Genomic DNA, 284,648 nt, shown 5'->3' on the forward strand with positions numbered 1-284,648 from the left:
GCTCAGACCTGCTCCGCTGGGTGGGCTGGGGGCCCGGATGCCGCCTCACGATAGTTGAGGTAGGGGCCCCCCCTTGGCTGGTGTGTCTGTCCCTGCTGGGTTGGCGGGTCCGCTGGTTCCTCTTCTGTTGTTCACTTGCTGTGGAAAAAGTGTGTGTGTGTGGTGTGGTGAAGGTGGGGGTGGCTTTAACAAATGTGCCCCCCCCTTTTGAGTAACCCTTGGTCTATCCTAGGCACTTTAACATTGGGAGTGGGGTCATCTAGACCCACTAGACAGTGCTCTGAACCTTTTTTCTTCAATGATTTGTGATCTTTACTGGTGTCCATGGATTACATGAAATCTTTCCACCTTTATCCACCTTTGTCATGGTAGGGAGAACACCTCAATGGAAGGGGGGGGGGGTCATCTAAGATAGCACAAGGGCTAAATAAAAATATGCTTTAATAATAAATTTTGCTTTGAGTTGATTTCAGAGAAACAAATGGTGCAGCAGCAGGGCGGTCGACCTCTGATCGGAAGAATGCAGGTTCGATTCCCGCCTTGCCCGCCCGTGTGTTGAAGTGTCTTTGGGCAAGACACTGAACCCCACCTTGCCTCTGGTGGAAGATTGGTGCCAGTGTTCGACAGTGCAGCCCCCACCAGTGAATGGGTCTGTAAAGTGCTTTGGACCCATTTAATGGCTCCTCCCCTCTGACGTTGTCTCCATGGCAACATCAGAATTGAGTTTCAATCAGGGTTAAACAAACCTGTGTTAAGGTTAGCCCCATCAAGACAAGACACAAACCATCCAGGAGCATAAGCTCCGCCCATCCGGACGGGTCAGAACTTGAGGTGAAAATGGGAATCTATTCCCCTCAGATCTTTGCAGACTCCCCCTCAGGGATTATCTGTCCACACCTGAGCGTCTCCTGGCTTAATCTGCACACCAGGAGCAAAATACAAACCAAACCTGTCCAATGGCGTCCAGGGGAGCTCAGACGGATGGGCCGTGCTCCGTACATAACGTGTACGGCGTCGCTCGGATCATCTTCATTCGGGTAGAAGGATGTTCCACTCCTCTGGCCGAGCTCTTAAATTAAGATTGAGACGGCGGAGCATCAACACGCGTCGCTCTCAGGCCTTTTCTCAGGCGTCCATCACTGCAAACAGGTGACCCCGCCCCCGCTCTGCCCTTTTGGAGCTGTCTGTTTGCTGCCTCATTGGTGTGAATGAAACCAGGAGTGGAGCCCCCCCCTCCCCAACGACCAGGACCCAAAGGTCAGGGAGGGGGCGCCGCCGTCACCAGAGCAGCGATGGGAAACTATTATTGGAGCTATTGTGGAGGGGCCATAATTCATGTGAGAGGAAGTTGTCTTGTTGTGTATATACATGTGTGTGCATCTGCGTGTTCTAATGACTGTACGTTTACACAAATCTATCTATAGAGGCCGCCTTGTTTATGGCTTACTGTGCTGCTGAAGCACTCTAAAAGCCCCCCCCACCCCCCAACTGTGAATGATGGATGACATAAACCTCCGTCTTTCAGACTTTTATTGGGATAATCCTGAAATTTGGGCTCTGTCACTCACATCCAAACGACTTTCATGGAAAACGTTTTTACAAAATCAATCAGCATCTGTTCTTTGGAGGCTGCTGTTTATGGCGGGAAAGTGTGTGCCTGGGCTCCGGCGCACCCCCGTGACCCTCCGGGGAGTAAACAGTCTCAGGACGATGAATTCAGGCTGTTCTGGCTCCCCGTGTGGCGTCGCTATCAAAATGACAATCTGTTATTGGGAGTGAGCGCACAGCCCCTCCATCACACGCCAACGCTGTAAATACGCAGCCGCTTTGGTCGACAGGCGCCTCTCCCCGCCGTCCTCGCGGACAGAGACGCTCACTCTGAAGGAATGAGCAGTTTGAGCTGGTCACATCCTGGAACAAACACGCCGCGTGATGAAACACGGCGGCGGCGCATTCCTGCATCCCACCCGTCTGTTGGGTAACGCCGAGAACATTTGGGAGGATTTGGGTGGAAAAGCAGATTCGTTTGTGAGGAACTTCAGGAGATGATGAGGATGAGGAGCAACCAAATGTTGGCGTCCCAACAGCCTTTTTCTGCTCCTGACTCCTGTTTTGACCCCCCCAGCTGCCCTGCATCATCCCGCCCCCTGAGAGCAGAGTGGGCTCAGACACAGACAGGAGGACCAGGCTGTGAACGGGACACTCCTGCAGACCTTCAGCTTCTGGAGGCATCAGCAGGAGCAGCTCTCACAAACGTCCTGAGGGTCTTTGCTGGCGTCCTGGCGGTCCCGTGAGACCGGAGGTCAGCTTCTGCAGTTTTTTCCGGACTGTCAGGGTGCAGAAATGTCAGTCCTGCATTTGCAGGAGAAGACCTCGGAGGTGTCAGGGGGGGGGTGACGGCCCTCTGCCTCCTCTGTTATGTGGAAGGGCAGCAGAAGTTCAGAGTTTATTCCAGTAGAAGAACTTGTCCTGCAGAGAAGATTCAACCTTTGTACAGTGATGCAACTTCCTGACCAAAAGACGGATTCATCAGGATGGAAGAAAACACAAACACCTACTAATTACTCACTGTTAGAGTTTTGCAAAGCTTAACTATAATCACAAACAAACAAACATCAAATTAGAAAAAAAATGACTGGAGGTCAACGTTTGAACTTTTGACTGGTTGAAAAAATCTGTTTGTCTTTTGAATTCAAGTTTTTTTTGTATTAAAAGAATGCACAAACACACACACAAATACACACAAATACACACACACACAGTTCCCATCATCTGCTGTGGGAGACGTTCTCCGTTCCTCTTAGAACGTGACCATAAAGACCTAAATATAGTGGCTGGCCTTTCCTTGACTTTGGCTGCATCATCATCATCTGCTTAAATGACAGACCCCCCCCATCTGGCCTCCCCCCTGACTTTAACCGATTGTATTGTTGGTGGTTAGACGGTTTAGGCATGTTCTGACACCGTTTGGTGACCTTCTGGAATCTGGAATATGAATCCTTCTCTGCTGCAGGAGTCGTCTGACTGAACTGCAGTAAATTCAGTCGCTGTTTTTCGGCGATACGGACTTCGCCACGTTGGAACCAGACGACGTTAGTAAGCAGCGATTGGTCCAGGTCGGTCTGCATCAACATTTCTATGGCAGCCACTCTCTCCAATCAGCAGTAAGCTTTAGGAAGGCCACACCCCTTCCACTGAAAACGGGCTTGGGAAACATTTGACATAAGACAACCTTCTGTCATGGCAGCATCTGATTGGTCAGTTTCTACCTAGAATAACTTGCACTGTAGAAAGAAATTATTGTTTTTGGCGTAGCTAAGAATTGACCAATCAGACGCCTCAAGGACAGCCTGGTGTCAATCGTTCAAAGTGTTTGATTGACAGATTCTCCTTAGCCTGCCGTCATGGCAGGGGTGTGGCCTTCTAATATGCTCAGTACTGATTGGAGAGAGTGGTTGCCATAACAATGAAGTCGAAGACCGACACGGACAATTTCCCCATCGTGGGACTAAGAAAGGACTATCTCTTACCAATCAGAGTTGAGCAGGGGAGCCGCCATCATTGTGTGTTTCTGGGTGAATGGGACTAAATCGCTCTAGAAGTATTTACCATTTATGTTGTTTGTTGTTTATTTAGGGTTCAGATATGACCTGAAGCTGAAAATACAGAATTTCTTTCTTTTATTACTTTTTTTCTGATTGTTCTTGAGAAAAACATGGTTGCTGGTAAAGTTTAATAGAAGTCCATCATTTCATGATTTGACTGCAAAAATGGCAGATCAATGTAATATTTTTTAAAAATGTGTCCAAGTTGGACTTTCAATCAAATAAGGAAGTAACAACGGCTGATTCATTACAGCTAATTAATTACTGATGAATTTTTGCGTTCTCGCTGTTCAAAATGAGACAATTAAGGCCCGTACACACCGGGACGAATATTCGCCAGGCGTTATTCGCCAGCGTTTTTCGCCACGTTTTTTGTGTTCACACCCAGGCGATTTTCGCTGACGATGAGCCGAGCGAACATGCAATTTCATTCCCTGACATTAGATGGCGCTTAATGTAAACAGAAATACTCCTGTACACAAGGTGGCGCTGCGCAACTTTACGCTTCTTAAAGTCGCTTTTCACTCAGAAGAAGAGAGCAAGTATTTACACGCTTGTCAGAATCATACAAAGAAAACATGAATATTTCAAGCACCAGTAGCTCCAACTGGTGCTTGGTTCGGGGATATTTTAGAATGTCCGTCATTATTTCTTTGCGGCAGTGTAGACGCTACTTGGCGTCTATCTTCTTCGCTGGTATGTGTGCTCAGCAAGGCAGTTTGATGTTTGAGCGCCCCCAAGTTGTGTTTTACTGTAACTTCAGAAGCTCCAGACACGTGTGCAAAAGCGCCATTCTCATTGGTCGAATAGATTTCAACGCGAGGCGTCAAAAAAAAAAACGAACCCGAGGCGTTTTTTTTTTTGACGCGTGGCGTTTTTTTGCGTCGGTGTGCACACTCACATTGGTGCCCTTTGTTTAGTCACGAGGCGTTAAACGTCGGCGAAAATCGCCGGCGAAATTCGTCCCGGTGTGAACGGGCCTTTAGACTGTCAGAGCAGGAAGTGACTGTGGGCATCCCACGGGGATCCCGGCGCGCGGTCAGTGCCAAAAACCCGCAGCCCCCGTTCAACCCGCGTTCACGTGACCAGGGTTTCGCGCGCTGCTCGCTCCGGTAACCAGAGCCGTTGCAAAAGTAAAAATATATAATCTGCGTCTTTATGTTTGCAAGATTCTCAAACCAGCATAAACGTTTTAAAATGGGTTGTTTAAGTGAGTGAATAATATTTGGAACTTATTGTCACAGAAACTCAAAACCTGGAAAATGTGAAATCAAAGTAAATGAACTCTTTTGATGTTTAAATTGACACTCGATGGATCGCGCGCAGAAAACACGCGTGTACTTCCGCGTAAATAAAGGATCCGCTTGATGTAATTGACCAATCACCACCGTCCCTGCAGGCATGCGCAATGGATCTTCAGCCTCAACAGATTCATTAAAAAAAGGAACATTAAGCGTGAGTCTGACGGCCAACGCGTGACACATGGCAGCCCTGGATTATTGATGTGTTAAACTCAGATCGATTCAGATTATTGATCGATTTTATCGCTTGTGTTTCCGTGGGGGCTGATCTCAGACAATGCAGAGATTTGACAACAGTTTGGTGAAAACGTCACTGTTTAGAAGGAATTATGAGACCAAACAATCCTTTCTTTTTCTATTGCAGCCATTTGTCTCTTTTAAAACTATTTTGAACAGTAAAACAATGAATCTTTACATCACAGACTCGAACTATGGAGACATGTTGGAAAAGAAAAACTTGTTTAAAAGTATATTCAGATAAATCCATAATTTCAGAACAGAAGTCAGTGTTCACACCAATGTATTCCAAAGCAACAATATTTAAGTATTTGATGAGTCAAAAGAGAAATTGAGCACAAAAGGTGATTTATGTGGAATCTTTCAGTAACGTTCTGCTTTGTTTTGTATTTTATTTGTTTAATATTTATGACTGTGTGGTGCAGATTTGACAGTCCCTCATAAAAATCCAGATCATCTGCGGCAGCGTTGGGTGTGAATGCTGAAGAACTGGTCCCTCCTCCCTTCTAACAAGAACAAAAGCTATTAAGACGGGTTTTCCTCCAGGATTTTCTTTAACAATAAATTCATTTTAAATTGTGTTGACGGTCACAGAAATCATTTTTAAAAATGTTGGAACTACTTTTTAAACTTCTGAAACTTTTTTTTTCCATCTATGTTTTAGTTTTAGTTTCTTAGATTTCTTTGTTCTGAAATACCTACATTCTTGTTTTACCTCCCATGATGCAACATTTGTGTAATCCAGCACAGATTACCAGCCAGTTAAGATCATTCAAAGATGACTAAAATAAATGTGATCAAATCATAAATTCCTGACTCCAGTTAAATCCAGTTATTTCTTTTTATTACATAAAAAATCCTTTAATCAATTCGTATTTTGATGGATGTTTAAAGCAAACGGCGACTGTGGAGAGAAAGATAAACGTCTTTTTAGGAAAAACAGGAAGTTCCATCAGAACCAGGAAGTCTTCATTGGTCTGGAGAGAAAACATCACCAGTGTTTCCAGCCCCTCAGTGGGGGGAGGAGCTAGAAGTCGCTAATTTGCATATCATTTGTAGATTTTCTGAGAAAACAAACAAAAAAAATAAGTAAGAACATCATCATTTTATTGGTTCTGTGGGCATCTTCTCGTCACTCTTCTATAGCTGTTGACCTCAGACGGAGATGGATCCGCCCGGCAGAGGTAACGAAGACGCACAGAGGTCAAATGTAAACAGGAAGCTTTCCTTGTTGTCTGTTGAAACCAGGAAGTATTGCAACATTACATAATTCAATTAAACATAAAATATCAAGTTGCTGCTGGGGTTCAGACCATTGACTGTATCTGAAACCTGGACTGAGCAGCTTCATCCATAGAAAAGGGTTCGCTTCAGCCAAATGAAGTTAATTCAGTCGCCATTTTTTCATGATACAGACGCCGTCAGTGAGCAGGAATGGATCCGAGTCAGTCTGAGTCAACGTTTCCATGGCAACCCCTCTCACCAATCAGGAGTGAGCTTGTCAGAAGGCCACACCCCCACCACTTGAAAGCAGGCTACATAAAATCTGTGATTTAAACGCTTTGAACGCTGGACTTGGGGGGCCATCGGGCTTCGCCTACTTTTACTGAAGTATCTGATTGGTCAGTATATAACTGGAATAACTTGAGCTACAGAAAAAATATCCTGGAAAAAGAGGATTATCAAGAAGATGTTTAAAAAAAAGAAAGGTATCAGATCCGGAACAGTCCTTCTGACCAATAGAAAGACGTTTTTTTTCCTTTATAGACGGAAAGCCGGGGGGCGGGGCCACTCAGTCAAAACCAGCGAGAGTAATCTGGAGTGGGCGGAGCCTCATGTCAGGTCCCGCCCTTTGGCAGGAAGAGAAATGGCTGAAGAAGCCTTCCACAGAAGTCTCCAGTATCAACAGGAAGAGAAGCCCCAGATGTGACGCTATTTGGAGAAAATAAGTCGGGGTGGGGTGTGGGTGGGGGTGGGGGGTTGCTGAGTTGCTAATTAACCAGTCAGCAATATTTAAATATAAAAAAAAAGACAAATAATGACTTCCTGAATGAAGGTGAGGACAGGTTTAGCTTTTACCTCTAACTCTTAAAGCCCCCTCCCGCAGACACCACTTACCCCCCTCCCCCCAGCCATCCATCTCCGACCTGTCTCCTTTTTCTGTCTCGTCTCCTCTCCGCTGTCAGGCTGAGGCCTAACGACAGGACAGGCCTCTGGTCAAACAAACAGCAGACGCGCTGCTGGTTCAGGCCGTCACTCAACAGTCCCCCTCCCTGAACGACCTCTGACCCCATCGGCCACCCCGACCACCTCCTCCTCTTCACAGACCGGGTCCTGTTTGTTGTGTTTGCAGCAGCACGGATCACTTCCTGTTAGAGATCAACCAGACTCCACAGAGACGGGGGGGGGGGGGGGCACGTACACGCACGGACACGTACAGCGGCGCACGCCGACGCACTTCTCATGAGGTTTGAGTCCCGACGTATTAATGACCACGCTGACAAGGCACGGTGCTCATTGGCAGGAAACGACGCAGAGAAACCCTGTGAAAGGAGATCTGAGGGTCGGTTCATACCTGAGTTCCACGCTCGAGAACACCTGAGCGCTCACACAGCAGGTGAGACTGTTCTGAGGCGGGAATGACATCAAAGGGTTCTGGTAATTCCAACAGAAATGAGATCTGCAGGACGGTTTTCACAGACAACATGTGAAAATAAAAAAGAAATCAAATGTGTCTGAAGGTGGATTTAGGAGGACTCGTTTTGTCCAGAAGCTTCTGCTGACGACCTCGATGGGGAGTTTGGAGGGAAAACGGTGGTGGAGATGCTAATTGACATCATTTGGGTTCCCGGTCCTGCTTGAACGTTCACATCTTTGGCTTTCTGCTCACAGACCAGCTGGAACTCCCAGAACCGCCGTCCGGTTCTCGTGTCTGCGTCCACAGTTTATGTTCCAGATGAGAGAGATGAGAACATTTCATCACGAATGTCTTGGAGGTAACCTGCTAAAGCAGAAAAGTTGTATGTGACGGCCGCGTGAGCGTTTATTTTTCAGAAAGTATCCAACAACGTTTCTCCTCTCGGGGTGCGTGCACACGGACCCAAACCGAACGGTCTCAGATGTTCATCCTCATAAACAAAACCAATCATTCTTATTCCAGGTGGGACACACCTGCACACACAAACAGTAATCCGACTTTCAGAGTTGCTGAGATTATGCTTTTTTTTTTCAAACTGGTCACACTCTAGAGCCCTGATTGACCAATCATACGCCTCAATAAAAGTGGGTGGAGCCTGCTGGCCCCCACGCTCAACATTCAAAACATTCGACAGATATCATGTAAATGGCAAATACTTATATAGCGCCTTTCTTCCTACAAGGACAAAGCGCTTTACAGTCACACACACATTCACTCACACATTCAGACACTAGTGGCACCCCCTACCACCTGCTTTCAGGTGGTAGGGGGTGTGGCCATCCAACACGCTCACTCCTGATTGGTGAGAGGGGTTGCCATTGTTACTCATATTGGCTTGGCCCAATCACTGCTTGACGGCGTCTGGCTTCAACATGGCGGTGTCGGCATCATGAGAAAATGGCGATGGAAAAGACTCCATTTGGTTGGAGCCGGAATAAACCATTTTCTCTGGATGACATCAGACCGGCTCGGTCCAGTTCTTACATACAGTCGATGTTTCTGCCTATTCCAGCTCGCTGTTGTTTTTGCTCACACTCGGCCACACAGAGACGGGATTTCTCCTGCTGGTCCTGCAGTGTAGGCGTTTCTCACGGCTGCTAACTCATTTCAAAGTTTGGGTTTAGTGAAAATCATCATCTCCATTGGCTGCAAACAGCAGTAAATCACGTCCTCTTTGCTGACTTCTTTCACTTCACTAAAGGAAACAGTGATTTCCCATCATTTCAGCTGCTTCAACTCGTTTTTCCTAAACTTAGTCTATAAAGAGGAAAAGGTTCCAGAAAACGGTGAGTTTGTGAGTGTCGTCTTGAAGAACAGCAGAGCTAGAATGTGTTGATGTGAGTGGATTATCTCCTGGCTTTGCCTTCTCATGCAAAACCAGCGGACAGCTTTAAGCCTGTGATGATTCAGCCGTCTGCAGACTGTTTTGGTTTGTGGTTATCTCTGCAGCCGGTGGCCAAAGTTTGGAAAATTTGCTGCTTAAATGCATTCTTTGGTGTTTCTTCACGTGTTCCCCAGTGTGTTTGCGTTTCTGAGCACGAGCAGGAAGGACCCAACACTAAGCAGCTGTCAGAGGAATGCTGGTTATCGTCTTCCCCGGGGGGTCAGCCTGTCAACTCGTCCCCCCAGACCACTCTCCTCTCAGCCTCGCTTTGGCAGGCAGAGCTGGTTAATGCTGATGTGTAGGGAGAGGGGGGGGGGGGTCCTGCTGGGAGCTCGACAAATCTGATAATTACTGAGCTGACAACAAATCCCCCCAAACACCAACTGAGCCTCAAACCAGACCCCCCCTGAAAGGCACTGATGGGGCAAACATCAGACCACTGCTGAACTTGACTCAGATACAGAGATGAAGCTGTGTGGAGAGGAAACGACTCAGGAGCTGCTTATTTGGCTGAAGTCCACAGCTGTTGATTTAAAACAGCAGGTTTGATTGCTGACAGCTGTTAATTGAGAACGGCACGTTTGATTGCTGACAGCTGTTTATTGAGAACGGCACGTTTGATTGCTGACAGCTGTTAATTGAGAGCAGCGAGTTTGACTGCTGACAGCTGTTTATTGAGAATGGCACGTTTGATTGCTGACAGCTGTTAATTGAGAGCAGCGAGTTTGATTGCTGACAGCTGTTAATTGACAGCAGCAAATTTGATTGCTGACGGCTGTTAATTTAGAGCAGCAGGTTTGATTGCTGACAGCTGTTTATTGAGAATGGCACGTTTGATTGTTGACAGCTGTTAATTGAGAGCAGCAAGTTTGATTGCTGACAGCTTTGAATTGAGATCAGCAAGTTTAATTGCTGACAGCTGTTAATTGATAACGACATGTTTAATTGCTGACAGCTTTCAATTGAGTGCAGCATGTTTGATTGCTGACAGCTGTTAATTGAGAGCAGCAATTTAATTGCTGACAGCTGTTAATTAAGGGCAGCAAGTTTGATTGCTGACAGTTGTTAATTAAGGGCAGCATGTTTGATTGCTGACAGCTTTGAATTGAGAGCAGCAAGTTTGATTGCTGACAGCTGTTAATCAAGAGCAGCAAGTTTGATTGCTGACAGCTGTTAATTGAGAGCAGCAAGTTTGATTGCTGACAGCTGTTAGTTGAGAGCAGCTAGTTTGATTGCTGACAGCTGTTAATTGAGAACGGCAGGTTTTATTGCTGAAAGCTGTTAATCAAGAGCAGGAAGTTTGATTGCTGACAGTTGTTAATCAAGAGCAGCAAGTTTGATTGCTGACAGCTGTTAATTGAGAGCAGCGATTTTGATTGCTGACAGCTGTTAGTTGAAAGCAGCTAGTTTGATTGCTGACAGCTGTTAATTGAGAACGGCAGGTCTGATTGCTGACAGCTATTAATTGAAAACGGCAGGTTTTATTGCTGAAAGCTGTTAATCAAGAGCAGGAAGTTTGATTGCTGACAGCTGTTAATCAAGAGCATGAGGTCTGATTGATGACAGCTGTTAATTGAGAACGGCAGGTCTGATTGCTGACAGCTGTTAATTGAAAACGGCAGGTTTTATTGCTGAAAGCTGTTAATCAAGAGCAGGAAGTTTGATTGCTGACAGCTGTTAATCAAGAGCATGAGGTCTGATTGCTGACAGCTGTTAATTGAGAACGGCAGGTTTGATTGCTGACAGCTGTTAATTGAGAATGGCAGGTTTTATTGCTGAAAGCTGTTAATCAAGAGCAGGAAATTTGATTGCTGACAGCTGTTAATTGATAACGACATGTTTAATTGCTGACAGCTTTCAATTGAGAGCAGCATGTTTGATTGCTGACAGCTGTTAATTGAGAGCAGCAATTTGATTGCTGACAGCTGTTAATTAAGGGCAGCATGTTTGATTGCTGACAGCTGTGAATTGAGAGCAGCAATTTGATTGCTGACAGCTGTTAATCAAGAGCAGCAAGTTTAATTGCTTACAGCTGTTAGTTGAGAGCAGCTAGTTTGATTGCTGACAGCTGTTAATTGAGAACGGCAGGTTTGATTGCTGAATGCTTTTAATTGAGAACGGCAGGTTTTATTGCTGAAAGCTGTTAATCAAGAGCAGGAAGTTTGATTGCTGACAGCTGTTAATTGAGAACGGCAGGTTTGATTGCTGAAAGCTGTTAATTGAGAACGGCAGGTTTTATTGCTGAGAGCTGTTAATCAAGAGCAGGAAGTTTGATTGCTGACAGCTGTTAATCAAGAGCATGAAGTTTGATTGCTGACAGCTGTTAATTGAGAACAGCAGGTTTGATTGCTGACAGCATTGACTTTAGCATTAGTGGGTAGTGAGGTGGAGCTTCATGTGACCAGTAACTTCTCACTCCTCACACATGGAAAAACAAAGTACTGGTTCTACCTGAGCAGCAGAACATCTTCATTCTCCTCCTGTGAAAACTTCAGCTGCACCTCTGCAGCTTTTCTGATTCTTGATGTTTCCTCCGGTCCTGCCGCTCAGCTCCTGCGCAAACACCTGCCTTGACCTTTCAGCTCAGCCGAGTTGAGGCCCGGTCTGGCCTGCAGCCGTGGGGACAGCAGGAGCCGCTGTTCTACACCAATTGACTCAATCAGCTGCGTCCAGGGGCATTAGCCCCCCACCCTCTTTGAAATCCAACACTGTTGAAAGTATTTCTCAAGAGGTGAAGCTAAAAGAGAGGTGGAGGTGCATGGAGAGGAGGCGACAGCGTGGCGCGGGGAGATGTTTTGTGTTTAGAAGTGCTTTTCAAACAGCCAACATGAGTTAAGTCAAAGTTTAGAACAGGATGGTTTCAGTTTATTACTTATCTATCTGTATGGTGGCCCTGAAGGTCAAATCACAACAATGAGTCACTCAACGCAAAAACACTTTGGAGATCACAACAACAAAACAAATCTTAAAAAACAGCATTACATTTTAGAAACAAAACAAAACTACAGAAACCAAAACTACAGAAACAAAAAAACATTTCAGAAAACAAAAGGTAAAGTATTATGGGATATCACTATTTGGATGATGATATCCAGGATCGATTCACGTCAAAAAACTTCCAGGTGAAAAGATGGACAAACGTCATCAACCAATCAGCGACGTCCTGTTTCCGGTTTCAGGTTTGTCGTTGTATTTTGTTTTTTAATATTTCATTTGTATTTCATTTATTAATATTTAATTTTGATTTCTGTAAATTACTTTTGTTTTCTGAAATGTGTTTTTGTATTTTACGTTTCGGTTTCTGAAATTTTGTTTTGTTTATTACAATATAATGCTGTGTTTACAACTGTTTCATTTTTTTATTTTACAACTCTAAAAAAAAAAAAAAAAAATCCAAAACAGGAACTAAATAGGCAAATCATTAAATAAACAAACATCATCAATTCTTTCATTAGCTTCCTTAATTGGTGACAGCTAAAAAATTAAAATGTGATTGTTACTAAAATTCCTTCATAGTTTCCTTTTGTTATAAACATATAAATAACCTCCTCCATGTTTATGTGTCCATAGCAAAATGTCAGCCAAGCAACCCTCATTTTAGATATTCAGGTAATCCTTCCCTCCACTCCATCCCCAAACAATAATCTCCATTTTCAAAAGAAGTAAAGCAGCCATTTTTCCCCAGACATGAACTTTTTATTTTTTGATTCATTTGTTTTTTTGTGATTTGATATTTTTCTAATTTAATGTAATCATTTTCTAGCAAGAACTAAGAGTTTCCGTCTAACCTGTCTTTCTTCCTTTTTAGAAAGCTTGCTGAATAAAGACAGTTCTGTATCTGAAGGTATTTGAATATTTTTTAAAGTTTCTTCCATTTCCTTCTCAACATTATTCCAATAATCTCTGATAACAGGACAGTCCCAGAATATAAATGTATTTGATCTCCTCTTTATCCACATTGATAACGACGGTTGTTGTAAAAATTTAGAGATAGCCATTGATGTATAGAAATATCTCATTTTGTATTTCTAATCGAATTCTCTCCATTGCTGACTAAGAACACTTTTATGAGTGTTTTCATACAATTGATCCCATCTGTTGTTTTCAGTTCTGGCATCCGATTCCAATTCCCACTTATTGTTGTTTTGTCTTGTGATGTCGTTGTGATCCTTAAAATGTTTCTGCGCTGAATGATTTATTGATGGGATTTGCACCTCAGGGCCACCGTAGATCTGAGCTGTTGTAGGCTGAATGAATGGGAAAAGCTGCGGGTCCATGAGTGTGTTAGAGACACACACTTCACTGGTACAAAAACACAGGACTTTCACCACGGGGGGGCTGGAAGTGGACACTTTGCAGGACTAAAGCTGGGCCTATTCATCAAACGCTTTAGGCCTGAAACCAAGAAAAGAAGAAAACACCAGAAAAGTTCACCTGGAATCGAAAACAGAGAACAGAGGAGACACAGAAAACACTTTAAACGAGGAGAAGAAAGTTTAACGACTACTTTTTACTCCTGGAGAACCCAGAGCGTCAAATTTTCTTTTATTTTCAAAATATTTCTTTTTCTCCATTTTTTATTGTGGATTTATTTTTTGACCGAATTTAATGGCTGCTACCAAAACATAAACAAAAAGACATCTTTCAAATTCATTAAAATTTACATAATTCAGTGTTTGTTCAAACTGAACACTAACTTTCAGCACAAACTGATTAATCAAAACATTAATTCTCCTGCAGATTACTTTAAATTGGTTTACATTCAAAGCCTTATTTTCAGAACTCTGTTGTTTTTTAAACTAGTTTGCAGTTTTTTTTTTAATTTTTGCCGCTATGACCATCTTAAGAGAAGGACCGAGGAGTCTGGGATCCTTTATCCCGTCATCCTGTGTGGAAGTTCTGCTCAGAACAACCCTGACCTCCTGTGGCAGCGAACAGACTCTGCTGGGATCAAATGCAAACGTTCACAGCTTCTTCTGAAACGCTTCACTAATATTTTCCCCATCAGGTCTGCAAACATAAACATTTTGATCCAGAGTCTTATCAGAATATTTCTGTCATTGGAATAAATAACAAATTTACTGGCAAACAAAAAACGAAAAGGCTAATAAAGTGTGATGAAACCAATGCCAAACATTAATTTACAAAAGTGTAATTTATTAAGTTCTTTGTTTTTTTGTCAGGTTTAACAATTTTACACTTTTTTGCATTTTCTTTGATTTTTTTTTTTTTTTAGCATTTATAATAAGATCATAATTATTGCTTCCCTCTTCTATAACAAAAATAACAAATTCAATCACAAACATTTTAATTTTGATAAGGTTTTGGTTTGTCATACATGAAAAATGTAACATATATTAATGCCTAAAGAAGTTTAAAAGAAAGATAACAAAAATAACAATTTAAAAAGGGGAACATACAGTCAGGACCATGAATATTTGGACAGAGACACATTCTTTCTAACTTAGTTTCTGTACATTACCACAGTGACTTTTAAATAAAACAACTCAAGTGCCATTGAAGTGCAGACTTTCAGCTTTTATTCCATGGCTTGAACAAAAAGATTGCATAAAAATGTGAAAAACTAAAGCATTTTTAAACACAATCCCTTTATTTCATTGGTTCCTAAGTAATTGGACAAATGACTTCCATGCTATTGCATGGGCAGGTGTGGGCAATTCCCTTGTTATGTCATTATGAGTGAAGCAGATAAAAGGCCTGGAGTTGATTAGAGGACTTGTGCTGCATTTGGAAGATTTTGCTGTGAACAGACAACATGCGGTCAAAGGAGCTCTCCGTGCAGGTGGAAGGAGCCATCATTAAGCTGAGAAAATAGAAAAAAAACATGAAACCAGAAACTGCTACAGTATTCTGAGTGGGAAAATCGACAGTGTGGTCCATCCTGAGAAAGAAAGAAAGCTCTGGTGAACTCAGCAAAAAGACCTGGACGTCCACGGAAGACAACAGTGGTGGATGATGGCAGAATCATTTCAAGGTGAAGAGGAACCCGTTCACAACAGCCAACCAAGTGGACAACACTCTCCAGGAGGTAGGCGTATCAATATCCAAGTCTACCATAAAAGAAGACTGCATGAAAGTAGATCCAGAGGGAACACTGCAAGATGCAAGCCACTCAGAAGCCTCAAGAATAGGAAGGCTAGATTGGACTTTGCTAAAAAGCATCTCAAAAAGTTCTGGAAAAACATTCTTTTGACGGATGAAACCAAAATCAACCTCTACCAGAATGATGGCAAGAGAAAAGTATGGAGAAGGCGTGGAGAAGCTCCTGATCCAAAGCACACTACATCATCAGTAAAACATGGTGGAGGCAGTGTGATGGTCTGGGCCTGCATGGCTGCTAGTGGCACTGGGACACCAGTGTTTATTGATGACGTGACACAGGACAGAAGCAGCCCAATGAATTCTGAGGTGTTCAGAGACAGACTGTCTGCGCAGATCCAGGTGAATGCAGCCCTGTCTGCGCAGATCCAGGTGAATGCAGCCAAACTGATTGGTCGGCGTTTCATAATACAGATGGACAACGACCCAAAACATCCAGCCAAAGCAACTCAGGAGTTTATTAAAGCAAAGAAGTGGATATTTTTGAATGGCCAAGTCAGTCACCTGATCTGAACCCAATTGAGCAGCATTTCACTCGTTGAAGACTAAACTTCAGACAGAAAGGCCCACAAACAAACAGCAACTGAAAGCTGCTGCAGTAAAGGCCTGGCAGAGCATTCAGAAGGAGAAAACCCAGCATCTGGTGATGTCCATGAGTTCAAGACTTCAGGCTGTCATAGCCAACAAAGGCTTTTCAACCAAATATTAGTAATGACATTTGGTTTTCAGTGATTTCATTTGTCCAGTTACTTACAAGACCATGAAATGAAGGGATTGTGTTTAAAAATGCTTTAGTTTTTCACATTTTATGCAATCTTTTTGTTAAAGCCTTGGAATAAAAGCTGAAAGTCTGCACTTCAATGGCATCTGAGATGTTTTATTTAAAATTCAGCGGTAATGTACAGAAACTGAATTGGAATGTGTCTCTGTCCAAATATTTATGGTCCTGACTGTATATATATATATACATATATATTATTTTAAGATGAGGAACATTCACGATATAATAAATAAAAGACTTCTAATCACCTTTGTGTATGAAAAATCCCATTTAAATAAAGTTGCATGAATTCAAATTGAATATTAAAAATGTAAAAAGGACAGATAACTATCAAGGCATCTGATTGGCTGCGGCAGTGTGACGTCACTGCAACGTGCCCTCCCATTGGTGCCTGTTACATGTCTGTGGTGCTGCAGCGGCGCCGTCAGTGAAGGTGAACTCGGCTCCTCTCTGCCTCTCTCTGCCCGTCTGTGGAGGCTTGCGTGCCCGCTCTTCTTCTCCCGCTGCTCTGCCCCGGTCTCCTCCGCCCTTACCTGAGCCATGTCCGTATTCGGTGAGGTCCCGCAGGCGCCGCCCGTCGCCGTCTTCAAGCTGACCGCTGACTTCAGGGAGGACAGCCACCCACAGAAGGTGAACCTGGGAGTTGGAGGTGAGCGGCGTTAGCTGTTTGCTAACGCTATAAGCTAGCACGCGGACGCTCATTCAGAGGATCCGTCCAGTCACGTGATATTCGCCCGCTATAATCACAAACTTTACAGATATACGTCTATGGTTTTCATGCTACCTAGCATCGGTGTGACCTTAGCTAAAGGCTAACTGTGATGCTAACCTGCCTTCTGTCTGTAGAGCACAATGTTTCACTTTACTGCAGTTTGGTCCAAAATAGGTCAACTGTCGTAAAATGAGAGAGCTGTCTGTAACTGAGAGGAAAAGGAGTCTTTCACCACAACAGATAGAAAACTCTCAACAGTGGATTTAGGGGTCAGTTTTCCACGTGGGATGGATTTGGAGAACCCCTCAAAGTTCACATCTACAGTTAGACCAAACAGTGGCTCAGAAAGAATCTGGATTATGACCACCAGCAGATGATTCGGCATCAACTGCCAGCTCCTGGTCGATGCTGGACACCATGAATCTAGTACAGGCTGAGCGTTAAAAGTCCACTCAGGTAAAATCCACACACTTCCTGCCGTAGTTGTAGTTTTGTTAAACGTATCATTAAGGAAACGTGAAGAAATGACCTCCACCGTTGGCGGGAGGTTCTCTGGTTGGACGGCTGGTTGGTTTTACAAAAGGCATCAAAGTTTGTTGTCAAAACTGATCTTTAGACCAGTTGGACCTGAACGTTTGAGGATAAACCCATTCCGTGGGCTGTCGCTGAGCTCCTGCTACGTTCCTGTGGGGTTTTCTGGAGTTCTGCCGCCGTCAGGAACAGGAACCACCGTCAGTCGGTCCCACACTCGTTGGCCTCTCAAACTCAGAGCAGCTGGTCAATGTGTCTGCAGTCCGTGGTCCTCCCGCTCTGCCCTGTGTTCATGCTGGCGTTGACCCATCCTGTGACCTTTGAAGGTCACCTTCCCCTTCAGATCCTGACATTCGATGCCTCTGCAGAAGCACGGAGCACCAAGGGTTCTAAAAATGTTCTTCACTCCTCGGTCAATCCTAATCCTGAAGGGGATTATAATCTCTGCGGTTTGCTAAGAAATGAGACAATTCAGCGAGAATGACTGACACTTAAAACAAAGTCGGGGTTTAAGATGAAAAACAATTATTTTCCGGCTGCTGATAAACGTATTTGTGACGTTTTTACATTTTCTGTTTCCACAACAGTACATTAAAAGAGAATCACGATCACTGCTTCTTTCTGTACACGTCATTTTCATGATGAAAGCTGTCATTTACTTTATTTTAAACTGTAAATGAAAAACAATTTAAATTTCTCTTCTGTGAGTTTAAACACTGACATATAGACGCTCAGTAAATGGACCTTAAATCACCAAAGTTCTGCTCAGATTTGTTGTTTTCAGGCGTTTTTTCACATCGCGATCAATCACAATTAAATATTGACGTGTTGAATATTTAATCAGTTGACAGCTGGCGTAAATAGTTTAAGCTTTTAGTGGGTTTTTACTCTAACACTCTATGAATTGTGGGAAATAAATGAAAGAATGGGTCTAATTAGCTCTTTGAGGACTTTAGGTCTTTCTTTAAGTGTTTATGTGGAGATTTCAGATGAGTAATCTGATTACCTGAAGGTTTATAATGAGACTCACAAATGACTGTCGTTCTATCTTTAACAGCATCAGCTTCCACTCAGTTTCTCTCGGAGTGAGCGAACACTTGTTTTCGGTCTGTCCCCTCCAGCTTACCGTACCGATGACTGCCAGCCGTGGGTTCTGCCCGTGGTGAAGAAGGTGGAGCGTCTGATCGTTGAGGACGGCAGCTTGAACCACGAGTACCTTCCCATCCTCGGCCTGCCCGAGTTCCGCTCTGCCGCCTCAAAGGTCGCTCTGGGAGATGACAACGCCGCCATCCAGGAAGGCCGGGTGAGAAAGGCCTGGAGGGCGGAGCCTCCATGGAGGTCCAAGCTTCAGTTGGAGGAACGCCAACGCTGATCAGATTCCTGTCCTCGCAGGTCGGAGCGGTCCAGTGTCTTGGCGGCACCGGTGCTTTAAGGATTGGGGCAGACTTCCTGCGGCGGTGGTACAATGGCGTCAACAACACGGCAACACCTGTCTATGTCTCTGCACCCACCTGGGGTGAGCACGCTGCACCACAGCAGGTTCCACTGAGGAGGAAGTCGTCAATCATCTGTTTCTTTCATCCTAGAGAACCACAACGGTGTGTTCACTGACGCGGGCTTCAAGGAAATCCGTCCGTACCACTACTGGGATGCAGCAAAGCGGGGTTTGGACCTCGCGGGGCTCCTGGATGACCTGGAGGTGAGGAGCGGATGGTTGGTCGGGGTCAGCAATTTAACCAAAAACAACGAGACTCTGGAATGAAGTGGCATTTTATTTTACAGGCATTTATAAAAGGACAACAGGAGAAAAGTGATGAGTTCAAGTACAGTCAGGAATCTCTGCTATTAACTGATGAAAAACAATTTCAACCTAGTGGATTAAATACAAACAGAGAAGAAAATATCACTAATTCTGCAGTTATGCTCTGTGAAGTTCATCATAAAAACCTTTTGTCTGTACTTTTGTAGAACTTCTTTGTAAAATGGAGCAGAAAAACGTTCACCTCAATACTTTGCAATGTAACCCTGGTTCCAATGACAGAGGTCAAAGGTTTCCTCCAGGTCTCACGAGCTAGTATATTTGCATTTTGTTAACCAGATGTTAGCATGATGCTAACATATGAGCATAATGTTGGTTTAATGCTAAAATATAGAAATTATGCTAGCATAAGATTAGCATTTTGCCAACAGTAAAGCATTATGGTGGTTGATTTTAGCTTGATGCTCACAGATTGTTTCTAGGGTGGCATGTTTTTAGCATGATCCTAACATATTAGCATTGAGCTACCATGATGATGATACTAACATGTTGACATTGTGTAAGCATTATTTTGAAATTTTAACGTATTAACTCTATTTTAGCATATTTCTACTATGATGCTAACCTATTAGCATCGTGCTAGCATGATTTTTGTATGATGTTAACATTTTGGCATTATGCTAGCAAGATGTAAGTGCGATACAAACACGTTGACATTGTGCTAGCTTTACATTAGAATGACGCTAACATATTAACACTATGCTAGCATGATGATAGTGTAATGCTAACATATAAGCAGTGTGCTATAATGACCTTAGCATGATATTAACATATTACCACTATGCCAGTATTATTTTAGTATGATGCTAACATGTGACCACTATGGTAGCATGATGTTATTGCGAGCGACCCTGACACAATAACATTATTTTAGCATGCTAATGTGTAATCATTTTGCTAACATATGCTAGCATTACATTAACCTTTTTCAAACACATGAGCCTTATGCTAGCATAATTTTAGCGTGATGGAAGCAAATTATGGAAGCATCCCATAATTTTGGTGATTCACTGGTGGATCTCTGGTTCTGGTTCTGCTTTGGTTGCACATCATAACGCTGTTTGAGAGTAAAGGGTTCTAGACCGAGAAAGAGCTCCTCTGAGGCCTTCATCAGCGTCTGCAGGATTGTTCCGATCTGACTCTTCCTCCGTCTACAGAAAGCTCCAGAGCACTCCGTCTTCGTCCTCCACGCCTGTGCACACAACCCCACCGGCACAGACCCCACCCAGGAGGAGTGGAAGACCATCGCAGAGATCATGAAGGTAAGACCCTCTTCTCCACCTGTAAACCTTTTCTTTCTGCTTTCAAGAAGTTCTCTGAAAGATTTGTACCAGAACGTTCTCAGTTTCTTCTTTGCTGTTCTCCTCTTCCTCACCAGAGGAGGAAGCTGTTTGCTTTCTTCGACTCGGCTTATCAGGGTTTTGCTTCTGGAGACTTGGACAAGGACGCCTGGGCCATCCGCTTCTTCGTCTCCGAGGGCTTCGAGCTCTTCATCGCTCAGTCATTCTCCAAGAACTTTGGCCTTTACAGTGAGTGACCGTCTGCTCTGTGTTCTGTCCACGCCGCTCTGTGAATACAGCCGTGGTTTAAGCTCACCGCTCTCTGCAGACGAGAGGGTGGGGAATCTGACCGTGGTTGCCAAAGACGGCGAGAGCCTGACGCGCACCCTGTCCCAGATGGAGAAGATCGTTAGAACCACCTGGTCCAACCCCCCTTCTCAAGGAGCACGCGTGGTCAGCAGGACGCTCAACAGCCCGGAGCTGTTTGCAGAATGGTACGCTCCGCTTCAGTTTTCAAAAGGAGCTCCTTGCTCGTCCCAAACGTGCAGATGTTTGTCTGTGTTCATCTGGACCTCCAGCTGTTGGTTCTTCGTGTCTTCAGGAAGGGAAACGTGAAGACGATGGCGGACCGAGTGCTGCTGATGAGGTCTCAGCTGAGGAGCAAGCTGGAGGCTCTGGGCACCCCGGGGACCTGGGACCACATCACTCAGCAGATCGGCATGTTCAGCTTCACCGGCCTGAACCGTAAGTCTGAAACCACACCTGAGCGTGACAGGTGAGGCTGTGAAGGCCCGTCAGGGAGGAGCTGAGGATTTCATGAGCTTCTGTTCTGCTGTGAAACGACCAGAGATGCTGCTTTAAGCTGAATTCTTCAGAACTATCGGAGCTGCTTCACTGAAGCTTTTGGTTTATGTAAAAATAAAACTTTTAAAGCTCAGAGACGACCCCCCCCCCCCCCCCCCCCCCCCCACACACACACACACACACACAGAAAGGTGATGGGATCTAACAAAAAGAAATTCAATAGTAAGGCAGCTGTTCAGCCATGTGGCGTCTTTGCTCCTGCATGGGGTCCGTTCTGCAGCGTGGCGTCCGTTCTTCTGCAGCGTGGCGTCCGTTCTGCAGCGCGGTGTCCGTTCTGCAGCGCGGCGTCCGTTCTGCAGCGCGGCGTTCGTTCTGCAGCGTGGCGTTCGTTCTGCAGCGCGGCGTCCGTATTGCAGCGTGGCGTCCGTTCTGCAGCGTGGCGTCCGTTCTGCAGCGTGGCGTCCGTTCTGCAGCGCGGCGTCCGTTCTGCAGCGTGGCGTCCGTTCTGCAGCGCGGCGTCCGTTCTGCAGCGCGGCGTCCGTTCTGCAGCGTTGCGTCCGTTCTGCAGCGCGGCGTCCGTTCTGCAGCGCGGCGTCCGTTCTGCAGCGCGGCGTCCGTTCTGCAGCGCGGCGTTTGTTCTGCAGCGCGGCGTTCGTTCTGCAGCGCGGCGTTCGTTCTGCAGCGTGGCGTTCGTTCTGCAGCGCGGCGTCCGTATTGCAGCGTGGCGTCCGTTCTGCAGCGCGGCGTCCGTTCTGCAGCGCGGCGTCCGTTCTGCAGCGTTGCGTCCGTTCTGCAGCGTGGCGTCCGTTCTGCAGCGTGGCGTCCGTTCTGCAGCGCGGCGTTCGTTCTGCAGCGCGGCGTTCGTTCTGCAGCGCGGCGTCCGTTCTGCAGCGCGGCGTCCGTTCTGCAGCGCGGCGTCCGTTCTGCAGCGCGGCGTTCGTTCTGCTGCCTGGCGTCCGTTCTGCTTCCGCCGAAGATGGAACCTGGACTTCACACATCATCCTGATCTCTGCTTTGTCTTCGTCTTGCAGCCAAACAGGTGGAGTACCTGATCAAAGAGAAGCACGTCTACCTGATGGCCAGCGGGCGCATCAACATGTGCGGCCTGACCACCAAGAACATCGACTACATCGCTCAGTCCATTCACGAGGCCGTCACAAAAGTCCAGTAAAGTCTGTGCACTTCCTGTCTGCGGCAGAACCTTTTCCGTTCCTGTCTTTCTGTTCTGCCTCCTGATTGGTTAAACTGCAGATTAATCAGTCGGGGGGCAGATGTTTCTGCTTTCATGTAAAGGAAAAAATCCTTTAGGGAGGTGCAATAGTCCTTTAGAAACCGTCTCCGGCAGCGGAGCGCCACACGCTGACGTCAGCAGAAACCTGCATTTCCTGTTCTCCTCAGATCCCACGTTCTCACTGATGACATTTTGCTGCACAGCAGGCTGACGGACAGGAGTTTAAAGATCTCTTCACAATAAGAGCACAGATCAAATGGAGCAGGAGACTTCCTGCCGAGTTCTGAACTCTGCTTTAGCCGACAAATCAGGAAAAAAAAAATCCTTTTACCCACAATCTTTGGAGTTTTTTCAAAAAGTTACAGATTTTAGTTTCATTATTTACAGTTTGTGTAGATTCTCAATATAGTTCTTCAAGTTTCAGTCATAGTGTCCTTTATTTTCCCACATTAACAGTAAATTCAGCTTTATATTTGTGCACATAAACCCAGAGTGTAAAGTGAGGCTTAAAGTTAAACAAAGCCAAAGCAAACATCATAACAGAGAGAAAATATTATTATTATTTTAGTAAATGAAACGTTCTGATCTATTTTTAATCAATTTTAATTTAATTTTTATCTAAAATGTTTTATTGGTCATCAATCAAAGCGAATGACTTCTGGATCTGTTAAAGTGACCTTTTCGTTGTTTTGTGATTTAACGTGGGCAGTTCTGAAACCGGCACGGTCTGTGATGAACAGAACTTTTCCCTCCTTAGTCTGTTACACATCCTCCATCTTCCTTGTGAACTCCACACAAACCTGCTGAATGTTCACGTCTTCCTGATCCTCATCAAACTGATCCTGATCAAACTTGAAAGGATATTTCATGTTTTCCTGCTGACCTCTAGTGGAGACGGAATTACCTGCAGGCGCAGGTGAACCTGGGATTAACATTTGGGGATTTCAAATCTAACTAATCTCAGACTATGTGACCTAAACAGACCTTCAGTTTAATAAACTGTCACTAAGGTAACTAGTCTGACAGAAAAATGTCTGCTTCTATGTAGAAAAGCAAAAACAAACGGTATTTAGATCAAACACAATCTGTAAACTCAACAGAAGATGAAGACCTTATAGAGGTAAATCATCGTTCCAGGTCAAAAGCACGTTTGTGTTGAAGTGAAGGACTGGAGGGTGTGATGGTTGAAGAAACTGCCTCCTGTCTGTAGTCTGCCAGCCTCCATTGTTGTGCCATCACTGAACAAACTTCTTCCTGTTCCGTGGTTCCTCCCCGCCTGCAGTGTCCTTGTGTTCCACTCAGTGCAAAGTGGGTCGGTCAGGCGTCAGAACCTGGACCCGCCCACTGCAATGAAGTACTGCTGTTTGTTTGTGCCCTAATAAATTATCAACCACATCAGACGACTTTGGTTCAGCTTTTTATTCCTGAGCCCCTCACAGAATCAAGTTTTTAACGTCACAATCGCGGACATTTTTCTAAATTCTGTTGCATATTTGTCACATGTCGTCTAATGAATATTTATATCACTGGATTTCCTGAATGAAGGCAAAACCATTGACAGGAAAGAACGAGTTTCTTTGAATAAAATGACAAAGAGAACAAACTTGGATCAGAGCTATTGGTAACCAGTCTAAATAACCAAACATCACATTAGTCTTGGAAACATAAAAGTTAAAGATAAAAGATGTTAGCAAGATCTCGCACTGCGCTACAATGATAATGCCAACATATTAGCATTGTGCTAGCATGAAGTTACATGTTAACTGTTAGCATATAGTTGTTGCTAACATTGTTAACATGTAGCTTAATGCTAACATGAAGCTACCATAAGTATTAAGCTAACATGGTGCTAACATTTGCATTGTGTTAGCATGTTAGAGTGCTGCTAAAAGTGTTTATAAGTTTAAGGCGAGGCAGATTAAGGTGTGCAACAATAAAGCAGGACTTTAAGAAACAATATTAAACTTTAGTTCCACTCTTATTATTTTTCTACTATTATGTAACACAATTCTATGCCATAGTACTGCAGATGGTAAAATGATGTTGGCATTTTAGGAAAAGAACACTGTAGTAACCGCCAAACATGGCAGGGGAAGTGTAGTAATGTGGGGTTGGCAACTAATTGATAAGTGCTTGATTACATTTGTTGTAGATAAAAATGGAAAGATTAGTTATATTTTTATGAGAAAACACTTTTCCATGAAGTAAAATGTTTTCATAGATAATCTAAACTAAAAAGAACAATGTTAGCAGCTCTGAATGAATTTAATAAACTCTGGTGAGTTAAGTTTATAAATACAAAATCCTGAAATGTTAAAAGTCGAAACCAGATTTTTCAAAAACGTAAAATAAAACCTTAAAATGTGTTATTTTGACAACGCAAAGAAAAAGAAGAGGTTTAAATAATGAAAAGTGTGTTAAAAGTGATTCTTCATACTGGCGTTTAGAGGAAATAACAGTTTTATGACTATAACTCTTTTTCTTTGTGGAGTTTTTTATTTGTTTATATATTTTGATGTAAAATGAATTCACATTGTTTACACGTTTCTAAAACCTTTCTGAAGGACCCAGAGGTTTTTGTGCTGCAGAAGCAAACAGGACATGAATCCTGCCGAGCTGCAGACGTGGCGTCCTGCCTCCATGGATGAGCTCAGACGGCGTTCAGGACAACGGCGTGTTCTGTGGCTCTAACCTCAAAGGATTGGCTGCGGCTGATGCTCCAATGCAGCAAAGTGACTCAGCAGGTTATTGCACCCAGGAAGGATGCTCCGCCTTTTCCGACTTGCATCAGTGAGATGAGTAGGACCCCCCCCCCCCCCCCCCCCGTCATGAATCAATACTGTCCAGAGAGCTGAAGCATCCATGCTTCTCTCCTGTGTTTTCATGATTGTCTTAAAAAAAACACTCTTCTGGACTCTTATTTTGTAGAGACATTAAACTGCTAAAAATGTTTTTCAGTGCAGGAAATGATGTCGAAGACTGGATCTGCGCAGACGCAGACGCTGCCTGATCGTTCCAGGAGATGCTAGACTCACTTCCTGATATGCACTCTGACTGCAGAGATGTACAAAAGCTGGTTTTTCCAATTCATTCAAACAAACTCTGGATCTGAAGTCACAAATTATTTAATTAATAATAAATTAATATAAAAAAAGATCAGGAAACATGGAACAAAGAAATCTGAAACAAGATACTGAGATGATAAAACTGGACACATTAGTTTTCATTTCTGAAGCAAATAAAATATTTAAACTCAAGTACAAATTCAGATTTCAGAAAAAAAATAAAAAAATCATGCACAATTTAAAAGGTTAGTAGCTGTTACCAAACACATTCAAGTCACTGTCATGTTCAGAAAGCTTCAGCACTATGTTATCTGTTTTTAATATTGCATTTATAGCGCTTAATGGAGTATTAGAGCCACCATAAAAGAAGAAAAATATATTTAAAAAATGTCCTAAAAAGTCCTAAACTATTAGGAAGAAATCTACATTTTTATGAAGATAAAGTAAAATTATGAGAAATTTCTAAATTTAATGTGAATAAAGTTGCAATAGTATAAAAAATATTTGTATTTTTATTTTATGAAAATAAAGACATACATTTTTTTTAAAATAAACTATTGCCATTTCGCAAGGAGAAAGTTATACTTTTTTTTTAAATGCTACATTTAGCTTTTAAAATAATTCAACAAAAACACTCGGATGTCACCCGTTTCCTTTAATGTTCACACAGTTCAGCGTCATTTTCTTTTATGGTGGCTCTAATAATACTTTTTTTTTCTTTTTTGGCCATTTGGGGTAAATAGAAACAAACTGCAGCAAAAAAAAGCGATTTTAATTTTTTTTATTTTAAGTGATTTTGTTTGTGGGGAAGTAAATCCACCGACTTTACATCAAAATTCTTTCTTTAAACATTTTATTGGGAAAATCAGAATTTTACCCATTTTTCTAGTTGTAGAAAAGTTGGAAATTTCCTTCAACAGAAAATTCCCAATAAAATTATTTTTAGACTTTACTTTTCATCAAGTAAAGGTCATTGCAGCTCTTCCGGAAGAAAATCATCGTTAAACTGTTGGAATAGTGGACCAATGCATTGTGGGTATTGGCGTGATCCCGCATGCAGAAGGGGCCATTTTCCTTTTTCAGGTGTGGCAGGCCTTCAATGTAAAGTGCTGCAAACGTCTTAGTTATAAAGTCTGGAATGCCCCCCCCAGAGGATCCTCCACTGCCCCCCCCCCCCCCCCCCCCATATTATGTTGTGAACAGACATAGTTTTAGACAAATTCAGCTTACATTCCAAACTGTCTAAATGTGTCCACCAATTACAACCTGAAAGATTGTCTGCAATGTGGAGCAGATTTTCCAAACCCTTTCAAACTAAAAGCCTCAAAGCAAGTCTTTTTTCTGACATTCCTTTCTGTTCTTTTTGGGGACGAATAAACAAAACATCTTTGGTCTTCCCTGGAAACAACCCCTTCAGTGACGACACGTGAATTAAGTAGAAAAACTACGATTTCAGATGCAAACATTTCACATTTACAGTCATTCCCTTTATATGTGAGCATCAGCAGAAACAAATCCAGGAGAGTAAAGACGGGAAGCTGCGCTCTAATGCACCTGTCCTCCCCCCACATGTGCAGCTTAATCCTGGTAAAGAGTCTGAACAGTGCAGGCGTGCAGAGCATGTTTTCAGATAAAACTCTGATAGCTGCCGTTCAGCAGCATCCTCTTTACAAAAGGCTTAAAGAGCCATCAGACGATGAGGTCAGCCGCTCACGCTCTGCTAGGTTTTCACCAGCGGCTGCTCTGAAATGTCCTCTGGAGTCTTTTCCCCATCGTGGGATTTTTTCCTCTTCTTATGACCTGGAGAAATCGACAAAATCACAATAAAACAGAGTTTTAAAACTTTGCTTTTGGACACAAAATCAAGCCAACATTTATCACCTTTATCGCTGAATTTACATGAATATCAAAGAGAAAGCTGAAACAGATCTAAAAATACAAACGACCATCAAAACTCAAAGAAACAGAGAACTCCACTAAATACTGTAACTAAGTCTACTATTGTCATAATTCACTGTCATGTTTCTGTATTTTAATTTTTCTTCATGTTGTAATGTTTTTATCATCCTAAAGTTTTAAGCTAAATGTGGCTTCCTCTTGGTCAGGATTTCTCTGCAGAGGTTTTTCATTTCAATGGGAATATCCTGGTTAAATAAAAGCAGCGCAGTCAGAGCGCGTGAGGCGACAAATGGAGCAAAAAAGTTCAAACAGGTTTTAATCGACGTGTAAATATTAGAGTCAGAAGCTTCTGGAAGAAAAGTGATGTAATCCAAAATGAGAATGAAAGGATTTTCTGTTTGGAATTTGCTTAAAATATTTACTGTTGAATTTAGCGTTTATCTTAACACTTTGACTTTTGGGATCATCTTTTATTTTATTAACATCTTTTTTTTAGTAAAAGCTTGTTTTTTAATACAGTACTTGGCTTTACACACATCATAGTCATAGTTACATAAATGCAAGAAAGTTTCTTTAATTTTTTCACTCACTGCTGGTAAATGTGGATGTGATGTTCAGTTAGGAGAAGACAGAAGACGGTTTCTGTTTCTCACACGACTGTGAAGCTTGTTGTGTTTTTAAAAGCTGAAGATTTTGATAAAATGTTCAGGAATCAAACCCAGAGATCTGCTGTGGACGCTGTGAGGAACTGCAAAAGAATATAAAGCAGGCAAGTTCAAAGCAGCAGAATGTGTGTGTGTGTGTGTGTGGGTGAGTGAGTGTGTGAGTGTGTGCGTGCGTATATGTGTTTTTGTGCAGCTCAGAGGTTGGTGTGAATCAAAGAGAGACAAAGAATAGATGAATAGGTGGACCATTTTTGTGCCTGTTTTTATGGTCTTGTGGGGACTTGTTACTCCCAGTCCATTAGTGAAGACTTTTTAAATTTGTGTGAAAAACAAAATGAATATTCAGGGTAACATGAAACTGATGTTTGTGGTTACTTTTTGGAATTAAACTTGTTTTTTGAAGATTACAATTTCACACAGAGCTTCTGTAAGTGTGTGTCTGTGTGTTTGTTTTTGTGTAAATGTGGGCCCCCTTCTCACAGGCAGCATTTTTGAGGACATTCCACAGATTTTCCACATTTTATTGTTTTTAGAGGTTAAGAGGTTTTTTAATGTTGTGTGTATGTGTGTGCATTGGTGTGTGTGTGTGTGTTTGTGGTCTTATATAAGGTATTCACTACATATTGTTTTTTGAGGGTAAAATTTGGTTTTCAAGTTGCTGGAATTACAAAGAGTTACAACAAGTAGCTGAAATATGCAAATCAAAACACACACACCAAACACGTGTGTGTGTTTTTGTGTGTTCATGTCTGTATGTGCGTGTGTGTTACAGAGACTGACTGAGTTTGAGCAGCAGTTTCTTGCCCAGTGTGTCCTCTGAGCTACTCAGCGACAGGCTGCTGATGAAAGGCGACGTGTCCGTCTCCATGGGAACAGAGGCCATGTCTGAGAGAAAGGCAGAGAGAACAAAAGACGCTCAGGTTCCTGTTGGAAGAACCGATTTAGACTCTGTGTGACTCTGGGCCAAGTTTGTGAACCCACTGCAGCATTGGAGAGTCTGGCTGCTTAGTTTCACTTTATCTGATCTCATGACTTAAACATGTTTTGCTCTGAATGAACCTGATGCAAAAATACGGTTTTAGACAATAAAAGTTTTTCTTTTGCACAAACTACAGAAGAAGTAAAAAAACTTTCTAAAACTATTCCAGCAAAGTTTTTAAACAAAAGCAAAGTGAGGCAGAATAATTCTTTAAAAAAAAAGTTTGTTTTCGAAACAAAGGAAATATAATCTCTAATTTGTATTTAAACATTTTCTTTCTCGTCTGAATCTGAGGCATTTCAAGCTTTCGTGAACGGCTTGGAGTTCCTCTAAAGACCTTCACATGTTCATGGTTCTGACCGAACTTCTAAGGAACTCCCCTTTCCCTGCTGTCACTCAACGTAACATCATTTCATTCTGCTTCAAATTTTAAAAAGTTATTTTAGGATTTAGATCATGGGTTTGTAAAAGGTTCCGGCTTTGCTTGTTTAAGCCTTAAAGTACGTTCACACCGCCCTCAGCAACGCTCAGTCAAGCGACCACTTCCAATAAAAAGTCTACGTAAACACATTTTTGCACGTCTCGCACTTCTGCGTTTCAAATCCGATCAATCACTGCGCAGGTTTCTACGTTTGCATGGCCGTTGAAGGTGTGTTGAAAGTTAAACCCGGTGAACTTTGACCCGTCAGGGACTTTGCCACTTTGAATTCCCCAAAGTCCCGGCCGTTTTAAAATTGATCACGAAAGAGAAATGAATGGTTGTGTCTGGCTGGAATTCTACGACACCAAGTCTTATATATGCTAAAAGCGTGTTCAAGAATGTTAAGCGTGTTCTTGAACACGTGTTGTATGTAGCATTGATTGGCTTCAGGTCTTTCCTCTGAAAAGGGTTCACTTGTTGAAGTCTTAGTCTCAGCTGCCCTTACAGGTGGAGACAGGCGGTCTGCCCGTGTCCCTCTGTGTTTTACTGGGTTTTCATGGAGGTGAAGTCGCCAAACCTGCATGTGGGTCAGCCTCACATCTGTCCTCTCGGATGTAGGGGATCTCATCCATCCTGAGAAACACTGAATCACTCAGACTCTTCTGTCCGTCAGATTTACTTCCTGCATCAAACACACAACAACAGCAAGCATGTTGCATTGACTGGGTTTTTAGAAACCAATCTAGTTCAACTTACGTGAAACAGTTTGAAGCTGCAGCATGAAAAACCTGAGACTGAATTTCAAAGTCCAACAGTGGATCCACAAAGATCCAGTACAGAGAAGCTGACCTCACTTCACAGGAAGGGATTCCCCGTTTTCTATACTTGGTATCTTCTGAACTCGTCACACAAAGTGTCTCTGTGTTCTTAGGATGTTTAATTTGAGAAAAGGATCTGAAATGATGATGAAAAGTGTCTCATCATTCCTTCCTGAGGTTTTTTTTGGGTTCTGGGATCTGCTGTCAGAACCTGTCAGACAGTCTAGCATTTGTACTGATAAACTTTTCAGTTTATGAGGGAACAGATCATTTATCTTGAGTGTCAGCTGAAGCATTGTCTGCACAGATATTATTACTGTTTTTGAAACAACAGAAAGTTTTTTTTTTATATAAGTGTCACTAATTGCGGTATTTTTATTGCATCTTTTGATGTTCGGTTAAAAAAGTCTTTCATCTTTGCTTTGTTCCACCTCCAGCTCAGTTTCTGCAGCTTAAAGGATCTGCTATTTCTGCTTCCAACTCTCAGCTTTCACTTTTCGTGCAATCAAATCTAATATTCCCAGCTGAGCAGAATTTTTGTCCGAGCTCTTCATTTCTTCCAGTATCTAAATAAGGTGTGAAACCAATGTTCTCTATGTTCTTAGCCAAACGTTCCCACGTCTTCCGTCTGTAAAAATTACATTTCAGAAAATGATGAAGAAGCTTCTGCTGCTTTGGTCTTCCTCCTGTCTCCTGACTTTCCTCCTCCTCATAAATATTTACAAGCTAAACTTCGAGTTTGTGACCTGTTGGGTGTAAGCCTGCAGTGATGAAGCTGCTCCTCTTCCTCATTCTTCTCACCATCATTTTTTATTCTGATGGGTTTTACTCACGGACAATGCGGTTCTTCTCGTTAAGGAAGGACATGCTGTGTGGGACGCTAGACTGCTGTCCTCTGGTCCGTGCTGAGCTGGGCCTGCAGTGGTCCCTAGGCGGGGGCATGAGGGTGGCGTGCCCGGGGGGCATGAGCGTGGCGGCGCGGTCTGTGGCCGGAGGCTCCAGGGCGCCGTCTTCGGCCAGGCGGGCGTCTGCATCGGGCGTTTGTGGAGAGGTGTCCATCCTGGTGGCTGTCAGGGCGTTCTGGTAGTGGCTTCGGGTGATCTGCCGCACAGGAGCAAAGCATTCTGGGAATTTGTACACAGTAAAGGTTTAAAAATGATCCCTCAAATGGTTTTAACTTTAACTTGTTTTATTTTAAATCTTATCGAGTCTCTTCACCCTTTAAGTTAAAAAGAAAGTAATGAGGACTTCAGTCAAAAGAAGCAGAAGTCATCCTCCTGTCTTTTTCTAAGGAAAACTCCTCTTCCTGTTCTGGGACTCTGTATTTTTGCAGCTTGGTGGGTTTTTTTCTGAGCCATTTGAAAACTCTTTGATCTTTCTAGATACACTTTGGTCCAGAAAACGAGCTGAAGCCGATTCTACTGAACATCTTTTTAAAAGCTCTTTAAAATTGATCCAACCAGAAAGTCTACCGGGAAACAGACCAAAGGCTTCAGCTTCCAGACGGATGACCTCCTCCTCAAACTTAGGATATCAAACGCCAGATGGACAGAAAAGAGTCAAAGCAGATTCAAGAGACGGAACCTTGATGATCTGCAGGTGTGTCAGCTGTCTGACGGAGTAGTCTGGCAGGTAGACGTTGACCCCCCCGTTCAGCTGACCCATACTTCCTCCATGCAGCATGGACTCAGAGCGGTCCAGACCACTGCTGCGGGAGGGGGACCAGTTCACTGCAGAGGAAAGCATTACATTACAGGGGAAGTCTCTCTGGGTCTCCTGGACCTGGAGGTTGATCATCTGGCGGCCGAAAGTCTTCATTAAACTCACTTGGAAGTGACACTTTCTGCATGTCTTTATAGAACACACAATTTGTCATTTTATCCACTTAATGATAAACAAGCTCAAATGGAAACGAGGAAACCTTCTGGTTTCTGCAGCAGACGAAGAACGTCATCCAAGCTGAAGAGAAACCACAAATTCCAAAGGACCAAAAAGTGGATTAAAAGGACTGAAGTTCTTTGATGTTTGCAGATTTGATGTTTCTTTGAGAAAAAACTAAAAAAGGTTTCAAGACTTTCCGTCTGTTCTGAAGAGATTAACATTAATTTCAACTTCAAGCAGCATTTTGAAGAAGGTCTAAAGAGAAAGCAGTTCAGGCTAAAGGCGTCCTCATCCGTACCTGAAGGCATGAGAACAGGAACTCCAAAGTAAGAGAAAGCTCCATTCTCAAACTTCAACGCCTCCTTTCCAAACTCCACCTCCACCCGACCCTGAGGGACACCGAGAGAAGGTTGACCAGCTTCCATCCGTCTCCTGAAGTCATGTGAACATCGTGATCTGCTGAGGAGCGGAAGCCCGGCTGTTACCTGCAGTACCAGGGTGAAGTAGTCCACCGGTTTGTTGCGTTGGAACAAAAAGTGCTGCGGCGCTCGTTTGTTCTTCTCGTCAAACTTCAGCTCCTGGACCACACTGGGGTGTTTGATTAGCCGCAGCAGGATCTTCTCAGAGATGTGGGCGGGTTTGAAGGGCTCCACCTCTGGGTGGAGGAAAAAGACGGAAAGAAGATTCGGATCTTTCTCCGTGTCTCGCCATCGGGGACCTGAAAGGGAGAAGCTGGTACCTGTGGAGAGGAACCGGTGCGTCGCCAGGAGGAGCTGAGGAGAAATCTTCACCTTCATCTCATTTTCTGACAGTTTGAAGATGGAAAAGTCTTGCTGCTTCCGCTCGTGGTGAGAAACTCGCCGTTTTGTTCGATTATCAGCTGATAAACAGGGAAAAAATACGATGAAACATTTCAGACGTTGGTTCCTCATGAACGTCTTTGGGTGGAGTCTCCTACTGTAAAGGTCCGTCTCATCCAGGATCTCAGATTTGATGATCTCCTCGATAACGTCCTCCAGAGTGATGATGCCCAACACCTCGTAGAACGGGTCGCCCTCCCCCTCGTTGTTCACCCGCTGCACGATGGCCAGGTGGGATTTACCTGCAAGCAGTAACAGCATTTTCACTATGGGAGGGGGAGGGGCACAGGTGAGCTAACCGTGATGGACAGGTGGTCAGAAGACAGTCATCACTAAGCAGAGCTGAACAAAAAACGAGCTGAAATCAAGGTAAATCAACTTTAGTTTTGATGGGGTGGAAAGTGGGCGGAGTTTCACACACAACTTCCTGTGTTTGAAGAAAGCAGACAGGAAGTGCTGGGACAGAGTGGCGACCGGTCCAGGATGTCCCCCCCGCCTTGGCTGTGACCTCGAGTGGGACAAAAACGGGTTTAGAAGACGAATGAAAGACGGGAAATGAGGAACGTCTGTTTGTTTGTTTTTAAATCTCAGATTATGCTCAGAAATGATCAGATTAACGGATCCAAACCTGAGAGGCGGTTTGTGTTTGCTCCCATCTACTGCTTTCAAAGACTCCTCAAAGAGTTTCCTGTTCTTAGAAACTAAACGTCAGACTCTTCCTCTTCATGCAGAAACTCCTCCAAACCGTTTTAATTTTATTCCTAAATCCTCTAATCAGTTATATAATTAGTTCAGCCCAGTGATTCCTGACAGGCTGAACCGAGTTTCTGATGACTTTCAGGACTGTTTTCTTCTTTGCATCCTTGGTTTGCTCCTCTTTCTTTCTGCGTCTTCTCCATTTTCTGGTTGTGTTCGTACCTGATGATCACCTGATGTCTTCCCAGTTCTTCCTGTTTCAGTTCAGTCATTTTCTGGCTCCTGGCCTCGTTCAGTCTGACAGAAACACAGATGGACTAAACCACATTAGAAATGTTTTAATTAGGTGTTTTTCTTTGTCCCTCCTAGCGTTTTAGCTTATTTTGAGTTTCTCTCTTCAACATCCTCCCCTGCAGTCATGAGACCTGGAAGGAAAAAGCAGCTTTTATCCGGCAGAATGGAAACGTTTCTTATCAAAGATTCATGGATTTCATATTTTTAGGCTTTGATTTGAGTCCTGCTGCCGCTCCTCACAGCGAGCAGGAGGAGAAGCTGCAGCTGAAGAAACCACAGTCCATCCCCTGAATGGAGGTCTGAGGAGCAGAGATTCTCCTGCGTGGAACCTCAGAGATCAAAGTTTCTTGAAACCTGAATCTAGAGGTTTTTCTGGAGATGACATCTAGCAGATCGCTCTGGAACAATGTCTGTGAGGAAAAGCAGAAACCAACCCAGTGGCACCCAAAGATTTATCGTCTGTGCTTCCTTTCCTGCCAAATTCCACCTCACAGACCAGAATCCTCACAGACGCACGCCGTTCTGGCGGCGCTGCTTGGGCCAAAGTGGGTCCGATGAGCAAACGCTGCAGCCTGGAAGCTCACTGAGGATTCTCCACGTTTCCCTTCAGCCTCAAGAGGAAAGCTTCAAAGGAAACGATTGATTGTCAGCAGGTCATGAGGCTCCATTCAGTCCAAAACATCAGAGGAACCACAGGTTCTCAGTGAAAAAGCAACAGAACGGAGAAAACTCTTCTGTTTGAAGACGGAAGCAGAATTAAGAATGACTGTTGATGAGGATCACGACCCAAGAACCTAAGAGGGTTCAAATCCCTGACTGTGGTGCAACGGTCTACCATAGGTTTCTGAAAGTTAAGAGTGCGCTCTGCCGAGAACAGCAACAAATGAACCAAACCAGAAACTCATTAGTTTGTTTGTTTGTCCATCCATCCATCCACTCATCCATCCAAGCATTGGTAAAGGAAAGCGCCTCATCGACACCAACTGTAAACATAAACCTGTTTATGAAAATGCAGGAAAAGCTCCAAGACTGAAGAATTATTCTAAATAACCTTCAGAAACGTGACTAACCTTAGCTTAACTTAATGGTACTGGAACCAATCATGAACCATCCACCACCATGCCTTAGATCTGCCATCAGCTGAACGTCTGTGGAACTAAAACAGTTTGGAAAAAAACTTGTGAAGGTCTCCGCTCAGCAGCAGCAGCAGCTTCTCCTCCCTGATGTTTGCTGATCTCCTGCTTTGAGCGAACGCCTGAGCTCCTGCAGGGTCATCGGTTAACTTGACCACAAACACACATACCGGTTCGGCTTTTTCAGGTTTCACAACAATCAAACAAATCCCAGAAGAAAAGGAAAACAAAAACCTGGCAGGAGAACAGATGTTGAACAAAAACAGGAAATGCAGCATCTGGAATTTTAGATTGTCTGTTGAGGGCGGGAGAGAGAACGATGGAGAGATGGAGCCCATTCAGACCGAGAACAGGAACATTTCATTAGGACACCGCCTGACCGCCTGACTTCAGTCTAAACTGCAGGAGCTTAAGGTCAGCTCCAAACCCCCCAGCTTTGCAGAAGATGTTGGTTTGTGTTTGTGTGAAGTGATGGGGGTGGGATCTCTGATGTGTCAGCATCAACTGCTGCTGCTGCGGGATGCAAAGGAGGAGGAAACGCTGCAGAGAAGAGCAGCAGCAGCACAGAGGGAGGAAAACCACTGAAGAGAAAGTTCACCTCAGGCATGTTTAGGTTCAGAAATATGCTTCCCACCGAGGAACAGATCTGGAAAATCATCCCGTCTGATTATTTTAGAGCCCCCCCCCCGAATGTAAGCATCCCATAATAATACACCGAGAAAGATGGAAGACTTTCTCAAGGTGTCCTTTTCTGCTTCCTGTCCCAGCCACAAGCCTAGCAGCTAAAACACAAAGTGCTGAGTCTGTGTTGTCCCTGAGCATTATGGGATGGGGGGAGAGGGGGGGGGGTGTCAGAAAGCTCTTTGATTGGAGGATTTCCACCCCACCCCCTCTCAGCCACACTGATCTGACTGCATGGTGCTGCAGTGCCTCTGCAGCCTTCACAAGCCTCTGCATCTGCAGGTTTGCAGGATCCTGGGACCTTTCCGGGGGGGGGGGGGGGGGGGGGGAGTGAGGACAGATTCCCAATGACTTGGTATTTTCTCAGCCCCCTCCAGGAGGAAAAAAAAACACTTTTAGGTCAAATTTGAGCTCCTTAAAAACTGATTCAGGCTCATGAAGGATGTCCGAATGTTGATGTTTTTCTGAACAATAAATGGATGGAATTAGTGTTCCCCCACGGGTTTCCATGACAACCGATGTGTCTGCTTCTCTGTGCAGAACCAAACAGAACCCCGTGTTTTAACCCGAATGACTAGCAGTAGAAGCCAGAAATGATAGTTGTTTTTAGTGCAGATCATCCTCATCCACCTCCTAAAGGCAGAGGGGTCCAGGTGGCGCGTGCGCAGAGGCCTCTCACCTTTCTTGAACTCCTCCAGCATGGCGTCCAGCTTGGTGTCGTTGAACACGCAGTGCAGCGGGTGCCTGTAGAACTGCGTGATGGTCTTGAGCGGCGTGCAGTCGTCCGGGTCCACGAAGGCCAGGTCCTTGACGAACAGGATGTCCACGATGTTGGAGCGCTCGTTCTCGTAGACTGGGATGCGCGTGTAGCCGCTCTGCATGATGTCGGACATGGTATTGAAGTCCAGGACCTCGTCCGAGGCCAGCATGAAGCAGTCCGTGAGGGGCGTCAGGACGTCCTCCACGGTCTTGGTGCGCAGCTCCAGCGCGCCCTGGATGATGTTCAGCTCCTCCTTGACCAGGTCGTGGTACGGGTCCGAGACGCGCAGCATCTCCAGGAGCTTCTCTCTGGTGTAAAAGTTGGAGATCTCCTGGTTGAGGATGAGGTCCAGAAGTTTGCTGATGGGGTAGGAGATGGGGAAGGAGAGCACCATCAGCAGCCGCGTCACCCAGATGGTTTTGGACGCGATGGCCAAACCGTGGCGCGAGGCCACGGAGTGCGGAAGGATCTCACCGATGAAGAAGATGCCGGAGGCGCAGATGAGCGTGGAGATCCACGTCATGCCGAGGATCTGACACATCCACACGGCCAGCGAGGCGTTGATGATGGCGGTGCCCAGCAGCAGCGTGCACAGGACGTAGTTCCCGTGCCGACGCACGGACTCGATCTTGCGCGCATGGTTCTGCTCCGTGTCGGTGCCGCTGTTCTGGAGGACCTGCAGCTCCACCGGGTCCAGAGCCAGGAGGCTTAGGTTGAGCCCGCTGAACAGAGCCGACAGTCCGAGCAGAAGAACCGAGACCACAACCTGCAGCCAGAGCTCCGGGACGGCGGAGCGCTCCGATACCGCCACCCAGAAGTCCCGGGTCCGGTAGTGTTCCCACTTGGATCCGTCGAAGGCGCACATGGAGTAGAACTTGACCTTCTCCCCCCTCCGCAGCTCTTTGGCCATCAGCTCGACCAGAACCGAGTTCTGGCTGGAAGAGGACTTGAAGGAACCCAGAACCTCGATGTCGGACGTCCTGGCGTTCTTGTCCGTGCACATGTTCCGCTTGGGGTGGACCTGTCCCTCCCTCCCGGGACTCGGCTCCTCGATGAAGGCGATCCAGGGCGCGGCGTTGTTGGCGCGGGACCCCGCGCTGCGGTTGAGCCTCTGCGGGGAGGTGGAGTAGTACACCCGCAGCATGAAGCGGCTCCCCTCGGTGGCTTTCAGCACCCCGTCCTCCACGGACAGCTCCGCCCCGGTCTCCTCCGGCCGAAAGCCGAGCAGGCAGAGTGCCGGGGCGGGAAGCAGCCAGCAGGCGCAGACGCAGAGCAGCAGCAGGCGGCGCGCGGGGGGCGCAGCGCCGATGCGAAACGCGCCGGGCCGGTACCGAGCGGCTGCATCCTCCGCAGCCATGATGCGCTGTGAGAGGCTCTCTCTCACTCCGGGGAACCCGTGTCACGTGACGCTGCCTGGTTCCGGTCCATGTGGGCGACGGCGGGTGCATCGGGATGAGTGAGAGTGTGCGGATCCGGGTGGGTGGGGCAGGGGTGGTGGGGGGCGCGCTTTCTGCGCGTCACGTAACTTTCTATAAATAGATTTTTACTCTGAAGTGACTGTTGCTCCTCTGGAGCCGCAGACGCGCCTCCTGGTCCAGATCATCAGTCAATCATGAAGGAGGAGGAGAAAGGAGTGTCGGCACGCGCTTGGGGGTGGGGGCTGTCAATCTACGACCCCCATGTGCAGAGCGAGCATTCAATCATTTAATCTGGAATCGATAATATTGATAATCCCCCATAAAGTTTTATTTTCCCAGATGCTGGTACCCTACAGCCACACACCCCCAGACCATCACACTCCCACCGCCGTGTCTGTGACGTTCTGGTTGAATCTGGACCTTCTGTTCTGCTTCTGCCTCCTGGGTGAGTCCTCTCCTGTATGTTGTCCTGTCCTCCTGAGGCGGTTCTGGTCCGTCTTTCACCATCTGATGGGTCAAATCTTTTCATCTCCTCCTGAAAACTGAAGACATTTTTTCTTGGACGCTTCTTCTGGTCTCGGTTTTTATAAACACGCGATTCCTGCTCAGATTTTTTAACTTTCTTCATAAATGATTTGAAAAATGTTTCTGTTTTAAATTCTGTAATGTTGGTCTTACAGAGAAAAAGAGGAGAATTTAATTCCATCATTTTTGGATCAAATAAAGCTCATAAAACAAACCTGCATTAATTAAACTTGATTCAGATTTAACCCACTTTGTTCTGAAAAATTAGATTATCAATTATTCCATAAGTAATCACTTTCAGAGTATATTTTGTGCTGCAATGTCCATCCCTAAAAGCAACGTAATCCCATTTTTTACTCTTCCTTAGATGTTTTGTGCAGTTTTCAGCTCATTTGTATAATGTTGAATAAAATAATTTGTTTCTCCGACGGAAGCTGCAGCCTTTTCTGAATAAGATAACTTTATTTTCCTGTTTTCACATTTAGAAGATCACAGTGAGCATTTAAAAAAGAAGCATTTCATTGATAGTTTTTTTTTAAAATTCCAGACAGACATTTTTCTTCATTTTATTTCTGGTCTTCAAACATTAAAAAAAATCACAATAATTTTGATAAAAATCTATTTAGTTGAATTATTTTTTATGTGTAAAAATTACGTGCCCCACCATTTTCTGTTAGTTAAAAAAAATAAAATAAAGTTAAACATAAAAAAAACTGCTGCAACTGCATGTTTTGTCCACAAGGGGGCAGCAGCGTACAGGCTGTAGTTTTTTTCGGTGTTTTTCATGCAAACCTTTATTACGTAGACAGGAAGTTGGACTAAAAACAAGATTTAATCTGTAATCTGTACTTTAATATATTGTGTGGAAAGTAAAGTAAAGTATGAGTAAACATCTTTAAAGTAACGTCATTCTTTGGACCCCCCCCCCCCCCACACACACACACCCTCCCCTCTTAAGTCAACAAAAACTCAGTGAAGGCCCCCCCCCCCCCCCCCCCCCCCCCCCATTCCAGTCTGGTCAGGGATCAACCGGGAGCGCTTCTGCCCGTCCGTCCGCTCCACCATGTACTGCGCGCGTGCCTGCATAGGCCTGACTTCCCGCCGCTCGGAGACGTTCCTGCGCGCGTGGAGACTCCAGAGCCGCGCGGCGGGCGCCGGACCGGACCTGAGCGGCATTTACCCGCCCATCGCCACGCCGTTCACCGCCAAGGAGGACGTGGACCTGGAGAAGCTGGAGGAGAACCTGCAGAAGTACGCCGACATTCCGTTCAGAGGTCAGTGCGCGGTAAACACGGACGTTTGAGCGGCGCGTGAACCCTGCAGAGTCAGGCGGAGAGGGCAAAGTTCAAAAAGGTCTGCTGCCCCCTACTGACCACGCGCCGCTACTGCACTTCCAACCGCCGCAGAGCAGAGAGACCAGCAGTTAATTAGAGGATTTTATGCTTTTATCACTTTTTGTCAACTAAAATCTACAAAAGTATTTGAATGTAAACATTGTATTTTAATTTAAAATGCTTGCGGGGAAATTTCAGAGAAAAAATAGGACTTCTGTTGATGCTGATAAAATAAATGCCTCATCAGGCCATTTAAATGACTGAAGTCTGCTTTAGTTCTTCTGTCTGTTTGTCAGTTTTTTGTTTCCTTTCTAGAAAACTAAACACAGATGCAGAAAAACATGAAGGAAACAGAAAAGCTCCTCGTTCCACACCTGGAGTCTAAAAACAGAACCAAACTTCTCCTCTTAAAGATTCAGCTAAAGTTCTGACCCGAGTTACCCCGTTAGCTGCAGTTCTGGCAGCAGCTCAGCCCATCAGAACCGCCGGAACCTCACCTCATCTGACTGATGAAGCTGCAGAACCAGCAGGTCAAGCCTGACAAAACGGACCGAGGATTGTTTGATCCTTTTTCTCACAATCAAACTAATGAATCGATGTTTTTCTCAGTAAAAGTTTGTGAATCTGAAATGTGTGAAACAAGAACAGAATCCAAACAATGAACCTCCGTCGCTCATTTTTGTGTAGTTGAGCCATAGAACCTCGTTATATCCGGGTCAAAGTTCTGCACCACAGCAAAAAACATTTGTGTTCTGATCCAGTTTAGTCCAGATTATTCCAATGATCTTTGTTTTGTCAATGATTTGTGTGTGATCTCTTTGGATCAGGAAGAACCAGAACCGTCTGCTGCTCTGGTTCAGCAGACAGCAGGAAGGTTCTGGATCAGCTGATCTCTGTCTCCGGGTTTTTGGTGCTGCAGGTCTGGTGGTGCAGGGCTCCAACGGCGAGTATCCGTACCTGACGGAGGCGGAGCGGGTGGAGCTGGTGAGGACGGTCCGGCGGTCCCTGCCGCCGGGTCGGCTGCTGATGGCCGGGTCGGGCTGCGAATGTGAGTTTAGGAACAGAAAGTCCGTTTGTTGGCAATAAAGACCTGAAACACAGTTTAAATTCTGATGGGGGGGATGGCGTCTCTGCGTAACGTCCCGATAGGGGGGTTTGGACCCCTGCAGGTCCGGTTTAGGAGTCTAGCTGTTTTCAGGAAGTGACATGTATGGATGTTCTTGGCGATCCGCTTCACCTTGAGGTGGACTTTATTTGCACTGAAGCGGATCGTCTCCATCATGACTGGAATTCTGTGTTTTTATTCTGTAAATGAAGTGAAGTTTCCTGTAAATTAGAGTTAAAAACTGCTGCCGTTTCCTCGGCGATGGCGTGAACCAGACTCTGGCACCTGAGCGCCCTCCCAGTTAAAGTAATTAGTCGAAGCGCTCGGCGCTAAACGCTGCAGACGTTCTCACAAAAACAAAGCATTAGAACAAAGAAGAGTCCAAAAATAAAGAAGTCTGATTTCTGTTTATCTGAAAAAACAAGAAAAAACAAATCATAAAAATACATTTTCCCTCCACCTCTGAGATGAAAGACTTTCCGTTTGGAATAGGTGAAGGAAAAAGTAAAACTTTATGGTCGTGTTCCGGTTCTGACAGCAGCGGTTCTGACTATAAATCAGCATTTTAACGAAGCCCACACCATCACACTCCCACCACAGCCTGTTTTTCCCGGCATGCAGATCTTCTCCTCGTCTGCTCTAAAGACGTTCTGGAGTCTCTCAGACTTTCTCGTCTTTTCAGAGATCCGCTTCTTAAAAACCTCCTAAAGCGGTTTGTCGTCTTTGTTCTCCTCAGCCACCAGAGCCACCGTCCAGCTCACGCAAAAGATGGCGGCCGCCGGCGCAGACGCCGCCCTGGTGGTGACCCCCAGCTTCTACAAGGGCAAGATGGACGGCCGAGCTCTGATTCACCACTTCACCAAGGTCAGCTCGGTGCACGTGCACGTGCACGAACCGCTGTCGAGGTTTCTGTGAGGCCCCGCCCCACCCAGGAAACCAGGAGGGAGGAGGCTGCAGGATCGTTTGAGCGGCGATTCAAATCCAACTTTATTGACACAGAAAACATCAAACGATCGTCAGCCTTTACCAAAGAAACCACGACGATGCAAACGGAAACCTAACGATCTGAAACCACAGAGGAACAGGAACCACCGTCACACGGGAGGAAGTTAGGCAGGAACTTCAAAATAAAGTTTTAAAAGCAGTTCGAATAAAACAGAACTTTGTGCTAAAACACAGAACGTATTCCATTAAAATAAAAGCATGAAATAAGCGACCTTGGGAGCATTTGGGGGCAGGCAACTTAGGCAGGTGTTTATTTCGTTTACTCCCCCTTCAGTTAATCAACTCACCTGTGCAGCGTCCTATTTCAGTCCAGCTGTGTCAGCTGTTCATCCTTCTTCACTGAAGCTCTGAGTTTGTCGCCCCACCCGGATCCACCTGTGAGCTCCGTTTAGGGTAGTTATTGTTATTTATGGAAATCTGGCTCATGGAATTGCACGGAGTCTAATGCCAAACTAAAGGAATGTGAAAGCAAAACTAGAAGATGTGAAAATAAATATCATTACTACTGCATGAGATGTCTGACTGAAAGTACATAAATCAGTATAAACAGAATAAGAGATTAAAAATAATCTTAAAATTCAGGAAAAAATCTTCATCTGAAGGAATAATTTGTCTAAAAGCTAAAAACCGTTTTATTCTCATTAAAAACACTTCCTGTTATAAAAGCCGTCCAGCCGCTGATGCCACGCCTCACCTGTCCTGCAGGTGGCGGACAGCAGCCCGGTTCCGGTGGTTCTGTACAGCGTTCCGGCCAACACGGGTCTGGATCTGCCGCTGGAGGCCGTGGTGGAGCTTTCCCAGCACCCGAACATCCGAGGCCTCAAAGACAGCGGAGGAGACGTAAGCCCAGCTCCTTTTCCAGGTCCTCACCCTGAAGCCTTTCTGAGCCTTTTTGTGGGTTTTTGTGTGATTTGGGGCGGCTTTGTGTGTTTTTGTGCCTACATGCGTCCCTCATATACATTTCAGGGTTTTGTTTTTGCGATGGAGGAGACGTTTCTTCAGACTCTTGTTCTGCTGCAGAAGCAGAACTCCGTGAGTCTCCGTCTCCCGCCGTGACGCCCGTCTTCCCGGACGCTCATTTTCCCATTAGCGCCGTATCAAAATAGCTGCGGAGCTGAAGCTCTGAGGAGACCAGCAGGAGCCCCCCCCTGACCTGATTGACTGACTGATCAATTACAGTCATGACTCAGCCGGGGGGGCGGATTGACAGCCCGTCATGAGGAACCGGCGCTCGCTGGAACCGCGTTTCGGGCTGGAACTGGACTCAGCCGTGTTCTGACTTTTCTGGATCCTGATCTTCTGGTCGGGTGGAGCTCCTTGGTTTTAGGGGGGGGGCTCCCACGTCTCCCACGTCTCCTTTAGAGCCATTTGTTGACTCTGCAGTCGTCTCCTGACGGCTCCTCCAGGGATTAGACTCCTCCCTGGGATGTTGGGAGGAGGCGGTCCTGTTTTCACCTCCTTCTCTTTGCTTCTCCTCCTCAGATCACTCGGATCGGCCTGATTGTTCACAAAACCAAGATGGAGGACTTCCAGGTCTTGGCGGGCTCGGCTGGCTTTCTGATGGCGGCCTACTGCGTCGGTAAGATGCTTCCACTCAGTCCAGATGTTCTCCCAGAGCAACAGATGTGAATCTGCTGGGATTCGGCTCGGTTGCTGAAAGGACGACTCAGAAGAACCCGGTTTGTTTCTGCGTCTGAGGCCAAAAAGAAAAATGATTGGTTCTGCTCTCCAAGACGCTCAGGGGCCTGATGTTCTTCCAAAAGCTTTGACAGGCTTTCATCTCCAGAACCAGGAGAACCGCTGCAGCTGGACCCTAGAACCTCTGCCAACAGAATGAGTCACCTCTGTCTGATGTTCCAGAAATCTTCCTGTTTTTGGAGATTAAAACCTAGATCCTCAAGAAGGTTGGAACTTTACCAAAACCTGGTTTAGTCTGTTCTGATGTGTTTTTTTTCCTCCGTCGAGGTCAGAGATTCTCCTTTGTTAGTTCCCGTTTTCTGGCTGCGTTCGGTTCTGCAGACCGGTTCTTGGCTGGAGAACCTTCGTTTTCTTCGCAGCCAGGCGCTAAAAGTTTCCCCCGGAGCCTGGGTTTCCTGTCAGGCTTCCGCTGAACTCGCCGTCTTTGTGTGCAGGTGCGGTGGGCGGCGTGTGCGCGCTGGCTAACGTGCTGGGCCGCCCGCTTTGCGAGCTGGAGCGTCTGTGCAGGAGCGGCGACTGGGACGAGGCTCGAGTCCTGCAGCAGCGCCTCATCGAGCCCAACGCCGCCGTGAGTACCGTCTGCTGAATAATTGTCCTTTAACTCCCGGTTGGAGTTAAAGGACAGACGTTCTGCTGGAGCTTATGGTGTGGTTCCTCCTGAGGAACGTCTCTGAGGAACCTCACCAGTCATGAGTCTTCAGTGCTTTGAATGGAAACCCAATGTGGCACCAGTGACGGAAATGACTTTATGTTTAGGTCGGGGTTTTGTTTTCTCAGTCAGGGTTTATGACTGAACTACAGCACAGGATTGTGGGAGGTTCTCAGTTTTCTCCATCAGTTCTGTCTGAAGGTTTTGGATGGAGGGATCTTCAGGATCCAGATCTCTGCATGACAAAGATCAGCAGTTTCACCGTCTTTGACCGCGCAGCACTTTGCTGGCAGAGAAAAGGAGGAACATCAACCAAACCCAAAAATACGAACAAGCATCAGAGGAAAACCAGATTCAAAGGTTCTCAGAAATGACCTGTTTGCTTTCTCCAGGTGGTTCATGATCTTGTCGATCTGCAGAAGATCTGCTCTTCTGGACCGACAGAAGAACTCTGAAAATGAATGATCCAATGATCTGGACAGGAAGTGTCTTTATTTCTGTCAGGGAATGACCAAACCACCTGGTGGACACCTAATGAACTGTCCCGGCTCCACTTAGTTAAGTTTCTAAACAGGAAGAGGGGACACTTTCAAAATAAAAGCAGGGAAAAAACTGAAATTCAACATCAGAAAAACAAAAAGTTAAATCAGGGCGAATATCACCATGTGGAACCGTTGTCTGCCATTTATGGTCAATGGGTGGAACATCGGAGTGTCGGGTCGGCCGCGGTGGTTACGGTTACGCCTCGTTCAGTCCGGAAACCTCCATCCCAGACGCGTTTGGTTGATTGCAGATTTGCGTTGCCAGGTGACCAGAAAGTTGGGAGTTCCCGCCCTCAAGCAGGCCATGGAGTGGTTTGGTTTCCACGGGGGCGCCTCCAGATCTCCTCTTCAGCCGCTCACGGAGGCGGAGACTCAGCAGCTGAGGCGGGACTTCTCCTCCTACGGGTGGCTGTGACAGGAAACCACGTTTTCACGACTTCCTGTTCTTAAGAAAATCTGAAGAATTCAGGATTTTGAGTCTGAATGAACGATCCTGGTTCCAGCTGTGAAGGTGTTGGAGAACGTCAGGAACTTTGTGACCTGCTGGAACTTTGTCTTTTCATGTTCTGATCCAGTTTGTTAGGAAAGAATTGAATGTTTGAAAACTTTAGAAAAAAAATCCAGATGATTTAAATTATGGGTTGATTCTTTATTAATTAAATCTAATCTGCATTCCAACATGAATTTGTGTTTTTCTACATGTAGTTTGAAAGTTTCTTGACTTGTGTCTGATTGTGGTCATTGGATGTGTGATTGTGTGATTGTGTAGTGAAAGTGAACCTGCATGTGGGGGGGGGTCAGTCAGAGAAACATAGTGGAGGACCACCAGCGGCGCCGCATCAGCGTGTTGACCTTTACGCCACGGCGGCAGCTCCAAGTGCTGCCGGCTCCTCCGCCAGAACAAGCAGCAGACGACGGTTCCAGAGGCCGGCCTGATAAGCAGATTTCACCTTTTCGTCATTTCATTAAAGGAAACATTTGAGGCGGTCAGACCTCCTTCCTCTGGTTCTCTGAATAGAATTCTCTTATTCAAGGTTTTGTCGCTCCAGAGAGAGCTGGAGATCCGTAACAGAAAAGGACGCCGTCGTCTGCAAAAGGTGTAGACGAGCAGCTGAACTGCAGAGGCACAGGTGAGAAGCGGCCTTTGAGGCCGCACTGCCGTCTGGGCAGAAACGTCGGTGCCAACCGGAAAGTCGCCGTGTTTTAGAAATCAGAGTTTAGTGGATCAGAACAGAACAGACTCCTGTTGGTGCTGCGGGGTTTTCCGGGCAGATCTTCTCTCCGTGGCGGCACAGACGCTGATTAGCCGTCTGTCTGGTCAGCAGCAAAGGTTGAACTTTTCTTTGATCTGATGCCGGTTAAGTGTTCTGGCGGACTTCAGATCAGCTGCAGTTCAGTGGGAGGCAGAGCTGCAGGTCAGCGTCTCGGCTTGCTGCAGAATGCCAGAGCGCTCTCTGAAATGAAAAAGTTAAAAACCATAATTACAGTAATTAAAGCCGAGTGTAGCAGGTAGCCATGGCGATGAGAGCCTTTGGCTTTTTCACACAACACTTTCTTTGCTTTTATCTTACCGAGAGTCCAATTAGCACCTTTGCTTGGCTGGAGATATTTTCAGAACTGCCTCCTGAATCACGAAGAAAGGATGTGATGCCTTTGTTCCAGTGTGCACGGCGGAGGCAGGGCTCTCAGGACCAACACTCCAGCGCTGATGCTCCTGCCTCTGAGGGAAACACGCCGCCGCGTACTTTACACTCAGTCGCAAAGGCTTCAAGAGGCTGTTGGTCTGGGATTACAGTGGGGCAAAAAAGTATTCAGTCAGACACCGACTGTGTAAGTTGTCCCACGGAAAGTTCAACTCAGTACTTTGTTATATACTCTTTTGTCAGCAATGACAGCAGGCAAACATTTTCTGTAAGTCTTCACAAGGTTTTCAGAAACTGTTGTTGGTATTTTGGCCCATTCCTCCATGCAGATCTCCTCTAGAGCAATGGTGTTTTGGTCCATTCTTCCATGCAGATCTCCTCTAGAGCAATGGTGTTTTGGTCCATTCCTCCATGCAGATCTCCTCTACAGCAGTGATGTTTTGGGGTTGTCATGGGCAACACAGACTTTCAACTCCCTCCAAAGAATTTCTATGAGGTTGAGATCTGGAGACTGGCTTGGCCACTCCAGGACCTTGAAATGTTTCTCATGAAGCCACTCCTTCATTACCAGGGTAACGTGTGTTTGGGATGGTTGTCATGGTGAAAGACCCAGCCATGTTTTCATCTTCAATGCTGATGGAAGGAGGTTTTCACTCCAAATCTGGCCATTCATGGCTCCATCCATTCTTTCCTTTACACGGATCAGTCGTCCTGGTCCCTTTGCTGAAAAACAGCCCAAAGCATGATGCTTCCACCCCCATGCTTTACAGTAGGTCTGGTGTTCTTTGGATGCAGCTCAGCATTCTTTCTCCTCCAAACAGTAGAGTTCTTACCAAAAAGTTCTCTTGTAGTTTCATCTGACCATAGGCCATTCTCCCAATCCTCTTGTGGATCCTCCAAATGCTCTCTAGCAGACTGTAGACGGGCCTGCACATGTACTGGCTTTAGCAGGGGGACACGTCTGGCCCTGCAGGGTTTGAGTCCCTGGTGGTGTAGTGTGTTACTGATGGTAGCCTTTGTCACTTTGGTCCCAGCCCTCTGCAGGGCATTCACTAGGTCCCCCATGGGATTCTGGGATCTTTGCTTCCCGTTCTTGTGATCATTCTGACCCCACGGGGTGAGATCTTGGGGGGAGCCCCAGATGGAGGGAGGTCATCAGTGGTCTTGTTTGTCCTCCATTTCCTAATAACTGCTTCACTCCAAGCTGCTTTCCTGTTGCAGATTCAAGGCAAGGCAAGTTTATTTGTGTAGCACAATTCGTACACAAAGTAATTCAAGGTGCTTCACAAAACAGAAAAATGCATTAAAATCACAATACATCATAGAAATAATCAACGTAAAATTTTCTTTAAAAGAAAAAAAAAAAAAAAAAATTGAAAATTGATTTAAAAATAAAGGAAGGAAAGGAAAGAAAAGTGCAGATAGGACCTTTCAGTCATATACACGGCTAAACAGAAATGTTTTAAGTCTAGATTTGAACATGAACACAGAAGAGGCCTGTCTTACGACTTCAGGGAGGCTGTTCCAGATTTTAGCTGCAGAATATTGAAACGCTGATTCCCCTTGTTTAGTTCTGACTCTGGGTATCAACAGGAGGCCGGCGCCTGAGGTCCTCAGAGTACGAGATGGTTCATATGGCCCTAACATGTCAGAGATGTACTTTGGTGCTCGGCCATGGAGAGACTTGTACACAAGCAGAGCTGCTTTGAAGTCTATTCTTTGAGGTACAGGGAGCCAGTGCAGAGACCTGAGCACAGGACTAATGTGATCATACTTCCTGGTTCTGGTCAGGACTCCAGCAGCAGCATTCTGGATGTACTGAAGCTGTTTTACAGCTCGTTTGGAGAGGCCGGTGAGCAGGCCGTTACAGTAGTCTAACCTGCTGGAGACAAATGCATGGATAAGTATCTCCAGGTCTGGCTTTGACACTATGTTTTTGATTTTGGCAATGTTTTTCAGATGGTAAAATGCCGCTGATGTTACTGACTTTCAGTCTTCAGTCTTCCAGTCTGCTGCAGGTCAACAGTTTGGTTTCTGGTGTCCTTAGACAGCTCTTTGGTCTCCATAGTGTGACTGTCTGAGGTTGTGGACAGGTGTCTTTCTATAGATAACCAGTTCAAACAGGAGCCATTAGTACAGGTAACAGGTGGAGGACAGAGAATCCTGTACTGCAGAAGTTACAGGTCTGTGAGAGACAGAAATAAGTCTTGTTTGTAGATGAAAAAATACTTATTTTCCATCATTATTTACAAACAAATTCCTTAAAAATACGCTCTTCAAAAAACTCGTTTTTTTCAGGGAACCGCAAATATTTCAGGCTGAGTTTCACATCATTCAGTGACTCAAGGTTGCAGCTTCTCTGCTTCAAAGATCCTCTGCCTCATATTTGTCGTACGCCGGGGGGACGAAGCGTCGCCTCCAATGTTCCACCAGCTCTGACTTCCTGCAGACAACTTCTCATCTGTGGGTTTTGTGGCGAAGCAAAAGCCATGAAAATAGAATTTGATGCTTGTTTTACATCGACATGTTGCCCCCGGCCAATTACATCTGTTTTCCCTGTAATCACATACAAACACGCAGCACTCGTGTCATTTCCTGGAGACCACTCCACGGCGAAAACGCCCGCCGTGGTGCATTATCACCTGAAAATGTGTAAACCGGCTCAGTTAGCAGCTGCCTGTTTGTGCGTCTGACGCAGACGGAGGCGGCGGCGGCGTCTTCTGAACCGACAGCGTTCAGGTCCAGAGTCTGAGCTCGCCAAACGTGGAAACGCTACTGATGAAGACTCTGGAGGCGAAGAGCGTCAGCCTCCTTTGAAAGGAGGCGCCAAACGTAAAAAGTCATCAAATTGACAATTTGACAACTTTAGACTTTTCTCTTCATATGTGCTGCAATAATCTATTGAGGCCCAAACAGAAATCTAAATATTAAATATGAATGTAAAAGCAAAGAGTCAAATGTAAACCTAAATGTTAACTTTAAATTTAAATGTTACTGAAGGTTCACATTTACATTTAATATAAACTTTTACATTTGTGTTTATCATTAATTGTTAATATTTAGGTTTACATTTAGCATTTATGAGTTCACAGACACACATGTTGCTTTTATTTGTGATAAATTCTAAATAAATGTGACATAAACCCAGCAGATATGCTTTAGGACACGCCTGCTTTATACAAGCCCCGCCCCCTCCATTTAATTCCGTTTATTTATAAACATCTAGATTCCACTAAAGCAAAAATCATCAAACCATCATGAATATGATTGTAATTCTGATTGTTGATTTCCAGATTTTAGACCAATTAACCATCAAATTTACTTTTTCAGATCTTTTATTCATGGTTTCACACACACACACATACTCGCACACACACACATACACGCACGCACACATACACGCACGCACACAGTCACATGCACGCACACACAAACATGCACCCAGACACATGCACGAACACACATGCAAACACGCATGCACACAGGCACGCTCACACGCATGCACACACACGTGCACACATACACGCACACACTCACATGCACGCACACACAAAAATGCACGCAGACACGTGCAAGCACACACACGCTCACACGCATGCACACACACGCACACACACACACGTGCACACACATACACGCACATACTCACACACACATGCCCGCACACATGCACACGCACGTGCACGCTCACGCACACACCCATGCACACTTGCACACGCATGCACACACACATGCACACGCGCACACACACACACACATATGCACATGTGAAAAACACGCTAACATCAAAATGATATAAACTATGGAAACATAGAAGGAAACTTTTGTTCACAAAATTTATGGACTAAAAAAAGACACTGGGGGGGGGGCAGGATCTGTGGGGGCTGCGGTTAGGGGCTAATGTTAATACCCCACACCTTCTAGGACTTCTGGGTTTGGGGGGTTCTTGAGCTCAGCCATGAGCTCCTTTTTTTTCTCCTCTCACCATTTCTGCTTATTTGCCATGTCCCCCCCCCCCCCCCCGTGTCCTCTCCCCCTCCCATCTGGTCTGAAGCATCATTATAAAACACAGTTTATGCTAATAAACGGTAAAAAACTGGAGGGCTGTCTGTACTGCTCGGAGGAGCAGGTCCCTGAACGCCTCGCAGTGAAAACCATTCCGGATCTTTTATTTTGAAAGAGTGGCCGGTGTGTTTGAGGGTTTTATTTATCTTTAGGAAATAAATTCTTGTTTGTTTTTAATCAGATTAAATTAGTGTTGGATTAACGCTCATTTGAGGCTCCTAAATGTGAGGAAGACTCATTAGATGAAGAGCGCAGACATGATCCTCCGAAGCAGAGACAGACGCTGAAGCCGCTTCATTTACATCCGATGTGTTTTCTCCGTTCGGAGCGTGCCGACCCGCGTGGGCTGAAGCATTCTGGGAACAGAAGGAGGGAAACTCAGAAGATGATTGCTTTTAGCGCTGCAGTTCCTCGAAGGGCCACACGGAGGCGACGCTGCGCAGCTCCTGCTCAGCATCAAGGGCCTCCTTTGATCTCCAAGAATCCTGGACCTGGGGGGTGAGTGATGCCTTCACTCCCAGTGGGCACACGGGGGGGGGGGGTCTATCTCACTCATGCTCCTCCAGCAAATACGTGGCGAGTCAGCAAAAATTTCCCCGTGTGCTGCAGGCCCCCCCCCCCCCCACCACCCCTTTGGCCCCGTCCTCTGCGCTGCAGGTTGACCTCTCTGGGAAGTGTAGCATGTAATCCCATCTTTGCCCCGCACCCCACCTCACAGGAGGCCCGGATTCCTTCCTGAGGAGAACTTTGGGAAACTTCTGGGTTCGGGTAGAAAAGTTCTGCTCGGTCCAGATGTTGAAAGGTCCAGCTGCTTCACATCGTCTCTACAAACCACTGAAATCTCTCCATGTTGTTCTTTTTTTATCATGTTTTCAAGCGTGCCGCTCAGACACGATCCGACAGAACCAGGTTCTCATTGGGTTCTCAAATCAGAGATCGGACTGAGAGAAGCTTTGGAGGGGAGTGAAGAGGAGCGGCGCTGAAAACACAAAAACAGAAAGGGCTGCATGTGTCCACAACTCGGCCCTCCCCTCTCAGCCGGGCGCTGGTCCGGTCCGGGAGCCAGCAGGAAGTGTGTGGTAAAGGTAGAGACAACCTGATTAACAGCTGCTGAAATTGGGCGCCGTGGATCTAAAATTAAGCGTAATTAAGCCGCCGCCTGACCTACTTCCTTTCTCCTCAGATGGAGACAATCCTCTGCAGAGGAACAAAGGATCCGCTCCGGCTGCTGCTTTTAACGGCCCCCTTTGACAGGAATGATAATTTTCCTCTTTAAAAAGACAAATGTGACACCCCCCCCCCTCCCCCCTCCTTCTGCAGGAGCGCGCACGTGAACGCTCACATAAACAGGAATCCAGAGGAAGGGTTCTGGTTCTGCAGCTGACGGGCCTGATGAGAAATACGATGTTTAAAGGAACTTTTGTCCTGGAAGAGTGAAGTTGTTGAAGGCATCTCACCTGCATAACCTCCAGACGGATGTGAACACGGTTCAGCATGATTTGATTCTCTTTATCCTAAATGCATCGCTTCTCTAACATCGTTAAAGAAATATGAGCTGTGAGGGATTTGATAAGCAGGGAAGTTATGGAAATCCACAATAAAAATTGCTGCCATTTTTGTTGCACCGCTAACGTTAGCTTGGGGCCGTAAGCTAGCAGAAGAAACTGACAACTCTCATTAATGGGGAGGGGAAGGGGGGCGGGGCTGCTCTGCACTAATGGTCGATAATCTGGACTAAGTTAAAGACATTTTATTTGAGTGATACATCTTTACTTCCAAACCAAATCCAGTGGATCCTTTTTGAAAGAATGTTCAGAACATTTTGAGCAGCATTCTTTTGACTCTGAAACAGTTCTGGTGGCTGTGAAACCCTCTGAGAGGACGTCTCCTGTGATCCGGGAAGGAAAGCGGTGGAGGCTCCTCCTTCCTTCATCCAGCTTTAGGGAGGACCTTCAGGACGGCGGTGCAGACTGAGGTGGGGGAGGCGGGAGGTCGGGATCTGCTGTTTCTGTGGGGGTGCGAGGAGCATCTCTGGAGCAGCTACATCTGCAGTTGCATAGATCCACAGGAATCTGCTGTACGACAGAGAAACCGTCACCAAATCAAGTCCGATCTGTTGGATTTGACTGATGCGGTCTGTCCGCGTCACAAACTCAAGCTCAAAGACGCCTCTGATTGTCCAGATGAGACGCTGTGGACGCACCTCTGCAGATCTTTTTCCAGCAGAACCTCCTGAATGCTTTGATGACAGCTGGGTTAAAAAGCTCGTTCAAAACCCGCTCTCCTCTGCAGAGGATCACGTGCACTTTTCCTTGATAGTTCTCAAAATATTGAATATTTATACCTCGTCTTCATGTCCCTTGGTACCCCCCCTCCTCCCTCTCTGTTAGTTCCTCAGCTGAGTCCAACTTTCCTCCGCCCGCTCTATCATTTACACATGCAGCTCCATCCCTCTCGTCCTCTTTTTATTTTTTATGTGCCCAAAGCACCTGCAGGGAGAAGGCGTCGGCATGTTGAATATGAGAATAGAACCATAAAATTAATGTGCCCTGCTCTTAAAATCAAGATGTGCTGTGATGAGCCGCCCGGGGGAGGACTTTAATAATGTCTCCACTCTGTGGTGTGGAGAACCAAACCACCGTGTGGATCAGACCCCCCTGAATTTGGGGGATTTGCTTTTCGGTTTTATTACACTTTGATTATTTATCAAACAAGCTGATGAAGCTGCCCAATGACAGCGGATTCAGAAACGTAAATAAAGAACGGGAAGCTGTGAGGAACCTTTCACCTTTTTGTTTTATTTTGGGAAGTTATTAAATAAGTCCATATTGTTTAGATTTGCTCATCTGCTTCCTGTCAAGGTAATCCCCAATGATCTCACCTTTGAGTGAAATGAAGTTCAACTCTGGTCGACCTCAATTCAAGCTCTGAATAAAACCTTTGTGGCGAAGCCGACCGGCGGTTCTGGCTGCAGTCAGACGTTTGGAAATGTCCGTGTCGCTGTGCAAACCGGGAACAGGCAGTTCGTCAGTGAGTTTAAAACATCCCAACATTGGCGCTTCACCAGAATGCTGATCATTTAGCGTCTCCAACCCGTCTCAAACTGTTCTCATTTTAGTTTCTGTAAAAAACAAGAGACGACTTTGAGAGGAACTGTTGAGACACGAGCATGAATTATGAAAACCCAACACGCATCTTCCTCTGGTGTTTATCATAAATAACACTTTGTTTACTTAATGTTGAATCACTTCTTAATTCATGAATTTGAACATTTCATCACAGATTTGAGACTGAAACGAGTCCTAACAACTAAGTTTATGCTCTTGTTGTGTCAGGACGTTATCATGTTGTTAGCATGGTGTTATCAGAGTGTTAGCATGTTGTTAGCATGGTGTTATCAGAGTGTTAGCATGTTGTTAGCATGGTATTATCAGAGTGTTAGCATGTTGTTAGCATGGTATTATCAGAGTGTTAGCATGTTGTTAGCATGGTGTTATCAGAGTGTTAGCATGTTGTTAGCATGGTATTATCAGAGTGTTAGCATGTTGTTATCATGGTATTATCAGCGTTAGCATGTTGTTAGCATAGTATTTGAAAATGGTTACAGATTATTAGTGTATTGTTATCGTGTCATTAATATATTCTAAGCATGTTATTAGTATGTTTTTTTGTATATCATTGATGAGTTTTTAGCTTGTTGTTGGCTTGTTCCTGCTCTGAACATCTCAGGTTAAGCTGTGGTCCCTGAGTCCAGAGTTGATGATGACATGAACTAGTCAACAGTAAAGTGGACTGGGATGCTAACATTGCTCGCTCACTGCGTCCTATTTCCAGGTTTAGCATTTTAACTCGTTTAACACCGAGCCGTAGCTCCGGTGTTTACGGCCTTTGGATTACCGTTTACTGGGAACCAACTAGTTCTGAAGCAGAGAAAAGCAGATTTGTGCCGACATGCAGCAGCTCAGCTAATTCTACCGGAATGACCGGCACCTGCTGAGGGGGGGTTTGGATACCTTTGTCCTCTTCGTTCCTCCGTTCTCCTTAGAATTCCATTTTTCTTTAAATAGGTGACGTTCAGAGTCCTTGAGAGTGTTTGTGTTTCTTTGTGACATGGATCTAACCATAACGGTTAATAGGAGGCTCATAAAATGTTTTCAGATAAACATTTTAGACCTTTTCTGAATGATAGTTTTGTGATTTCAACTGCTTCCAGGAAATACAGGAATCATCTTCATTGTCCTAACGCATTAATTCCAGAGTTTACAGGATTAGTCTCCTCTCAGTAAAGCACAGAAAACCTCCTGACACCTTAGATATTTAGGATTTCCAAACACAGACGTCAACACATTGATGTTTTTGGGAACTGCTGAGGCTGACATTTTTGCTGTTTGTTCCATCTTTTTGTTTTAAGCCTGTGTCACACAGCAGCTACATACATTTATTGCATCATTTACAGATGAAAACTGGTCATATGTGGAAAAATTGAGAAAAGTTGTCATCTGTACGTGAAATTTTCCAAAAAGGAATCACGAATAAAGCACGTTAAAACCATGGAAGAAGTACGAATGAACCCCGCAAAGAACACGTAAACCTCCATAAAAGCCAAATCTGGCTTTTGAACATGATGTGTGCGCCGTAGACGTGATATAAAAGTATACATTGGTGGAACACGCGTAACAAGTTTGTTAGACATACGTGAAAAAGACGTGGAAAGCCAAACATTTGCGTATGCATCTCGCAAAAATTACGCACAATTGAATAAGATTTACATAAACTACGGGTTAATTGCGTAGTTCTGAAAACCGAATTCACTCAAAGACCAGTTGTCCAAAACCCTCGATGGACATCTGCACACATCGAGAAACTGAGAAACACATCTGAACTACGTATGTCACATATCACAAAAGACCAAAATTTCGTACGTGGGAAATGCGTGAAATGTACGTAGTGGCTGTGACGCGGCCTTTAGCGTCTTTTTGCTAGAGCGCTGAACATCTGATCGACTCAAAACGTCTTTAAATTTAAAGGCGTCCTGAGCGTTTGGATCGGAGAGAACCGGAGGTACGGAAGGTTCTGCAGACGTGAGCACATAGGTGCTTTACCGTCCGTTCCGCTCCGGCGAAGCGGCTGATATATGCTTTTTAATAAGACGCAGCTGGTTTTCAGGGCGACGTTCCCGTCTAACCTTTTTGTCTTTATCCTCTCATCTCTGAGCCGCGGCTCCGAGTGCTGGAGTACGAGCTGCTGAAATTTTTATGTAGCAGATGAATACACCTATTATCTGCCTCCCCCAACGGACTCATGCACGCTCACACGTGCACGCGCGCGCACACACAAACTCCCTGAAGCACCGTTGTGAGGACTGAAAACCCCGAGCAATTAAAAGCAGGAAGCTGCGCGCGGGGCGCATGTTTTCGTGCTCGTGGGTGCATCAGGATGGCGTCTGTGTGCGTCGCACGGTGACGGCGTGCGTGGCCGCTCTGCCGTTGGACTCTCTTATCAGTATGCCGCGTGCACGTCCTCTCCAAACATGGTCAAAGCTTTTGGGAGCTGAGTGGCTTCACTGATAAGAGACAAAGCCTCGCCTGTCCTTAAGGGAGGCGTAGAACGGAAAGGAGGGAATCCCTCCTGCTGGACAAACCGACTTCACCAAAGTCTTCAAATAAATGGAGACCGGGCCGGGATTCGCTTGAAGGGAAGGAATAAAAGAATGCATACATCTGCCACTTCTGATTTGATAGGTGAAGACGATCTGCAGAGCATATTTGAATCCTTCGCCATGGCAACAGGCGCTATGATTAGGGCCAAACAGGAAAAACTGCTCGCAGCACTTAGGATTGAGATGATACAAATTAAGGGAACTCTGGACGGTTGCCAAGGAGACGAACAGGCGGCGAGGTTAAAGTCCAACCTAAACACACCTTAAGCTATTTTAGTGACAGGGAAGCAGAGCGGGCTGGGGGAGGGGTTTCCGACAACCGACTTCCACAAATAATCATCGGACCTGCGAGGTGTGTGGTCAGAGTTCAACCCGCCCGCATGTGTCTGCGCCCAGCAGCGCTCGCCGCATCCACCGCACACAGCCACCGTCCGCCTCTTTATTGTCTTTCAGGATATCAAAGACATCAACAGTTACAACAAAACAGTGTATGGCTTTTTCCCACAACAACCGTGCACCGATGCTGAAAGCTGCCACAAATACACAACACAGTCAGAAAGTCCCACATTATCCAGGTGAGTTCACCTGAAGACAAAAGGTTCAGGGAGGTCGGTTCTGGACCGGTCCGTTTCATGGCTGGATGGGAGCTGTGATCAGGAACGCTCTTCAGGACAGAAAGAAAATTCTTTATGGGATCTTTAAGGTCATCTTTCAGCTCCAAAGAGAAGAAAGAACCTAAGGATCGACTCATTTCACTCATTTTTACCGTTGAGCTTCAAAGTATAAAGAAGTTCATCATCAAAAACATCCGTTTCACAAGAATTTCACACCAAAACACGAGATCCTCACTGAGCTCCCAATTGGATAATGACACCTCAAATAAAGAACCCCGCCCCCATTTTACTGTGGTTATTATCTAAATCATTGACTGTGTCTGAAACCTGGACTGAGTGTGCCGTCATCCATAGAAAATGGTTTATTCCAGCTCCAACGAAATTCAGTCGCCCTTTTTCCACGACACAGACGCCGCCATGTTGGAGCCAGACGTTGTCGGTTAGCAGTGATTGGTCTGAGTCAGTCTGAGTCAACATTTGCATGGTAACCCCTCTCACTAATCAGGGATGAGCTTGTTGGAAGGCCACACCCCTAACACTTTAAAGTGGGCTACACGAAATCTGTCAAACGTTTTGAACGTTGGACGTGGGGGCCGCCAGGCTACACCTACTTTTACTGAGACATCTGATTGGTCAGTTAATAACTTGAATAACTTCAACTACAGAAAAAAGTATCATAGAAAAATGCGGATTGTCAAGAAGATGTTAAAAAAAGTATCAGATCCAGAACGGTTCTTCTGACCAACAGAACGACGGAGGAACAGCTGTTTATTTCTCCAAAGAAGTCGGTGGGATTTTGGCTTCTTGGAGCCACTTCCTGTTTGGAACGCCAGGGGGGAGGGGCCACTCAGTCCAGTTCTCAGATACAGTCAATGACTTAAATATACCAAAGTTAGGCGGAACAAGTTCTCTGAATATTTTTGTTTAAAAAGTGAAAAATGCGTTTGAGTCGTATGTCGTTTACTTTAAGTTTTAAGTTTACACCCTAAACTTGAATTTGAACAAAACTTGAGATGGTGTCCAAACATATCTGCTTAAAAATGGAAGAATTTCTGGAAATTTCAAATACAGTAAAGTATTGATGCTGGAATGAAAGATCTCTGGATATTTTCTACACAAAGGACACATATGGTTCCGCTCACAGCCTGCTGTTTCACGCTGCCGGTCACGTGAACGAATTTGTGGTTAATATGAACAGAAATGCCTCAGAATGTGACAACCACTGAATGCCAACGTGAACACACTAATAAGTCCAATTATACCACATTTCTAAAGTGTGAATGTCAGATTATCACTAGTTTCAGGTTTGAAAGTGACATAAAAAAACCGGATTTCCGAATAAAAGACTGACACCTGGATGATGTGGGACCTTAACACTTCTTTAAAACTTGGCACAAAACTTCCTGATGAGGTTCTGAAAGCATCAAACCAAAGGATCACAGTTTAGTAGAAAAGGGGGAGAAAAACACTCAGAAGGCTTTGAAAGTACAAAAGCACAGTTGAAAAGGTTTTTGATCAGGCGTTCATTCCAACTAATGAACAAAAATAAAAATCCTCCTTTGTGTTTTAGAGAAACAAACACATGTTCAGACTTTTCTGTTGGGCACAAAAGCTGGAAAACCTGAATGAAGCAACAGGTCCTGCTGAACGAAATGAGGATTTTAAAACCAAATCAATGACCTTCAAGGGTTTTCTTTCAGTTTTACTCTTAATTTACTTTCATGTTGATTAACAAAAGCCTGAACGCCTTTAATAGCACTGTTAAGAACGTCTCAGGTAATCCATAATGTTCAGATGAAGAAACGGATTTCTACTTTATGGAAATAAAAAGTAGATTTTAAAATGTGGCTTTTTTATCCCGATGGACACAGCAGCTCAAAAATAAAAGCTCTGAAGAAGATTCACATTGGGTTCATTTAAAGACTTTAGTCACACCCACCTCCTCAGGGGGTGGGGGTGGGGGGGAACGGGAACTGTATGGGTCATCCGGATCCGCGGTGTAGAGGGTTGTAGAAAGGAGTGGCTGCAGGTGTGTCTTGCAGTTGACTTGAGGCTCGCACAGCCACCTTCAGTTGTCCACTTCCGAAACAAAGTATAGGTAACCGGACAGTACTGGACTGGACCGTAATAGACTGGACTGTACTGGACTGGACTATACAGTACTGAACTGTACTGAACCGGACAGTACTGTACTGTACCATACTGGAGTGGACTGTACTGGACTAGCCAGTCCTGGACCGAACCCCACTGGACTGGACCGTACTGAACTGGACCCTAATGAACTGGACAGTACTGGACGGGACCCTATTGGACCGAACCCTACTGTACTGGACTGGACAGTACTGGACCGGACCCTACTGAACTGGACCCTAATGAACTGGACAGTACTGGACCGGACCTTATTGGACTAGACTGTACTATACTGGACTGTACTGGACCGGACCCTACTGGACTGGACATTACTGGACCGGACCCTATTGGACCGAACCCTACTGTACTGGACTGGACAGTACTGGACCGGACCCTACTGAACTGGACCCTAATGAACTGGACAGTACTGGACCGGACCTTATTGGACTAGACTGTACTATACTGGACTGTACTGGACCGGACCCTACTGGACTGGACATTACTGGACCGGACCCTATTGGACCGAACCCTACTGTACTGGACTGGACAGTACTGGACCGGACCCTACTGAACTGGACCCTAATGAACTGGACAGTACTGGACCGGACCTTATTGGACTAGACTGTACTATACTGGACTGTACTGGACCGGACCCTACTGGACTGAGCCCTACTGGACTGGAAGGTACTGGACCGGACCGTTCAGTGGGAAGAAGGCTTTTGTTAACCTGAGGAAACGGAAACCTGCAGACGTTCTTGGGCGTCCTCCATCACAGATCCGATCAACAAACTGAACTGAAGCAGAACCAACATGTTTCCAAGTGTCCGGCAGCTGTTCAAGTTGAGCTTTAAGGCGTTTTTTTTTTTTTAAAGGGTTCACGATGCTCGATTTTTAAGACCACGAGAAAAACCGGCAAACACATGATTTTACAGACAAACATCGACGTGGGCGGATCAGAGGAGGAAACAAACACCTCGCCAAAGGCGTTTAACGGCGCCGCCTCTGCTCCCAGAGCCAATTAAAAGGTGTGACAAACCTCAACCACTTTCTCCAGTCAAATTGGTCAGCAGGGAGGACATGAGCCTGAAACCACATCCTAAATGAATCATTCTCCAAGAAAGACACCAATCAGACAATTAAACCCATCTCCCATTTAAACCCCCCACAGCATTACTCCCTCCCCCCAACACACACACATGCACACACCGGTTTCATTACACGGACAGACAGAATCCCATCGGGCACAGTGCACGTGTGAACTGTCTCACCACACGCTTCAGGCAGGGGGTGTTGGGGGTTTGGGAGGTGCAAAAAGCAGCTTACCTGCAGAAACACTCTTTTTGTTTTTTAAATGGAAGTTACGAAAAACAACCCAAATTTCTCATAAAAAGAGACATCATTTCCAATCGAGTTCCCGCTGACATGCACTTCCACACACAAAGAGAGCAGAGTCAACATCCAAACAAGCCGTTATTGGATGATCGTCTCTGAAACCTGCAAAGGCTTTTCCTGCCGTTTACAGCCGCCGGCTGCTCCTCTCTGAATCTAAAAGCCGGTGGAAGGGAAATCTTGCTCTCAGGCAGAAATTGCACGTTATTATCAAATTGCACCTCCAACACCGAAATTGCACTCATTACTGCCGCCTGCACAACGCCGGCGCTTCCATCCTCCAGCATCCCCCCATCCTCCACCCCCTCCCACGATGAGCCACTCGCTCGGGATCAGCCGCCGCCGCCTGTTGGCACTGCGTGGTTGGCACTGAGGAGGACGGCCCTGCCGCTCTGTGAGCTCAGACGGCACGGCGTGAAGGGAAACTGCAGACAGAGGTCAGAGTCTGGAGGGAGGAGGAGTCATGAGGGAGGAGGCAGGAGATCCAGAGGAGCTGATGTGGTGATCCACAGTCTGACCAGGTCCTAACGAGCTTTTCGCCTAATTAAACTCGTCATTTGAAAGCTTTTTACCTTAAAGGATTAAGATTAGAATCATTCAGTAAACTGTGATGAGCAACTATCTGTGTTTATTTAATAAAAACTTTGATTATAATACAGAGATAGATGCTGAAGTACTGCAAGGTGTTTATTTTCACAATCATAATTCATCTAAAAATAACATATTTGTCTAATTACAGTCTGAATTATTCATTATTATGAGCCAAGCTGTTTTTCGTATGAAGAATAGATCTGAATTTAACCAAAAATCTCATTTCATTCTTTTGTCAGAGTAATATTCAAACTTTAGCCAAACCTTTTGGAATGTTTTAGTATCAAATGATTTCATTCAAACTCTTTTCTATAATTCCACTCTGACTTTTGTCTTAAAAAAAAACTTTTTCTCGTCTCTAAAGGGATGAAACTCCAGACTGGAATGTAAATCCTGAGGGTTCTGCAGTCGGGATGGGGTTCAGCTTTTCTAAAGTGGGACCTTTGGACCATAAAAACCACCACATCAGTCCTCTCAGGACCGGTTCCGGCGCTCCCTTCAGCTCCAGAGTTTGGTCGGGTTCTCCAGAATCAGTTTAGCACCGGCGGTTTAGAGTGAGCGGCCCGGCTGACCCCGATGCGGTGGCTCTGTTCAGTTTCTGTCCTGGGGAGGGAAACCCACGTCCTATGTGGGGGGTCACATGGCCAGGGCTCGGGCCGTGGCGGCGGCCGCTTGCGCCCTCTGGACGGCTCCGTGACTGCTCCCCCTCCTCGCCAGCTGGCTGCTCTCAAACAGACCTTCGTGGCTGCCCCCCCCTCTGCCACGGGCGGCGTCGGCGAACGTCAGGAGACCTGCACACAGACACAGGGCCCCCGTCAGAACCGAAGGCTTTAGGGAAACAGATTTGCTGCCCGATGGGGGGGGGGGCTGAATCCATAGATATCTTTAGGGAAAAGTTGCCTGGCAACCGCCGGGACTCCAGCAGGTTCTGGGTAGACGGCCACATAAAGCCCCTAAAAGGACATTTTTGGCGTCTGAGCGCCGCCGAAGGTTCACATCCGGGTTTTTCTGCCGAAGGCTTCAGACCCACAGATGAAGCTGCAGCAACTTTAACAGGAAATTCAGAGATTTGACTTAAAACCTGCAGAACAAACCAAAATAAAAAACAAAACAGCATCACCAGTTTCATGGTTCTGTCTATAGATACCTAAATGTACATTCGTCCTGGAATGTGTGGATTTGTTTGTCACTTTAGGAAGATTTATTAAGATTAACCACAAAATCAAATCAAATAAACAACCAAAGTAATGTATTAAACTCCACGTTTTAGGGCTTCCTGTTTGTTAAGGACTTTCAAATATCCTAAAAGGTCTAAACGTCTCAAAATTTAGAATCTAATGTCGCCTTTTTTGTTTAAACCAAAGCTGCAGACAGGAAGTAAATAGGAAGTGTCCAAAAAAGATCGTTTCTGTTTACAGTCCCTCTCTGACGATCTTCTGGTCTATTGTCAAAGTGTTCCCACTGGTTTCTGGTTGTAATGACGCCACTTTTAGCCGATTGAAAAAAAAAAAAGCTGACATTTTCTAGGACATAGTCTCTGCAGGGCGGCAGGCGTTCATTAGAAATTCACCTCTGAGTTATGGATGGGACTGCTGGTGTGGAGTAAGCCCACCCTCATCTCCCATCATCCCTTCGTTTAAACTCTCTCCCGCTAGCTTACAGCCCCTCAAACCCCAACGCTGAAATTAGCGACGCAACAAAAACGGCAGAAAGATCGTCCGGTTCTGATCCAGATTCCAGCTCAGACCAGGAAAACAAAGACTGTCATGGATCTGTTTGTCTGCATCAGAATGGGGCGGAGCAGGGAGCTTGTGGCCCCGCCCACCGTATTTTCTATGTCACAAATACGATCTTTTTGTCTGCTCCTGATTCACAACAGTTTGAATAAAGACACACTCAGAAATGCAGCGTTCACCTTAAATGATGTGTTTATGTCCTCCATCATCCAGAACTCCATTTTCTTACTTTCATTTCCCTCATACATCTTTGCGTTCTTGTTTGCGAGCCGCCTCCTGTGAAACGTTCTCCTATGAATGAAGCCCTTCATTTTCATCAGGCTGAGCTCCGGCGTCTGCTTCCTACATGGCAGAGAATCTGTACGTTCCGTCTCTATTTTTAAAGGCACAAATATCAGCCAGTTGTCACAGTGACACGTTGATCCGCCCTCACCACCCAGCAGCCTCAAATAAAAACGTGTTGATTACCTCCAGAGACTCGGAGCCCAGACGCACAGGAGCTTCGGGCCAATTAGCACTTTTCACTGTTCAATATAGTTTAAACAATACCTGTATAGAAGCAGAACAAAGAAGAGGAGGCGCCGTCACACCGAGTTCCTCCCCGTGTGTGTATGAAATTAGGATTAAAAATCACACCTGAAGGTGAAAATCTATTAAAGCTCATTGAGTGAGACCAGGCTGCCAAATTGATCTTTTTGTTAGGATTCCATTAATGAACGCGGGAAACTGTCAGCGCCCTCCAGTCCAGGGGCTACTATAAAAAGATCAGCAGGTGGAGGACAAAATACCTTAGACGGGGTTATGCTTCGGCGAAAGTCCCACCTGTCCTTACAGGTGGGACCAGCTGTCTGCAGGTAGTCAGACCTGTACGGACACAGTAATGTGACGAACGCCAGAGGCTCTCAGCTCGGATCCGTTTACTCAGCTGCTGGACAACTTCACAAACAAAGAAATGAACCAGAAATAAGACGATGGTTCTAAAGCAGCAAACCGAAGGGCTTAGGCCGTGGATAAAGACGGGGTTCTGAGTTCTTTGTACAGCAAATAGAACAGAAAATGTCACAGAGAAACAGACAGAGAGCAGAAATCTGGTTCTCCGTTAGGTTCTGGACATGAATTTAAATCTGCTTTTGTCTGTTTTACTGGATTCCTTCTTCTGCACTTTTTTCATGATATTTTTTTTCTGTGGAATAAGTTATAAAGCCCCAGATCCAAAGTTCAAAAGGTTTGATTGACAGATTGTTTTAGGTGGTAGGGGGTGTGGCCTTCCATCAAGCTCACTCACTTGACAAGAGTGGTTGCCATGGAAACGTTGACTCAGACCAACTCGGACTGACAACGTCTGGCTCCAATATGGCGGCGCCCATATTGTGAAAAATGTCGGTTGAATTGACTTCATTTGGTTTGAGCCGGAATAAAGCATTTTCTGTGGATCACACTGTCCGGCTCTCAGAGACGGTCAATGTGTGAAGTCCCTGCAGCTGCTAGCGTTAGCTTTTAGCCTGGAGAAGCCGTTGGCTTTAGGCTAGAGACCAAACACCAATGAGAGCGGTTGTTTACATGTTGCTCTTCAGTTGTTTTCTTTGTTCTGTAGAAGAGATGTTGGACTCGTCTCTACTACCTGCTAGCCTCCAGGCTAACATGCAGCTAAAGACGTAGATCAGAGATGTTTTGTTTAGCATCTTAGGTAGCGACAACAGTTTAGCAAGATAAGAGTGTTGAACATCAGAACAGACGGTTGATGTGGTGCGAAGCCTCACCGTATCCGTCCACACAGCCGCGCTTAAACTCGCCTTCGAACTTCATCCCATCGAAGCGAGTGAAGACGCCGACGCCCTGGAACTTCCCCTGCACAAAGTCGCCTTCATACCTGAAGCAAACATCCGTTAACGGGAGAAAGTTCAATTAGCCTCCAACAAAAAGCCATCCAGAGGTGGGTGGCAGGAGAACGAGGGAATTTTAGTTCCACGGCGAAGACTGGAGCCTTTGAGCTAAAGCAACTGCTACTTGAGTGTCAGCAAGGTCATCGTCTCCACACAGACGGAGGTCTGAGAAACAGGACAGCGGTTTCAGGAGGCAACATCTGCTGAAATCATTTGGTCCCACAAACAGCCGAAGACCTGCCGCTGCTAAAAGGGCACGGTTCTGCCTGAACAACATGTTTTAGTTTTCTGAAGTCCTTGTGGCATAAATTAAACGCTCGGTTCAACAAAACGGTGACATTGAACAGGGTTGCACACCGGTTCTTTATTTGCCAGGCTGGAGGGCTTCACCTTCACCAAACAAAAGGGAGCAAATGAAAACTCTGAAGAGACGGAGATTGAATGGGGAAAACTTTTTGTTAGACGTCTTTATGTAACAAAGTTGGCTTATTCAATGGTTGTCTGGGAAGTGGAATACGAAAAAGCAGCGTCTGCATCACAATGGTCCAACCACAAAAAGGAATACTTCAAAAATAATCAGCGCGTTCCTGCAATAAAAGCCTCTGCTGAGGGTCGCAACAGATTTTTTTTTTTTACCTAAGACGACCTCGAGGTCTGCCTTTGTGCTGTTCATATTTTCCTTTTCTATTTATGTACCCATGATAGTTTTATGTAGTTCTGCTAGGGAGAAGATGCCAGGAAAGAACTTCATTGGTTTGGCTTCTTTCTACGCCGCTTTGCCTGCAGTAAATCTGTAAAAAAGATGAGCTAGCTAGCTTTAGAAAATGCTCACTTATTTGGACAAAGAATATCCTCTTGACTATGCTAATGTGTCTTCAGTAGAGGACATTTGTTAACCTGAATATTTCCCAACTACTGCAAACGGCTGAAAAATCCTTCTGGTAATACAGAGGACCTGGGGCGTTTGACGCCAAACGTGAAGGGGCGGAGCTCTGGGAACTGTAGTTTTTGGTGGATTTAAAAACATTTCTTTTTCTGGTAGTCAGGAAAACACAAGAAAGTTCTATAAGACAGTGGTCCCCACTCTTTAGGCCATAAAACGGTACCAGGACCAGTCTGCGGGCCACTTGGTACCAGGCTACACAGAAAAAAAACACACATTATTTCCATTTTACTTCATGATTCTAAAGGAAATGTTCTTTTGTTAAAGTACAGGATTCTGTCCTCCACATCCGTCTCTGACTCACTCTTAGAGCAGGTCAAGCCCTTCGCCTCCGTCTTACATACATCTGCCACCTTCCTAAAGACCCACTCCAACCAAAATGGGGTTTTTAACACGTTTATGAGGTTTTTTTCTGATTATGGAGGACATATGTAGACTAAAACAAGCTCAACACGACATTACTGAGTATTTCTTTATCCTGATTGCAGTAAATCAGGAGCAGACGAGAAAATGTTGTTGAAAAACATTCGTATCTGTGACGTAGAAAACGCGCTCAGCCGGCTCCCTGCTCTGAGCTCTCACTACTGAGTTGGGGAAAGGGGGCGGGGTTGCCCCATGCCAACAGCTCAGAAGTAAATTTCTGCGGAAACTATGTCCTAAAATATGACACAGGCTTTTGGCTTTTTGCTAAAAATGGCATCATCATCATTAAAAGAGCTCTGAGAACGGCTTGACAACGGATCAGAAGATGATCGGAGCGGGACTTTAGGGAGCAGGATGTCAGCGTCTGCTACGACCGCTAAACTGAAACCTCCCCGAGCTCCCAAAGTTACCAGAAAAACAAACGTTTTTGGAAAGTTTATTTTACGCAACAATCAGTGAAGAACCAGAAAAAGAACCTTCAACTTCACAAAAAAGGAAAAAAGCCAGCTGTTCTGTCTCCTTGGTGCTTCTTTGCTGCAAACCTGCCACTCTGTTCACCTGCCAGGTATTTCAGTCAGGGGAGGGCTCCACCAAGGGGGCAGGCATGCAGAGAGAGCAGAGCAAGAGGCTGAGGAGCAGCTGGGGTTTGAGTTGGAGCTGTGCTGGTTGGTTGGTTTTGTCATGATTCGGACGTGAGTTCAAAAATGACCCAGATGCTGGAACCCGGAAAGAGGCTTGGACACAAGGGTAAGTTTCAGTGGTTTAATCAGAACCAGATCTTGACAGGACTTTCTTCCAGGAAGAGAGCGAGGGCTGACTGGAGGAAACTTGAGCTGGAATCTCCTTGAGGGGAAACAGCGGCAGGTGCGAGGCTTGAACCAAGACGAGGCGAGGCGGCTGGCTGGAGGTTTCTGGATGCGGCGTGACGGCTGCGTTGGAGGACTGCGACCAGGTGAGGATCCAGAAGGTTAACGTCCTGAGGCAGAGCGAGAAATACCATGAGCTTAAGACAACGAGGCGTGAGACAAAAACGTGAGCTGACCAGACTATGCACCATAGGAGGAACAACGAACTGGCACCGGCTGATGATCCTGGAGGAGTTTATGAAGGCAGGTGTAGATGAGGTGAGTGGATCCAGCTGGTCGCGTCCAACACAGGAAGGAGGGGGGAGGAGGGAGTAGCTGACAGGCCATGACAGTACCCCCCCTCAACGACCGCCACCAGGCGGTCCAGGGCGACGATCAGGATGGGCAACATAAAAGTCGTCAATGAGGGTATGGTCCAGGATGAGCGAACGCGAGATCCACGAGCGTTCCTCTGGACCATACCCCTCCCAATCCACCAAGAATTGGACCCCGCGACCCCGACGCCGAACGTCCAAGATCTTAGAGACTGTAAAGGCGGGGGCCCCATCGATGGTACGGGCGGGTGGTGGGGAAGTGGCCGGCGGGCACAAAGGACTCTCAGATACCGGTTTGATCTGGGACACGTGAAACGTGGGATGGATCTGCGGAGCCGCCGGAAGACGAAGCCTGACACACGATGGGTTAATGACCCGATCAATTGTGTAGGGTCCAATAAACCTGGGGGACAGTTTACGGGACGAAGCCTGGAGGGGAATGTTGCGAGAAGACAACCACACCTTCTGGCCAGGTTGATACTCGGGACTCACCCCCCTGTGGCGGTTGGCTATCTGGCGGTTGCTCTCCACGGTACGGAGGAGAGCGGCCCTGGTCTGTAGCCAGATGTCCCGACAACGTTGAAGATGGAGTTGGACCGAGGGCACCGCCAGATCCAATTCCTGAGAAGGAAACAGAGGGGGTGAGTAACCCAGAGAGGCCTCGAAGGGGAACAAACCCGTGGCGGTGGAGGAGTGGTTGTTGTGGGCATATTCCGCCCAAACCAGAAACCTTGACCAGTCCGATTGATTTTGGGACGCCAAGCACCTGAGAAGCGATCAATGACGGTGAGTATCACCGAATGGCCTTGAGAAGGTGGAAGACTCGTAACAGCTATGTGGGACCAGGGACGGCTTGGGACTGGCAGGGGTTGCAGAAGACCAGAGGGAGGCCTGTTAGAGGTCTTGGAACGGGCACACGTGCTGCAGGCTGCAATGTACTCCTTAGCATCGCGTTCTAAGGTGGGCCAGAAGAAACGACGTTTAAGGAGACGAATGGTGCGATAAACCCCTCCGTGGCAGGCGATACGGGAGGTATGACCCCAGGTGAGGACTTCGGACCTGAGGGAGTCTGGAACGTACAGAGTGCCCGAAGGGCTGGTGACACCTGCGGGGATCTCACTCTGGGCCTGCTGCACCTTGTCTTCTATCTCCCACGTGAGATTACCTATAAAACATGACGTAGGCAGAATGGTTGAGTCTGAGCGGGTTTCAGTAATGGAGTATTTGCGAGACAAGGCATCCGGCTTGACGTTACGACTGCCCGGTCGGTATGAGATGACAAAGTTGAAGCGGTCAAAAAATAAACACCATCTGGCCTGGCGTGAGTTGAGCCGTTTAGCACTGCGAAGATAAGCCAAGTTCTTGTGGTCGGTCCAGATGATGAATAGTTGTTCCGCCCCCTCCAGCCAGTGGCGCCATTCTTCCAACGCAAGCTTGATTGCCAGTAATTCACGATTTCCAACATCGTAATTCTGTTCGGTAGGGCTCAATTTGCGCGAAAAGAAGGCACATGGTTTGAGTTTTCCTGAACAGTCCTCGCGCTGGGACAACACAGCCCCTACTCCAGAGTCCGAGGCATCGACTTCCACTATGAATTGTTTGGACACATCAGGTTGTATGAGGATGGGTGCGGACACAAAAAGGGTCTTGAGCCGTTTGAAAGCGGCATCAGCAGCGGAGTCCCAGATGAAGGGGCGATTGGTAGAGGTGAGCCGCGTGAGGGGAGCAGCTATGGTATTATAATCCCGAATGAATCGACGGTAGAAATTAGAGAACCCCAGGAACTGTTGGAGTTTCTTACGGGTTTGGGGTGTCTCCCAATGAACGACGGCCTCGATCTTGGCGGGGTCGGGACGGATATTGCCAGCCTCGATGATATAACCCAAGAAGGGGACGGAGGAGACGTGAAACGCACACTTCTCAGCCTTGACGTATAACTGATTGGCGAGAAGCCGTTCTAGGAGGAGACGGACATGATGTTCGTGTTGCGTCTCGTTGGAGGAAAAAACCAGAATATCGTCAAGATATACGAAGACGAAGCGGTTCAGAAAGTCCCTGAGAACGTCATTCACCAAACGCTGGAACACTGCGGGGGCGTTGGTGAGACCAAACGGCATCACTAAGTATTCAAAGTGGCCCAACGGGGTATTGAACGCCGTCTTCCACTCGTCACCTTCGCGCATGCGTACAAGATGGTAAGCGTTCCTGAGATCAAGTTTAGAGAATATTTTAGTGTGCTGGACAGAGTTGAAAACAGATTCTAATAACGGTAGGGAGTATTTATCCTTGACTGTAATCTGATTCAGCTCTCGAAAATCAATGCACGGACGTCAACGTTCTTTTTTTTACAAAAAAGAACCCGGCAGCGACTGGAGAAGAGGAAGGACGTATGTGACCCAGGGTAAGAGCCTCCTGGATATAGGCCTCCATGGAGCTCTTTTCAGGACCTGAGAGATTGTACAATTTACTTTTCGGGAGAGGAGCTCCATTTAGCAACTCGATGGCGCAGTCATAAGGTCGATGTGGCGGTAATGCACTAGCCCTAGATTTACAGAAGACGGAACGTAGGTCATGATAGCAGGTGGGTATGTTAGACAGATCGATTTCTTTACCGGGTCCTGTGTCAGGTAATTTGGTGAGGGGAACAGCTGACTGCAGACAGTTAGCCATACAGAAAGTGCTCCAGTTGGAAATGCGAGACGAACACCAATCAATACTGGGATTGTGTTTTTGTAGCCAAGAAAACCCAAGAATTAAGGGTGTCTGCGGACACTGAGTGATAAAGAAATGATGGTACTCACGGTGGTTACCGGAGGTAATAACTAGAACCGGACCGGTGCGTTTGGTAATGCGAGAAAGTTGTTTTCCCCCCAACCCCGCAGCGTTAACAGCGTTGTCGAGGACTTCAATAGGAAGAGAGAGTTCATGAACGAGACTTTGATCCATTAAACTATGTTCGGCCCCAGAGTCAACAAGAGCTTTAAATTCAAAAACTTGGTTCTCATTGCAGATCTTGACAGGAACGAGTAAAAACTTGGAAACGTGGGAAGGTTCAGGGTCACCCCCCCGTGGCCCGTCCCTAAACGGGGGGCTTCTGGAGTCCAAACGAGCGGTGCATTGAGAGACCTGATGGCCCGCCTGCCCACAGTAAAAACATAACCCCCCATCAAGACGCTTCTTTCTCTCCTCTAGAGAGAGCTTGGAGTGGCCTATTTGCATGGGTTCATCAGTTTTAACGGGGGGCGAAGCTTGGCTCGCTGGAGCCGCCAGGGGTAAGTCGCGAACGGGATAGTCAAGGGATGGAGGTGGCTTACATTTCTGCTCAGCGAGGCGTTCCCGGAGGCGGATGACCTCAGGGCGGCCGTGACAAGTTCTTCGAAAGTGCCTGCTTCGGGCTGGGTGCAAAGATGATTCTTAATGCGCTCATTCAGTGACTGGTAAAAAAATCCCCTTGAGTGCGGGATCTGGCCGTCCAGCCTCGACAGTAAAAATCCGGAAGTCAATGAGATGTTCACTCACCGGACGGTTACCCTGCCTGAGACCAAGCAACCGTCGGGTGGCTTCCTCCTGCTTTTGAGGCCGGTCGAAGACGAGGCGGAACTCTCCCAGGAAACGCTCGAAAGGGAGATGCGAGATAGGATGGGAGGCCAGGAAAGCTTGAGCCCATTGCAGCGCCTTACTACGGAGAGAGTTCACGATTAGTGATATACGAGTGTGATCGGCTTGATAATACCTGGGGGCTTGTTGGAAAATCAGTTCACATTGCAGAAGGAACCCTCCGCAGGCAGAAACATCCCCGAAAAAAGGTTCCGGCTGTAGTCGAACATTTTCCGGGATGAGGGTGGAAGCGGAAGTAGCATTGTTGCCGGAAATAGGAGGCGAAGCAGAGACTGTGGGCCTTGAAGTGTGACCAGAAAATTCATTAAGAGTCCGAGTGATATCTTTGATGCGAGAAACCAGATCCTCTTGTACAGACGTAATACGAGTGAGTAAGTTAAACTGAAGTCCCAGAAAAATACCTTGTTGGGTAACTGCATGGCGGAGCCCTTCCGGGTCAGCTGGGTCAGAGGTTTGGCCAGTTCGTTCTGTCATGATTCGGACGTGAGTTCAAAAATGACCCAGATGCTGGAACCCGGAAAGAGGCTTGGACACAAGGGTAAGTTTCAGTGGTTTAATCAGAACCAGATCTTGACAGGACTTTCTTCCAGGAAGAGAGCGAGGGCTGACTGGAGGAAACTTGAGCTGGAATCTCCTTGAGGGGAAACAGCGGCAGGTGCGAGGCTTGAACCAAGACGAGGCGAGGCGGCTGGCTGGAGGTTTCTGGATGCGGCGTGACGGCTGCGTTGGAGGACTGCGACCAGGTGAGGATCCAGAAGGTTTACGTCCTGAGGCAGAGCGAGAAATACCATGAGCTTAAGACAACGAGGCGTGAGACAAAAACGTGAGCTGACCAGACTATGCACCATAGGAGGAACAACGAACTGGCACCGGCTGATGATCCTGGAGGAGTTTATGAAGGCAGGTGTAGATGAGGTGAGTGGATCCAGCTGGTCGCGTCCAACACAGGAAGGAGGGGGGAGGAGGGAGTAGCTGACAGGCCATGACAGGTTTCTCTTTTTCCCCTCTTGGTCCCCAGCAGTCTTCTACTGCTGCGTTTTGTTGATATAGTTTGGATGTTGGTAGTCCTTGTTTCTTTTCATTAGTTTGGTTTTGTCAGGCCGCCCTTAGCAGGGAGCAGCTGACTCTGACGGTCAATGGGCGGCTGGGTCAGTTGTCTCCCTAACTTATTTTATGTTTGGCCGAGGTTCCAATCCCTGTTGTGTCTTTTGTTGGAATCAGCACAGTCAATAATTATTTGCTTACGTGTTCCTTAACTTCTTGGCGTCCCTTTTTTCATATGTTAAGGCCCCTTTGGGGATTTTTAGTTTTTGTTTTTTTGGGATCAATAAAATCCCATTTTGAAATTTGGAGCCTGCTGGCTTAGTCGTCTTATTTCAGAGTGATTTATTTATTCGCTGCTGAGAAGAACCCCGTCACACACACAAAACAAAGATTTAAAAAAAAAAAATAATATCATTTATTTTTGCAGCCCATTTTCCTACTCAGTAAGACTACTCGATCTCTGAGGCTCCGCCTTTCGCTGCTCGTGGGTGTCGCCCGTTTCATGACGTCATCCTAGAGCCGGCCTCGACGGTGTCTGAGTTTCATCCAGGAAAACAAAAAACATACAAACTTTTGCAAAGATGGCTGTGCGTTTGGTGTGTATATAAGGAAAGCGTTTAGCCGATCACAAAGAAAGTGGGCGTGTGTGTTATCATGGGGGCGGAGCTGGCAGAGCAGACTCTTCCTGGAAGGGGCGGTCCCTCACTTTGTGACGTCACAATGTGAGAAGCAAGTCGTTTTTGTTTAAGAGGTAGAGCAGGTTTTTAGAGGAACACTCAGATGATGGACTCAAACATCAGCCTCCATAAAAATACAGACTGACATCAAATCGTTCCATGACCTAAAAATTTGGGCATCACTGCTTTAATGTTTCAATAAAGTGCTATTCATGGATTATTACGTCTACAGAAGAGTTTTTCTTCCCTGAAAATCATGTCTGCTGGGTCCTGATCAGATTATCATTTGAGGGAAAGACAAATATCTACAAGAACACCAACAACACAACCTTTCTGAGTCTGAAGACTCCAACTCTAGAGTGAAGATTTGAACACACGTGTGCAGCAGAGAAAGACTGACCGCGTGGAGAACATGAAGATGGATTCTGACAATGAGGCACCAACCTGGAGCCGTCGGGGAAGGCCAGCACGCCACAGCCGTTGAAGAGGCCGTTCTCAAACTGTCCCGTGTAGCACGTCCCGTCGCTGAAGGTCAGCTGACCCAGGCCGTGACGCAGACCTGTAACATCCACCCACAAAACACAGAGCAGACGCTCAACAAGACGTGGTGACAATCCTCACCTGGAGAGGTGCGAGTCCCTAAAACGGCCAAACCGATCTCTGTGGTTGATCAGGCGATAATCCCAGCTGTGTAAACCTAAACCCACTGAGGATCGTGACTCTGAGTGTTGGACACTGAGGTTGATTAGGACTCTGAGGAATCGAGTCCAGCGTTGGGCCGATTCAGTGGTAAATGTGTGGAAACACCATTAGTGTTGTCCTCCTCACTAACCTCCATTATCCTCATGAATACTTCACAAACACGCACCACACACACGAAAATGCTACGTTCCATTTTTATGAGGTCCCTTGAGGGGGGGCCGTACCAACCTCAAAGGTACTGAACGCCCCTTAGGATGCAGCCCCTCCTCTCTAGGACCCTCCAGGGGACGGACAACCCAAACACCGGCAGGACCCATCCGGGTCAACACCGGTACAGGTGCCTGTGAGTAGAGAACCACAACGTTTGAAGAGGTGGATTCAGGCAACTGCAGGTCCAGATGAAGCCTGTGTGAACCTGTTCATGCCGTCAGTCCTCCTCAGTGACGGTTCTCCCTCCTGGTTGGCTCCACGCCAGCTTTAGTTTGGTCCACATGCTGGTCAAACGTTCTGTTCTTGATTTTGGATGCTGCTGCTGCTCGCTCACTGAACTGACTGCAGATCCGTCTGTACTTCAGCACCGCCATCAGGATGTTAATGCCCCCCCCACAGATGTTCATGGAATCACACTGTTTAATGAGGATATCATTTCTGTTTTTTTTTAAACTTTCACACTTAATTTTTAAAAGCAGCACCAAATCTCAGGAAGCACACGATTAGTGTTGATTCATTTTTGCTCTTTTTTTAACTCCATATGGTGAGACGCTGGGATCTTCGGAAAAAAGGTAAAGATTTCTGCAGATGAGGACGGCTTCCTGTCGTAATTAGTCCCTGTGGTCACATTAACTCTGCCAAACTAAAAATACCCACCAGTTGTGGTGATGAAAGGAGTCAGTGTCTTTTTAAGGGGCTTGTTAACCCTTTAGCTGCCGCCTCACAGAGCTAAGTTTAAAAACGGACTCCTAAAAATATTAATTATAAAAATAGAGAGGCCTGTTTATGGATTTTTTTCCACTGGTGCGTCTGTTAAAGGGTTAAATTTAGCCTCCATTCAGGACACATTCAGACTAACCAAGGAAAAATTCAGCTCCTTTTATTCTTTCTGCTGCCATTTTCATCCATTCAAATCTCTTAAGAGTTGGTTTTCTGCCAAGCAAAGGGACATTAAAAGAGAAATAAATGAAATAAAGATTGGTATTTTGGCACAAACATGTAAAACTAATGGAATTTACATGAAAACATGTCAAAGAGAAACCTCTTTGAATGATGGTTCATTCTAAAATGCTCCGAGGTAAAAGCAGACGGGTCACATTCAGCTGGAAAACGGGTTTGTTTGTGAGTATGATGAGCAAGACCTGATCCGTCTGGAGGGTCCAGAGCCGAGGGTCGCTTCCTGACTGGGCCTGGAGGAACAAAGAAGGACCGAACACGGACCCCTGCGGAACACCAGAACTGACTAATGAGTGAGGTGGTCACATTTATTTGAGACAGAATGAAACCCAAATCAGTCCAAAGACCTTACCAGAACCAGAACTCAGAGCTTTAAGCACCTGTTTGGGGCGGGGGGGGGGGGGGGGGGTGTTTAGATCCAAGGAAGGCCGGATTCCAGTGTGCGGTTGGTCTGGCCATGAGGGGGATTTCGGGCTCCACAGCGAAGGTCAGCTGACCGTAATCATTAATTGCTGATAAACTAATTAGGGACACGGCGGCTGATAAGGACTCGTCAGCGGTCCTGTTGGAACAGGGTCCAAAAGACACGCTGATAGTTTGGCAGCCTGAGCCGTTATCAGCTCGTTTACGAGCTTCCCCTTGTGTTTCAGCCAAGGTCAAACCGTGAAGTGTCAGAAAAATGTAGAAACAAAACCTGCAAAGAGCAACTTCTTAGACGCCACGAGCCTCAGCCGGCGAGTAAACCGGTTGGTCTGAATCCCACGGGGGGGGCGGCGACCGATGGGAACCAACTACCAACAGAATTTTCTTCTCTGACCCTTTTTCAGCGCAGACCGCCCACATCCACCTGAAAGGACCGTTGGGACGAGGGTTCGATGCCGTGTCTTGATGGTGGGGGGGTTTAGACCCCAATGACAGCTATGAAGGTGGTGAATTTCTAAGTTTCCACTCCTGCTGGAGAGTAGTTCTCATCTTCCTACATGTTTTAGCAAAGGATGAATCTTTGTCTCCCTTTTCCTGCAGGGGAGACCCTAACCCACACCCCCCATGCAGAGGGACGGGATGAGATCTGAGGAGAGCAGTGAATCTGCTGGATTGTAAAGATGAGTCAAAGATCTGAAGAGGCTTGGGGGGGGGCTCTGCGTGGATGGGGATTTGCTGGAGGAGGGAGGGTGCTTGGCAGGGGGTGAGGCAGGGGTGAGGCTCGTGCTGTCCCTTGCTCCCAGCTAATGGCAAAGTAAATTAGGCAGTCCATCTGTCAGGGCTGCTTAGAGGGCCGCTCTCTGCCTAATCTCAGCCGGGTTTTCACGGGAGATTTGGAAGAGAGATTTGGTGGAAACTAAATCTGAGGATCTGCGTTCCATTTTCAAAGAACGTCCCTTCCTGGAAGCGACCGCATCCATACATCGCTGCTCCTTTGTCTGGGAAAAAAGCGGGTTTGGAGTGAGATGGCTGAACGTTGCGCTCTGCGGCGTTCAGGAAGTCTGAACTGTGAGCCACATGAGCGTCCGAGAGGCCGGCGGCGCTGTCCTCCTCAGAACAGCAGCAGGAGTCTGACTGAGCATCATGAGGTTTAGCAGCGGAGTTTATTTTTGCTAAAAGTACAGATTATCTGCAGGCCGCTGTGGACATGGGATGGCCATTACCTCGCCGTTTCCTGGATGCGGTCCCTGCAGACCGGCTCTAATCCGTCCTCCAGCTCCTCCTTAACGCCTCCCTCCGAACTCCTGCTGGACCGCGGCCTCCTGCTAATTACTGTTTAGCTGCATTTGTCCGGCTTTTATGTCAATCAATAGTGGTAATGCGTTGATGTTAAATGACTGCACGGCCAGAGAAGGCGGCGCTGCCTCGGCTGTCGCGGACGCACCAGAACTACTTCCTGTAACCCGAGCGCCTCCGGGCTCGTCTCTTCAGCCGGAGCCCGACTGAATTATTCATGCGACACGGAAGACCTCTGCCTGACACACACCTCCATGTTTGTGTGCAAACAATGACTTTGCATGGATAGACACAGTCTGTGTTCATGACAACAGCAGGCAAAGCACACACTCCAAACTCTCTCACCGCCGCCGCCAGACGGAGCGGGGAGCAGAATCACGCTCTTTTTGGAAGTGCTAAAACACGGAAAAGTGTTTTAGGAGAAAAGTAAATGAGGTGCGAGTCCCAGCAGTGGTGTTTAGGGCGGCGAGGTGTTCACTGTGGGAACATTTGGGATCTTCCTTTTTCACAATTACCTGCCTAAAAAGGCTCCGGTGTCTCATTTAAGCCAAAAAAAGCCGTTCTGGATTTTTCACTGTTTAAAATAATCGTTTAAATGTCCCAAACGGAGTCCTGAGGCGTAAAAAAAACAGGATTTAATGCAGACTTCACTCTATTCAAATGTACCTACGACTGAAACAGGCTTTCATGGGTCAACAGGTCAAACTCCGGTGCATCTGCTGCAGAAACGCAACGTTTCTGCAATTTCTCCATTGAAAATAGGAGCATAAATCCGCACTTTCTTCTTTTTATTACATTGAATCATCTTTTTCTCCGTGAAAGTTCCTTTCATCTCCGTTCTACTTCTTTTACGTTTCCAGACGGATTTCGTTTTGTGTTTGTTTAACCAGAAAAACGACCGAAGGCTGAATCAGATTACTGTAGATGACAACAAACCGATGATCAGAGCGCACAGGAAGTGAACAGAGACCCTTTCAGAAACACAGAAGGTCACTGATCACATCGGTCACAAATTCATGTCTTATCTCTAGTCTTTAGCTTTAACTTTAATTCAAGTCTTGGAGTCTTTCCAAGTCAAGTCTCTAGTCTTGAGCTTTTTATTCAAGTCGAGTTTGAAGTCTCAGGTCGACAAAAGGTCATGGGTGATATTTCGGCTTAGAAAGCAACCACAGAATATGAGGCTCTCTGTGGTCACCTCTCCAGAAACTATTCCATCCAAAAGTTGATTTCTTTTTAAAAGTGAAACTCTTTTTATACCCCCCCCCCCCCACACACACACACATTTGGCTCCATCTTTCTTTTAATTGAGACTTTTCTCATCAAAATCTGAAAATCCTAAATGGGAATCAAACTGAACTCTCAGCTTGGAATTGAGTGACATGAATGAATCAGAGGGAGGTTTCTTCTGCATTTTAACTGTCTGCCGTTCTTCCCAGCCGTGTATTGACGGACACGGCGTTCTCTGATCAAACCAGCTTCTTGAGCAGGAACCTGTGCTGTCCGACTCCCCCCGTGGACTCAAGGATCGTCTTCTGGACAACAGTCGATGAAGGATTCTGGAAACCTCTGCACTCGCCTGGAATTATTCTTTCCTTGAGCTAAGTTAGCCCCGAAGCGATGAAGTCAGTGTACCGGCGCGTTCAGAGAGTCGGGCACGGCGGTCTAGCAGAAGTCTGTTTCGGGTATCGCGATATTCCCAGAGATAAAATTGGTTGGCATCAACCAATCAGGAACTCAGCTTTGACCCGTGATGTGTTGATGACGGTGGGTGGAGTCAGTGGGTGGAGTCTAAAACCAAAATGGAGGAGAATCTGATCGTTTTCCTCCTGAACTTTATGATATTTTGCTTATTTGTATGAAGACGATAATAAAAAAGTTCCTCTAATTTTATGTAGATTTTTCCCTCCCTGGACTAATGCGGGACAGCCGGCCATCAAACCGGAGAGACAGAAGTCCCGCTGAAAGCGCCGTCGTTCAGCTCGCCGTACTGGGAGTGTCTCTGAATGATGAATGAACCCAGACACGGAGCTGCGATCACAGACGCTTTTGTAGAACTCTTCAAATGAAATCAGCCTGATCTCTCAGTATCATCCGGGTCTTCCCAGAAAGACGTACGGTTAATGCTTCCATGCAGCGAAGAGGCTGTTGATGGTAGCTCCTCCCACATGCGTCTGGAGCGTCAGGCTGTGAACACATTACTGGATGTGCAGCGAATCGCCTCAGAGACAGTCTCCAACTTTGGATGTTTTCACATTGTACTGATCTAATCCAGATCAGGGTTTGGCTGGACAGGCCGGCATCTTTTGGGCTTGTGTGGTGCGTTACAGACGAATGAATGGAGATGCTTTTGCTGGCTCCTCATGCTTTGGTAGTTGTACTTTGGTTTGCCTCCAAACCCGGTCGGTGCAGGACGCTCTGGACTCCAGAGAAGCGGTTCGCTGATGCTTTTGGGGGAGACGGGTAACAGCTGGCGCAGAGACGGACCAAAGCACCGACGCCTCTGGTGTTGCTCCAGGACGGCTGTCAGTCTGAGGATTTCTATGAGGATAAATGGATAACGGGGACGCCGCTGAATATGCTAAAACATAGTTAGCCCAGGCAGCTTTTAATTAAAGCTGGATTTCATGCTAGACTGGAGAGCCAGGAGACAAGTGGGTGTAGTGCTGGTGAGTCACCACGGCAAAAAGGCTTGGTAAATGAACCTGCACACAAACAGGCTGTCTTCAGCAGCAAAAACAACAACAAAAAAGGACAGAAAAAGGTGAGGAAGGGGAGTCAGTAATTACTCCACACACGCACGCACACACGTGCACGCGGACACCATCTGGTGCCGGCGAGGCTGCTGAGGCTGCAGATCGCACTACCTCAACCTGTATTTGCACTTGAGAAAAACACTAAACCAACCTTTCGGGCAGGGTTAAACAAAGAATCAGAGTTTGGCACCAAAGCAGGAGGAAACAGTTTGTTCTCTGCACAATTAGCAAAAAACAGCCAGACTGGTTTGGCTGGGAGTCACTGATGTGACTGTTGTTGTTAACAGCAGGTTCCTCTATCACCGCCGTTTTGGGTCGCTTTAGGTTTCTTCTCAGTATTTGGGAAAGTTTGTATTTGTGCAGATATGCAAAGATACTTTTAAAAGAAAGACGGCTGCACCAAAACCTGAGAATCTGGAAAACTTTCCCTGAAGTTTGAAAAGCTTAGAGTTTTAAAGGTTTTAAGCACTAAGACCAACCAAAATTCATAAAGCATGAGAGTTTTTGCAGAGTCATGATGGACCGTCAGGGTTTGGATTAGGATGGAAGGACAATTCTGTGAAATATTCCCATATTTTATTTGGAGAAACTTCTATTGATTTCAAGTTCTGCCACGTTGACATTGAAATAATTATTGATCTGCACACATGTAGTTCAGCATCTTACTTTTGATTTCCACCCAAAACCCGCTATAGTTGGCAGAACAGCGAGCATCTTTCAGCAGCTCTACACCAACTCAAGAGCCTCAACGTTGTTCAACTCTGTTTTAACAAAGAACTAGTAACAAAAATCGGTACCGGGTTGGTACCGACCAAGAAGATGCCAATTCAAAATGCTGAAGGCCGACGTTCTGCTAAACCTTATAGCCAAAGGTTTGAATTCAGAGACCTGACGGATCAGTAAAACGCTCTGCAAAAAGGCCGTCGCCGTGGCGGTGAGCGCGGAAATCCGTGTTTTCTTCGGCGTGTGTGAAAACGGAGATGCAGCGCAGACGGTCACGGAAACAAAACATCGTAGCCGCGTTGGAACGCTCTCCTGCTCCCCACCGCGCTGCTTCATCACACTTTAAAAACTGATTCATGTGAAAATCAGACAGAAGGAAATTCCATCCGAGTGGATCTTTGTTCTTCTTCTAGCATGAGCTGCTCCTCGTCTCCAAACCTTTGTCCTCTTTGTCCAAAATGTGGAGGCTGTGGTCCTCAAAGTCTTCTAAACATGACTGTAAACTGCTGACTCGGCTGCTGAGGTGCTGCAGCCCCCAGAGCAGACCCGTCCTCCAGTGGAGAACAGACTTCTGGACAGACGTACGTCAGCCCTCGTGTAGCTGGGAGTTTGGCTCTTGGAGCGGGTTTGAAAAATGGGTTTTTGGTTTTTGCTAGAGTCTTCTCAGAAAGTCTGGCCTCCGCTTTCTGGTCCGTTGGTCTTCCCTTGGGTCAATGTGTTGCCATGACATCTCTGTTGGGATCTCCTCAGGTTTTGGGTCCAGGTGCTGATCTTCCCTCTGCTGGTTTGTGTGGAAGGGGGGTGTTGTGTCCTAAAGACTCTCAGGTTGGGTCGCAGAGCATGCTGGGAGTCCAACAGCAGGTACCGGTCCGTTTGCGGGGCTTCCTGTGGATTTCTTTTCTGAGGTTCTGTCGGTTCTCATGCAAACAGCTCGGACTGGGAAGGTCTGGTGGTTTCTGGTATCTTCTCTGCAGCTCTATGAAGTTCTGAGCTTGTATTTTTTTTTATCTTAACCCAAATGTCATCCAAATCTGATCCAGTGGGCTGGTGTGAATAAGTCTAGAACTTCCCTCCCCACTTCTTCCATGGGATGGTTTGCATCCGTGGGAGGCCGTAGCGCCGCCGTGCGTTTCTTCTAGAGGAGGTGAAAAAATGTCGGCTATAAGGTCCATCAATCCGTAAAATCTATTCAGGTTCCTGCTGCTCTGTAGTTCTCGTAAACGTCCAGTGAAAACAGAAATCCAGATGAGAGGTGATGAGGTTTCTTTTCCATACCTTGCGAGTCCACAAACCCTCCTGGACTCGGTCTTTGCCGCCCGGCGTGGAGCTCTGACCTTAGTCCGGTTCATGAACTGCTGTCAGGTTTCTGCAGAAAAAGCTGGGAGGTTCCAGCGCTGCAGAGGTGGCAGGGAGGCGGCTAAACAGACCAGTGCAGTTCACGGCCCCAATTCTTACCACGGAAATGACATTTGAATGTAAATATCTGCTGATGTGTTCATGCTTGTGTAGGTAAAACACTTCCACACTCTGCAGATATTTGAATTTGATGTTAGAGCAGCGCGCCGTGATTGATGAGGCGGTCGTCAATGATCTCAACCTGGAAATTGTTTGTTGATCTATATTTCCGTCCGCCGCTGAAGATCCATCACCTGCAGAGGCGGACGCGGTCCATCAGTCCTAAAATATTCAGCAGCATCCTGCACTGGGAGGGGGTGGGGGCTCGTCAAAAGCTGCCGCGCTGCAGGAGAACGCCTCTGCTGACGGGACGACATCAGAAAACAGACGTGATGTGGTCACCATCAGGAGGCCAGAAACCAGCCAGGCCAGCACCTCCTACCTCTGTCCTGCTGAAAACTGAAATGTCTTTTTCACAAAAGCAGGAAGTCAAGGAGGGCGAACTGGCAGAATCTGACACCGCCAGGCGTCTTTGCAGCGTTTGTGCTGCAGCGCCACGATCCAGCAGCGACCTGTGAGTCTGTACCTGCTGCTGGACGGATCCCCCCTCCTTCATGCCTTTGAATCAGTGAATAGTCTTCCTACACATTTATTGACTGATGCAAACTACATCCATAGCATGCTCATGAGTCACAGGATGACCAATCACAGGGGGGGAGGTTGGGGGAGGGGCCAAGCATGCTGAATATAGAAAAAAAAGATTTTCTTTTCAGTCAACCCAAAAACTTTGCTTTGGTCGGCACTAAGGGGACTAAGCGGCCTCCTCCTCTGTGACGTGTCGCCGGTCTGAACCCTCTCCAAACGTCCCGTCTCTGCAGGAAGTCAGGACGTCCTCCCCGTCATCGCGGCTGATCTTAATTATTCAGATGACCTAAATGTTGGGAAACGGTCCTGCGCTCCTGCCTGCATTCATCTCCCGTGACCCACATTCCAGTCAAAAAGTAGGCGCGTCCCATGGAATCAGAGGTAAGCACCCCCCCACATTCATCATCCCACCTCGAAAGGAGCTTGTGGCTCAGAGCCGGAGGGTTTCACGGGACGTTCACGTGTGAGACGTTGATCTCGGTTGCAGGTTTGAAACCCGCCGTCCTGCAGCCGCGCTCTGAAAATACTCAGACCCTCCATAAAACCAAAGTCCTGCACGGACGCGTGACGGACGCTCACCGCTCACCAAACCCGTTCCTTACTTAGGGTTCTCCTCACGGACAAACCAGGATGAGAAACCTGAGAGCCATGAATCCATCACTAATGTCATAAATCGTTAGAAATGAGCCAAAAATAACAAAAAAGTGAACCTGAAAGCTGCTTTTGGATTTGTGTCGGTGTTGCTCCTGCATTTTATCACCATGTTATTCGCTCTGACTCGACTCTTCGTGGCTTTCCTAATCACGCTTCGACGCCCCTACAGTAATGATGGATGGGGGCGTGACCAAGCAGGCGGGCCTTGCCTTCTCTCCATTCTCCGTGGTATTCCTCCCCGTTGGAGTAGGTGAAGGATCCTCGTGTCAGGGTCATGGGTCCTGATGAGACACAAAAACCAGCCTTCAGACCCGGAGAGGCACTTTTCCAGTCAGTCACAACAGACGCGGTGCAGCTCGCAGTGTCAGCGCACGCCGAGGATCGGAAGATGCACCTTTTAGACTCTTCCCACCCCTCCCATGCCCCCCAGTAACCACTTCAGGAGCCTCCAGACCAGTTTTCCTCTCTAAGCTCTGACCTCCATCTGAGACATTTCAAATTCTAAAGCCTGGAGGCTCCAGAAGCAGAAGAAAGACAAATAAATAAACTGAACTCTAAAAACTCAGTAGATGTTAAGAATAAAAGGAAATTCACTTTCAGGACTATTTAAAATATGTGGGAGGTTTTTTTAATTATGAGGAAAAAAACCCAAAATTTAAACAACAGCCTTTTTGTTTGTTTTTACAGTAGATGCATCAAGAAAAATGTGATAATTAGACATTTATTAATGCGAGCGACTTAAGAAACGACCACCTCCAAAAGGTCTACCTACACACACACACACGTACACACACAAACATATATATACAAGTACCTTTGCTGCATTCAAGCGCTCTCCCTCACGCTGCCGCGCTGCTTCGTCACGATTTAATGTTTTAAAAGTGCTGCTTCATCTACATTTTGCAGTGTTGCCCTTTTTTATCAAACAAGTGGAGCATTAAAGGTTAAGGAACATTCAATCTGCATGTGTTTTTTTTCTATACAAGTATACGCCATGAGGTACAGTCACAGTTCCTTAATGATCTGATTAAAGCTGCACAATATGAGGAAAACTCGCGATTTGCGATATTAGTGACCAATATCGGGATGACGATATAACTTGTGGTGCTGTAACAAACAGCAAACAACCTAAAACATAATTCCCATTTCACTGCAACAGTTTATAAATGATACTCCAAGTGACCCTCGTCTGCACAGGAGGCCACCATCTGACATAAAGGAGCTCCATCTGATTGGTCAACAGTGTGAATGTTCAAATGCATAAATGGGTTTATTTGATTCGTTAAATACTTCAAGCTGCCATTCGATTGTTTTAGCACGTTTGAGGAAACCCTTTACTGCAATTTTCGCCGCCTTTTCCGATACACGTAATTTACGGATTGATATCGCGATAACGATAAATTTACATTTTATCGTGCAGGCCTAGTTCTGATAATTAAATAAAATTTATTTTAAAATTTGATTCATGTAAAAGGTGGAATAATATTTAGACAAAGTTTTTTTTATAAGTTATACTCTGAAAAAAATAGTAAAATATTGTCTCTGGTACTCTCTTGGGATATATCATGATATGTATCATATGTATAGTATCATGGTGTGTGTATCATGGTGTGTATCGTATCATGGGGTGTGTATCATATGTATGGTATCATGTGTGTATCATGATATGCATTCCATCGCCAGACTCTTGCCAATTCACACCCACATATCTGCCAGAAGAGCGTGGCGCTTAATGTCGTTGAAGACTTCAAGAATGTATGTATTAGATAAGCGGTCCCCAACCTTTCTAAGGCCACGGATCGGTTTGACGTCAGACAAAGTTTTCACGGACCGGTCTTGAAGAAGTGGCGGACGATTAATGTATAAATGTTTCGACGAAGGGGGAACAGAGACGTGTCAAGACGCATTTTGAGCGTTTATTTTGACACGCATGTCATTGTAGATCGTACAGGTGTCATCATCCTCCTTCCCTCCCTCACTCATGGTGCAAAAAAGAAGTACTGTTAATCAAATGTAGCTTTCTTTTTTGGCAGTGGAAGGCTCCTCTTCTGTCTCCTGGCGTTTTCCACTTGGCAAAAAACTTTCCAAAGACGTTAGTTTTTACTCGTATTGCTAGCTCCTGGGTTTTATTTTAGCGGTAACCTATCAGGTGACGGAGACGAGCGCCTTGGCCTGCGTCAAGAGTGACATAGACGGATGGAACAGAGAATTGGGCGATTTTTCAGAATAAATCATCTTTCAGATTCCGAAATAAATAAAACGGAAGTCATGTAAGTTATTTATTCTTTCTGTGTGGCCCGGTACCAAATGACCCACGGACCGGTACTGGTCTGTGGCCTGGGTGTTGAGGACCGCTGTAGAGGATGTTTGATTGGCCGTTCTGCGTGTCAATCAAATAATGTACTTCACAGTGAGGATGGTGATTGGCTGACAACAATTTTACTAAATTTGGTTTATTTATTTTCGATGCTCTGCAATCGTGACATGAATCCACTGAAATGATAATTCCATGGCTGCAGAAATGCTAACTATCTGTATTCTGCTAACATCCTTTGTTCACAAAGTGAACTTCAGAAGCACAGGTTCCCATCAACAGAATACTTTCAACCGCGTTTATTTTGATTCCTTAAGTGTTTGACTTTTAAAACACGTGTATTGAACCCAAATGATCTGCTGACAGAAGCCACAAAGCAACAGTGTAAACACGGTGGTGGTAGTATGATGTTTTTACGGCCAAAACCTTCATTCATAGTTGTGTTCAGTTCAGTTACACAGGTTAAATAAAGGCATGTAGTGGTCGTTCCCCTTTGCTTTGCGGGTCTTTGAACAGGACAGTTGCATTCAGGAGCATCAAACTAACGTTCAGGAAAGGGAGGAAGGGAAGGGAAACAACAACAACAACAACAAAAGCCCAACTGCGGCCCGTTTCTTGTTTCAATAATTGCTGCTCCTGTTAGATTTCACGGGAGGAGGAGTGAGCATCCCTCCACCGAATGTTGCCACAGTAACGGCGCCTTATCCCTCTCATCCTGCCGGCGTGACGCCTTCACGGACACAGCGGCGCGCGGAGCGGGCCCGAAGGAAGAAAGCGAAAACCTTTACCTGCTTCTGTTTTTTTAGAGACAAATCCCTCCTTTTTCGTTACATCCTTGACAACAACTCGGCAGGTGGAGGCTTTCTGTTCCTGTCGTTGATAGTTTTTAGCTCCTTTTCACCCCCGTCGCAGTTCCCTGGCGGAGCTGCCTCAGCGGCTTTCCCAGGCGGCGCCTTCAGATTGGCTGTTATTGCTCCACCTCGATACAAGGCAGCTTCTCATTGGCCGATCCGGCGGGCCGCCCAGCCTGCCGCGGCAGCCATCTTTGTCGAGGGCATCGGGTCCAAGCACTTAATTAGCCGAAGTGGCTGTGTGTGGAAGCGTTTGCCCTTCCCTTTTCCTCTACTTAATGTGAGACCGGCGTCTCTGCTGCCCCATAAAATAACGGAGAGACTCCCGTTAACGACACGCTGTCATCTCACGGTTCAATTTGGTGATTAGACCCGCGTTTTGGCCACTTTTACACAACTTGATTTATTCGTTTTTTAATGCTCTGAAACAGCTGCACGGGGGTGACTGGAATTCAGGGCCACACACTCTACATAATTAACCCAAACTTAAATGAATCAGAAAAATCAAGGTGACCCAAAAAAAAAATCACCGCTAAATGTGGTTCGTTTCTCGGAAGAAAATTCCCATCAGATCATTAAAGGAAACATTTGACCAAATTCCATGTTTTAGTCGGAACAAACAGTTTTATTTTTCTGCTGTTTTACTTTAAAGAAATATGCAGAAGTGGGAATCAGAGAACCTGAAATCATGTGTAAAAAAATCCCCCAAAGCAGCAGTTATTTTAAATCACTTGAAATTAACAGACTTCAAGAAAAAACATTTTAAAAATTAAGTGAGAAAGAGTTTGTAATGTGAGCCAAAAAGCAAAATCCTTTTATATAATAAATATTTGTGCCAGAAAAACAGGAACAATGACACATTTTCAAGGTAATGCAGATCTTTTACGCTTTTAAATAAGAATTTGCTCATAAAAATGTTCACTATGAAAACATTTGGATTATTTCTCTAATGTGCTATTTATGTTGGGATTTATTTATGACTTTCTTTTTGGAGCAAGACTAATTCTTGCGTTTCGGTGGTTTCATTTGAACTACTTATTTATTTAACCCAACAAAATGTTATTCCCTTTTTAACCCCAGAGTTGGGTTATTTATAACGATGGAGTTTTAAGAGACATTTTAATCCAAAAACGGTCAAACTCTTTTTTTTATCTCATAATTTTTTCATTTCTACTTAATGAAAGTTTGTTTTTCTTTTTGCTACCTAATGGTTTCTGGAACCCCCCCCATCCCCTGGAGACGTTTCCAGCTCAGCTCAGTGTGGACTCTGCAGGTCACGTGTTCAGTCTAAAGCGACCTCGAGGTCAGTTGGTGCCGGAAATGAGACTTTAAGAGAATATTTTGCTGTAATCCAACATGACGTGTTGGCTTTTCGAAGCCCCGTTCTGGGCGCGTGAGGGTTTCCTACGCGCATCCTGGAGTTTGGAGAAAAACGCGCGCGTGCTGCCCTGAACGGTGCGCGTTTCAATCCGCGCGGCACTCCCTCGCCCTTTGACACACATTGCATTAAGCCACGATGAGTTTGGAGCGCAGGCGCCATGTGCTCTTCTTTATCCAGCCCTAAAAGAGACAAACATCCCGGTGACCAATGGTAGCGCGCGCGCGCGCGCGCAGAGATGCTGGCGGAGTCTGAGGGGAGGGGGCACTTTCGGTGGGTGGGACGAGCGGCGGTATAGAAAGGGGGATGCTGCAGCCCCGTCCCCTTCATATCTCTCTCCACCCAGCCCTAGAATAAAAAGCACCGGTGACGTGCGCGCAGGGAAGCACCCAGCAGTATGTGCGCGCCCACGGGAGGGGCCGATAGAAAATGGCGAGTCTGTGCAAAAGGCAGCAATGCACGATAGAGAGGCGCGGCTTTCGGCAGGAACTTGACTCTTGGAGGCACAAACTCATTCACTGTGTAGGTAAGCTCGCTTGGAATAGTGTGTGTGCGTGTGGATGGCAGGGATGCGCCGCTCGCGCGCTCTTCCCTCCCCCGGCTCCTTGGGGTGTCCGGAGCGGGGAGCCGGGCTGAGGCGGCTCCTGCGGGGGCAGCGTGAAGCTGTCATTTTCTGGCTGAGCTCGGTCCGCCCCCCCCCCCACCCGGACCGGACCCAAACATTTCAGCTCCAAGTTTTCGGGGTCTCGTTCTTGCGCGTTTTTACGCGCGAGCCGTGAGTCTGTGAGCGGAAGTGCCGTTCCGCGAGGATGTGGGGGGCTCGGGGCTGGGGGTCATTTTGTAGACATTTTTCCATTCCTGTTTATTTATTGTAAGCAGTGCTCGTGACGTGTGCAGATGGAGCTGCGCCTCGGCCAATCAGCTGCGGCTCTATAGGCCGGCGCGTTCCCGGATTGAGTTTCGGATGCGCGCTCCCGAGCTGGAAGCCCCCCTCCTCTGCCGCTGCCCTGGAAATCGGCTTTTGGGAGCGCGCATTGCTGCATTGGGGGAAATGTCAGTGAAAAGGATGTTTTGGGGGAAGGTGGCCTCGCTGCTGGGGGGCTACGGGACGGTGGCGCGCGCTGCTGCGGGATCCGCGGCGGGTTGTGAAGACTTGTTGAAATGATGCGGCAGAAACAGCGCGGAGTTCGTGCGGGTTTTTTTGGGAAGTGGGAATGACGGGACACGTCCGTCTTTGTCTCCGTAGATCCCGTGGATCTGCTCCCGTCAACATCCATTCCTTTGCGTTTCCACTCAGGTTGCGGGTTTGTTGTTGTTGTTTCTAATCCTGCCCCCCCCCCCCCCCCATGCAGCCCCTGTCTTGTGCCATAAACTCAATGTATTCTGGTTTTCCTGATCACTCCCTCCTGGGCCGGGGTCTCCTGCCCTCCTCTGTGGTTCCGGGCTGCAGTGGGTTGTTCCTCTGCGGTTTCTGTTTAGATCTTGGTTTGTGACCTGTCACCTTCTTAACACCCCCCCCCCCCTCCTGATATCTGATTCCACGGGTGATGCTGTTCTGATAAAGGATTCTGGATCAGAGGATCTGGTCAACTCTGACCTTCAGGGGTCGTCCAGCGTGAAGCAAACAGCTTCCAGATGTTCTTTGCTCCCTAAAAGTCAGTCCAAGTGTTTTGTTGCTGCTGCTGCTGTTCAAAGGTTTAGTGGGTCACCTGCAGCATTTGGCCCCTCCCCCTTACATGATTTGGAGGCTTGCAGTTGAGATCTGAAAGGTCTTTAGAGATGCTGAGCTCCTGCAGGCCTCCTCCTCCTCCTCCTGAGGGGTTGATCCTGGGGGGTGACAAAGTGTGAATCTGAGGGTCGCATCTCCAGAAAAGGTGAAACTACCAGTCAGGTGTGTTTTTTTTCTTTTTTTCCGGCCGTGATGCTTCTTTTGGAGGCTTCAGGAAGCCTGGGAGCAGCTGTCATCGGGGGGGGTGCGCTGGAAGAAGGTCAAGCGCCGTTTTTGTGGCGTGTCGACACGCGGAGCCTCGTCTTCCCGCCCGGCGCTGCTCTGTTAATAAAGTCGGGCCTATATGCCACAGAAAGGTTAACATTATTAGTTGGTAGCAATTACAGGCCGGCTGCTCGTCGCTTCTTCGTCGCACGTTCTGGTGGAGGGCTCCTGATTGCTTGGGTGGGGGTGGGGGGCAAAGGTGTTGGAAGCTCTTTTGCTTCAGTTGAGGATGCTCTCAGCCCGGACGGGTCAAACTTTATCGATCTCACAGAGGGACAAGAAACTGATCAACAAAAACAAACATCAATACGTCAAGAGATAAACGAGGGATTTTTAACCACCTGAGAGTCATACGGAGGAGATGTGCAGACTGATGCAGTAGTAGTCCCTACACTGGGGGGTCCTCCACCTCCTCCATGGAGCAGCCCGGGACAGAGCTCTGCAGATCCGCTTCCCTTTCCTCTCAGCTGATGGAGGCGCTGTAATTGTTCAGGAGGATGGAGTGATGAGGACAGAGAGGAGACTGGACGGGTCGGACTTGTTTCTTCCTAATGAAGCCATTATCAGAACAAAGCTGATTAATCTGGTCGCAGGTCGCAGGTCCGGGCCACCTGTAAGTGCTCATTACTGTCACGTAATTAGCGTCTCGGTCCTGTGGGCCGCATGTTTCCAGTTAATTTCCTCTTGTTTACTGATTAATGAACGAGTTGGAAGAAATTCGTGCTAATGCTGCGAGCGGGTCCTCGGCCGGCAGAAGATTCCTCCAATTAGATCCGAAGCGCAGGGGGCCAGATGATCCAGGAGGTCAGCGAGTGAGCAGGACCCCCCTCCCCGATCCGTGTCAGTTTATCCGTCCGTATATCAGCCCGGCGTCCCTCGATTACCAGCTGAGCTGACGGTCAAATCCACACAATCCCCCCCGTCCCACCTCCCACCCGAGCAGACAGCTTTTCCTGCGGTAATGGACAGATGGACGCCCCCAGAGAGCGGCCCGCTACTTTCTCATCTCGCTAATTCTTTTTCTCTGAGAAGGAAAACAAAACATGGAGCTGGTGGGGTGGGGAGGGAGGGAGGGGGGGCGTTCGACCAGACCGAATGCCAGCACTGCCACATGCCACCCCCTCGTGCACACGTACGTGCACGGCGGCCTCTCAGGGCCGCTCAATCGGTGCCAACCGGGAGCCCCCCGTCAGGAGACGTGCTGCTCTCTTTGGGTTGGGGGTGGGGTGTCAATTGCAATCTGTGGAAAAATGCCCCCCCCCCACTGGCACAGAGTGCACGTGGACAGAAGGTGTTTCACTTTGGCGGCGCCTGGAGGCCTCGGACGCCGTCCCTCTGATTCCCCCCTCGGCGTCCTTTCATCCTCCTGCACGGATTCGTCTCCAAAGACAAAAGTCTTTCATGTTGTTTTTGCAGCAGAGAAAAAGCAACTTTTGAAGGACAAAGACGGCGAACAGGAAGCTGCAATAAAAAAAAGGAAAAGCTTGTTTTTCTGTTTACCTAAAAGATAAAGGCAGCACTTTGTTCTCCCTTTCCTTGACTATTTTAAAGCAGGAGTCTGTAAACATAAAGTTAGGTGCTAATTATTGCGTGTGACCATCTTCCACACGGATCTTTGTGCCATGAGAAGCTGGGGGGGGGGGACGCCGGGCGCCGTTTGAACACTTCAGAATAAAATCTGCCCACGGCTTTCAGATGACACGATGCTTCCCTTCAAACTCTGCTTTCATTTTGGAGCTCCACCGAATCCAGAAAAAAGATCCACATTCACACGGAAACTCTTTCTTTCACTCGTTTTAGAGGTCTTTGAATTTGTTTGTGTGTTTTTATTTTGGAATTATTTCTGTTTTGCTGATCCAGAAAAGTTCCAAAGATCTTCTAAACCTGCTTTTCTGCTCCTTCCTCCTCCTTTCGGTCCGAGCCGCGACCAAAGTCCTCCTGTGCCTTAAACTCTGTACACATTGTTCCTGACTCAACCCAAAATTTATGTAAGTGCTCCATTGTGTGCACGTGTGTGTGTGTGTGCACGTGCGTGTGTGAGTGCACGTGTGTGTGTGTGTTTTCATGAGTTACTTTTGTTTTGGGAGCTGTCAGACGTCCTCGGTACAGTTCTTCAGGTTTTAATACCATGTGGGCTCATGCATGGCTTGGAGTTTGTGTTTAGAGTACACACACACACACACACACACACACACACATGAAGGGGTGAGGTGTCGAGGCTTTGGAGCTGCAGGAATGTTTACTCAGTCCCGCCTTTGCTGAATTCCTTCTTGTTCTTCTACGGTGGCTGCTTTTGTGTGCAAGGTCATATTTGAGCAATCTGCTTTCCACGCCGTTTGATGAATGGCGCCCGAGTGCGCACTTCTGCCCTGCTGAGGAGGAACCTCAGACCTTGAACTTGAGGACATTTTTGGAAAGCGAGGACATTTTGTTCTGAGGACTCGTCTGCTCGGAGCTGCAGGAGGGTTAAGACCCGGTTAATCGCTGTAGTTGTGGTGATTAAGCTGCAGGAATGTGGTGTTATTTGAAGAAACGGCGTCTCCCATCTTCCCTTTATCCCTCAGAATAATGCATTCATGGAATTAAAGAGTGTGTCATTCACTTTTAATTAATACTAAGTAGCACCTGAGTTTTTCTGAACAAGACGAAGCGGCTAATGAGATAATAATGGGGTTAAGCGTGGGTAAGCTGTCACGGTTCAGAGTTAAAGGGACAGGCGTGCGCACGTGTCTGCTCACAGTTCCAATAGAATAGAAGATATTATTAGCGACTCGACGTCCAAATGTCAACACCATGAGACACAATGAAATATCATTTTGAATTAAAGTCCAACACAAATGAAAAACTTTGTTTAGAAAAGGCGTCTTTTCTCTGGAAGAATAAAGTTCATGAAAGTTTTTTTACTCTAAAGTTGTATATTTTCTTCAGCGGGTTTTTGGACAGTTTTTTTAAGCTTCCATCCCATAATGAGCAAAAGAGAAAAATAATCCTACTTTTTGTGTTTATTTCTGCTCAGCATTCATGGCGTTTTGCTGCTATTGTTCCATCCTCACAAAAGTGGGCGGTGTCAAACGTTTGGCTTCTCCTTTGCCGTCTGTTTCCATAGCAACCATAATGTGTCGACCATAAATACGCCTGCCTGTTACTGAGCGTGCTGCCTGTTGAAGGCGCGGCTGAAGGCGGTCGGATGGACGGATGCGGTCGTGGTCTTCCAGAGCCGCAGAAGGGCCGGCGAGAAAGCATCAAGACATTTTATCGCCTGTTAAAGTTGAAGATGAGGTCAAAGGTCGCATATATATATCATATTTCATCAAAACAACAATCTGTTGTTTTTTCAAAGTTTAAAAACTGTTTTAGTTTGTAAAAAGTTTCCAAACTAAAACCCGAAATTAGGCTTTTGATTTTCAGAATAAGAGTTTAAAGGGTGAGCCACAGCTGGGGCTTTTGTTCTGAAAATCCGCCGGCAGCTTTCATGGTTCCTCCGAAAACAGCCATCAAAGGCTCTTGATGAAGTTAGCGTGTGCCAGTCCACATCTGCTCAGCCTCACTGCAACCGGGTCACACTTTGCTGTTGCTGTGCGTTTCCACGGTAACAGCAAGTCATCACCTCGGTGTGCTCAGGCGACAACTTCTTATTGACCACAAAAAACAAAATAAATCGCTGATGAAACATTTACTGTTTGGGTTTTGGAAAGCCGTGATGATGCAGTTCCTCTTTTAGCTCTTTTCAGTTTTCTGGAAACGTTTCTAAACATCCAGGTGTGACTCAGGAAAAGCTGAGGCGTTTTCTGCGTTTCAGTCAAACTGTGTTGTCACACTCTGTTTGGGTCCAGATCTGCTCCAGATCTCTCGGTCACGCCGCGATGAACGTCCCAGAGTTTACAGATGTGACCTTGAGATAACGTCACCTTGGACAGCATCACGTTCACACCTGAAAGTCACAGTCTGCTGGCAGGCAGGTGAGACGCCAGCAGGTCAGCGTCTCTGCTCTGATCAGCATTTGATCCGCTTTTTATTAAATGGCGATGAGGCGCTGCTTAGAGAGGAACAGCTCACCGTGTTTTTAGGTTACAGTTGAAAGGTAGGGGGCGGAGCCTCTGTGAGTGGGCAGGAAGTCACGTGGGGCATTAGATTCTGCATGCCACATGCAGACTCCCAACGTCAAAACATTGACGTGATCAGTGCAAGATGCATCCTGGGAAACGTAGTCCCCGAACGCAGAGCCAGATGAGTGAGGCGGAACAATAGAGAGGCGGCGAGGGCTGGGGGGGGAGGGCCGCTTCGGGAAGGTACGCCGCTTTTGTGCGGCGGCAAACCCTGAGAGGACACATGACGGATGAGGTTTGCACAACCAATGATGCGGAAACAAAAGGCAATTATTTGCAATTCAAAGGCTGAAAGGGAGCGGATGGGGATTGGGTCCGGGGCTGATCTGAAACCTTTGCTGCTGACTCAGAACCCGGGACCCGCTAATGATTCAACCAGGATCTCTAAAGACATTAGAGGAGTCATGGAACAGCAGAATTTACACGCCAGAAAGGATCTTTTATATTTAAAATGCTGTTTTTTAGAGTTTTTCTAGAGTATTTCCTCAGGAAATCTGATGGGAAAATGACAGCATCTGGTTTTCTGTCTGTGGTTTCCCACAGAGCCTGCTGGAACAGCGCCGCTGTTTTCCGTCTTTCAGCAGCTCCAGATAAGATAAGGACGGAGAAGTGGCCGCTCGGCTCCGAGCTCCTGGCCTTTATCAGGATTAGTCATGCAATAAAACCAAAGCGGAGAACAATTAACTTGATTTAAAAGAAAATAGTGGCTAACATTACTGCATTCAAACCAGAGGAATGACAGCAGGTGAAGTTTGGTGCTGAGGAGAAACCCTCTGGAGGCGTCTGGGTAACGCGTGGCCTCCTAACGAGTTCAGCGGCGGTGTCGCTGAAAATCCAATCAGCGCTTTATGCTTTCATTCAGATTGTTAACCTTTGACCTGCAGCATAACCAGCTAGAGAACTAATCTGCCAACAAGCCGACGGGGGAAGGAAATGTGTGATGCTGCGGGCGCCTTGCAGCAGCAGCAGCAGGCCTCGTAACCCGGCGTGGCGCTGCGGCGCCCTGCAATCAGCCGCTCGGAGGAAGTGCAGCGGGGAAACGGGTCAACAAACCGACGAGGGAATCATTAACGAGAGTCCCGACACCTTCACCTGGAAGGTGTTTTGACAGGCTGCTGCGGCGCTCGGGAAGAAGTCCGTCCATATATATGCTTACGCAGAGGTCAAACACGTGACCTGCTGGTTCACCTGCAGGCGGCGTCAAACAAACACGCCAAAAGTTTTCCAGTAAATCCAAACATCTGTGATCAGAAGCTCCACCTGCGTTTCTTCATCTCCTGTGGTCAGGAGTGTCTCCCTCGTCGTCCTCACAGTCTCCCTCTTTAGTTGTCCCTGTTCACCATGTCTGCAGAGATGTGGCTGTGGTTCAGCGTCCTCACGACTTCCTGCTTTTGACTCCTTATACCGCCTGTCCCCGTCAGGGTTGTTGAAAAGGCGTCGTTGTGCGAGAGTCGGAGCCCCAAAGATGGCGTCTGCGGGGTGCGTCGCGGCCCGACTCCCATCGCCGGAGGAAGACTGACCTCCCTGTCGCTCCCCAAAGCAGAGTGGGCGGAGCTAAACCTCAGAGAACAAGCCGGCGCCTGTTCGGACAAAGACGTGCTGTCTTGTTGGAGAAGAGCTGGACTCGTGTTTTCCTGAGACAATGCCACCGCGTCTGACTCCACAGATGTTTATTCACAGCAGGAATGTTCTGAAGTTCATGCTGAAGGAACGATTTGAGCCAAAAATCCAATTTGTTCAAGTTCTAAAATCAGCTTTAAATCTCTGGCATGAATAATCTGCAAGGATTCGCCGGACATTTCACCATTAGGGACATTTTAGAGGAATAAAACTCCACAAAAAGCGACAACACCAGGTCTGAGGGGCCTTTGTGTCTGATTGGAGAGCAGCAGCACAGTATTGAAGTACTGCAGTATCACAGTATCAAAGCAACAGAGTATCACAGCTTCGCAGTACTGAAGTATTGCAGTATCACAGCATCACACGGTGCAGTTTTGTTGCATCGCAGTACTTCAACACTGGAGTATCACAGTACTGCAGTATCACAGTACTGGAGTATCACAGTACTGGAGTATCACAGTACTGCAGTATCACAGTACTGCAGTATCACAGTACTGCAGTATCACAGTACCTCATCCCTTCAGCACTGCAGTTTACCTGCATCGCAGTATTGCAGCATGCATTTGAATGACCGACTGCACACTCAGAACTACCTAAAGGTCACATCAATCACTCAAAATAAGTTATTTTTTAGGACGACTCTTGTTGTGAAGGCTGTCTCAAAGTGGTCTCAAAGTGGTCTCAAAGTGGTCTCAATCTAGATCCCGACTGATGAAGAGACTATCAGAGCGACTAGAGGACGTCTGGAAATTCCCAGCAGTCCGTGTTCTACAGCCGTTTACTAGAACTGAGATTGTTTTGTTCTTCTTCCTCCATCTGAAGATAGAGAACAACTTTGTTAGGTTTGCTGAGCATAAATAGAAACATAAATCATATCTGCGCCTCAGTTCCCTCACATGACCTCTATACGACCACATCGTGTGGAGCTATCCAGTGTTCTGGATTTCACTGGGATGTGGACATTGTCTGTGAATCCACTGCGTTCTGGTGAGGGGAGCGTCTAGAACATGTGGGCACAAACAGAATTTCAACTGATAAATTGTTCAAATGCAATGCATTGTGGTCTATATTCGCTTTTCTAGTGAACACAGAGGCTTCTGGGAAATTTCCTAAAAATGGAGAGCGACCTACAAAGTGCAGTAAGCAGGAAGTCATGGGGGACAGCTGTGGTTTTGGGGTCAAAAGTTGGATTTCCCGCTGCAGACGTTTGTGTTTCCTGTGAGCTGCACCTCATTCTCTGAGATTCAGAAGAAAAAAGAAACTTTTATCTTTGGATGAAACCATTTGTTGCTGTTTGTTCAGGGAGTCATTGACAGACTGCACCTTAGTGAATAATGATTAAGGAAAGAACCAGTGGAGAAAAACTGAAATCAGTTTTTGTTTAAACAAAGATGGAGACGTTTTGGGAATCGGATCTCCAGCTTTGGTCTTGTTTGCATCACGGCGTTCAGACATGTGACTACGGCGTTCGGACATGTGACCACGGCGTTCTGACGTGTGACTACGGCGTTCGGACATGTTACCACGGCGCTCAGACGTGTGACCACGGCGTTCAGACATTTGACAACTGCGTTCAGACATGTGACCACGGCGCTCAGACATGTGACCACGGCGTTCAAACATGTGACCACGGCGTTCAGACATGTGACCACGGCGCTCAGACATGTGACCACGGCGTTCAGACATTTGACAACTGTGTTCAGACATGTGACCACGGCGCTCAGACGTGTGACCACGGCGTTCAAACATGTGACCACGGCGTTCAGACATGTGACCACGGCGCTCAGACATGTGACCACGGCGTTCAAACATGTGACCACGGCGTTCAGACATGTGACCACGGCGCTCAGACATGTGACCACGGCGTTCAAACATGTGACCACGGCGTTCAGACATGTGACCACGGCGCTCAGACATGTGACCACGGCGTTCAGACATGTGACCACGGTGTTCATACATGTGACCACGGCGCTCAGACGTGTGACCACGGCGTTCAGACTTGTGACCACGGCGTTCAGACGTGTGACCACGGCGTTCAGACTTGTGACCACGGCGTTCAGACGTGTGACCACGGCGTTCAGACATGTGACCACGGCGCTCAGACGTGTGACCACGGCGTTCAAACATGTGACCACGGCGTTCAGACATGTTACCACGGCGCTCAGACATGTGACCACGGCGTTCAAACATGTGACCACGGCGTTCAGACATGTGACCACGGCGCTCAGACATGTGACCACGGCGTTCAGACATGTGACCACGGTGTTCATACATGTGACCACGGCGCTCAGACGTGTGACCACGGCGTTCAGACATGTGACCATGTCGTTCCGACATGTGACCACGGCGTTCAGACATTTGACCACGGCGTTCAGACATGTGACCACGGCGTTCAGACATGTGACCATGTCGTTCCGACATGTGACCACGGCGTTCAGACATGTGACCACGGCGTTCAGACATGTGACCACGGCGCTCAGACATGTGACCACGGCGTTCAGACATGTGACCACGGTGTTCATACATGTGACCACGGCGCTCAGACGTGTGACCACGGCGTTCAGACATGTGACCATGTCGTTCAGACATGTGACCACGGCGCTCAGACATGTGACCACGGCGTTCAGACATGTGACCACGGCGTTCAGACATGTGACCACGGCGCTCAGACGTGTGACCACGGTGTTCAGACATGTGACCACGGCGCTCAGACGTGTGACCACGGCGTTCAGACGTGTGACCACGGCGTTCAGACGTGTGACCACGGCGTTCAGACGTGTGACCACAGTGTTCAAACATGTGACCACGGCGCTCAGGCGTGTGACCACGGCGTTCAGACTTGTGACCACGGCGTTCAGACGTGTGACCACGGCGTTCAGACTTGTGACCACGGCGTTCAGACGTGTGACCCGGCGTTCAGACATGTGACCACGGCGCTCGTCCATTTGACCACGGTGCTCAGACGTGTGACCACGGCGTTCAGACATGTGACCACGGCGCTCGTCCATGTGACCACGGCGCTCAGACGTGTGACTACGGCGTTCGGACATGTGACCACGGCGTTAGGACATGTGACTACGGCGTTCGGACATGTGACCACGGCGCTCGTCCATGTGACCACGGTGTTCGACCGTGTGACCACGGCGTTCAGACATGTGACCTCGGCGTTCAGACATGTGACCACGGTGTTCAGACATGTGACCACAGCACTTGGACGTGTGACCAGGGTGTTCGGACGTGTTACCACGGCGCTCGTCCATGTGACCACGGCGCTCAGATGTGTGACCACGGCGTTCAGACATGTGACCTCGGCGTTCGGACATGTGACCACGGCGTTCAGACATGTGACTACGGCGTTCAGACATGTGACCACGGCGTTCGGACATGTGACCACGGCGTTCAGACATGTGACCACGGCGTTCAGACATGTGACTACGGCGTTCGGACATGTGACCACGGCGTTCAGACATGTGACCACGGCGTTCAGACATGTGACTACGGCGTTCAGACATGTGACCACGGCGTTCAGACATGTGACCACGGCGTTCAGACATGTGACCACGGCGTTCAGACATGTGACCACGGCGTTCAGACATGTGACCACGGCGTTCAGACATGTGACCACGGCGTTCAGACATGTGACCACGGCGTTCAGACATGTGACCACGGCGTTCAGACGTGTGACCACGGCGTTCGGACATGTGACTACGGCGTTCGGACATGTGACCACGGCGTTCAGACATGTGACCACGGCGTTCAGACATGTGACCACGGCGTTCAGACATGTGACTACGGCGTTCAGACATGTGACCACGGCGTTCAGACATGTGACCACGGCGTTCAGACATGTGACCACGGCGTTCAGACATGTGACTACGGCGTTCGGACGTGTGACCACGGCGTTAGGACATGTGACCACGGCGTTCGGACATGTGACCACGGCGTTAGGACATGTGACCACGGCGTTCAGACATGTGACCACGGCGTTCAGACATGTGACCACGGCGTTCAGACATGTGACCACGGCGTTCAGACATGTGACTACGGCGTTCGGACATGTGACCACGGCGTTCAGACGTGTGACCACGGCGTTCAGACATGTGACTACGGCGTTCGGACATGTGACCACGGCGTTCAGACATGTGACCACGGCGTTCAGACATGTGACCACGGCGTTCGGACGTGTGACCACGGCGTTCGGACATGTGACCACGGCGTTAGGACATGTGACCACGGCGTTCAGACATGTGACTACGGCGTTCGGACATGTGACCACGGCGTTCAGACGTGTGACCATGGCGTTCAGACATGTGACTACGGCGTTCGGACATGTGACCACGGCGTTCAGACATGTGACCACGGCGTTCAGACATGTGACCACGGCGTTCAGACATGTGACTACGGCGTTCAGACATGTGACAACGGCGTTCAGACATGTGACCACGGCGTTCAGACATGTGACCACGGCGTTCAGACATGTGACTACGGCGTTCGGACATGTGACCACGGCGTTCAGACATGTGACCACGGCGTTCAGACATGTGACCACGGCGTTCAGACATGTGACCACGGCGTTCAGACATGTGACCACGGCGTTCAGACATGTGACCACGGCGTTCAGACATGTGACCACGGCGTTCAGACATGTGACCACGGCGTTCAGACGTGTGACCACGGCGTTCAGACATGTGACTACGGCGTTCGGACATGTGACCACGGCGTTCAGACATGTGACCACGGCGTTCAGACATGTGACCACGGCGTTCAGACATGTGACTACGGCGTTCAGACATGTGACCACGGCGTTCAGACATGTGACCACGGCGTTCAGACATGTGACCACGGCGTTCAGACATGTGACTACGGCGTTCAGACATGTGACCACGGCGTTCAGACATGTGACCACGGCGTTCAGACATGTGACCACGGCGTTCAGACATGTGACTACGGCGTTCGGACGTGTGAGCCTGCGATGCTCCAAGCGCTCCAGAATCCTGCAGCTGTAAACTATTAAAGTTTGAACTCTTATCTGACAACAGCTTCCATAAACCTGAACAAAAAAGGCTTTTTTTTAAACGCCATAAATGACCAAAGTCTACCGTGTTCTCCGACGGTACCTTCTGACCTTTTAACCCCCCCTGGAAACTAATAATCCCAACAGAGCAAGGATGGAGGTTTGGATTTTTCTAAAGGTTTGCTAATCCCTCTAAAACAGCTGGCCACTACAGTTTCAGCAAATATTACTGGAGCAGAATGCAGTTGTTGAGGATTACTTCCAGCAAGGGATTACTGCATATTTGGTGGCCCAGTAGGTCTCTGTAAACTGAAGGAGGTGTTTGGGTTCACGGGAACGCCGGCACACGTCGGAGCCGGCAGGTTCCTGCCCCCCCATGATTCAGGTGAATGGAATGATCCGTTTGGAGACAAACGATTGGCATTTGTGACCATCTGATGAGTTTTTCCACTCGTTAATCCCCTCTTGGGTGAATTTTTTCCGCCGTCTGGTTGGACTGATTCTTCTCCTAAAAGTCAGATTGTTTCTTAGCAGACTGGTGTTCAGCCGCCCACACCTTCACTCCCACCTCGCTGACCATTACAGCTTCTTTGTCTTCAGCGTTCCCGCCGACGGCTTCTGCCTGCCTCTGGAGGAACGTTTGCTGCGTTTCATGCAGAGGTTTCCTTTTCAACGACGGCGTGTCGGGATTTTAATCCCACTTTCATCTACGCAGATCTGTCACTTTGGTCGTCTTTAAAAAAATGTTGTTTTTACCTTCAAAATTTCAAGTTTTGATTTCAAAAACTTTTTTTTGACACCTGACAAGCTGCTGATTGGTCTAGAATCTAGACCAATCAGCAGCTGTTTGATGGCAGAAATGTCACACTGAACTGAAACTTATGAGAGAAATTAAAGATGGGAAAAAGGCGAGATGAGACAGAACGCGTGAGAAAAAAACTTGTTGCAAATGCAAAAATATTTTTTACAAAGCAAAAAAAAAAAAGATTTTTGAAAGTAAAAAAGAAATTGCAAAAAAAATTGAAAGCAAAAAAAAAGACATTTGTTCAAAAATATTTAGAATTGTGAAAGGAAACAAAAAATTTGACAGCAAAAAAATTTAAAGTAGAAAAAAAGTGAAAGTAAAGGAACAGCATTTGAAAGCAAATATTTAATCTTTTCATTTGCAACGTGGTGTCATAATTATCACTCCATAGGTCTTTTAATCTTTTAATCTGCTTTCTTAAATGCGTCATTTTAAAGTTTTTGTTTGAAAATAATGAAAAAACAACAATGGAAAGTCCAACAATTTTTGCCAAAAAACTGTATTTTTAAATAAACCATCATTGTTTTTGTGGTCAGCAGACAGTGGACTCATAAATAATCGACTCACATCAATGAGATTTGGTGAGCAGACGGAAGGACAAGAACGCTTCCCTTTGAGGATTTTAACCTCCAATAACAAAAAGACGTTTTGGCGCCACGCTTTGGTAAAGCGCGGCTAATCTGTGCGATGTGAAGATCACGCGGAAGGCGTTCTTTCCATACTTTTAAAAGTGTTTTTTTTTTGTTTTTCTCCTTAAACACGATTCGTCCAATCCGTTCCTCTGAGGACTCGTCTTCGGCGGCGGTCCGTGTCCAACACAAATGAGCATTTAGCCGCAGTTTAACGCGGTTTGGCAAAACAAATTCTCCTTTTGATAGCATCTGTTTGTTCTCAGTATAATAATATCCAGACTAATTCAGTGAAAATGTTGAGGTTTGAGTTTAACGAGTGAAGAGAATCCATCAGAAGTCTTCCTTTATCCTCCACACTGAACAACGTCTTGTGTGATTAGAACTTCACAGAGACCTAAAAATGAGACCAAAGCGGTCCCTTCACGCGCATCAGTCAATCATCCAGATCTGGATGGGAGGACCAGCAGAGGACAAAGCTGCTCCTCACGCTTCCTTCGGCCTCCAGCGGGGGATGTGAGTCGTTAGCGCGTCAAACCTGGCAACGCAGCAGATCAGTTCTGGTTCCAGGGAGCAGCGGGACAGTAACATTTAATGTGATGCACCTTAACGCTCCCAAGCTTTTCCATCTGGCGTTGTCCCAGCACGGCTGGACGCGCGTGCGCACCCGCAGCTCCTGAGCACGCGGGCCAGCTGTGCGCCTCCGTGTGTGTCCCTGTCACCTCCGCTGAGGTGGAGGGAGCTCCTCTCCTCTCCTCTCCTCCCCTCCTTCCTGGAGGACCTCTCTCTAACTTCATATTTTCTGACACCTCCCTCAGAAGGACTGTGCGTGCTCGCGCGCGCGCGTGTCTAGACTCGCGCTCGGCAGCCGCAGCTCCAGATATTTTTCTGCCAGACTTAATTGAGGCGTGGGCTGCAGCTTTTTCTTTATACACATTTTCCTATTGTTGGCGTTTCTTCAGGGCTGGAGGTTCAGAATATTCCAGAACAAGCTCAGCCTCTGCAGGCCGCGCGCGCGCACATGTTCAGGTGACACCTGTCCTTCCGGTGTTTTGGCTCAAAATCTGAAAGAAAAAAATAAAAATCATTTTTTTAAATCTTTAAAGAAAAGTATTCTTTTTTAAGGCTGGGATGTTTGGGTTGGAAGTGTGTCATTTCATTAAAGTTTTTATTATCATTTAAAGTGATTTTTTAAGCGTGGAGGCCACGCCCCCGTGGCGAATGGGCGTGGCCGGCACGTGCGTTTTCAGATTCCATCTTCCAAACGGGCTTTTTTGATGAACACAATGGCGGCTCTGTGAGCGGCGGAGGCCCGTGCTAATGCATGGAAGGGTCAGGATCAGAAAAACAAATTCCTTTGAAATTTCATCTTAAAACAGAAAGGCGTGAGGTGGGCGGGCTTACGGAGGTGGGCGGGGTTTTTATTTGGCTGGAGGTTAAATTCTGGGAAGACCCTCCGACTGCTAGTTTTTCCCCAAAACTGGATGAACGAAGTTCTCTCAGAGGAAAACTTCAACTCCCAAGAAGCATTGCGGTGAGAAACTTTAGTCAATCTGAAAGTTTATTCTATGATTATTTGTTTGACAAATTTAAATGTAAACTGGATTAAAATGGCATTAAAGGAAGATTTGTTTGTTAATGAGTTTTGTAAAACATTTTTAAAATTCTCTGCAAATATATTTTAGGCTTTTTTTTAAAAACGGTCAGTTATTTTTTTCTACATTCACTGTAATTTTTTAGAATTTTTTTTAAATTGTGTCTCAAATTTCCCACAATGCAAAGCTTTTTACTGTGAAGTTTATAAGAGTTTATTTTAGAGGGACCCCCCCCCCCATGTTTACTTGCTGTTATTTATTTTCTGTTTAAACGTTTAAAGTTTATAAAAATGTTTTTTTATGGGCTTCCTTTTAGAAGTCAGTGTTGCGTTCAGGGACATCAGGGAAACTTCAGGCAGAAACACTTTGTTCCTGCGGCTTCGTCCAGGTTGTCTGGAGGTGTCGCTTCAGAAAACAATGGCGGGCGGGGGGGCTGTGCAGCGGCACCATTTGAATCCGAGGTCGGCGCAACGAGCGGCTGTGGCTCCAACAGAAGAGCGGGAAAACATGGCTGCCCCCCCCCAAACACGTGTCACCGTCAGTCACTTTCAGGGGTGACGGCGAGCTTTGTGATAGGACCGCCCTCTTCTTGGGACCCCCCCACTTTCAGTTTAAGGACAAACATGGGGAGGTAATTAACCTGGGGGGAGGAGGGGGGTGCAATTAAGGTGGAGCATAATAGTGATAATAATGTAAAGGGGGGGGCTTGTAGGCTGCTGTGTTGATATTCAGGCCCAGAGCTGCTTGCTGCCCCCCCACCCGTGCACGTATGTGCACATGCGAGAGTCCACTGCAACGTTGGTTTGCAGAAAGAGCGAAATTAACGAGCTGCTGCAGGGCTGCATGGTAGGGGTCAGTGTGTGTGTCCCTGCCCCCCTCCCACCAACCCCTGAGTGTGCAGGTGAACCGCCCCCTCCTTCCTGCATCTCCCCCGCCCCCTACTTCCGGTCTACACATAGGAAGACCTCATCAGTGCATTAACGTGACGGCTCCACGCGTGTTCAGGCTCTTATGTGTGTGTGTGTGTGTGGGGGGGGGGGGGGGGTCCAAATATTCAACTGTTTGGTACTAAAGAGACCCCCCCCCTTCCCCCCAACCAGACTACAGTGCACATAGTTCTGCTCTGGAACCAAACCTGTAGAAACTAATGGGGGGGTTTGCAAAGCTGCTGTTCTCCGCTTCTGAATCCGTTGGAATTCTGGAAATTCCTTCGTTCTTCTGTGAGTTTCCGGTAGTTTAAGGAAGGGAACCACTGGAACTCTTCGACCATTTAGGAAACTAACACGCCTCCATCCGATTCTGATGCAGACAAACGTTTGTGTCTCTTCACTTAAAGTACCATAAAGACGTTTTTCTCTGCTTTGGTATCCGTTGGAGTTTCACAGAGACCCCCCACCCCTAACCACTAGAAAGTAAATAGTGCGGCACGTGGTGCCCTGAATTCTAAAAGCAGTTCGGACACCACGCTCACCATGTCGTCATTGAAGTTAATATCTAATTAAAATGAGCGTTTTATGACGACTATTTATGAGTCCACTGTCTTCTGAAGATGAAAACCGTGATGGTTTTTTATAAAAATACATTTAAAAGCATTTTTCTGGCAGAAATTGTTCCGACGCAATGCATTGTGGTCTATATCTGCTGATCTAGGGAGCAGGGATGCACACTGGTTTTTTGCAGAGACTTCTGGGAAATTTCCAGGCTCTGGATTTTGGAATTGTAGATCCGAACAACACTAGCAAATGGCAAACAGACTGTGTGGTGAGCAGGGAAGGAATTCAGACACAACCACGGTCAACGTTTGCCCGGTAGCTAAAGCTTCGCTGTCAAAGGGTTCAGTACCTCCCCCATGTGGGCGGGGTCATTCTTCCTAATGCTTCCTGCAGTTTTCTGACAAGGCGTCGCCCAGGCTCACCCATCCCGGTCCATTTAGGGTGTGGTGGAACTTAAAACCCATATCTACTTTTGGGACGCCACCTAGTGGAGACACTTGAAATCAGAGGAGAGACGGACGGACCACGCTGAGGAAAAACCCACGAAGACGGACCTCTGGATTCTGTTTCCAACCCAAAAACTCCCAAAGGAGACGTTTCTCCATCACTGCAGGCTGCAGAGAACCTGGGTCCTGCAGCAGAACATCGATCCAAACCAGAAAGGTCAAGACCTTAAACATTCGCCGGAAAATCCTCCAGTGGGTTTGAGTTCAAATAGTTCTGCAAAGAACCGTGGAACAAACCTCCCCCAGACTCAGGAGAACGGCTGAAAGGCCGTTTTCCAGTGCTTCTGCTGCGGGAGAAACACACGGGGTCAGAGAGATCTGGACATTATTTCCCCAGATATCACAAATCAGAATTCATTTTTTCCTTTTCTTGTGTTGTTCACCACGAATGTCCGGAAGCTGCTCTCTGTTCCCCGGAGCTACAAAAGGCCCTGAAATGGGATTACGGTTCCTGTGGTTCCTTCGTTCCTGTGGTTCCTTCGTTCCTGTTGTTCCGGCGGTTCCTATTGTTCCTGCGGTTCTGGGGGTTCCCAATGTTCCTGTTGTTCCTGTGGTTCATGCGGTTCCTTCGTTCCAATTGTTCCTGCGGTTCCAGCGGTTCTGGCGGTTTGGACACAAAAGACAGAACTTCCTCCGATATCTGTGGGAGCTATTGTTTGATGGGTTCCAAAAACAACTGCCCGAGTGTGCTCTGTGCAGTCACGCGTGGGGGGGGTAAGTGCCCCCCGGCTGAGAATAGTCCACTCCAGCTCAAGATCAGAAAGTTCCATTATCCCCCCACCCCCACCCCCTTCTGACTGGAGCTCTTTGTACATTTAGGAGCAGTTAGCTCATCTGATTCTTTGCTGCTGGTTCTGGTTCTGGACCGTCACTGCCACAAGAACAGGTAGACGGCTGGATCCATAGCAGGTTTATTAGCTCAGCCAAAAGTGCACAAAGCTAAATCAGGGTCAGGCAGGCGGGCGGGCGGGGGTCAGTACCAGGCAGCCAAACAGAGTCAGAACCGGGTCAGGAGATCAGGTCCGACACAAGCCTCAGTAATGAAGGCAGAGTGGCACAGTCAATACTTCCCACTGAGTGAGGCTCAGTCCAGTGTTTAAGTTGACTGTGATTGATTGAGTGAATGAGAGTCAGGTGTGCGGCATCCAGGAAGTGCACGCTGGGGGTGCTGGGAGATGAAGTGCCTTCAGAATTCTGGGGGGAGACAGAGTCCTGACTTCTGACGTCAGCATGACAGAGTGAAGTTCTGCACACACGTGGTCACATGACGGGAGTCGTCACTGATCTCCACTCGTGTTGCTTTCACTGACTGTTTATGAGCGCTGGACCTATTGACTCCACCCTCAGCGTTCAAAACAGGAAGTGGCTCCAAGAAGCCAAAACCCCACAGACTCCTATAGAGCAATAAACAGCTGTTGATCCGTTGTTCTGTTGTTCAGAATCAACATTTTTCATCTGATAATCCTCTTTGGTTCGTCTTTTTTCTTGTTGATACTTTGATCTCACACCTTGCAGGTGAACATGACAGCAGATGCAGGGATGTCCAATGTCCTGAAAGGCTCTAGGGTTTGTCGTTGGGGGTTTATTTTGGGCGTCTTCTCCAAAAACCGCCCGCATTAAGGAGAGTTTGTCCACATTTCTGTAGAGCAAACGGTAAAAACTGTGCTTTCCTCCCACAAACGGTAAAATTTTGGAGTTTTTAATCTGCAGTAGATGGGACCTCAGTTTCCTCGTGTGACCTGCTATCCGTGAATCGCTCCTTTTGTGTGCCAAACGGCAAACTTCATGTGAAGATCACATGACGACCAGAAGCCCCCGCTGGCTGGAACAGGCAGAATGTACAGCAGGAACAGCAGGCCAACCGTGTCTCTGGGTTTGGGGCTTTGGGCCTCCTGACCTCTGCCACTCCATCGCACGCCGAGCGCCGTCTCTACGGTTTTCAAAGCTCGGCTTTTTCATTGGAGCATTGGCGTTCCCACCTGAGTCTGACGGCCTCTGGAGCGGCTGGCGTGAAGGTGAAGCCGAATCCGAGCGTCTGCTGCAGCCGCTCCGGGCGTCTGGGTTCAGTTTCAGCGGCTGACGGTGCGGCGGCTCTGTGGGACGGCGGGTTCGCGTGAAGTGACGGGCCTCTGACCTCACAGCTGCACGCCGGGTTAGAAGTCCCTCTGTGGCGGTCGGCCTGATGCTGCAGCGGCGCCGTGGCGGTTGGCGATCAGGATGCCTCACCTGGAACAATCATCCGTTTGAGCGAGGCTCATTTAAGGGTGAAGTTGTAGTTTTAGTGCAAAGAAAAAGTATTTTTCTCAAGGATTTTCTAAATTTGGCATAAAAAGGTTCAAAAGTGGAAAAAAGCTGAACCTCGGGCAGAAACGATGGAAAAGCTTCATATTGGACCAAAAATGTTCGTCTTTCATCACGAACAGCTTTCCTGGCGTCTCTGCTGAGACCTGCTTAGAGCTGTAACGAGTATCCGAATACTCGGATACTCACAATCTGTGATTCTGACTGAGGGGAGCTCAGTCAGAATCACTTCAGATAAAGTAATTATAAACATTTTGCAGAATATTATTGGATCTTTAATTATAAACTTAACGAGTTGAATGAGGTTCTGGTACCAGAAGTAAAGAAGCCTTCAAAGTAAAGTGTTGAAGTTCTGATTTCAAAGTAAAACTACTGAGTGTTTTTAAGAAAATATAAAAAAGACAAAAGTTCTGTTTAATGAAAAAAGTAATTTTTATTGGAATAAAGTCGACAATTTGAATAAAAATGTAATCTGAAATTAGGAATAATTAGTCAAACTGCTGACGTCATGTGACCGTCTGCTAGCGTGGCGGGGAAGGCGTCTGCTGCACGGGGGTCAAACACCTGGAGGACAGGTGTCTGTCTTTTTCTCCGTCTTGTTCCTTCAGATCTTTGGTTTGAACCAAAGGTTGAAATGATGGAGATGAAAGAAAAACTCTTTGAATCCAGGAAAACGAGGCCCGGCCCGTCTTTGGTGCCGGTTCCGGCTCTGCTCTTCGGGCTCTTCAGGCTCGTTTGCGGGCTCCTTTTAATTCAGCTAATTCAGGTCTAAATAAAGTAACAAGGAGAAGGTAAACGCATTAAAGGGGCTTGAAGATCCTGCCGTGAAGTCGCAGCACCACTGTAATTCTGTTAGGGCGCTCGCCGCCGCTCCACCTGTAATCTCATCAAAGCGCTGCTCTGATCTCCTCGCCATGAGGCCGAAAACGGCGTCAAGCGTTCAGCTCAGATGTTTTCAGAGCGTTGTGCGCTCCTGTGGAGGAGAACGTGTTCCCCCGCTCCTGACGGGATTCTCAGGCTTCCAGGAGAAACGCCTTCGCCGTCACGACGGGATTTGGGTTTGCTGCCGTTTCCACGTCTCTCATTGGTTGAAGGCTGTACAGCTTTCTAGACATTCTATAAATCCTTCAACCATTGTTTTCCTGTTTCTCTTTCTTTGTTCTAGTATCTTCCACCATTTTTTAACTCCTCCTACAATTTTTAATCTATTTCAACCGTTCAACTATTCAAATGTTCAGCTCTTTCATCTTTTTCCGGCTGTGACTTCTGGTCTTTCAAATCCTTGAACTTTTCCAGATGTTCCAGGATTTCTGCCTCCATTGAAATCCATGGGGAATCCTTGGTGCAGAAGCTCGCGGGTTCGATACCCGACTCTGGCATTTTTCACAAAAAAAAAAATTTTTTTTTTGTTATTTTCACTTTATTTATGGTCAACTTTGATCATTCCTTTCTCTATTTATTTATTTCTTTGCCAATTATTCCTGGTAAGTTTCAAGCCTGCATTTTCTTCTTCTAGTTGTCTCTGAATTTCCCTTAAATGTCAGCAGAATTGTGTAAAGCTGCCTTTTCTGTGGGTTCGTGGCTTTACTGTAATCTGACACTAAGGAAGGAAAGAAAAGCGGAGCGGTTTTCTGAGCAGCAGGATGAACTTTCAGCTCCATTGTTTCTTTGTTTTTGTCTCATCTCCTCGTCCGTCCGTCCGTGGACCTGCAGGTCCTACAGATCCTGCAGGACAAGTGTCCTCTGATCTGTTATTTGGCTTTTTTCTTTTTTCTTTACCACCGTAATGGCTTCTGCGCCGCGACAGTTAGGAGTCATGGCTCGTATTTAGTGCCTGCACTCGAGTGCGTGCAGGCATCCATAAATACAGAGCCAGTCAATCAGTCAGTCAGCATGAGGCCCCAGTAAAAGCCAACCCTGTGTGTTTATGGCGGGAGGGGGCGGAGACTGCACAGCGGGGGCACTTTCTCCCTGGATCCCTGAAGGATCGCCGCTGCGTCCTTCAGATTTTTCTTCTCATCGAGGGTGAGATTATTTTAGATGAAGCAGCAGAAGCAGGAGTGAAGTCTGAAGCAGCTGGACTCGAAAACATGGACGCTCGCTATGCATTGTGGGTAAAAGCAGCGGTACAATTTTCAAAAAAATGCATTTAGTTTACAGCTGAGGCTGTCAAAAACCAAAATGTGGACACAAAAAAATCCAGTTTCTAAATGAAAAGACAGCAGAAACAAAGCTGCAGGTTTATGGAAACTGCACTAAAGATCCTCTTTTTCTGTCATCTTAACCTTTTAAATTCAATGTTTAGATCAGTGATTTTGTCAGGTGCATCATGGGAAATTCTTCAGCTTCACCTAATTGGTGGAAAATCATTTACCATCGTCATGACATCAGGTTATAATTAGGAACACGAATGATCATAAACTGTTGTTTTAATTCTGTTTAGACACTTTTAAAAGAATGACTGAATGTTTTTAATAATGAAGTTTTTTTTTTTTTAACTTTTGAGTTCATCAGGAAAAAGAAAATTACTTATTAGCTTGAAAAAGACAGATTTAAACGAAACTTCATGACTAGAAATCCTCAGTTTCTTCTCAGGATGTTGGGTTGCGCTTCACTCAAAACCCTCACAGATTTCCTTTTTCCTCTGAGGCGTCAAAATGTTTTTGCTTTTGTTGTTCATGGTTTGTAAAATTAATTGAGTTTCCTTTAGAATCTTTTTCTTAAAAGTGACAAAAAAGTCGTTTTGGTTCCGAATTCACTAAAGTTCTGCCGCAAAAACGTGGTCTGGGCTTTTATTCTGAAACTTTCCTCTGGTTTCAGGGAAACAGTTTAGCGGTTTTCTAAAATTATTTCCACTTTCAGGCTTTTCTTTCAGAGTTTGTAAGTTAGTCCTGGAGAACCCAAAAACAATTTTCTACTCTTTTAAAGTCGATTAGAACTTTTTTTTTTTTTGGTTGGTTCATTTTGGGTTTTAGCAGAGAATTAAAAAAAGAAAAAAATTACCTGATGAGCAGAAGAAGACCCTCTTTAAATCTGTTTTGTTTTCTTTTGCTAATGTGACAAAAGTTCAAGTCGATAAAGTAAAAAAAGTAAATGAAGGAAAACCTTAAATAAACCGTGGGAATTCATTCAGACTAGTAAACGAGTTTGGATTTTTTCTAATCTCCAACATCGATCCTCGTTTGTTTCATTGAAATAGAAAACATTAAATTATGAATTTCTTATAACCTCCTTTTCTGTGAGCAGAACCGTCACCGTGTTTCTGCTCTGAACAGAAGCTCCTCTTGAAAGTAATCAACACATCGTTTGTACTAAATGCTATTAAAAACAGGAAGCGGGAACGCTTGTCTGGCCTCCTGCGGCGTCGCCGGGCGGCGGCGTGCGTCTGTGACCCTGAGCAGGTTGTGCTTGGAAGCAGACGCTCCGCCTGCCAGCGGCTTGAAGCCACGGCGAAACGTTCACGGAAGGTTTAAGGTCCGGTCGCTTCGACTCATCTTCGTCACCTCGAGGGGCGAAAACCTCACCGCCACGAAGCCGAGCCAAACGCGAAAAAGATGGAAGGAAGGGATGAACGGAGAGAGCTCTGGAGTTCCTCTGTCTCATCCTTCACATCTCAGAGGGAATTTACCAAGGTGCCCCAGAAGGTCAGGAGGGGAGGGGCCGTCGGGCTAGAGCGCTTTAGTCTCCAATGAGAGCTTAAACCCGGCAGAACCGGAACGTTAGAACAGAAGAACAGGATTTTAGTTTTTCTATTCCCAGCAAATGTTAGTGATTCCGGACGGAAAAGCACATTTCCATGGAATGACGAAGATTCGGAAGAGAACGACATCGTCGTCATCTTTCACGCCGAGGAGTCAGAGAGAGAGAGAAGAAGTGGACGGCAGAGCGAGGAACTCCAAGTCAGAACCACAAATGATCCTTCGTTGACTCAAAAATAAAAGATCAATCCCTCTAAAGGCTTTTTCGTTTTCTACGTCAACGCCGCTTATTGTGACATCATTAAATCGAAAATGCAAAGAGGGGACGGCGTTTTAGCAAAAAGTGTAGCATAATTCAACTCCAGTCAGCCTTTCCAGCAGTTTCAATGCTTGGTTTTTATCTCCATAGCAACCGTTTCATGTTTTCGGGGATGACAAACGGGTCCGTAGAGGAATCAGCAAAAGGTTCTCTGTTAGCCACGCCCACTTGGCTAATGGACTCACATTTACATCGTGTCTCCTTGCTCAGCTTCAGCAAACCATTCACGTTTGACGTTTTCACTAAATAAAAATGTGCAAGCAACAGGGAAACGCCGTTTTCGTGAGCGCCGTTCAAGATCCACGACTTCTTTTGTTAAAACGTTTCCCCAAGTAGTTTCCTGAAGATCCTCGAGGAGAGGATGGACGGAAATCCCTGGAACGAGTTTCCATTCGTAGAAGCTGCTAAATGGGATTTTATTGTTTAAACATAAGATTGCAGCCTCTTTCCGAGGTCAAAGGTCAATGACACTGAGGTCGTGGTTGTAGACTCTACCTGGTGGCGCGTATGTGAAACTCGCTGAAATCGCTCTTTTTCCCCATTTTTTGTGAAAATGTCAAAATCTCCAAATTTCACGTTTCGCCGCTAAATGGCGGCCAAGCCGGATGTCCTGTTTCCATCCCATAATAATTTCAAAGCATCTGTTGGACATTTCCGACTCGTGTTTTTTCTTTTTTTGTTAGCGGGGCGTGGAAGGCGTGAGTGATAGAAAAGGGGCGGAGTTCCTTCTCTGCAGGCCTGTTTGCTGAGGGGAGGGGTCACTCAGACCTGTCCATCACGTCTACAGCCTCCATCAGAACCGGTCCAGAACCAGAACCAGAACCACCCAAGCTGCTGAGAGATTCTGCGTGCCTGATGTTTGGCTGTTGGTTGAATCTTTTTTTTTTTTGGTTGTTTTTCTGTTTTTGGGGCGAACATGTGTGACAGAAGACCCTGATGGCCGGGAATTGTGGGGAAAATGAATTTCCTGGTTCCGGTTCTGGGTATTAAAATCTTGTAAAATGAGATCAACTTTCAAAATAATCATGTCAAGCTGTGTTTTTTAGAAAAGACATCTTGTGACCACAACTCTGCAGACTCTGAAGCAGCTTTCCGCTCACGCGGTTCCCGCTCTGCACATTCAGAGCTTCTGGACAGAAATGCAAACAAAAAATAAAAAAGTCACTTTAGTTTATCATGAAAAAATGTTGGGATTTTTCATCAGAATTCTTAGCAAAAAACAAAAAACAGCAGCGGGAAGAAAATGTAAACTAACCGGTCTCCCATCATGCTTTGCTGTTTTCAGTGACATAAATGATAGGATTCTCCGCAGATGCTGCATTTTCTCAGAAGAAAACAAAAGAACGTTTGCATGGATGCATGACAACATTTGTCTACGGAACTTAAGACAGATTGGAGATTTTAGGTAAACTTGACTTTTGTTTCCTGGAACAGTCGTCATGGTAACAAGCTTCATGAAACAAACTTGAAAGTTTCTTGTGTCCGGTATAAACTGCTTCTGGGTGATGTGCTTTTGCTCCAGATCTGTCCATACCCCCCCCCCCCCCCCCCTTTGCGAATGGACACCCATGGGGGGGGGTCTGTTCCTTTGCCCCCGCTCATCTTTCCTGTGATCATTTCTGCTCATGGCTGTGACGGTAGATCATCTGTACTTTAGCTAAGCGGCGTCATTTATCTTGTTTGTGTTTGTGCCCGGTGGGGGGCAGTTGTGTGTTTGTGGGGGGGTCAGGAGCAGAGCTGCACATTGAGGCAGGTGACAGGTCACTGAGCTTTCCGTAAGAGATGCCATCCAGGCGTGACCCCCCCCAGCGGTTAAACCCTCCCCTTCTGACCAGCTCCGCCTCCTCCGTCTCAGCAGCGGCTGACGGCGGACAATGAAGGACCGGTGGCTGTAAGGTGGGAGGTGGGGGGCAGCCCCCCTGAGGCTCCGCCTTTGCCCCGAGCTGCTGATGGATGGAATGATGCTGTGGTCATGGATGCTGCGGGTCGCTGCAGCGGCGCACGCCGCCGACTTGAGTTGGACTAACGAGATTAGATGTCACTCGTTGTTTGCTGTCCGTTGCAGTCCGGATGTTTCCTGTTTGGTAACACGCTTCATTTGCTTCTTCCTCGCACAGTGGAACCATGATGCTTTGCTCTGTTGAAATAAATGGTAATTTAGATCAAATCCCGTCCCTCTCTGCTCAGGACTTGGCAGTAATTACCAGAGGAAGATTGGACTCTGAGGCTCCATATAGGGAGATAATGAAGCAGACAAAGACCTCAGTTTCACATAGCACTTTGATGCTAACAAGCCCATTAAAGATGGGATTGTTGACTTGTGTGAGTCTGCAGCAGCACGGCGCTCACAAAACCGCCACAGTTTGTTGTTCTTAACCAAAACCCAGGCTTTTATTTTGCTGATTATTCTTTTGATATTTTTAAATCAAAAACCGGCTCCGTTTGGGAAGTTTGCTCTGCAGACGGTCTTTATTGGTTCCAACGGCTTTGCTGGTGTGAGCGCAGCCTTCCTGAACTCGCAGGGATGTGATCCGGTCATTGAGTGGCCCCGCCCCCCTGGCGCTCCAAGCAGGAAGTGGCTCCAAGAAGCCAAATAAAAACCAGCTGTTACTCAGTCCTTCTATTGGTCAGAGGAATCATTCCGGATCTGATACCTTTTTGTTCTTTTTACACTTTCTTGATTATTCTCATTTTTTTCTTCTGTATTTGAAGTTATTCAAGTTATAAACTGAACAAATGCCTCAAAGAAAGTAGGTGGAGCCTGCTGGCCGTCATGGTTGGTTGTAGCCTGCTTTCAAGCGGTAGGGGTGTGGCCTTCAAACAAGCTCACTCACTGCTGATTGGTGAGAGTGGTTGCCATAGAAACGCTGACTCGGACCAATCGCTGCTCACTGATGACGTCTGGCTCCGACACGGCGGCAGTATTATTAAAAAAATGGCGACTGAGTCGGCTTCATTTGCTTGAAGCCAGAAGTGAACCGTTTTCTGGACGCCGTCACGCTGAGTCCATGTCTCACATACCGGCGGTGGATCCGGTCCGGCGGTGACCAGGTCCGGCTAAACAGGTCACGTGTTTGAACCGCCGCAGACGGAAATGAGAAAGGCGTCTGTGGTCTGACACAGAAAAGCTTCTGTCAGATGAAAACAAAGACGGCAGAAATCTTCGGTTGTTCTTCTCTGCAGATTCTCTGAGATCAAACGTTTTATGCTTCTCTACCCAAAACATCCTGATCAGATTCATAAAAACTCTTTCTAAATAGGTTTCCAGGCGTCTTCATTCTTCACTAAATCGTATTTCTCTCCAATCCTGGAGCTGAAGGAGCCGCAGGTCTCTGAGGAACGAGGCGGCGTTGCTCCTCCAACAGGAACCAGGGAGATCTGCATTTCACTGAAGATTCCAAAATAAAAGCCTTTTAGAAAACACCTAAAGAAAAACACGTCAGCACTGTTTTTAAGAAATACACCATGTGTGGTCATGAATACGCTTTAAAGCTGTTTATTTATTTAGTTTCCTTTCATTATGTTTCATTACCAAGGAGCTTTTAGAAATGAATTTAGGGACTAAACTCCAAAGGAAGTGGCTAAAAGCTGCCTTTCCTGAAACAGAAATATCCAATCTCTGCCAAAAACGTGTTAAACTTTTCTAACCAAATGATGATTTAAAAATCAAGAGCCACATAAGATACAAAGGAACGATAAAGTTTCCAAAGTAAAACCTCCATCGACCAGCTGAGGCCTAAAAAGGCGAGAACTGGGTGAGAAGCACCTCCACGCTGACGGAGCGGGCAGGAGGTGCTGGGGGGCATATTTATGCCACCATGCTGACCACAAAACTTTCTAAGCTGAAAATAAAAATATGAAATATTTGCTTTCAGAATGTTTCATTTCTATTTCAAAATTATTATTTTTTTCATTCAAAAACGTTTTTTCCTTCCTAATTATTCTTTTTTTTTTAAACTTCTTTTTCAAATTTCTTTTTGCTCTTAATTTCTCCTTCGCTTTCAAATGTTTTTGTCTTTTGTTTTCAAAGAATATTTGAGCTTTTGCAGCACAAATGTTGTGTTGCATGCGTTGTGTCTCATCTGGCTGTCTTTTCATTTCCACCGGTGTTGGAAGGCAGCCGTGTCACGCTAAAATGAAACTTATGAGAGAAAACTCAAAGATAGGAAAAAAGCAGACAGAAACGTTTGTGCTGCAAACACAAAAATATGTTTTGAAAACAAAAAAAAACTTTTGAAAGCAAAGATTTAGAAAGTTTTGTGTGCAGCGTTGCGGCGTAAACATCCCTCCATACGCGCCGGGAGTCCTTGGGGCTCTGAAGCGGCGTGGCATTTGAAAGCCAAGGTCTCCCTCCGTCTGTGTGATTTACATTCTTTTAATTTCTGCTGCGCTTGAAAACAATTTATAGGAAGCTTTATGAAGAAGTTAGCCGTCAAGCCTGTTTCACCGGTGATTTTTGTGACCTTGTAATGTAATGAAAGCCGCATTCATTGACGTGAAGAGGAACGCACAGTGGTCATAGAAAACAAGAAACTCTTGGCCTTTTAACCGAGAAGGAGAGAAGATTGCATGTTTTTAATGTCACGCAGACAGGTCAAAGGTCACTGCAGACTTTCAAAATTAATTTAAGGGAAAGTAATTACTTCTTTCAGCTGAGTGGATGTAGCATCCGGCAGCGGCGTTGTTTAATCTTTTGGCTTTGTGAGTGTCGGCGAGTTGTTCTCCTGCAGGAGGTCACGGCGAACACAGGAGGCGCGCCGACCTCAGCGTTCCCCCCGTCCAGCCACACCGGTGCGTTCCATTATTTCAACAAACACAAAGCGCTTTGGAAAATCAGCGACCATGATTGTCAACAACTAAGAGGCTGAATGCGCGGCGGCGCAGATCTATAGGGCGGCTATATTTCCAAGCCTTCTGAAGGAAATGACACCGATACAACGCAGGGAAAAGAAGCGGCGAGCGAGAAATCAATAGATCAGTGGTCTGCAGGCGGGTTTCTTTGGGTCCCGGCTCACGGTGGAGCACAGACCGTCCCTCTGCTCCTAGGAAGTCTGGGATTTGGAGTCCCAGCTGGGGAAAGGCTGCAGGCCGTCCCATCTGCATCCCTCCTGGATGCGCTTCGGTGGATTCTAGACACCTTTGAGTTTGTAGCAGAGGCTCAGATTTCAGGATTTAGACAGAGCCGCTTCCCGGAAGGGGGAGGGTGAACAGAATCTTGGTTTGGAAGGTGGGACGTCTCACCGGATCTCTGGTTTACCCGTGAAGGAGGGACTTAGTCCGGGTGCACTGTTCTGGTGTGGACGCAGGCAGACCATCCAGCTGACCCACAAAGGGTTAAGGTTAGAATCAAAAACTTCAGAAACTGGACGTGGAGGTGAGGAGGTGACGGCGCCCGTGGCTGAGAGCCGTCAGGTTTTCGTCTTCGTTACACCGTTGGCTCCTTCTTCCTCTGTGGTGGAAACTCCCACGCGTTCAGGCGCCGTCGTTGGTGCAAAGCTCCACCAAACCGAGTCCACCGGATCTGAGAGGGACAGCGGTGCGAAGGACGCGAGAAGTCCGTCTCATGGCCGTTGACTCCTTTGTGTCTCCGGTCTGTTGCCCCTCCCTCCTGGATCCCGGAGGATTGATTTTTCTGCCACTCAAGTGCCGAGTAGTTTGTCTCTTCGCTCATGGATCAAAGCCAGCGGCCTCTTCTTCCTCACGAGTTTGTGTAAAGTACGTTTTGTGTCTTCTAGCCTCCACAATTACATTTCATCGTCCGTGGTGGTTAGCGGCGTGAGCACGGCGCTGTAGAACCCTCACCCAGAACGGTTTCCGGTTCCCGGGCTTTTCGTCGCCACGTTGACGCGTCGACAGACGGGAACTGGAACTCCGGCGTGAAGCTCGCTTTGCGGAGAGATGGAGGTGATGCAAACATTCTGATGAACGTACTTTAACGCAGACGCACCGCAGACGGACCAGAGGGAACCAGGGGGGGGTTTGAGCCATGTGGGGTTTCGGGTTGATGGAAAGCCGTTGAGAGGCGTTAGTTTGTCAAAGTTAGCATGTCTCGTCTGGTAATGCCTCTTGATGCTAAACGCCAATTTCCACTTGTCCTGGAAGTGCCGGCTCTCATTTTCAGGCAATCACCATCAAGCACACAGTTCTTGGGGGCTGGAGGCCGCTGATTATTGATTGGATGACATGAGCTCACAGGTCGGGAAAGATTTCGGACATGCCTGTTCTACGGATTCACTGAGTGGACTACGACCTTGACACTCCGTGGAGGTCACCTGCGTGTCCCGTACGGGTTTGACCATTTTTCAGCCCATTGGAGCTTTAGCACAACGTCACAGATGTCCAAACGGAACCTCTGGACCAACCTTCCTCCGCTCTGGTCTGGTCGGACATCACGGTTCAGATCTACGGCTCAGCCGTGGTTTTCAAAGTCATCTCAGGAAACGCAGATGAGAAGAGATTGAGACGAGTTTGAGACATTTCTGCTCCTCCCAGACTAAAAATCGAACAAAACCAAAAATTCCTGCATGAAGGACGTTCAGTGACTCTTTTTAGGACTTTGGCAAAGATTTGGAGAAATCCTGAAGTCGACACTTTGTTCTATCAAATCTGCAGGTTTTTTTAAAAAACGTTTCCTTGCTTTTTGCTTCTGTTTGTGCGTTGATACACTCAGATCTATATTTTCATAACTGAAAGTTAACAAGCAAAGGATCAGAATAAACCAGGATGTAACGGCGGCTGACGTGCCGTGGTCATGACGCGGCCTGGCGTCTCCAAAAATGGTCTCGTTTGTTTCCTCCTGATCAGGTAACGGGACAGAAATGTAAAGAAGAGCGGCGCTGAGCCCGTTGGCTCCGGCGTGAGTGCGGCTCCGTTCTGCCGTCTTTTACTCATCACATCCCCGCTGCTTTCCACTTTAGCCGGCTTCATAATTGGCTCCAAATAAAAGCGTGCGCATGGCGCCGCTCCCATTCCTTTAGTACTGCGTTTGTCGGCTCCATTAGCCCCCGAGCCGTCCCTCAGCTCAGATATTTCACAGCAACATCCCTCCTTTAATTGTTTTAAATTTGCTCTTTTTTTCTCTCGTGCGCCTCCTTCTTCTGCTTCCTGGAAGTCTGAGCGGGCGCCGAGAGGAGGAGCGCTCAAAGTGGAGGGCAGGAGGCGCTGGGGGTTAAGTATTGTTGGAAATAAAGAGGAGTCCCAGGCAGACGGACAGGTACACTAATTCTTCCAGGTGTCGTCAGCAGGAGGGAAGCGGGGAGGATGAGAGGAAACACGTTGTCATCCTCCTTCCTGCTCTCCACCACATAATCAAATAATCAGCTAGTTAGGCGGCTAATTGGAGGGATTTTTTTCTCCTCTTTCCTCCCACTGAGACGTGCGCGAGCTACAGCGGAGATTTACAGCAGCCTCGCCACACCCATCCCAGCCCGCCGCAGTGCATTGTGGGAGGGGAGCAGGGATCCAAATTTGCCTCGGTCAGTCGTTTGCATGTGGGGAGGCGCTCTGGCGTGCAAACGCGGCGTGCATTTGTCTGTACGTTAGAAGGGAGAGTAAGTCAGTCCGCTGCTGTTTGATGCTGTGTGGGTGTGTGTGTGTGTGTGTGTGTGTGTGTGTGGTGTACAGCCAATCAGGGAGCTCGACCTATTTATTCCCCTTCCCTTCCCCAAGCCATGACCAAGTTCACATGTTAGAACTCTAGAAAGCAAAGCCTTCAGAGCCGCAGTGCTGCAATGCATTTCTGTGTGCATACCCCCCCCCCGGCGCCATGCAACACCCTCCCGGTTTCATTGTTTTACAGTGTTTCTGCTGCATTAAGGCGCCCGGCGTGCACGCTGCTGCCGCGTTAGTCATCACCGCAGACTTCAGAGGCAGAGAGGGAAGCAGCCGTCAGACTGAATCCACACTCGGCTTCAGGCTTCGTCTTAATCCGCCCGCTTGTTTGCCTGTTTGCCTTTCACTGCACCTTTGGCCAATCACGCACATCTTTTTTTACATTTTTTTGTTGCTTTAGTCGTACTCCTCTCGTCGACGCACGCCCACGCCAAACACACGTGCATTCGGCGCCACCCATTAGACTTTACATCTGTGTTTGCTCCCGCTCAGACTCACAAATGAGTCCGCCGTTGCACTGAAGTTTCTTTTCCTCCAGAGGAAAAGAAAAAGGGTTTGGTTGATCTTTTTTCCCTCCATTTGTGAAGCGCTGCTTCTCCTCCACCAACCCCAAAATGCACATTTTTCTCTGCAATAAACCACTAAAAAGTAGAAAACAATAGAATGTGTCAACAATTAAAAAAATAAATGGTGTGCATTGAATGTAAATCAGTCTGTTTCTACGTCTAAAGAGGACAGGAGGAGAAGCCAGTGAGTCACGGCCCGCATCCATACATACATGCAGCAGTGGGGGGATTTCACCAAGTGAACAAAGTAGAAGTCAGATTAGTGATACCGCTGCTAATCCCACATTAACGTTCCATCTCCCTGCAAGGATTTGGTTTCACTTTGCAAAATTCCATCCAAAAAGCTGCGTGATTGAGAAGCTGTGGAGTTTAAGGCTCTGATGAACGTATATGTGACACTGATGGCTTTTTTCTCTGGTGGTTTAAGGCGGAATGGCGACGTTTGAGGCTTGTTCTCTGGCTTCTGTCGAGCTGAGGCAAGGTCGGACTGAACGCCGTGTCCTTGCAGCCGTCAGCATCGTCCTGTCCGTCCGTCCACCAGCGTCTGCGTCCCTGCAGAGAACGCAGACGTGGACAGGCGTCTGCGTCCCTGCAGAGAACGCAGACGTGGACAGGCGTCTGCGTCCCTGCAGAGAACGCAGACGTGGACAGGCGTTACACTCGTGGTTTCATTCTGCTGCAGGTGAAACTCTGCCACATTTAAGACACTTTTTTAATTTGATTTATCACACAAGCTCATTTGATTCAGTTTCCATGAGGTTTATTTTATCATTTATTGAAGTTATTTATTTTTAAATAAATTATTCATTTAGCATTAAAATGGCTTTATCTATTTATTTCATCAGTTTTCATCATTTATTTATTTATCCTTTTAAAATATGAATGAATACTTAATATTTAATATTTTCATTGTGTATTATTTATTATGTTTATTTTTTTGTGTTTATCATTTATTATTAGATAGACGCCTCTTTATTTAAATGTGTTTTACTCATTTATGTATATTATATATATACATATAAATTATTGTTTCAGGTCATTCAGATTATATCTATTATACACACATCTATTATTTATTTAGACTTGTTCTATATTTTATTTGCTTAATGAATTTATTTACTGTCAGAGTTTTCTTTTGCATTTTAGGGTAATTTAATCAAATCAAGTTATTTTAATTAATTTAATAATCAGCTTTGCTAAATTGTAGTTTTTAAGAAAAAAGGGTTTTTCAAGCTTTGCGGTAAAACGGCCGTGTAATAAAAATATGATTTATTATTCATCATTAAGTCAATTCATAAATCAAAATTCTAGAATTAAAGCAGGAGCACGGTGGCAGAGTGTTGATGATGTGGGCTCGTTTGCTTGGTGCTGCAGGGCAGGACGAGGTTCCTCTGCAGAAGTTTCTATCGATGGCTTCACTTCTGTCGTTTCTGAACTTCCTCACTACATCATAGTCATACGAGGCGTTCAGGGTCCCAATGGAAAATCCCAAAGTCCAGCAGCCTGGAGGTTTCCCATAAGTTCTGGATGCATCGATGCTTTTTAGATTGGCCAATATAGACCACAATCATTGGGTCAAAATGATTCATCCTTGAAAAATAATGTATGTCAATTCATTTTTTAATTAAAAAAAAAGAATCATCCCCAGAACTCAGTGGATTCATCAAATTCCCGCTCTGCAGAGTCTTTCCGGGTTTTCTAGGATGCGTGTTCCAAACTCCAAAATGACCCCAAACCGTCCCAAATGTGGCTTTTCTGCCGTCAGACTCACGGAAGAAACTGGTCGAGCACAAATGCAGCACGAATCGATGAGCAGACGCACGTCCACGGCTTCTGCTGGAGTCATGTGAACATTGTTCTGAGCGCAGAGCGGCGCGTAAAAAGGGAGCTCATGCTCTCCTCGCCGCCGCCTTAGGCACGCCGCGTTAGTCCCTGCGAGTCTGATCCGACTCACGGCGCAAACGGAACATTCGTGGAAAGAAACGGATTAGACGGACGCTGAATGTTTGTCTTTTTTGTTGTTGTTTTCTGCTCGATGACTCGTCATGTGATTCCCCCCCCCCGTGTCGCATGGCCTCCATGTATGTTTTAGCAGAGGTTTGAATCAAGGTCAGAGTGCAGAGACGAGTGTTGGAGGGAAAGATGTTCTTTCTGTAGCGGCTCCATGGTGATGGCTGCTGCAGACGCTGCAGACGCAGCTTTAGTCTTTTTTTTAAACATATTTTGTTAAGAATCGGAGTTTTGTGGATAGAAAGTCGGCCTGGGAGCGCCGTGAGGCAGACGTGCAACAGCTGGGCTGCGGTTTCCGCTGAACTCACACAGAAAATAACCAGCGGAGTTAAAAGCCGCCGGGAGTTTCCTCTTTCATGTCGCTCTCGGGAGTTTGTCAGAGAACAAGAGGAGGTGCTGGTTCTCCCTGGTGTCTGCCCCCTTCCTGAGCAGCAGTGGGGAGACGCGCTCCTCCAGCTGGAGGAGAAATCCATCCGGGAGGGGAGCTGCTGCTCCTCCAAACATGAAGTCGCTCTCAAGCTGCCTCTGGCCCCAACCTGGTTTGAATATGTTTCCTTTGCATCCTGGAATGAAAACACAGCACACGCGTGACTGCAGGGTCGGCTGCCTCTGCGACCCGTCTGCACAGCTGCTGCCGCCGTTTGGCGCCATGGCAACAGCAGGACGTAAACATAGTTTCTGGAGACGGGCGCTGATTCCACGGTGACCTCCGTGACGGCGGCACGCAGAACGTGCCTGGAAACCACGAAGTGATCTCCACTACTTTATTATCGCAACGTAAATGTTCCGCGTTTCCATGGCAACCAGTGTTTGCTGAATGTGTCGCAGTGGCAGGTATGGGTCCGCCACGGCGCGAGAAACCGTTCAAGTATGGCTTTACGTTCTGCCTCAAGTGGATCCCCACTCTGGCTAAAGACGGCACAAAGGTCAAAGGTCGTGAGAACTAGGGCCTGTAGTTCTTGAATGAACAAGGCAACTTTCACACGAAAAGAAAAACTTTGTTTTGTCTTCAGTGACATGTTGTGCGTTGCCATGGCAACAGATTGGCCAGGACCCCATCGGTCATGTTGTGCCGTACCACAGGCGTGTTCGGTGCGATTTCGGACTATTGCTTGATTTCAGACGAGGGAAGCGGCGTGTTAAGGGCAGCGTGGCCTTTCGCCTCCGCGCAGACGGCCATCAATCCACCTTTAACATTAAACGGACCTTTTGCTTATGGTGATGAATCTGTCGCTGCGAGCTGATGATCCTCTTAAGCGGAAGCGGACCTGATTGATGGCTCGGCCTGCTCCATGTCTCAGCTCCAGATGAGCTCAGGCGCCTTGGTGGGCCTGGTTCTGGAGGCGGCAGCAGCCTCTGGATGCAGGTCCCACATGCAGCAGTGATGCAGCAGCTGCAGGCCGTCGGGTCGGCGGGAGGCCGGTCCTGATCCGGGCCGTCCTTAACCACCCGGCTCCGTTCGGGTTAATTAGGTATTGATCGGACGAGGCTCGCTTCTGAAGGCTTCGGCCCTGCTCAATTATTAATACTCCTGCAGCGCGGCGCTTTGGTGCAGCGGTCAGAAGGAAGGCGGGTTGCTGGTTCCTCAGCGCTGCAGCCCTGCTCGCTGCCCCCCTCCCCCCTCCTCTCAGATTGATTGCGCGGCTTCCTTCAGTGTCGAGTTGCTCTCCGCGGTTGTAAGAAATGCGAGAGATGCTGTTTCTTGACATGCTCGCCAGTGTAAGCGTGCGCCGGCTTTGATTTGACAAGCGTACTCCGGATGAATTTTTGAGCAGCCCCGCTCCCAGCAGACCCCGGAGCCGTGTGAACTTTTCCTTTTTTTTGTCTGTCTTTGTACTGTTTTCTTCTGGCAGCTGAAGGATTCCCCTGAAGCAGCGATGGCGCTCAGAGACCGGGGGGCTTTTCCCGTGGGCAGAGCGGACAAAAGATCACATGATGAGCGTTTTGTGGGTTCTGAATCAGACAAACGCATGTCATCCCACCGCTGCTTGGCGCAGGGGGGCCTGAAGGACCACCTCTGGAGCGTCAACTTCCTGTTTCCGCTCCAAACTCTCCAGAAACAGCTTCTCAAAACGAACCTGAACATCCCACAGACCAGGAGCTCCAGAACCCCATGAGGCCTTCAGCCGTGTCGGCGGACGGGGATTGGTCTCGCGGTTTGCTGGGTTCTTCTGGAGAGTTTCGTCCGCTCTCCAGGACTCGGATCACCCATCGGTCTCCACACGTGATACAATCAGGGTTCATGCGTTCTTCTGGTGAATTCCAGATCAATGTTTAATGCTCCTAACGTAGCGAGCTCTCATGTGAGCGTGCTCAGATGTGCTGATGACACTGTTCTGTGCGAGGCCCCCCCCTGCGCCGCTTTCTTTCTTCCAGGCTCCTGCAGAACAAAGTTTCTTTGTGGCGTTCGTGGCTGTTGTTGTGCTGCTCTCGGATTAGCTCCCCGTCATGTGATCCCGCCTCCACGCCGCTCCTGGCGCGGGGATTTTTGTCCCGGTCTTTAAAGTTTGTGTCGTGCTGAAGGTTTCTGATGACACAGTGAAGGCTTCAGTGAGGGGGGGGGGCATCAGAGCGTGTACATGCCTCCCTTTACCATGTCATGTGTGAATGCTTTTGGGCTCAGCGTGCGCTCGCTGGCTGACCTACATTTCTGGAGCTTTTTTTGCCTTTGGCTCCAGAGGCTTTGTCACTGCCATCCAGCCAATCACATCCCATAATCTCATTTGTCCAACGGCATCCAGCTCCACCGCAGCCCCGCCGAGGAATCACCTACTGTCGGCGGGCCGCCGTTTGGGCGAGGGCGTCTCCTTGGCCAGATGGCGGAGCCCATGCAGCCCTGACGTTCAGAGCTGATTTGTGTCTCCGTAACGCTACAATCCTAATTATTCCCCGCTGAGTTGAGCGCGGGGCTGCTCTTCGCTGCTTAGCGGCGGCTGGAGAGAAGGAAAAAAAAAAGCTTTTGAAACTCTTTGAAGCTTCGTTTTTCCCGTAATCAAAGCTCCTTTGTAGGCTGCATGAATTTTGCATGTGCAGGTTTTAAAGGAACTGGAATTTTCCTCAGCAAATTTGACATAAAAGCAGGAAGGGTCTGCAGAACCCGACCCGGCCCGGCCAAACACGTCTGCAACTTTTACTCCCTATAATCTGAGGGAACCTGCATGGGTGGACCTGAAAACTGGACCCGTTCTCAGCGGCTCAGAAGAACCGAGCGGGTGTCGGCGCCGCCGCTCGCTATCTCACGTCCTGCAGGATCTCAGGCAGAACAAAATGGCGTTCAAACCCGACCAAACGCAGCGGATTCCCGCCATGCAGATCGGCTGAACTCTATAGGAAGCGGCCCTTGAACCCGTGACCTTCCCCCCGTGGCGGGCGTGTTTACGTTGGGCGATCTGGAGGCTTTTTTCTCGCTTCGGCCCTCCAGCAGACGTTCAGCGCTCTTCGTCCATCCCTCCTCTTCCTGCTGATGCCTCAGGCGTTCACCTTCAGCTCTCAGGATGGGGGGGGGGCACACTTGAACTGCGTGTGCACCTGTGTGCAGGCGTGCCCCCCCCCTGACCTCTGGCCCCCCCTGCTTAAAATGCACATTTGCGGAGCGCGGCGCACACACTCCTTTGTCTCCGTTTCTCTCCGTCTGCTTCCATTTCCATTTAATGGAGGATGAGGTGGGGGTGGAGAGCAAAGGGGGAGGGGGTGTAGGTTTGAAAATTACAATATGTATTTATGTTTCTCTGAATGCTGTTGCCAGGCAACAGGAGATCGAAGGTATTTACAGTTAATAAAAATGTGGGTGACTTCAGCTCGGTTATTACAGGTAAAGCGCTCATTTGCCATAAGAGCTGCGAAGGAAGGGTGTGTGTGTGTGTGCGCGCGCGTGCACAGGCGTGCGTGCACGTGTGTATGTATAGAACCCCTTGAGTTTCCTCTTTAGATTTTCTGGTGTTTGAGTTTCTTTCTGTTTAAATACATTTCCAAATCGATTATAAAACTTTATTAAACCAATCGTTTCTTGACGACGGCTTTGCATTTTGTTGCTGCCCGTCAGGATGTAAGGATTTGACAGACACTTGGTGTCAGAGTTAGTGCGTTTTCAGTTCAGTCGTGTTTTTTTTCAGAGCAAACGCTGAAATCTCCTCTGTTTGTTCTTCTCCTCAGGCTTTGAAAGCATCTTGGAGGGCTTGTTTGGGCCGAGAATAGTCAAGGATATCACTCTGTTCCGAGGTAAACGACACGAAAACACCAACCACCTTCACTGTTTCCATTCTTCACTCACTTTCAAACCAGAAACCTTCCGGTTTTGCTGCTGAAGCTGAGACGTCGGCCCCCAAAAAACAAGCGTGTTGATAAAAGAATCCATAAAAAGGGAAATTTGTTGCTGTGTTTTGTTTCCAATACTGCAGGATTGGAGTCTGTTTTTTTCTGCAAATTGACTTTTACTGTGTTGTGCTGCAAATAAATATTCAAGCATGTGCGGCCGGAGCTCCGCTGAATTATCTTTGTGTTTGCTTAGTGCCAAAGGTGGTCTAGATATTCAGCAGACCAGCGTCTCCCCAGAGCTCTCCCCCAAAGGCCGTTATCGCCATGCCGACCGACCCGCACTGCTGCAGAAGCCGCGCAAAGCGCAGAAAAACAGCATGAACGCCTGCTTTCTCTCATTTATGCTGATATTTGTGGCTGAGCAGAGCCGGAGAAGAGGCAACGCGAGCGGGAGGAACCAGCCGGGCCAGATGGTTCCCACTGATCTGTGCCAGGCGCTGCTTCCTGTTAGCGGTGGCGAGGGGGGGCTGACATGCCCCCGCTCAGGTGGCAGTCATTGTCTGAGCGCACTCCGTTTGAGCGGCAGATCCTTTTACACTTAAACACGCGGCGCACATGCTTAAGCCCCGCTCACGGTGGATTTGCTGGATGGAGGGACCTCAGCTAGTTCGGTTCCCCGTGGATCTCCAAGCTCCATCACTAACCTGCATCTGTCAAACAGGCATTTCTGGGAGTTTATGGTTGATTTTGGGATTACAATCTGGTAGCAGCATTGTCGTATCATTCAGCCACGCCCCGTTTCCCGTCTGCATTTATTCACTCGTCCACACGAGCCGGTTTACCTTCACATCCAGAATCTCTGAAAGCGAAGGTGAGATCTGCTGCTGAACCTGAAAGGTTGTTCAGAGGCCAAATCTGGGGAAAAATCTGGAATAAACGTCACATTAACCAATCATCTGGTTTCTGACTTTAGGAAAGCAGTTTGCATCTCGGCTTCTGACGGGGGGAGACGGGCTGTCTGCCGGTGAAAAAACGCTCCAGGCCTGTCAATGTGGTGCAGGTCACCGACACAGGTGACTTTGCAGTGCACGGGATACGTGCACGCTCCCTGCTGCAGCCTGACTGTCAGAAATGAGGAAGTCAGACCCTCAGAGTGTGGGTTGTGTGGGCGTCCTGTGGGCGCCAACGTGTCACATGCACACCCCTAGCGTGCAGCGTTTGAGCACGGTCAGCAGAGAACCAGATCTCCCACTTTGACTGAGGAGTACGACGGCATCGCCCGTATGTCTCCCACTTTTGGGAGGAAAGTTTCACGCCAAGCCCGGCATAACGCTGCGTTCACGCCGAATGCAATCAGATTCCTCTTTTGACGCATGTCAAATTTGCTGCTCGATGCTTGTGATGTGATCGTAAACTAAACGCTTCTGTGGCGTCAGAGAGAAGCGACCCGCAGGTTTTTATGCTAGATTTGGTTTATGATGCATGAAGACGCTGAGAGATCGGAATCCTTTATTCTGAAAAGCTCTACCAAAGCCTCGGTAATCACGTCCGGGTTCATTTACTCTGTTTTGTTCTGACGGCGATCGATCCTGCAGGAACGGCGTCTGAATGACGGCGCCATCAGCTGGACTCCTGTGTCTCTGTGACCCAGTTTGATGACCTGCTGTCCCGAAAAAGTCCGAGAACGAGTCTCAAGGGAACCGGAAACAAAATGTTTTAAAAAGTATTTATGGACTATAGGCGAAACCAAACAATTGGATGAGTCACAGGAGAGGCTCATGACTACACTACCCATAATGCTCCTCCAATCCATCTCATGGTGAGCTCTCCTAGTTTCATGCTAAAACCGTGTATCACAGAGCAAAACCAGAATTCATACATTTAGGAAAAAGTCTGTCTTCTCTTTATGTTGATGGTTTATTTTTGCCAAAAAATAAAAGTTCATGTTTATCCGTCCAACAACACAACTACACAAAGTTAGACTCGGTTCTGGCTCCAGTGGGTTGCAGTCAGTGAGAAATCGAACCCGAATGCTTCGTTGGGTTGCAGACCTCTGCTCCAGAACCCTTGCAGAACCATGAAGGGTCCCCAGAAAAGCCCCCCCAGCATTTAGAGAACCTGCAAACTGAAACTGTGCAGAGAACAAACTCTGGCACGAACACGCAGAACAAGCTCAGAACGTCCTCTTAGATCATTTCTGAGCCTTTTTAGGAGAGCAGGTCTGAGCCTCTGAAAGCTGTGCAGGGAGACGCTTCCTGCTCTGAGTGCAGCAAATCAAATTCAGATCGGATTTTCAGCACCAAACCCGCCGCCCTCTGCCTCCGTTTCACAGAAACAAGGTCAACATGGCGTCCCGAAGTCATGTGACCCATCCCCCCACCAACTTAAGGCATTTTTAGAATATTTTGGGCATGTCATTTCCACTCATGCATGACGCTCGTGCACGTACGCACGCACACCAGCTAAGCTGACACGGCGGTGGACGGAGCGCCTCACATCACCGTCAATGCACAGAGAAGCTGCTCTGTGGGACTTTCTGGAGCAAACGGGCTGCAGGTTTTCGTCCAATCAGAAGGCTCCGTCTTTCAGAACTACACTAAATGAGTGTGTGCGTGTGTGTGTGTGTGTGGTGAAACTATAACTATTCGGTCATCATGTATGATTATAATGAAACATTTAGGGTCTATAGGAATTTTGTATTTGTATTAAAAATCCTTTTCTGACAGAAAGACGACAAAACCAAGACGATGAGGCAAAATTACACAAACAACACGTTTAGGTACACACATACACACACACCCCCAACACACACCAGTGCATACATGCACACAAACACTAAAACAACACACACATGCAAAGACCCATGCAAATGGACACACACACACATGCAGTCGCACAAACATTCACACAAAGACAGACACACAGACACATAAAACACACAAACTACGGGCAAACACTGATTTGTTGACACTTTTGGGGGGGTCACGGCGGGTTGTGAGCTAATTGCTCCGTCTTCCCACGGACGTCTTAAGTGGCAGAGCCGCCGGGTTCAAGCAGAACTCACCTGTGACCCTCACATCATGTGACCCCCAGATGAAATGGGGGGGGGGGGGGTCTGGGAGCTGATTGGAGGAGCAGGAAGTGAGTCAGGAGGAAGCTGTCAGATTCACACACGCAGAGGCTGGATTCTCATCCACACGTTTGTCTTCGTTAGGATTTAAGTTTGTTTCCGGGCGGGGGGGGGGGGGGGCCCCCCACCTCAGACCCCCACCTCCGAGGCAGAGATGACCTCTGCTGGGTCTGCAGTGGAACCTCCTCCCACAGCCGTCTGCCGCATGTCCGAAGCACCATAGCCGGCTCCTCCTGATGTGAAGAATTGGCTCCACTCCAAGCTCCTCCCACACCAAGCTCCTCCCACACGGCTGAGCTGAACATGATGAAGATCAGACCTTCTCACTCGGCTCGCTCTTCATCACAGCGTCAGACGTCCCCAGAAGGCTTCAGAGGTTGAGAGGAAACCCATTTCAAGGCATGGAGGCTGCATGCTGCATACGCTGCAGCTACACCATGTGATGGGAGGGCGGAGCTTAGCTTGAGTGAAGGCACACCCCCTCCTCACATCCAGGAAGTAACTGTAAGGGCGTGGCTTGACCTTAAAATAATTTGCAGGATTTATCAAATTGACTGCAGAGTTGTCAGCTGTAAAAAACGGATATTGGATGATTTATTGGTAAATAAATCAGGGAATGAAACCCAAAGACAGAAGGCATTGTGGGAGGTTTGGATCACAGCTGTATGTCGTTGGGTTGAAAGCATTCTGAAGCAGTTCCATACAGAGTAGATGAATGTGTCACATTCAGGGTGGACACGTGGCAGATATGAGCCTAATGCAGATATTATTATAACTATTATTTATTACTGTGTCTGCGTAGACGGGTTATGACCACAAAGTGAAGCTAACGTGGCCGTGGGGGCGGGCTGAACACGGCTGCAGGTCATTTACAAACCGCGTCTCCGTTACTTTTCAGATATCTGTTGTGATGGTTTCACGCGGCTCTGGAATAATTGCGGTCCTGCGACCCGGCGTGGCGCCCCGCTCCGGGGGGGGGGGTGCCTGGGAACCAGCAGCAGAACCGGCGCCGCGTTCCTCAGAGAGGGTGGAACCGCGGCGGCTGAATTGTGCTTGAACTTGTCTGAGCTGACACAGAGGTGACATTTTTGCCGTGTGAAGTGTTGATCTGACGTGCGGCGCATTTCCAGAGGATATTGTGACCACATCGATTCGGCTCTTGTGTTACCCTGCTCTCCCTGCGGAGCTGACTCCGCTCGCTGTTTCCTGCTCTCATCCGAGATGCCTCGCTCCTCACCCCCCCACTCTCTTCTCCATGGGCTGCTGGGTCTCCGCGGCGATGTGGCGTCGGGCTGAACTCTGGCGTTTTCACTCAAGTGTTGCTCCATGGCAACATCTGGGCTGTGGCCACTCGGCCGTCCTCCTCGGATGTGGCGTGTCGGTGAAACGGACGATAATTCAAACAGATGATCCTCGGCGGACGTGAACCCGCTCTTGACACGGCACAGATCGATCGCAGGACACGGATGCTGGAAAGCACAGACGTGTGGGTTTGCTTTCACAAAAACGTGGTGCTTTTTCAGAGACGTGCTTCTACTCAGAGCTGGTTAGAGCCTGAAAAGCTGCAGCTCCTCTACGGCAGAGGCTCAGCCGACCGCTTTAACGGCCTCCACTGGATGTATGTGTCTTTTTTCATGGTAAATCATGCAAAGATATGCAAGGTGAGCCTCTTTGGGGGAGGGGCTGTTGCCTAGACACACAATATGTGTGTAATGTATGTGAAGCGCCGCCATCTGCTTTTCAGAGAAGTCTTTGGATGCAGTTCAGGAAAACAAGCTTCTCGTTTCTCCGTTGCAGTTTAATGAGGAACTTCTTGTTTGCTGCAACGTTGGGCCCACAGGATCACTGTGAATCTGTTACTCGTGCTGCAGGATCACCGGGATCGTCCCTTTATGCTCAGTAAAATGATCCTCACATTGAGACATGTCACACGACTGAAAGAAGACTGCTACCAAAGGGACGATCCCGGTGATGTTGGTGCAGTAGGATCACCGGGATCCTCCCTTTATGTGCAGTAGATTTATCCTCACGTCACCCGACTGAAAGAAGACTGCTTCCAAAGGACGATCCCGGGAATCCCGGCGCTGCAGGATCACCGGGATCGTCCCCTTATGTGCAGTAGATTGCTGCTTCCAAAGTAATGACAGGTGTGAACTTTTTTAGAAAGGCTTTGATGACGTCACATTTATTTATCTACGATTAATGAATAAAAAAAGCCTTCAGTTGAGCCTCAGACAAACCATTGGGTCACATGACCACCGCTAGCTTCTTTCTCTTTTGCGATGTGTGATTTTTCAACGTTTTTTTAATGATTTCCATTAACCCCTTTATGTGTGAATTATTTTCCAATTCTTCCATTGTTTTTCCTTTGAAGGTGATGCTAAGTTAAGCAGTCTGCTGTGATTTAGCAACACATGACGGGGGTAAACTAAAGGTTAAGAGGCAGCAGTGGTTATAGGGGGGGGGTCAGGAGAACAGCCCTGTGGACCGACGCGTTTATGAGCTGAACGCCGTGACAGTTTCAGATTGTCGTTCACTTCCACTGTGCTGATAAATTCCTGGATTGGTTCTCTGCGTCGTGCGTTTCCTTCACCTGTTGCAGCTCTGGTGCTGATCGCGCCCGGCGTGTGCTCGCCGTGTGCTCGCCGTGTAAACCGCTGAGGAGCAGCAGTGGAGGATGAAGATGATTGGTCTTCACAGAAAATGAATTCTGCTCAGAATGCGCAGCAACAGTCGCAGGAAATTCCTGCTGCATGTGACCCGGTTATCGATCTCCTGACAAAGACGCACTAGACGTTGTTCTTCCGGTTCCCCGCGTTTAATCGCCTCCTTACGTCCAATTCTGGATTTCTTTTATTATTATGGAGCTAAAATAAGATGATTCTTAGATCTGTGCCTCAGGGAAGCTGCAGTTTATGGATCATTTGCATTTTGATCATTAATATTGAGGATCTTCCAGACTCTGTCCCGGTGTTGGGGTTTTTCTCAAATGAGCTGCCAATCACAGGAGCTTCATTTAAACGTCGCTCTTCCTACAGAAAGTAAACATTTAAACACGCCGCGTAATTAAAGCTCAATCTTTTTAATGCTGCTGTTGTCGTGGTCGCTCGGCTCTCCGTCTCTGCAGGCCAGGCTGGATTGAAAACCAGACGCCATGTTTGTGGGCCGCCGGGTCTCCAGAGCGCCACCGATGAACTTTCCAAACTTCCACGCTACGTTAATGCGCGGATCAGACAAAGCCTTTATTTATGACGGCGCCGCAGACGGCATGTGGCGTGGCGTTTGAAGCAGCTGAAAGCTTCAGACGTTCACTCCTGTCGCCAAAACCGACGAGAAACGATGGCGACAGACGTAATGGCAGGGGGGGAGGGGGGCAATGCAGACAAAAACAGAATCAAACAGAAAAACAAAAAAAAAGAAAAACAGAAGAATGTGGAGTTGTCAGAGCGTTGACACGCAGCTTTTCTCTTCTCGTCTGATCCAGACTGCGAGCCGGAGGAAGTGTCTGACTGGTCCTTCGATGAAAACTGTCTCTTCTGCTGCTTAAGACGCGAGAAAAGCAAGGTAGGACGACCGCCACGCCACGCCACGCCACGCCACACTTCCTCTTTCTTTGTCCCAGGAAACAAGCGCAAGAGGAAGTGCATATAAGTCCAAACACTGCTGGAAGTAGAGAAAAGGGCGGGAAAAACCTGGTTTAGTCTTTAGTTTCATCATTTTAAATCCATCACTTCAGGATTTAAGGAAACGTTCAAGGGACAGACGTTTTCTGAGCCCCCCCCCAAAAAAAGAGTCACTTTTTTAAATTTCAAACATTTTCATTAGTATCTATGACTGTGTCTCTATATCTAGAAGTGGGACAGACATAAAGGTTTGGACGTGGATGTTTGCTGCAGTTCAGCACATTGGGACAAAGTTAAGGCTTTAAAGAATGAGAGCAGTTTCTAAATGACCGACATGATAAAAATGTTTGGATTAAAAATTCTGTTTGATCCATTTATGTGAACCAAACTGTCAATTTCCGGCTGCAGACCCTGAACATGAACCCCCACCCGCTCCCACGTTACCAAAAATGGACGTGAACAGGTCATGTGACCCTCCACGCATCTCATGGTTACTGCGTTTGGAGACATTGCTGGGCTGGAATTTGAGAGCTGTGTTCTCCATCGCTCACGCTTCTGATTCTGACCCGTTGAAGGTCCAAGTCGGATCAAAGCTTCCGTCAGTTAATCAATGATCTGTAACCCCCCCCCCCCCACTGAGGCACTGGGCTCTATCAGGCCCAGCTGACGCTTTTATCTCTATCAAAACTTTTTCAGTCACTCGTGCATTTAACCAACTTTAAAATTTCCGCTCTTTGAATATAAAGGGGGGGTGGGGGCTTTTATTTGAGACATAAGCAAAACTCCAAAGTCCTTGACTCTAAAAGAAGAAGGAAAACTTAAAATCTAGAATAATAGTTAGGATTTTCATTATTTTTTGTTATTGTTGTGGTGGTTTACTGTCGTTAATGAAAGTCTTATTTCTCGGCTTTTTTAACGTGTTCTCGTAACATTTTTCTGATGATGGAGGACATTTATAAATTAAGATTAAAATTGTATTTATGAGTTTTTCTTTATTCAAATCAAAATAGATCAGGAGCAGAAAAACGCAGCCGTTTGAAAAAACTCAGGTTTGTGATGCAGGGAAATGGGCGGGGCCACAGTCTCCAAGCTCCGCCCCATCCTTGGGCAGATCAACAGATACATGAACGTCTTTGTTTTCCTGGTCTCAGCTGGAATCTGGATCAGAACTGGACGGATGGATGGATCTGATATTGAAGCCATTTTTTTTGTGCAGCGCTAACGTTAGCGTGGCGTGTGAGCGGCTGTAAGCTAGCAGGGGAGCGTGTAAACAAAGGGATATTATGGCTTACATCTGTGCCAACAGTCCCAGAGTTAGTCTAAAACATCATCATCGTAATGAAAAGACGACTGGGAACGCTTTGACAATGGATAAAAATATAGTTGGAACGGGACTTTAAGAACTCTTCTTTTATCTTCTTTTTTTTTCATTTGCATGTTAGAAATCAATTCATTAATAAAAAACGTTGTAAAGTGTAAAGAGATTCGGGAAAAAAAGATACATTTAAAGAAAGACAGAAAACTTAAATATTGACCGAAATGAAAAATGTTTATTAGTAACATCTGCTGTTATTTTCAAATTATTTTCTCCCTCTTTGCTTTTAGTCCTCGAATTAGTTTTAATTCCGTTTCGCAGTTGATCCTAATTTTTTGTGGGGGTGGGGCTTTAAGCCCATTGGCTACTGCAGACACGATTGACTGGTGACGCCATTTGCATTATGACTCCCGTCCGCCACATCACAGAAGGGATGACGCAGGCGGCGCCAACAACCGACGCTGTTCTGGAGCAGAAATGATGATGAGTGGCTCCTCCCCCCTGGTGGTCCAGACAGGAAGGGGCTCCAAGAAGCCACTTCTACAGAGAAACAAACAGCTGTTCCTCAGTCATTCTGTTGGTCTGAACATCTAGACTTGAAAAATACTATCAACCGGCTGCAGCTTGTTCAAAACTCGGCTGCACGCCTTTTAACCAGAACCAGAAAGAAGAACAAGACTCCAATCTTGAAACCTTTGCATGGCTCCCAGTTCGCTTCAGGATGGATTTTAAGGTTCGTTTATTAGTTTACAAAAGTTTAAATGAAACTGGCGCCTTAATGGCCCTCCCAGAGCCCGCAGGTCAGAACCGAAACCCACGGCGAGGCCTCGCCTGAGGACGTGGGGGCTTCATCCACTGTGGAGGTCTTTAAGGACAAACTATAAAGCATCGTTTAAGTAAAGCTTTTACCAAGTTTATACATGTTTTATTTGATTTTTCTTAATCTTTTAAAAATGAATCCGATTTATTCTGATGGTACTTGTGTGATGTGAATGTGTTGGGTTTTCATGTGTTTTTATTTATTTTATTTTATTATAATACATTTTACCATGTTTGCTAAAATATTTTTATACTTTATTTTATATGGGAAGCACTGAGATGCTTTGTATTAGGTGAAGTGCTATAAAAATAAAGTTTATTTAATTTAATTTAATAACCGTTCCTGATCTGATACCTTTTCTTAACATCTTCTTGATAATCCTCTTTTTCCCCCATTATATTATAAACTGGCCAATCAGACGCCTCAGTAACAGTGGGTGGAGCTTGCTGGCCTCCACATTCAACATTCAAAACGTGTAACCTGCTTTCACATGGTGGGGGTGTGGCCTTCCAACAGGCTCACTCCTGATTGGTGATAGTGGTAATGATGACTCAGACCGATTTGGACCAATCACTGCTAACTAACACAACTCCAACATGGCGGTGAGCGTATCTCAGAAAAACAGTCTTTGGAGGTGGACGTTAACCGCACTCACTAAGAGAGTCAATGGGCTCCAAGCCCCGCCCCCAAGTCAAATAAGGATCAACTCTGAAAGCCAAAAGTCTGAATTGATGTTTTAAATTTAAGATACAAACCAGCAGCTTCACCAATAAAAACCTTTTTTTCATTTAGTTTTCAGTGTTTGTTGAAATTTGCTATTTTTTGTCAGATTCGAAGTATTTCTTTCAGGTTTTAAATCTTTTTTCTTTTTTTTATCTTTTTTTTGTCCATTTCAAGCAGAACATGATTTGACTTCATATTTGTTTGCTCAAAAATCCTGAAACATTATGACCTTTGACCCACAAAAGCCTCTACAGGAGCTCTTCTGCTGTGAAGAAAACGTCAGACTGAGCTAAGCGCTGCTGTTTTTGTTCCAGACATGACCCCCCCCACACACACACACAGTGACCATTTTAAACGCCACGTCGTGTGACGACAAACTGGCTCGTTAGAGTCAAGAGGCCGGGATGAAGGCCTCCGTCAGCACTAACTCACTCATCCTTTATTACCATTTGAATAAATTTCAATCAAGGAAGTTGCGCTGCAGCCAGCGGCCGATGGGACGCTGCCGGTGAACCTGGAGGAGACCTCATTTGTCCGCAGATGAAAGGATGGAGGGTTTCATTTACCGATAATCAGGAACAATAATTTCACTCTTCTCCGTCGCCGGCAGAGCCGCCGCCTTTTTTTATTCCCGGGGTCCTCACAGCGAACCGCCATCTCCACGTCAGACAAATTGTTGGGATCTTGTCCCCAAAGGGAGAACTGGACGTCATTCCAGACGCTGTCCTGGTCCCATCGGTTGAGGAAGACTTGGATGGACTGACGCTGATTCTTCTCGTACAGAGGAGCCAACCCCGTTAGTGAGGAAGCAGCCAGACTTCTTCCTGGTCAGACGTCGTTTTACCAGGGGGGGGGCTTGATGACATGTCCAGGTCCAACGGTCCGACCCACACATGAGGAAACCTCCATGGAGGAATGAACCGGGAGATCTTGGCCAAGCGTCCACCTGAGCGGTCTGAGGAGGCTTTGAGGCGACCATCAGATTCTCTGCTCTAATTTGTCCTCCATCTTTTTCAGACCGGTTTGTTACCAGACACTATTTTCACAGACCGGTCCGGAAGTTGGCCATAATTTCTTTGAGCTTTTGGTTTCTGAAAAAAAGAAAAAATTGAACTGAAAATGTTACCACAAGAAATGTAGTTTGGCAAAAAGTCTGAAAATATCAGTAGATATTTTTACAGATGATTCAATGAAACAAAGTTGTTGATTTGCAAAAAAAAAAAAATCCAATAAAAGCATCCCTACAGTTTTTCCCTTAGAATACCGTTTATTTATGTGTTTTGTTTGTTTATTTATTTATTTGGCACAGGAAAAGCAGCGTGGACTTAGCAGTCCAAGCTGCCGCTTTAAGTCACATGACCAAGGCGGACGACTCGACATGCATCAGGTAACAGACGGATGCAGAGTTTTCCAAAATAAAACTTCCTTCAGAATCAGAAAACAAATAGAACGTAAACAATCGAAGTTTCTTTTTTTCTGTCTGCGGCCCGGTACCTAAACATCCACAGACCGGTCCGCGGCCCGTGGGTTTGAGACCAGAGCTCTAGAATCCATGAAGGTTCATGAAACAAAGGTGTGAACGGGCGACTGGGGGGAGGAGGAAGTGAGGAGGGGGAGGTGTCCTTCTCTCACACATCAATTGTTGGTTTGTTTTTTCGACTTGACCCCGATGGCCCTCAGAGGTCAGCCATCTGCCTCCTCGAACCAACGCAATTCCCCCTTCAGCCCCTCACTTCTTCATCCACCCCCCATCTGCCCTCACCCTCATGTCAATGCGTCGGTGCGAATGGAGGCGGGGCCAGAGCCAGGAGCAACAAAAAATCAATCAAACACAGCACTGGGGGGGGGGGGGGGGTTCTTGCCATTTTTAATAATTGATGAGCTTTTATGTCAATCAAACACATGAATTATGTTTTTATCCAAATTCATGTTTCAGGCTCTCTAAGTTCCCACCCTCTGCTGAACAATCAGCTGTGTGGGCGGGGCCATCGACTCATTGATCTGAGTCCAGCCAATCACCAGCAGAGATGGTTTTTTTTTGTCTGGGAAATAATGGAGGCCCTCAAAGTCTCAGTGGGAACACTGAGTGGCGGGCCCCGCCCCTGATTTACCCCCATTCACACTTTTCTGCTTGTGACGAAGATCGGCATCACGCCAGCCTAAAGGCGGCGAGCCCGTTTGACCCGGCGCAGAGGTCAAATGAAGGAACGCTCAGAAATGAGGAAAAGCATCAGAACAATAAAGGGGGCGTTTTTGGGAGAACCCCTACATGCAGGACAAGTGGGAAACAAGCAACACACAAAAAAGTAGGATGTTTAGACAAAACCGCACACGCATTTTTCCGGTTTTTCCTCATTGGGCCGCAGAGACCCGAGTCACAGGGATTTCAATCAGGACCGTTGAATCTCAGCTGGAGCTCAGACGGTCATTCTGGACAGCAGGGAGAAAATAACTGGAAGGAGCCGTGTCTGCAGATGCCGTCACACGGTCCTGGTTCTGACCCAGACATCCGTCAAGTCTCTGGACACAGGATGAAAACACATCCGGTCCACGTTGTGTTGTTTGTCCTGCCGATGACGGTACCTGAGGAAAAACCGCCGCCACGAATCCAGGTGTAATCCAGAATGATGATGGTGTGTCGGTCTGTGAGGGCAAATGGTGCCTTTGTATGTTTTGGTTCTCCAGTAAAAAAACTATGTTGACACAACTTTCATAAATTGCATGAAGCTAATTCCGTCGCCTCTTTTCTGCATTACCTGCGCCGCCATTTGGAGCCAAATGACAGTGATTGGTCCGAGTTGGTCTGAGTCACGTTTTTAGGGCAACTACTGTCGCTGCTCATGAGTACGCTTGCTGGAAGTTCACATCCTTTCGGGAGAATCTGTCAATCAAACGTTGAGGTGGGGGCCAGCGGGCACCACATGCTTTTACTGAAGCCTCTGATTGGTCAGTTTTGAACTTGAATAACTGAAAATACAAAAAGAAAATAATGAAAATAATGATCAAGAAAAAGGTATCAGAGCCAGAGACCAATAGAATGACTGAGTAACAGCTGTTTATTCCTCTATAGACGTCTATGGGAGCTGGCGGGTACTTCCTGTTTGGAACTCCGGGGGGGGGGCTGTACAGTGATAAACTGTCTATGGCTGTTACACGCCCCTCACTCACCCCCAGCCCCCCTGTTCAGAGCTGCATGTGACAAATTGATGAAAAACACCCGCTTTTATCAAAACGGCAGCTTTTCTGTTGGTTTTATCTCCATAGCAACCGTTTTGTCTTTTGGTCGCCTGGGGCTGACAGACAGATCAATGTGATTTTTAGAAGAATCGGCAAAAGTAAACTTTTGGATTTCTTTGGCAACGGCGGTTTTTCTTACATTTTTGTTGTGTATCGTATCGTTTCGTTTAGCATAAGCCAGCTTTTTATATATCTTCACAATGATTCTGGAACAGGTGTGCGAGGAACAGCGGGACGCCCTTTTTCAAAATCTACAACTTCTAATTCCAACATTTCTTCCACACTTGGCTCCCTAATGGTGTTTGCGGAGTGAGGAGGCGAAAGACTGAAATCTCTAGGAAGAGTTTACATTTTTTATAAGGTACTAACGGGGATTTTTTTTTTTTTAAATCTAATATGGCGGCCTTTTCCCGAGGTCAATGAAATGTTGGTTATCTTTTTCTGTTTGCAAAGGAAAGCCGGCGTCTTTTGTGTTTCTGCTCTCATCTGTGATCTGACCTCACGGTGTCATCAGGTGTTGGGTATAGAGGTGACTTTACGGTTCCCTTTTCAGCTTCAATAATGCAAGCATGAACCGTCTGCTGTTCTATACGGCATACGCGGCTTCCTGATGTATAGAATCTATTCGAGGCGCATTTCCAGCAGCCCTGTCTTTGTGCATCAGAAGCAGCGCCGCTTCCTGCAGGGAAATCTGTCAGAAAGTTCAAAAGTTCCTGCTTGGTTGCAACAAAACAAGTCTCGGGGTCAGGGGGGCTTTTATTTTCGTTGGTCTGTCCCTGGCGAGGATGCGGAGCGGCAGAATTCCTGAGGTAGAAAATCAAAAGGAAGGTTTTTGCTTTAAAGGTGTTGCCAGCTTCCTGTCCATCCCAGCCCGCGTCGGGACCCCCTGCAGCGCCGATGGGGGGCAGAGGAGGACTGCGGGGGCAGAGGAGGCCTGGCCCCTAACCCCCACGGCTTCAAAATAAAATCCAGAAATAATCAAAACGAAAAGAAATAATAATTCAAGATTAAAAAGAGAAACAGCAGAATAAGACTGAAGGAGAAGCAGTTGGATGATATTAGCATCATTAACGAGGTTATAATTCAAATCAATTCAAATCTAATTACTGCTGATATAAATAGAAGAGAACACAAAACGGTAAAAGAGGCGTAAACGGCTTCATTAGGTTGAAGCGAAAGACGCGGAGCGGCTGAAGAGCCGAGGGCTCAGACTGCGAAAGGATCCAGACGTTTGAGGTTTCCCCCTCTGTGTGCGTGCAGGAGCACGGCGTGGAGAACGGCGCCGTCAGCCACGCACTGGTGGACTGTGAGGACTTCAAGCAGGAGCAGTCTCGGATCAGCCGGCTGGAGAGACAGGCCCAAGACTTCCTCAATGCTGTGTTCCACAGAAAAGGTCAGTGTGAGCTCCGGGTCCTCAGCCCAAACGGGCCAGAACCATGAGGTGTGCCGTCATTTCAGGTTCAGAGGAATCATCACAGACCCGCCCCCATCATCCTTTGATCTGTTTCCAAAGTTTTCCCAGTCGTCTTTTAATTCTGATGATATGTTTTTTAGCCAAAATCCAAAAACCAGTGTCGTTTTCTAGGACATAGTTTCTGCAGAGCGGCAGGACTTCATCAGGAATTCACCACTGAGTTGTGGGCGGGACTTGAGCAAACCCCCTGTAGTTTAGAGCTCTCTGTTTACAGGCTCAAACCCTAGCTTACAGCCACTCACAGCACCAAGCTAACATTAGCGGTGCAACAGAAACGGCAGCAATATCAGAGCCATCCAGTCATCTGGTTCTGGTCCAGATTCCAGCTCAGACCAGGAAAACATAATATTCTTCTTTATTATGTATTTCTTGTGTCTGCGACTTATACGCCGGAGCGACTTATAGTCCAGAATAGGGCTGCACGATATGAGGAAAACTCGCGATATGCGATATTGGTGATTAATATTCAATTCAATTCAATTCAATTCAATTTTATTTGTATAGCCCAAAATCACAACAACAGTCGTCTCGATGGGCTTCGAAGTAAAACATGAAATCAAAAGGATCACGAATACAAAGAGTTCAATAGAAAAATACTAAAATGAACTAACAAACTGACTAAGCTATACTGGCATCCCTGCCCTTAGACCCCCCTTCGCGGGGGGGTTAGTGATATTCTGAGAAAATACTCTGAGACCAGCTCCCATAGTATCAGTCCTAGTATAAATGACCACTTTGTTAATGATGCCTTACAAGCCCTCAGGAGTACACTCGCATGTGGTTCTACTGAGCTCTGACTGCGAGTTAATTTAGCTATAGTGCTAAAAAGAAATCTTTTTATATTGGATGGTATAAGTATAGCCCCCAATTCCACAGTTAGAAACCTTGGGGTTTTACTTGACCAGGATTTATCATTTAAGGCTCACATATCTCATATTGCGATGATGATATAATTTAGTGGTATATAAACAAACCTGCCTTTGCCCACAAGCGGCCGGGATGGGGGCAGGGCAGCCCCGTGACCCCGAAAGGGAAAAACGGTATAAAAAATGAATGAATGAATAAACAAAGAGCAAAACAACCAAAAACATCATTCTCATTTCATTGCAACAGTTTAAAAAATCATACTCCAAATGACCGTCGTCTACGTAGGAGGCGAACATCTACCATAAAAGAGCTCCATCTGATTGGTCAACAACGTGAAGGAGTCCATCTGATTGGTCAAATACATGGAGGGATTTACTTGATTCGTTAAATGCTTCAAGTTGCCAAAAGATTGTTTTAGCACATTTATTGTAACCATTTATTGCAATTTTCACTTTTGTCTTTTGCAATATGCATATTGCACAGCTTGATGTTGCGAAAACAATTAATTTGCGGTATATTGTGCAGGCGTAGTCCAGAGCAATTTATAGTCCAGAGCGACTTAAAGTCCAGAGCGACTTATAGTCCAGAATGACTTATAGTCCAGGGCGATTTATAGTCCAGAGCGACTTATAGTCCAGAGCGATTTATAGTCCAGAGACTTATAGTCCAGAGCGACTTATAGTCCAGAGCGACTTATAGTCCAGAGACTTATAGTCCAGAGTGACTTATAGTCCAGAGCGACTTATAGTCCAGAGCAACTTATAGTCCAGAGACTTATAGTCCAGAGTGACTTATAGTCCAGAGCGACTTATAGTCCAGAGCAACTTATAGTCCAGAGCGACTTATAGTCCAGAGCGACTTATAGTCCAGAGACTTATAGTCCAGAGCGACTTATAGTCCAGAGCGACTTATAGTCCAGAGCAACTTATAGTCCAGAGCGATTTATAGTCCAGGGCGATTTATAGTCCAGAGCGATTTATAGTCCAGGGCGATTTATAGTCCAGAGCGATTTATAGTCCAGAGCGACTTATAGTCCAGAGCGACTTATAGTCCAGGGCGATTTATAGTCCAGAGCGATTTATAGTCCAGAGCGATTTATAGTCCAGAGACTTATAGTCCAGAGCGATTTATAGTCCAGAGCGACTTATAGTCCAAATAACACGGTGGTTTACGGAACCAAATAAAGTCAAATAAAGAGTTATTTCTTTTTCTGACCTCCTACTGTTGTTGCTACAAGAGCTCAGGTGGATGCTTAGCAGGAGGTCATTTCACAGAGAAAAAGAGAGGAGTGTTGAGGGAACGGCGTGGACCGGATTAGTCGGTCTGCAGAGGAGAAAAATGGAGATGATGGATGCAGCAGAGGAGTTGGGTCCCCCATTAGTCATGGGTGTCTCATCGGAGCGGAGCCGGGCCTTTGAGGGACTTGTTTAGAATTTCATGAAGTCTTGCATCACTTGTTGGCTGACGGGGAGACCAGTTAGCTGCAGGATTTTTTCCTTTCTAATGAGTCACTTCAGGACTGCTGAGTCAGAAATAAAGAACCGGCTATTTCCGATCTGAGTCACAGAAATACCGCGGCTGATCTCCGATGTTTTCCATAAAAAAGGTCAAAGAAATTTTGGCTTGCTGTAGAGTACAAAGACACATATGGAGGTGTTTTTTTAATATTTTTAATCAAAGATAAGTGAAACGGTTTCATTCAATCGATGTTCTGACCTCCTGCATGCAGACACAGCTGCACACAAACGCACTTTATCCAGACAGATTAACAATCGCGCAGCAACAAACGCACAAACACACTTTCATTGTCTGTAGAAGACAAGTGATAAAACTTAGTTTTCTTCTGTGGGAAGCTTTTATTTTGATGTTTTGTCATCAAAATAAAGTTCCAGCTGCAAAAACCTTTTCATGCAGAGAAGGCTGTCCATCTCAAAAAGTGGTTTTTGGTTCTAAGATCAAGGTTCCTTATTAACCCTTTCGTTTTAGCTCCACTGTTTACATTCTTTTGCCTATCGTAAGTCTGCAAACATTTAAGCAATTAACCTAATTGGGAGGTGGAGAAGAGCGGCCTTACACTAATATGCAACCCAGTCTTGAAGTGCCAACGTGATCAACACAAATCAGCTTGTTTATCGCAGTCGAAGAGCGTGTTTTCTTCAGGTGTTCGGTGGTTGATGACGTCATAGTAAAAGCTCAATTACTGCAGGTTATCTGAGCTTTAAAACAATGGTCCCCAATGTTTTTAACCCCACAGACCGGTATGACGTCACACAAAGGTTCCACGGACCAGTCTTGAAATTTGCAGACAGATGAACATTGTCACTACGCCATGATAAACAAGTGACAGAGGCAAGACGAAGCTTGAGCTTTTCCTTTGACACGCATGTCATTGTAAGTCGTACATGTGTCATCATCTTCTCCCCTTCCCATACATGGTGCAAAAAAGAAGAACTGTTAATCAAATGTAGCTTTCTGTTTTTGGAAGTGGAGGGCTCCTCTTCTGTCTCCTATCTGGGCAAAGAAACTTTCCAAAGACGTTTGTTTTTACTCATTTTGCTAGTCTGGGTTTTATTTTAGCGGTAACCTATCACATGACCGAGAAGAGCGAATTGGCCTGCGTCAAGAGTGACATAGACGGATGGAACAGAGAATCGGGCAATTTTTCTAAATACATCATCTTTCAGATTCAGAAATAAATGAAACGGAAGTAATGTAAGTTATTTATTCTTTCTCTGTGGCCCGGTACCAAATGACCCACGGACCGGTACCGGTCCGCGGTCAGGAGGTTTTGGAGGGGACCACTGCTTTAAAGCACACTTCATTCTGTTGATGTGTTTTCTTTTAAACTCTTCTTTCATTAGTTGATGGAGGTTAAACCAATCAGAAGTTTGAACACTGCCCCCTGCTGTCTGGGAGGAGTCGCATCGGGACAGTGTGAAGCTGAGTTCACATCCAACGCGATTTCCGCGTCAGCGACGTCCGGTTTCAATGTACAGACGCAAGTTAAGCGTTGGGCGTGGCACGATTTGTGAACTTTGGTGAAGAATTTGCGTCAGTCAACTAATCGAGAACCCTGATGTGATCAGTGGGTGGAGTCCAAATGGAGGACAGATTTTCTCCTAAACTTTATAATAATTTTTTTAATTGTAAGCAGACCTTACTAAAAATTTCCTCTAATTTTGTTTTTCCCTCCTTGGACTAATGTGGGACAGCAGGCCGTCAAACCGGGTCACAGAGACACAGAAGTACCGCTCAAATCTCCGCCAATCAGATGCAGCTCCTGCAGCAGACGGTGACGCTCACCGAACCGGGAGAGTCTCTGAATGAAGTCACGAACCCGGCCGGGGAGACGGGATTACCTGTGTTTTTAGGGCTCCTCAAAATAAATCAACCTGATCTCTAAACGTCATCCATGTCTTCCATGATGTAGCGATGAGGCGAAAAGATTTTGAGCTCCTCCCACAGCGGGAGCAACGGGTTTATGAACGCGTGTTTGGTCTAATCAGAAGAGGCAGACGTGAATTTGCTGCTGGATTTGCGTTCCTTGTAAACGCAGAATTAGGCTGGACAGGCAGAGGTCAAACCGGACTCCTGCCTGATCTGGATCTGGATCTGGATCTGGTTGTCAAGACTGGCTGGAGATCCATATGTTGCCATAACAGTGGGTACTGTAAAAGCCCGAGTCATGATGACTTTGTGAGGTGAATGAAATGTGTTTTGAACTGTTCAAATTATTAGAAAATCCAATAATTTTTAAGCAAATAGAAACTATTGGACTGACAATAAAACTCTTTCAAAATAAAAGCCAATAGCTTTCCCTGCTGCTGAGCGGCTGTATTTCTACCTAACCTCCACCTTCCTGTTAAAACTACAGCCTTTGCTGCTCTCTGGAGTTTCCCCCGAGACCCCCGGGGGTGGCACCCCCACCTGTCAGACTGGAGCTGTATAAATGGGCCACATTATCAGTGTACAGCGCTAACCCGCTCCCCGGGGCTCCCCGGGGCTCCCCGGGGCTCCCTGGCTCTTAAAGACCCCTGTAATGGAAATCAGTCGCCGCTGTCAGCGTGCGGCGCGACCGGGTCGGGAAAGAGGTTTACGGCCGGGCAGCCCGGTGGGAGGAGTCCTGTGGAAGGTGAGCAGCTGCAGCGGCGGACAAGGAGGCGTGGCTAATCTGTGCTTTCACACATCTGTGCCTATTCAGCGAGGCGAGCGCGGCATCTGAGCCAGTGGAAGGCCCGCGGATCTTTTGGCTGTAGTGTGCGGTTCGGATGAGCAGCTGGTAGCTGCAGGGCTTTAATCTGAGCCTGGAGAAGAGTCCAGAATAAGGCGGCAGACTGATTCAGTTCTGCTCCTTAAGCTCCTCTATTGGGGATGATTTCTGCCGCTGGTGTCACCGAGCGGGCCGTTTGTGTACAGAGCTGAAGCCTGATAACACTAACAGAGGATTAGTCACAACAGAGAACAGCAACAACACCTGGGATCAGGTCCAGATTACGGCGGATGATGGCGAGAACGCGGCAGCCGAGCTGGAAGCGCCGCTTCTCCCCGGCTCTGCTTCTGTTTCCGTGTGACGCCGCGGCGGCGGCTTTAATGAGAGTTTTCTCAGGAGATGGTTCAAACGCATATGAACTGCGCGTGTGTGACATGTTTGTGTGGATAGTATTGTGACAGCAAGCGTGTAAACAAAGTCTCAACGAGCAGAAGACGAGAACAATTAGTCGGCGTGTTGGGTATAAACAAAATCCAACAGAAGAAAAGTCAAGAAGACACAAAAAAGGATATTTTCTGATCCAGTATATTTGATCTGAACTTAGCCTCAGAGGCCAGGATTATGAGCCGCATGCATGTATGCATGCATGTGATCTTTGGATTATATCCGCACATCTTCAGGATTACATTTTTGGGCTAATGTATTATTTGAAGGATTTAGGCTCCGACTCATTGGCGCACATGAAATTATCCAAATAAATGTCAAGTGAGGAGATAAGTGCAGCAGAATGATGTGGGCCAGGGCCAGATTAATGCATTAACAGCCCCGGTGTGGTGGTGGGGGGGGGGCAAAAACAAAGTTTGACATCCGTTGTTCTTCCTTCTTTCTTCTTGATGCTCTCCGTTCTTTTTGTGCGCCAGCCTTTGACAGCAGAACCGACGCAGAACCTTCTAAAAAACGGGATTAGAGATCAGAGGTTGAATACTAGAAAGAAAGGTTCTGAAGGGAAATCACCGGAAAGAATCCTAGTGGCCCCAAAACAACGAATCAGAACGTCTCCTCAACACTGAGGTGTGTTTGTTGAAGCAGGTGTTTAAATAAAGTTTAAATTGAAAGCAGAAGTTCCAGATTATCAGGTGGAATAAACTCATCTTTTAGATTCCTGCTTTTTACTCAACGCCCGGATTGACGTCCCAAACATCCACCTTTGGGACACACATGTGGAAATGTAGGTCACTGAAGGGCATTTCCTCTATCCGGTTACCTGTGACCCCCCCGGCGGTCGATGCGGCGCCGCAGCCCAATCTGGATTACCTCTGCGGATTCCTAAGGAGGAGCAGAACCCACTTTGTATTGTTTCCCTGTGCGCTCGACACAAACTGGGTTACCATAGCAACGGTTTTCTGGTGCATTTGGAATGAGGCGGGAACTGCGGATCCAACAGTCCCACATGACACGCTCAACTTCGGATGGACCTCTGGTGGCGCCGCTGTGCAGCGCCCAAGGCGAAACGCATCGCCATCCGGTTGTTGGTCACATGACTCATTGCCTTTTGAAAAAAAAACGTTTCCATGGCAGTTTTGCGAAATATGTCAATTGCAACACGCCTCAAAAACCACCTCCTCCAAGCGCTACAACCTTTTTTCTTTTGATAAATGCGAGTTTCTTTGAAGTTGTCATGTTTCCATTAAACAAATCCAATTTGCGCAATTTCAGAGTCAATGTTAGCGCAGCTAATGATACCAAATATGAAGGGGCGGGGCTCTGGGAATTGTAGGTTTTAGTAAAGACCCTCTGAGGAAAATTGTGTTTTTGGTGTTTTTAACATGCTTTTGTGGCATTTTTCTGATGGGGGACACTATTGGAAAAAGAACATATTTGTACGGTGGCCCAGAAGGGTCACAACTCAACAATTTAGATTTCGCAACACAAAATAACACACAACAATTCATCACTACACTAAAAAAATAAACTCACAAAACAATAACTAATAACACAAGTGTTGTTTCGTGTTGTGAGTTAATATTTTAGAGTTGTGATGAATTGTTGTGTGTTATTTTGTGTTGCATAATCGAAAGTGTGGTGTTGTGACCCTTCTGGGCCACCGTATATTTGTAACGTAAAAAGTACACTGGGTGGGCCACAGGTTTGCTGTTCGGACCTCTCAGCAGTGGGGAGGGGAAGGGGGGGTGGGGTTGCTCCTTTTCAAATGAAGTCCTGCCGCTCTAGAAAATGACACAGTCCCTCCCTCTTTTTACCTCCTTTTCTTTCTGTCCGGTCCAACAAAAACGGTTACAAATATGATTCCCATAAATAAAGTTGAATCAAAATGTCAGAAGGGGTTTATTCAAATATACAGCTTTTGTGTCAGAAGATTTAGTAAAATCTGTCCAACACTAGAGGCCTTCAGATCTCAGCTGTTTGTTCAGCTGTTGGACAGGTTAAAAAAAAATGACCTCATCATAATTAAAAGACCACTGGGAAAGCTTTGAAAACAGACCAGAAGATGATCGGAGTGTTTTAACCTGCTGAGTTGGGATTAAATAATCCCGAGTCTGTTTGGATCTTAATCATCTTTGCTTGCTGTAGTTATTCGACTTCTGTAACCGATAATCGACTCCTTTCTGCTCTGAGGAAATTTGGAAGGAAATCAATCAGCAGTTTCGTGTAAATCCACGTCACGCAGAGAGAGAGGGAGAAAGAATCTTGTAAGAGGGGGGCGATAATCTGCGGTACGTACTCATATCATGGTGCTTTCAGCGCCGTCAATAGGCAGGATTTAGCGCCGCTTTGGAGCGATTTCTGGATTATTTCAGCACAGCATCAGGATTAGATTTTCAGGATGAAATGGGATAAATGAGCGGCTGAACATGCCGACAAGCAGACAAATTCCTGGAGGGTTGGGACGCTGACATGTGTGCCGCTCTGCTCTTCTCTCCGCAGACCTCCCAAGTTTCTCAGACCCTCACATTCCTCTAGTGGCTCGCGAGATCATGCAGCGAATGATCCGCCAGTTTGCTGCCGAATATACCTCAAAAACTACTCAGGACGACCCGCCCCTGCCCAACGGCACCATGAAGGACCAAAGCCTGCCGAGAGCGGTGTCTCTGGCCCCGGCCCCCAGCTCCCCGCCCGGGCCCACGCCTCGATCCCCTCCATCGTCCGCCTCCTCCTCGCCGTCCCCGACCCCGGGACCGGGCTTCGGCCCGGCCTGCGCCGTCGTCGCCTCCACGCCCTCCTGCACCCACAGCAGCAACGGCACGGGGGGAGGAGGAGGAGGGGCCGCCGCTGCCTCCGCACAGAACCCCGTCCTCAGCAAGCTCCTCATGGCCGACCAGGACGGCCCGCTGGACCTCACCGTCAAAAAGATCCCGGCGGATCCGGAGCCCAGCCAGCAGGGTGAGGGCCGCACTGATCACCGCGCAGCCGGCAGAACACACACGGCTGGAACACAAACGCCTGTCGTGGTTGCAGGTTCTAGCATAGAGTTGCGTCAGGCTGAATCCCAGAAGGAGATGAATCCAAATCCTTCAGGTTTTGTTTGGGAAACACTTTAGATCCAAACGAGATCACTGAAGAGCCAGCTTCTTTGAGACGGCGCCTCTGCAGCGCGATCTGAGCTCTGAAAGGAGCTCTGTTTAATCAAACCAAAGCAGCGGGGGGTCTGCGGTTTGATCACCAAACGGCTCTCGGCGCCGAGCAGCCGCAGCGCTGCTTCAGGCCTCCAGCACGCCGCGTTTGGTTGCACGCTTTAATGCCAGCTTTTTGGAAGCAGCTTACAGTAAGCCTCCTTCATTTTTACAACAAAGATGCAGGCATTACAACCCCCCCCCCACACACACACACAACACACAAACACAACACAAAACACCTTCTATAAAAATTCAAACGAAGATCCTCCGAGCAGGATCTGCTTTGAATCAGGCTGAAGGTTTCTGTTCAGAAAGGCTTTGTTATTCCTTCGCTGATCAATACGCCGTCAGGGCGGCTCTCAGCAGAAACGCCGCTTTCATGAGGCGAGCAAACAAGCCCCGCCTCCTCTGTCAGCCGTCTTCGCTGCACGAACGTAACGGCGCAGCACGCCGTGCAAAAATCCCACAGTGTGACCGGCTTCAAAAGGCGGGATCCTGGATCATTCTGCATGGGGCGACAACCCAAATACGGCCCCTGAGAACGCCATCGGGCCTGAAGGCGCCGCAGACGGAAAACAACAAAAATCTGCCACAACTTTTCCCCACGAGCTTCAAAGCAATCAGATGAAACGCCAAAAACCAGGAAGTCACTGATGATGAAATCTATAGTTTTAGTCACAAAGAAAAGAATCTGTCTGTTTCCTTTTGCGAGCCAAAAGCCAGACTTTTCTGCTTTTATTTTTATGTTACGTTTAGTTTGAATTTCTAGACTTAAAATAATTCTATTTTCTTCAATTTTCAGTTTACAAATATAAATGGTTGCAGCTTTTTAATTTCAATATTTATATTTTAAAAAGTCATTTTTGTGAAAAAAATCATTTGCAAACAGCAATTGTTTAAATAAAACATTATCAGATGAATCGCTGATGAATCAAATCACAACTTCATTCAGCATCACTGATGTTCTGATTAATCATATAAGGATGATAAGGTTCTGCAGAACTAAAACAGTGCTGGTCAAAGATGATCAAAGCAGATCAAAACAGGTCAAAGCAGGTCAAGGCAGATCAAAGTAGATCAAAGCAGGTCAAAGTAGATCAAAGCAGGTCAAAGTAGATAAAGGCAGATGAAGTAGATCAAAGTAGATAAAAGCAGATGAAGTAGATCAAAGTAGATAAAAGCAGATCAAAGCAGGTCAAAGTAGATCAAGGCAGATCAAATTAGATCAAGGCAGATCAAAGTACATCAAAGCAGGTCAAAGTAGATTAAAGCAGATCAAAACAGGTCAAAGTAGATCAAAGCAGATGAAGTAGATCAAAGTAGATTAAAGCAGATCAAAGTAGATCAAGGCAGATCAAAGTAGATCAAAGCAGGTCAAAGTAGATCAAAGCAGATCAAAACAGGTCAAAGTACATCAAACCAGGTCAAAGCATATCAAAGAAGGTCAAAGAAGATCAACATAGGTCAAAGTAGATCAAAGCAGATCAAAGCAGGTCAAAGAAGATCAAAGCAGATGAAGTAGATCAAAGCAGGTCAAAGTAAATCAAAGCAGGTCAAAGTAGATCAAGGCAGATCAAAGTAAATCAAAGCAGGTCAAAGTAGATCAAAGCAGGTCAAAGTAGATTAAAGCAGATCAAAACAGGTCAAAGTAGATCAAAGCAGATCAAAGTAGATCAAGGCAGATCAAAGCAGATCAAGGCAGATCAAATTAGATCAAGGCAGATCAAAGTAGATCAAAGCAGATCAAAACAGGTCAAAGTAGATCAAAGTAGATCAAGGCAGATCAAAGTAGATCAAAGCAAGTCAAAGTAGATCAAAGCAGGTCAAAGTAGATCAAAGCAGATCAAAACAGGTCAAACCAGGTCAAAGTAGATGAAAGCAGGTCAAAGTACATCAAACCAGGTCAAAGTAGATAAAGGTAGGTCAAAGATGATCAAAGCATATCAAAGCAGGTCAAAGAAGATCAACATAGGTCAAAGTAGATCAAAGCAGATCAACGTAGATCAAAGCAGATGAAGTAGATCAAAGTAGATCTAAGCAGATCAAAGCAGGTCAAAGGGATCTGGTTTCCACATTTACCACTAATCACCAAATGATCTGTTGTCGTTTTCTTCCATCCTGACACTTTTGCCTCCACGTTTCTAAACCCACCTGAAGAAGAAGTTCTCCGTCCATCTCAGGGAGAATTTAGGTCTCAGTCCAGCCGTTCTTATGGGCTGCCAGCAGGTGAGAAATGGTCAAACCTTTACGGGCCCACAGGTGACCAGCAGGAGAAATTCAGGTCGTAGACCTCTCAGTGAAGCTGTAGAGGGAAAATGTTCATGCAGGGTTTTTTTTGCGCTCATGCTGCGGGCGACAGGTCGTAGTGAAGCCTCACAACCCGTAGAGTTGAAGTAGGTCAGACGCGTGCGTGTCAAACTCATTTTTCATTTTTTCAGCCGCCCCAAATCCTGCAACCTGTGCAAGGAGTCCTCAAAGGAACTGAGGCGAGCACAGAACCCGTACAAGTCAACCCCCTCCCATACGGGTCAGGTGACTAAGGCTTCAGGTGGGCCTTAAGTCTGAGGAAAGTCAATTTCTGTTTAGTTTGTTTATGAAGCAGCAGCTCACACCAGACGTCGGCCCGAGACAACACAAGTACAACCGAGCTTTCAGTTGTTAGGATCTAGTGTAGTCTGATTGTCCCAGCAGTAAAAGTCCCCTTTTATTAAATAATGGCCTTTAAAAGTGACCAAAAGATTAGATGAAAGGGGTTTGAGTGTAACAGTTGAACTGGAGAAGCGCGAGGCGACGGGGGAGAAGAGGAAGAATCCCCGTGAACTGCAGACTCTGTGAGGACGTTAAAGACGGAGTCAAGAAAGAGGAGGTCACACAACATCTGTGCAGTGAGAAACAAGGAGGAAGACGGCTGAAAGAGAAGACAAAGAGGTTTCTAACTGCATTCATCAGTCATGTGTAGGAAGGACAGCAGTCAGAGGCAGAAGATGAGGAAAACATCTCGCCTGACACCTACGGAGAGGTCAGACAAAGGCGGGAAAATAAAAACAATCATTAGAATATGCAGATGGAATAACAAAACAATATTTGCATTTCTGTCATTAAATGCACATTTTGATCCGTTAATAGGCACAAAAAAAAGAAGGAAATATTTGTTTCAAAAACAGAATAAGTGATTGGCAGCAGTAATCAGGATTTCACCTCCTGACCTGCATGTTTTCTGTTACTCTGCTGCTGAAAGACTCCAGATTCCTCCTGCAGAGACCCGACACCAAGACTGAGCCAAGCAGAACCGAAAAAACCACAGCTCCCTCCAGAAACCATCAGGAGTGAGAGGATGCAGACAGACGCACGGATGACCACGTTTTCCCTGAATGACCTGTAGAAATGTCAGCAGATCCGAATGTTCAGAGAGAATCAGAAGGCAGAATCAGAACCGTCCAGCGGTTCTTCAGTAGACCCGCCGGTCAGCGGCTCCAACAGGAATCTTTACAACAGGAATGCTGCGTCTTTTACCGTTTAAAATCTTTTCAATTTCAACTTTAGTGGAAAAAAGGGGCAAACCTTGACCTGAGGACACAATTTGCATTATTAAATAGACGAAGGCCGTGTCACACAGCACATTTTGTGCATTTTCTTCGTATGAAATGTCGGTGTTTTGTGAGTCGTGCGTTTTATTGCGTTGGTCGATGTGCGCAGACGTCCGTCCAGGGTTTCGTTCCGTGAAATCAGTTTGTGGTCGTTCAAACGTTTTGGTCAGTTTATGCAGATGTTACGTAGTTCATACACAATTCTTAAATTAATCGTAAGTAATTGTGTGGGATTTTTGTGAGTGCGTACACAAATGTGTGTCTTTCCACGACCGTTCCACGTCTGTCTAATCACTTGAACCACCGATGTTTAACTTTTATATCACGTATGCGGCATGATTGGCGTACTGTGTGATGGGAGTGTAAACCCGCTGATCGATCACCGTTCCAGAAGTCTATAAGAGTGGGAGTCTCCCGTTACCGGTGCTCGTCCAGGCGTGGGGTCAGGGCTCTCCTGGGGCAGCGTCCACGGGAGGGACGCTCCTTGTCGTGGATCTGAGGCGTCTCTCTGGAGTTCCCCATGACTGTGGTTCTGAAGTGGTTCCTGTTCAGCGCTCTGAATGTCTAGACTTTCAATGAAGCACAGGTTTACGTGTTCTTTGTGTGGTTTATTTGGACTTCTGCCGTGGTTTCAACGTGGTTCATTCCTGATACCTCTGTGAACATTTTCACGTTCAGACCAGAACTTTTCTCACTTTTTCCACATAGAAGAAGTTTTATTATTACAGACTCTGGTCCATTTGCTAGACAAAACACAAAATAAATCAAAGACTTAAGGATAAAAACATTCATTAAAGTATAAAAACAGTAAAATAACCAAGTATCATAATCTTAATCTAGCCACAGGGGTTGCAAGCCAGTAACTTCTGTGCCGGTCCCAAGCCCGGATAAATAGAGAGGGTTGCGTCAGGAAGGGCATCCGGCGTAAAAATTGCCAAAATAACCATGCGAATCATCCACGAGAAAGATTTAGACATACCGGATCGGTCGAGGCCCGGGTTAACAACGACCGCCACCGATGCTGTTAACCTACAGGGTGTCGGTGGAAATTTGACTACTGTTGGTGGAAGAAAGAGGGGAGGCAGAAGGGTCCGTGGCCAGAGAGAGAAGGGAAAAGGCAGGAACATAGGTTTGAGAATAGGGACTCTTAACGTTGGCACAATGACAGGGAAAGGCAGAGAGCTGGCAGACATGATGGAGAGAAGGAAGGTAGATGTACTGTGTGTGCAGGAGACAAGGTGGAAGGGCAGCAAGGCACGTAGTATTGGAGGAGGATACAAACTGTTCTATCATGGTGTTGATAGGAAGAGAAACGGGGTAGGAGTGATTCTGAAGGGGGAGTTTGTAAACAGTGTTCTAGAGGTGAAAAGAGTCTCAGACAGGATGATGAGCCTAAAGTTAGAAATTGAAGGGGTGATGGTGAATGTAGTCAGTGGGTATGCGCCACAGGTTGGCTGTGAATTAGAAGTGAAGGAGAGATTCTGGAGTGAGTTGGATGAGGTCATAGAGAGTATCCCCAGAGGAGAGAGAGTTGTTATTGGAGCAGACTTTAATGGGCATGTTGGTGAGGGCAACAGAGGTGATGAGGAGGTGATGGGCAGGTTTGGTGTGAAGGAAAGGAATCTGGAGGGACAGATGGTGGTGGACTTTGCGAAGAGGATGGAAATGGCTGTAGTCAACACTTACTTCCAGAAGAGAGAGGAACATAGAGTGACATACAGAAGTGGAGGTAGGAGTACTCAGGTGGACTACATCCTATGTAGACGAGGTCATTTGAGAGAGGTTAATGACTGCAAAGTGGTGGTAGGAGAGAGTGTAGCCAGACAGCACCGCATGGTGGTGTGTAAGATGACTCTGGAGGTCAGGAAGAAGAAGAGAGGGAAAACAGAAAAGAAGACCAAGTGGTGGAAGCTACAGAATGAAGAAACTTGTGAGGAATTTAGGCAGAAGTTGAGGCAGGTCCTGGGTGGTCAGGATGAGCTTCCAGATGACTGGGAAACTACAGCAGAGATTATCAGGGAAACAGGTAGGAAGGTGCTAGGTGTGTCATCTGGAAAGAGGAAAGACGGTAAAGAGACTTGGTGGTGGAATGAGGAAGTACAGGAATGCGTCCAGAGGAAGAGGTTGGCTAAAAGGAAGTGGGATGTAGAAAGGACTGAGGAAGGTAGACAGGAGTACAAGGAAGCGCAGCGTAGAGTGAAGAGAGAGGTGGCAAAGGCCAAACAGAAAGCTTACGATGAGCTATATGACAGGTTAGACACAAAGGAAGGAGAGAAGGACTTGTACAGGCTAGCCAGACAGAGAGACAGAGATGGGAAGGACGTGCAACAGATAAGGGTGATTAAGGACAGAGATGGAAAGGTGTTAACAACCCAGGAGAGTGTACAGAAAAGATGGAAGGAGTATTTTGAGGAGCTGATGAACGAGGAAAATGACAGGGAAAGAAGGGAGGAAGATGTGGTTGTTGTGGAGCAGGAAGTAGCAGAGATTGGAAAGGATGAGGTTAGGAAGGCTCTGAAAAGGATGAAGAGCGGAAAGGCCGTTGGTCCTGATGACCTACCTGTGGAGGTATGGAAGTGCCTAGGAGAGACAGCAGTGGAATTTCAAACGAGGTTGTTCAATAGGATTCTAGAGAGTGAGAAGATGCCTGAGGAATGGAGGAGAAGCGTTCTGGTCCCGATCTTTAAGAACAAGGGTGACACGCAGAACTGCAGCAACTATAGAGGAATAAAGTTGATGAGCCACACAATGAAGCTGTGGGAAAGAGTAGTGGAAGCCAGGCTTAGGAAGAAGGTGGAGATTTGTGAGCAGCAGTATGGTTTCATGCCCCGTAAGAGCACCACTGATGCCATTTTTGCTTTGAGAATGTTGATGGAAAAGTACAGAGAAGGTCAGAAGGAGCTGCATTGTGTGTTCGTAGATTTAGAGAAGGCGTATGACAGGGTGCCGAGGGAGGAGCTGTGGTACTGTATGAGGTCGTCTGGAGTGGCAGAGAAGTATGTCAGAGTAGTTCAGGACATGTATGAGAGAAGTATGACGGTGGTGAGATGTGCTGTAGGTCAGACAGAGGAGTTCAAGGTGGAGGTGGGACTACACCAAGGATCAGCTTTGAGTCCTTTTTTGTTTGCTATGCTGATGGACAGGCTGACAGACGAGGTAAGACAGGAATCTCCCTGGACAATGATGTTTGCGGATGACATTGTAATTTGCAGTGAGAGTAGAGAGCAGGTGGAGGAACAGCTAGAGAGGTGGAGGTTTGCTCTGGAAAGAAGAGGCATGAAGGTCAGTCGTAGTAAGACAGAATACATGTGTCTGAACGAGAGGGATCAAGGTAGAAGCGTTAGGTTACAGGGGACTGAGGTGAAGAAGGTGCAGGAGTTTAAGTACTTGGGGTCAACAGTTCAGTGTGATGGGGAGTGTGGAAAAGAGGTGAAGAGGCGAGTGCAGGCAGGTTGGAGCGGTTGGAGGAAAGTGTCAGGAGTGTTGTGTGACAGAAGAGTGTCAGCAAGACTCAAAGGAAAGGTGTACAAGACAGTGGTGAGACCAGCTCTGCTCTATGGGTTAGAGACGGTAGCAGTGAGACAGAGACAAGAGGCTGAGATGGAGGTAGCAGAGATGAAGATGTTGAGGTTCTCCTTAGGAGTGACCAGGTTAGACAGGATAAGGAACGAGTACATCAGAGGGACGGCTCATGTTGCCTGTGTTAGCGACAAAGTCAGAGAAGCCAGACTGAGATGGTTTGGACATGTTCAGAGGAGGGATAGTGGATATATTGGTAGAAGGATGTTGGAGATGGAGCTGCCTGGCAGGAGGGCAAGAGGACGGCCAAAGAGGAGATACATGGATGTCTTAACAGAGGACATGAAGTTGGCTAACGTTAGGGTAGAAGATGTTCATGATAGGGTGAGGTGGAAAAGGATGATTCGCTGTGGCGACCCCTGATGGGAAAAGCCGAAAGAGAAAGGAAAGGAACCAAGTATCATAATCTTAGAAAAAGACTAAAACTAAACCTAAATGTTTAGAAAAGCCGACTGTACCAGAACCTCCAGATGGGGGGGGGGGGGGGGGGGGGGGGGGGAATGGTATCTAAAAGTACTGAACCTTACAGAGTTAAGATGATTTTGTTAATTGAAGTATTGAGACGTTAAATAAAACCGTAGATAAAATGTCTAAACATTAACTCTTGATTCACGTTTGAACAATTTTCATGCGTGTAATATGTGCAAATTGTACTCAGTGGCTGTATGATCCAGCCTTAAAATGTCGTTTTTTACCGAAAGATCCCTGAGTTTGTGTTTTTCTACAGCTGGAAGAAAATCAGAAGTGCTTAAGTCTGACCTGAGAACATGTAAAGATAGCTCTCTGAAATCCTAAATCCTGATCAAAGTTAGGGTGAATCCTGTGAGTCATCTGTCTGGTTTGGCCTAATCCGAGCGGCGGTTCTTCTTCTGTGGATTTGGAAGGTGCACACACGATGCTGTGAACACGCTCACATCAATCCTTTTCCTTTTTCATATCACCTTCTGTAGGGATGAGAGATTAGCCTGTCCCAGGTCCATCCGGGGTCACGGGGTCAGAAAGTCAGCTTCACCTCACAGATTATGGACGCCGCTGATTGGTTTATGTCCCAAAGCCGTGTGATTCGAGTCAAAGGCCTGTGGGACGTCTCTCTATCTGGGTGCAGTTTTAACTGGACATAAAAATCCTGTAATCGTCTCCAGATTTAGGAAAAATGAAAAACAAAAGCAGATGTTGTCCTTGAGAACAGGAACCAGTTCAACAGAGTTGATGATTAAAAGGTCACCCAGCAATGTTTGGATGTAAAAAGATGAAAGTAGCGTATTTTAAGTCAATAAAAAAACGACGTTCTTCACATTTTGGGGACCTTTTTTCCCAGACAAACAAGCTAATACTGAGATGTCAAACAAATGACCGTCCGTCTCTGAGACGATGTCTCCATTTCTGCTTCACCATCTCTGGTTTTGCTTTCATCCTTTAACTCCCTCAATGAGAAGAAGCAGAAAAACCAAGTCGGCTCTAAAATGGAGATTTCAGCTCAAATCCACCAAACTTTAGGAAGCGGCGGCTCCTCGCCGGCCGTCCTCCAGCTTAAGGTGAAACACGAGGAATCGGCCGCGTACTGCGACTTCTTCCAGTCACCGGGGGAATATGGTATGGTTGCCATGGTACCTGGCTGCCTGCTCTGGTAAATCAGATTTTGATTGCACTCTGCAACATTATATAGGAAGACATTAAATGCGCCTGATGAAAATCAAGGCAGTGAAGTGGGCTGAAGGGCGGCACACGTGGACGCATTATGCGGAGGAGCCGTTAATGCAGCGGCGTCGGAGGCTATTTCACGTTGATATTCTTTATGTGTTTCCACCGTTTTCTGTAAACAAGATTCCTGAGAAAAAACAAGCTCCCTGAACCGGCTGAGGCGGACAGCAGGAACACGGGGGGCCCGGGTCTGAATGACCCGAATGCAGGAGATTCATGGTCAGAAGAAACAAAAAACACAAACAGGGACTGGGGTGAGGGGGGCAGGGCATAAGGAGTGTGAAATCTGTGGACCAAAAAACAGAAACAAAAATTAAAAAAAAAGATCTGATGAGATGAGAATAATAAAAATAAAAACACAAGAATCAAATCTGATCTCCAGACCACTGAGAGCCTCAGTCTCCTGCACTCGGAGAGACTCTGTGGGGTTTTGGGGTAGAGAGGAGCGCCCGTCCTTCAGGACGTGTTTGGACACATTGATGTTTTATGCGGGTCACCTGCAGGTTTGACACCCCCCCCCCCCCCAATCAGGGGTGAGGTGGGCTTTAGCCAACACACAGAAAACTGAGCCAAACGCGTCGCTCTTCATCCGTTTGCTTCAACACGTCTCTCCATGTGTCTCCTCAGACGGCGTCCTGGACCTCTCCACCAAGAAGAACCACAGCGGGGGGAGCCCCATCTCCCTACCCGGCTTCAGCCCTGCGCCCCCGCTCAAAGGGTGAGGCATTTTATTTGGAAAAAAACGGACTTAGCTCAGTGACTCGTTTTCATTCTTATTCTACTAGAAATTCTTCACCAGGAAGAGAAAAAAACACACTTCCTCTTCTGATTCGTGAAACACCTCATGTACCTTTGAGAAAAAATAATTTCCCCCTTTGCTAAACCCCAAATTGAAGTGTGAAATCTGGCGTGTTGTGAAGATCTAAGGTCAGTTTTTACTGCTGCAGTGGAGCTGATCCCTGCCAGAGCTCAGGAAGCGAACTATCGCACAACGAGGAGGGGAAGTGAGAGATCTTAAAAAGACACGTTTACACGCCGCCTTCACAAGAAATACAAGAACAAAGTTCTAAAGGATTCCCTCACTAATTACCTTTGAGGAGATTTTCTTTGACCTAAAATAAATAAATGTGTAGATGTGAATCTGATGCGACGTACAGTATAGACCTGCAAATAACTCCTACTTAACTGATACCTGATCTGTTAGTAAAATGTTTAATGAAAATAATTCTAAAAGACCTTCAATACCGAGAGTTTGTAAGAGAGCCTTAAACATTTATGACGAAAACTTACAGAGCAGAAGGAGAGTTTTGCAGAAAAAATGAACTAAGCAAAAAAACAAAACTAAAGGTAAATTTCCCTGACCTTATTTTACATCAATTTTAATTATAGTGATCATTTATGCATGATGCACTGATAACACCTGTTATATTAAAGACATTACCCCTCTATTGTGGTTCTTTTACCCCTCACATATTTTAACCTCCTGAGACCCGAGCTCTTGTTGGATATGTTTTTTAATTTTGTAGTCCCAGGACTCCAGGTAATCAGAATAAACTACAGTGGTAATCAGAGTAAACTACAGTAGTAATCAGAGTAGACCACAGTGGTAATAAGATTAAACTACGGCAGTAATCAGAGTAGACCACAGTGGTAATCAGAGTAAACTATTGTAGTAATCAGAGTAAACTAAAGTGGTAATCAGAGTACACTACTGTGGTAATCAGAGTAAATTACAGTAGTAATCAAAGTAGACCACAGTGGTAATCAGAGTAAACTACAGTAGTAATTAGAGTAAACTACAGCAGCATTTAGAATAAACTAATGTAGTAATCAGAGTAAACTACAGTAGTAATCAGACTAAGCTACAGTAGTAATCAGAATAAACCACAGTAGTAATCAGAGTAAACTACAGGAGTAATAAGAATAAACTACTGTAGTAATCAGAGTAAATGACAGTGGCAAACAGAGAAAACTACAGTGTTAATTAAACTACAGTAGTAATCGGAGTAATCTAGTTCAAATCAGAGTAAACTACAGTAGTAAACAGAAAGAACTACAGTGTTAATCAACCTACAGCTGTAATCAGAATAAACTACAGTAGTAAACAGAAAAAACTACAGGGGTAATCAGAGTAAGCTATAGTAGTTATCAGACTAGACCACAGTAGTAATCAGAGTAAACTACAGCAGTAATCACAATAAACTACGGTAGTAATCAGAGTAAACTACAGTGGTAATCAGAGTAAACCACAGTGGTAATCAGACTAAAGTACAGTAGTAATCAGAGTAAACTACAGAAGTAGTCCAATTAAAATAAAGTAGTAATCAGAGTGAACTACAGTAGTAATCAGAGTAAACTGCAGTAGTAATTAGAGTAGACTACAGCGGTAATCAGACTAAACTATAGTAGTAATCAAAGTAAACCAAGAGAAATCAGAGTAAACTACAGTAGTAGTCCGATTAAACTAATGTAGTAAAACTACATTGATAATCAACGTACAGCTGTAATCAGAATAAACTACAGTAGTAAACAGAAAAAACTACAGGGGTAATCAGATTAAACTACAGCAGTAATCAGACTAAAATACAGTAGAAATCAGAGTAAATTACACCAATAATTATAATAAACTCCAGTAGTAATCAGAGTAAACTGCAGTGGTAATCAGACTAAACTACAGTGGTAATCAGAGTAAACTACAGTGGTAATCAGAGTAAACTACAGTAGTAATCAGTAAACGTCAGTAGTAATCAGAATAAACTACAGTAGTAATCAGAGTAAACTACAGTGGTAATCAGGGTAAACTACAGTAGTAATCAGAGTAAACTACAGTAGTAATTAGAATAAACTACAGTGGTAATCAGAGTAAACTGCAGTAGTAATCAGACTAAACTACAGTAGTAATCAGAGTAAACTACAGTGGTAATCAGACTAAACTACAGTGGTAATCAGGGTAAACTACAGTAGTAATCAGAGTAAACTACAGTAGTAATCAGAGTAAACTACAGTGGTAATCAGTAAACTACAGTAGTAATAAGAGTAAACTAAAGTAGTAATCAGAGTAAACTACAGTAGTAATCAGAGTAAACTACAGTGGTAATCAGTAAACTACAGTAGTAATCAGAGTAAACTACAGTAGTAATCAGAGTAAACTACAGTGGTAATCAGTAAACTACAGTAGAAATCAGAGTAAACTACAGTGGTAATCAGTAAACTACATTGGTAATCGGAGTAAACTACAGTAGTAATCAGAGTAAACTACAGTAGTAATCAGAGTAAGCTACAGTGGTAATCAGAGTAAACTACAGTGGTAATCAGTAAACTACAGTAGTAATCAGAGTAAACTACAGTAGTAATCAGAGTAAGCTACAGTGGTAATCAGAGTAAACTACAGTGGTAATCAGTAAACTACAGTAGTAATCAGAGTAAACTAAGTAGTAATCAGAGTAAACTACAGTAGTAATCAGAGTAAGCTACAGTGGTAATCAGTAAACTACAGTAGTAATCAGAGTAAACTACAGTAGTAATCAGAGTAAACTACAGTGGTAATCAGAGTAAACTACAGTGGTAATCAGTAAACTACAGTAGTAATCAGAGTAAACTACAGTAGTTATCAGAGTAAACTACAGTGGTAATCAGAGTAAACTACAGTGGTAATCAGTAAACTACAGTTGTAATCAGAGTAAACTACAGTAGTAATCAGAGTAAACTACAGTAGTAATCAGAGTAAACTACAGTGGTAATCAGTAAACTACAGTAGTAATCAGAGTAAACTACAGTAGTAATCAGAGTAAACTACAGTAGTAATCAGAGTAAACTACAGTGGTAATCAGAGTAAACTACAGTGGTAATCAGTAAACTACAGTAGTAATCAGAGTAAACTAAGTAGTAATCAGAGTAAACTATAGTAGTAATCAGAGTAAGCTACAGTGGTAATCAGTAAACTACAGTAGTAATCAGAGTAAACTACAGTAGTAATCAGAGTAAACTACAGTGGTAATCAGAGTAAACTACAGTGGTAATCAGTAAACTACAGTAGTAATCAGAGTAAACTACAGTGGTAATCAGAGTAAACTACAGTAGTAATCAGAGTAAACTACAGTAATAATCAGAGTAAACTACAGTGGTAATCAGTAAACTACAGTAGTAATCAGAGTAAACTACAGTAGTAATCAGAGTAAACTACAGTAGTAATCAGAGTAAACTACAGTGGTAATCAGAGTAAACTACAGTAGTAATCAGAGTAAACTACAGTAGTAATCAGAGTAAACTACAGTGGTAATCAGTAAACTACAGTAGTAATCAGAGTAAACTACAGTAGTAATCAGAGTAAACTACTTTAGTAATCAGAGTAAACTACAGTGGTAATCAGAGTAAACTACAGTGGTAATCAGAGTAAACTACAGTGGTAATCAGTAAACTACAGTAGTAATCAGAGTAAACTAGAGTGGTAATCAGAGTAAACTAGAGTGGTAATCAGAGTAAACTAGAGTGGTAATCAGAGTAAACTACAGTGGTAATCAGAGTAAACTACAGTAGTAATCAGAGTAAACTACAGTAGTAATCAGAGTAAACTACAGTGGTAATCAGTAAACTACAGTAGTAATCAGAGTAAACTACAGTAGTAATCAGAGTAAACTACATTAGTAATCAGAGTAAACAACAGTGGTAATCAGAGTAAGCTACAGTGGTAATCAGTAAACTACAGTAGTAATCAGAGTAAACTACAGTAGTAATCAGAGTAAACTACAGTGGTAATCAGAGTAAACTACAGTGGTAATCAGTAAACTACAGTAGTAATCAGAGTAAACTACAGTGGTAATCAGAGTAAACTACAGTAGTAATCAGAGTAAACTACAGTAATAATCAGAGTAAACTACAGTGGTAATCAGTAAACTACAGTAGTAATCAGAGTAAACTACAGTAGTAATCAGAGTAAACTACAGTAGTAATCAGAGTAAACTACAGTGGTAATCAGAGTAAACTACAGTAGTAATCAGAGTAAACTACAGTAGTAATCAGAGTAAACTACAGTAGTAATCAGAGTAAACTACATTAGTAATCAGAGTAAACAACAGTGGTAATCAGAGTAAACAACAGCCCCCGTGTCCAACAGTGGATGGTCAGGTGTGCTGTGGGAAGTCATCCTCATTAACTGATCTAAAAACATTTCCATCTCCAGGATTTCAGCTCTTTGTTCATCCAAACAGGCCTGATAAAACAGAGTAGTTAGGAATATAAAAGATCATAAAATACTTTTTTCTTTGTGTTTATTTGATTCTATTAAAGACATTTTGATAAGAATGACGGTACCGAGATTTAGCTGCAGCTACAGCTGTTTTTGGAAAAGTCCCGCCCCTTTAACTGTCTCCACCAATCATTCTTGGAGGCTAAATCACATGTCATCAGTCTGACCAATCAGAAGTGGTTAAAGTCTTCTCTTCCTTGTTCTGATTCTGCTCATAAAGTCTCTCAGGTCCAACAGAAATACCAGCTAAAGGGGGCGACAGTGGCTCAGGTGGTTGAGCGGGTCGTCCAATGATCGAAAGGTTGGCAGTTCGATCCCCGCTCCCACCAGCCAAAATGTCGTTGTGTCCTTGGGCAAGACACTTCACCCTCCTTGTCTCCAGTGTGGCTCCACTGGTGTGTGAATGTGCATGAATGCCCCAGGGCAGCTGTGGCTACATCAGTAGCTACCATCACCAAGTATGAATGAGGAGTGAATGAATAATGGACACAATGGAAGCGCTTTGGGTGTCTTGAAAAGCGCAGATAAATCCAATCCATTATTATTATTATTATTAAAGCTCGTCTTTAGCGGTGTAGCTTTCCACAGAATCCGGTGTCAGACCGTGGAAACAGTGAACAAAACATTGAAGCTCAGAGAAGAGAGTCTGTCTGACATCACTACGTCTCCCATGATGCATTGGGTTAAAGATGTTAAACCTCTTAAACCACAACGAACACATCAAACAGTTTTTCAATCTTCTTGATGAAATCAGAGGTCAGAGGTCAACAGTTTAGTTCTTCTTCCAGGTTTGTGTTTCTTAACAGCCAAACATCCCAGAGTTTGGTCCAAGTCATCTTTCTAACTGAAACACTTTTCTGACAACGTCTGGATTATTTTAGAGGTTAAACCTAAGAAGAAGTAAGAACAACATTAAGGACACAGGATTAAGGTGAAGTGGCCAACAGACACAATTAAACTAAATTGAAACAATTTAATCATCTAAAAAGAAATAAAACATTTTTGTTCAAGTTTTTAAAAACTTCATCTTTGATTAAGACAAAAGAAAAACTAATAAAACTTTAACATGTTCACTTTTTGTGTAGACAACATAAATATAATGTTGGTCTTTTTGTGTGATTTTTATTAAACATATTGTGATCATATAATTGTTTAAAAATTACAGTTGCCTTCGCACCAACATTGAAAATAAATATGAAAAAGAAATAAATCACTATTTAGAAAGAATATATTTGTTTTTTGTGAGGTTCCATAAAATTACATGTTAATAAATTGGAGGGAAAAACAACAACCAGGATAAAATGTCGAATCCTTTAGTTGAAAATTATTACTGAAAACTAACTTCATATTTATTTCATCTTTTAGAAAAAACAGCTGCAACTTCCGGCTTTTTCTGCCACAATTATCACAAAAATGTACGTGAGATCATGGAGGGACTGAACATCAATACAGACTACAGAGTTTCTGCTTTTGTAATTTTTGGATGCTGGTGTGCCGCAGGATTTTTGTCAAGGAGAAAATGCGCCGTGGCTCAAAAAAGGTTGGAAAACACTGATCTAGCAGCAGGTTGCAGGTTCGATGCTCGCTGGCATTAAGGTTGGGTCAGACGCTGAAACTGAGACGATCACTGCAGCATGTGGAGTCTTTCGCTTTGTGAGTTTGACTCATAAATTGGTTGGAACTCCCGGTGGGGTCTCTAATGATAAGGTCAGGTACCGTCAACCATGGCGGGAGGCAGAGGATGCCCCTCCCCCACCCCTAATTCATTTTTAACAGCCGCACAAATCAATTGGTCTGCACATCATGAGGCTTTTAATTTGAAAGATCCTGTGTGTTATGCTGGCGTTTCTTTCATTCTTCTGTCCTCCTGTAGGCGTTTAAATCAACGCCGTCATTTAACTCACACCTTTAGTTGTCTTAGTGAAAATTCGAGGCTTTGTTGGATTAAAACCTCTGAAAGTTTCATCAAAAAGGGACAGGAACAGAAGCAAACACTGGGATAAGGCGGAGCGTCCCGTCCCGTCCCGTCAGACGACCCGTCCCTCCTCTGTTTGCCTTTTAGCTTTAGAAAGCGCCGCCTAATCCTCACATCCGTGGTTATCGTCGACCGCAGCTTCCCGGATCACGATGTCAGAGCGCACTATTAGAGGATGGACTCCACCGCCTCCCATTAACCCCATAATGTTTTCAACAAGCCCCAACTCCCCGCTGCGATAATCCGCCTGCAGGCCCCCACAGAGAGCTCCCCACATCGCAGTCACTCGCACTGCAGCGCCGCGGAGGACGTCTCCAGTGGAGAAATACAGTATTTACCTCCATCGCCACCCCCACCCCCCCCATGCGCCGGCCGCGCTCTTTCCTGTTATTAGAAACCCATGGGAGGACTTTTAAAGAGACTTTCCACTGTTGCCATAGTTACTCAGCCGTGTGGACATTGATTACAGCTGTTGAGGAAGAGGCCCTTGGCATGTAGAGTTGTTTCATATGGATGGAAGAAAAAAAATGAAATGCAGGAGGCTATCAGACCAACGGCTACCCTCCTCCATTTATTTAACGCCAAGACTCCAGAACGTGATCTGGATCACCAGAACCGCAGGTGGAGCTTCTGGGAGGAAGGAACCACTAGAGAAAATGACACAAATATCCCTTCATTCAAAGCAAACAAACTACATGTTTTTAAATTAAAGATGATTGTGCAGGTTTCAGACAGAATTTAACGATTGAAGACTTTTCTTCCATGAACTTGAATCCTAAAAATAACCTATTTTTCCCCCGAAAGAGAGAACAACAGATGAAAAAAAGCTTGGAAAAAATACGAAACATAAGCAAAAACAGGTAAATGATGGTCAAGATCGCTTAGAAGCAATGGATTCAACATCCCTGTTTTTAAAGGTTAGGCTTTAGGCTGATTGTGGGGAAATATTTGTTCTTATGATAAAGGCCTGGTCTCTACATTCTATCATTTTATCACTTTTTTATTTATTTATTCATTTATTTATTTATTTATTGATGTGTGTGTGTGTGGGAGTGTGTGTGTGTTTTTGCGGGGGGGGGGGGTTGTCGCACGGTTTGTCTTGTCATCTTGTTTTTCAATTTTATTGTTTTTTATGCACAGCACTTTGAGTGACATATGTTGTTGAAAAAGTGCTATATAAATAAAGGTTGATTTGATTTGATTTGATAAAAAAAATACATAAATAATGATAAATAAACATTGAGTCAGTATAATGATAAAACATTTCCAAACCCAGATGACAGAATAATAAAAGAAAACCGTTTTTTAGGACAAATCTAAAGCTTGGAGCACAGAATGAGTTAATTAAGAATTGCTTAATTGGAGTCAGAGTGACAGCTTGCAGGAGGCCGTCCCATCTCTGTCCTATAATAAAAGCAATACGAGCTGAAAGGAGTTCAAACTAAAAACTCCTGACATGTTTTTATAAATGATTATATAGAACAAATTGTACTTTTTATAAATATCCACATGTTTAAACCAGTTTATTTGTTGTTGTTTTTTTTATCCTTTTGACGTCTTTTGAACCGGTTTATGTCATTTTAACAGTGACTGGTTTATTTTATGGATTTTTTTATTTATTTTTTGGGTATTTCATTCTCATTCTACATATTTTTTGTTATTGTAAAACCAAAAAAGCCCATCTAAGGACAAATGCTGCAAAGGGGCAAAAGCATTATGGTATGGGCTGCTGTTGGAAGGACGTCTATGTTTTTATATCCGTCCTCATTCAATAAATCAGTCAATTCAATTAAAAAAAACTGGGAAAAGCTGAAAACCAATAAAATTATTGTTAACAATGATAGAAAAAGACTAAAATAGCAGAAAAGGTTAAAGACGGCTGATAGAAAATGTTAATGCAAAAGGAACGGATGTATGTCTGTATTTGCATTCAAAGACTTAAAAGGTGAATTTTGTTGGACGATAGACGAGACTGAGTCTGAGAAGCTGAAAAGAAGCAGAAAAATCCTCCAGGACTGACTTAGTTCAGTTTGTTGAAATTGAAAATTGATTCAATTCAAAAGGTAAATAAAATCAGAAAATGCATTAAAAGCACATCTGTTTTCATTGCTATGCAGTTTGACCTGCCCCCCCTCCCCCCCCTTTGGGGAGGCCCCTTCAGGACATTTCACACTGGAAAACCTGAATGTTACGGCACGCTGTGGAAGCCTGAACCGTCCGACGCTAAGTGCGTTAAAAAGTGATAATGCACACTTCGTCGGCCATTAACCCGCTTACACCATGGTCACTTGCAATAGAAATAAATAGTAAACAGATTTTAGTCCTTAATTCTGTTTTTTTTTCCAATTTGGATCGCTTTTTTCACAAAAAGCGGACCATTTGTTACGTGGTGCGGCGCCACGTAACAAATAAACCGCATTGCGCCGCACCACCGCTGCAGTCAAGACTCTGCGATATATATATGCTGATCGTCCCGATGGGTTGAGAAAGCATCAGTTCAGAGAGAAAGTTCCCCTCTTACTGCTTGTTTTTTTCCAGATGATGAAGCAAAAGGTTTTTTAAAGAAGCCGGCACAGTGATACTAATCATTTAAGCTAGCTGACCGGAACTTTTTTTCCCCCGTGCGGTTATCCTGTGGTATATCACTTTTTAATGCACACCCAGCAGCCAATCAGAATCCAACATTCTCCCGGACCGTGGTATGAAACAAAAATAATCTCATCTACGCCGTTTTGAAGGAGAAGAAAACGTGTTCTAGTCATGGCTAGAATTCTTTTTTACCCTACTGGCAGATTTTTTTTGGGTTATTTGAAGAAAATTGGTTGAATCTCAAAGTTTTTTATTTATTTTTTACTATTCAGTGTGTTTTTGCAGTGCAGTTTTTTTTTACACCACCCACCTTCACCCAGGTGGTTTCTAATTGGTTAAACAGACCCGATCCAGGTTATCAATAATGTTATCTCAGGTTCAGACTGAGAACATCCTTAGAAACCTGTTGAACATAAAGGATGTAAATGTTATTGTTTTTTTTTTTGCATGATTTCATTCCAAAGTTAGAAAAAAAGCACAATTTCCCAAAACTATTGTGACAATCAACTCAAACTGTCTTTAGTGGCGCAGACGGCAAATATAAAACCCCCAGTGGTTTATCCGTCGCTGACTCGTCTTGTCTTTTTCTGTAGGTGTTCGCTCAAAGCAGAGCAAACCCTGTCCGAGGTGGAGGATGAAGACGGTCCGATGCCAAGAACTCTGCAGGACAGACTCCGGGAGGGCTACGCCAACGCCAACTCCTTCAAGCCGCCGCTGGCCCGCTCTCTGCGCATCAAGGAGGAGCTCATCAGCCAAAAGCATCGGCTGTTGAGCCAGCCCACGCCTCTGTCGTTGGCTAGCTTAGAGTCCGCCGGCTTGCTTAATCACGGGCAGTCCCACTCGCTGCTCAGCCAGAAGAGCTCCGCCTCTTTCTGGGGGAACAAGGCCCAGCTGGAGAGCCTGATGAAGCTAAAGCAGGCCAGCGGCGCTCTGAGTGACCTCAAAGACCTGCCTCCGTTCCTGGAGAACCACCACCACAACCACCACGGAGCCTTCTCCTTTAAGGGTACCCTTCACCATCAAAGTCACAATCAGGTCTCAAAGAGCCAACACCACAGTGAAGGCAAGAGAGAGCAGGGCCACTCCCCCCCCGTGGATCTGAAGATCCCCCAGGTCCGAGGAATGGATCTTTCCTGGGACTCCCATTCCTCTGACCTGTACGGGTTCGGCGCCATGGGCGTGGGGGGAGGGGCCCACGGCGATAGCACCCTAAGCCGGAAGCTGAGAGCCATTCTGCCGAAGCAGAACCGCCGCGGAGGAAGTCTTGGAAGCCTGCTGGACGGGTCGGGCGACTACTGGAGCTCCGATTTGGACCACTCCAGTTCTGGACCGGCCTATTCAATCTCTGACGTGGAAGGGGACCCGAGCTCCAAGCAGCCAAGGAAAAAGAGGGGCCGCTACCGGCAGTACAACAGCGAGATTTTGGAGGAAGCCATAGCAGTCGTGATGAGCGGGAAGATGAGCGTGTCCAAGGCGCAGAACATGTACGGGATCCCGCACAGCACCCTGGAGTACAAGGTCAAGGAGCGCATGGGAACCCTGAAAAACCCCCCAAAGAAGAAGCTCAAGCTGATGATGAAGATGGAGGCAGGAAGCCAGGATTTTCCCGCCGAGTCCGAGAACACGCCCACCACAACCCCGAGGGAAGACGGCCTGCCGCTAGCAGCTGCCGAGCTCAAGGACGATGTCCAAGAGGACGACAGTTTCAAACCAATCGACTAAACCATTTACACGTGTCAACCTCAGTCACATGACCTACGTCAGACGAAAAACGGATGGGGCTTTCTTTGTGCCATTTTACTTTGCAGTATCCGGGTGAGCACAAATGCAGGGATAATAGAGAGAAGGAGGCTTAAACAGACTGGAGAGGATCAACCAATCGGAGCGTTTTTATGCAGCGTCACTGGAGGGATGCTGAGCAAGCGTTTGTTTAGCTTTTCTAACCAGGAGCCCGACAAATGCAACTGAAGACACTCATTCAAAATGACAATGAATTCAATTTCCTTAAGCATGCTGATAATCCCCCACCCGAAACCCCGGCCTCCCCTCTTCTCCGGACTTGAACCTCTGATCCGCCGCTGCGTCTGAGCGCAGCCCGGGTTCTGGACAGATTCGATTTCAGGTCGAACAACTGAGGGGGGAGGCTTAAAAAAAAAGAAAAAAACAAGACAAACTGATGAATGGGTCCCTTTACCACACCCCCCCCCCTCTCTGGAAAGTTGTGAAGTGAACTGTCTTTTGCATTGGAAGCTAACTCTAAGGTGAAACCATACCATTGATATTCCTCTGAAGGGTTCGGAGTCCAACCCATTCTCTCTTATTGCCAGGTAGCCATGATGCTTTAACTGCAAACCTTTTGTTTCCTCCTTGAAAATCTTCTGCTAATCTCTGTGTGGACGAAAGCAAGTTGACGCCGTCCTTTTCCGAACGAGAGAAGACACACAAAAGTCATTCAGGGATGCGTGTTTGTGAGTTTTGTGGACACTACTGACTTCTAGAATCAACTTCTTTTCCTCTATCTTTTGGTTTGATTTGTTTTGCTTTCTTTTGCACTACACTTTGGGTCTGGCGCTTGCAGACCAGGTTACCTCGGCATTGTTGCCCATGCATCATGCACTTATTATGGTCTGTCTCTGAAGCCCCAACCTTGCAACAGGTCATAGGTGCATGTCGCCTGCGCTGGCTGATTCATACTCAGATCCAGAACGTTCTGAATTCACCCTCTGTTTTTTTTATTTTTTGTTTTGCCAAGGGACAACTTGAAGGGTACTCTGATTATGGATCAGCTGTTTTTAAGGCGGGATGCTACCTCATGGACCTGCATCAGTCTGTCACTGCTGATCCCGGAAAGGCGGAGCCACCTGCAGGTTGGTGACCAAAGTGAGCTCGACCCCCTGATGGAGATATTTATGGGATGACGGCCTTTTCGGATCAGAATGTGCAACTGTGCTGCTATCCAGCTTATTATCTAGCTCTTAAAAAAGGCTATGGCTAGCCCAGGCTAAAGGAGTTTAGCTCGTCTTAGCTAAATACAACATATTGCTGTTGTTTTGTTTTGCTTTTTTTATTTTTGTTTTTTTAAGCTAAGCAGAAGCAGCTTAATTTATGAATTTTAGAAGAAATTCCTCCCCCTCCAATCTTAGAGATGGTTTCAAAGGCAGTTATGTATGAAACAGTGTGCATTTATTTTGAAGGGGTGTGGAGTTTTGGGTAGTAGTATGCAGTGGGGAGGATTAGTTAGTTGGGAGAGGCAGATTTTAATATATTTCAAGTTATTATGACTGATGATGTAAAAGCCAATCCATAGTTCTGGTTGTGTTTGCTCTCTCCTCATTTTAACTCAGGGTAACTGAGACCGATGATGTGGGTTACAAATGTGATGATTTCTTGTTGGACCTAATATAGGCAGGGAGGAGGACAGGCCACGCCTCCCGCTCCTGCTCTGTCTGTGGTGCAGACCATGTGACCGTCCACAGACCTGCTATCCAATCTTGAAAAAAAAAGAACGGAAACCACCGGCGTTGGGTAAATGAAATGAACTGAAATAGCACTTTTCTACCTAAGAGTTAGAGAAAAATGGTTGTAGCTCTTCTCAGAGGCAGACGGAGCAAAGAGCGACGTGGAGGGCACGGATTCAAAAAGCTTTAGTGTGTGAAACCTTTCCGAGAGCTGCAGCTTGGACCCAAACTCCTTCTTTTCTCCACCTAATTACCTCTGCGCTAAAACGAAAAAAACCTGTGTGCGGGTCGATTTCCCTCCTCTCGCTTCCAAACGTGGCTCCTAACACTGCCTGGTGCTCACCCAGTCTGTGAGACCCTCCTCTAGAGGTCTGCAACACTCAGATGGGATGGGGATTCGCTCCTTTGGAAATGTATTGTGCATTTTATTTATTTGATTTTGTTGAAAATGGCATGCACCACTACCTGGCTGATTTGGAGGATGGAGCTGGAAAAAGCTTAAACACAGAAACACCCGGACTGATGTGGTGAGAAGGAAGTTGTTTACCTGTTGCATACAATCTGTCGTCCACTTTAAAATGTTTGCTGGCAAAGTCCTACGCAGAGCATTAAATGCAACACTTGAACAATGCCAAGCGTTGGAAGTGTCTAAAAGGTTGCTGCTGGTGCGGCGTCGGGCGATGCGCCGATCCCATAGTTCAAACAGGATCGAAGCCCGGCGGCGCCTCTTCTGAACCCGCGGCCGATAGTTAGAAGCGGCGGCGCGCCCGCTGCGTCCTGAAATCTCTTCATGGGATGCATGTAAAGCATAAAACTGTATTAAAACAATGTAATTGGCATTTAATGCACAGGTTTGCGTGGATAAACTCCACCAGAGCACTTAGACGGAATTCCCCTAAGAGGGGTGATTCTATTAAGCCAAACAGTATGTGAGAAGAATTTACACTAATCTCTGAATCATCTGTAGACCTTCTCTCTTGGTTCTTAACTTGACCCCTAATGGACGTTTGGGCTCCTAATCTATTTTGGTAAAACTCCTTAAAACGAAGGAAGATTTTCTAAAGTCCCCTTTCAGCCTGATCCTATCTACTGAGGTGCATGCCATTTAAGATATAGATGATATATATATTTATTTAATCTTCTTTCTGTTGGGTTTTATGGAGTGTGCGGTTAACGGGTCCACCTGTCCAGAGAAAGCTCCTCTCAGACGCTCCAGTTAGAAATGGCAGACTGTTGTTTTCCTCACGCCGCTCGCATCGAAAAATGGGTATTCTGGTGCCGGCTCCCCACAGTAGCCTTCCAGACCTTCTCAGGACTGAGCCAAAGGGTTGGGCGGCGATATTGGTCAGTCAGAAGACGGCGCCGACTGAACTACCTAAACTCCTCAACCTTAACCGCAGGCGGGAGGCAGATTCAAAGGGCGGGAAGGAGGCAGCAGATGCGATCTGGATCACCGTCAGGCGCAGATCAACTGGCACCAATAGGACGAGAGATTTCAGCTGGAGTAGCCATCCATCTACTGAGGACCTTTGGTCAAAGGGCATCAGAGAACTGGGGTTAGCATCAACCGGACTGAAGAGATTTCAGTTTCATCCCAAACCGGTCCGTCCAAAAGTCTAGAACTCTTCAAAAGATTGTTAGAGGTTCTCACAGTGTGGAACCGTCCACAGATGAAGCAGCTTTAGGGCCGATGCTAACGCTCTTGAGACTATCGGAACTTTCCGTCTTTGTGCCGGTGGGCACGCCGCTGCAAATCCGATAGGAAAAGCTGCTTTTCTTGGATTCAGAATCATTGATGGCGTAAACAGTTGAAGGAGCGTGATTTGCTTGGTGTCACCGGCGACGCCTCCGGTGTGACAGGCTTAAACCGCCGATCTGAGTCGCCATCCCTGCGACACTCGCAGTCCTCGGTTCTGCTCTTCTCTACAGCCCTAACCTCGTGTCGCCTCCACTTTTACCGCCGTGATGGCAAAAGCTGCTAAACTCCCGAAAACGTTTGCCTCTTTTCTGGTGGGATGTAAATCTCCCATCTGAGGGTCACCAGAAAGGTCAAACGTCCAGGTCCCGCCTGTGAATCTGCGTCCCGTCTGTGAATGCAGGCGTGCTATACCTCACTAGCAGAACTCGTTCTCCTTTCCGTGCCTCAAACTCTGATGTATCCCTTACCGGGGTGCTTGGCGGAGCGACAGCTGATACTCTGGGAACTGCTCTGTCCTCCAACGGTTTTCTTTTCTTTGCTGTGTTTTCCTCTCACGAAGGGAGGAGGGCTGTGCCTCAAATGTCTGACTGACCAATATCTACAACCCTAACACTTTTCAGGTTTTTCTTTTTTTTTTTTGCAACAAAACCTCTTAGAAGTGATGGACCCGCAGGGATTTCTTTCAGAATTTTCTGGGGTCTGCATGAGAAAGTCCAAATATTTGGGGATTCTGTTGTTTGCTCTCACCCTGGAGGCATCTGGAGCGTCAGGTCCCACCCTGCTCTGAGAAAGAAACACTTGTTTTAGATGAAACGCAACTCCAGGTGGAAACTTGACAGGAGTCGAGAGGGGGGGGGGGGGGGGGGGTTAGGAAGAACCAGAGTCTTGGAGGAGGCACGGGGGGGCAGGTGGACACGTTAACCTTTTCCCTTCATCGTTTATCTTTCAAGAGGACAAACCTTTGACACTGGATTCCACTAAAAAGACAGGAAGGTGTTCTAGAGCTGTATCTTTCTGATTTGTATGTATTTATTTGACTGTTTTTGCATCTTCAGGTAAACCACTCCCGTTGGTCTTTTTGTTCTTTTGTTTTTCCTCTGAGTGGAAACGTTAAAAAACAGATAAAAAAACTGCTGTAACCTCATGAAGGAAACACTTTTGTTGGAACGGTGCACAAAGTGGTGGCTTACCAGGAAAGGAATTACACAACGTATTTGATTGCCGTCATCCGTTTGGCGTTCTGTCCGGCTGCATCACTGGTTGTCATTTATACCTCAGGTCCGACCATTAACAAGCAGCTGATTGTATAATAGAAACACACAAAAGGAGAATCAGGATTTTTAGTACCGCTTGTTTTTCAGGCTTTTAAGCAGAAAACTCTTTTCTGGCTGTTCTGCTGGGATTCCTGCCCTTTTTTTCCTACAAACACAAACTTCATTCTTTTCAAAGTAGAATCCAGGTTTCTCGTGAATGCGTGGCTGTATTCTCCGGAGCACACTCAGCCGTGTGAACACCTAGAGCAACACACACACTCGCCCTCCTCACCGGGTAGCCACGGGTTTCTGTGGGCGGATTATATGTATAATTATGAAGCTGGAGTCTGCCGTGTCTCTTTTAGAAGCAGGTGGGTGGGTTTTGTCCACAGCCTGCAGAACATCAGCCCCGCTGGCGGACTGCGATCAGGCGCGCTGGGACGCTGCAGGCACTGCCTCTGTCCAAAGCACTTTTCAACAAAGACACCTCTCTGCTGCCGCTGACTTTCCCTTCAGACCGCTGCGTGTTTCTGGAAGTCACTTCCAACAAAGCTCGCCGTATTCCAGCACTTTGAAAAATCTTTTTATTGCATTCATTCGACTTAACCGTAGGGGGAAAAAAGCACAAACCTGATGGACATCTCCTTCTTATACAAACAGCTTGCTTTCTTGCTGTCTTTTCATTCCCTTGAAGGTTTTACGTAGCTTCACAAAAGCAGAAATAAAAAAAAAACTACGTTTATTTGGTCTAAAATAAAAGTTCCTCACATTTTTCGGACACGTTTTTCTGCCGAAACGTTTTTTTTTCTAGGACGGAAGCGGCGTTCGGATTGGTTCTGAGGCGCCATCGCTCAGAAATGTCAGCACAACCATCTCCGCAGCGGATATTTGAGCACAGATCTAATTGGCCAGACACGCCGCCACGGCGATGCTGATCAGCATCCGCAGCACTTTCCAACCCCCCCACTCCTCAGAAAGGGGATTATTTTTAGCTGCAGGTGGAGTGAAGACGACAGAACTGGCATCTGTCTTTAGTTGCTGAAAAACACCATCTGCAGGTAGGCTAGACTGACGGGGGCCGCCGCAGGTCTGAGCATCATCAGACGCTCCCAGCAGGTGGATGAGATGAATAAAGGTCGCCGTCCCCCCCACCCCCACGCCTCCATTAACCGCCACGCTTTTAGCGAAACAACCGGCAGAAACGGCGACGAAGAAAGCCGCCGCCGTTGAGGCTTTGCTGCAACATCAAATCTATAGGTTTAAAAGAAAAAAATCTGGAGCTATATGAAGGCAATGTAAAGCTGCCGTTGCCATGACGATGTTGCAGGATTGCTCCTATGTGGAGGTGTGTCTGGCCCTTCAGAGCCACTTAGGTGGACCAGCTGTTGCTCAGGCGTTCTCCTCACATTTGCAAATGTGCAGATTCCTGCTCCTCACGTTGTCTTTGAGGAGAAGTCACAAACCCCTCCTCGCCATTGCTGGGGGGTGGCCGTGGTCGCCTTTTCACAGAGGCTTTGCCGTGCATTTTTATTTTATTTTTGCAGGACAAACGCCCCCCCATCAGGTTCGGACCGTTCGGTTTCTGTTGCTTCTCCTCCTTCGTGGCAATGGCCCCCGCCTTCACTTTTGGTTCATGCGTGGAAAAGCGAGGAGGAGATGCTGGGATTCTGCGGGAGTTTTGGGAGCCGCAGTGTTTTCAGCGGCGTCCGCTCTGACTTGCGAAGCGTCCGCTCCATGCAGATCGGCGCGCCGGCCGGCGTGTATTTATAGCAGAAGGGGTGATCGATAGACGGGTCAGACGGAGCAGCGCTCGCTGAGCGGAAGCTGGAGTCCAGCCTTCAGACAGGAAGTTTGGCAGCTCACATGAATCCCCCCCCCCAACAGAGCAGACCCCTGAATGTCAAGCTGCTGCAGCAACAGCACCAGTCCAGCCCCCCCACCTCACATTTAGGCTGAAGTTCCTCCTGAAAGCGACAGGGCTCAACAGAAAGCTGGTTTTCTTCTTAGTTTTGACTGATTCTGTTTGTTCTTTTCAGCCAAATACCTTTTCAGTGCTTTATGAACAGCGAGGATTGTAAATGGGAATAATTCTTAGCTTACTCAACGCCCCGCTTTGTCGTTAGTTTAGAGGTCAGACTTGTAGGAGCGAGGACCGTCGCCTTCCCAAACGTCCAAGCCGTAAAAAAGTGGCTCAGAAAACGGAGCCCTTTGATCCGCAGAAGAGGGAAAGCGACGCTCACACGTTTGTTTTTGGGTCGACAGATGTTCTCCATCACGCCGTTTTTGTTCTTTTGGGTGTGCAAAAAAAATATAAAGAAGAAAAAAAACCTTACAACACAGAATACCTCAGAAAAAAGAAGTCCATGTAACCTTGATGACCCTCATTTATCGTCAAATCTTGGCCATTTATCTCCAAGGCACTTTCATCCGTCGTCTCTTGTGTCCCCCCCCCCCCATCCCACGCACACACACACACGCACACGTGCTCGTCTCCTCGCCGTGCCAAAAAAAGCCATGCCAGAAAGCATCCGCCGGGTTATCCGCTCCAGACCTGCAGAGCCTTCTGGGTCTGGGCCCGTCTCCATCGGTAAAATGTGCTCACGCTTGTGGTTCTGATTGGGTTTGCTGGCATCACGGACACGGGGAACACTTGAAACTACACGCCGTCCCGCCTCCATCCTTTGGCATTCTTCTCTATGTATCCTCTATTTATCTTTGTTGAAACTGAATGTAAGAAAACACAAACACTACAAACCTCTAATTTACCTATACATATTTAAGAATAAAATACTCTATATGTGCACATAGATATACCTATACAAGCCCCACAGAGACACAAACACAAATGCATATGTATATAGAGAATCTCTAACGTCATATACTTTTATCTTGAAGAGGAAGAGGAAGAGCCTTTTCCGCCACGATTCAGGGAAACAATGCAGAAGTCCAGTGCAGAATGTTGGGTAGAATGACTCCCACTCTGTTGCTTTTGGTGTTCGTTTTCTAACTCAGTCCGTGCTTTTTATCGCCCTACGATGTAGCATAGGGGGGAACGGCCCCGGGGGTCGGGGGCCGGCGGGAGTTTGCCCCCGACGGGAGCCGTGCTGAGCTCGGATCTGGCGTTGTTGTCGTCTCTCGGAGCGGTTTTTAAAGCAGAACACTGTATTTTATGGGGTCCGTGAAATGGGAGGGGGTGGGCGACGAAGGGCTGGTGGGAGGGGCCTGTTGTCATGTACATAGAAGTGCTGTCGCCGTGGCAACGCCGCCTGTCTTTTCTGCAGGCGTGGACTGAAAGGCCCGGTGGGATTTTTACGTGTAGAAAAGACTGTTTAAGATGAAGGAGGGGGGTTGGGGGGGGGGGGGGTGCAGTCCTCTTAATAGTTTTGCATGCTGGTGTACATACCCCCCCCCCCTCCCCGTCACACCCCTTTGGTGGATGATGAGGCTGCTTTCTCCTCAAAGCGCTTTCTTTAAGTTAAACGTTTGAATTGGAAATTGTCAGCAGGACAGATTCTGATGTTTTTGAAAATATCGTCCCTAAGAAGAAAAAGAAGAAAAAAAAACATTTTCCTGTGAAAGGAGGAGCACCTGAGAGGTGTTTGTCCCTGAAACAGCGTCCCTAGTGGTTTTTTGTGGCTCTTTTACGCTTTCTTTCTTTCATGTAGAGTACTAAAGTGCGTATGGGTGTGAGTGTGCGTGCCTGTGTAACAAGTGACGTGCATCGGTTGGTGTTTTTTGTTTTTTCCTCGGACGAGTCCACATTTTAGCCTCAGAGCTGCTGTTAGGATCACACAGGGGGGGGCGCCGCCTCGGAACGCCCCCCTCGCCGTCTGTATGCCTCCCTCACGGCGCCGTACAGACCCAAATTGCATCACGCAGACACCCTCAGGGATCCTTGGACACACCGCTCTCACTTCTATTCAGGTACTACGCTGAGGCCTAGCAGTGATGCTTTCTGCCGTTTACGCCCCTCCCATTCAGACTAAAGTCTAATCGGACCATCACAGATCTCTAGAGTTCCCCAAACTTGACGAGCGGCTCGGTTGTTAGCACTTTTGGCGGGAGCATCTGCGATTGTGTGTCGCTGCGTGTCCTCGCCGTTTGTGTGGCCGCACAGAGCTGGGTCGAGTCCGTACACGTCCGTTTCCGCTAAGCGGCGCGGACGCCGTCGCCTGTTAGCCTGGTGTGCATGTCGGGAGCGTGCGATGAGATTTTGTACCTCTTAAACAATCATCGTCGATGTTTTCTGAGATCCATGTGAGATTTTTAGCAGATGATTCTGTATTTAATGAGCTGTCCTTCTACATTCCTGATGGTGACTTGGATGGCAAACCGATCTTTCGGTTGTGGTGGAGGTCGCTGCGTTGGCTTTGGAGACTCCCGGCGATCCCCGCAGGCGTTGTCCAAAGTCCGGATCCGATTTCCCGCCGCAACAAACCCGGTCTTTGCTTCGGTCTCAGTTTTTGTCCTGCTGAGATTTTTAAGTGTTGTGTATCGCGCCTGCCTAGGTTCTTAGCGGGTGGCTGGACGGCCCGCCGCGCCGCGGCGCTGGCCGGCTCCGATTCCGTTTCCCTCTCTTTTCACTGAGATTTTGTTTTCGGGTTTGACGATATACCTCATTCCTTCAGTCCGGCGGGCCATCGGAGGGGGCGGCGCCGATGCTCAGGACGCTCGAGCCCCCTCTGACAGTGTGGTCCCGCCCGGACTGTACCTCTCACACACAAAAACAAACACACACAAACACACACACAGGTTCTCCAAATATCCAGATGGACCTCATTTTTCAATATCTACTGTTTACAGTTTGACAAAAAAATTGTATAATTTAAAAAATATTTTCTCATATTGTAGTTTTATTTATGTACAATATTTCTTTTTGTTTGTTTTTTTTGTTCAATTTTGTACTTTGTGCGTTGGACTTTTATTCTTCTAGGCTTACACTGATGTCCGTGTATATGAGCACTTAACAAGGATCAAAAATTATCTGCTGTGTTTGATTGTTTTGTTTTTTCAATTTTCCCTGTTTTCAGTTCAAAATCTGATTTTTAGTTTGGGCTACTAAATAAATCATGATGTCTAATTTTGGGACTTTATTTTATTTTTTACGAAAAGATGAAAGATGATCATGATTACTCTGCTTTATTTTGAAATTCATTTTGCATTGAACATCAGGCAACGTTGATTAGATCTGTCTTTGTGCATGTGTAAAATACTTCACTGGTTATGTTATATTCAATTTGTTAAAAAAAGGAAGAAAAAAAAAGAAATTGCCATTTTTGCCACACATTTCAGCTGTAACGTTGTGTAAGGTAGTATTTACTGGATGCTAGAACTTTCTTTTCAAAACCACTATTCTTCTAATAAATTTTGTTGTGAAAAAAAAATGGTCTCAGCTGATCGGTTCTTTACAACACAAAATAGATCAAACAAATATACACAATTTACTGCAGTAGATTAAGACAAAACACTTTTACAGAAATAACAATGTAAAATTATCAGAAAAAAGTTTTAAAATTATGAGAACATAGTCAACATTTGATGACAAATTATTGTATATACAGTATATATATATGATTTTTGTGATTTTCTGAGGAAAAGTCTGTTGTTTATTTTCAAAATAAAATTAATAATAATGCAGAAGTGTCGTAAGTAAAGCAGATTCAGCAGATCCATGAGCTGTGTGACGTCCATCCCATAAATTAATCACGCTGTCTTTCCTGAAAGACTTCCAAAGTTGAATGTAACATTTTTTTTGGGAAAAATCTTTGCTTTTTACTTTTTGAAGCATAAATTGACGACTTTATTTTCCTAAAATCCGGACCCTGCTGACATAATTGTGCGTCTTTCCTCTCATTTATTTGTTCGTCCTTCTTCGCGGTCATGTTTATGTTTGCATGAAGTCGTGTCTTTGGTGATAAACGTTGACTTGTGCAGCTGAAATGCGTTTTAACCGGCTACAGGAAGGTTAGGGAAGGTAAAAGGTAAAACCCCAGGGCTGCTCTCCCCCCCCGGGTGGATAAAGGCCACACGATAAAGGCAGCTGACCCTTTGAGGGAATAAAACCAGCATCCCGCCCGGCTGATGGGAGACGGCATCAGCAGGGTGGCCGCTCTGATTCGCCGTCACAAAGCTAATGGCGCTCCGCGAATGACCATAAGTCTGGATTCCACAGAGAAATGTTCCAAAGAAACAGAAAAAACGTTTTCCACCTCTTTGAGCAAATGCCACCCTGGTTGGGGTAAAACCAGAGCAAACTCCACACAGAGGGGTCCCAGATGGGATTTGAACCTGGACCTTCTCGCTTTGAGGTGAGGTGCCAACCACTGCACCACCACCATATTTCTCTTTCGAACCCAGGCTACATAAAAATGATTCCAGCAGATGTGTTATGTTGCCATGGCAACCACACAAGGTCAGGGCAAATTGAATTGTAAATAAAAAAATAGCCTAAACCACAAATACATATGTGTACTATACTGAAGAAATTAGTTAAAGTAACTTTTTCATAATTTTTATCGTATATATGTATATGTTTTCATATATATGTGTAAATATATATATATACATAAATACATATTTTCTTGTTTTAAAATGTTTTTATCCAGAAACTGTCAATGTGAGAAGATAAACGTGTTTTTTTTCCTTCTGTTCCTGTCACTTTCCCTGGATTAGAACTTGTTTTTGTTGATTTGTGGACATAAAAAGGAATTGAAAAGTGAATATCCTGTAAAGAGAAAAACAGATTTATTTGGCGGTAAAAACAGACGGCACTGCAGCAAACTGCTGACTCAGCAGAACAAATGGTCATAAAACAACAACGAAAGCTTTCAGTGTGACTAGAGAAAAAAAGACTAGATTGTAAGACTAGATTGTAAGCGGGGCCTTCCCCCTGTGAGCAGAGCTGTCAGGACAGCTGAGTGAGTGGCAGGTCTCTGGCTCCCACAAACGGCTTCCAAAATGACCAAACAGGAGCTTTCTAAGGTGAAGTTGGATGTTCATCCACAAAACGACACTTCAGGAAATTCCTGATGTCACAGGACATGTCATGCAGGTCAAAAAGGGGCGGGGCCACACAGCATGGCTATTTAGCCCCAGAATCCTCAGAGCTTGTCTCAAATATTCCTCACTGTTGTCAGCTTTGTGCTGTCAGACCTAAAGTCTGGAGAACATCAGCAGCGGTGAAACACCAGCTAATTGTTTTCCTGCTGCCTTTTTGAGCGCCTTAAGTTTGTTGTTACACAGCAGCCGCACCAAAAATACACGTTTCTGTCATTAGTGACTCTGATTTCATTTAACGCGTCATTATCCATAACGTCGGTACATTTCTGCCTCTCAGGATCCGCTCAGCAAACCGCTTTGCCTCTCTCCCCACTTAGCAATTATTTGGTCTTCCGAGTCCTCTGCCTTCTCGCTTTCATTTTGGTCTTCAGCGCTGCGGGGCGTTGCAGTGAGGGGCGGCACAAAAAGACAAATAACTTTTCAGGGCAGTGGAACTAGGTCATCCTCTTATCAAATATTTATCCTCCATAATAGGCCCCGGGCTCCGAAAGGGCTCCTTCTATAGCTGCTGTGTTTCTCTGCCTCCAGAGTTTGTTCTTTCACTCTGATGGTCACATTTCTGACTGTGGGATTCAGGGAAGAGGTTGAAGGTTCCACGTTTCTCCGGTTGGTTTTCACGGTTCCATTCATAAACGGCATGGTTTCTTACCTGTAAGCCCCGCTGTACGACGCATGTCAGCTTTGTGCCGTTCCTGTTTTTACCTGTTTTTGTAGAAAATTAAGGTGGTGGTTCAAATCCCGACTGGACTGCTATCACAAACACACCTGTAGTCTAAAGAACGGCTGGTGTGGAAACCTTCCTTTCAAAACGGACCCTGCATGGAAAAGCCTGGAATTTGGGCTTCCTATTGTTCAGGACCTTTTTCTCAAATGTTGTAAAAACTGTGATGAATTCATGTTATTCTGATGTAAAGAGGAGCCTGTGATGGATTTTTTTTTTACATTTAAAGTCTCAGATTTCAATCATTTGGATTTTTTGCTCTTGGTCAATTCGTCGTCTTTGTGTTTTGTTGCTTTGTTCTCACAAACTGCTCCCCAACACGCATCCCGTGTTTGTCCATGTCGATTCTTTCAGTGTGAAAATCACATGGAGTCATATTTATTTTTATTTTTTATTTTTTAACTTGTCCTGTCCAACAGCTGGGCAGACAGATGACAGCTGAAGGCCTCTTGTGTTGGACATATTTTACTTTTACAACAGGGGTTATGAATCTTCTGACAAACCAGAAGTATGTCTGAATAAACCCCTTTTGGAATCAAGGCCAAACTTTATTAATTTTAATGATATTTGAAAATCTTTTGTGTTGGACCGGACAGAAAAGGAAAGGAGGGAAGAAGAGAGAGGGATGTTAGAGGGGGGGGGGGGGGGGGGGTAGGAGGGTGATCATAGGAGGGGGGGGTAAGACCATGAAGCAGCATAAAGCAACAAGCTACTGGATGCTTATCATTACGGTAAGGTACAGATAGAATACAAATCTCAAAGGGGCGGGGCCTGTCCACACACACTCAAATGTTATAAACACACCTGCTAGCTGCAAAAATGTCCACATGTCAACATGTACACAAAACATATAGTGTTCACACACGCATACCTATGCCTTTAAACCAACTAGTGTGAAATCTTTCATTCATTCAATCATGCAAACTATTAGTGCAAAGGTGAGCTAACACCTGTGCTCAGGTGAGTGTTTATGTTGTTCTAAAATGGATGGTGGAATGTGAAAAGAAGGAGGAGGAGCGCCCAGCCACCCCCACACCCCCTCTGCAGCAGCCACGGCAGCCAGAGGCCCCCCAATGCCACGCGGCAGGAGGCAGAGAACAACTGCCCCCCGGGTGACCACGCCCGCCACCCAGGCCAGGGCCAGCAGGACCGCCGCGAGGCCCCCAGAGCCAGAGAGCAGGGAGGCATGGGGGGAAAGAGAGTGCCGCCCTGGCCCAACCAGGAGAGCAACCCCTCCGCAGCGCCAGCAGGGCCCAACGTCAGGCCCCACCCGAGAGGGGTGCCCACAGCCCCAGACGAGCACCCCATCACCACCCAGGGGTTCTGGGCATCCCCCCGCCCCAACCCCAGGTACGAGCCAGGACCCCCCAAGGAAGACCCGCTCCGCGCTCCAGGAAGCCACCCACCAGGCCCACGGTTGGTCCAGAAAGGTGCAAGACAGGGGCCAGCCGCCCCCGCCCAGGAAGGGGGCACCCAAGGGAGAAGGGGGCCCACCAGGGTTGTTGTAGACATGGCCCGACCAGGCTCAGCCACAGTTGGAAGTTTGGCGAGGCCCAGCACCCGGCGGCAAGGACCAAAACCCACCCCAAAGGGACACAGACACCCCCGGCTCAGGTGTGATGTGATCCCCGGCTTCTGGCCTTGCCAGAAAGCTCAGGGATCCCCTCCCCGCGTGGAGAGAGCACTGCCAGGCCCAGGAAACTGGCACCTGGGGGAGACGGCCGCCGTTGTCAAGGGCCCAGCACGCCCTACCAGGGATGGGGCAGGGGACAGATGGTCCAAGGTCCCACCTTTCTTTTGAAATGGGTGTGTGCGTGTGTGTTAGTGAGGGTGTGTGTGTGCATGTGTGTGTGTTTATGTTGGAATGTATATTTTGAGGGGGGAATGGTGTGTGTACAAAGGGGGTGCAGTTAAAATTGGCGGGTAGAGCATGCAGTCATATTTATGCCACCGCGTTGCAAAAAAAGAAAAAAATTTGCTTTCAATTTTTTTTTTCAAAAACTATTTTTTCAGTAATATTATGTTGTTGTTTTTCTTTATTTTTGTCATAAACACTTCTTTTAGTAATTTGTCTTTCAGAACTGTAATTGTGTTTGTTTAATGTAAAACTCCATAAAAATACATTGGGTTAAAAAAAAACACGATTTTTTCAAAAAAAAAATTTGCTTTCAAATTTTTTCTATGTTTTCGCCTTAAAAAATTAGTCTTTTCAAAAAAACTGTTTGCGACGTAAATATTTTTGCATGTCTTGTGTCTCATCTCACTTTTTCCTATCTTTGATTTTCAGCAGCCGTTTGACGGCAGCTTTGTCACGCTAAACTGGAACTTCTGAGAGCAAAGACAAAGATAGGAAAAAAAATAAACATTTGTGTTGCATTTGCAGAAATATTTTAAAAATGAAAGCAAAAAAAAAAATTGAAAAAAAGGTTTTTGAAGGCAAAAAAATGGATAGCAAAAAACTAAAATTTGAAAGCAAATATTTATTCATTTCAGTTTTGTGTGCAGCGTCATGGCATAAATATCACTCCATAAAACCAAAAAGGACTAAAACTGCGTGATGCACTTCTTCCCCCAAAACTGCTGCAGGATTCAGGAGCAAAACCGCCTGAAGTCCCTCCTCTGAGGTGATCCCAAAGTCCCAGCCCAGCTCGGGTCAGGGCTCTGCAGGCCTCCGGCTGTCCCGGTCGGTTCTCCTCACCGCCTCACCTGTGGGTTTTCTTCTGTCACTGACAGAACCGGCGATCTGTTTCCACCTGAGCATTTCGTTCAACTTTACAAATGCAAAGAGATGCTCTAAAGCCAAAGAAGAGGCTTCAAAGAAATGTTAGTAATAAACCACGCCGTCTGCAGAAACGGTTAAACTGTCAATTAATTAATAAACAGAAGTAAAGTGAAAAAATGCAAAGTTCTTTTTTAAAGTAACATTTGCTGCAAATGACTCTTAAGGTCGGTCTGGATGATCTTTAGTGTTTCTTTGTATCAGAAGCATAAAGGAAATGCAGCGGAGACGCCATTAACCAGCCTCCTCATTCATCCGAATGAAAACCCTGCAGGCCTTGGGAATTCTCATTTAAGTTGGAAAAATAGCAGCGTTCATAGTAAAGGGAATTCAGTGAGTTAAAACCAGTAGACGGGACTCCACAAACATCTCCATGAGCTGAAATAATAACCACTAGAGGGCGCTGCAGGTTTTTGCGTCAATGTTTGCCACTGACGCCGAAGCAAAAGCGCCGTCCAAAGGAAAGACGGAGGAGAATCTGATGGTTCTGCTCCTGAACTTCATGAAGTGTGTCTTATTATTATTTTTATTTTCCATCCTCGGACTAACAGCAAGTCGTCAAACTGGGTCACAGAGACACAGAAGAATCGTTGAAACCGCAGAAGAACATAAACTACGGGGTCAAAGTTGGGTCAGTTCAAAGAGAATAAAAACCAGATTGTAAATTTTTTAGAAAATAAAAAATTTGAAAACAGTTTTAAACTCAAAACCACAAACGTAAACTAAAAAGGAATTATTGACATTTAGACAAATAAAACTGTACATTTGAACAAAAAAATCTTTAATCCTAAAACTGTAACCACATAAAAAATAATCTTCATTAGAAACAGCTGCTGTTTTGTTGAGTTTTTCTTCTTTATTATGAACTTTATGGCTGCTGCGACTTATACTGCGGAGCGATTTACAGTCTGAACAACGATGTCGTCACTCTGGTCCAGACTATAAAAACCTTCTTCATTCACAAAGACGACTCCGATCCTCTGGAGCTTTTTGGATGGAGCCCCGCCCATCACATCTGTGACTTCCTGTCACATGATTGTGACCCAAGCCACCTTAAGCTGCTCTCAGTCAGATGACTGGCTGACTGCAGTGGTGATCACATCCATCATCTGCTCAGTTTCACCCCTTTGGTTCCTTCTCCTTAAAACCCTCCGTTTGCCTTTTGTGCATCTTCCTCTTTTGATCCATTTCCTCAGATCTGATCACTTTAATCCACCTTGACCTCTGTCAGCACGTTGGTAAAGAAAGCTCATGATCATGGCCGGCCCTCCCTATACGCGAAATACGCAGCCGCGTAGGGCCCCCGCCACCACCAGGGCCCCGAAGTGGCAAAAAAAATAAAAAAGAGCCAAATCTGGCAACCCATTTCATGGCACGTCCGTACCAACGCTCTGAATGTTGTGCAAAAGAAAGTTGGCTGCACTTTAATGATCGCCCCCTTCAACACACCTGAACCAATCTGGCAACCCAAATGATGACGTTACGCCACTCTTAGCAACGATTGGTCAACATCATTTCATCTGAGCCTGGCACAGTGCGACAACAAGAGAACTTTATGCCAAAGAGACTTTATCCATCAGGAGCTGAAAAAAGATGAAAAATTGAAACATCAGTCACAAGGTAAGTTTGGAGGATGTTGTATTCTTCTCCTGCCTTTCTGTGCAGCTGCGCAATTTACGTAAAATACTAATCAATCCCAGGTGAAGATTGCACAAAACTATCCCGTTTGTCGTAATTTCCAATGGAAAACTAGAAAATAATTCTGACACCCAAGTTTCCAAGATGAGGTCAGACATGACCTTCCAAAACGGCGGAGAGCAGAGAAAAGCAAATAATGACAACGGTGGCCGATAAATAAATGTTTTAACTCACGTTATCGTATTGGCTAATTGTTTTTGGTAACACATATTTAGTGCGATCTGCATTTTCCGGTTTATGTCAGCATAAAAACTGCTGTTTATCTGTTACAGACAGTCAGGTAGTCTGACTTTTACAACAATGAGTGTGTCTTAAAATCTTGCATTAGCATGAAATATGGAGAATCAAAACTGCCAAAATACAAACAGGAAATAGATTTTCTCATTTATAAATGACGAACAAAATAAATTTACTAATTTTAAAATTATGAACATAAAAAATAATAATAAAGAAGTCTATAAATGTGTATATTTCCATTTCTACTCAAATTAGTGTTCACATTTATTATTTATAAATGTCTACATTTATTTCTTATTTGTATTTTGCAGTTTTGGTTTTACATAATGAGGATGTTTTGCACAGTTTCTTCTGCTCTGAAAAAGTATTGGAGGAGGTGCAGCGTCCACATCCCAAGATGTTCCTGACATCACTGAAGATGTCATCTCAGGTTACTTTAATAGCATGTAAAGTATTTTAAAAAACAGTGTCTGCATAACCCCTTTTTTCATAAACAGCAGCTGTAGAGAATGAAGTCCCACATTGTTCATATTTAAATTAACAAATATGACCTCATGCAAATATACAATCAAACAATCAATCTCTCATAAATATATAAAAAGATCATGAAATTGTGAAAAACACGCACACAGATTTTAAATGAGGCAGTAAACTATTATTAGTATTCTTGTTTTATTAGCTTTATCATTGGTTATTGTATAATAATAATGCTTGTTTTTTAGCTGCAGAAGAAACTCCTGTCACCACATCTTCTGTTGAAACGTTGATGCTGCTGCTGCTGGTGAGTTTGGTCCAGCTGAACGGCCAACCGCTCTCTGATCCAGGAAGAATGGATTTGGTGCAAAGAGGTCCTTTTCAGACGGATAAAGACTCTGACCTTCCTAAATCCCCCTCATTGAGCTGTTGCGTTCTTTATTTTGGATTGCTTTATCGTTATTTGATTTTCTATTAAGTTGCTGTTTTTAATAAGTTGGAGTTTGGTGAATGTCATTTGTTGAGTGCCTAATGTTACATTAAAAAATATATATCTATATACATTTTTCATTCATATTTTTTTCTTTTCACTTTTCAATTTTTTTGGCACCACTAAATGTGCATCCAACATGCAAGCAATAAACTGTATTCAATTCTTCAGCAGCAACAATAATACATTCACAAAATGTCTCATTTCTATCACAATAACAGTTGCATTTTGTTGGTGCTGCTCATCAGTTAGAGGGCCCACAAATTAAATTTGCCTCTGCTGTCAATCAGACAGACCTCCGCATCACCACGACGCTCCGCCACCCCTTTACACTTTGTGCCGTCAGCCAGACCACACCACACAGTCTGGTCCAGCCTGGAGGTTCTCATCAAAACGTCTGAACTTCCTGTGATCAATGATGATATGTGAAGTTGCTCCACAGTCGACCATCTAATGTCTGCTCCCTCGCTCACTCGGAAAGCAAACTCCTCCTGGTTTATCGTCTCGCTGCAGGCTTTGTGTGCTGTCTGCGTCTGCAGGTGCTGTCTGCGTCTGCAGGTGCTGTCTGCGTCTGCAGGTGCTGTCTGCGTCTGCAGGTGCTGTCTGCGTCTGCATGAGCTGTCTGCGTCTGCAGGAGCTGTCAGCGTCTGCAGGTGCTGTCTGCGTCTGCAGGTGCTGTCTGCGTCTGCAGGTGCTGTCTGCGTCTGCAGGTGCTGTCTGCGTCTGCATGAGCTGTCTGCGTCTGCAGGTGCTGTCTGCGTCTGCAGGAGCTGTCTGCGTCTGCAGGTGCTGTCTGCGTCTGCAGGTGCTCTCTGCGTCTGCAGGTGCTGTCTGCGTCTGCAGGTGCTGTCTGCGTCTGCAGGTGCTGTCCCGGTGCGTGCTGCTTTTGCACAAGCTGCACCACAGTTTGCGCTGGCAGGTTCTGGCCAGGTGTCCCTACGGGCCGCATCTGAAGCACACAAAGTCCTTTGTCGCCTTCTCTGCTCCTCGCTCACCTGGGCTGGCAGGTCTCCCCCTCTGGTGCACGCGGGCGTTCATCACGTTGTCACCTGCTGCGGTCGCGCACATCTTTTCAGTGTCCTCACAGCTCTGTAGCTTCGTTTTAAACTTTGCAAATGACATGGTCTCATCCTGTTGTGTCACATGGATTGCAAATGGTTGGAATGACTCAGGTAGCCCCTTCAGGACCATGGCAACCAGCAGACCATCGCTCAGGGTTTCACCTGCGTTTCTCAAGGCTGTGATCGCTGTCTCAGCGCCGATTATATATTCTGTCACGCTTTCATTGGCTGGCTCTTTTAGTGAAGTCAGTTCAGTATAAAGACTGATGATACGAGGCTTTCCTTTATTTTGGTAGGTGTCTCTCAGGATCTGTAGCGCCTTGCGGCCGTCATCTGCTGCCTCACGCATCACCAGCGACAGGCTCTTGTCATCCAGAAACTGGATCAGTTCAGCACATGCCTCCACATTTTTAGCTGGATCCTCATAGTGCCATACTTTAGTGAGACGGAGTCGGAGATTTTAATGACGGTGTATCAAGATTATACTCCCATCAAAAACGTAATATGGCTGCATCATCAGCAAAAGAAAGAGTTCCTGCTTGGAGAAAAAGAACAAAGTAAACACACGAGTTTCTATCACACGCTTCACCAAAGCCTCCATCAACACGTGATCCACTTTCAGGATGTGAACCAAGGAAAAAAACAAACCAAACACTTCCAGTGAAGCAGCAGCAACTGGTGATGTGAGGTCGTCAACTGTCAATCAAAATTCAGCTTCAAGGTTCCACTGATGGAGATGAAAAGAGACAGTAGAGCAAGAAGGTGCTGGTTCGAATCCCAGAAAGCACCAGATGGAGGAAAAATGGTGATCGACAAAGTGCTGACTGATGTCCAGAATAGTGCGATGGAACTGACTTGATCTCCAAAGCAGAGAAGCGCTGGTTCAATTCCCGTCTCAGTTTTGTTGTTTTCGGTTTTTTCCGCTCCTTGACAGTCATCAGCTCAAAGGAACAAAGCAACACAGTTCTGCTGTAGACAGATTAGCACAGTGGGTGTGTCTCTGTCCTTGAAGCGGGAAAGTGCAGGTTCAAGTCCCAGTCAGGAACATCGAGGTGTTCAGTCGCCTCACAATTCAAGCTGCGGCTAGGAGGAGTCAGGACGACCAGAGAAGGGGGCTCTATCTTTCCCCCCCCCCCCCCCCCCCCCCCCCCCCCCCCCCTGAGGAAGGAGGACCACAAGAAGAGGATCCCAGAAGAAGATGTGCATTTAGATAGATCCATGCAGGATGCAGCTTGGATGTGTGGAGGGTCTGTGTACCATAGATGCAATACAGGTAGAGCAACATGTGCAGGTGAGGGGGTGGTGTAAGTAAAACTTTTATTTACAATTTAATTAACATTTTTAGCTTTATATATTTCTACAAAATTAATAATGCTACAAGCACCAACTTTTAGAGTTAGAAAGACAAGTAAGTATAGTACCATAATGTAGTGTTTGTACTGTGAAGGTACTATCATGATCTAGTTGCAGCTTCTACGCATTAGAAAAAGCTACACCCACCCCCTCCGTTAATAGTTAGTTTTGCCCTCCTGTCGGTTCTAGTCTTCTAGGTACCTGTCTCACTACCAGTTAGCTGTAGCTTTAATATCAACCTTCATCACCTATCTTATAGCACAGAAGTCATTGATCATCTTGATTGTCAAAGATGAAGCCACCCCCCTTGTCAGCATCCCTGACTCTTCCTCACCCCAAGCATGAGTTGTGATGCAACTAGCCAGGACTTGAACCTGCACTCTCCTGCTTCAAGGACAGAGACACTCCCACTGTGCTAATCTGTCTACAGCAGAACCGTGTTGCTTTGTTCCTTTGAGCTGAACGCGCTCCACATGTTTCAAAAATCAACAATCAGGTTTAAAGACACAGACTATGACATCTACTTCCTAATGACCCTTATTCTAACTGGGAATTGAACCGACACATTCTCACTGGAAGCACAGAGACACTGCCACCACACTACTCTATCTGCATCAGAGCAGGGATTCTGGTCCATGAAGGATCTTCACGCAGAGTCAGCTTTTATAGCGACGGTTTGTTAACGAGTCGGGAATTGAACCAGTCACTCCCACTGCACTATTTAAAGCACCACACAGGTCCACAAAATGTTCTTTTTCAGTTTTTAAACTCATTTGGATTTATTACTACATGACAGTTGTTTAACTTACTGGTACATCCTTTTATCCGTTTGTGACATCACACTTAAAATAAAACAAAGTCAAAGAGATTTCATCATTACACAGAACATTCTTCTAATGCTTTATTTCTGCTTTAGCTATAAAAAAATGCCCTTATAAACTTACTTTGTAAAAATTTCAAAACATTTGAGGCACGACAAAATGTCAAAAGCTTTTATTAATTTAGTGTCTATCCATCTTCACAACCAACTGAATCCTTTTCAGGGCCACATAGTTGCTGGAGCCTATCTCAGCTGCTTTTGGGCAAAGGCAGGATACGCCACGAAAAAAAACCTCCCTTTTATGTTTTTGCTTTAATGTTGGAGCCAAAGAATGCACATTTATTTTTGATGCATATTTATAGACATTAAGGGATGAATGCATCGTTTTTGTATATTATTCAGGATATATACGTATTTATTTACCTTCTGTCATGGTATAGTTGGGATGCACGAGCAGCATTCCAAGGACACGAATATCCAATCTTGGAAACGTTCTGAGGTTATGCACGGATTCCAGGCAGCAACACCAGCTTTACATGTCAAAATGTAAATTGTTTTCGCTATTCTACTCACAAATATCATAATGAAACACTCCAAAACAGTTTTTGGAGGTTAACTGTATAAATTTCATACTGAAAGCAGTTTAAAAAACATTTTAGTATCCAGTTGTTCTCAAATAAAACACTTAAATTTTACTTCAGTTCAAAGTTTGTTTTTTTACTTGCTGGTATTTGCATTAAATGACATTCCAAACAACTCCTTTTTTTTCCAATTTTATTTGAGATGTATGTACATGATATGCAAAGTTTGCTGAACAATAAGTAAAAATAAAAACAGAAGAATTTATAAGGATATGAAAATTACAGGCAAAAACATTTGGATTAAAAGACAAACAATTTTTCCTCACAAACCAACAAGGGTTTTGTTTAATTCACACAAAGAATAGAGGATGAACTCCTGAGGACCAGACTGGGTGGACGACCTAGCAGCCCCTCCCTGAAGCTCTTCAATTTTAGTTCAAGTTGGATACTTGTGTCATAAATAACCGGAAGACAAAAACGATTTTTAGAATGTTCCCTAAGAATTGTGTTAAGAGAAAATGGCCGTCCCTGGTACACATGATGCGCTGTCCCCTAATGGGTTAGTGCGGGGGTCGACAACCTGCGGTTCAGGAGCCGCATGCGGCTCTTTAGCGCTGCCCTAGTGGCTCCCTGGAGCATTTTCAAAAATGTTTGAAAATGTAAAAAGATGGGGCAGAGAAATATATTTTTTGTTTTAATATGGTTTCTGTAGGAGGAAAAACAAGACGCAAACATTCTTAACGTTTTCCAATGCTGTAAAAATGTGCAGAATAAATATTAAATTTCAACATTCACAGCCTGCGACACACGTTTCTACCAGCAGGGCAGCGTTCTAAGCAGGTGGCTGATGGAAATGAACCCCCGTCAGCTCCGTGCATTGCTTTGTAACAATTCACCCTCCACTCATCAGGGGAACGTCACAACGCCGTTCTACGGCTGAGGCATTAAATATCAAGACAATCTGCTCTCTAATATTACCAAGAAAAAAACTCATTACAGTTTGTTGGTGCTGCTGATCAATTAGAGGGCCCACAAATTAAATTTCGCTCAGGGCCCCCGGAAGACCAGGGCCGGCCCTGCTCATGATGATGACCTCTTTGTCAAGAAGTCAAACGGTTCTGTTGTGTTTTTGCAGCAGCAGGATGGAGAAGCCAAACGGAGGGAGATGCCGCCTTGACCAGCCTGCTGTTGTTTCTCCGGTTTGGAGATGATGGAGTAAAAGTGCCACAGTTGTTGTAAAAAGCCTCAAGGACCCCCATTGTGTCCTCCAGCTCCGTGCGCGACAGAAATGTGCTCAAAGAGCGAACAAGTGCCAACATTGGACATGAAATATTCCCCTCAGCTGACCGTCACTCACACGGCTGGCGCTCACGTCTCTCTGTCCGTTTCCAAGCGCTCGCCGACCACTGTGAAAATGTCAGAGGCCCCATCAGAGGCCCCCCCTGCTGCGGCGTGTGGTGGCTGCGCACAGCAAGCCTCCCCATTACTGATTAATGGAGCCGCGTAGGCTTATTCAATTAAGACTGAGCGCCAGCCCCATGCGGTTGCCTCCCCAGGCCTGTCTGAGCTGCGTTTAGCGGCGACACTCCAAAGACGGCGGGTCCTAACGAGCTGCGGCGCTGATTGCAGTCGAGTGTCCCACAGAAAGTCACTTTTGTGGTAACCTACTTTTCTGTTGAGACAAAGAGACGGAGGTAAAGGCACCTTCATGTGGATGCAGCTATAATCCAATTAACCCGCCCATGATGAGCTCATTTCAGAAAAGTCCAGCTTTTCTTTCCTTCTCATTTTAAGGTTATTCCACAGGCTTCTGCAGTGACGATGATGTGGCTAACAGATGATATGAAAAACCAGTGGTTCCACGCTGGGGGGGGGGTCATGATGTGTTGACAGTTGCAAATTCGACCTGAATTGCAGAACCGCGTGAGTCCGCTGCTGAACCGGCGTTAATAGTTCATGAGTCGTTAAAGGGATGGATTTATTTATTTATTCATTACGGTGAATCGTTAGGTTTCAGAACCGCAGCCACTAAAAACCTTCGTCTTCGGATCTTAGCAGCTGCAGACGAACCGCCTTTACATTGTGCAGTAATGACTCGCTGAATGCAACACCAGGTCCTTTGTGGAGCAGACACAGTTATGCATTTATATAGATTATATTTTTTATCTCTAGATGTTTTTTCAGTTGCTGTTTGCGTTTTCTCATCTGCACTTTGGCTTTGAGAATATTAAAATGAGACGACCGATAAAAGTTATTCCTCATCGTCTGTGTTCTCTGGCTGCTTTATCCCAGTTTACTTTTACTTGTTTTTTTCTCTTTGCATGTTTTCTTTTTTTTGACAGCGTATTGCGTCCTGATTGGCTGTTGACCTTGTCAATCAATCTCCTCTGTGCTGTGTCTCCTGTTCACAATGTGTTCCTACGTCTGCTGAAGCCACACAGAGCTTCGATCACGATCGGATCTTTGTTTTCATTCGGTAACACTGGACTCCTTTTTTATGCAGGTTTGAACTTTAACCCTTTAACCCCTGAGATGTCACCGGCGACGCCTAAACGCCACGCGTTCTCTGACCTACAATGACTCGGACCCGTCGTGCAGATATGCAGCTCTGTGCGCTTCACTCCTTCCCTTCACTGTAACATGTTGCACGTCAGCGAAAAGCCGCTTTTCTCCGCCTCAGAAGGCGCTGAAGTGATGTCAGACACGTAAAAACGGTTGAAGCCCCACAGAGACATTTACTGGAAAAAAGAGTTTTTACTTTCTTGTGTTAAATTACCGTATAGAAGAATGCAATCATCGACATTTTTCTATATTTTTCGCTTTTTGCTGTGGATGAGGTGCATTGTGGGAATTTCCATTTTCTGTTGTTTTTTGTTGTTGAGTTTTTGTTTGTCTGCGGTATTGAAGTTATCATTATGTAAGGGTTACTGGCTGACGAAGTATGCATTATCACTTTTTAATGCACGTCGTGGAAGCCTTCGCGTTGGATGCTTGCTTCTGCGAAGTGCATTAAAAAGTGATCATGCACACTTCGAAGGCCATTAACCCGCTTATACCATGGTCACTTACAAAAGCAATACATATTAACCAGTTTTTAGTCCTTAATTCTTGTTTTGTTACTGATGTGGATCACTTTTCTCACAAAAAGTGGACTATTAACTGTTACGACGCGCCGCACCACATAACAAATAGTCCACGTCGCGCCTCACTACCACTGCAGTCAAGACTCTGCGATAGATATATGCCGATCTTTCCAATGGGTTGAATAAAGAATCAGTTCAGAGAGAAAGTTCTCCTCTTACCGCTAGTATTTGTCCAAATGATGAAGCTAAAGGTTGTTTTAAAGAAGCCGGCGCAGTGATACAGAACATTTAAGCTAGGTAACCGGAACTTCTTTTTTCATCCAGCGGTTATCCTGTGGTATTTCACTTTTTAATGCATACCCAGCAGCCAATCAGAATCGAGTATTCGCCCGGACCGTGGTATACATATTGTTACTGCGCGTTGCATGAGGGTGTTACCTGCACAGGTAGGGTGTTACAGGTGGTGGGTGGAGCTAAAGTGTGACCTGGCTCTCCTGAATGGGGTCAAAACAGGGTCAGCGGTGAGTATTAATCATCATTGATCACATTCAGTGAGGATTCTATAGATTCGTTTTATGTTAATGTATTACATAATCTGATAAATAATGAGGCTGAGACTGCAAACCATAAAACCTTGACTTTTACTCTGAAAGTCTGTGAGGACAATGGAGAAATGTTGACAGGGTTTTATTTTTGAAAGGGACCCCTTTTGTGCTGCAGAATTAGGCGGGAAGCAGCCTCGACCATTTCCATCCTCATTTAAACGCATATTAAAAAATAATTAGGGCATCGAAGGGGTCGGACACTAAAGATGCTTTTAAATGTCATTTATTGGCGTTCAATCAACTCTTGATGAAAGGATTTTTCTGTAACAGGAACTCCTCCCAGGTCACCTTGATGGTTTCAACTTCTTTTAGCTGCAGCCTGAAATATTCAGTTTGCCTCTGGCGCTTTCATCACCCCCCCCCCCCCCAACCCACCCCCACACCTCAATTTTTTTGTCTTTCCTTTATCGACTTTGACCATTTTCCCTTCATCTGTTTCCCCAACTTTTCAGTCTTTCAGGCGTGTTTCGCCCCGAAGATGCAACAGTGAAAAGATGCTGGGGGGGGGGGTTGCTTCGGGGGGGTTATACAGATCAATAAAAGAGAAGGAGACAGAAGAAAACTGAATGTGGTTAAAGGCTGAGAAATCTGTCAACCACAGATCAGTTCAGAGCAGAAAAGATTTAATGACAAAAATCTACAGAAACAAAACAAAATTAAAGCTACAAGTAGCATTTAGCGGGCCCGAGCACGTGCCACCGCCTGGCACGAGCGACCGCCCCGTGAGCAACGCCCTGCTCGAGCCATTCTCGTTGTTTTTTCTTGTCCATTCTGGAGCTCCAAGATAATGTTAATATGACAGCAGCCTGTGGGGGGGGGGGGGGGGGCTGTAATCTGTTTCCTTAAAGGACAAAGACTTATGCATATAGCATGAAAAAAATTCTTAAATCTAAGCCTCGTTTAGACCTGCTCAATTTCTCATCAAGTAGAAGAAGGTTTTTATCAGATTAAGAAACAAGCAATGATGATAATTGCTATCACTGTTCCTAAGAATGAGAACAATAGAACTCATTCAATTTCCACTACAATGTCTAGATGAGTGTCAGCTATGTCTGATAACTTGGCCAATTAGCTGGACCGGGATCTTGCAAAGTGCAGAGGGTTTACGTCCAGTGTGATGAGTCTGTGGACGGCAACAGTTCAGCATAGCTTTTGGTTTCCACAAGAGAAGAACTCCTGACACATCTGCCCTAACAGACAACTACAAGAGGAGTTGAAATGTATAACATGGTGAAGGAGTTTTTGTGCAGAAAAAGGTACCATTAGAAAAGCCAGTAGCCATACCTTCAGACGGGGCTCCTGCTATGATTGACCGACAAACAGGTTTCATAACTCACTGTAAAGCTGACGCAGACTTTCCAAAATGTCTGCATTACTGCTGCGTCATTCACCAGTAGGCCTTATGTGCAGAAGTGATTGGCTCTGGACACATAATGATTCCTATTGTGAAAATCATAAAAAAAACCTCAGCTGCAAAGCAAAACAGAACAGGATTTTTAAGGTGCTAATGGTGGAGATATCTGCTGAATATGGTGAATATGAATATGGTGAATCTGAACTTGTATTCTTGACTGACATTACTGGAAAACTAAACCACTTGATCTGCGAGCTGCAAGACAATGGCAAAACTATATTTTTTTATTGACCAGCCTGCCTGAGCCAGTGTTTTTCTTGTGGGGATCTTTTCTGCCAGGGCTTTCCAGCTTGGTCAGTGGATGTTGCTGCAGTTGTCTCCCTTGCTGGGACAGCTGGAGTTAAACATAGCAGCCTCACGGCTGTGAAGTGGACCCCGTTGCTGTCCCAGTCTGGGTGGGCACTGTGGTGATGTTCCAATGTTCAGGCTGGCTCCTGGTATGAAGAGATTCCCAATTACCATTTCCTAACCGCAGAGCCAAGGATGTGTTTACATGTTTAGGTCAAAAATGTGATGAACAGCTTCATGTTGTCTATTGATGTAAGTTTAAACCTAAACATGTTTCCCTGTTACTAATCCAGTTGATGTGGTTCTCCATCTGTGTCTAGGTGATAGAAAAGCATTTTTTTATATTTAGAGCTCTAAGCAAACAAACAGTTGTCTATATAAAAGAGCTTTTACAATTGTGCACTTTTAGCAGGTCTCTGAATACATGTGACCAATGTATAATGGATTTTCACAGACTTTGTTTAAAACTGAAGGTGACAGAGACTTTGGAGAAGTGGCTACATTATTCTGGACTTCTTTGTTTCATCCACAGAAGAGTAAAATATGTGATTGATTTTGAAAAGCTGTTGAAAAATGTATCTTTTTAAAATTGCAATTTCTAATTTGGGTTTTACATTTTGTGTTCCATTTTTTGTGATTTTATTAGAAAGATTTGTTATTTATTTGGTGTTTAAAGGTGGTACATAATGTATATACACAATCTTCTTAGAGACATTTGCTATATGTTGTGTTTGTTGTCATTGTAGTTTAATTTTATTGGATGTATTGAAAGGAAATGAAAAGAAGTTGCAGCATTGATTAAAAAAAGCATAAAAGAGACATTTACTGTCTGATGTTACATCTGTAGGAGTGTACTGAGGCTGGGTTTTGTTTTGGAGCACATTCATATGTTTTTTGTAAAAAAAAAAAAAAAAGATAAAATATAAAGTTAATTGTATTTTGGATGAATAAAAAAGCAATGATTAGTGCTAAGGATGTATAAAAGACAAACAAAACAAAGGAAAATGCTGTATTTTAGGGTTGAACTAGGCTTTCTAACTGTTCTACTTTCTGTCTGCCACTCCTGGCTAATTTACATGTGAGCACACAGCCGTGGGGGGGGGGGGGGGGGGGGGGCTAACTCCACTCCTGCAGCAGGGGAGACTGATGAAAAGCTTGAGGATGTAAGATTGAATAAATAAAATCCTAGAGTTGACCAGTTCATTTTATAAATGTAAATATTTTTTATTTTGGTGCTGATAAACTAAACAGAAGTTATGATAAAAATATTTGCTTGAGTCAAAATGTCCCAAAATTTGCTTTTAGCACAATAGGGTGATTTAGGTGGTTAAATGTTTCTCGTACGTATAGTGCTGCTTTTCAAACGTGGAGCTTTGTAGGACGCATCTAATTCTGAAATCTCAGCTTCCTGAGACAAACGGCTGATTTCCTATAAAGCTTGATTATATGACTGCAACGGAATCGACCACTTCCTGTTTGGCAGTGCCTTACGCAGGCACCGTCAGATGTGCAGCCATGAAACTTGAGATGATGAGAGAAGAGCCTTCTGAGTATCTCCAGTTTTAATTTCATGCACATCGGAAAAAGCACATAGAAAATACAGGGCAGAATGTGCCCCATGCAATAACTAGGTGGCGCTATAGAGCTCGTCCAAAGTTGTCATATCCATGGGTTCAGAATGGAAGCTTCATCATAATCATTGAAATTCAGTGAGATTGGACAAGGAATGTGCACATGAGAGCAACATTTGTCTGCATGGCGAGACGCCCAACTTTGCCGCTCTGTCAAGACCACACCCCTGTGTTGAAAGATATGTTTTTTATCAGAGTAAACTTCAATGGTTTTTCAACAGGTGGACGTCATTTTGAGGTGTGTTTGCTCATCCTACTTGGAGCAGTGATGCTCCAAGTAAAACATGTCATTTCCTGTTGCCAACAGGTGGCGCTACACCTGTTTCGGATTTTTCCACTGCAGATGTGTTCAAAGTCAGACTACAATCATGCATATCAACTTTGGATCAGATTAGATTATTTATGGCTGAGTAATGGCCATTTTTCTTTTCATGGCGTGATTTCGAAACGACCTCAAATTTTGACGCGCCGCCACGGTCACAAACAACCGTAAAAACTTAAAAGCTTCGCAATTTAATATTGGACATGTGTTTAGTTTACAAAACCAAAGTTTGGAGTCATTGTTCAAAAATCTCTAGGAGGAGTTCGTTCTAGAACGAGGCCTGCAAAGGACCAAAATAGAGCAAAAATGACATATTGACACCAATATAGCAGACTTCCTGTGCAACTGACAGCTTGGTACCAAGAGACTTTTTTGTAGGTTTTCATCTGATGAACATGTCCTGTAAAAATCAAGCTTGTATGTTAAAGAACATGGCGGGGCTCTCAAAAACAAACATGGTAGGTGGCGCTATTGAGCCGTTTTTGTTCACCCATGCAAGTGCTGTATATCTAAGTTGGAGATATTTATGAGGCATCTCATTCTGAAATCTCAGCCTCGTGATACAAACGGCTGATTTTTTATGAATTTTTAATTATCTGACTGCAACGCCATCAACCACTTCCTGTTTGGTGGTGGCTTGCGCAGGCACCGTCAGGTGTACACCCATGAAACTTTAGACGATGAGAGAAGACCCTTATGAGTATCTCCTGTTGTAATTTTATGAATGTCGGACAAAGCACAGAGAAAAGATAGGTCAGAATGTGACATAAAATGTATTTGTCAATATCTAGGTGGCGCTATGGAGTTCGTCCAAGATTGTCATATCCATTGGTTCAGAATGAAAGCCTCATCACCTCTATTGAATTTCAGTGAGATTGGACAAGGAATGTGCACGTGAGAGCAACTTTTGTGTGCATGGCGAGACGCCCAACTTCACCGCTCTGTCACGACCACACCCCCGCATTGAAAGTTATGGCTTTTTATCAGAGTAAACTTCAATGGCTTTTCAACAGGTGGACGTCATTTTGAGGTGTGTCGGCTCATCCTACTCGGAGCAGTGATGCTCCAAGTAAAACATGTCATTTCCTTTTGCCAGCAGGTGGCGCTACACCTGTTCTGGATTTTTCCACTTCTGATGTGGTCAGGGTCAGACTACAATCATGCATATCAATTTTGGATCAGATTGGATTTTGCATGGCTGAGTAATGGCCATTTTTCTTTTCATGGCGTGTTTTCAATATGACCTCCATTTTCTACGCGCCGCCACGGTCACAAACATCCGTAAAAACTTAAAAGCTTCGCAATTTAACATCGGACATGTGTCTAGTTTACAAAACCAAAGTTTGGAGTCATTACTCCAAAATCTCTAGGAGGAGTTCGTTCTAGAGCGAGGCCTGCAAATGTCCAAAATGAAGCAAAAATGACATATTGACCTCAATATATCAGACTTCCTGTGTGAGTGACAGGTGGGTCCTTTCAGACTTTTTTGTAGGTCTCCATCTGAAGAACATGCCCTGTAAAATTCAAGCTTGTACGTTAAAGCGTATGCGGGGCGTCGGGACAAATGTCACTGTAGGTGGCGCTATCGAGCCGTTTTTGTGCGCCCATGCCAATCTCCTATAAAATACGAAATTTTTCGCGACTCCTGATGTGTGTGCCAAATTTGGTGAGTTTTGGGGTATGTTAAAGGCCTCAAAAAGGCGACTCTTCCGGTAGAATAATAATAATAATAATAATAATAATAATAATAAACATTCGAATTACAATAGGGTCCTTGCACTCCGTGCTCGGGCCCTAAAAAACACAGAAACATGAGAGAAAACAAATGAGAGAAGTTAGCGGAACAAGAGGAGATGGTTATTGCAGAAAAAAACATCAGAGCAGCAAAAATAAGAAGAATGGAAGTTCATGGCTTTTAAATTTGACACCAAAGTTGAAATGAAAACTAGCAATAATTTTCCTGTGAGTGATTCTGTCACAAAAACCTGAAAACTTTAAATGAAATAAGACAAAGATGTAAAGACAGAAGGACACATCCTCACAACAAACCTTTGTCTCCAATTAACAGACAAAAGAAGAGAAAACAATCAAAAAGATGATGTCAAAGAAAAACTTAACTTTTATACAAGAATTTACAACAAAAAAAGGAAATTTATAATTAAAGGATGGGATGGCTGCAGGAAATAAAACAAGAGACAGAAAATAAAAAAAGGAGGTTAATGAACAAACGTGGAAATGGAAAAAAATAAAGGACAACAAACAACAGCAGGAGAACCGCAGAGACAAAAGAATGAAAGAAATGAGAGGAGGAAATGTGGAAGCATCCAAACACGTGGTGGGAGGGGCTAAGAGAAAGGGGAGGAGTTGGAAAAAGAAGAAAAGAAAGACAGAATATATTTGTAAACCCACAAACCAGTTCTGAAAAAAACTGAAACCACCATAAACCACAACTTTATTCTTATATTCTTACATTACTTTTACAATATTCTGTAGAATCTTATTATTTTCTTATAATTTTTTTAAGTTATTTTTATACAATTTTGACTTTTTTTTCTATAATTAACGACTTTTATCTAATAATTTTCGGACTTAATTCTCAAAGATTTATCGTTTTCATGAACTCATATTTTTCTTTATACTCTGCCATAAAAATATTTAGGCAGAGAAAAAGAGAAGTAGATAAAAACAAAAGAAGTGAAACAAGAAGAGAACAGAAGAGGAGAAGTGGAAGGAACAGCACATGATCAACGTGCTGCCCCCTACTGACCGAGACCTGCATGACACGCAGATCCTTCATGAAATATTTGAAAGAAAAGTAGTTGGAGCTTGATGGTTGGTGCTTCAACCGTTGGAGCTTTGGCGGTTGGAGCTTTGGCGGTTGGAGCTTTGGCGGTTGGTGCTTTACCTCCATGAACCTGCCTTCAAGGGACCATCATCTGGCGGACATTTTTCAGACGTCAGATTCTCCAGACCGCCGTCAGAACGAGCAGCTCAGTGATGAAGGGTTAAAGGGAGAACGCCATCAGAACGCTTTAATGTAAAAAGTTTCTGAGCTATCAGTACGCTAAAACAGAAAAAGTTCCTCCTAATGAAAGGCATCTGCAGTACATGTTCTCCCCCTGGACCGGGTGGTCCCGGCAGAACCGGTCCTTCCTCAGACGTGGACCCGCCTCACAGCTGGATTTTCCCTGGAAAACGGTGGCTGTCCGTGCGGCCTATGCTTTATGGTGCTGCCGTCTGTGTGAGCATACATTAGGAGGTGCTGAAGGCGGCTCTGCTTCGGCAGCGATGTGGAACGGCTGCTGTCTAAATGTATGCGCTGTCAGGAGAGCGCGCATGTGTCTGCGCAGACACCTGTCTGTCAGAGGAACGGAGCGTTTTTCCGTCTGAACTTCCTCCAGCGGCTTCGCTTCTTTGAGGGTGGTTCTCCTTTGTGTGCAGCTAATTGTCAGTGGGAGAAGATGTGGAGGCTTTATTGGGATGGGGGGGTTGGGACGGTGCCACCGCTGCTGAATTTATCCTTCTTTTAAAAGACCCTGAGAGGCGGAGGAGAGGGGGAGGGGGCAGGACAGCGATGAGGAGGTGGAGGTGGGGTGATGGAGAGACACAGGCAGCAGCTTTCAGTGGAGATCCAGCTGGACGAGTGTGTGTTTCTGCGTTGGGGGAGGAGAGCCGGAGCCGGTGGGGGTATATATTATGTTTTATGGTCACGGAGGGACGCATAAATCACGCCTTCATTAAACGGCTTCAGTCTCACAGCACCTCCACCCGTCCTCCTTCCCCATCGGGGACATCCTTCCATCTTTTTCCCTCCATCTTTGTTTGGTTTCCTTTCTAAAAAAACCCACCCCCCACACCTTCTCCTCCTCCTTTGGAAGGCGGCAGAAAGTCAAGAGGTCAAAGGTCAAAGTAAGAAAAGGCAAAACGACAAAAAAAGAAGGATGTCTTTATTTAAATAAATATGAAGAAGAAGAAGAACAAGCACTACAAGCCACACCCCCCAGCAGGTGAGGGGAAACCGGGCCAGGAAGGACCCGGAATCGCTCTACAGAACCGAAGACGAGAAAAGACTTTCACGACAACGGCAGCTTTTCCCGCTTCTTCCCGTCTGTTAGTTGTTAACACTGCAGTCTACGGACAGGACCACACTAGATTAGAGCTGATCTAACACACGCTAGCCGCATCGCCACCGGACGGCCGCACAAACAGCTGGACGTCAGCGGCGAGGAGAACCTCGCTGGACGGGGAGGAGCTGCGGCTCAGGAGGTTTTTGCTTCACTAAAACGGGCTGAGAGGAAGTTCTCAAACCTGTGACGTCCTTCAGATGACGACACAGAACTGACCCTCTGCTGCTTTCAGGTGACCTGCTTTTCCTCCGTAAATTTCCAAACTGGTTTGTCTTTCCGTTATGGATCAGTGGTGATGATGATCTGCCTGCAGAACCCCCCCCCCTCCAGATGGAGAGGAGTCCCGCTGACGCACAGCCGCTCCACCCACAGCTAAACCGCGGTGGGTCTGAGCCGTTCCCGTTCATCCGGTTGGGTTCACACCAGCTGAGCCACAGTCGGATCGACCCGGGTTGCTGCTCTCAGAGTCTTGAAGAACCAGAAGTGAAGGGGAACTTCTGCTCCATGAAGACGGTTGGAGTTTTTAGCTCCACAGCGGCTGAACTTCATTGAGGTTTGGTGTGACGGCAGAATGTTTCTCCTGATCTATTCTACTGAAAAAGATTTCCAGAACTTTCCTGATCCTGGAGCGTTTGGGGTCAAACTCTTTAGTTTTTTATTGGAACACGTTAAATGTGAAATGAATGAAATCAGAAGAACAGCTGATAACCTTTCTGCAGCCTTGAATACCCATGATGCATTTCACTCTAACAGTCTGTCTGGATTGAAGCTTTAAATGATTCAGCAGAGCTGCATCGTTTTTTTGGTTTTAAAAGAAGCTGTCTGATGGTTTCACAGCTCGGCGGATGGACTTCCTGGAGGACGCAGAACAGAGTTGGACCCTCGGTTCCGGCGCTGAGCAGAACCGCGGCTGCAGCTGGAAAATACTGACGTCAGTTTGGCACATTGCTGATTCACACGCGTGTGGGAGAATGCTGGGATGTTAACGATCCAGCCAATGAAATGAGCATTTGATCTGCACGTGTGCAGAGCATGCGCAGACCCCCCACCCCACCCCCCAGGACTGGGCTGCCCCCCCATCCAGACTCTGGACAGAAAACTGTCGCAGTTTCAGAATTTCAGATGGAGTTCAGGGGAAATATGTCAAATATATCACAACATGACCCCTCCCCCTTCTCACTGCGTTACCATAGAAACCACACATAGCTTAGGTCAAAGATGCTGAAGCAACAGGCACTGAGAGAAAGACTGGAAGCAGTTTTGACATCGAGACGAGAAACGAGGAGGCTGGAAGCCTTTGGGGATGACCCCTGACCTCCTGACAGAGAGGCGGAGTTTAACGTCAGACCTCTCTGCGCGTTGATCCTTAGAAACACTTTTTTATGGTCAAAATATTTGTCTTACTTAAGTTTGCGGAAAATTGGACAGAAGTTCACAGCCCCTTCAGCCCCGAAGGTCCATCTGACGGCTGTGGAGCCCGAAGAGTTGGATCAGGACGGTTTCTTTTTTTTATTTAATTGCGCACTAAACCACTACTAGGTGCTGCTGTTTGCGTGGATGCTGTTGCTGCAGCTGCTGACCTGTTTGTCCTTCCTGAAGCATCGTTCAGACATTTTTATGACAAGGCCTCGTCTGTCTGATAAATCTGCAGAATTGTATTATGAAGAATCAATTAGAGTGAATTAAGGAGCTGCACTTGTTGGAACGCTCTGTTGGCGTCAGCTTTCTCCTGAATCTGGGCTAAACTCTGACGTCTCCCGTCTGCTCGTGGGGGTTCTTCAAACCAGAGCAGAGTAGTCTCTGGTGACGCGAACTTCCTTTAAACTCTGCTGCACAAAAATGAACAAAACGGTACTTTATGTCCTTCAAAGAATATCCTCAAGCAGCTAAACTCTGAAGAGGGTTGGTTTCAGAGGAGGAAACGATCATCAAAGGCGGCGAGCGCGTGCTGAAGCCTTGAGTTTGAGCGGAATACCGGATGCTCTCGTCCTGCTTTGGCACCTGCACTCCTAATGTTTGCGCTGACATCGTTCAGTGGAAGCTCAGCTTTGTGGACTTCGTCAGAATCCCGCTCAAACACCCAGCAGGACCAAAAAACCACAAAAAAACAACTGATGTCCCTGCAGAGGAACATACATAAAGTCAGTTTGATTTAGGGCAAAACAGTTGGACTGGGGAGGTTAGTGGTCCTACGGGGTGAGGAAGAGGAGGAGGAGGAGGTCGGCTTGCTGATGTGATGTCATCAGGGGGGAGAACTGTCTGAAAACTGCGTCAGCTTTAAACACACAAAACAAACAAATGTCCCGTTGTCTGCAGAAGCCCTCCCTCTGTGTGTCTGTGCGTGTGCGTGCAGCCTCCTCTGCCTCACGCACACTCCTTGCAGCCACATTCCACAGGTTTCTCCACATCCTGGGTGAAGGACGTCCCGTCGTCGCATGCGAAGGCGAGGCGCCGCCTGCGGATCCTCAGGGGAGCACAGCAGGAGGCGGCGGCGCCGATGCCCTGCTCGCTGGCTCCCCGGCATCCACCCCGACACTCCACCCAGGAGAAGGCTTTGACGGTCTGGCAGAGGGCGGGGCCGCGCTGCAGCCGGTGGAAATCCCGGACGGGCTGGCCTCGGCATGGAGACTCTGCAGGAGGTGCAGGAGGTTGGTGAAGGTCTGCTCCTGTACTCAACTGTTCAAGTCACTCCCATCATCTTCTGTTCTGTTTTCAAAGCGTTCTCACAGGTCTGTTCAGGAGAATTATGCCATTTCCCCCAAAATCTAAAAACTTGTGCTGTTTTCTAGGACATAGTTTCTGCAGAGAGGCAGGAGTTGATTAGACTGTGGCTTTAATGTCCTCCTTCATTGGGAGAGGGTCTTTAAATTATGTCTCATCTATTCAGGAATATTTACCTTCAATGAAATCATTAGAGCCTGAACCTCTGATCATTCCTCACCAGTTTCTCTTCCTGCACCACCCGTCTCTATTCTCTTACAGTATTTCAAAACGGAGGGCTTTGCTACCAAAAACTGACCTGGAGCAGCTCCTGCTGGCTTTTTTTTTAGAGATGATAACTGACTGAATTTAGAATGGATTTGTACTATTTCAGTTTTAACACACAGAGCTTTAAATGGACATGCCCCCAAATCTATTTACACCTCCAGTCGCTCCCTTTCGGGCCAGAACCTCATTAACGTACCGGAAACCCGGTTTAAAACTTGGAGAGTCCCGTTTCTCTTAAAGCCGTAGACTGTAGAATTCTTTTGCGCCCCCCCCCCCCCCCCCCCCGCCCATGTGGCAGATTCCTTAAAAGAGCTTCGAAAGACTATTTGGCTCACAAAATCTTTTTTTGCCTTGTTTTGGATTTCTATTGTATCTTGGTTAATTTGGCTTCACTGGCACTTCAAAGTGTTTTTATTTTCTACATTTTAATTTTATTCTTCTTTTAATGATCCAAATCATTTTATTTGTCATGAAAAACTGAGCAGTTTGAATCTGTTAGAATAAAAAAACCTCTAAATCAGACCTTCAACCTGTTTCAACTGTCAGTCAAACACTGTCTGCAGTTCTGCTGCAGGAGTCTTTTTCCTGCTAAAACAGAAAATCCTCATTTCTATGGAGGCCTGGGCATGACTTAAAAAATAATAATAATTTTTTCCCTCAAATCAATAAATTGTGGTCACAAATGAGTAAAATGGTAGTTTGTGTGCACAATTTTACATTTTATATTTTAATATCATCCGTTTTTACTGGTCTTTGCGCACAAATTCATATTTTCAGGAAACAATTTGTTCTTTTTTTACGTCATGTCCAGGGCTCCGTAGACCGAAGCTTAGAGGCTCAGAATTTTCTCCTTCCTGCCTCTCTTCAAAAGCTCTGCTAGTTCCTTCAAACGTCACAAAGTTGAGTTACAGGATCAGATTTCGGGGGGAATTACTTTTTCACATGGAGCCAGACAGATGTGGAAACTTTTTACAACCTCTGGAAATGAACTGATCTTTTAGGAACAGCCCTCTGCTGATCTGAATCTGCTTTCCCGGCTCCTCACTCACCTGCATCGCAGCTCTCCCCCGTGAACCCGGGCTCGCAGACGCAGCTCTCTCCATCCTCCGTCTGCGCACAGCTGCCGCGCAGACACGGCAGACCGCGGCAAGAGCCGGCTGCAGAGTTGCACAGCGCTCCCGCGTACCCCTTCTCACACTCGCAGCGGTACGTTTGCGCGTCCAGAACCACGCATGCACCGTTCACACACCTGAGAGCAGAGGAGGCGGATTGTGATGCAGCACTCGCATGCCCCGCCCACCCCCCCGTGTGCAAGGGGCGACACTTTCAAAGAGGCAAAACGCGTCTCTGACACTCACTTGCTGGCCTCACAGGGGTTGGCGCCGGTTGTCGTGGTAACAACATCCGATCCAGTCGGGCTTTTTGTTAGTGGCTGGTCACAGTACTGTCCCGTCCAGCCGGGCTGGCAGTGACACTGGGGACCCTGGGGGGGGGGGGGGGGGGGCGCACACATGTGTGAGTTAATCTTTGCATCTCCACCTCCACCCGACGAATTTACCCCCAAATACGAGACAAAAGTAATCGTCACCATGACAACGCCTCTGATGATTAAAAAAACCTGCAGAATCGGAAAACTGAGGACAAAAAAACCGTTCCTGTTTCCTGTTCCCTATTTCCTGTTTGTCTTTTAAACCTGTTACTCAGACAACTTCACAAAAATGTCAAACTTCTCAGTTTAGGCCAGAATCGCATCAGCATGTGGTTGCCATGGTAACTGCACTCTGTAAAAGGGCAAAGTTAATTTTGCCTCAAAAAACTTACACTTACAAATACATGAAAGAAAAACTATTGTGGACACGACCTCTGACCTTTCACCGTCTGAAATCAGAGTGAGACCTCACTGCAATCAATGCCATCTGAAATGTGGGCGTGTCTGGTCGAATAATGGTCACTACCTGTACATATAGAAGTTACCTGTGCACCCAGCAGTTACCTGTACATACAGCAGTTACCTGTAAATACAACAGTTACCTGTACATATAGAAGTTACCTGTGCATACAGCAGTTACCTGTGCACGCAGCAGTTACCTGTGCATACAGCAGATACCTGTGCATGCAGCAGTTACCTGCACATATAGCAGTTACCTGTAAATACAACAGTAACCTGTACATATAGAAGTTACCTGTACATACAGCAGTTACCTGTACATATAGAAGTTACCTGTACATACAGCAGATACCTGTACATATAGAAGTTACCTGTACATACAGCAGTTACCTGTGCATGCAGCAGTTACCTGCACATATAGCAGTTACCTGTAAATACAACAGTTACCTGTACATATAGAAGTTACCTGTACATACAGCAGTTACCTGTACATATAGAAGTTACCTGTACATACAGCAGATACCTGTGCATGCAGCAGTTACCTGTACATATAGCAGTTACCTGTGCTGTGTTCGGCTGGCAGATGCCGTGCACGCAGTAGAGTTGGCGGCAGGGCTGGCAGCCTGGCAGAACCCCCGGCTTCATGTGGCCGCGGGTGAAATCCTGCAGCTCGTGGTTGATGTACAGGTTCCTGATGCAGCCGTGGAAACTGGAGGCGTTTACCGTCTGGGAGGAAAGTCCCAGAGAGGCTGGAATCACCTCCTCGGGCATACCTGGACACACCAACAGTCAGTCTGCTGCCTTCAAATGTCAGGAGAAGGGTTTCTTCAGCTGTACCCCCCACCAGCACACATACCTCCCACATACAGGGGGGCCTCGCCCGTCAACGTCTGGCTGCGACTTAGACTGTCCAGAGTGGTCGGCTCTCCTCCGTCCACAGACAGGTTGACCATCTGGTTGAAGGTGACCAGCTCCACCGTGTGGAAACTTCCATCGTTGATGGTCTCAGCGCTGTCCACGACAAACAGAACCCGCTTTGATCTGTGGCTCACGAAGGCCTGAAGCTAAAACGCCCCAACATAACCGGATATGATCGTCCCTGAAAGAGCTCAGGTCTAAATCTGATCAAACTGAGAGGAACGTCTTAGAGGAAATAACAGCTCAAACACGGCAGTGGCTGCATTGTTATGTGGGGATGTTTTCCAGCATGGGAACATTTCCTCATGAGGGTTCAGGGTAAAAACATCTCAGGAGGGTTTAAAAAATGAAGAATGAAAATGAAATAGATTTAATGTTTCTGGACACTTTGAAAGTGAAGAACATTAGCTTTCCAACACATGAACTTTAAGGTGTGATCAGAAGGGAAGGAGGGGCTCTGTTAGGCCGATCGGTAAGGGGCGGAGCTTCACCTGTAGATGGTGGTGGCAGGCTGGTTCCCAGGATCATAGGTGACCCTCACGTGACCCTGATGAAGCTCCACGGCGATCGGCTCGTCGTCTCCGTTGTAGAGCAGAATTCCATTTTCCTCTGCGGTGGACACCTGAAACACACACAGCGTGTGTGTGTGTGTGTGAGTGTGTGTTTGCCGTGTCTTTACCTGAGCTTTTTTTCTCACCTGTAGAGTTATGTTGGTTTGCGGTCCGTTCGTCACGTCTTGAAGCTGAACATAAGAGTCTTTGTCCACAAAGTTGACGCTGATCAGCTTCTCGCAGCTCAGACCCTCAAAGCCCGGCAGACACCGGCAGACTGCAGCTCCCGCCTCCTCCTCGCAGGGGGCGCCGTTCTGACACAGAGCCCGCTGGCAGGGTGGCGAGGGCGGAGGGCCGACCTCACAAAACTCCCCACTAAAAAAGAAAAAAAAAAACAAGAGACACAAATGGCTTTCCGTAATCTGAGTCTGCCGCTGCTGAAGTAAAGGCAGCGAGGACGGACTCCAACTCCCATCAACCCCTGGGGTCAGAGCGAGAAGGAAGGGGGGGGGTTAATAAAAAGAAATGTGATGTGTTTGATGTGATGTGTTTCCAGATCAACATCATTCAACTTTATTCAAGTTAAAAAACTAATAAAAAACTGCATTTTTTTTTTGAAAAAATCCTTTTCAGACAGAAGAATTTTGTTTTCATTCATTTATTTCATTCATTAAATGTAAATAAACTTTGTAGATGTTTGGTTCGGAGCTTTTCAGCCATGTTTCCATCTGCCTGGTGTTTGCTGGAATAATTGTTTGTGGCCCAGAATTTAGTCCGATTTTGAGATTTGAGAAGTAAAAAATAATTTTCAGTCAGAATCGGGAGTTTTCCAGGAATACCTGAATCCGTGCGGACAGACGCAGGTGTAGCCGTCCAGATGGTCCACGCACCGGGCGCCGTTCTGGCAGCGATGGTCCAAACACTCGTTATAATCAATGCTGCAGTCAGGCCCCACCCAGCCGGGGATGCACACGCACCTGGAACAGAGGCTCCGTGACATCATCTGTCCCCCACCTGTGCTGATGAGGTGAGTGCGTGTTTACCTGGGGCCTGCAGGACTGCTGACACAGGTGGACTGATGCTGACAGGGGTTTCTGCCTGGAGAGCAAACATCTTCCTCCTCCTCGCAGAACAGACCTGAGGAACGCAGGAGAAGCTGAAACTTCCCAGAAGCCCTCATGTTCTCCACAGGTGAGGTCGGAGCTGCTACCTGTGTAATGGGGGGGGCACAGGCAGGTGTAGTTGCCAACGCCGTCAACACAGGTGGCGCCATCGTCACATCCGTGGTCCTCGCAGTCGTCTACGTTCACCTCGCAGAAGGTCCCGTGAAAACCAAAAGCACACACACAACTGCAGGGAAAAGAACGGACACGACAAGAAAGTTTTTGTTCTTTCAAAAAAAAAACTTTATTGAACGGAAATGTTTCATAAAGCGACCTAAATATTTTCACAAAAAACTGCAACAGTTCTAAAAAAAATTGCTTTTTTATTTTTCTCTATTTTTTTCACCTCAGCTGTCCTGTGAAAAAAGGGGGCGTGGCATCCGTGGAGGGGTGTAAAGTGAGAAGTTCTAAAAAATTCAACTGGATAAAATTTCCGGTTTGAAGACATTTCACCGCAAAACGTCTTCAAACCATCAACCAGTTGAACTTTTTGTTTAACCACCACCCGACTGAGAGTCTACACATACGTTGGAGGGGTGTGGCTCAGTAAAAAGGGCGTGGTTTGAAGATAGTTTCTGCCTGTATTCCCACTTTCCCGCCAAACCCCTAAAAGACTCAGTAGCGCAGGACTTTCAGGTGTCCCGGCGCTTTATTGCTAAAAAAAAGGCCAAAGTCCAGATCAGAGACCTGAACATCTGGCAGAAAATGCCTTCGTCTTTTGAAAGCTGCTCAGATGTTCCTGAATTCGTCCAGAACTGCAGCGGGACTGAATTCAAAGGGAGGGATGAACTCCATTTATGGCAGATCTATAGCTGTGTACGCGGCTGACACATCTCCTCACCTGAACCCCCCCGTCTGCTCGTCGCTCAGACAGGTTCCCCCGTTGGTGCAGGGGTTGCTGACGCAGGCGTCAACGGGAGTCTCACAGTGTTTCCCCTAAACAGCAGGAACACGACAGGAAGAGGTCAGAAAGTGAGCTCCGAACGCCGCTGAGGACGCCGCCGAGACACCAGGATCAAAGTACCGAGAAGCCGGACGCGCACGAGCACGTGTACTCCTCTGAGGACTGGACCTGGCAGGCGCCGCCATTCTGGCATGGCGAGGAGACACATGGACTGCATTTGGCCTGGACAGACGCCTCCACCGGACCTAAACGCACACACAGACACACACAGACACACTAAGGACGCAGCAATGCACACAATGAGTCGCTTTAAACCTTCATTGTTGGGTCACGGCAAAAAACCAAACTTCTGAAAAATCCTTCTTTAAATTTGCTACTAAGCTAATAAGAATGAAGAAAACCCTGATTCTGAGTTCTGTTTGTTCCCTTTTAGCTTGTCCTGTCGTCACAACTTTCTCTGATTCACCCAGGTGATTTGGTGGAGGGTTCTACGCCCAATTCCCTTCCATTTCTAGCTAGTCTGGGCTGGGGACCGGCACAGGGACCTCTGTGGCTGCATGGCTGGGCACTGGCTGAGGCACATTGGTTGAGGCTCATTGCACCCCCTGGGAATTGAACCTTGGTCCTACACAGAGCCAACCAGCCGCTCACTCACACGAAGCTCTTATACTGAGTGTGATGTCATAAAACAATACAGTAAACCCTTGTTTTTCGCGTGGGTTACGTTCAAAAAAGAACCCGTGATAGGCCAAATCTTTGAAGTAGAAAACTTATTATTTTTTTACAATTATTATCCAATTAAATACTCTATTATACATTGAAAAGAAAGAACAAACCATTTTACAGGCTCGAGCATTTGTTCCACAAATAAAGGTACTTTAGAAATGTTTTTTTTTTCAACAAATAACTTCTGTACTGTACTGACAAATAATAATTTTAATCATCAATGTGAACAGATCGCGGAGATTAGCCCCGCCCACCGCGACCAGAGTAATTGGATTAAACGAGAGAAAATTTAAAATGATCATGAAAAAAATACAAAGTACAGTGGTACAAATAGTGACTCAGGTGTATTTACTGCTCTTCAGACTGAGCCGCTGCTTCCTGACTCCGCTCTGCAGTGTTTTCTTCTTCTGAAGCCCGCGGTGCAGCTGTGTTTGTTCAGGAGAAGAACATAGTGATTGACAGTTGTTGTCGCTCTTTTTCAATGGGTTTTAGAGAAACTCTAAATTGCTAGAGAATTTGCACGTAATGTAAATTTGGCGAGCTGTTTTACGTACGTGTACATATTAAACTGCAACGTTATTGAGGCACAGGTGGAGAAGAAGCGGAGTGACTTTTTAGCCAATCAGAATGCAGAACACAATGCACGATGCAAATCCGTGAAGTAGCGAAACCGTGAAAAGTAAACCGTGTTATAGCGAGGGATCACTGTAAATGGTAAATCCTTCCCCAATCAAAATCATGTTTTTGTTTTCTTGTGGCACTTTTATTGTGATGAAGGACATGAGTAACCCTTGTTCTATCCTAGGCACTTGAACGTTGGGAGGTGGGTCATCTAGACCCACTAGACAGTGCTCTGAACCTTTTTTCTTCAATGATTTGCTATCTTCACTGGTGTCCATGGATTACATGACACACACATTTTTTCAGTGGTGTCATTTTTCTACAAACCTTTTTTGTTTGTCAAATCCTTCAGAAACAACATTTCCAAATGGCGTTTTGTAAAAAACGGTTCTGCTGCTCAGAGCCGACCATCTGAATGTTTATTGGATTTCATTTGAGGTCCAGACCAATTTTCTGTCTTGTCAAACCTAATTGCTTTGCTGTGACAGAGGCGTTAGAAATGCATCCTTCTTCATCCTCCTCATCCTCCTCATCCTTCTCCTCCACATCACTGGGGGTCTGGCTGAAGACTCTCGCCTGAGGAGAGCCTGGAAGTGACAGGCGGCGGCGGCGGCCTCAGAGCTCGGATCTGCAGAACGCGTCAGTCACACCACAAAGAGATTGACAGGCGCGTAACGGAGGCAAACGCAGGGAGACGCCAGCGCAAAAGCTGCTGGTGAGTGGGAGCGTGGGCGGGAACGAGCGACGACGAGCAACAATTATTGACAGAAGTCGGGGGGGGGCTCAGAGATCATCAGGATGCAGCAGCCACTGATGCTGATGTCTGACTCACAAATACCAGGGTTTCCTAAAGTTTCAGTATTGATCTGTTGGTTTATTTTCAAATATTTAGATGCGGCGCTGCAGCAAAATGTTTGAACAAATAAGACGTTTTTTCATGTCTGCTGATTTTTCCTCCACACAGACTGAGAGGAGACATTTCCAAGTCTTCATCCACAGCATCTGCTGATGGATGAAGCGGCTGCAGTTCATGAAACCCCGTTTCATCTCAGAGACACAGGTGGATCAAACGTTGAAGCAATGTCTGTTTCCTTATCGTCCCAGAGCTCCATCTACTGATGTGTTCAGGAGACTGAACTGGAACTGGAAAACTGGAAAGCTCCTTCAAACTAGAAATGAAGCCTGTTTTTCAATGTTCAAACACACAGAAAATTGCAGGTGAAGTTGCTGAATAACTGGAATCTGGTGATGGAGATGCAAACAGCCCAAGATCGAAAGAAAAACGCGCTTCTGCATCCTAAGCCTGGAGGAAAAGCAGGAAGGACTTTCTTCTGGGCTTTCAAGGTTCATTCAACAACTTTGTTTGTTGTTTCATCAGCAAGTAACAGCAGCCAATAAACAAACAAACAAACAAACTGGGGCCAAATTTGATCCTTTGGGTTCCCCAGGGATGAGACTGAAAAGTGAGGTTTGGCTGATCTCCTCTTTTAGCCTAATTTCTGCTTTTATTTTTGTAATTATTCAAACAGTGTCCTATTTTCACATTTCTGGAGTCTTTTACTATCCTTTATTTGTTTTTTAAAGTGTTTTACCCCACCCTTTGATTTGTTTTTTCAGGGTTATCACTTTTTTTTTAAATCCTCCTAAAAAATAAAGAAGTAATCACATTACTAAAGAAAGTATCTAATTACTGTCAAACCTGTTGAATCAATTAATGGAGGAACCCGTCTAAAGAACCAACAAGTTCCTGATCCGAGAAGGAGACTCTGAGACAAACGTGGATCCACGGAGGAAGACAAGAAGACAAAGAAACATCTGGATCCCTCAAACATCTGGAGAAAGGTCCTGACAGAGCAGCATGATCAGAGGAACGTGGTAGAGGTGAGGTCTTCTGACCTGGAATGTCTTTCCAGAGGTTTGTGCACAGGTGGGGAAAGAATCCACTCAGGGAAAAGTTGCATCACTTCCAGACATGTTACTCAAGTAGAAGTAGAATTTAAAAAAACGTAACAGGTGACAAAACTACTGCTAGTACTGAGGAACTGATGTGTTTTTTGGTCTAAAAGCTGAGATAAAGGAGATACTTCTTCTCTTTTACGATGTTTGACTTTACAAACGGGACAGAAAGGTTGGTCGTCTCTCGGATTCAAACCTCCCAGATGCTTCATGGCAGCGTTTGTTGCTCTGAGGTGGTCAGACGTTTCCTCTCAAATGCCGACATTCAAAAGGCGCCGGTTTGTTGTGGATCCCTACATGAACTGGAACAAAGGTTTCTAAGGGGCCCTGCAACAGACTGACTACCTGTTCAGGTGTGTCCCGCCTCCACCCACCAACCCGTGACCCCCAGAGAGATTCAGCAGGTTCCCCGTCCTTGAAGGCCTAAAGCGCTTTACAGTCCCGCTCATCTGTGCACACCCAGAACCACCGGGAGCAACGTGAGGCTCAGTGTCTTGCCCAAGGACACTTCAGCACATGGCTGTGCAAAGCGGGAATTGGAGGTCGACCGCTCCACCCCTGCACCACCAGTGAGTGTCTGACAGCCACAGAGGATTACCCAGATTACCTAATCCCACCCAGAGGATCCGGTCTGAAATCAGAGAAACTGTCGGATGAAATGGTTTGATTTCTGAAACTTCCCGCCTTCACAGGCAGGAGCGCGTGGGAGGAGCGGCGGCGGCTCCTGACGGAGGTCACACTCCATCATGACCTCTCATTTCCCATCATGCTTGGAGGCGGCGCTATGTGGGCGTTTGTTCAGTTTGATCCTCTCCAAAAAAAACATCACGTTTGACTCAGAAGGTGTTTTCAACAGGTTGCTTTGATTCAAAAATACCCCCCCCCCCCTAAATGTGCACCCCCCCACCCCTCCCCACCTCCTGCTGGAGGGGCGTCTGGTTGCGCGGGCTCACCGAGGCACTGGAAGCTGTCAGCAGGCGTGGTGAGCAGCAGCTTGGCCTCCATGCCGGGGGGGCCGGCGCAGCGGGCGATGCCAGGCTCCTTATAGCCGCTCTTCACCCAGTCCGACAGCCAGAGCAGACGGCAGTCGCAGTACAGCGGGTTGGCGCCGATCGCTCTGCAGACACGGACAGACGAAGAGCCCCTCAGCCACCGATGACTGCCCGTCTGTTCCCCCAGAGGGATGAAGAGCATCCTGCATGTGATGCTCCTCATCCTGTCACGAGAGTCAGCCCACCCCCCCAAAAAGACATCCATAACAATAAAAGATTAAAGTGTCGGAATACGGAGATGAAATGAAAACAAATGAGCAAAAACGAAGCTCAGAAAGAAGAAGAGTACGTTTGTGAACCACATGGTGGCGCTCTCGCTCCTGACGTGTCTGAGCCTGCAGTCATTAGAGATGCAGGCGCCACACGGAGCAGGAAGCAACAGGGATTCCCTTCATTTAGAGGAATGTTCTGCTCACCTCAGGAGACCAAAACCTGCACACGATGATGAAGATCATGATGACGAGGAGGAGGAGGAAATACTTCCTGTCTTCGTGTCAATCACACGACTCCTGCTGGGTTAGTTGATTTCAGAAAATGTCATGGCGACTGTTTGGATTTTTCATTGTAAAGAGGTTTTAGCACAAACTCTTTTGTGTTTGTTAGCAATAATTATATTGACATCACACACACACACACACACCCATGTGTGTGTGTGTGTGATGTCAATATAATAATTGTCATTAATAATAAGAATTATTCTTATATGGTTACGCATGCTCCTATTGACATGTATGTACATCTATGCATATATAAATGGATGACCTAATGATTTTCACAATCCTTCTGTCTTCCTTTGCCTTTGAGCAAAAATGTCTAAAAACCCTAAAAAATGATGAATGGGGCCAAAATCTCTGATGGAAGTTCAAATGTTTCCACTAACAACATCACAACGCTCGTGTTGTGGATATTTGGATCCACCGCCTCCTAACTCCCGGAGCATCACTGGAAATGAACGGTTGGTCGATGAACATCATATGATGCTAGGGATGTGGGCGTGGTTAACAAAGAACCTCTGTTGCCAAGGAAACCCAAAAGTTTACTTTAGTTGAGTCTTCTAAAAATTTCATAGGTTTTTTTTTCATGAATGGGTCACATCCATCAGAAGTCAAAGCTCCGTCTCGTCCTCTGGTCACCGCACTTCATCTCCCAGCACCCCCAGCGTGCACTTCCTGGATGCCGCACACCTGTCTCTCATTCACTCAATGAATCCCAGTCAACTTAGACACTGGACTGAGCCTCACTCAGTGGGAAGTATTGTCTGTGCCACTCTGCCTTCATTACTGAGCGGTCCAGTTGGACCTGATCTTCTGTTTCCTGACACTGTCTGCCTGCCCCGCCCCTCGCCTGGATCCTGACTACCCCCGTCTCTCCTCTGATGATCTCATGCCTGTCATTGACCCCCGCCCGCCTGCCTGACCCTGATTTAGCTTTGTGGACTTTTAGCTGAGCTAATAAACCTGCTGCACTTGGATCCAGCCGTCTGCCTGTTCTTGTGACAGCGATCAGGGTGGCTGGAGCAGAGGGGGAGAGTGAGGGGCGTGTAGCCACTCAGCCAATGAGGGCGGGCTTAACGGGGGGGACGGCGAGGGCGGCTGCGCCTGCCGGCCATCCCACTAGTAGCTTTAAGTATAATGTTTCACCTTTCCAACCAATTCATGAGTAACATCCTACTGAGGTTTGATGCATCCATACATACGGAGCATATCCTTCATCATTTTGATGTGATGTCTCTAAATACACCAGTTCCACTCTGAGGGAGGAGGCCTGCTGCTCGGCTCAGGTTTCTCTGACAGATGCTGCTGCAGCAGTGAGGAGAACGGAACCGGTTCTGGACCGGCAGCGTCCATTTTTCACAGCAGAGAAAAGACCGTCAGCCTCTTCTGCCACAGTCTTTCAGGGGTTTTGGTTTGAAGCTGCTGGAATCCTTGTTGGTGAGAAACGCTTCTGGTTTCAGGACAACAGACTTTATCCACAGACATTTACAAAATTGATCACAAAATATGGATTCTTGTGGATTCACATAACTTTGAAACGGCAAAAAAAAAACAAGAAGAAGGGAAATGCACAAAGAAAACGACCTTTTTTGAGATCAAAACTGTTTTTCGCTTAGCTGCTTAAGGAGGAAGTGCTCACAGGTGAGACAGCGAGGCCACGTCGCTGAAGATGCCCTCCTGCAGCTCAGAGATGTCGTTTCCATGGAGAGAACTGAAAGACAAGAGCGGCTGCAGGTCACCTTCAGGGGTCCGCTGTACGCCAGCAGAGCGGCGGTGTGTTCGTGTGCTCACAGCAGTCTGAGGGAGCGCAGGCCGGCCAGCGCCAGAGGAGGGATGCAGCGCAGCGCGTTGTAGCTGAGGATCCTGCAGAAACAGAGGCTCCGTGAGTGACAGGCCTGCAGCACATCTGCAGCCACACCTGAAGGCCTTCATCCACAGAAACCAGCCGCTCATCACTTCCTTCCCACCTGCATTTAGGCCCCAGACCCGTGCAGAAACCCCCCCCTAAGGTGCCATCTGCCCCCAGATTTCAGTGTGAAAACCAGAAACCAGATCTGTCGAGATTACAGAAACTAGACAACCAACACGACTGAACCTCATGGTTTCCTTTGCCTTTTATAGACATTTATCGTTTGACTGAATCCAGTTTTTTTTCCTTTTCTCATTATTTTCTAAAACTCTGAAAATGAAGGGAATTTTCCAAAAAGGATTCCAGACCTGCAGGGAAATGACTCTCTGCTGCCTTTAAAGGCATCTGCTGTGCTTTTTGAGTTTGGGATGACTGAACTTCCTGTTTCTACATCCCAGCTGCCTCCTGGGGCGCTTTCTTTTTTCATCTTTTTCAGTAGTTCTTCCAAGGCAGCAGAGCTGGAAGCTGCTGCTTTCAGGCCAGAGTCGGCTCATTAATAATCTCCACCTTCTTTAGGGCTTTGCTTTCCAGTCTTTTGTCTTAAGACGCAGTTTTTACACCATAAATGCAGGAAGGAGGATGCTTTTCTTTCGGGATTTCTTCAGGCTGTCTTGGATTAACAAACTCGTGCTGCGCTCAGAGTTCAGTAAAAAGCTGGAAAATGTTGGGAATCTTCAACATTAATGAAAATGCAGAGTAAATAATGTGTCTTTCCCGTTTATGTTTGAGCTTTGGTTTGCTTTTCAGCTTCTCTGGAGCTCCGTCACACGTCTGAAACGGGGAGCATCTTCCGCCTCTCGAATGCCTCAATTATTCTGATCAAAGACCCCTCTGCTCTGTTTTCCATACATAAATGCTCCTGCAGGGTTTCCTCTGCGCTGAAATGATCCGAATCCTGTGAGGTTTGATGGAGTCGTCATCAAATGATCCTCTAGAGAAAAGCTAAAGTAAAATTTGGTGGGAATCCGTGCAGATGTCCTGATGTTTAAAGGTTCGAATCTGTTTCATGAATCTGTGTGGGGGGGTGTAAGGTGGAGAGGATCATGGGGAGGGGGGCAGACTCACAGTGTGGTCAGCTGGCTCATATTGGAGAAGGAGTCGTCAGAGAGAGAGCTGATCTTATTGTTGCTGAGGTCTCTGCAGAAGAAAGCATCAAACATCAACTCACAATGATGTTCTGCACACACACACACACACACACACACACACGCACGCACACACACACACACACACACACACATAAACATATTCTCTCATCTCCGGTCAAACAGAGCAGAAACTCTTCAGCTTGTTTCTGTTTTGCAGTCCACAGCTCCCCCTGCTGGACACTTTGATGGTGCAGCCTCTGCTCTGGTTGAACGTCTGCACTGTAAAAGTTCTGATTCTTTGCTGACAAATGAGCTGATCAGACCTGCAGCATTTTCCAAAGACTTCCTACCGAGGAACGGAAAATTAAAAAAAACTGTATTTCGAACAAATTTCTGAGGATTTTTGCGCAGGAATCCTGCCGGAGTTTCTACGTTTGCTGAAAGTTTCAGCACCAGCCGTCAGACTGACTGGCCGTTTGACGCGGCGCCGGCGAGCAGAGGAGCCTCACACAAGCTGCAGGTTTCGGAAGGTGGCTAATTCCTGGGGAACGCTGGTGAACTGGTTCCCATCCAGGTACCTGCAGACAAAAGGCGGAGCCTGTCATCAGCATCCAGGCTGCTCCCTGACTCCCACCCACCATCACAGTCTCCACATTCAGAGCAAACAACAACACCCTCAACAAACAGGTCTTCCGTCTGTGCTTTTGTTCATTTGATGTTGATAGAATGTATTTCTTGCTCTCCATGCTTCTGCCTCTTTGTCTTGGTTTCAGCCGTCAACGCTTCTGTCTGAACAAACTCACAGTTCGGTGACGTTGCGAGGAAGTCCCTTGGGCAGCAGCTGCAGATGTTTGTTGCTGCAGCGGACCACCGTGTCCATGCAGGTACACTGGCTGGGACACTGCGGCCCTGCGGTACAGCGGCTGTCCTCCAGCGTGGAGCCTGAAGGCGAGGAGCAGGGCAAAACATCACTTTCAGCAGCCAAACAGGTGCTGCAGCTTCTGTTAAAGGCCAAAGCTCCAGAGGTTCTGGAGAGCTTATAATTCATTTTTCTCTGATCTGGTTCATGCATCCCATCATGACGGTTGAGTGACATTTCTGATTCCTGCTTCTAATCACACATAAAATACAAGAAACAACTTTCAGCACGATAAGAGCAGCTGAATTAGCTTATACTTTGGAAAACTTTTCTTTTTTTATTCAAAGTATTTTTAACTTTTAACTTTTTGGTTTATGTTATTAAAAAGTTTGTTTTAACTTTTGGCAGAGCTCTTTTTAGAGAGTTGTTTTCGTTCATAAATTGTCAGTGGTTTGATTGACACTCCAGCATTTAACCCGTTTGCTTTCGTTTTTTGATGAATTGTTAAAAACTTTCTGCAGCTTCATTTTTGTTTTAAACTGCCTCCAAACTCCCACATTCGTTTTCTCTGGACTCGTTCCTCCCGTCTCTGGTTCGAACCCCAGCTGGGTTCTTTCTGGATGGAGTTCTCGTCACCCAAAAACGGGCCTCACGGGTTCGTTGGTGACTCTAAACTGTCCCTCAGGTGTGATGGAGGGTGACTTTGTTCAGGGAGAGGCTCCAGCAACCCCTGAGCCCAGATGGGACTACAGCGGGTTTGGAAGACAGAAAATGTGTCCCTTGTATTTTACAATATGCTATTTTAATTTTATTTATACAGTTTGTGACCAATAAGAGAAAAAGCAAGGCTGGGAAGTACAGAAATGTCTTTTAATCACATCAAATTGACCGAATTGGGGCTGAAACCCTCTTGGGGCTTTTAAACGCCTCCCTGTGGTGAGAGGACATTCCTGCAGCTTTTTTCCCCCCTCAGGTCACGGCGGGTCATCCGCCCTCCCCGGCACAGGCTTTGCTTCTTTCAGACTCTACAAACTGAAACCAGTTTAGGACTAGTCTTAAACCTGGATCAACTTCACCGAAGGTCCAGAAAGGCTCATACCGTCCTCACAGCGGAAATCCGGCACAGCTACGTCCTGCAGAGGAATCTCCCGCAGGAAGGCGGGGCTTTGGCAGCGAGGGTTCCCTGTGACGATACGGCGGCTCCTGAGCCACGCCCCAAACCAGGACAGGTGGCAGTCACAGTTGAAGGGATTGGCCAGGAGGTTCCTGATGGACAGCAAAGAAGTGGGGATGAGCGGCAGAAAAGCAGATTTGGAGCTGAAACGTCACGTGAACCGAACGCAAACAAGAAGAACGTCTGTTCTCCATGATCAGAACATCTTTGGTTCTCCAGCAGGTGAGCAGCGGGAACCTGGGGCAGGGTCAATCTGATTTCCCTCCATTCTGCTGCAGTATGGATGGAGACACAAACCGCTGGGAGCAGATTCTGGCTCCTCTGATGTGACGGAGGAACAAAGGAACTCAAAGATTCGAGGAGAAAGCTTTTTTTTTCAGGAACATGATGACAAAACTGGATAAAATGGCAGGAAACGGTATATATATATAACAAAAAAAAGTCTAGAATGCTCCTGATTGGTCCAGGTGCGACTCACAGCGTGGACAGGTGGGGCAGCGCGTCGAAGGCGCCGGGCAGGACGCTGCCCAGCTGGTTGTCGTACAGCGACAGCAGGCGGACGTTGGTCAGTCCCGTGAAGCTGCTGTTGTGGACGCAGCCGATCCTGTTGTTCCTCAGCATCCTGTTCTCACACAGACACACAAACCCGTTCAAAGCGTGGCGTCCGGCGCTCCAAGGGGTTTGAGTCGGCGGGACTCACAGCATCCGCAGGCTCTCCAGGCCTCTGAACATGCTTCCTCTCACGGACTCCAGGAGGTTGGCGGTGAGGTGCAGCTCCACCACAGAGGAGGCGCCCTCGAACGCGCCGTCCTCGATCTCTGAGATCTTGTTGTTGCTCAAGTTTCTGAAGGAATGGGGGGGGGGAGGGGGGGAGGGGTCACAGAACGATGGTTTGGCATCAGAAGAACCAGATCTTCATTTTGGTCAAACTAAACACAAAGTCAACGTCTAGTTTCGAAGCGTTGAAGGAAAACGTCTACATTTCATGAACAGCATCGCAGCTGTCAAGCATGAGGGTGGGAGTGTCATGGTGTGGAGTTGCTTTGCTCCAGACTGGACAACGTTGTTGTTTTCATTCAAAATGTTCGATGAGTCTTCTGAAGGCCGTGTCACACAGCCTCTACGTACATTTATGCATTCCTAAAGGAGGGAATTTCGGTCTTTCGTGATTCATACGCGTTTCTTGTGTTCGTCATTCGTCCCCGTTCGCAGATGTCCATCGAGGGTTTTGGCCGTCCGCTCTCTACGTGAATTCGGTTCTGAGCTAATTACGTAAGTCTTACACAGTTGTACGTGATTTTTATGAGATGCATTCGCAAGTTTGCCTTTCCACAACCGTTCCCAACACACAATCACAGAGTTCATGTTCTACGTTGATTTACGTGTTATTCACGTGGTTTATTTCTACTTCTTCCGTGGTTTTAACGTGGTTCATTCCTGAAACATCTGTGAAAATTTCACGTAAAGTCCAGAACTTTTCTCACTTTTACCACGTCTGAAATATTTTCATCCGTGCCAATTCGAGCAAAATGTCCGTAGCGGCTGTTTGACACGACCTTAAAGGGACCTTAAACTCAATAAGATAAAAAAAAAAAATCTGCAAAAGCTTTAAAAAAAAGCCGTTTGTGCCAGAAAACCTGGATTCAGGTCCGTCAGTCACAGAAGAATGAGATCGAATTCATCTGGAAATGTTTGGACATTTCTAGCAAACAGGAACCTCCAGGAACGAAGTCCCAGAAGTTCTTCAATGAGTTCTCATGATCTGGACCCCTGACAGGGTCAAAGGTCACAGAAACACTGTTGACCCCTGAGAACTGCCTTTGGCCTTGAGGAGGGGAGGGGAGGGGGGTTGATGTTCTGACAGAGACGAACAGGGAGGTCGAGTGCTGACGTGACCTACATTTTTTTTAGATGCTTCAGGCTCTTGAAGGCTCCGGTGGCCTCCAGCGTGGAGAGGTCGTTGTTGTTCAGGCGCCTGGGTCAATCCCAGAGAGATCACATGAGGAAGAAGAGGAAGAAGAGAAAGAGAGGAAGAGAGGACAACCAAACAGTCAAAGCCTCACACGTCTGTGCAGCTTCACTGTTTCATCACTAAACTGAAGTTTAAGGAAACTAGTTTGAAGGTCGGATCTTTAAACATCCGTTCACATCAGCCGCTCAGTTTCCAGCTTTGATTTCACTTCAACGCAGCATAAAATGACGACAACCAGCACCTTCAAATGAAAGGAGTTTTTAGTTTTCCGGTCCGGAGAATCCAGATGTTTATTAGAAGAATTTTATGTCAGTCTGGAAAAGTTAAAAGATAATTTGAAAAGATCTGAAATTTGACTTTTTTTTTCATACTTCCAACTTCTTTTAAAAAAAAGGTTGTTTTTATGAGGAATCATGTGAATCGACATTTTATGAGCCTTTTGCCGGTTTCAGTCCAGAATGGCACATCCAGAAGGTCAAAATGACAGAAGAAGCTTCTGTTTCCTCAAGGAAAACAAAACTGACGTGCAGGAAACTCCGTCTGAACAAACCAAAAGACTCTACCGGAACCACATTCTGTCTGCAGCCGACATCCAAAGGAAAGATGTCTGACCTCATGTTCTGCAACGTTTCCCATTCTGACTGTCAAACACGGCGGCGGGGGAGTGATGGTATGGGACTGTCCTGCAGCTAGCTTACAATGAAAGCACAGAGAGCGGCTCCTCTGTTCACGTCCAGAACATCAACCAGCAGAGGAACTGGACGTTCAGAGCAGGAACTTCAGACGGAGGAACCGCAGCGTTAGAACCGCCCAGAATCAGCCCAAAACAAAGAAAGATCATTCTTCAGAGGAACCATCCAAACAGCTTCAGAACACTGGAGGATTCTGGGAAAATATTCAGATTCTCCTGTTCTGTTTTCTGTTTCATTTTTGTGGCAACAAGCTGGTTGTCTGAAGTTCTGTTTGAGCGAGTCTCTTTATTCTGTTTTCACACAGAACTCAGGTTTGACTCTGAAACGGGTTCTCTGTGCGTTCAGGGAGGTTCTGGAATCTGCAAGTGAGTGTTCTGAGTGTTCTATGTTGTGGGTGTTCTGTGTGTTCTGCATTCTGTGGCTGCAGAGCCTTTAAATGGGGTCCTTTACATCCAGAACGCCGTTGCGGCGGCGGTCTGTGCATGTGTGTGCGTGTCTGTGCGTGTGTGTCTGTGTGTGTGCGTCTCACAGCTCTTCGGTGGACGGCGGCAGGCGTTGGGGGAACTTGGTGAGCCGCAGGTTGGAGCAGTCCACCACGTTGGCTTCACACCGGCATTTAACGGGACACACCGGCTTGCTGTTGCACTCGTGGCTCAGCCGCCGGTCTTCTGCTCCTGAAACAGGAAGACGCCACGGGTTAGTGGGAGCGCCGGTTCCTCTGAAGCTCCACGTGAAAGGACTCACCTGGGATGTGGTACTGCTCCTTGGCTGTTGGAAAAGAAAATGGAAACAGTCAAGAAGGTTTTGACGTTTGAATCAGGAAGAATAAAGTTAGAGTTTGTTTTCAGGACAGTTTTCTAGTCTCAAAGAGGCGGATCAGAAATAAAAGGTTCCATCTTTAGTCCTGCTAAAATTAAAGATTTATTTTGAAGTAATTTCAGGGAAAATAAGAATAAAAAGCACAGAAAATAATCCTTAAATTAGTCCAAAAACAGAAAAAAGGGACACTATGTTATCGTTCAGATGTCAGTATTGCTCCTCATCATAAACAGACAAAAGATGGAGCAATCCAGCCAACATCCCAACATCAATCTGACTCAAACAGACACTTCTGCTGATTTAGGATGAAGAAAATTCCTCCTCAGATGCCGAAGGGACTGACAGGATGCAGAAAAACTCGTTCTTACCTTCAGAGAAACATCCTTTCTTATCCTTCTGACTACCAGAAATATAAATCCATCCTCTGCAGAGGACTTTCCCAAACCTAAATATCTCTGCAGAAATGAAGGACATTCGCTTTCTGCAGAGGACATCTGATGGAAGGGGCGGAGCTCCGGGATCTGTAGTTTTTAGCCGATTTGAACTATTTTTGACTGGACGACATATTTTTTCTGTTGGTAAAATGTTGCATCATAAGAAAGAAGCAAAAATAATGAAATGGAAATAAAAGGTTCGGCTTAAATCCAAACAGGGTTTGGCCATCAACGCATCGCTGTGGTTGTAAAAGCTGGACACGAAAAACATAACCTCACTTCCTGATTGAAGCTCTTTGAAAAAGCTAACTCTAGACATATACTAAATGAAAAAATAGGAATACAGACTAAGAAAAGAACAATCTGCCTGCAGCTTTTCCTGAGCTTGAGGTCTTTTGGGGGGGTCACAGGATCTTTGTGTTTGGGTCAAAGTGAGACATCTTCAGTTCACAGGAAACTGACCGGAACATCGGAACTTGCTGCTCTTGATCTGAGCGATGCGTTTGTTGGCGAGCCGGCGGGGGCTGGCGCAGCGCGCCCCGCTGGTCTCGATGGGGTTGGACCGCAGGAAGTCAGCCAGCCACTTGACGTTGCAGTCGCAGACGAAGGGGTTCTGGGCCAGATGGCTGATGGGAAGACGGAGGAGGGATGAGCCGGACCCCAGGGCAAAGCGGTGAACCGGGACGTGTGTGTTCTTACAGAGTCTGGATGCTGTGCAGCGCGCTGAAAGTCCCTTTGGCCAGACTCTGGATCTTGTTGTCGTACAGCGACAGAAGAGCCAAGTTCTCCAGATCTTTGAAGGCCGACGCTCGAACGCAGTGGATCTTATTCGCATTCAGCAACCTGGAAGGTTAAGAAACTGGATGAGAGAGTAGATCTGGATCCGGGTCAGAATCCCAGAACCAAAAGTTCACTGTAAGATTAAAAAAAAAAAGTTTCTTTTTAAACATAAGATCTTCCTTAACCCTTGTGCTATCTTAGATGACCCCCCCCCCCCTTACATTGACATGTTCTCTCTAACATGACAAAGGTGGATAAAGGTGGAAAGATTTCATGTAATCCATGGACACCAGTGAAGATCACAAATCATTGAAGAAAAAAGGTTCAGAGCACTGTCTAGTGGGTCTAGATGACCCTACTCCCAACGTTAAAGTGCCTAGGATAGCACAAGGGTTACAGAACTTTAGATTCTAATTCCCTTGAGAAGTTCACCTTCAACGTGTGTTTGTGTGTGTGTGTGTGTTCACTCACAGCAGCTCCAGAGAAGACAGGCCGTCAAAAATCCCGCCGGGAAGCTCCGTGATCTTGTTTCCGTACAGAACCCTGAAACAGAACAGACAGGAAGTGTTCCATCAGTGTGTGTGTTTGTCCATCAGTGTGTGTGTTTGTCCATCAGTGTGTGTGTTTGTCCATCAGTGTGTGTGTTTGTCCATCAGTGTGTGTGTTTGTCCATCAGTGTGTGTGGTTCTCCATCAGTGTGTGTGTTTGTCCATCAGTGTGTGTGTTTGTCCATCAGTGTGTGTGTTTGTCCATCAGTGTGTGTGTTTGTCCATCAGTGTGTGTGTTTGTCCATCAGTGTGTGTGGTTCTCCATCAGTGTGTGTGTTTGTCCATCAGTGTGTGTGTTTGTCCATCAGTGTGTGTGTTTTTCCATCAGTGTGTGTGTTTGTCCATCAGTGTGTGTGTTTGTCCATCAGTGTGTGTGTTTGTCCATCAGTGTGTGTGTTTGTCCATCAGTGTGTGTGGTTCTCCATCAGTGTGTGTGTTTGTCCATCAGTGTGTGTGTTTGTCCATCAGTGTGTGTGTTTGTCCATCAGTGTGTGTGTTTGTCCATCAGTGTGTGTGTTTGTCCATCAGTGTGTGTGTTTGTCCATCAGTGTGTGTGTTTGTCATCAGTGTGTGTGTTTGTCCATCAGTGTGTGTGTTTGTCCATCAGTGTGTGTGTTTGTCCATCAGTGTGTGTGTTTGTCCATCAGTGTGTGTGTTTGTCCATCAGTGTGTGTGTTTGTCCATCAGTGTGTGTGTTTTTCCATCAGTGTGTGTGTTTGTCCATCAGTGTGTGTGTTTGTCCATCAGTGTGTGTGTTTGTCCATCAGTGTGTGTGTTTGTCCATCAGTGTGTGTGTTTGTCCATCAGTGTGTGTGTTTGTCCATCAGTGTGTGTGGTTCTCCATCAGTGTGTGTGTTTTTCCATCAGTGTGTGTGTTTGTCCATCAGTGTGTGTGTTTTTCCATCAGTGTGTGTGTTTGTCCATCAGTGTGTGTGTTTGTCCATCAGTGTGTGTGTTTGTCCATCAGTGTGTGTGGTTCTCCATCAGTGTGTGTGTTTTTCCATCAGTGTGTGTGTTTGTCCATCAGTGTGTGTGTTTGTCCATCAGTGTGTGTGTTTGTCCATCAGTGTGTGTGTTTGTCCATCAGTGTGTGTGTTTGTCATCAGTGTGTGTGTTTTTCCATCAGTGTGTGTGTTTGTCCATCAGTGTGTGTGTTTGTCCATCAGTGTGTGTGTTTGTCCATCAGTGTGTGTGTTTGTCCATCAGTGTGTGTGTTTGTCCATCAGTGTGTGTGTTTTTCCATCAGTGTGTGTGTTTGTCCATCAGTGTGTGTGTTTGTCCATCAGTGTGTGTGTTTGTCCATCAGTGTGTGTGTTTGTCCATCAGTGTGTGTGTTTGTCCATCAGTGTGTGTGTTTGTCCATCAGTGTGTGTGTTTGTCCATCAGTGTGTGTGTTTGTCCATCAGTGTGTGTGTTTGTCCATCAGTGTGTGTAGAGTGCTGCCGGTGAGGCGGCGTCCGGACTCACAGTGAGTTGAGGGCTCGGAGGCCGTTGAAGGCGTCAGGAGCCATCTCACTGATCTGGTTGTTGCTCAGGTCTCTGAAAAGCAAGATGGAAAAACAAAAGTGGCGTCACGGAAGGTCATGGAACGCCACGGAACGTCACGGAACGCCACGGAACGTCACGGAACGTCACGGAACGTCTCTGATCCGTCTTTACTGTCTTTCTGAAGATTTGACTTTTTATTGTCTCTGTTCTCATCTTTTCCTGCAGCTTCAGTCTCTGATGGATTTTTCTATTCTGAAGCATCTTTTTGGCATCAAACCCTAAACCGCTACACACACCTACACACACCTACGCACACCTACGCACACCTACACACACCTACACACACCTGAGATGATCATTATTCACCCATAAAGGACTGAAATGGTCAACGCTTTGTTTTGTCACAGGACAGTCTGGTCTGACATGAAGCATCGTCTGTGCAGATGAGAAGACGATGATGAAGAGCAGCTTGTCTCATCAAGGAGACAGTGGTTGTGTTACTGTTCCTCCTGACAGCCGCTGCTCTGAACCAAATGTTCTGCGGGTTTGGTCGGGTTCATCCAGCAGAACCGCAGCCCGTTGGGTGGAGCAGCTGCTGCTCTGCTGCAGCAGGTCAAACGCCGTGAGGCCACCCGCTCCAGTCTGCTCCTCTTCTCCTGACAGGATGACAGTCAGAGCGCAGAGGAGGAGCAGAGAGGACGGTTCCTCGCCTCCAAGGTTCTGACGGCTCTCGGTCTCACCATGAGGAGCCGCTCCATGCTGAGGTCCACTGAAGCACAGAGCAAATCAGACGCTCTGTTCAAATTCTAGCGAAAAACTTTTGATTTTGCTGATTTTCACCATTTTTGCTGCAGTTTTTTTTTACTTTCTTCCACTGGGTCGAATCTTTCTTTAGTTATGAACGATTTGGAGAGAAACAACCTCCTCCCTCTGAGCGAAGCCTCATGAATCTGAAACCTTTTTTTTTTTAACCCTTGTGCTATCCTATGGGGTCCAGATGACCCCCCCCCCTTCCATTGAGGTGTTCTCCCTACCATGACAAAGGTGGATAAAGGTGGAAAGATTTCATGTAATCCATGGACACCAGTGAAGATCACAAATCATTGAAGAAAAAAGGTTCAGAGCACTGTCTAGTGGGTCTAGATGACCCAACTCCCAACGCTAAAGTGCCTAGGATAGAACACGGGTTAATGCACACCAGATTAAAGCCACTGAAGCTCGTGTTTCTGTTGGAAAGCAAAGAACACTAACATTTCTGTTTATTTTTGCTAAAAAAAAAGGTAAATATGATGAAGGGATGAAAAATTAAACTCCTGTGAAGTTTTTGATCAGTAAACTTGTCAGAAAGGTAAAATCAAAGACACATTTCTGTTGTTATATTCTGACATGCATGTCAGCATTTGGTTTGCAGTGTCTGATCTGTCCTCCTCTCCTCTTCCCTTTGATCATCTCCTACTCTCATGTTCCGTCATGAAGCTCTGGGTTCTGTCGCCGTGGAACGTCTTTGTTCTTCTGGGTTCTCCACGGACCTCCAGGAGCTCAGAGAGGAACCAAAAAACAAAGGATAAAACAGGAATGATGACTGATGACCGCTCTGAAACTAAACAAGGCAGAGAAGCTGCAACGTGTTCAGGGACGTCAAAATCTTTGGAAAATGAATCTGAAACAGAAAACCCAGACGGCCGTCAGGATCTGTCAGCTGTGACTCTTCAGTCCCACGGAGGCAGAGCTTCCAGGATTTGAAGTTCATCTTCAGTTTCTGGGTTCAGACTTATTTTTTTTTATTACTTGTCCGTTCCTTTAGCAGACAGATGAGAGATGAAAGCCTCTAGTGTTGGACAGATTTTACTGTTACAATAGGGATTATGAATATTTGACTCATGAGGTGTATATTTAAATAAACCCCTTTTGTCATTTAGGCTAAACTTTATTTATCTTACTCATATCTATAACAGTGTTTGTTGGGGTTCTGGGTTCAGACTTTCTTGATCCGTCTGGTTCTGGGTTTGAATCTGTGGGTTCTGGTTTACCGTAGTGGTCCCTATTGGATCGTTCCTTCCTTCACTTCAGCTTTCATCTAAGAACGTTTCAGTTCACTTTATTGACATTTATTAGCTTTTTGCTTTAGTAGAAGCTTCTAGAATCAGCTTGCTGCTCTCTTTCATTCGGGTAACACACAGCAAAAGTTTCTAGAGCCTATATCTTGCGAAATCAACTTTTTTTTTAGCTTTTAAGTGAATTATAATGATCAATCCTCACAAAAAGAAACCCCAAAGTGATGGTATTTTGATCTGTTCACACGTTTCTAAGTGTTCCTTTAAAAACCTGCCCCTTGAGCAGCAGCCCCTCCCAATCCATCAAAACTAGTGGGTCCTCACATTGTGATGTCACAAAATGAGGACCCCGCTGCAAGCCCCGCCCACAGGATAACAGACACGCCCACTTCCTCAATGGAGCTAGCAGTGATCGGCTGAACGCTTTAATTGTATCGTCACAATAAGCATCCATCTTTGCAAAAGTTGTTTGTTTTCATGGGAGAAACGCAGACACGCTGCAGGGGCCGAGGATGATGTCATTAAGTGGGCGGCACCCACAAGGAGCGAAAGGCGGAGCCTCAGAGATCAAGTCGTCTCACTTCCAGGTAGGAGGTGCAAAGATAACAAATTTTTCATTGAAAAAAATCCTTCTTCCGTGTGCCAACGGTCATATATGATCGGATACATGGCTAAAGAAAAGCAGGGTATTCTGTAGGCCCTTTCAGACAGACTCACATTCGCCGGAGTTTCTTGTAGGAGGAGAACGCTCCAGGAGGAACCGACTTGATGCCGTTCTGCTCCAGACGTCTGTGGAAGCAAAGAATTTGATCTGCTGCCCATCAAACAAACACGCTTAGAGGAAGGATTTAGCAGAGGAGGTTCCTGATTATGACGGGTTTTAGGTCAAACATGAGAGAACCCTTCAGGAACATAGAAATGATCCAAAGCAGAAACGAAAGGATCATCGCAGAAACTAAATCTGGGACAGTTTGCTTCTTACATCTCGGTCATGGCCTCTGGGAGGTGGGCGGGGATGGCAGTGAGGCCCCGCCCCCTGCAGTCCACAATGTTGTTGTTGCAGGAGCACATGGGGGGGCAGGATCCGGAGGCCAAGCTGCACGGCTGAACGAAGGCGCTGCCGCTGTTTCCTGACAACAGCAAAGGGTTGAAAATCTTCTCTATTCTCCGCTTTTGGAGCGAAAACACAGTTTTTCTGACAGAAAATCCAGTTTTAGACATTTACCTTGTTTTTTTTTTCATCCTAATTTCTTACATTTCATGATCATTTTTGAGAATTTTCATTCCAGTAGAAGCCGAGCGTCTGTACCTGTGCAGGCAAAGTCGCTCTTCCGCAGCTCGGCCAGGTTGAGGCCCCTGAGGGCCGCAGGGGAACTGCACTGAGTGTAGAGGCCCAGCGCCGGGCGCTGCCGCAGCCACGGAGACAACCAGGCCAGGTGGCAGTCGCAGCGCAAGGAGTTGGAGTGGAGCCGGCTGGAGGGGGCGGGGCAGAAAAAACCTGGGTGTCAGAATGTAAGTGAACCCCTTTGGGTTCCCAGGCAGGGAGGACGGGACACTCACAAGGTGCGCAGCTTGGGCATGTGGTTGAAGCTGGAGACGGGAATGCTGCTGATGTTGTTGTTGTTCAGGGTGCTGACAGGGGGGTTGTCATGTGACAGGAAGGATGGAGAAGAAAGCAGGAAAGGAGTTTGCAGCAGAAGAACAAACTGTTCTCCAAACATCAGAGGAATTCAGGGATGATGCTTCAGAACACTCACAGCACTTCCAGAGATCGCAGCGCTCTGAACGCTCCCTCCTCAACACAGCTGATGTGGTTTTTGTCCAGCTGGCTATAGTTGGGAAGACATAATCATTATCATCATCATCATCATCATCATCATCATCGTCACCCATGTTTCCAGCAGTCTTCCTGCACTTTGACTCACAGGTTTTTGAGATCAGCCGCTCCTCTGAAAGCTCTCCTCGGAACAGCCTGGATCCGGTTTTCACTCAGGTCCCTGAAAGGAGAAGCAGATGGACGTTATGATGGACGTCATGATGGACGTTATGATGGACGTCATGATGGACGTTATGATGGACGTCATGATGGACGTTATGGACGTCATGATGGACGTCATGATGGACGTCATGATGGACGTTATGGACGTCATGATGGACGTCATGATGGAGGTCATGATGGACGTTATGATGGACGTTATGGACGTCATGATGGACGTCATGATGGAGGTCATGATGGACGTTATGGACGTCATGATGGACGTCATGATGGAGGTCATGATGGACGTTATGATGGACGTCATGATGGACGTCATGATGGACGTCATGATGGACGTCATGGTGGACGTCATGATGGACGTCATGATGGACGTTATGATGGACGTTATGATGGACGTCATGATGGACGTTATGGACGTCATGATGGACGTCATGATGGACGTCATGATGGACGTCATGATGGACGTCATGATGGAGGTCATGATGAAGGTCATGATAGACTTTATGGACGTCATGATGGACGTCATGATGGACGTTATGATGGACGTCATGATGGACGTTATGATGGACGTCATGATGGACGTTATGATGGACGTCATGATGGACGTTATGGACGTCATGATGGACGTCATGATGGACGTCATGATGGACGTCATGATGGACGTCATGATGGAGGTCATGATGAAGGTCATGATAGACTTTATGGACGTCATGATGGACGTCATGATGGACGTTATGATGGACGTCATGATGGACGTTATGATGGACGTCATGATGGACGTCATGATGGACGTTATGATGGACGTCATGATGGACGTTATGATGGACGTCATGATGGACGTTATGGACGTCATGATGGACGTCATGATGGAGGTCATGATGAAGGTCATGATAGACTTTATGGACGTCATGATGGACGTCATGATGGACGTTATGATGGACGTTATGATGGACGTCATGATGGACGTTATGGACGTCATGATGGACGTCATGATGGAGGTCATGATGAAGGTCATGATGGACGTTATGATGGACGTCATGATGGACGTTATGATGGACGTTATGATGGACGTCATGATGGACGTCATGATGGACGTTATGATGGACGTTATGATGGACGTCATGATGATGGACGTCATGATGGACGTTATGATGGACGTCATGATGGACGTTATGATGGACGTTATGATGGACGTTATGATGGACGTTATGATGGACGTTATGATGGACGTCATGATGGACGTTATGATGGACGTTATGATGGACGTCATGATGGACGTCATGATGGACGTTATGGACGTCATGATGGACGTCATGATGGACGTTATGGACGTTATGATGGACGTTATGATGGACGTCATGATGGACGTCATGATGGACGTCATGATGGACGTCATGATGGACGTTATGATGGACGTCATGATGGACGTCATGATGGACGTCATGATGGAGGTCATGATGAAGGTCATGATGGACGTTATGATGGACGTCATGATGGACGTTATGATGGACGTTATGATGGACGTCATGATAGACTTTATGGACGTCATGATGGACGTCATGATGGACGTCATGATGGACGTTATGATGGAGGTCATGATGGACGTCATGACGGATGTCATGATGGACGTCATGATGGACGTTATGATGGACGTCATGATGGACGTTATGGACGTCATGATGGACGTCATGATGGAGGTCATGATGAAGGTCATGATAGACTTTATGGACGTCATGATGGACGTCATGATGGACGTTATGATGGAGGTCATGATGGACGTCATGACGGATGTCATGATGGATGTTATGGACGTCATGATGGACGTCATGACGGACGTCATGGACATGTCTGCAGACGACGCCCATGTGGGTCATTCTCAGGAAACTGTTTTGTTGTTTGAAACTCTTCAAAACCAAACATTCCAATCATTTTTGTTCAAACTGAAAGCCCATGCTGGGTTCTGCTTCACATTTCATTTACTGGGAGGTATTTTAAGGCCGATGTACGTAATTCATGTGTTTCTTTCATTCGTCGAGGGTTCCGGCGGACGGGTCTTTGCCCGGTTGAGGATTATGCCGTTTATGCGCAACTATTACGTAAATCTTAAGCAATTGTGTGTGATTATTGCATGATGTTTGGATTTTAAATTGCAGTGAAACGGATCTGACGAGCCCCCTAGTGGTTGTGTAGTGAACTCACAATGTTGCAGAAGTAACGTGTCGCTCAGAGGAGGGAAACCAAAGTCCTCCACAGACACCGACAGATAACCTTAAAACGTCCCTGTTACCTTTGGAGGAATCTGAGCTTTGGCTTCAATCAAACACGGCATTTTTTGAATTCTGAAATATCAGATCTTAATCCTTTTAGTTCTTTCAAGCATAAAACTGAATGGACAGGAAGCAGAGGAGAGCCCTGAAAGAAAGGCGTCACAGGAAACCTGAGGCTGGATTTAGCGTTGAAATGGCTGCAGCATGGGGATACTTGGACACACAAAAGAACCGTTCACTCCATTGTTCCTGCAGAAAGGGCTGAAAGGTTCAAAACAAGGAAAAGCTAAAGTGATATTTCCTTTTATCACATTTCAGACGGGAGCTGGGGAGGCAGAAAGAAGTGAGGAAAAAGCAAATGCAGTCCCTCTGTGTGTTTGATGGGAAAGCTGGAGCACAAGCGGATGATAAAATCAAAGTTTCTAAATGAAAAAAAGAGGCCAGAGCATGTTCTGTAAATGTGATAAATGTCCAGGATTTTAGGTGATCATCTGCTGTCATCAGGAGCTCTTTGAGTCTCAGATGGACTGCTTTGTGTTCTTCAGCGGCTGGCGTTCTCCCGGGTTTCCTTCCCTCTCGGCGGTGCATTCCCAGCATCTGCTCGTGTTCCCGATGCTGTTCTGCTGTTCATGCATGTGGAGTGAAAGCAGACAAACGTCAGCCCGCCTGCTGTTCTCCTCCGGTCCTTAACGGTTCCTCATTCCTGAGACAAGAATGTTCCTCCCGAAAGACAGAGGAGAATGGGTTCTGCTCCTCAGGAGGCAAAAAAAGACATAACGTAAGATGGTTGAAGCCTGAAGTCACGTCCCCCCGTTTGGGGGGTTGACCCGCACGGGGTCTGCAGGTTATTGGGTTGTCTGGGTCTGGGGAGGATCGTAGAAAGGAGCAGCTGCATCTTTAGGGGTCTTTTAGTTCCCTTGAGGCTCGTACGGTCATTTTGTGGGAATGGAAGGTACCATTGTCATAAGGCTAATGACGCACTGATGACGTATGGATGATGCTGTCGCACGGCGTCCTTACGCCACACTCTAGTAAGTTACTGACGGTGCACAAATTCTGCATGCACAGGGGTGTGCACGGGATACAAAAGCGCCTGTAGCTTTCTAAAGCTACGCTCACATCTGACGCACATTCAAGAACGTGCTAAACGTGAGTTATTGAATGTCCATGTAGCACATGGCGTTCACACTGAGCAAGCGGGGCGGAGCTGTCGCTAACCGCAATTATTCATTCGACCTTCATGATCAATTTTTAAACCTTTGGCACTTCCGTGAATTAAAGAAGGATGCCATTCACACGTCACTACCAAATCTGACTCCCTGATTGGTCAAAGTTCAATTGGTTGGACCTTTGAGCGTCTGTCAATGGGGTTTATGTGCCACGATGCAAGTTTCACTTGTGTCATGGCACGTAAATGTGAGAGTTTTGAAAGCACAAAACGCACGTTTGCGTGCGTCTACATGGATTTTTCACTGGAAGTGGTCGTTTGAACGAACGCTGTAGAGGACTGAGATCTTCTATTAGCTTTAATCACAGATTCCGTTTTGTAAACAGGAGGAAGCAGAGCAGCGGTTCTTTTACGACAATCCAAAAAATGTACATTTAATTCAAATAACGTGCAATAATTTTTCCATGACGTTCAGTTTTTTACTGTTTGCTTCAGTGAAACTTTTGACAAACATTAAGAAATGGTTTGTTGTAGTTAGACTTTGGTTTAAACCAAAAACATCCACAGATTTTCCCACTTTTGGTTGAGAACTCTACTTTTTTGGGTTTTTTTCACACACACACACACACACACACAAAGACAGACACACAATATCAGGATGCTTGTCTTTGGGTTGTCAGGATATCTGTTGCCGGGACCCAGCGAGTCTGGAGACGAGGTTTACTGGATGGAAGCAGAGCGGTCACAGCTGGACGTGTGTGCACGTGCGCGTGCATGTGTGTGGACAGTTGGTGGTCCTACAATATTTGTTCTGTGTCTGTTCGGATCCGTTCCGTCATCTGCCGAGTCGTCCTCATCCCTCCTTTGTTCTGTGCCGTCGCTCCAATAACCTCCTCTTCACAGTGGAGGGTGAGAAAGGCAAACTTTCCCACTCGTCTTCTCGTCTCCTGCTGTCCATCAGCCTCCTCCTGCTGCAGGACAAACAGCCGCCACTTTCACTCAAACTCTCCTTTAGTTTGGAGCAACAGTTTTTTTTAAATCGACGGTTCAGACTTTAGCTTGAAGAAAAAGTTTCAAAGAAAGCGTTTAATACCGTCTGGAAGGTAAATGATGAAACAGACTGCTGTGTCTGAATCCCCACCCTAATCCCTAACTACTAAAAAACTATGCCGTACAGGATTAAGGATGGCCGTGGTGCAGCGGTAAGGCGGTCAACCTCTGATCGCTAGATTCTAGGTTTGATTCCCGCCCTGCCTGCCCATGTGTCGAAGGGTCCTTGGGCAAGACAACGTGCCTCTGGTGGAAGGTTTCACTACAAAAATGTCAGAACAGTTTTTATCCAACTGCCATAAAGATGTTAAACCTGGATATCGTCTTATAGATTATGTTTGGAGACTCTCTTTATATCAATTAATTTTATTGTTATTATTATTTCTCTGGTTTTTATCAATTGAACACATATTGAAGCACTTGTTATGTAGTTTTATGTATTGTTTATTATTTTAGTAGTAAGTTTTTTATTTTGTCTGCCTGTCTGTCTGCCTGCCTGCCTGCCTGTCTGTCTGCCTGCCTACCTGTCTGCCTGTCTGCCTACCTGTCTGCCTGCCTGTCTGCTTGCCTGCCTGTCTGTCTGCCTGCCTGCCTACCTGCCTGTCTGTCTGTCTGTCTGCCTGCCTGCCTACCTGCCTGTCTGTCTGTCTGTCTGCCTGCCTACCTGTCTGCCTGCCTGCCTGCCTACCTGCCTGTCTGTCTGTCTGTCTGCCTGCCTACCTGTCTGCCTGTCTGCCTACCTGTCTGCCTGTCTGTCTGCCTGCCTGCCTGCCTGCCTACCTGCCTGTCTGTCTGTCTGTCTGCCTGCCTGCCTGCCTGCCTGTCTGTCTGCCTGCCTAGATCTTCAGTTTGGGAAACACTGACCAGCCACTGCAGTCCAGACAGGAAGGACTTTATCTACTGATGAAGACAAAAAAAAATCTCTGTCCTTTCAAAATAAAGCAGAAACAATCCAGCTGATCTCAACATGAACATCTAAAGCATTCATGAAAAAATACAGAATGATCAAACAATGAGGGGAACCATCAATGAAACATGAACTCCTGATTTTATCATCAAAGTAAACATAATCATTTACTGGAAGAAGAAGATGGAACAGAAAGATGTTTAGAAATACTGGATTTTCACAAACCTCTCTCCTTTCAGTCTTTCACAGAGAAAAGGTTCCTTCTTCACTGAAAGGAGGAGAAGAAGCTCTGAGAGAAACCCGGATCACAAACCGAGGACCTCTGGACATCCTCCGCCTGTGTCTGAGCAGCATTCAGGTGAAGCGCCACCTCCACTCACCTCCACGCTGCTGCAGCCGCTCGGCAGCTGCCGTCTGCACCTCTGCCAGACTCAGCCTGCTAATTAGTCCCACTCACATGCCAATCACCTGCTGTAATGAGGACGGCGCCGCCATGCCGCCTAATGAGACCAACGCTGAAGTGTCTTCACTGACACGCTTAAGCAGGAACGCTCACACTTTCCCTTTAGCACCAAGTATACTTTGATATTTTCCTAACTTCTGGAAACATTGACATTGAATACAATTAAACCAATTTTTCATTTGATAAGAAATTGAGATTAAGAATCTGTCTTTTTTATTTTAGAAACAGGTTATGTTTCTCTTTTAATGCAAAGAGAAACTTTTTGCTTTTATGAGTTAAAAACAATGAAGCGATAACATGAGATTCCAGGAAACTCCTCAGTTTTTCTGCTCTGTGTTTATTTCATGTAGCTGATAAGATTATGAAAGGTATCCTGTAAAAAGTGATCCGTCATTCCTCAGCATTAGATGAAGGGAAGACGCTGATTTAACGTGGAATTAACAGCCCAAGTTCACAGATGTTGGTCTGGAGACATTCTCAGTAAAGCTCATTTATGATGGATTTGAACAGGAAATTAAATGAAACAGACTTTTTCTTTTTTTTCTAACCAAATCATTGTCAACAGGAACAATGAAGCGTGACCCCGTCAGGTACTTTTTATGGTGGCTGAGGCAGCGCACCAAAAAGAAGTGAAACGCTGCAACAAGAAAAAACGTTATGTCCCAAATAAAATAAAAATGCTGCAGATTCAAAATCCACAAGGGAAATGGACAATCATGGATGGTTTATGCCGATGCACTGCTGTGAGAAAGAGGAGAAAAATTAAAAGGATTACGAATTGGAAAACAAACGAGAAAGTAAGTGAAGATGATTGTGTTGAATGTCGCTGTGTGACCTTTTTACTGTGTTGTCTGGTTTGGCCATGAGGTTTGAAGGACATCTAGTTTATTGTTAGCTTCGGCTAACGCGGAGAAACCGAGTGTGCAGAAAAACGCCAACGAGAGAAGAATGGACTTCTGCAGCTTTACTCCAATATTCAACAGATCCATGAACCACGGCTCGGTCTCAGTGCAGAACGTCTAACCCAGACAAACACAGCTAACAGGTACTGAGAGGATGGAATGAATGGAGACGACTGACGGCTAAATACTCCAGCAGTTTATTACTGTGGGTGTTCTTAAAATCATTAGTGTTCATGTTCATGTTTACATGCTGTGGACGGGTTTGTGAAGAGAGGAGGAGCGACCAGAAGTATTGAAGCCACCGAAACATCAGATCAGCTTCAACCGAAGTCATGAGGAGCTGCCTCTGAAGCTTAAACTGAATTCCAAAACAAAGAAGCATTTTTTTCAGCTGCAGCTTTGAATCCGGCGTCTGACGACGGTTTCTGCTGTCGGTTTGTGGATCATTCGGCGACAAAGAGGCAAGAACAAGCAGAGGAGGATTTTATAGAAGCCGGTAAAAATGTGCAGAAGCACAAAGCAGACCAACGGGAGAAGGTTTCTGTGCTTTTCAGGCACATTAGCTTCACGGGGTCCATCAACACAGCAGGAGGAAGGAAAATCACTCCTGCTGGAGCTGCTGCTAATGGTTTTATGCAGCCAGTGTGTCGCTTTGTGTGTGTGTGTGTAAGTGTGTGCGTGTGTGTGTGTGTGTGTGCGTTTGCGCTGATTGATCAGACATGCCAAGTCCATCTCTGCTTTCCCTGCTGGGAGCTCGAGTGTGATATTGCCAAAACAGAAAATACACCCCCCCACCCCCCCACACACACACACACACACGCACACATTCATGCACACACTTGTTCACTTTTGCCTGTAGTAGATGGAATTTTCTGGAACTGCCCGACAGTGCAGCCTTCAAGCCTTTTCATAATTCACATTTGTATAAAAGTTATTTTTGGTTAGTTTTGAGCTGCAGAATAAACAGTAGAAGCAGCTAAAATGATCTAAAAAAAACACACATGATCCTGCTTTTGTTGAGAATTTAAGGGCAGACAGTGATTTCACAACTGTGCTTGATAATATCTGAATTTATCAGGGATTTACTATAAGAATATCAGGAAAACGCAGCTGCCAGCAGCCGCTGACGTATTGATTTCCATCAGCAACAAAGCGACCGGCTGCTGTCAAGGTCAATCATGGCTCTGGTTGATTATCCTGTAACTGGTGTTTCAGGTTGAAGCTAACACGCAAACATGTTTTGGGGCATTTTGGGGATGAACCATTGAGTGTGAACTGGACTGAGCGCCGCCGCCCCCCTGGTGTTCCAAACAGGAAGTACTCACCAAAATCCCATAGACGTCAATGGAACAACAAACAGCTGTTACTATTGTTTTGGTCAGAAGAACCGTTCTGGCTCTGGTACCTTTTCCTAAAATGATAGTCTTCATTTTTTTTTTTTTGATGTTTTGTTCTTTAGTTCAAGTTATTCAAATTATAAACTGTTCGATCAAATGCCTCAATTCAAAGTAGGCGGAGCCAGCTGGCCCCCACGTAGTAAACCCTTTTTGACATGAATAACGTCAGGCTCAGTCCAGGTCTCTAATACAGTCAATCAACGGAACCCATAAAAGTACAGTTTGGTGAGTATTTTATCGCTATAAAATGATGTTAACAAAAGTAGCAACATCTTCTATCAATCTTCTAATACATTTTGAAAATTTGTAGCACTGGTATAAAGTGGCACTGATTAACCAATCAGCACCTGTCTTCTGTTAGGCAGTGGGCGTGTCGTCTTTCACTTGCCAATCAGGTAGAAAAATGTTGTTGAAACCGGTTTCTTGGTTTTGGTCAATTTTTGTTGCCAGATCCTGGGCTAACTTTCTTGTTTTAGTATTAATAATCAAAGTTATAACTGATTCTGAACCGTCAAAAAGGAGCCGTTCAGGATCATCTGCGTTTACCTTGAATATAGCAGTAACTTAAGGGAATGAAAGCTTTACATAAAACTCAGTAAATGTCAGTTGGTGACTGATGTCTTTCCCTACTATTAACTTCAAAAATGTTCCTATGTTTCCCACTAAATGACTGAAACTATTAAGTTAATTAGGCTTTATTTAGGTTCTTTTGAATTTTTAGTACCCTAAATCAGATGACAACTGTGTTTTTGGTGTTCTTTACATGTTCTTTTGGCATTTTTCGGATGAAGCAGGACGTTCGTAGGGCCGACAGTCCCCGCCTACAACAGAACTTCTGATGAACTCCTGCGGTTCTGTGGAAATAGATTCTGTGGAAATAAGTTCTAGAAAACGACTCGGGTTTTGGGATTATGGCTAAGATGGCACAATCATAATTAACCCTTTGAGAATAGATCAAAAGATGATCAGGGTGGGATTTAATGTCCGTAGTGGAATTTTCTCAAGAGTGGAGTCTGTTTGTGAAGGCTACACCAGCTGAACATACTCCAAAGTTTTTAAAGGACGTGTCACACAACCACTATGTACATTTAGTGCATATTGGACAGAGCAAAATTGGTCATATGTGAATCCACGTGGAAAAAGTGAGAAAAGTTGTGGTATTAAAGTGAAATATTCATGAATGAATCACACAAAGAACACATAAACCAAGATAAACGAGTCTGGCACAAAATGTGTGCGTCACATCCGAACAAATGCACACGCTTTCCTCTGAATGTGCGTTTGCAGAGACGATGTTAGAAACAAGAACAGAGAAGCAGGACCCAGACTTAAACATTCGGAGCAGCACTCACAGTCGGGACAGAGCCTCGTTCTTCTGAAACAGCAGCTCTGGAAGCTGGCTCAGACGGTTTCTGTTGAGGCGGCTGCAGAGGCGAGAGGAAACGTGGCGTCAGACATCAGTCGAGTCAGTTTTTCTTTAAGAATTTCACTTCTGGACTCTTACAGTCTCTCCAGCTCCTTCAGCTCATCAAATGCTCCTCTCTCAATGTTGGAGATCTGGTTCTCCATCAGGTGGCTGCAGGAACATGACATAAAAAAATATCTAAACTAGCACAGACACATGACAGCACACGGATCTACGATCCAAATTCACATTATTTTAAACTGGTCATATAAATTCATTCTCCTGCAATCTATGCTTGGAAATGTGTTTTGTGGAGCTTTGACGATGCTCAACACTCCAGAGATTGGACAGTACCCGCACCTCCTTTCTGCTAAAGTAACAGGAAAAATCCTGAAAAAATAAGAAGAGCTGCTGTGTCGCCAAGAGACACGAGAAGTCGGATCATCAGAGAAATGAGGTCCAGCAGGTTGAAGGCATCTGAAACAGCTTTAGAACGACCAAGAATGAAAACTCAGAGCCACTCACATGGACTGATCTACACTCATAGAAGCTCCAAGAAGCTACAAGAAGCTGCAAGAAGCTTCAAGAAGCTCCAAGAGGTTTCAAGAAGCTCAAAAAAGCTGCAAGAAGCTTCAAGAAGCTGCAAGAAGTTTCAAAAAGCTCAAAAAAGCTGCAAGAAGCTTCAAGAAGTTGCAAGAAGTTACAAGAAGCTCAAAAAAGCTACAAGAAGCTGTAAGAAGCTTCAAGAAGCTCCAAGAAGTTTCAAGAAGCTACAAGAAGCTTCAAGAAGCAGCAAGAAGCTGCAAGAAGTTCAGAGCTCTGGGAAATGACTCATCTTCAGCCATGCACAGACCCAACGATGCACAACTTTCCTTCTACTGCAGTTTCACGTTTTCGCTGCTGCATTTTCAACACTTTTTTCTGATCCTGATTGAACTAAAATGTTTCTACTTTTTCAGCTTGAAGACATTTTTGAGAGAAAAACAAAATGTGGACCTTTTATTTTTATATTTGAACAATCTCCAATACCTGCATCACATGTATTCTCAAAAAGTCTTCAGAGATTCTTAGACAGTAAAAAAGGTCCAACTGTTTCCTCTGGATTCTAAGGATGTAGGTTAAATGCGGTAATTTTTTAATGACAACTTTTTAAAATATTTTAATTTTTACTGGCTTTTTATAGACTTGAAGCTATAATATAATCATTTGCATATTAAAATGTGTCTAAATGTCTTATGTTCAGAGTTCAACCTGAAATCATATTTGTTGTGTCCTGTTTGACTACTTCCTTGTGGAATGTGACCGATTTTTCTGTCAGAGCTTGCTTTGATTTCCAGTTGTTTCTAAAAACGTGGACGTCTCCTGATGATGTCTCTGTGCGTGAAGCTCCGACTCACAGCACTCGGAGATGTCTGAGTCCAGACAAGTCGGACTTGGTGATGACAGTCAGGTTGTTCCCGTTCAGATCCCTGAAACACAAAGATAAGCAGATCAGAAAAAACCAAACCCGTAACACGTCAAACATGAAATATTCATCTTCAAAGCTTCAGGCAGCTGCTGTCATGTCCCAAATCACTTTGAAGACAGATCAAAAATGTACTGAGTTTGTCATTTAGACCTTATTACAATTGCGGTCTGAAATAACACATTAAGAAAAAAATGTCATTTTTGAAAAACATCAAGTCCCAGGAAAGATTGTCTCCTGGAAAACCGAAATTTTGTGGCTTTTGGTGTTGGTAGTGAGGCAGATGAGCTGCTGAGGTTCCTTAGCTGTTCTTTAAAGTCCCTCTCCAAGGAAAATCATGTTGTTGTTTTTCTGTTTTTGACATGTACTTGTGGCATTTCTCTTATAAAATGGAACAAATGTAATAAGAAATCCATTACTGGATTCCCCACATGCATTTTAGGTGTGTCCAAGGCTGGATGATGTTTTTGGCCGCACGTATTTAAAGTTAAACTTAAAGTTAAAGTCCCAAATGTGTTCTCCACATTTGTGTTAAGTTTCTTTTAATGCAGGCTTGCTGTCCTGCATTAACCAAGAGAGCTTAAAAATAAGAACAAGAATAAAATTAGGAGATCTTTTTTATTATTCCCTCAATGAAAATAAGAAAAATATCACAAAGTTCTGGAGGCCCGAGCAGGCTGGCTCCCCGTCCCACAGCGGGTCTCCCGTTCGGCCACCAGCTTGCCTCCCGTGGGTGATCAGGATCGCTCCAGTTCCGTCGGCCTTCGCCCAATATTAGCAGGGATGGGTAGTGTTGGCCGATTTGCTCCAGACGGTTCAGATGCCAAATCGCGCCGCGCTGCTGAAATCTTGCTGCTGCCAGACCTTGGTACTCCACCCGTCGCCCAAATCTGCATGTGCAAGCCTCATATCTGAACCACAACCAGTGCTGCTTGCTGCAATGTAGCTTAAATTCAAAGCATTTTCCAGGGCTTATCAAAATTATTTTTGGTGTGTAAGTTTAATAAACAGCAGGGAATGATGCACACATTCATTGTGTCATTGCACACATTGTTTAAAAGTGTCGATTTGGAACCAAAAATATGTCACTTTTTACAGTTTCTTTGTCGCTAAAGAGAAACTGTTGAGATTAGAGACTGTCAGTCCAGTGTGTGTTGTTTGTGCCCCCCCCTCCTTCAAGCTCCTCACTCATGCAAGACACAGCTTGCAGAAAAGGGGGATCTATCAGCTCAGCACCAACGGCCACGCCGATGTAGAGGAGCTTTTGGAAACAGAGGCGTCAGATAGACATGAAACATGGCTTCCAAAGACGTTTAGGTTGTGGGATTTTGGTTGAAAACTTCATAATCATAACAAAATCACCACTGGGCACAAGCACTTCTACCTTGAACCCGAACGAGTCCCTTCATGCAAACACAGATCCATTGAAGATGCTGTCGCATCATCAGGTGGAAAAGCCACAACCAACTGTCTGCCAGCGGCTGAGTAACGAGAAAAACCACGTGAGCCAAAGATCAAGCTCAGAGATGTAGTAGAGTCAGAAGCAGAACTCTGATGAACACCAGTGGAGAAGCAGTGAGACCCGAGTTCCCAACCATCCATCCAAACCAGACTTCATCTTCTCGGCCGTCTGTGTTGTGTGATGTTTTCTTAACCGGGTATTCTTTGCAGCAAAGATGTGAAGCATGCAGGAGATGTTTAACCTGGTGATCTCACTGTCCAATGTGACAGACAGCTGCAAAGATGGAGGTGATGATGTCAGTCCTCCCATTAGGCTTTGTGGTCACAGGGGTAAACTGAGCTGTGTGCAGGTACCTGAAGGTGTGTGTGTTGAGTTTGTGAGTGTCATGTTCCTGTCAGACTGGAAAGGGTGGAGCATCTTCTGACATTGTCCCGTGGAAAGAGAAGAGGGCTGGAGCATGGAGCGTGAGAACTCGAACAAAAAAAAAAAGAAAACAGTTCTTTCGTGCTTGAAGTCACAATGACCTCCAATCTTTAAGTAAGGATTTCACTACATAACAGACTATCATGTAGGGCAAAAGGCAATTTTGAACTTCCAGCTTATCGTGGTGGCTGTTGCAGAACTGGGTTGATCCTAGGGGCCACGATGTCTGGGGCAAATCTTCTTGTTCTGGTCTCCCAAGGCAGACAGGTACAGGTGGTAAACCAGATCAAAAGCCAGAGGTCTTTCATGGAGAAACCCTAAAGTCTGCCACATCACCCATGTAGGACTTTGAATTGTACTAGTTGAGGAAAGAGGAAACTATTGAGAATCTAGATATTGATCCTAAATTTTCTCTGAATTCCCAATAAGCTGAAAATCAGCAGAATTTCTAAAAGAAAAAAACACAGAGCCGCAATCTGGTGTTTGGTAAAAAACATCAAAGCAAACGGAGAATTCCTCCAGATTTTCCTCAAAATCCCCTCTGACATAGCGTCAATCTGCATCCGTCCTCCTCTTGAATGTCATTTTCTAAACATTTGAGATGATCTGTGATCAGGTACAAAATTCAAATTGAATTCAGGAGGATTGAATGTGATTTTCATTTTGTGATCAAGCAAAACTGGAAAACCAAGGTTGGAAAAGGTCCACAGATGATGCCTCCTATTCTAGGTCAACGTTTGAGCTAAAAAAAAATTATCATTCCATAAAAAGAAGAAGCCATGGTGTACCTAATGAAGTGGTTGGTTGGGCATGGGGTTGGTGGAGAAGCCAGAGATTGGCGTGTCGGAGTGGGTCATTGGTGGTGGGGGGTTGAGAATTACTGTGGTGTTATTAATTAATAATAATTGATACCTAATTTATCCCACAATGGGGAAATTCTTCTCTGTATTTTGACCCATCCCCTGGGGGGAGCGGTGAGTTGCAGCCTAGCTGGCTGGGGAGTACGGGGATCGATCTGCCAACCCTTCGATTGTTGGACGACCTGCACAACCCTCTGAGCTAAACTGCCGCCCATTGCACGGACCATAGACCATAAACTGCCAGAGAAACATCAGAACCCAGTCAGGGGCTGATGGCCTCAGAAGAACCGAGATGATCCGTTCTGAAATCCTTTTTCAAGTGGCGTCTGCATGTGAGGAGCAGGAAGCTGAAGATGAATGCCGCCTTGCTCTGATGAGGCGTGGCAAATCCAGTTTGGTGCAGTGTGGCTGGGTCAAGGGTCAGCGAAGTGACAGACGCCCCCCTCCTTGAGTGGCGACTCTACCAAACAATAGCTTGTTAAAGCAGAACGCGTCTCACACATGAGCAGACAATCGCCGCCTCGGTGGGCAGCGAGGCAGCGATTTTCTGCTCATGTGTGACTGATGAGGTCTTATGCACCAGAGCTCACTTTAACGGGGGTCTTTTCCACTTTGCTTTTACACTGAGAAAAATATCAATTAGTGTATAACGTCCCTCATTTCATGAGTAAAATATAAGTCATCTTATAACCTGAAAAGTGCTTCTAAAGAAAAATCTGATCATAACTTTTGTTATTTCATTCTTCTCTCGTTATTTCTGCCCTTCCACCTGGTCCTCACCAATTCTCCTCTTCATCTTCACCTCCACATTTTCAATTCCCATCCTGACAACCTGAGAACAGAAGCCTCCCGATCGTTTCCCACTTCTTTCACAATTTCAAATCTTCTTTTTTCCATTTTTTTCTCCTCACCTCCCATGTTCCCACATGGCAGAGGATGCAACTGATTCAGTGACAGTTCATCAGCACGAAGACAGGCAGAGGTTGATGGGAAAGCAACATCCGAACGTCTCCTCTTCTCAATTTGGATGTGGGTGTGTGACGGATGCTACATCATCAAAGTTAACACTTTTTCAACGAAGAGGATAAATGGAACCAAAGTGGTTTCTACTGGACTTTAGTGTCTAAAGTAGTCAAATGTGTCGACAGACAACTTGAGGTGGAAAGATGTCAGGAATGATGACATCTTTTGATTTCCATAAAAAAAGATGTTTTGTTTTGATGTTGAAGCCACCTTAAACATAAAAAAACATCTTTTTTTTGATTGACTCTTTGAATCTTTGCAGGATGCAGGGCAGCCTCACACCATCACACAATCACTGTCATGCTTGTGTTATTTTCCATCCAGACACTTCTTCCAAAAAGTTTCTCTTCTGTCTCATCATGTCATGTATTTTCCGAGCACTGGCAGCTACAGGCTAACGTAGCTGACCAGCGACTACTGATTGCCTCATCAAGCGGCAGTAACACCCAAATTTGAAGAGACAATTTTTTCCAAATCTCTCCACTTGGAGGGATAATTGTAGGGTTAGGGAGAAGCCGAAGGGGTAGGGGAGGAATTCGGATTTGGGCTATCCCCCCCTCCATCCATCAATTCTTACATCAATTGATTTCCAATAATGCTTAATCCCTTTTGGGGTGATGGGTTTGCTGGAGCTTATCCCTATCATTGTTGAGTGAAGGTGGGGTAAGCTCCGGATGGATCTCCAGTTCATCGCAGGGCCACACAGAGACAGACAACTTCAAACACTCACATTCCCAAAAAAGGGACCTAACGTCACCAATTACCTTATGGAGCAAGTGGTCCCTGGAGAAAACCAGAGAGAAAGGGAGAACTCCACTCAAAAAGGACCCAACTGGAATTTGAAACAGAACCTTCTTACTGTGAGGTGAAAGTACTAACCAACATGCAGCACACAGTGCATAGTGGCGTATGGCTGCTTTTCGCCATGACTGAATCCACTGGAATTACGTTATTTGAAGAGTTATGAGCTGTGGAAGTAGAAAGAATGTAAACACTGGAGATAAAGTACCGGTGTTAAAGGGTTAACCAGAGTTGAGGACAGAAAGAAAAAAGCTATCACAGCCGGCTACACTAGTCTTCCTTTGAGTATTCATCAAAAGACCTCCAGCACTAACAACGCGGAGCAACACTGACCTTTTTACAGAAACACATGAACATGTAGAAAAGAAAACATTAAAGATTCAAAATGTGTTGTTTTTTTCAGATCTTTGAGTTCTGAATCCTATCACTCTTGGTTTGTACTCAAGCTGGACCTGAAAAGACATGAATCCGATTCTGTAAATTGATAAAGGTTGACATTTAGCACCAATGAAAAAAATGAATTGGCATGTGAATGTGTGTGGGTTTTGCTTGTGTGGGTTTTTGTGTTTGTGTGTTGAGAGTTCAAATGTGCCTAATGTACTTTGTTTTCCCGCTCTCTTCCACCTCATCAGGCATTGACACTAATCCTTCTCTGGCTGTTCTACTGCAACACACATGCGCACGCACACACACACACACACACACAAGTATACAAATCCATGCAGTTGTCTTTAGTGGCTTGTTGCAAAGACGTCTACTAATTTGAATGATTTAAACCAGGGGTCTCAAACTCAATTTACTTGGGGGCCACTGAAGGCGGGGTATAGCTGAGGGAGGGCCGAAACTTCAATGCACACATACACGCTACTTGTGAGTGCCCGATAGCCAATAAATTTGTATGGAACATGCCATCCCTCTGGAACTCTCTTCCTCTCAGCCTCAGATCTGTGGACTCAGTGTTTTCTTTTAAAAAGCAGCTAAAAACATATCTTTTTAAAATGGCTTTTTCTTAATTTCTTTTTAACATGTGTTTTTACTGTTGTTTTATCGTGTTGTACTGTGAAGCACTTTGTGATTTTTATCTGGAAAGGTGCTATACAAATAAAGTTTATTATTATTATTATGTACTATATGATTAACTATACTCTATTATTAACTGTTTTCTGTACAAAATGTACTCATAAAACTCTCATTCAAATAAAATACGTAAATAAATACAAGTAAATAAATCAGTAATACATTTCTGTTTAATTAGTCTTCTATATCTGCTGTTTTCTAATTTAAATTTCCCTATTAACACAGTTCAGTTAACACTGTTGAGTTATAACTATTAAACACAAAAGAAGACTTCATTTCTACAGTTCTGTAACCTCCATCAATGGTTCTTCTGAACACGGCTTCTCTTGTCTCCTTTTTTACTGCTGGACACTTGGCAGCACTTCCTCCCAAACAGCTGAGACCCTCAGTGTGGATGAAGATGATTGTCTGTAAATCTGGACTGGACTTGGTGGAGGTGGAGAAGTCAGAGAAGATGTGCTCCCAATTTTGAATCTGTGTTTAATTTTTTTTTAAGTTTACTTTTTAAAACACAAATTAGTAAAGGAGAAACAAAATTCAGTAACCATTTTTGGACTTTCTTTCTTATGACTTTTTGCACATTTAAACCCCGGTCACAAGTTATTGTAGAGCAGCCAGTCATCCACTCCTATATTTTTATAAAAAACGGATGGAAATTCATCTTGGCGACACCAAATAGGTGCAGCCAAGATGCACAATAAGCGTGTTTGAGATCACCCAGGTGGACGAGACGCTGCGCAGATCACCTGGTGAATGACGTATGTATTTGTTTTTGCTCCAACATCACCTGTCAATCATCACAACATTTCACCAGAAAGGGGCGGAAGCAACAAGGCCCCAACCTGAGCGAACGCAGCTGGAAACTTAGTACTGCACTGACTGCAAGCCACAAATTGACTACTAAACAATGCATTATGGGAAATGTGTCCTGACGGTTTTTGTAGTTGAGTGATCAATTAAAATAATTTAAAATACCAATTGATTAAAAAAGGCTACATACATTACAAAACATTAAAATAAATATAAAAGATACAATAACACAGATCATACTAAGGGGGAGTGGCACATTAAAACTAAATTGCATGTTTAGGACAACTCCAACTTCCGGTTCCCCTTTAGTCTCGCTGCACCTACGTTCTAAAAAGTAAAGTAGGGAACTCCTTAATGTGGTCCGGGGAGGGGGCGGTCAGGTTTCCTGCCTTAAATGTTCTCCTGCTTTAAAGCTAATTGCTTGCTAGACAATGCCAAACCTCCATGCACACCTGGGTCAATCCAAATGCTCTTTGGTCCTCAAGAACCAGAAGTCCCAACAACAATGGTGTTCATAGCAGATGGGGTTCCCGCAAGATAACAAATACGAGTACACACACACATCTATATGTTTACCAACTTTACAATACGTATCGTTCAGACTCAGTTTAAAGTTTCCAAATGTTAGCTGTGTTTTGCATTTGATGGTGGTTAGCTTCTGTCATGAGAGGCTTCCACGCTTTTGTTTTGGATTTAAACGATCCCCCTAGTGTTCAGCATGAGGAAACGCATTTTTGGTGTTTGTACAGTTTTCCGGAAAAAAGGCAGTCGTCATGGCGATTAGTGGTGAACTCCGTGTTCATTTCAGCGTGTGCGAAAACGGAGATGCACCACTGCATTCAGACTGTCAGAAAGAAGGAAATAAAGCGTCTCAGGTGCATTCAAGCGCTCTCTTTCACCCTGTCACACTACATCATCACACTTACATGTTTATAGAAAAGAACAGCGTCTTTGTTTGTTTGTTTCATTTTTGAATCACCGGTTTGAACACCGGAATAATTTCAAAAGTATTGGTTCAGACGGGGACCAGATCCAATCCAAGCAGCACTCGTACCAATCTATAAGAGCAGCTGAAACCTGTTAACCTTGTTTATCTCTTTATGAATCACTGTTTACTGGAGCCAGTTCTGGGTCACCAACAACAACCAAGCAAACAAAACTTTTTATTTCAAAAACATCGTGTTGTGTATTTTAAACCTGTGACATTTATTATTTTTTTCAATGCTCACATTATTGACTTGATTATTACAAAGATCATGGATCATTTTAACACTCATAGGTACCAAATCTGTCATTTTGTCAAGTACATTAATTCTTTCAATGCCTTTGATCCATGTCCTCTCAGGGACTTTTGCTCAGCCTTGCATTGTCACTTGTCTCTGTGCATCAGTGTAATGGATTCTGGACTCGTCTAATGCTGTCGTCCTGTTACTGCGGGAAACAAACCTCTGCCATCACCATGAGACCAGAAAAAAAGCAATTTTTGAGGTGCTGTAGAACTGATAATTATGTTTTTAAATGATCTTACATGACCTGAAGTTAAAAAAAACATATATATCTTCCTTAAGTTCTTCACCGAAACGCCTCATTTCTCTTGACAAATATTCACACTCATAGGGTCTCCAGTTTTCAGTGTAGCCCCGACAACCCCAGTGGGAAGGATGTTCAGTTTGACTGGTGCAGTCACCTTGATAAATGACCCTGTTAGTGTGGACTGTCTCCCAGGGACGCCTGCACACACACTCTCACCCTCCACTGACTCTTCCCCCTCCAGTCACACTCAGATCACTTTACATGCTAATTGGGGAACAAGAGCGTTAACAGATAGCTGTTTAACGAGCCTCCCTAAGTAGCTGCAGGGCAGGGCCGGATTCAGGCTATAGATGGTCTGAGGAGAGGCCTTTAAAACCAGGAGGCAGTTCAAAAGGTCACACCTTTTGTTGATGGTCAAACCTCAAACAGCAAAAATAAGAACAAATCTGCTGATTAAAACGGTTTTTTATGACTACAGTGTTGTTGTGGGGTTATGTTCTAAAATGAATCATTGAAGGTGAAGTCTGCAAAGTATAACAGATATGTAACCCTTGTTCTATCCTAGGCACTTTAACGTTGGGAGTTGGGTCATCTAGACCCACTAGACAGTGCACGGAACCTTTTTTCTTCAATGATTTGTGATCTTCACTGGTGTCCATGGATTACATGAAATCTTTCCACCTTTATCCACCTTTGTCATGGTAGGGAGAACACCTCAATGGAAGGGGCGGGGGGGTCATCTAAGATAGTACAAGGGTTAAGGCCGCAGAACTCCTCACTTTATACACTTTTCTCTGACAGACGTGAACATTTTCACGTTTCTTTCTCATTTAAACTCTCGACGTTCAAACCTTCAAAGGAGAAAAAACAACAGTATTATGGAAGGAAAACTAAGATCTGATCGAGATGAGTATTTGTGTAGATTTAGCAGACTGAACACTTTCTGGACAGGAGACACAGCATGGAGGACTTTTCATGAAATCGCCCTGAAAAAAATCAGCAAAACAGCGAGACCATGAAAGAAGAACTGGGATAAACCAAAGTATGACTTGCATAAGATTTGGTCTGATCACCCTTTTGGTTTCTTGATGGTGGCTAAAGGCCGGTTTACTCTTCGCGGCAGTCAGCCATCACTTCAGTCGTATCTAAAATAGCGAGGTCTAGTTCACACTAATAGAGGCTGGTTTGCCTTGTGACTGTCTGCGATAACTGCAATGAACTTCTGAGTGGCGTTTATACTTTTTGAGGGACATGATTGTCTCCAGTGTTTTATTTTTATTGTTATGGATCGTCCACTTGCTGCATCAGTTACACGATGAAGTGGTGTAATGGGGGAACTGCATTCTCTAGTGTTGCAAGAGATATGACAAACATTTGCAGTAATTTGCTCTCTTTCCTATTTAAAGTACAGACCAAAAGTTTGGACACACCTTCTCATTCAAATGAATGGGAAGGTGTGTCCAAACACTGTACTGTAGTTGTCCTCTCTCTCTGTGTGAAGTTCAGTATTTCCTTTAACTCCTATAGTTAAGTTTTTCAAGATCTTATCCATCATGGACAACCCAGACCATCCTCTCCACCCGGTTCTGGACAAACAGCAGAGTTCCTTCTCTAGGAGGCTCACACAGCTCCGCTCCAAAACTGCCCGGAAATCCTTCCTACCCAATACAACAACACTGTACAATAATTCACAGGGTAACAGATGACGTCAGCACATTTTTGCACATTGTTACCTGTTTGTAAACAGTCTTTAAATTATACCACCTTATTTCAAGTCTCCATGTCTGGGTTCCTCCATGTCTAAAACTGAGTTCCTGATTGGTTGACACGTCTTTTTCCCCAAAGATCAGATATTTTAAAATGCGCTGCTACCAGATGTCTGTGGCAGGACCTCTGGTTGCATCTGTACATTGAAACAAGACGCCCCTGACGTGTGAATCGCATTCCACAAGGCAACTTTGCAGGTCCGTGGGGTTGTTATGTCACTCTACACACCATCATCATCATCATCAACTACAGCCTTCACCCTGAATCAAGAGCTTCTCATCCAATCATCATTCTGGCTTTAAATGAACGTTTGCTTGTGAATGTTGACTGTTCCTCAACCCTCCTCCACCAGGAACGACGTCCTGTCATGGCCTAACCCTCAACCGCCAAAGACTAGGGACTTTTTCATGCACATCTTTAGGAATTTCTGATCAATTTTTACTCTAATGACTTCAGGAAGTAAATCAGTTTTTCAAAGTAAAACAACGAGAGCATTTCTGACCTCCGTTCTGGTTAACCTTTAGTCTGACTGAACTGATAAACTTCTGGAATTCTGTCCATCGTCTGCACCTGCGATCCACCTGTCGGCGGTGGACGTGTCCGTCACATCAGATTAGTTCAGACAGTTTCCAGATGGCAGATCACCAGCAAAGGGAGGAACTCCGCCTGAACGTCTTCATCGTTTAGGCGGGAAAGAGGTCAGATCTCCCCCGTTTTTCACGATTGAGCAAATGGGAATTTTCCGCGCCGTTTGACCGGAGTCCCCGTTTCTGAGCGCAAAGCTATCCGCCTGGGGGCTGCGGGGGCTGCAGCAGAGCAGGGAAGCGGCAGGATAGTGTTTCTCTGCTGGCACCTCTGACAAACATCAATTATTCAAAGCCGGGCTCTCTGAAACCTGAAATAAATACACCCCCCCATGCAAACACACCCATGCTCGACAAACCCAACATGAACCGAGAGGACCAACAGTTGGACGTTCAGATCTTCATATTTCATCAATGTTTTCTCCCAGCTTCATCCAGAACATCCCAACTGTTGCTGGACAGCAGACTAAAACAGGAGGGGGCTCACTGAGGGAGGGGGTACTATGAAGGAGCCATCAGAACCTCTTCTGATTCACCAGAACAGCTTCACCAACGTTTGAGGACGTTCCCCTCTGAGACGCCTTGGACAGACGCAGAAGTTCAGAAGGAGAAGAGCGGCTTGCTCCTCTGGAGGAACAGCAGGTGCCCCCTACCTGCCCCCCCCACACACACACACACACCCCAGCTGGTACTCACAGCCGCTCGGTTCCTCTGGGGATGTTTTTGGGCACAGACTGGATCCCCCGGCCGTGGCAGTCCACCGTGTTCCCCGCGCAGGTGCAGGGAGCGGGGCAGCCCCGGGCGCCCCCCTGACCCGCCAGCAGCACCAGGGCACCCCAGACCAGCACCACCCCCAGCCGGGGGTGAGATCCTATCGTCCTGCAGCCGCCCAGCCAGCCTCCATCCCATCTTCTCCCAGCAAGCATTGTTCTCTCCTGTGGAGCTCCACCACGCCGTCGATCCGAGCTGACAGGTCTTTGGCTTTCAGGGGAGGGGGGAGCTGACCACCTCCTTCTGTGAGAGGGGAGCAGGCAGCAGGAAAAAGGAGTCAGGCGGACGGTCAGAAGTTCAGCTCGACTGCCACTTGATGCCGGAGTGTCCCTGAGGAGGATAAAGAGAGGACGTCCTCTTCCTCCACGTGAGCTCCTCTTCTCCTCTGTGCTCCCTCTCGTGCAGCGGTACAGTGCGCCTGCCTCCTCCCCCCCCACCTCTCATTGAGTCATTGTGCACTGAACAGTAGGAGCGGGGGGGCTCCCTCGCTGTCTCCATCACGCACACAATCACGCACGCACACACACACACACACAGTGATCATCCATCAAAAGCTTTTACCAAGACTCCTCCTACGCCCCCCCCCCCCCCACACACACACACACACACACCGGCACCCAGGGTGAACTCACATCTATTCAGCCGCCGCCACCTCCTGTGACAGCAGCCCCCCACCCCCTCCTGCTCATGCAGACCCCCGAGAGGAAAACAGATCTCCATGAACATGATGAGGAAAAGAGAGGGAGGAAGAGGAGAGCAAGTCGTGATCACCCCCCCCACACACACACACACACAGATCCACTCACAAACACACAGACCCCCCCTTAAAAAAAAGCATCCAACCGGGAAACTCCTGGGAGAACAGAGGAAGAGAAATAACTGAGAAAAGAGAACTTTGGTATGGATGTTTTGGACCTAATTGGGTGTGTGTGTGTGGGGGGGCATCTCTCTACTTACTGGCATGACGGCGGGGGGGGGGGGGGACCAACTTTTTATTTCCCACCGGAGTGATACCCCCCCAGAGAGCAGGAAGGTAAACACAGGTGAACAAATGGAGCCTCGCCCCCTCCCACCCCAACCGAGTCACCCCCATCCTGGGAGACGTTGGAATCTCCCAGGATGGGGGTGTTTGTGGAGGGGGGCATTAATAGCTAGCGTAGGGGTACAGTATAAGGGGGGGGGGGGTCCCCTACCCCTCCCGCAGACGCGTCTGAATTGATTTCCGGATCTGCACCTCCTCACAAAAGCTCCTGTTTCTCCCTCCATGAGGAGAGTCCCCCCCCCCCCCCCCCCCCCCCGGTAAGACTCATGCGAGTCATGAAAACGAAGCTCCAAAAGAAAAACCTTCAGGATGAAACACACCGAACTATTTTACTGAAAATAAATCAAATAAAAAGAAGATAAAGTCGGAAGAAGCAGAGATTTTAAATGTTTGATGTAAATGTAAAAAGTCTTTTAATGCTTTAAAACATATTGTATTTTTTTTAAAGTTCAAAGTTTTTACATTTTATAACTGAAACGTGATTCACTGTGAAGTATTAAAGTTTGCTCAAATAAAGAGTATTTATTACACATTTTGTTTATTAATATTTTATTAATATTTACAGGTTATAGTTTGTTTTGGATTTTTATCTGAAACAGGTTTTTGATTAAAAAGATGTTTATATGGAATCTAAAACCAGTTTCTTACATTTATTCCCAGCATATTTGCTGGGAATAAATGTAAGAAGAGAAAAAAAAAGAAGATTTATTTCAGCTTTCAGAGGTGAAGCTGCATCCATTTCAAGTTTGAGGAGATGAACGGAGCTGCAGCCAAACATTTGGATAAATTATTTTATTCTATCAGCTCTTTTAATTAGTTGGAAGAAACCATTAGAATCTGTGCGCTCTTGTTCTATAATGTGTAATAATACAAATATATTCAATTAATTTCTAAATGAAAACTTGTCTTTTTGTTAATTTAAATGGTTTGCACCTCAGAAAAAAAATTACGTAAAAGGAACAAAAATAATTTTTAGTTGTGGGGGGGGCTTTCCCTTTAAACCTGTGAAACAAACAGTTACCTTTAAAGCCATTTCTCCTCCCTGGAAGGCAAAAACTGGAGCCATCTGTACATTTCAGAGGCTTAGAGCGCCCTCTGGTGGACACGCGTGTATGCTGCACACACTAGGCAAATGCAAGGAAGAAGTTCCCCTGAAGCCAAAAACCAAACAGTTTTAGTGGAAATATAAAGTTTTAATCCAAAGCAGATTTAATGCCAAGGAAAGCAGTGAACGAACAGATCTTATTTTACACAAAAATAACCACAGATTTGAACCAGAAGTTACAGAAACGCCGGAGAACTCGGTTTAGACAAACAAAAAGATAAAAGCCTGAGAGAAATGATGGAAAAAAACTAAGAAAACAGGTTCACATTAGTAACAGTAGGGGGCAGCATTTGTTCCACTGTGTAAAAAAAAAAAAAACTGCAGCCAGACACGAACCAAAGAGGTTCATTATAAAATATTAGCATCAGGAATCATAAAATAATCCAGGCGTTAGTGTGAAGGAAAAAAAAAGGTCAGAAGCTACAGTGTCTTTTAATCGTCCAACATCCCATAATATCCACGTCCTCTCACAGTCTGCAACAGCATTACACCCCCACACAGCCATCCTCAGGCCCCCCCCCACACCTGCTAACGCTTTAGCATCTCCAGGTGTTAAACGTCAGACCTGCAGCCCTGATGATGATGACTCCTCCTCTTCCTCCTCCTCTGAAACGACTCTCAAACACAAATCCTTCCTTCAACTTTCCTTAAAACTTTCAGCCCCCCCCCAAGATTAAAAAACACCAAAAATAAAAATTCTAAAGTGTCTGAACAGGAACTTTTTCACATTAACCTTTTTGACACGTAAACGTCTCCGCTAACGAAGTTCGATTCCCTATTGGGCAGGACGCCAGCACCTCGATGAACAGTCACTTCTGCCCCCCCCTCCAAAGATCTCAGCGGGAACCTTCCTTCTTTCTTTCTGCAGGTACAGGTGTGATGTAAACAGCTTTATCTTAAAAACAAACAAACATACAAACAAACAAACAAACATCTCCCAAGCTTCTAAAAAACAGTAACATAGTTTACACTTTAAACATTTCCTGCAGAGTCAGCAGAAACGTAGCAGTCATCGCCACAGGCCGTATAAATATCAGTAACGTTATGACTAAATAAGACAAAGCTCCTGTGGTGGAGCGTCCCTCCGGTCCAGAAGTCCCGGTTCCTACACGGCAGACGGACACATCCTGGACTCCGACGGAGATTCCTGCTGGGACACGGATGGAGGCGGGTGAGAACCGCCGTCAGCTCAGCGGGTCACAAACACAGACGACCACAGAGCGTCGGAGCCGCCGAAACGACGAAAAAACGAAACTGAACCGATGAAAAGAAGGCGGGAAAATCCCCAGAAGAGACTCGTTTATCACGTTTGTTTATGTTCGGCTCCGGTGACTCAAACGCGCCGTCAGCAAACAAACAGGAAACGTCATTTAAACCTCAGGAAGCAAAACTGAAGAGCTAAAAGGAAGTTCCGGTCCAAAAGCCGGCAAGGAACTTTAGCAGAACCGGAACTCGTCTGACATCATATCTGGCATAAACCAATCAGGGCTTCTGGTCTGACGGCAGACGGCGCCTGACGAACACGCCAAACACGGTTTTACAGGAAAGAGGCAGAAATCGTCTCCAAACCTTTGAAGGTTTCACAGCTTTGTTCCAGTCAAAGTCTGGATTTCTCACAACCAGCCCGGATTTCCCCATCAGCGCACCGCTGAACGGACTGTGGACCTGCACACACACACACACACACAGACACGTACGTGCACACACACACACACACACACGCCAGCATAGACACACACACACACACACACACACACACACAGACACACGGTCAATGTCAGAAAGGTTTAACGCAGGAGTCAGAAATGAACCTTTACGACCTTTTATGGTCATCAAACTGAAGATGAGACGAAAAAGAAACTTTGGTTTCAAGAAGAAACGTGAGAAAAACAAACTAAACTAAACTAACATTAACATTTAGAATAAAGTCACACATTTACTAAATAATGACAATAACTGAATGCATAAATAAGTCTCAAAAGAAGAAAAAAAAATTTCAAAACTGAAATGTTATATTTTAAAGATTGACTTCTTAGTAAATGTCCACATTTATTTTCATCATATTAAAAGTATAAATTTAAAGAAAAAGTCACTTTTTCATGTAAAATTACAACTTTTTCAGTCATAAATTGATTGTCTGATTCCAGAGAATTTTTTTTTCCTCATAATTCCTCATAAAAATAGTAAATTTTTCATACATTCCTCATAATTTTACGATTTTTTTGTCCAATTATTTTACAACTTCATTATCCTTAAATTTAAGCTCTTAGTTTTGTGACTTTTAAAAATAATTTTACAACTTTATGTTTCCTTTTAATTGACTTTAACCATAAATAAATCTTTATAATAACTGTCATGTCTCACAGTCTATATTGTAAAAGTTCATTCTAGCTTCATAAAAACATAATTTTAAATAAATAAAAGGAAACCTGATCGTTTCTTACCGCCTGTAAAGCGACGTTTTCTTTGCCGCCTTTTCTGCCGGTCCGGCTGACGGCCTCGGGGGAGGCGTGTCTGACCCGCCTCTCCGCCGTCAGCTGCTCACCTCGAGTTCGGCGCTGTTACCATAGCAACACAACGCCTCGGGTTAGAGAGGAAACGTTTGCGGTTCTGGAGCCGGACGGGAACCCGGAGGAGTACCTTGATGAGGCCGCCGAAGGAGCGCGAGCGCGGGTGTTTCCTGCTGGGAGGGGGCGGGGCCTGAGGGTCTTCAGCTGCGTTGGCCTGTTTGACCAGCTGAAACAGAGGTGACTCGGTTACTCCGCAGTAATCTGGATACCTGTAGCCGCGGCGGCGAGAAGAACCTGTCGAACGAGCTTCTTCTTCTTGGCGGAGTCGGGCATGTTCTGGTGGACGTGCCTGAAGAGCTCCTTCAGCGCCTCGTCCGTGTACTGCTGGGCTGGAGACCCGCACGCCTCCTGGGAGGGCGGGGCCAGGGCCGCCGACCTCTTCAGGGGCAAAACCGTCCGGGGGGCCGGAGAGCTGCTCGCCGCCAGCAGCTCCAGGTCGTCCTGGAAAAGCACAGAGGAAGCGGCGTGACATCAGACAGACGGCGGCGGCGGCGGCGGCGGCGGCTCATCTCAGAAGAAACCGACCCGGTTCTGCACCAGAAGACAGAGCCGTTGATTCTGCTGCGGTTCAACCGTCACATTCAAACACAACTTTATTTAAAAGACGGTTCCTTTCTACAAGACTGACGGGGAGAAAAACATTTGAAAATGTTCCAACTTTATTCTCTCAAAATGTCTTTTTCATCATAATTTTACAAAATGTTGACTTTGCTGCTTTTCTTATAACGTTTGTTTAGAGACGTTCCTCATATTTTGAGGACTATATTCTCAAAAATCATATTTATCGCTTTTGTACGGATTTATTTTTTTCGTGGTCTGGCTAACGGGACATGCGACTGATCATTTTAACGCAGTTTTCACCGGTCGTCATGGCGATGAGCAGCAGGAAGTAAAGCGTCTCTTCGCCGTCACGCAGCTTTAATGTTTTTTGTTTCATTAGTGAAGCACCGATTCCAGCACGGAACCGTTTCAAAAGTACCGGTTCGGCATCGGATGGAGTCCAAACGGAACCCGTCCCTCCCCAGGAGAGACGTGGAAATGATGAGCTCTGGGGCCGAACACCCAGCACTGACCTTCGACTGCAGAGTTCTGGTCCCAGAAAAGTGGACCCGGGCGAATTCCCGGAGGTACAGTGGCGCCTGGAGGACACAGGTGGGGGGGGGGGGGGGGGGGGGGGGGGGGGGTCAAGGCGGAGCTTCCCGACTCCGAGACATTTGGACCGCTGGGAAACTCACCCGGAAAAGCTTCTGCGAGTGTTTGATGAGGAAGGCCATGCTGCTGTTCAGCTTCTTCAGATGATCCTTCAGGTCGCTCGCCGTCATCTGCAGCGCCGAGACGAGGAGAGTCACCCAGATGACCGACGGCGGAGCCGACTCAACCACAAACATTCAAAAACCACGGAAAATTCTGTCTTTCCCTGATGACATCAGAACATTTTGTGGTCCATTTTCAATCAGGTCAATGTTTTCAGGAATGTCTTCCTTCTTCTGCATCTGCTGCTCCCTTTAGTGGGCGCCACAGCAAATCACGTCTTCTTTGTTCTTCCTCCTCTTTCCTGGTAGCTCCAACCTTAACATCCTTATCCCAACATCATCACCGTTCCTGCTCTGTCCATCTGCTTCCCTGCACTGATCTCCAGAACTTTTACCCAGATCTGATGGATCCATTCCTGATCCATCCTGGTCCCAATGAGAACCTTAACGTCTTCCTGTAACCTCTTCAGTGACGCATGGAGGCTCCTCCCCCTGCTTCCTGCTGTCACTACAGATCACAGTGTCGTCTGCAAACATCATGATCCACGGAGGTTTCTGTCTAACCTCATCCATCAGTCTGTACACCCCCCCACCCCACCCCCACTACATTCACACGTCAAATTTGGGTCCGACGCCTGCCTTTGACGCCCGGCTGCAGAGCAACCGTTAACGTTTTTCTGGACTTCATCGTGGGAAACATGGATAACGTTGAGCCAGTAGCTTGGGTCTCTTCTGGAGAGCTCTACCGAGGCGCCGGCGAGCAGGATGGCGAGTCTGGGCTCACCAGATCCTTCAGTGTCTCTCCTGGTGGACTGTCCTCCTGCCCCCTGGGTTATGGCCGAATTAAACGCTGCGTCCGCCCCCCCCAGCCCTAACTCGCTGTAATAAAACTGTGGGTTTTTTTTTATTGTGGTCTTGATGACAATGAGAAAAACATCAGAAGCCCATGGAGCTGCAGCGATCGTAGAGGTCATGACGGCTCTCCGGCTGCCCGGGCGGCGGCGCACGCCAGCTCTGCCAGACCCTGGGTAGCGGAGCTCGCTTTGCCGTCCAGCGGTCGGCTGCCTAGCGTAGCGTCTCCATCGCTCCACTGGCTATGTGACAGGCTGGCAACCGGTCCAATAACCGGGGCAGCTTCCGGCAACCCAACGGCTTAAGAAAACGGATGAAACTCAGGACGAAAATCCCCGCAACAAGGAGCGACATTGGATTTATTTTTCTACCCTTTGATCAAGTCAACAAAAACGTCACATGCTAAAAGCCGAGTCCCCGATTGCCGCACCTGACGCCCAAATCCCGCCGCAGGACCTCAGATGGTGTCCGTACATTGACTTAACATTGACACGCGGCGCCGCTGACGTGCGAATCGCGTCCGGTGTGAACGCAGCATTTGACGCCACCGTCTTCCGGCACTCGTCCTCTTCCTGAACATCTCCAACGTTCTTCTCTGCTGCTCCAGACCTCCTCCTCCAACCACAGCTCCTCCTGACCTTCTCTTCTTCAAAGCAAACATCTGTGGTTCTCTCTCTCTCTGCATGAAAGCACCAAACTGCTGTTCACCTCTGACCTCCATCGACCTTCACTCTTTACTCTTTGATCTTCTTCAAGATGAAACCAGAAGTCTTCATCTCCATTTGTCAGACAGAAACTCTTCTGCCTTCATCTCCTGAACACGTCCAGACCTCCACAGCCTTCCAGTCTACATCCTCACCAATCTTTGCTACTTCCTGTTCCACAACATCCACCTCTTCCCTCTGACATGTTCCTCATCCATCTGTTCTCCTCTCTTTCCATCACACTAGAGGAACCTGCTATGTGGACCCTCTTCTGAAGTATCTGTTCAGATGTTCAGTCACAGTTCCTCCTGCTCTACTGTGCCTTTCAAAATAAAAGTCCTCCCCTATTAAGCAAAGTTTCCCCACAGCGATGTCAGACGTTTGATGGATTGTTCGGCTCTCAAACTAACAGCAGGGAGGAGCAGAAGCGGGGTTTTTAACCCCTGAACTTTTTATCAGCCGCAGAAGTTTTGAGGCTTAAATCTCCAAAATAAAAGCTTCCAGACGTACGTGTCGCGGCCAGAGGACGTGCGGGGCAAACATGAGGGCCAGGTTGTGGGCGGACATCTTGTTCTTGTCCTGCAGCTTGGCGGTGTGGTAGAGCAGGTCCAGGAGCAGCTTGAGCAGCGAGCGGTTGGCCTGCGGCAGCAGCAGGAAGAGCAGCTGCAGCGCCTCGATCTGCCGCTCCTTGTTGGGAACCGCCGTCTTGTTGCCGTGTTCGTCAAACAACGTCATGTCTGCAAAAAGGGACGGAGCTCCTGAAACATGTGGTGCGGCGAGAACGCCCGTCGGCGCCCCGCGTCGGTACCTGCGATCTTCAGGTGAGCGTTGAAGTGTCTGTGCGTCAGCAGCGGCTCGGGCAGCTCCCCCAGGAAGGTTTTCAGCAGCGTGGCCACGTCGTTGGGGTGAAAGTCTCCGGAGTGAAGGTCCACGTCGGCGCCGCCGTTGAGGAGCTCCTTCAGGGTCTGCTGCCGGACGCTGTTTCCGGGAACTCGAAACAGACCCTCCACGTGAAGATCTGACCAAACGACACATAAACCGCTCAGAACCGAGTTCTCTAGCAGCGGCATGTGCATTAACGCTGTGCATTCAACAGAAACATCCCCGACTGAGACGAGACCCAAAGCCTCATCACAGAACCCTAAAGTCCGGGTCCTGGTCCAGGAAAAAGATGAGATCCAGGTTCCGATGTTCGCAGCACTTTAAAAGGATGCCAGGTTTTCTGGCATTTAGAGCCAGAAAGGAGGTTCTGGAGAACTTGCAGGAGTGTCGTCAGCTGTGGTTCTGTTTACACGACACAAACCAGATGAAAAAAGGAGCAAATGTGGGCAGAACCGCTGGGATGACGAAGGAAAACACGGCCTGGAAGGACATCTCTGTGCTCGTTTCAGAGGAACCGCTTCACCGCGTTTGCCGGTCTGAAGCCAGGAAGGGGCGGGACTTACGTCTACTGAGGAACTCGACCAGCTGGTAGATCTGAGCGATGCAGCCGTCCGTCAGCGGACTCCCAAAGACGATGCCTTTATCTGCAGAGGAGGAAGAGGAGAGTCCATGACAGACAGGTAAAGGTGAGCACTCTGTTTTAGTGTTTTTAGTTTGATGCTTGGTTATTTTATGTCATTGTTTTTCCACTTGTATGAATGTTTTTTCATTTTTGCTCTAAAGTCTTTTGTTTTGTGTTTTTTGGGACCAGAATCAGTAATAATTAAAGCTTCCTCTGAACACAAAAACTGGACTTTAGACCAAACTTTTGATTTTAAATGTTGGGCTCAGACCTGCTGCAGATCATGAAAGCGTTGGGGTTCTACGTTCCTCTCATCTCTGGGGGGGCAGTGAGATGATCTGTTATGTCCAGCAAGTCCCTGGTCCAGACCTGAAGCTCTTTGGATCCAGAGAGCCTCTGAGCTGCAGGTTGGCCCCAGACGTCTCACCTTTACGTTTCAGGAAGTTGAGCGAGCGGAAAAAGCCCCCGTTCCCGCCGGTGGGGGTCTTCGGTCCTTCTTCGCCCAGCAGCTGAGCGAACTCCGTTCCGGGCAGATCGATGAGGCGCGTGACGTTGCTGATCACCAGCTCCAGGAAGACCTCGGGGTTCTCGTGGCGCAGCTTCTCCACAAAGAAATCCGGGTTGAAGATGACGGGCGGCCGTCCGGCCGGAGAGCCCGCCGGCGGTTCCTCGTGCCGGATCACCATGCTGCACACCGTTCCTCTGCAGACACAGAACCGGCCGTTGGTGGGAACTCTGAGGATGTTCAGCCTCGAAGCTCAGAAGTTCTGGAAAACCTCCTAATGCCAAAACTTTCCGTCTGAGAAAGTTCTTCACCCAGTTTGAGACAAACTACGTCTCCCTGAGTAAACCTGTGCGTGTTCCTGAGCAGCTCTGAGCTTCCACGCGATTCCAGGTTTACCTCATGTTTCTGCAAACATCTCAGTGTCCTTTAAGGAAAACCGTCAGAAGAACGTCTGCAGAGCTGAAGAAGAGTTCTTATTTTTCTTGACCGGTCTTGTCTGGATCAGTTCCTGTCCCAGAGCTGCTCAGGTCTTCCTCGCCACAGAGGATTCTGATCCGATCTGCTTTGGACCTGCGTGCCGTCTTGTGGGGTCCAGATGACCCCACTCCCAACGAGGCACGTTAATGTTGGGAGTGGGGTCATCTGGACCCCACAAGACAGGTATTGGCTTGTTTAGTGCACCGTCTTGTGGGGTCCAGATGACCCCACAAGACGGTGCGCTGAACCTTTTTTCATGCATCGACTGAGCGAATCATACAGGTTCAGGGGCAGGAACCAGTGTGTGATATAGACACATACACTATAATGGAATCAATGTGAATGTTGTTGTTGTTGTTGTTGTTGTTTTTCCTACAAATAAACATTTATTAAGTATTGATTTTTTTGTTTATATTTTATTTGAATTTTTTGGTAATAAAAAGAATCACAAACTTAGTCTGAATTTACGGATTTACAGAGATGACGTCAAGAACTTTTGTTGTTTTTTGCTTTCACGCCGGTTTTCTGCATTTCAACGGCAAACATTTAAAAAAAGACCTCTAAACTTCCGGTTTAAGACATTAAGATCTAACGTTATGATACCTGTTCGCTCTGCGACCCTCATGTCGAGCCTAAATACCTTTATTTGCGGGTTTTTACCTTCTATTGTGCGTGTTTTCGTCGGCATCCTTCCCCGCAGCCATGTTCAGTTTGAATCCTGCGCAGATATCCTCCAGGCGCCGCCCACGAACCCGCCCATTGGTCAGCTCTCACATATGGGCGGGGATTGGATTTGCATGGACCGTTCTGATTGGTGCGTTTGAATCCGGGGCTTTGTCAGTGGAAAAACATGTTTGTGGTCATCTCGATTTGAAATTATCAGAAAATTTCGGTCGTTTTTGGCATTTTTTCCTTCTACGCCTAAACTTTACAGTTTCTGCGGCTGATTTAGTGTGTCTATTTATCTTTAAATTATTATACAAAATAACAGTTTAGGCCTCACTCTCAACGATATTTAGACATTTGCTACTTATTTTTACCGAATTCCGCTAATAATCTGAAATGGGATCTTTAAAAGGGAGTGAGAGACACATCTGGTTCTTTATTAAACACAAATCAAAAGTTTGAAAGGTTTCAGATTTGATTAAATGACCTCAAATATTTCCTAAAAACCAAACCACAATGAATTTAAATTATTATGTTGATTTATTAAGATCAAAAATTTTAATATTTGCAAACAATTAATTTTCATCACACTGAGGAAGGTAAGGCATAAGAGAACTGTTATGGTTTTACACAATCTATAATAATCTGAAACACCTCCTGACATAGATGAAGGATTATAGAAGAGTAAATATTTCAGTCACAGACTGTTTGAAATGAGAATTAAAAACACCTATTTAGGAATTTTTGCTCATTTACATCCACAAGAGAAATCAGATTGTCTGATTTCGTTATCAGAATATTCACTCGTTTGTTTGTTTGTTTGTTATTTATGCCTGTTCACAGTTGCAGCAAAAACCAAATTACCCAGAATGGGATGAATAAATCTTATTGTAATCAGGTAATTAGAATAATCTGGATTAAGATCACTGAAATGATCTAACTGTAGATGTTTAGGTGTTATTTTAGAGGAAAACCAGTTAGTCTGATGTGGTTTTTAATAAAAGGAGCTTCTGATATGGATGCAAATGCAGGCAGTAAAACAGAAGAACAGCCTGTTTGGAACAGAACGCTAAAGAATCAGATCAGCCTGCTAAGGAATGAGCAGAAGAGTTTTCTTCTACTTTAATTAAAATCCACGATTGTCTGATTAACAAGTCTGCATCTGTAGATTATCACACGTGTGTGAAGTGATGATCTGGTCAATAAAATCCCATTTATGAGAATAGATGTGTTCAGTTCCTTCCTCTCAGCAGCAGAAACAGAGACGGATTAAAGGAAATACTCACATTCCCCTTCCTGGTTGGGGTCACCAGAAATGCCGGCGTCTGCTCGGTTATGGTCAAACGAGGGAGGAGGTCTTACCGCGCGTCAGAAAATCAAACCTTCATCTCTGTCAGGAAATGTGATCAACAGACGTGAAACAAAAGGAGGCAACAGGAATCCTTTACCACCTCCGTCCTGCAGGAGCTGCACCTCCTTCGACCGTGGATCCCGGAAAGGTCACAGGTCATAGGTGAGGTCGCATCAGCCCCACTGCAAATGGAGATGCACCGATCATTCACTCGACTTCTTTGCCTTCGTTAAAGAAATGTTCTTGATCGCTGAGTGACGTTGGACCAAACCGACCATCAACAACCTGCTCCTCTGCATCAAATGACCTTTAACCCCAGGAAACGTCAAGGATTCGTTTGCCAATCACATCAGCTGTTTGATTTTTATTTTATAGACCGTTCACTTTGTCTCTACACATTTGGTCTGAGTTACAAAACTGTTGGATCTCAATTTTGGGGGATTTTTTCAGTAAAAAGACTAAATTTACTTCTTGGAATAGAATTTTTCTGACAGTTTCAGGTTCTTTGTGGAATTATTTTGTAAAAAAAAGTTTAGAGTAAGATTTGTGAGATATGCAAAACACATGTTCACAAACTCAACAGTGATAAAACCGAGTTACTTCTCGTCGGTTCCAAATCCACCCTCTCTAAAGCCTCAAGTCTAACTCTTTCCATTGATTCATCCTCTGTCTCCCCCTCCCCTCAGGTGAAGAGTCTGGGTGTCATCCTAGATAGCTCACTATCTTTCAGTCCCACATCAATAACATTACCCGGTCAGCCCATTTCCATCTACGTAACATTAATCGTCTACGCCCCTCCCTCACTGTCCCCTCTGCTTCTATCCTGGTTCACAGTCTGGTCACTTCCCGTTTAGATTATTGTAATTCTCTCCTCTTTGGCCTCCCCCAAAAAACCATCAATAAGCTCCAATTGGTCCAGAACTCAGCTGCCCGCATCATCTCCAGAACCCCCTCCTTCAGTCACATCACCCCGGTTCTTCACCAGCTGCACCATAACCTCCAGAATCCATTTCAAACTCCTCCTGTTCACCTTTAAGGCCCTCCATAACCTGGCCCCTCCTTATCTCTCCGACCTCATCCATATCAAAACCCCCTCTCGTTCTCTTCGGTCCTCCTCCTCTGTTCAGCTCCCTGTCCCTCCGGCCCGACTCGTCACCATGGGAACCAGAGCTTTCAGCTGCTCTGCTCCCAAACTCTGGAATTCCCTCCTGACCTCCGTAACAGAGACTCTCTGCCTACTTTCAGATCTAAACTCAAAACCCATCTGTTCATATCTGCCTTCCCATCCTGATTCACTTTTAATTTTATTTATTATTTTTATTGTGCTTTTAATGTCTATTGTTAACCTTTGTTTTGTAAAGTGTCCTTGGGTTTTTTGAAAGGCGCTTTAAATAAAATGGATTATTATTATTATTAAAACAGTGAAAATTAAGCTAGGGTTCTACCAAAAATATGGATGTCAAGCATTACTACAAGAAAAAAACTGTTTAAAGAAGAATCATTAGAGCAAACTGTAAAGTAGAAAAAAGCTCCAAAAGGCCCCAAAGGTCGCCCAGCTTGACCTTTACTGTTGAGTTTGGGGTTTTCATTCCCACAGAAGCTCAGATCTGACCGAACACACTTCTTCTTTACCACTGAAGTGTGTCTGGATTTCTGTGGTTAACCTTCATCAACCCAACTTTCATTTTCTTGGGGCAACTTTCTTTTACTTTGTGCTTTCATTCAATATTTTCCTCCTCACATTTTATTCAAATACATGCTTAAATGTTGTTTTATCAAATAAATATTATAAAATATATATAAAATTTATTATATAAGAATTTATTATAAAAGAATGTCAAAAGAACATCAGAAATGTGATCACGTCGTAAAAACTGAATGTTCTCATGACAAACTGTCATAACTTTTACACAGAGGGATCTGAGGAAGACTCTGCTCGCCGTGCACCTTGACCCAACATGGTTGTTTGGGGGGGGTCCATATGCTGGCCTGATCTGGTCCAGGTGGTCCTGTCTACTTCTATTAACCTCGTGGAGAAAGCAGGGTGGAGTTTTGATCTTTGGATTAGCCTGAGATTACAGCAAAATCACTTAGCAGCATGTGTGCGGGAGGGGGGGGGGGGGGGCAACGTTTAATCAAGGCTTCTGAGCGCGCTCAGTGCTGGCAGTGGAAACAAATGTATACATGAATAAATAAATGAGTATTTGAAAGGATCATCAGTGGAGGAAAAGCAAAGGGAGCTGTCTGCTTGTCTTCATTTGCTTTGACAGCTCTGCTCTCCCACCAGGCAGCCGATCTTCCTCCACCACGTCTCCGACAGGTTCTTGATCTTGTCGGGAGTCTTCCTCAGCAGAGTCATCCTCTGCTGCTGGACGGTGACACTTTCCGCTTGCTGGAAACTGGCCAGGATGGCCGAGTCAAAGGTGTCCTTCAGGTTCTTCTGAGTCAGCGCCGAGCACTCGGCAAAAGCCGCCGCGCCGAGCTCCTGGGCGAGCTGCTGGCCCTCCTCTGTGCTCACGGGCCTCTGCTGGTTCTGCGCCAGTTGGATCAGCACCTGCACGTCTTCTCTCAGGTCCAGCTGGGTGCCCACCAGGACCAGCGGAGCGCCGGGACAGTGCTGCCGGATCTCTGAGAGCCACTTGTCGGTGAGGTTGGTGAAGGAGCAGGGGCGGACCACGCTGTAGCAGAGCAGGAAGACGTCAGCGTTCCTGTAGCACAGCGGCCGCAGGAGCTCCAGCTCATCCTGCTTGAAGGAAAAACACAGAAGTTCACAGACCCAGAAAGAGAAATCTGTCTTATAGGTTGGCTCCAAACTCTGGCCTATACGTTGATTTTTATATTACAGCAAATGAGTAAATAAAGGCAGTCTGGACCTGCATGTTTGAAACATTTAGACGTGATTTATGTCAAAGGAGGAAAATCTAATTTATAAACCCACATATTGGGTGTTATCTCTTATTTTTCAGGTTTAAGGTGAACAACATTCAACACAATCAGTGGCCATGAAGCCCTGAAAAAAATCATTTATTTAGTAATATCACAATAATTTGTTTTAGGGGGTTTGAAAAAAATAATAACCTGAAAAGTAGAAAAGTTAAACCTTTTAAAAGTGAGCTACATGTTTTTAGATGATAAATTGATTCTGTCTTGTTGCTATAAAAGAAAAGCAAACATTTTCAAATAACATTTTCTTGTTGGATAAAGATTTTGGAAATTATCTTTAGGATTTTTGAAACTTCAGAGAAAAAAATGTGGAAGAAAAACAATACTTTCTGATGAAACGCTTCTTTTTTCCTGTAGGGGGCGGTATAACCCTCACAGTTCATGTCGACGGAGTGACTTACGTTAACTGATCCATCGAGCAGCCCCCACTTCTACCAGCGGCGCGAGACAAGAAAAGGCGTGTGGGTTACAAAGCTGTGCGTAAACATTTGGGGAAATGTCTGCTGTTCCATAACATACACACGCACACACACACACACACCCACACACACAAAGCTCACCTGTCCAGCCGTGTCACACAGCTGCAGCCGCACCGGCTTCCCATCCACCACCACCACCACTGTGAGGTCAGAGCACAGCTGTCACCGTCTGCTCTCTAAACATGATCTGAATGCAGAAACGTCTGGAAACTCGTCTAGAAATGTTTGGCAGAACCAGCTCCCGCGTGCGTAAAAGCTGCGCGTAATGGTCGCGCTGAAGGTTACCGGTAAAGTTGTCGAACGCCGTGGGCACGTATTCAGCGGGGTATCCGTTAGTGGTGTAGCTCACGATCAGGCTGCTCTTGCCCACCGCTCCGTCTCCAACCAGGACGCAGTTCACCCGGCGCTCCGGCACGGAACCGGACCGCCGGCGCCTCGCGCTCGCCGGGAAGTCCCGGTTCTTCTGGCGCCGCGCCGGGACCTGGGAACCTTCTGTCTCGCAGAAGGGCTCCGACACCCGGGCCGTCTTGTGGCTCCGGACGTCCTGCGGCAGCATGGCTCAGTCTGTGGACGGACAGCGGACTTTACTTAATGCTCCAAAGGTTCGGGCCTCCTGAAGACCATGATCCTCTCCGTCCGGGTTTCTCAGAACAAAGTGGATCTTCTGTCCACAGAAGCAGAGATCTGGAGCAGACAGACAGCAGTGGAGCTGCTCGCCCAGCGGGAGCTCCTGATTGGCCTTCTCCCTGCATCTGCTGGTCGCGGCTGCTAAGAGGCTTACCGAGCAGCGCCAGATGAAGCAGCACTGAAAGATCCGGGCTTACGGCAATCCTTGATCCAACGCGCTGAAATATATGAGCGACCTCCTTCTGGAACCTAAACATTCATTTAAACCTTTAATTCACCTCATATCCAAAAAAATCTTAGAGACTGATCGATGGATCGTCATTTCTGCGTTCCTCCCTCCTCATGTCTGGATCAGCTGAAGTTCAGGTCTCTGACATCCACTCATCTACTCCCCCCAATGCTCCTCCAAACGCCATGATGAGCTCCTCAGAGCAGTCCAGCCTGCTCTGGCGCCCTCTGGCGTTCACACCCAGAAGTCTGCGGGGACTGGAGCAGCAGGGCGGCGTGGAACCAGCAAACACGTGCATCTTTTTTCCTCCACGAAAGGAGGAGAACTCAGCTCCTCTGAGCGGCAAAGGCAGCCGGAGCCACGGTGAGAACACAGTGAAGAATGTTTGGTAAAACCAGACGCAGTGGTGGTTTTTCCTGCGGTTTTTCCTATGGGCGATGTGCGCAATCTTGTAGGGGGTGCCCCAAAAAAATGTTTTTATCCACCCAGACTTGAGCTGCCCGCTTCCCCGTATGGTTAATGAAACTCGCGTTTGGGTGCCCCACTGGTGTCAACTTGCTGCTGTCATGACAGAACTTTGCGGATGTGAAGATGGGAACAGGTGGAGGACAAGCAGGTAGAGAGGCGGAGGCGGGGCTTAGACAGACGGAAAAGTCAATTCAAGGTTGTGGATTTATTCATTCATAATTGATGTCAGGTTTGTATTCAGCTCAAGAAAAAAAAAGTGGACATTTTGACCAGAACCAGAAATAAACCCAAACTGATGCGTGTGAACGACCGAATACTAGACCTTAACTGTGAATTCAACTACGATATGTTGCTTATATGATTAATAGAGTAAAATAAAAGATACAGTTTGTTTTTGCATGGATGCAGGCTTTGAGTTATTGGGGGCGGGGCTGGAAAGGGGGGGTGAGGGTGCCCTCCAGTGTTTTGCCCAGGGCGTCAAACTAGCCAGGACCGCCTCTGACCAGACGGTTCTATCTCTGTGAGCAAACACTTTGACCAAATCAAGTTAATATTTCATTTGCGGCCCTCGTGATGCATAGATTCTGTACCCAAACAGAAAGAACCGAACTATTTCCAGATCAAACGGCAGAAAAGCCCAGCTGGAGCTTGTGTGAAGTGTGTCGGCTCTCCAGGAGGCGGCAGAGCCGCAACATGATGAGACGGCGTGCGTGTGTGTGAGTCTGTGTGTGTCTGTGTGTGTGTATGCGCGTGTGTGTAGGAGGCTGAACGCCCTGCATTAACAGCACAGCACTGAGTGGGAGACGCACAAAGCGTAGGGGCACTCAGCCGCACTTGGAATGGCGGTTTCCAGAGAGAGTCGCCTCAGACTAGAGGAGCTGCTTTCACGGCTGAACTGCAAGTTTTTTTTTTGACAAATTCTAATTTTAAAAGTCATTTTTCTTAAAGACAGGCCGGCACAATCACTGTGCTGCAGTCCTGCTGAACTGCAGCACAGTGACTGCAGTTTTTGAGAAATGCTGCTACAGTTTCATCCTTTCAATGGTGAAAGTCAGTCCAAACATTCTTCCATTATTGATGGGAGGGGGGGCGGGGTTGTTACAGGTCTGGGCATGAAGGATCTGCTGCATAAGCCTCTACCTGAGGACCCCCCTTTATGGCTGCAGGCCTACATGAAGCTCCAGAGGCTCCTACAGAGCAAACTCCTCGGTTTGTTCAGCCCCCCCACCCCCCACCCCCATGGACCAGCAGGTGACTGCAGGTGTGCACACTCTCCACAGCGCCAAACGTTGGAGGAAATCCTGAGGGCTGGAGGTGAAGTTCCTCTTTTGAATCAGTGTGTGGGCGCAGGTAAATCCATTAGAGCGGCGCGGAGATTCTTGGTCCTCTGGTTTCCATGGAAACGTAACATGGAGGAGAGAACGTACCAGATGGACACTGACACTTTTTTTCCCCTTTTCATCGTCAAAAGCGATTAAATGAACCCAGAACCACCAGAACCGTGTTTGGACCGTTCTTTCTGGCAAACTGTGAGGTTTCATCCAGATGATGAAGGTTCCCTCTCTGTGTCATCAGAACCTCATCCAGACGTTTCATGGAGGTTCTCGACTTTCTCCTTGAACCCTCTGTGGAGACTGTTGGACCGTGACCTTTGACCCAAACTGAGTCCAGTTACGCTGATGAATGAAAGCCGAGTCCTGGTTTCAGTCTTGGGAGTCCCTTTGATTTGTGGGAAGGTTCTCCTCGGTACCAGGCGAGGATGATGACCGTCGCTGTGGTCCTCCGGACGGAAAAAAGCTGCAGGGAAAATGTCGGACTGCAGCCGCTCCCCCTCCCCCTCCTCCCTCTCAGGAATCTGGTCCAAAACACACGGAAACTCGGTTTGAAAATTCAAATCTAGCTTTGAAATCAGAACGTTTTGGAGTTTTTATTTCAAAATGAGTGACTTTTCCAGAGAAAAACGCACATTTAGAGAAATGCTGCGTTCATGTGGCGTCTGAAGGATCGGAAAAATGACCACGAAAACACAGAAAAACGACAAATCTTCCAACACCACAGGACTGCAGAATGACCTTCTGCACCCATACGGCCAATTTAGATGTAGTGCGCCAGAATTACAGGGGAATAAAAGGAATCTCAATGTCATTTATGCCAGTTTAACAGGCCGCATGAGGCCCCCCAGGGCCGTTCTGACCTGAAAGCCTTTAGACGGCGTCCTAACCTGCTAGTTTTCCAGCTGCTTCACTTGGATCAAATCATCTGTGAGGATAATCTAATCAAGTTTGTTATTGAAGCAGCAATGGGGGAAATTATCCTCCTGATAAATGAAAATGTAACTTTAAAAACAAATGTCTGAATCCTCCGCCCCTTTCTGATGCTAATGTCATTTCCCGGAGATTATAGGAAAACGCCAGATTATGAGTGTATGGTGCTAAACGTCACACGAGACCTCCGGTAGGAGCCTGAAAGGCGGGCGCGGCGAGCAAATGATCTGTGGCATAAATCTGCCCAGAATAATCTGTAAACAGCCGCTGACACCGCCGCCTAACAGGATTAGCCAGGAGTCAGAGGGAGAGAGCGGGGCCCCGCACCAGCTCAGCCAGCGGGGGCCAGGGCTGGCACCGCACCCACCAACCCCGCCAGCGGGACGCACAAAGCTGCTGCACCAACACCCCCCCCCCCACACACACACACACACACACTGCCTCCACCATCTGATAAACTAGACACCTAATCAGAATCTTTGGGGACCCCGGCCCTCTTTTTGGTTTGTGCAGACCAGGCAAATACACTAACTCAATTTAGAGTTTTGGATTAAGGCCCCCCCCCCCCCCTCCTCATAAAACACACACCGCCTCTTCTCCGTCCCTCATTTTTCTCTCTGATAGGATGATCTGAGCTTCCCCATCTTCCTCCCTCTTGCCTCACTCTCCCTGCCTCCGTCCCCCGGGGGACCGGGGCTCTCGGACTCCATAGTTATGGGCCGGGGCCATCTGTCACCGCGCACATTCACGCCGCCACCAGAAGGCCGCAACATGTGCAGATTTAAATGGAGAGCCCAACTTTCCCAGGACACACAGGCCTGACCTCGGCAGCCGCTGCGGCCCCCTCCTCCTCCTGCCTGCCCCCCCCCTCCCCGTTCCTCCCCCCTCGGTCCTTCTCCTCTGCTCCTCTACATCCCACCACCATCCGCTCACCTGCTTCACGCACCTCCACCAGCTCCTCCAGGAAAACGTCTGCAAAAACAAACTCTTTCCACCCCCCACCCCCCTTCCTGACAAGTGTGTGGAGATGGGGGAGACTCCTCCACCCATGACGGATCTCCACCTTGCACAGCAGCTGATGGAGAAGGGGGGGGGTGTTGGAGGAGGTGTGAGAAAGATGGAGATCAGCTGATTGGTAAAACTGAATGTGAAGCAGAGGGAGAAAGGCTGGAGGGGGGGGGGCTCCTGTGTGTGTTTTTGTGGATGCAGGGGGGGGGGGGGGGTGACAGGATTGGTCTTGTCTGTGGGACCACGGGGAGGACAATGGGAGCGGCGGGGGGCGGGGTGAGTGTCACACGCTTTTGCTCAGTCAACAGGCGTGTGCCGCGGGTGTCGTCTCGCCTCCCCTTGCCTGCTGTCCAACTCCGGGGGAAGGACCAGCAGCCATGAGAACCGGGGCCCCGGGGCCCTTTAATGAGGGGCGTGCTGCTTCTTATCAAAGATGGACAAGCCATCATCGCAATCATCGTTAGGAGCTGCACAAAGGAGCAAAGACTCTGCTGGCTGGATGGGAAAGTCCTGCAGGAGAAGCTCCGAACAGCTGCTCAAAGACGTCAGGTGACCTCAGGTTCTGAGCCGCCGGGAGGCTCCGCCTCCTCCAGGAACTGGGCTTCCTCTGAGTGATTTAGGTGGTGTAATCCTCCTCAGATGTCTGTCTCACTCCAGACTCATGGGCCGGGTTCTCTTTGTCCTGCTTCTCCTCTTCATCAGTGTTCTGCTGATCCTTCTTGATGATGAAGAACGCTTTTCTCACAGGGATTTCATCGGAACAAATGAGCACAAAATGTTTATTTAATCACAAAAATGAACAAAAATGTGTTTTTTTTTCCACAGCAGAGAATAATCAACATCCAGGGAGTTCTCTGATCTGTTTGGGGCAGGAAGAACCCAGAAAGCAGGACAGGAACCGACCAGGAATGAAGAACCCGGTTTTCCTTCCCTGCAGACCTTCAATGTTGGAGGAACTTTTCTGCACTGATTCTGCAAACTTCTTCTCTTCTTCCATTTTTCAAACTAAATCTGACATTTAGAATCCATGTGTCCCCCCTGGTGTCCCTCAGAGGAACGAATCCCCCAAAAATCGACATGTTGAATCTTCAGAAGAGTTTCCAGTTTGATTCAAAGACAAATAAAGACGATCCTTCTTGCATCTTTCCTTCATGAAACCTTCTTTTGCATAAAATTGGACATAGAAGTTTGAGATTTGCAAAAGGCTTCAGTTTTCAGTTGAAAACTTTGTTTCACTCGAGTTGAATCTTGTTCAAGTCTTTCAGAAACAGTTTCTGACTTTGATTTATTCCCCAAAACGCCTCTGAACTCAAAGGTTATTAAAATATGTTTGTTTTCTTTCACTCCTTATAAGGTAAAGATGGTTTTCAGCTTTTTTCTCCATCACAAAGAGACTGAATCCAATTTTCTATTTAATTTTTTAATTTTCATCATAAAAATCTCTGACTGCTGCGTTAGCCAGTCTCAATGACACCGACCCCCCCGTTCAATTTCATTCAACATCTGAAATGATGGTTTTAAGTTTTAAGATTTGACATTTTTGGTTGAAAACAAACAACAAAGACAGATATTCATGAATAAATCCAATTGAATGTCGCTTCACTTGTTTTATTTAGACAGTTTTAACCTTTGACCTCATCTTTGCGTCGTTTCTTTATTAATACTTGTTTTACTTTGTCTTCAGATGTTTAATCCTTTTTTTTTTTATAAAACATTAAAACCATTTGATCTAATTTTTACTAAGAAAACGACAACATGTACTGCTTGGAATTGAGCCTTTTGATCAGATCATTTCTACTTTCTTGTGGAATTGTTGAGTAATATTGTGAAAAATATTGTTTAAAAAAGGAAACCTGAGGTTTTACTGAAGAGGTGGATCAAGCAACGCCCCAAAACTTTCCTGCTGACAGAACATTTTCAGGAAAGTGATATGAAGAACTGCATCACGTTCTGACAGTGACAAACACAGATAACAGATAATGAGAGAAACCGAAAGGAAATCTGTCATGAGTCCAAAGGTGGAACAACAGGAACTCCTCCAGCCAGAACCGAAGGAGCAGCAGGTCCTGAATCCTCCAGGAGCCTCTTCCTCTGCTGGATGTCCACAACAAAGTAGGTTGGAGCTGAAATCTCTGCTGCTGTGACTCCTTTAGACCTGGGGAGGCTCTGTGTGTGAAAGGGGGGGGGGGGTCATCATTGTTGGCCTGGAAAATGTGTTGCAGCTCTGTGGCCTTTCTCAAGAGTCCCCCCCAAATTCTTTTTAATGCTGTGCCTGCTGAAGCTTTGTGCACTGGAGGTGTGTGTGTGTGTGTGTGTGTGTTTGGGGGGGGGGGGGGGACGCTGCTGCAGCGGCAGCTGGCTGCCCAGCTTGCAGGGGCCATCTCCTCACAATGGACAGCCGTCCCCCTGGGGCCAGTGATTTAGGACAGGGCTCTCTGGACAGGCCCCAGAGGAGCAGAGAGGACACTGGCTTTAGAGGAACGCACCCTACTTCTCATCTTTGCGCCCCCCTCCCTATCCTCGCATCGCACTGTAGACTGCCCCCACCCCACCCCAGCTCCACCCTTCATCCCCTCCTCGGATAAACTCTCTCCTGGGACGGGGAGGCCGGCCTCTGGACGGGGAGCATTCCTGAGGTGTGGCGCGCTAACGCCTGCTGGACGCAATGGTTTTTCTTTGTTTTACTTTATTTTATCGGGGGGGGGGGGCGCAACAGGTGCACGTGGATCCTCTGTCGTCCAGCTGCAGCTGAGAGATAGGGGCGTGGGACGAACGCGCTGCTGCTGCGCCGGTGGGCTGTTGGAGCTCTTTTCTCTCACAAAACGAGGCTTTTTATGTGTAACCTGGTCCAACTACCCCCCCCCTCCCACCCCCATCCCAACAGGCCCCTCTTTCATCCCGCCACCCCAGCTAGCACCTGCCGCCCCAGCCAATCCAAAGAGGAGAGCCTCTTATCCCGGACCGAGAACAAGTGTTCCACAAAAATGTTCCCCTCCGTCCTGCGGCAGCCACCTCTGCACCCCCACCCCGCCCAGAGGAATTATGGGATGTCTAAAATGAGCAGTCATACAGAATATTGTGTGGTGCAGCCACTTGATCTAACTGCTGACAGGGCCTCCACCAGAGCGGGTGTCCTGGGGGGATAGGCCGGATTTGGTTACCGCATCCCCATTGTGATGCGCTCTGGGTCCCATACACGGATGAAAGGGGACGGGGGGGGGGTCATGTGCACATATGCGAGCTCACAACGCAGGTGCCTACATCTGTTCATCTCTGGGCAGATGCTCCTGGAGGACAGATAGACCCACCCCCCACCCCCCAACCACGCGCTCATCCTCCAGAATGACAAAGAAAGTGCGCAAAAGCGCAATTTTCCACATTTGTCCAAAGATGCTCCAGATCTTGAGACTTTGAGACCCAGAAACTTGTCTGATGTTTCCGTCACCTCCTTTTTAAAATATAAAATCCCTCTTTTGTGAATTCTAAAGATTTATGCGCAGAGTTCACAATCTGACGCCGAACTTTGAGGGGTTTTGTTCACAAACGTCGGTCTCGTTGAAAACAAAGTTGGACCTTTAAAGCTTCAGGATTCCTCAGTTCTGACTTGGTTCACTAAACCATCAGCTAGAAGGTTGCTGGTTGAACTCCTCAGCGGCAGCCGTCAGACGCAGAGAGCTGTTGGTCCGCAGCAGCTTCCTTCATCCTCCGTCATCGATGAATGACGTCAGTTCTCTCTTATTTCGTCACTGAAGTCTCCTCGCGCTGAATAATCAAACTCACTAAATAATCTTTGTTGTCTAAATGATCGATACTATTTTAAATGTTGTGTTTTTGTTTTTTGTGCTAACTTCTGATTTTTTAAGGGGCGTGCGGGTCATTCGGCGCGCGGCGGTGTTTGTATCAGTTCTCCAACTTGTGCGTGTAGAGACCCGCACATGCGCCGCAGTGCGTCACCCGCGGGCTGCGTGCGAGGCAGATGTGCTTTCATAAACATGGGCACGCGACCGACCGCAGTCTGCAGCTCCCAGTCCGCGTCCCCCCCACCCTCCCCCAGTGCATCCTCACGCACGCGAGCGCGTCTCCGCGTTAATTACTGCATGGCAGACCGAAAGGAAGCGCGTCTCCAGAGAAACGAATGCAAATGAGGCAGCCGCGCGGAGCGCGAGGAGTCGTGGGAAGCCTGGAGGAAGCCAGAAGAGCCCCGGGGAGACGCGGATGTGGCCCGTGGCCCCTCGTTACTGGCAGCTGGCCTCAGTAATCTAATCTGAACACACAAAGGCCTGTTGAGCTGCGTTTGGCGGGGACTTTGCGCCAGACCAGAACCGAACCGGGTCAGCTCCAAACTGGATTTCTCCGTTTTCCAACTCTCGCGTTTCTGTCTTTGATCCTCGCGCGGTGGTTGAAAACTTTCCACGCTGGATTGAAGGTTTTTGTTTGTTTCATAAAGAACATGTCAGGCGCGTGCGTTCTAAAGACTCAAACCCTCTCATTTCCTTTCTCCTTTCAGCGCGACAATTTAACACGCGTGGCCTTGTCACCCCTTCATCTCCTTCCTCCTCCTCCTCCTCTTCCTCAGACCCACCCAACTCCGTGAAGTCTGATTCTGCGTCTTCTCCTCCAGCATCTGCCGGGGAACCGAATCAGGAACCACTGGCACCGGCGCGGTGCTCCGCCCCCCACGCGCGCACGATTTCACTGCGCGTGAAGACGCGTCAATATTTATCTAAAACAATCAGTGCGGAGAAAGGTGAATCGATCCAAGAAGACCCTCTCCCCCGCCCCAATCAACGCCTCCCATGATCGATATCGTGTGATGCGCGCCGTGTTTATGTTCCCACGAGTGACCTGTGGTGTCTCAACTTCGGGGACCAAAGGAAAACATATTCTGGCTTCCCCCTCGCCATATGGCCCCGGAGGGCCCATACCGTTACAGGTCCCCCAACATGCTTCCAGTTGAGAGAGAGATCAGGACGGAGGCGCGCGGAGACGGGCGCTTCAGCCCGGGGGAGGGACGGGGGAGGGGGGCAAACGTCGTTTTCTGGACGTGTGCAGAGGAGGGAGAGTGGGTGGCAGATGGCTTGTAAGAGTCTGTGCGCGTCTGAAGGCGTGTCGTGGTTCTTCACCGAAGACCCCCCACCCCCAACCCACCACACCCCCCCAGCGCTGAGTCGCAGGGAGTGGATGAACAGTCAGACCCGAGTCTGGCGGGTTAGGAGTTAAATGCCGCAAGCTCCTCCATGTAGCCTTTGGTGAAAGAGTCACTAGCGGCAGCAGCAGCTGCAGTTACAGCAGCAGCTGTAGTTGCAGCAGCAGTAGCTGCAGCAACTTACAGCAGGAGCAGCAGCTGCTGCAGCTGCAGCAGCAGAAGCAGTAGCAGTAACAGCAGCAGCAGCAGTTACAGCAGCAGCAGTAGCAGTAGCAGTAACAGCAGCAGCAGCAGTAACAGTAGCAGCAGCAGCAACAGTAGCAGCAGCAGCTGCAGCTGCAGCAGCAGCAGTAGCAGTGGCAGTAACAGCAGCAGCAGCAACAGTAGCAGTAGCAGCAGCAGCTGCAGCAGCAGCTGCAGCAGCAGCAGTAGCAGTGGCAGTAACAGCAGCAGCAGCAACAGTAGCAGTAGCAGCAGCAGCTGCAGCAACAGCAGCAGCAGCAGTAACAGTAGCAGCAGCAGCAACAGTAGCAGCAGCAGCAGCAGCTGCAGCAACAGTAGCAGTGGCAGTAACAGCAGCAGCAGCAGTTACAGCAGCAGCAGTAGCAGTAGCAGTAACAGCAGCAGCAGCAGTAACAGTAGCAGCAGCAGCAACAGTAGCAGCAGCAGCAGCAGCTGCAGCAACAGTAGCAGTGGCAGTAACAGTAGCAGTAGCAGTTACAGCAGCAGCAGTAGCAGTAGCAGTAACAGCAGCAGCAGCAGTAACAGTAGCAGCAGCAGCAACAGTAGCAGCAGCAGCAGCAGCTGCAGCAACAGTAGCAGTGGCAGTAACAGCAGCAGCAGCAGTTACAGCAGCAGCAGTAGCAGTAGCAGTAACAGCAGCAGCAGCAGTTACAGCAGAAGCAGTAGCAGTAACAGCAGCAGCAGCAGCAGCAGCAGTAGCAGTAACAGCAGCAGCAGCAGTTACAGCAGAAGCAGTAGCAGTAACAGCAGCAGCAGCAGCAGCAACAGTAGCAGCAGCAGCAACAGTAGCAGCAGCAGCAGCAGCAGCAGCTGCAGCAGTGGCAGTAACAGCAGCAGCAACAGTAGCAGCAGCAGCAGAAGCTGCAGCAGCAGCAGCGTCCTGCCTTGAATTTCACAGCAGATTTCTGCCTCTAAACTCGTGGCGCCATTTAAGCTCCTGTTCAAACTGATGAGACCTGCGTCAAAGCTCAGCCCCCTAACGCGCATGCTCCACAGAGGCTCACCTCAAACCCACATTTTAATGGCTGAGTCCAAACATTAAACCGAACTTTCGTTTCCATTATCGGGGTAATTAGGACAAGAGGTGAGCTGGTTATCAGCGGAGCGGGACTTTGGTTCTGTTGATTACACGTAACAATCAACCCCGTTCTCATGCACGAGCATTACGCAAAGTGCGGCTGCGCACGCTGCGCTCTGCGCGCGAGTTTGTGCAGATGAGGCCTTTATGAAGCTGAAACATCCTCATTAAGCTACAGCCCCCACCTACCCACGCCCACGTGTTTACTGTGGTGTGCACGAACGCGCACGAGTTTAGAGAGACGCAGCGACTGAATCCAAGAGGGACCAAACTTTTATTCTTAAATTGGAAGCAAAACAGACCAAATCAATCCGAGAAGTTCAAGTTTTTATGTCATTCGAAGGAAAGCGAGAACGCGCACCAAGGGAGAGGAGGGGGCAAGAGAGGTGCGCGCGCACGCTGTTATTGAGTGGAGAGCAGGTGCTGCCCGAATTACCATACAGCTGAGGGGACGAAGAGAGAGCAAAACTTAGCTGCTCCTTCGCCGCGCGCACACAATAACAAGAGTCCCCCCTCGTGTTGGCCACGCGAGCAACTGCAGTGCGGGTGCACGCGCGCACACACTTCGATGCGCTTCTAAACAAGCGTTTCTTTTTCTGGTCTTTTCCTCTGAGAGGAGAGCAAAAGGGGAAAAAAGCTAAGAGTCCGGCCCCTCAGAGCGTTTACCTCACCGCGCTGCTCTGCCAAGGAATGTTTTGACTCCTTTCAGTCTTTTCAAAGACTCGAATTCTTCCCACAGCCAGAAATGCCGAGAGGTAAAGACTGAACACGCTGAGAAGAAGACAGAGAAGGAGGAGATGAGAGAATGAGGAGAGGAGAGAAGGAGAGGAGGAGGAGAGGAGAGGAGAAGAAGAGAAGGAGGAGAGGAGAGAAGGAGAGGAGGTGGGCCAAAAAAAATACGGAGTCAGGGTTTGATCAGGGAACATTTTCTTCTCCCTATGATGGGAGCTTTAGAAGTCACGCCGTTGTAGCCCCCCCCCCCCCCCCAAACAAAGGGAACCGTCCAGTTAGGCAACAGCTGGATGGATCGATGCAACCACGTGGCGTCAACATCAACACTGGACGATGGATCTGCGCCACTGCGTTGCTGAGCTGTTTCCCCCTGAAAACAGCCTTTTGCTCCTGACACTTTAAAGAACTTTCTTTCTTTTACACCCCTTCCCCCCCACCCCAAAGTTTTTTTTCAGTCTAAACATCAGAGAGTGAAAGTTGGTGGAACCGTGAAAACACGCGTCCTGTGGGCCGGCGGGGCAGACGTGGAGCTTTCTTCCTCCTCCACGTTGGTCCTGAACACGCTGTGGAGGTGCAGGAGGAGGTACGGAGGCTGTTGGGGTACTTGCGTGGGACCCCATTGTGAAGGGCCCTGCCAGATTGGGAGGAGGAGGGGCCCATTTGCATGTTATTATCATAGCATGTGTATGGGCGTATATAACAGGCTGCAGGCGGCCTCCGCCGGAGACAGACGCACAGCTCACAGTGAGGGCAGACTTTGGGGGGTGGAAGGAGGCATGTTGGAACAGTGACAAATCTGTTTTTGGGGTTCAACCGAGACGGGCTCAGACTGAAATGTGTCACTTTTGCTGAAACAAACAACAGGAGCCCGCCCGCCGTCTTTGCGCTTTTACGCACTGGATTACCGCCGTGGATCGGAGCTGGAGAACTTTAGCTGCGTTTTTATTCACCTGCTGCCAAACTCCAACAACTTCACACGTTTGATTTCTGCTTGTACCTTGAAAGGTTTGGGGATTTATCCTCCGTTTCTTCCCTCGGGACATGAATCAGAGCAGCGTGGCACGCAGAGGCAACAGTTGATGAGAAAGACCCCCCCTCCGTGAGGCGACAGAAACCTGCTCAATGCATCGAAGGGACTGAAGCAGGAGGAGGCACCCTGAGACCAGCCGAGCCCCCCAAGACATTTAACTTTATTTATTTATTATTTATTATGTATTTATTGAATATGGGGCGCGTCCTCCTGCTGACTCTAACCATCATGTCCGTGTTGCTGTGCCAGGTAAGACTTTCTTCTTTCTGACTCCTAGTGCAGAGCCAGAGGCGGCAGCGTGAGCGCGGCTGCTGAAAATGCGCTTCTCTCTTCCGCAGGGGTTTTGTTCGGGAGTCTTTGAGCTGAAGTTGCACGAGTTTCTGAACAAGAAGGGGGTTCAGGGCAACAAGAACTGCTGCAAAGGGGGCTTCGCCTCGTCCTTCCAGCAGCAATGCGAATGTAAAACCTTCTTCAGGATTTGCCTCAAGCACTATCAGCCCAACGCCTCCCCGGAGCCCCCGTGCACCTACGGCGGCGCCGTGACCCCCGTCTTGGGCTCCAACTCCTTCCAGGTCCCCGACGCAATCCCGGAGAGCTCGTTCACCAACCCCGTCAAGATTAACTTCGGCTTCACGTGGCCGGTAAATACATGAGGTTTGGCGCCTTTTCTGTGCGTAAAAGCAGCGCAGAGGCGCGGTTTTTGTTTTCTTCCGCCGCGGCTTGAAGAGCAGAGAGAGTTTAGAGGTGTTCAGTTTCACCAGATCAGGTTAGGCAGTTTGTTTTCTGTGCGGTGGGTGTTCAGCACAATCGCCGCAGGCCTCGACTTGATGCTATCAGCGCATCTCCGCCGGCCACCTGTCTCATGAAGCCATTTGTCTCCCCAGGGGACCTTCTCGCTGATCATTGAGGCGTTACACACCGACTCCGAGGACGACCTCTCCACAGGTAGGCACCACATCCTCTTCCCTTTCCAGCTCTTTTACGCACCCGCCTCACCCTTTACCTCCACCCTCCAGAGAACCCGGAGCGGGTCATCAGCACCATGACCACCCAGAGGCATCTGACGGTGGGGGACGAGTGGTCTCAGGACCTGCACACCGGGGGGAGAACCGAGCTCAAGTACTCGTACCGCTTCGTGTGTGACGAGCACTACTACGGGGACGGCTGCTCGGTGTTCTGCCGGCCCCGGGACGACGCGTTCGGCCACTTCACCTGCGGGGAGCGCGGAGAGATCGTCTGCAACGCCGGCTGGAAGGGCCAGTACTGCACCGAGCGTGAGTTTCGGAACCGAGCCGCACAAAAAGTTCTGGAAAACGCGCGTTTCAGCAGAATTTACTCTAAAGTTCAGAGACTTAGTGCCTTTAAAGGAAACTTGAAGCTAAACGTCGCCGTGCGTGCCCCCTCCCCTCCTCCTCTTCACTCACACACACACGCACACACACACACCCACACACACACACACACACACACACACACGACCACTTGATTTATTCTAAGGAAAGTTTTGGGGAATAATCTCACGCGTGCCATAAATTTACATGCTGCGCTCCGATTGGTTCCTCCCGGAGTGGGCCGGGCCGTGATTGGCTGAGGTGGGGGAGGTATTGTTTGAAGTGGGCAGCTGCCGGCAGAGAGGAGACAATGGAGCAGCTGTCGCGCACTGGCAACACACTCGCCAGCTGTCCACTCTTATCTGCCCCAATCCGAGACATTAAGGGGAGCGCGCAGGCGTGTGTATGTGTGTGTGCGCGCGAGCGCAGACTGAATAAAAGAGTTCTGACCCGCAGCAAAGAAGTAAAAGAAAGAGGGAGGAGGAATGGGCTGTGTGTGTGTGGGGGGGTCTGTGTGCACTTGGAGGCGCACACGTTCACACACTCCCTCCTTTGTCTGCGCACTTTGTTGAGCAGAACATTTTCAGATAAAGAGATGGAGCCCCCAGAGAGGGGGGTGCCGCTCCCCGCACTTCCTCCCTCACGCACTAGGAAACAGCCACGCAACTTCTTGAAAGTCCTTCTAAAATGCCTTTTTCTGTGTTTGCGCAGCGATCTGCCTGCCGGGATGCATGGAGGAGCACGGCTTCTGCGAGAAACCCGGGGAGTGCAAGTAAGTCCACCCCCCCCCCCCCCCAACTCACTGGGGCATTAATAAATGAGTGGGACACGTGAGTTAATGTGAGTGGACTGACCGGTGTTGCCTCCTAATTGAACAACAACAGGTGCAGAGTGGGATTCAAAGGCCGCTACTGCGACGAGTGCATTCGCTACCCGGGCTGTCTCCACGGGACCTGCCAGCAGCCCTGGCAGTGCAACTGTCAGGAGGGCTGGGGGGGGCTCTTCTGCAACCAAGGTGAGGACGGGGTCTGACAGGAGAACCAGACCTAAAGCTGGCCTGGAGACAACAATTAGGAGAATGTTGGTGACGGTTCTCATTCATCCAGGAGTCAAAGTCGAGTCGTGGCAGCTGGACTTGAAACGTTTCAAGTCCAGCTGCCACGACTCGACTTCAAGACCGTGGAACATCTAGACGGAGAACCGGAGCCAAACGGGACAAAAGAGGTTCTGTTTCTGGGGCTGCTGTGGTCACGCCATGTGTTGCTCTGCCGCTAATCCACATGTGTCTCTCCAGACCTCAACTACTGCACCCACCACAAGCCCTGCATGAATGGAGCCACTTGTAGCAACACGGGTCAGGGCAGCTACACCTGTTCCTGCAGGCCTGGCTTCTCCGGGGCCAGCTGTGAGATCAAGGTCAACGAATGCGCCGGAAACCCCTGCCGTAACGGAGGAAGCTGCACCGTAAGAGCCGCTCCACCTTCTCAGATGCTTTAGGGTCTCTAGAATCCCACCGGAGAGAGATGCTCGAGCAAATGCCCCCAGCCGTAAACACTGTTTCCTTTTTCCCTATAGGACTTGGAAAGCACATACAAGTGTACGTGTCCTCATGGTTTCTATGGCAA

General features: G+C 46.4%; 9 protein-coding genes and 1 long non-coding RNA gene across 14 annotated transcripts in view; 4 read left to right on the forward strand and 6 right to left on the reverse strand.

Moving 5' to 3' along the window:
- Positions 1-16,518: 16,518 nt before the first annotated feature.
- On the forward strand, positions 16,519-23,903 carry LOC101156301 (aspartate aminotransferase, cytoplasmic-like). The gene is made up of 9 exons (XM_004065474.4): positions 16,519-16,775; positions 18,491-18,672; positions 18,762-18,885; positions 18,956-19,068; positions 20,346-20,450; positions 20,567-20,717; positions 20,797-20,962; positions 21,070-21,212; positions 22,304-23,903. The coding sequence occupies exons 1-9, from the start codon at positions 16,667-16,669 to the stop codon at positions 22,441-22,443; spliced, it is 1,233 nt and encodes a 410-aa protein (XP_004065522.1). The 5' UTR covers positions 16,519-16,666; the 3' UTR covers positions 22,444-23,903.
- A 3,025-nt stretch (positions 23,904-26,928) lies between these two features.
- LOC101161214 (metal transporter CNNM1) lies at positions 26,929-38,150 on the reverse strand. 2 transcript variants are annotated; one of them, XR_002290994.2, is made up of 11 exons: positions 36,575-38,150; positions 33,190-33,333; positions 32,971-33,111; positions 32,717-32,886; positions 32,530-32,620; positions 31,935-32,080; positions 31,184-31,451; positions 30,110-30,214; positions 28,913-29,017; positions 28,058-28,215; positions 26,929-27,368 (listed from the first exon to the last, which is right to left on the reverse strand). XR_002290994.2 is itself a non-coding variant. In XM_011489150.3 (10 exons), the coding sequence occupies exons 1-10, from the start codon at positions 38,010-38,012 to the stop codon at positions 27,289-27,291; spliced, it is 2,688 nt and encodes an 895-aa protein (XP_011487452.3). In that variant the 5' UTR covers positions 38,013-38,148; the 3' UTR covers positions 26,929-27,288. The 2 variants fall into 2 exon arrangements, 1 of the variants encoding a protein (XP_011487452.3); XM_011489150.3 differs by lacking the exon at positions 28,058-28,215 and having other exon boundaries at positions 36,575-38,148.
- A 97-nt stretch (positions 38,151-38,247) lies between these two features.
- On the forward strand, positions 38,248-45,611 carry hoga1 (4-hydroxy-2-oxoglutarate aldolase 1). The gene is made up of 8 exons (XM_023958047.1): positions 38,248-38,518; positions 39,612-39,872; positions 40,852-40,980; positions 41,774-41,901; positions 42,748-42,882; positions 43,525-43,621; positions 44,175-44,308; positions 45,197-45,611. Exons 1-8 carry the CDS (start codon positions 38,335-38,337, stop codon positions 45,344-45,346), a joined length of 1,218 nt encoding a protein of 405 aa, XP_023813815.1. The 5' UTR covers positions 38,248-38,334; the 3' UTR covers positions 45,347-45,611.
- A 10,865-nt stretch (positions 45,612-56,476) lies between these two features.
- LOC101156553 (MORN repeat-containing protein 4) lies at positions 56,477-85,542 on the reverse strand. The gene is made up of 5 exons (XM_004065475.4): positions 85,387-85,542; positions 82,494-82,565; positions 72,971-73,085; positions 64,519-64,628; positions 56,477-61,813 (listed from the first exon to the last, which is right to left on the reverse strand). Exons 2-5 carry the CDS (start codon positions 82,558-82,560, stop codon positions 61,659-61,661), a joined length of 447 nt encoding a protein of 148 aa, XP_004065523.1. The 5' UTR covers positions 82,561-82,565; positions 85,387-85,542; the 3' UTR covers positions 56,477-61,658.
- Positions 71,345-71,767, reverse strand: LOC110015808. Its single transcript, XR_002291083.1, has 2 exons — positions 71,651-71,767; positions 71,345-71,572 (listed from the first exon to the last, which is right to left on the reverse strand). It is a non-coding gene; the product is annotated as an uncharacterized LOC110015808 (long non-coding RNA).
- Positions 85,543-86,347: 805 nt separating the features above from the next.
- Positions 86,348-170,788, forward strand: lcor (ligand dependent nuclear receptor corepressor). Of its 2 annotated transcripts, XR_002873539.1 has the most exons (8): positions 86,348-87,353; positions 125,246-125,311; positions 131,962-132,041; positions 139,456-139,588; positions 147,690-148,145; positions 157,873-157,963; positions 167,648-169,381; positions 169,807-170,788. XR_002873539.1 is itself a non-coding variant. In XM_023956803.1 (7 exons), exons 1-7 carry the CDS (start codon positions 87,257-87,259, stop codon positions 168,774-168,776), a joined length of 2,052 nt encoding a protein of 683 aa, XP_023812571.1. In that variant the 5' UTR covers positions 86,348-87,256; the 3' UTR covers positions 168,777-170,788. The 2 variants fall into 2 exon arrangements, 1 of the variants encoding a protein (XP_023812571.1); XM_023956803.1 differs by having other exon boundaries at positions 167,648-170,788.
- A 31,221-nt stretch (positions 170,789-202,009) lies between these two features.
- On the reverse strand, positions 202,010-253,963 carry LOC101161946 (slit homolog 1 protein). Its single transcript, XM_023955750.1, has 38 exons — positions 253,342-253,963; positions 242,238-242,309; positions 240,940-241,011; positions 240,788-240,859; positions 231,211-231,282; positions 231,043-231,114; positions 230,846-230,917; positions 230,595-230,758; positions 230,268-230,415; positions 230,003-230,074; positions 227,211-227,282; positions 225,667-225,738; positions 225,115-225,258; positions 224,878-225,041; positions 223,907-223,930; positions 223,692-223,836; positions 222,399-222,473; positions 221,199-221,342; positions 220,977-221,120; positions 220,424-220,590; positions 219,269-219,407; positions 218,975-219,043; positions 218,443-218,514; positions 217,260-217,331; positions 217,108-217,179; positions 214,876-215,039; positions 210,740-210,864; positions 210,557-210,651; positions 209,763-209,902; positions 209,596-209,689; positions 209,392-209,529; positions 208,699-208,927; positions 208,493-208,623; positions 207,940-208,094; positions 207,645-207,856; positions 206,554-206,678; positions 206,245-206,444; positions 202,010-204,837 (listed from the first exon to the last, which is right to left on the reverse strand). The coding sequence occupies exons 1-38, from the start codon at positions 253,569-253,571 to the stop codon at positions 204,572-204,574; spliced, it is 4,695 nt and encodes a 1,564-aa protein (XP_023811518.1). The 5' UTR covers positions 253,572-253,963; the 3' UTR covers positions 202,010-204,571.
- A 1,667-nt stretch (positions 253,964-255,630) lies between these two features.
- Positions 255,631-264,196, reverse strand: LOC101156795 (rho GTPase-activating protein 19). Of its 2 annotated transcripts, none has more exons than XM_023957570.1 (12): positions 264,089-264,196; positions 262,874-263,148; positions 262,388-262,468; positions 261,751-261,960; positions 261,453-261,679; positions 259,369-259,455; positions 259,207-259,272; positions 258,368-258,574; positions 258,204-258,299; positions 258,008-258,121; positions 257,133-257,228; positions 255,631-256,710 (listed from the first exon to the last, which is right to left on the reverse strand). In XM_023957570.1, the coding sequence occupies exons 1-12, from the start codon at positions 264,130-264,132 to the stop codon at positions 256,669-256,671; spliced, it is 1,545 nt and encodes a 514-aa protein (XP_023813338.1). In that variant the 5' UTR covers positions 264,133-264,196; the 3' UTR covers positions 255,631-256,668. The 2 variants fall into 2 exon arrangements, with proteins under 2 accessions (XP_023813338.1, XP_023813320.1); XM_023957552.1 differs by having other exon boundaries at positions 255,631-256,713.
- Positions 264,197-267,245: 3,049 nt separating this feature from the next.
- Positions 267,246-271,225, reverse strand: LOC101162186 (rho-related GTP-binding protein RhoU). Of its 2 annotated transcripts, XM_020706726.2 has the most exons (5): positions 269,649-271,224; positions 269,153-269,431; positions 268,949-269,007; positions 268,790-268,819; positions 267,246-268,188 (listed from the first exon to the last, which is right to left on the reverse strand). In XM_020706726.2, exons 2-5 carry the CDS (start codon positions 269,421-269,423, stop codon positions 267,700-267,702), a joined length of 849 nt encoding a protein of 282 aa, XP_020562385.1. In that variant the 5' UTR covers positions 269,424-269,431; positions 269,649-271,224; the 3' UTR covers positions 267,246-267,699. The 2 variants fall into 2 exon arrangements, with proteins under 2 accessions (XP_020562385.1, XP_020562388.1); XM_020706729.2 differs by lacking the exon at positions 268,790-268,819 and having other exon boundaries at positions 269,649-271,225.
- Positions 271,226-281,172: 9,947 nt separating this feature from the next.
- Positions 281,173-284,648, forward strand: part of LOC101175375 (delta-like protein A) — a 5,681-nt gene continuing 2,205 nt past the window's right edge. Inside the window, exons 1-8 of the mRNA XM_023956595.1 lie at positions 281,173-281,941; positions 282,031-282,333; positions 282,577-282,637; positions 282,709-282,966; positions 283,735-283,795; positions 283,908-284,038; positions 284,318-284,487; positions 284,599-284,648. The exon at positions 284,599-284,648 is cut by the window's right edge and continues 167 nt beyond it. Coding sequence (XP_023812363.1) covers positions 281,873-281,941; positions 282,031-282,333; positions 282,577-282,637; positions 282,709-282,966; positions 283,735-283,795; positions 283,908-284,038; positions 284,318-284,487; positions 284,599-284,648 — 1,103 coding nt within the window. The 5' untranslated portion in view covers positions 281,173-281,872. The remainder of the gene's footprint in view (positions 281,942-282,030; positions 282,334-282,576; positions 282,638-282,708; positions 282,967-283,734; positions 283,796-283,907; positions 284,039-284,317; positions 284,488-284,598) is intronic.

This window comes from Oryzias latipes, chromosome 1, assembly GCF_002234675.1.
Source record: "Oryzias latipes chromosome 1, ASM223467v1".
NCBI classification, from domain to species: Eukaryota; Metazoa; Chordata; class Actinopteri; order Beloniformes; family Adrianichthyidae; genus Oryzias; species Oryzias latipes.

Coding starts and splice junctions, on each gene's coding strand:
- LOC101156301 (XM_004065474.4), top strand. CDS start 16,667: ATGTCCGTATTCGGTGAGGTCCCGCAGGCGCCGCCCGTCGCCGTCTTC. Junction 18,886..18,955: donor TGTCTCTGCACCCACCTGGG/GTGAGCACGCTG, acceptor CTTTCATCCTAG/AGAACCACAACGGTGTGTTC. Junction 19,069..20,345: donor GGCTCCTGGATGACCTGGAG/GTGAGGAGCGGA, acceptor CTCCGTCTACAG/AAAGCTCCAGAGCACTCCGT.
- LOC101161214 (XM_011489150.3), bottom strand. CDS start 38,012: ATGGCTGCGGAGGATGCAGCCGCTCGGTACCGGCCCGGCGCGTTTCGC. Junction 31,452..31,934: donor CACACCTGCAGATCATCAAG/GTTCCGTCTCTT, acceptor CCTGTGCGGCAG/ATCACCCGAAGCCACTACCA. Junction 27,369..28,912: donor GAAACTGCTGCTCAAACTCA/GTCAGTCTCTGT, acceptor CGATTTCTCCAG/GTCATAAGAAGAGGAAAAAA.
- hoga1 (XM_023958047.1), top strand. CDS start 38,335: ATGTGCAGAGCGAGCATTCAATCATTTAATCTGGAATCGATAATATTG. Junction 41,902..42,747: donor TGATTCACCACTTCACCAAG/GTCAGCTCGGTG, acceptor CCTGTCCTGCAG/GTGGCGGACAGCAGCCCGGT. Junction 43,622..44,174: donor GATGGCGGCCTACTGCGTCG/GTAAGATGCTTC, acceptor CTTTGTGTGCAG/GTGCGGTGGGCGGCGTGTGC.
- LOC101156553 (XM_004065475.4), bottom strand. CDS start 82,560: ATGACCCTGACACGAGGATCCTTCACCTACTCCAACGGGGAGGAATAC. Junction 73,086..82,493: donor CCACGGAGAATGGAGAGAAG/GCAAGGCCCGCC, acceptor TGGATGTTACAG/GTCTGCGTCACGGCCTGGGT. Junction 61,814..64,518: donor CGGCTGTGTGGACGGATACG/GTGAGGCTTCGC, acceptor GTCTGTGTGCAG/GTCTCCTGACGTTCGCCGAC.
- lcor (XM_023956803.1), top strand. CDS start 87,257: ATGGCGAGTCTGTGCAAAAGGCAGCAATGCACGATAGAGAGGCGCGGC. Junction 125,312..131,961: donor GGATATCACTCTGTTCCGAG/GTAAACGACACG, acceptor CGTCTGATCCAG/ACTGCGAGCCGGAGGAAGTG. Junction 132,042..139,455: donor TAAGACGCGAGAAAAGCAAG/GTAGGACGACCG, acceptor GTGTGCGTGCAG/GAGCACGGCGTGGAGAACGG.
- LOC101161946 (XM_023955750.1), bottom strand. CDS start 253,571: ATGCTTGCTGGGAGAAGATGGGATGGAGGCTGGCTGGGCGGCTGCAGG. Junction 219,044..219,268: donor CCTCGCAACGTCACCGAACT/GTGAGTTTGTTC, acceptor TTTTGTCTGCAG/GTACCTGGATGGGAACCAGT. Junction 204,838..206,244: donor GGGGGAGAGCTGCGATGCAG/GTGAGTGAGGAG, acceptor CACCTCCTGCAG/AGTCTCCATGCCGAGGCCAG.
- LOC101156795 (XM_023957552.1), bottom strand. CDS start 264,132: ATGGCTGCGGGGAAGGATGCCGACGAAAACACGCACAATAGAAG. Junction 262,469..262,873: donor CAACTTCCTGAAACGTAAAG/GTGAGACGTCTG, acceptor CCTCCTCTGCAG/ATAAAGGCATCGTCTTTGGG. Junction 258,300..258,367: donor AGAAGAAGCTCGTTCGACAG/GTTCTTCTCGCC, acceptor CCTCTGTTTCAG/CTGGTCAAACAGGCCAACGC.
- LOC101162186 (XM_020706726.2), bottom strand. CDS start 269,423: ATGCTGCCGCAGGACGTCCGGAGCCACAAGACGGCCCGGGTGTCGGAG. Junction 268,820..268,948: donor TGTGTGACACGGCTGGACAG/GTGAGCTTTGTG, acceptor CGCCGCTGGTAG/AAGTGGGGGCTGCTCGATGG. Junction 268,189..268,789: donor TGCTCGATGGATCAGTTAAC/GTAAGTCACTCC, acceptor TCCTTCAAGCAG/GATGAGCTGGAGCTCCTGCG.